Genomic DNA, 288,358 nt, shown 5'->3' with positions numbered 1-288,358 from the left:
CTAATATTTTCTGGAATTTGTAACCAGGATACGTCCCTCCAGGAAGAGAGTGCACAATTCCATTCCAAAGCTATCTCTGGAATTTCCATGTGTAAGTGGGAAGCATGGAATTTTTAGTTTGGATACTCTTAAGCATGGTGATGGGTTTCTGTATGTATCAGACACCTGGCTGACAAAAAAAAATCAGTGGCTGTGACTCTGTCAGTCCCATTAAAGAAACTATTGAATTCAAATTTATCTTCCAATCATTTTTTGGCTTGCTTGGTCCAGTACCTGTCTTCCCTGTTGCTGTTCAGGTTCCAATGACTGCACAGATACAAATTACTCTGTGCCTCATCCAAGTTCCTCCCACTTCATCCAATTAGAAACATGTATTTGTGAGCAAAGTATAAATTTTGATAACAAGATCACAAGGGAGGTTAAGACGAAGAAGGTTCCTTGGTCCATTTGATTTCATCCCACAGCACCAAAACATCTGGGTCTGTTAATACACAGAAAAGTGGGTTCAAGCTATTTTCTTTCCGCAGTCCAGACAAATGAGGCTTCAAGTTCTGAATCTGGATCATGATCTTCCATCTGTGAACTGATTTAAAGTCCAGATTAGTTTTGGACTTCTGAAAAATATATTCTTCTGAGAGTAACTTTCTTGCAACCTATTACATATATTTACCACAAGGTGGCACAACACTAGTAACCTATATTTCTGAATTTAGCCTTAGTGTTTGGCATCGGACATATAGTTCAGTGAGCACAATTACACCACACAATAACTCTTTGGAAAGCACTGTATTTTGTTGATTGTATAGTAAATGAGTTCACACTTTTTCCCTCATTCAAAGAGAATGTGACTGGTACTTATCAAAACTAGACTGGAAAACCTGAAAATTATAGTGTATGATGGAGTGGAAGAGAGGGAAAGGGAAGTACTGACTACTGTTTAATTCCAGATTAAATAGAACTGAGAGTTTTAGTTGTAGGTTAAATTGGACTAAAATACCAGAGGACGTGTAGGACAAAAAAGTCAAATATGGTTTACGTAAGGGATTTAATACCATCAGAGAGTTCACAAGATCACAAAAGAAACCCTGGTGAAGAAAACTCTTCAGCCCATTTGATTTTGTCCTTCCAGAATACCCACCACATTACAGCATCATAATAATAATCCTTGCATTGGATTTTGTGCCTATCATGTCGTCGAGATGTCTCAAAGCACTTTATACTGTAAATAGCAGTGAGTGCGTGTTTTATGGGAAAAATGCGGCAGCTAATTGTGCACAGCAATGCCCACAGACAGTCATGGATTGAGTGACCAAATTCTTTTTTTTTTGAGGGGATTATTACCGCCGGAAAAGCGATCCGCCAATCATGTAACAAAGGGGTTCCAACTTACCGGGAGGTAAACAGAGGAGTGTGTGTGGAGCAAGGAAAGCTGCCCAAGGCCCCCCTCTGTATCGCTTGTGAGGCGAGTGCTCTAACCAATACACTAGAGGAAAAGAGAAGTGTGAAACTCGGTTTTAAAGAGGGCTCAGTGGTTCGGAAATAGTGACAGTTAAAGCACATCAAAAGGAGATCACAGAGAATGTCAGTTGATAAAGTGCATAAAAAATAAGGTTGCAGGTATACACCTGCCAAATGTCATTCATTTGCAGTGATACTCTTTTATCATTTATATTCATTTGAAAATGTAACCAATTCTGATGTACGTCACTCTTAATAAAAGCAAAACTGCATACATTTAGAACGTGTTTACAATATCTGTCACTTGTGCCAATCTTCAATGTCACTGCTAACATTTATCCCATGTTGACAGTTATCCAGGGAACTGTTGGTGGTGGGGGAGGAGAGGAAGAGGATCTGGAAATAAACAGGATGTAGCAATATGATTCCTCTAGAATAATTGTTGATAAGACTAGGAGTTAGGATGACAATCCAGGCACTCTAAAGTGGAATCACTCAGTCTTGAGTACTGGTAGGTCATAAGTAATTGAGACAAGGAAAGAGCAGCAGGAGATATTATGGTTTAGTATAGGTGCAGTAACTTTATTTTAATGCAGACCAATAGCCGTTAAATAATTTGGACATAATTATTTGACTGATATGTGTGGCAAAATAAAATAGAGAAGTTGAAGAAGAAACTTATGAAAGAGTAGGTTAGTTAGGACCATCATTGCTTCAGTATAGTGCATGACACTTCAGCTCCACAACAAAACTCATTTCTAATATGATAACAAGTCATTGGGATTTAGAAGGACAGCAAAACCGAACAAGCAAAGCAAGCAGATTTAACTGTGTGACCTTAAGGAAGATTTTGGATAAAAAAACATTCTGATTCACCTTGGGATGCCCTCCCAACATGAAAGGTGCTTAACAAATGTTTACAAATGTTATTTTGTATTTGTAATAGAGAGTAGAAGTTCATACAGTGCCATGTACTTGCAGACTACTGGAACACACAAATACAGTAGGATAGGATTTTTACTACTGGGAAGTCGGAGTAACATGATAGACAAATTACTCTCAAGGGATAAAAACTGATATGTCTTTAAGTGTGTTAATGGGGAATAAAATGCATATAAGTACCTAATAGGTTGAGATATCTTCAAAAGGGTCTAAGCTTAACTGTCTACAGAGGTAGTAAATCATTGTACTGTTAGTGTTAATCGTCTTGCAATGGTAATGAAATAGAAAGATAAGGTTCCAAAGGGAAGATAGATACTGTAATCTGTTATGACAGTCATAACCTTTGTTACCCTAGCTCAGGTGGTAGCACTCTCGCCTCTGAGTGAGTTCAATTCCCATGTTTGGACTTTGAGCTTATAATCTTGGCCTTCTCTCTGATTTGGTGCTGGGAGTGCATTGCACTGTTGGAGTTAAATCAAGATCTTGTGCATCTGTTGCAATGAATGTTAAAGATCCCGTGACACGATTCCAAAAGAGAAGAGTTAATAATAATAATAATCCTTGCATTTGATATAGCGCTTTTCACGTCGGGAGGATGTCCCAAAGCGCTTCACAGAACACACTGTAAAGTGAATTGACTGTATATTTGTGGGCGAAGGCGGCAGCCAATTGCGCACAGCAATGTCCCACAAACAGTCGTAGATTGAAAATGACCAATTTTTATTATTATTTTTGGTTTTTTGGAGGGATTATCATTAGGCGTGTGGAGTAAGGAAACTTGCCCAAGGTTTCGCCCGGCCTGGAATTGAACTCAGGTCTCTCGCTCGCAAAGCAAGTGCTCTAACCACTGAGCTACAGGACTCCACGTTAGAGTTTCACCCAAGGTCCCAGCCACTAATCCGACAAACTAGATAACACCAAACTGGTATATGTGATAAATAGTAGGAATAGCAGGAAGACATAAACAGACTAGCAAATTGAGTAGACAGATAGCGAATGAGGTTTAACATAGGAAAATGCAAAGTAATTCACTGTGGTAGAAAAAACAAGTCGTCTATAGCCTGTATGTAGAGGATTGGAGTAGAGGAGCAAAGACATCTGGGGATTTTTTACATCGGGAAGGTAGTGCTGTCAGCCGGGTGTCTGACACAATCCAAATCCAACACCATGTTTAAGAGTATCCAAACCAAACTACCTATACATCAAAATTCCAGAGATGTTCATTGGAATGGCATTATTATTATGTCTTGGTGCTCAGATCAGATGATGATGGATTGTAGAAAGGCCAGATTTTCAAAACAATCCCTTTGTCTTTGTGAGACCTTTTCTCCTTGTAATGTGATAATGAGAATGTGTAACAGATAGATGGAGCTACAAGTGCTAAGCATGAAACTAAAAATCAGGAGCATGACAAATAGAATTAATAGTTTGGGACATCACATGTCAAGCTACTGCCAGGATGGTGGAAGGCAAACTAGATGACCTTGGTCTTCTTTTGCCTAGCAAATTCTTGTTTTCTTATATAACAGTAGCCGTGCAGTTTACAATATGACACAGTGGTAAACTTTGTGCTAGTATTTATCAAGATAGGGTTGCTTCTTCTTATTAGGGCTTTGGATCAGAGCATTGAGAGGGCATGTCTGCAACTCCAAGATTCATTGATGAGTCAGATAATAATAATAGTCCTTGCATTTGGTATAGCGCTTTTCACATCTTCTAGACATCTCATAGCACTTCACAGAATATACTATAAAGTTAATTGACTGTATATTTGTGAGCAAAACGCTGCAACCAATTGTGCACAGCAACAGTCATGGATTGAGTAACCAAATTATTATTGCTTTTTTTCTTGAAGGATTATTATCAGGCATGTGGAGCAAGGAAATTTGCCCAAGGTTTCGCCCTGCTGGGAGTTGAACCCAGGTCTGTCACTTGTGAGGTGAGTACTCTAACCACTGAGCTACAGGATGCCAGTAAATGCACTTACTGTACTTTTTGAGGTATGGTTCAGTTACCCAATAAGTTCAACTCAGAAACTCATCTGACTCACTCATGTATAATTCAATTTGCACTCACTGAATGTATAAAAAGCCCTCATAATTCTCTCCCCGACTGCAAGATGTCTCAGATAAACTGTTCAAGCATCAACAATGCCTTCAATTACTTTGGAGCAATCTGGCTTTGCTAGACACATCACCTCAGATTCAGGCACTCAAATATGAGAAAAAATAACATTAAAGGTTTCAGAGAAAGAGTAGGGGAAATAAAAACATTCTACACTAATGTATTTCTCATATTACTCAATCAAATCCTTCACCAAATAGCTTTCTAATTCCCTGTTCAATTTGATGACACATTTTGCTCCCATCATCTCCCTGGGTTGTCCATGTCACATATTTACCTCTCACTGTGACTACGTGAATGCAGTTGGAGCCTGGAAGAATAAAAGGACTCTCCCATGGAAACCAGTCCAGTTCTGACATTCACAGATATAGTGGCAATCAAAAAACATGATGTCAGGATTGTGTGCAACAAGTGTCAACGAGCATACCACTGCTGAGACAAAAACAGTACAGACATTGCTCTTCTGTCAAAGCCAAAAATTTGGTTCTTTGCCTATAAATTCCTCCCAAAGATAAATGCTTATATTCTAAATTCTTCCTATTCTTCTGTTCTCTCGCGCTCTCCCTCTCTGGCTCTGTAAGAATCTCAGTGCTAAAACTAACACTGCACTCTCACGAGGCATTGCTTTAACTCAGCAATGTGACAAACTTAATCAATGTGAGCCAATGGAATTTAAGCCATGTGACACAGTGCATGAGGATCATATTGGGATTTAAAAGAAAAGATTGCATGTGGGCTCCATTTTGTCACATCTGATGCTTAATTGTTGATTTAATTGGTATGTTAGTCATTGTGCAGTTATGCATTATGGTTATCTTTAACTCATTGTGGAATATTGTTTAATTCAATTTCAATTTGCAAATAGGTTTGTTTTAAGAACTGCTGAAAATGGAGCGACTTTAAGACATTTTTACCATCCTGCACAGCCTTAAATTTAAGACAAAGCAGACATACATGCTAGGATTAAGTGGAATTTCAGGGTCAATGTGAAACCTATCCCAAAGTAGCCCTCAGCCCTGGTATCAGGTGCTTGGAACCCAGCAGCAAAGCTGATACTGGGCGTGGGATGGGAAAGACTGACATAGGGAGCAAGAAGTATTACTATTGGAATGTTTTTTAAGGCATAGAAGGAGGCCATTTGATCCATCCTGCCTACTCGTACGACTGAGAGAAAATGGGCTGCACCTGGATATCATCAGTCAGCAGTGCAAAAGTAGAATGTTTCCTGGACCTGAGTAACAGCATAAAGGCACCAGAACTCCGCAACAAACGACAGCCACAAACAACTTTTTGGGGGATTCAGGATTGCTATGGGTTTTATTGAGGGTGGAAAAAGGGAAAACCTGGCCAGCATTAAGTTTACCAACCTTATGATAATTAGCACATCAACTGGTTTGGTGAGTTGGAGAAGCCAGCAACATCCAGCTATGTCTGAGTATCTACATATCCTGTTCAGACTATGGCACTAGCCTGTAGGTTACTAGGATACCTGTTTTATATTAATTTATTTTGCTGAGTTAAGCCAGTATCCCACAAATCAGCAGTCCAATGCTACAATCAGGAAGTCCCAATATACAGCCCACAACCAGCTTCTGGGACTGTGACATTGAAAAGGATTTGATGTGGTGTCTACCTGAGACATCTGAACACCAGTCAATGTAAATTGCTAAATTCACTAATATGTGCTAGTTAGCACATAGGTGTTATCTTGCTGTGCTCAAATTGGTTGTCATGTTTGCTTACAAATACAGAGTCACTATAATTGTCAATACTTTTCTGTGAAATGCTTTGAATTGTTTTGACATTCTAGACAGGGATTGTTAAATTAATATTATATGTGTTGATTAACACAATGCAAAATTTACCCACGTATAAAATGTAATGTTACCATTTCCTGTAGCTACAACAACAACAACAACAACAACAAGATTCCATTTATAAAGCGCCTTTCACGTCAGGAGGACGTCCCAAGGCGCTGCACAGTTGGGTCATGACCCGAGAAGGGGGGAAATGGTCAGGGTGAGGGGAGGGAAGGGAGGGAGCGAGGAGGGGGGAAATGGTCAGGGTGAGGGGAGGGAAGGGAGGGAGCGAGGAGGGGGGAAATGGTCAGGGTGAGGGGAGGGAAGGGAGGGAGCGAGGAGGGGGAAGAGAGTCGAGAGGGGAGCTGAAGGCTCGGTCAAAGAGAAAGCTATTGAGCTTTCGTAAATCAAATAATGTCTCACTGTTCATTTTTATTCATACAGCGACTCTAGAGAGTGCTGGACAAGTGTATGCTATGACAATCCTTGGGACTGTTGGCATTTCCCTTCCTGCAATAGTTGTTTATCATTTCCAGTCATACGTCCACACACTGAGAACGGATGCTGTGTGGGTGTAATGACAGATTAAAATTGTATCCTTATCTCCACCAATGTCTTAGTCAATCTAGCACAGCTGCCAGTATCTAAAGAAACACATCCTTTCATGTGGCCTGCTCTGTGGGAGATTATTAAAAAAAATCTAGACAATGGTAATTGGGACTAAAGGGATTGTGCAATTCTGAAAAATTAATCTTGTTAAATCATGGAAAATTGCTACATTTTCTAGCATGATTACAACATAAAAGGTTGAAAAATAGGTTATAGTTCAAAACAATTTGATACCTCCATGCTTTTTTTTTGCAGAAAAAGCAAACAGGACAGGAACATTTTGTGCAATATTAAATAGGTCAGGTAACTTTATAGTGGTTATCAGCAGTTTCGTCACATAGGGTCAGCTGCCTTCAAAATGTAATCAACTAACACACAATAACTACATTTTATAGAAACACTGTTAAACACTTTGAGACGTTTTCAATGTCAGAGGAGCTAAACTAGTGTTCTGGGAAACTACCCCACATGAGGGATCCTATATAAATATAAGTTGCTGTGGTAATTTGTAATTTTAAATTCATAGTTGTTGTAATTTTTATTATCTTTATTTACTGTTTCATTAAAAGATTCTGAAAAAAGCAACAAAATATTGTACCCATTTATATAGAAATAGACATGCTAAAAGACAGTTACACTACATCTGATCTGTCCCAATGTAAAATAAAACATTTGTTTTCTCCACAATCAATTTTGTTACCAAATAGTTAAAACTGTAATGTTTGTAAATCCAAAACACAGTTTAAATTCACTAGCTCTTTTATTTAAACCTTACATTTCCACAATCTACCCAGTCACGTTCCCAGAATCCTTTTACGCTTGCTTCTCATTGTCACTGTCCAATTGCCAATTAAGTCATTAAAGCAATATGCAACAAAACCCTGGGTCAATGCAGAAGGCTGGAATTTTGATAGAATTCCTTATTTACCAGACATTTGTTTCAACCTTTACACCACTTTTTTGTTCTATTAAATGCTTTCTTGTGCCCCGTCCTACATAGTTTTTCATTAAGTCAATCCCTGTGCTTTACTCCTAGCTGTGCTTTACCTCTCACTTTTTTTATAACTGTCCGACTATGTTACTCCTACCTAAAAATGACCATGAATATCAACAAAATTTAGGTACTACTGTAGAAATTGTACAGGGGAAATATTACACTAAATTAGTTTACACATTTTCTCATTTTTAAATGTTTTTCTCTTGCAATATTGTCGTTCATGTTTGTCTTCTTATGATAGCACAAGCTATACGTCAAGTAAAATCCTAAATGGTGACTTAACAGTGGATTGAGGTCCATTAAAGATGTGTTTGATATTATTATTATTATCCTCACCGGAGTTCTGCATATTCCTCCTATAAGGAAAGATTAAGAGTAACAGCCTGATCATTTGTTTTCCTTCTCGTTAAATCGGGGGTGTTGAGGCAATTGCAATACCTCAGCAACTGTCTCACCAAAGATTAACTGAACAAAAAACAAGAATAAAACGTAGGCTTTTCCTAATCTGTATCAATTCCCCATTATGTGATTCCCACTTGACCATCAGGGGTCTTTCATTTTCAATAATATATTAGCTAATTATTTTTATTATTATATTATTATTAATAGACATTTTAAAATAATCAAATGCTTCCAAGATTTGTTAGTAATATCTCATAATACACATTCACAAGCAATGAAAGCTAATATGTTGGATATTTCTAAATATTGACAAATTTACTGTCTTGTTCAAGGGAGTGCGTCTGCTTGTGACAATAATTAAAAGAAAATCAACATCAATATCTGTATACCTATACATTAAATGTTGTGAAGCGTTTTGACAAATCTCAATGATAAGACATGATACAACATCGCTATATCAAATGCAAGGGTTATTATTACATCATTATTCAAAGGTACTCAATCCTTCTGTGAGGGAACACATCTTCAATCTCAGGCCTTGTAAAAAATATATATTTTTGAACTCATGAAACTGAATAAATACAAATATGTAAGCATGAAAGAAGAAAAAAAACAGTGTACAAAGGTTAAAACCACACAGTTATAAATGTACAATAGAATGTATCTCCCACAAATATACAGTCTGTTCACTTTACAATATATTCTGTGAAGTGCTTTGAAATGTCTGGAAGACATGAAAAGCGCTGTATCAAATGCAAGGATAATTATTATTATTATCAGAAATCATTATGAACTGAACAAAGCACACTATGGGAAACCTGTATGAATGAAGAGGTACATGGGGATTTGGCTAACAAATTAAACATTCGCGCTAAAGGGATTACTGCAATCATCAAATTAACACCTGGAACAAGGTTAATCAGGAGAACTTCAGCAGATATAATCAGTGCAACTATTGCTGAAATCCTGACAAAATATTTGGGTCACAAGAGCACAAAATGAGATTGTTACCACAACTTGCATTTATATAGCACCCTTCACACGGTATCTCAGAACACTTAATTGTCAAAACATATTTTATGAATGACTCTTACGATATAGAGAAAAAACTTTCAGCCCATCGGTGTGAGCTAGATTTGAACCAAGTTTCCAAAGTGAAAAGAGAGTTTTGCCTAGTTGCTTTTTCTTATTTGGGCATATTTTAATGCTGTCTAGTTACTTAATCTGTGTGAATCTGGACTCAGAAGGTTAAAAATCTGACCAATCTCCATTCAGTAGCACTCAGTCCTTTTGAGGGAAGACATATGCTCACTCCAAGGTTTTTTCAAGAAATATATGTTTTGGTTAATGTTTCTACTCATAAAATCGAGTAAACACATCCCTTCCATAGTCCATGAAAACCCACTCAATCAGTGATCCACTCTTGCACCACTCCATGTCCTATCATTGCACAAAATTGCTTGAACCCTAAAATCAATCATGCAATTCTTCCAATATTCATCTATCGCCAAATCCTCATAATCTTTATGACATTGCTTGTTCATTCATCCTTCTCTTCTAGCCGTGGTGTGGTGTGTCAACTTATTCCTGAGATACAGAAATCCCCTAGGATTAATGCATGTGATTTTCTGGAGGAGGTAATTCTTTTCTACTTTGCACACAAGATCACATATAGTATGGTCAGATGCAAACTAAACCTTTCTCTACTCTGCCACAATAACATTCTTAAACTCCATTTTAGAAGAGAACTTGACTGCACTATCATGAATCCTTCCCCTTCCCATACCAGTCTCTTAGAATGAACTAAACTATTTGTCTTGCAAGACTACACAGAACTAAAATGAAGTTGTCCAAATTCTTTTCAAATTGGACCCCAAAAAACAGAGAAAAAGGAAGTTTTATTCTTCCAATTGAGGGCTGAATTTACACTGGGGTCCCACAGGTGAAAGAGCAGCATTTATACCACATGTTTGTGTTATAAATCACAGAGATTGGGGCAGCCAATCACCATCAAATGTAGAGTACAAACAGTGTTGACGACCATATTAGTCATTCAGAGCTGCCAAAATTATTTGTTTTCAGGAGCAATGTAATTTACACCCACACAGAATAAACATGTCAGTGCGAATTACGCATTCGCACTGGTCACTCTAAGTTCCGTTCAAAGCTTTCATCGCTATTTGGCTGGCGATGAGACATCTCTATTTCCAGCAGCACGAGCGTAACTTTACGTAAAGAAATGAAGAGTACAACGCCAACAGCTCGACCACATATTTATGCTTACAGCATTGCTTGTAACTGCCTCCTTGGGATGCATCATTAATGAATCCACAATGTACACATTCAATCACAAAGATAATCAAGAAATTCTCAGGATCAGTTTCTAAAAAGTGAATTTATGGCACAGATGTAACAGTGAAAATAAATATTTAACAAGTGAGGATAACCGGATCACTTCTGCATACCAAAATGTTATAAACCAAGGTGTGTTCATTTCATACCACACTTTTAACCCCTTGAGTGTCATCAATGGAATAATAGGATTCAGGGTCGCTCTGACCCTCACACCAATGACACATTATTCATTAGCAGTTTAGGCTGATTCTGGATTCTGATCCAATTTTAAACTAATGTTTTCCTCCAATTCACCAATGTCAGGAGTAGACAAATTGTAGTTTTTAGTCTATTGATAAGCTTACATTTTGCCTTTGAAGCCAGGTTATGGCGCGTTAAAGATTATTACATGGAAGCGTTCCGGAACGCTATCCTGAGTGAAGGGCGCTATATAAATGCAAGTTGTTGGTGGTGGTGATGGTTAAAATTGAGACTACAAACAGCAGGAAGGCAAAGCAAAATAGGTAAGCAAATTATTTTTAAAATATTAAAACCAGGTAAAAGGCCAAATAAAATTTAAATAATTATACCAAACGATATAGGAAGTAGACTTATGTGGAAGCAGAGGAAGCAGAATTATATTAATGAAAATATATTTCAATAAATAAATCCCAATACGCTTTGAATGTTTTCTCAGTTGCATGAGATTAATATTGCACAAATGCTAAGCCAGATGTCTGATTAGCGTTATTATTCATATTTTCTTCAGCATCTTGGCGAACTTAGAAAATTGACAAACCAGGAAGGGTGGACCCTGAAGATTTGCCCTCGTCTAAGAGTTAAAACGTAAATTGTTTCAAGAACAAGAATGGAAGACCTGAAAGAATACCTTCACAATTGCCTAACACGGCTTGCAGTTATAAAACGAGTGCGTTATAAAATGAGTGTCTCCCTCCAAGAAAATAGAGTTTGGTTTGGTCCTGGATGTTAGAAATTTAAACACGCTCCTACGAAAGGAGATCCAGATGGTCACCATGACAACTGTTCAGGCTGTCCGCCAGGTGACTGGTGAGCAGACCCAGCAGATGCATATTTCCACATACGTCAGCAGTTAGGAAATGTCACAAGATGTTTCTGAAGTTCCGGGTAACACGTTTTTTTTTTTGACCTATTTTAGCTCTGACATTTTTCATTGAAACCGAATAGGAACAAACCTGAAAAAACGTTTGCTTTCGAAGTATTAATAAACTGTAGATTTCTCCTCAGTTTCTGGAAAATGTTATATTTAGATATATATATATATATAGATATATATTCACTACATCACTACAACCTTAAGCTTGAATTATTTTATCTTCGGAACATATGAAAACAGGATTAGGAAAAGGTCATTTAGCCCATCACACCTTTTTAATTGGTTAATAGATCTCATCAGATATTTAATTACCATGCCTCACCCTTTCACCATACTCCTTAATACCGCAACGACTCAACAATTTGTCTATCTCTTCTTTAAACATCCCTATTAATTCCATTTCTACAGCTTTCTAAGCAGAACATTTGATAACTTCACAACACGAAAAGCGCTATATCAAATGCAAGGTTTATTATTATTATTACAACCGTCTGGGTAAAGAAATGCTCCTATCCTCAGTTTGCTCTAAATACAAAGACACTTTACAGTAAAATCCTATGAAACCCTGGAAGATATTTCAATGATGGTATAAGTCACCGAATCAAATGCAAGGATTATTTATTTAGTTCTGTTTTAGTTCTGATTTCAATGCTATGTCGCCTTGTAATGTGGGCATGAGTCGTCTACTATCAATTCCTTTTATTTTAAATGTCTCAATCAAATCACCCCTTAACTGCTGTGTTCTAAGCAATATAACCCTAATCTACCCAACTTCCCACTGCCAATAGCACCATTTAGTAAATGCGAAGAGTCACAACCAATCATAGTCTGGCATGCTGGTCGCCCTCTGACAAATTAGTTAGACTTGAACCACCCAAGGGAGAGAATTTTACGAGGCTGGAACTCATATCTATTGATGGAAGTGAGCAACTTGTTTTTTATTAGAGAATGTGCATGCAGAGTGCCATGCACCTCTCACACTCCTTGGCCATGACTGATCAGGTTGCGTCCTGCCAACAAACTTTTTCCATTGATGTCGATCTCTGCCCAAAAAGGAAAGCTTTAAATAACTTTACAGACAAGGAGATGGGAGTAATTCCAGGCTTTGTTGCATTGATAAGTACATTGTACCACATCCGATTACTGTCTTCAGAAAAAACAGGTAAACTATTATATAAAGACTTATTGCTTGGTCATAAAGCTTCTAAATTTTATTATACAACATATGCAATATAGTTTGTAATATCAATAAACAATTAACATAAAATCACATAGAACTCATAGAAACAAGCCATTCAGCCCAACTGGTCCCTGCCAGTGTTCATACTCCACATGACACTCCACCCCTCCTATTATACAAGAATCCCTCCTATTCCCCTCTATTCCTTTCTAGTTCTTGTATGTATCAAGTTTCCTTTTAAATATGTTGAAGCTTTCTGCTTCCAACAGTGAGTTCTACATTCTCATCCACCTTTGCCTAAAGAATTTCTTCCTAAATTTCCTTTTAGTTCAGCTACTGACTATCTTACATTGATACCCCTTATTTCGGATTCACCAATAAGTGGTAACAGCTTATTAAAGTCCACTTACTGAATTCTTGCACAATTTTAAATACCTCTATCAGGTCTCAATCGTCTCTTTTCCAGAGATAAAAGCTCTAACCTGTCATATCTTTCTTGACAGCTATATCCACCCATTCCGGTAACATCTTTTCTTGTTACTAAATTAAAGATGACACTACATAGTTACACAATAATAAAAGGGACTTTTCACATTCAGGGCAAAAAGCCTTGCTCACATTTCTTTGTCAAGAAAAATTAAGCCAACTTCCGTATTCAAAGACATCATTACATATTAACAATGCTGAAGAAGCGACTTGACAAAAGGACAACATGAGGAAGGAGATTAGCAATTTGTTGATGCAGGGTTTGTGAGACTCGCTGTTAGACAATAAGGTCCACATCTCTCCAGTTCTGGCCAGGCTTCACTGGCTCCCCATCACCGAATGGATCGACTTCAAGATCCTCACACTCATGTTCAAATCCCTTCACTCTCTGGCACCTCCCTACCTCTCCAACCTCCTCACTCTCTAATCCACCACCCGGCATCTCCCCTCAACAACAACAACAACAACAACAAGATTCCATTTATAAAGCGCCTTTCACGTCAGGAGGACGTCCCAAGGCGCTGCACAGTTGGGTCATGACCCGAGCAGGGGGAAATGGTCAGGGTGAGGGGAGGGAGCGAGGAGGGGGAAATGGTCAGGGTGAGGGGAGGGATGGGAGGGAGCGAGGAGGGGGAAGAGAGTCGAGAGGGGAGCTGAAGGCTCGGTCAAAGAGAAAGGTTTTGAGACCGGCCTTGAAGGAGGAAAGGGAGGAAGCGGCGAAGGCACTGGGGGATAGAGTTCCAGAGCCTCGGGGCTGAGAGGCTGAAGGCCCGACCACCGATGGTAGGGCGATTGGGGCGGGGGACGTGGAGCAGACCGGAGCCGGAGGAACGGAGGGTACGGGCAGGTAGGTAGGGGGATAGTAGGTTGGAGAGGTAGGAGGGAGCAAGGCCGTGAATGGCCTTGTAGGTGAGGATGAGGATCTTGAAATCAATCCTCTGGGGGATGGGGAGCCAGTGGAGGCGAGCGAGGGTGGGAGTGATGTGGTCCCGAAGCCTGGTGCGGGACAGTACACGAGCTGCAGAGTTCTGGATGACCTGCAGCTTGTGGAGGGAGGTGCCGGGAAGGCCGGCGAGGAGAGAGTTCCCATAGTCCAGGCGTGAACCAGGGTTTCAGCAGCGTGAGGGGTGAGGTAGTGCCGTAGTCTGGCGATGTTCCGGAGGTGATGGAAGGCGGTGCCAGTTGTGGTGCGGATGTGAGGGAGAAAGGACAGCTCAGGGTCGAACAAAACGCCGAGGTTCCTGACTGGCTTTGAGAGGTGGAGAGTGCAGCCTTGGATGCTGATGGTGTCAGCGCCTGAGGTGCGGAGGCGCTGACGTGAGCCAATCAGGAGGGCCTCGGTTTTTCGCACGTTGAGCTGAAGAAAGTTGTCTCTCGTCCAGGACTCGATGTCGGACAGGCAGCTGTCAGGACATCGGTGGTCGTGGAGTTGAGAGTAGAGGAGGAAAGGTAGAGTTGGGTGTCATCCGCATACATGTGGAAGTTAACTCCATGTCTGCGGATGATGTCACCGAGGGGGAGCATATAGAGGGTGAAGAGGAGGGGACCGAGGACAGAGCCCTGAGGGACTCCACATGAGACAGTACGGGGGGTGGAGGAGAAGCCATTCGTCGAGACAAAGTGAAGACGGTGAGAAAGGTACGACCTAAACCACTCAAGGACAGTGCCTTGAAGGTTGAGGTGGGAGGACAAGCGGTGGAGTAGGATAGCGTGGTCGACCGTATCGAATGCTGCCGATAGGTCGAGGAGGACGAGGAGGCAGAGGGAGCCCTGGTCACAGATGGTCAGGATATCATTGGTGACCTTGACCAGGGCAGTTTCTGTGCTATGGGCAGCACGGAAACCTGACTGAAGGGGTTCGAAAAGAGAATGGGTGGAAAGGAAAGAGCGCAGTTGGGAGGCGACAACTCTTTCCAGGACCTTGGAGAGAAAGGGGAGGTTGGAGATGGGCCGGTAGCTTGATAGCTGCGACGCATCAAGGGAGGGTTTTTTCAGGGTGGGCGTGATGATGGCAGTTTTTAAGGGAATGGGGACAGAGCCAGAGGAGAGGGACAGGTTGATGATGTCGGTGATATACAGCCAACTGGTACCGGCCTCCTGCTCGTGTTTCGCTCCCTCCACCCCACCATCGGAGGTTGCACTTTCAGCCACTATGCCCTGAAACTGTGGAACACTCTCCCTCAATCCCTTCGCCTTGTCCCCGCTCTCTCCTCTTTCAAGTCCCACCTGAAAACTTTTCTCTTGACCGTGCTTTCAGCCACCTCTCCCCTCCCCCCGGCTCGGAGTCAGGCTCCACCACTGTTAAGCGCTCTAAGAATCTACCCTGCGTGGCGGGTGCTATTTAAGTGCAAGTTGTTGTTTTAAGGTGTAGCAATTCTAAAACAATTGTGCACAATACAGTTTATTAAATTCTTGTGTTTGTAAGCAGTTCTTGCAGTAAAAAGCATAGAAAAATCTAAACATTTTTTTAAAATGGATACCTTGGTCCATCTTTTAAGTAACATTACTAGTCAACAATAAAATCTTATTGCATCTGAATAATAATCCAGGATTATTTACCTTTTCTCTTGCAAGCAAGTGTTAAAGTGTTTTACCTAAAGCTTCGAAATGTGACAATGATTTAGAATTCTACTACATGTAGGACAGACATTTCCTATATAGTATTAAGTATGAAGGACAACAGTACGCCCCAAACATTTAACTAAGGTAAATATTGTTATTTAAATATGTCACCATGTTACCAAGAATGAAATAACAGAACCAACATCAATGAAACAAAAGCAGTATTTTCTTTATGAAGCTGACAGATATTTTGAACCCAACTGATATTTTTTTCTCTCAAAGTAACAGCAGAGCACATCAAAGGTGTTGTCAATTTCATCAAGGTATTCATGCGTTATCTCTATGCTTCAGATTAACTATGCTTCAGCATCTTTTCCTGATGAAAGCCCTGTAGAAACTTCAACAGAGGCAACTTTGATTTTTAACATGTTAACATCCTGCTGAATTTTTTTTTAATTTGATATTTTAAGATACCAATACTTGTGAAGTTTAAAATGAATTACAATATTATATTACAAGTTTGTTACCCTATAAAAAGTTTTGTGTATGACTATTTGGAAATATGAAACATTTCAAAGTAAACTTTTCTTAAGTTTACAATTTATGACATATGTTTACCACAAGATGGCACAATACATAGCAATTCAGATTGTTGACAAAGTAAGCAAGTGTGTTTGACAAGAGGTTCATACATCAATGTACGTAACTCAGAAGTACATCAAAATCACAGGAACACAGTTTACTTTTTATAGCATTGTAACATTTGTTGAATATATTAAAGCAAAGATGTATTATTGTTTGGTATTCCTACAAAATCAATTTTGTTCATGGAATCAATACGCATTTTATTTATGTATGAAAATAGTTAGTCTGGCAATAAGTGCAATAATTTTAGTAGATTTTCCTCGTAACTTGATCAACAAAGAAACAGGAAGGTATGACAGGATTTAGTAGAGAAAGCGTGCTGGTCTGGGTGATAGTTGGGATGATCCAATCTTTCTCCTCCTCACAAATGAACTTCAGTGAGAAAAAGCACAGAGAATCTAATTTTTCTCACAAAGGACCTTATGAATTTTACTAAAAGCACTTACAAATCAAACATTTCTGCTTTCTCTAACACTAGAACAACAAAACACTGGTTGGTGCTGCAGTAATTAGAACAGCTGTGCTAGGTGCATTCCTGTGTGTGGAATGTTTGGTCTTGTTGTTATAATTTATCCTATTTTAGAGACTGGTATTCCACACAGGTATTTGGAGTAATGTGGTATTCAGAAATAACTACAAGTTAGTGAAATCAATCAACTGACCACTGGAATTAAGACATTCATTGTTTTTGTGTGCTAAATGCTTCCAAAACCCTAATGCTATGGTGAATAGAGGAATACTGGAGGGTAAGCAGCCTGTGAAACTATACTCACAGAAACACAGACCATGAAATCATACTCCAACAAGAGGAGACCAGATCAGAAGCAGAGAAGCATATGCCAGCGGGAAGAAATTTTTAAAAAAAGTAGACATGGCTTTTTCTTAAATTCAGTACGAAACTCAAAACAGATGCTATGTAATCACACCAAAAGTGGGCACTCATTAAAAGAAAAATACAAAGTACCTAGTCACTACACTTCACAATAAATCCTGTGAAGTGCTTATAGACATCCTTCTAATGCGAAAGGGCTATATCAAATGCAAGAATTATTGTTATTTATTATTGTCTTTAAAAATGAGGAATGATTTGTTGTCTAAATTGAAAATGTTCTTAAATTACTCAATATGAAACACCCAGAGATGCTGGAGGCTGAAGCCCCCCTGCCACAATACCAAGCACATAAAGTCGAGTCGTGCCACTTCACTTCAGGCTTATCATAATGGTTATCGCCTGCTGGGAAACTTTACTCTTTTATTTAGCTCAAATCGCAAATAAATGTTTGAAGTTAATTGGAGATTGGTTCCTTTTCTTTGACAAAGGAGGAAGAACCAGACCCTTGTGCAATGAGGTAAAGTAATGCCAGAGTAAACTATCATCCAGCAGGTGGCAGCACATCCCGCTGGTAAGAGAGTAGCATTTTAACCAATTGAATGGGTTAACTCTCAAGGCTTCTGGGAGGATTGGTAAAAGTTAAACGTTGATGTGGATAATGGGAAGTAAGGTGTGAATTTCCAATTTGGAAATATTTAAAACAATTCAAAGGACAAGGTTCAGAATAAGGCACTGAGAAACTTCAGCTGGGAGTTGTCAGTTTAGAAAAGATTCCATCAAATGAGAGAAGCTCTGTTATCCTACAATAAAAATAGCAGGAGGTTAAATAAATGTTCTTTACTTCTATTATTAATAACCTTGTATAAGCATTGCTGTGTGCAAATTGGTTGCTGTGTTCTTTGATTAAAAAAGTCACTCCATCTTACAGTGTACCCTGTGAAGCACTTTTAACAATCCTCCCGACATGAAAGGTGCAGTAGCAAATGTAAGGATTATTATGTGCACTATCTCATATATTGTGTATCTTATTTTTCTTAAAGGATACATTTTTTGGATTCTCATCCCTCTTTAGGTTCTTTTTTTCTGCTGCATGAGGAAGCTTAGAAAGGAATTCCTTCTAAGGAATGATTCAAACAAAATTTCCTCCATTTCAAAATGGATAACATATTGGCTTGGGTGCAGACAATGTCTCCTCTCCTCCAGCTCTGACCTCCTTAACCTCCCCAGTCTCTCTCAAACTCACTGAACCTAGTGCTGCTGGAAAATTCATTCGTGCCTTTGTTACATCCCGCTTAACCTTTTCCAATGCATTTCTTCCTGGTTTCCCTAGCTCCAACAGTCACAAGCTGCAACTCACCCAAAACTCTGCCGCCTGCATCCTCACCAAACTTCGCTTTCACTAATTTAATTGTTGGTGTGGATATTAGGAAGTGAGATGTGCATTTCCAATTTAGAAAAATTTAAAACGGCCCCAGTCTGTCTCCCAGAGGATCAATTTCAAGCTCCTCATCCTCAAGTACAAATCCATCCACACCTGGCACCTCCTTATCTTTTTGATCCTCTCCTGCCCTGTTCTTCTGTGAATCCCCTCCACCAAGCTAAATGAGACTACTTGTGCATCCTCTACTTTCTCCGTGCCAACGATGGCCTAGACTTCAACTCTTACACCTCTAACCTCTGCAATTCCTTCCCTTTACCCCTCTGTATCACCTCCCTCTTTTTCGTTTTTTAAGTCTTGCCAGAAAATACTACCTCTTTGAATGTGCCTATTGCACTTCCCCTTTCCCTTTAGTATCCAACCCATCCTTGTGAGGTACTCCAAGACATTACTCCATATGATGAGCACTGTATAAATAACAACAGCTTGGATTTATATAGTGCCCTCCACGCCGGGCGGCGTCTCGCAGCGCTTTGCAGTAAAGGATCCCGGGGCCGAGCCAGGAGGAGGGGGAGGAAGGTGACCAAAGGCGCGGTCGAAAAGAAAGGTCTTCAGCCGAGACCTGAAAATGGGAAGGGAGGGAGCGAGGCGATGGGAGCGAGGAAGGTAGTTCCAGAGCCTCGGGGTATAGTGGCTGAAGGCATGGCCACCGAGGGTGGACCGGAGGACTCGGGGGATGAGGAAGAGGCCAGACCAGGAGCAACGAAAGCAACGGGTAGTGTTTTGAGGAGAGAGGAGGTCAGAGAGGTAGGGGGGTGCAGAGGAGTGCAGGGACTTGAATACAAAGGTGAGGATCTTGAAATCGATCCTCTCTGGGATAGGCATCCAGTGCAGTCTGGTAAGGACTGGGGTAATCGGGGAGCGGAGTTTGGTGCGAGTAAGAATGCGGGCAGCAGTTTTGAATGATTTGGATTTTATGGATGGTAGTGGATGTGAGACCGGCGAGGAGGGCGTTAGAGTAGTCCAGCCGAGAGGTGACAAAGGCATGGACCAGGGTTTCAGCGGCTTTTGGGGAGAGGTATTGGCGGAGAAGGGCGATGCATCGGAGGTGGTAGAAGGCGGTGTTGGTGAGGGAGCGGATGTGGGGGAGGAAGGATAATTGGGGTTCGAACCTAATGTCTAGGTTGTGTACGGGTTCGGAGAGCTTTAGGGGGGAGGTCGGGTAGGTGGAGGAGGTGAGAGCCGTGAGATTTTAGACGTTGACGAGAGCTAAAGAGACTTCCGTCTTGTCAACGTTCAACTGAAGGAAGTTTGCGCACACTAAGATCTGACAGGCTGACAGAACATCAGGGGACTGGGGGTCGCAAAGAGAGGTGGAAAGATAGAATTGGGTGTCATCTACATACATGTGGAAATGTACCCCATGTCTGCAGATGACATCCCCAAGTTGTTGTTGAATTGGATTTTTTCAATATTGCTTTTGGATCGTTTTAATAATTTTGATGTATAGCCTCATATATTTTTACGTTTCAACAACAACAAAATTACATTTCAGGATTTGAAGGGGATTTTTTCTGTGAAGCGATTCAAATTTATTTTGCTGCACTTTGAATGTTTAGTGTTTGTTGGTGACACTGTTTCATTTGAAAGGAAAGAAAATTATTTTATTTTATCTTCATTCATATGTATCAAGCTTAGAAATTCATGTACTGAGCAAATAATATTTTATTCAGAACCTGGCACTGTCTTTGACATTGAGTACTATGTACTTTTCATTTCCAACCATTGGGTGAGAAAGGTCATTCATGCTGACTTTTCTGGTAGACGTATATTTTCATATTTGTTTCAATTTTAAATGTAGTTCTTGCTTGCTTTGTATAATGTTACTTGCTCACCTCCTTGTGTTGGCCCTGTGTTGTCAGGGACAGTGTATCTTGTTTAGCTCATTGCATCTTTAACCTTTTGCACTGAGTTCTACAAAAAACACTTGAGAGTTGTCCTGGGGTGTGATGTTGACTTCTTATAGGAGACCCATTTTATTTCTGTTGAATATGAAAAACTATTTAAAGGCTCTATCTTAAAATACACTAAATTGAGATTGGCTACGATTACAGTTGCAACAGTAGATTTAGATTTTTAGATTACCTCAAATACCTACAGAATATGTTGTAGGGATAGATTGGAAATCCATCTTCCATTTCAAACTCTGATTTAGTTATTGGACGATTCTCCAGGAGATTAAGGAACCATGGCAATCCCCCATTTTTTTCATCAGTGTTTGTTCATCCATCTTAATCCCAATTCTCTGTTCTTTCCCTTCAGCCTCCCAATAGCCCCCACCCAAATCCTCCATGTCCGTCCAATTATCTTTCAAACGCCCCCAGTTGATTCTGTTATAATGCCCAAGGAAGGAGAAGTGCTCAATTTATCTCTGAAGCAAAAGTTAATGGGTGATTAAAATTGAAGGCAATAGTCAAGCTAGATATTGGACAACTCTTGGATCCAAAACAAGAGAACATAATTTTAAAATTAGAGCCAAGATGGTTGCAAGTCAGATCAGGAAACATTTCTTCACATAGTGGGTAGTATTAGGATTAGTGGGAGGGGGGAGGTGTAAGTAGGTGAGAGCCCTGATGGCCAATACGCTTTTCTGGGTATTACAGGAGCCCAGGATAATAATGTGAGATATACCCCACCCGAGTATTGGTAGGTAGCAACAAGCACGCTACTTGTTGCTACCTATCTTGAATATTAGGTGGAGCTCCATGCAACATTGCGCAATATCATCTGGTTTTGAGACCTACCCCTTTGACTGTGCTTTCGGGAACATTTCTCCTCCCCATCCCCCTAGGTTCCTACCCCGAGCTCAGAAGCCCAGCAGTACTGATAAGCACCTTGGGACATCCTCCTGATGTGAGAGGGGCTATTTAAATGTAAATTTGTATTATAATATCCTCTGGAGGGAGGGAGGGGGGAGGTACCATGAGCTTTTTGGTGCTGAGCTGACTCCAGTAAATTGCATTATTGGAGGTGTGATCTTTTGGATGAGACGTTAAATCAATGGCATGTCTGCCTGTTCAGTTGGATATGAAAGTTGTGGCGACACTATTTGAAAAGAGAAGGTAGTTTCTCCCACTGTCCTGGCCAGTATTTCCCCAAATAAAATTAGGTCATTCACTTCATAGCCTTTGTGGGATATTACTGTGCAACAAATTACCTGCCACGTTCACCTACAAGATACACAGTCACAACACTTTACAGTAAATCCTTTGAAGCACTCACGTGAAAGGCAATATATGAAAATACAAGGATTATTATTCATTACTAATGTAATATGCTTGGCGATGAAGTGCAATGGAGGGACGCAGTACTCTAAGGCACTTTCAGTGACAGACATGGCTCATTCACATGACTTGGAAGGGTAAACTGATCACTGGGTACAGAGATTCTTCCCACTCAGATCCTGTTAACATTACAAGCTAAGAACATGGACAAGTTTGCCAGACAGTGCTTTCAATGACAAGATATGTGGTTGTTGCTGGTTTGGTCCAACAGTGACCAAACTCACATTCTGGGTCCTTAAACTTTGGTTCTTATGCCTAATATCCTAAGACGGTGCATCCCATTGGGGAGTGCACATCCATTCCAAGCACAGGTAAATTTCCATGTGTATATGGCATAAATATGTGGAAATCTTGCTGCTTTGATATTCTTAAGCATTGTGATGAGTTTTCACGTGTCACTCAACTGACCACAACAAATAATAATAATCCTTGTATTTGATATAGCGCTTTTCACGTCTTCTCGATGTCTCAAAGCGCTTCACAGAATAGACTGTAAAGTGAATTGACTGTATATTTGTGGGCGAAACGTGGCAGCCAATTGCGCACAGCAGTGTCCCACAAACAGTCGTGGATTGAAAATGAACTATTTATTATTCTTTTTGTTTATGGAGGGATTATTATTAGGCGTGTGGAGTAAGGAAACTTGCCCAGTTTCGCCCTGCCTGGAATTGAACCCAAGTGTCTCGCTTGCAAAGCAAGTGCTCTAACCACTGTGCTACAGGACTCCACCCACTGAGCTACAGGACTAGATACGGGCTTCTTTTTAGCAGTGATGGAGGGAAATAGCTGTCATTAATGCTGCAGCAGTCACCAGCTTCTTTCTGTTGTCTGGTTACAGCCGTGTGGCCAACGCAACCAAATCTTGTTCAGGTGTAACTGGAGGAATCCTGCCACTGGATGCTAACAGCAGCCTCTCAGCGCTAAGGTGTAACTTGCTTCATTCATTTTAATTCTTCCTCTTAATTGCAAATTCTTCTGTTTACTGCAGGCACTGTCAAAATCCCACAACCAAGTGTCGTGTTCACATAGCTAAATGTGAAAACAAAATGTGAACATGGAGTCCTGTAGCTCAGTGGTTAGAGCACTCGCCTCACAAGCGAGAGACCTGGGTTCAATTCCTGGCAGGACGAAACCTTGAGCAAGTTTCTTTACTCCACACGCTTGATAATAATCCCTCAAGAAAAAAACATTAATAATTTGGTCACTCAATCCACGACGTCTTTGAGACGTCTAGAAGACATGATAAGGCGCTATATCAAATTCAAGGATTACTATTATTATTGTAACTGGCTTCCTTGAGTTTTATGAGCCAGTGCTCCAAGACTCTACAAGTTGTAGTGCTCAAGAAGGACAGTGTCTTCAAAGTATGGATACATTCATGAAAATATATTCAGCAAATGCTGAATAAGGACACGAGAAAACAACGCTCAATTAAACATCGGCATGATTTTTTTTCCACAGTAGGCCTTTTAAGGTGAATATTGAATGCTGGGCAATACTTGTGATGAACTAGTCTCCCAGAGTGTTAAATCATTCAAAATATGGTCAGCCCCTTTACAATCCAGCAACCCAGAAGTAGAATGAAGAAAGGGTAGGCTTGGTGAATTGGGGGGTGAGAAGGATTTCTGTTTCTTAAGTCAAGGAAATAGAATGTAGCAATAAATACTAGAACATACAGATCTTTTATTTATGTGGGAAATGTAAAATACCTGATACACTGTAACGCATACAAATGGGGATATTTGATCTCTACAGAATTATTCTTAGTTTCTTTACTGCCCAAAATAACAAACAAGCACAATCCTTAGAGGCAGTGTCTTCATAAACTGAGGTTCATCCAAGACTTCCTTGAAAGAGTTTTAAAGTTCAAGAGGTTGTCTTAGAGTTACTGTTTTAAGGAGTTTAAGTTTAAATTTGCTTCTTAGAACACGGTTATAGCATTATAATTTATAGATATTGGGTGAAAATTTCAACTTAACAAGATTAATCTTTACACTGGATGTTGAGCAAAGGAAGTTGCAGCATATCTAGAGGGAAAAAAGGTCTATCTCTCTGACCTTTCTGTTGTCCAGGAAAGTTAATTACTGTACAACTTTTTGTCTGTCTTCTACCTTCAGATAGGTCTTGTTGTCCCTACTCATCTTCTCCAGTCCAGAAAGATTTGTAGGTCTCCCTTCCTGTCTCGGTCTGCAGTGATCAATTGCTCTCTCTCATTTTACTCTGGAAAGGTCTGACTCTTTATAGTAATAATCCTTGCATTTGATACAGTACCTTATCAATTTGGTGAGATGTCTTAAAGCGCTTCATGGAATATACTGTAAAGTGAATTGACTGTATGTTTTGTGGATGAAACATGGCAGCCAATTGCACAGAGCAGTGTGCCACAAATAGTTGTGGATTGAGTGACCAAATTATTTCTTTATTTATTGATTGATTTGATTCTCTGCCTCCACCCTTGATTCCAGGACCACTGCTGTCCTCACAGATTGCCTGTCGAACATCATCTAACTTCCTGCAGTTGAATGTCCAACAAGACCAAGGGCATTGGTGGATGGATGCACACTACATCTCACATAGCCCATATGGAACTTCGGGGTCCTGTTTGACCCTCAAGTGTTCTCCATACCCCACATCCATATCATGACCTGCTCCGCCTTTCCCCACCTCTGCATCACTGTCTCACACCGCAGGCTGCCAAGTCCCTCATACATGCATTCATAACATCCAGGCTTGACCACGCAAACTCACTGCTTGTCGAACTGTCCTACTCCTCCCTCCATAGGCTGCAGACCATCCAGAACTCTGTGCCCGTGTCCTCTCCCTCATCAAGCTCCGTGACCCCATCTCCCCCACTCTCACCCGACTCCAATTGCTCCCTATCTTTCAGAGGATCCAGTTCAAGATCCTGGTCCTCACATACAAACCCCTCCATGGCCTCGCCCCACCCTACCTCTGCGACCTCCTAACCCCCTACCAACCCGCCCGTTCCCTCCGCTCAGCCGGCTCTGACCTGTTCCACATCTCCTGACCCACCCGCCCCACCATTGGCGGGAGAGCCTTCAGCCATTCTGCCCCCAACCTCTAGAATTCCATCCCCAGTCACTCTGCCTCACCCCCTCCTTAGCCTCCTTCAAGTCCCGCCTCAAGACCCTCCTCTTCGACCAGGCCATCGGCCACCCCCCCTCCCCTCCTCTCCCTTCTCCCCCCAGCTCGGGTCTGAAATGCTGCACACTGTCCAGTGCCTTGGGACGTCCTCCCGACATGAAAGCCGCTATACAAATGTAACCTTGTTGTTGTTGCTCTCCCCTACCTCCGCGACATCCTGACCCCCTACCATCCTGCCCGCTCCCTCTGCTCAGCGGGTTCTAGCCTCCTTCATGTGCCCCGCCTCACCCGCCCCTCCATTGGCGGGCAGGCCCTCTGCTACTCTGCCCCCACCCTCTGGAACTCCATCCCACAGTCCCTCCTCCCCGCCCCCCTCTCTTACCTCCTTCAAGACCCGTCTCAAGACCTTCGGTCACCCTCCTTTCCCCACTTGCCCTCACTGGTTGCACACTGATTGTCCAGCCCTTTGGGACGTCCTCTCGACGCGAAAGGCGCTACAAAAATGTCATTGGGTTTGTTTGTTTGTTGTTGTTGTTATTGAAGGGATTATTCCTCTCAGAAAGTGATCCGCCAATCGACTGACACCCGGGGCCTCCTACTCACTGCTTGGTAAACAGAGGTGTGAGGAGTAAGGAAACTCGCCCAAGGTTTGCCCCGCCCGGGAATCGAATCGGGGTCCTGGCGCTTGCGAGACGACGTTTCTACAGTCCAGGAAAGGCAATTACTTCTTGTATTACTTCTGTCTGTCGTGTCCTGGCTTTCCCCTCTTTGTCTTTTCCATTCTCGTCCCACGGAGTCCTGTAGCTCAGTGGTTAGAGCACTCGCTTTGCAAGTGAGAGACCTGAGTTCAATTCCCGGCAGAGGGCGAAACCTTGGGCAAGTTTCCTTACTCCACACAGAGCCTAATAATAATCCCTCCAAAACCAAAACAATAATAAATTGGTCATTTTCAATCTACGACTGTTTGTGGGACATTGCTGTGCGCAATTGGCTGCCGCGTTCGCCCACAAATACACAGTCAATTCACATTACAGTGTGTTCTGTGAAGCGCTTTGGGACGTCCTCCCGACGTGAAAAGCGCGATATCAAACGCAAAGGATTATTATTATTCTGGAGAGTTCCTCAACTGCCCTCCTCGGACTATCTCCGGAAAAGTTTTTTTCTTTCGCTTCTCTGACTCAATCCGCTCAGACCAGACCAGACCGGGCCCCGGGGTTCGCTGCGCGGCGCGGCTCGGCGCGAAGCCAAGCGCATGCGCAGCTGCCCGCAACGGCGCTCCCGCGGCCGTTCGTTCGTCCTGCGCTTGCGCGGCCGCCCGCCCCGCCCCGCCCGCCACCAACTGCCGCGCCACGCGCGCTGCGTGCGAATGGGCGGGAAGCGGGCGCGGGAGGTTCTCGAAGTTTCTGCGGGCCGATGCCAGTCTCCTCACGAGGGGGTGGGGGGGGGAGAAGGGGGTCCTGACAGTCGTGGTGCTTTGCTACCTGCTGGTCCCCTGCGCTTAAGTTTATATTTATGATTGGCTCCTCTCGCCGTCAAATACAATCCGCTCTAATCGCCCCTAAAGTTTCCCGCGCGGATACTGCAGGGCCGAGATCACACCTCCAGCAGTTAGCGCGTGTGGCCGGTCCTCCCTCTGCTCTCCTCCCCTCCCCTTCCCTCCTCCCGCCATCGTCTATTGGCGCTGCTGTTCGCTTTGCTCTCCTCGCTTCTGCGTTGGACGCTTAAATAAACCCGGGGGCCGGTCTGTGCGGGTGGTGGTGGTGGAGTTTTTTTGGGGGGGCGGGGGGGGCGAAAGTAAAAAAAGGGAAAATGTTGGGAGGCAGGGAGGGGGTCACGGAAGGGGAGGGGGTCACGGAAGGGGGTGGGGGCGAAAAAAAACTTTAAGGTCTTATTTAAGAAGACCTGACTTTGCAGCTCGAGGAGGAGAATCGCGTGTCGGCGCTCTCACTCCACTTAAACGGCCAATCCATCAAGAGTTCATTTCCAGCAGCTCCCGAGCCCAGCGGGTAGAGAGGATCGCTCGATGGGGATATTAAAACACCCGCAAGTAAGAATTCAAACATCCAGACAACATGACCCTCATCAAATATTCCTTTTTCCGTGTGAAACGAAGAAAGGTCACGTCCTCCCGGTTCCCGCTGTGCGCTCCGAGAGAGAGGGGTCGCGGGTGTGTGAGGTGGTTTTCCTGCAACGATAGGTTGAAAGAGCGCAATAAAGGGGTCGAGGTCTGTGCCCACCGGGTATCTTGTCTTCGAGACCTTTCAGCAAATCTCAACTAAACTTCTGAATTGCAACTTTTTTTTTCTCTCTCTCTCTCTCTCTCTCAGCAAGCGATCCAATCCTACACAACCGAACACGTCGCCGTGTGTTTCGGACAGCACGCGGCCGTCACACGGCGCGACTGCCGGAAAACCCGCTTCTCTGCCATCCACAGCTACTTTGACTACACGACCATAATCGGCAATTGGCTGACAGGTAAGAAAAAAAATCCACCAAGTTTCTTCCCTTGAGGGAAACTGAGGCGAAAGAGAGAAAGGGGCGATAAAGAAACCTTTTGTGTCAGAGGCGCCGGCGAGTTCGTAACGTGTGCCCACCCCCACCCCCAAAAAAAAACGGCAAAAGTTATCTGTTCTTCCAAACCAAACCAATCAAGACTCCTTTTGCAAGTCAAGAGCTTGATCAGCACATGCAGTGCTTAAAGTGCGTGAAATAACAGCTAGCAAAATAAGTTTTGCTGGAGCTAATCGTGGTTACTTATACCTATCATATTTTTCGGTGGAATAGCACAGGTTGTCCAGTCATCTCGCAAAATGAGAAGTGCGCTTTTTCAAATGACTTTGCAGTTCAATGTAAGAGCCTTGGAAAATTGTATATCTATTGAAGGGCTCCTTTGCAGTTCGGGAAGGGCGTGCTGTGTAAGAGCATTGCAATCCACAATGGCAAACCAAAGTGTTAATGTATAATTCTACCGTACTAAATCTCCTATATTTCTATTGATGTCGTTGCCAAATAACTGTCTAATTCCATCTTGAATTTACTGACACATTCTTAACTCCACCAACTTCAGAGGTAGATAATTCCACATATTCATCTCTATTCTGTGTGTAAAATAATTAAACCAAAACTGTTTATTTACCCTTTTCGGAGCTTGAGTTCCTGTTCTGTTCCTTGTACATGTGCTGGCATAGTTCTGCTGGGCATGCACGTATTGTGTTAAGAACCTTTTTAGCTGTAAGGTTGAGTGGGTGTTCAAAGTAATTTCCCAAATTTCGCAAACTCTGAAATTATGTTAATAGAATAAATCTAGACCCTGATGGAATTTCTACTGATGTGTTAATATACCACCCAGACTTGAAACATACAAATGGATATGAACCCCACCCCCCGATAGGGATGTTCTCCTATGAAGCCCCCATCTCACCAGTTCTGGCTCCCCATCACCGAACGGATCGGTTTCAAGATCCTCGCGTTTGTGTTCAAATCCATTCACTCCCTGGTACCTCCCTACCTCTCTGACCTTCTCACTCCCCAATCCACCACTTGGTGCCTCCATTCGACTGGCACCAGCCTCCTGCTCCTCCCTTGCACCCTCCGCTCCACCATTGGAGGTCGAGCTTTAAGTCACTATGCCCCAAAACTGTGGAACACTCTCCCTCAATCCTGCCGCCTTGCCCCCTCTCTCCCCTTTTTCAAGTCCTCATGAAAACCTTCCTTTTCATCCCCCCCGCCCCACAGCTCGGAGTCAGACTCTGCCACTGTGAAGTGCTTTGAGATGCTACCCTGGGTGGAGGGCGCTATATAAGTCCAAATTGTTGTTGTTGTTGGATATTGTGACTGCCAATCAGATAAATGATGGCCAAGGTTACTGGTTGCATATACTCTTCTGATGATTTTCACTTTCCACAAGTAATTGGCAGACGTCATAAAGGTATCCACCTTAACTGGGTTAAAAATTCAAATGCAAGTTTGAAGAAGACAGCATTGAATGACTTGAAAATAAATTGAGCAAATTGAAATTGAGCTATAAAGTATTCTAGAACCTAGGCATGTAGAAAATATGATTCTATGAAGAAAGTGTGGAATGCTACATTTCTCTCTAGTGGGAGAAAGTGTCAGAAAGAAGGTACACAATTATTTGGAGTGAAATTTAAAGGATGAGCTATAGGTCTTTCTGGAACGGTTAGTGAGATGTATACACCTTGTATGTGTCGGTCTGGTTCAGTTGGTAGCACTCTTGCCTCAGGCTGTGGGTTCAAACCCCACATTGGTACTTTGAATTCACAGACCAGGCTGACAGTCCAATAAAGTGTTGGGCAAGTGCTACATTGTTTGAGGTAGTAATAATTCTTGCATTTAATATAGTGACATAACATCATCAGACCTTTTCACAGCTTTCACAGGATTTACTATAAAGGGTAGTGACTGTGTATATTTATTTGTAAGAGGATGCGGTAGCCAATTTTGGGTTCAGCGCAATGTTCAATGAACAACCATGATATGAATGAGCAATTTTGTCTGCGGGATTGTTTGCCAGGACACAAGGAGAAACTCCTTTCTCTATTCGAGTAGTGCTGTGGGATCCTTCATCCACCTGAATAGGAACGTGGAAATTCGATTTATCAAAAAGATTTCGCCCACAAAGTACACAGTCACTCCACTTTACAGTATATTTTGTGAAGTGCTTTGAGACGTCTGTACAACCTGATAAGGCATTACATCAAATACAAGGATTATTATTATATTATTAACATCTCATTCAAAGCACAGCACCTCCACCAATGCAGCGTTCTCCCAGCAATGCACTGGAGTATCAGCCTAGACTATGAAGTAAAAGTAACTGTTCCTGCAGAGGTTGATAGGGAAAGAAGGCACATGGCCTGCCAATGGCACCGTAATCGGCCACTCGATCCCAACCCAAAAGTCACCTTGAAGAATCCTCAACAGAAGGAGCTTCCAGGAAAATAACAGAGCATACATTGGCTGTGCCTGCCAATGGATTATGCAAGGGAGCTGTCAGACTTCATAGAGCTGGTTTTGATTCAAGTGGAATACAGTGAGGTCACTATGCCTCAAATTAACAATAGCCCACAACTTCTACTCCACAGGTTCCTTCCAAGTCCAGGGGAAACTTGGATGTCTTATAATTATTTCCACTTCTAATTCAGTAATAATCATCTGATGATGCTTCATCCAATTGATTTGGGCCATATATCTTCTTTTTGACATTCTAATTTAATTTGCTTTCTTTCATTCATAAATATGTACATTCTACATCCTCCTTTCATTCTCTAGGTGCCTCATTGTCCCAGTTTAGGTCTTTTATAATTGTTAAATAACTTTGACAGTGTTCTGTTCACTTGAGTTGGAAGGTTTTGGGTTCCAGCACCATGTTGGTCCAAAGTTTACTGGAACACTGGATAGTAATTAGAGGCCATTAATATCTCATGGTCTTAGCCTCATCTTAAAAATATGATTGTTAGAAGATTGGAAAACTTGTAGATTTAAGATTAATTTTGAAGCTCTTTTGAAAAATGAGTTCAAAACTAAGACAATTCTAAGAATTTTCTAAATGTACAATACTAAATTTTAAAATGTTATAATGGTCTTAACTCTAAGTCCATGATGTTGTTTGGCCTCAGGTGTGTGAAATTCTTATTGTCTTTGATACATCAGTCTATGCCTGATGTTTCATGCGTATCCCAGATACAATAAGAACAATTTGATTGCCAATTTGGATGTCCTAGTTGAATTCAGATAACTGAGCTTATTTAGTGAATCAAATCTGGAACCAACTGGGTTTAAATTGCTCAGTAGATAATGCTTTTACCAACTGATCAATCAAAGGAACCATGCACAAGGCAAATATTAGAGGTATCAAAGTCATTGCCTGTGAAACATACATAAAGGATAGTCTACTAATTATTTTCCCTTCTGAAAACTTTACAGACCAAAACATTGGCATTCAATTTATTGCCTGGATTTTGCGAGGAGCTGCTCAGGTGATGTTTGTCAATAATCCGTTAAGTGGAATTATTATTTTTGCTGGGCTGATTTATCAGAATCCATGGTTGGCACTGAATGGCTTGGTGGGGACAGTGACTACAACGTTAACAGCACTTATTCTAAGTCAAAATAGGTAAGTACGCTCCAGTAATCTGCATAGGATGTAGAGTTCTAAGATCTGAGGAAAAGAGTAAACTTGTTCTCATTAGTTTTCATGGTGGAGTCCCGTAGCTTAGTGGTCAGAGCATTCGCCTTTGAGTGGTGAATCAATTATCACTCCTAGAATTCATTCAGCATTCTCCTTGGCAAGTTCTATTCCATCATGGAGTATATGCGTTTCATATTTTTATTTCCTGTATGTAGTTTCTTATAATAATAATAATCCTTGCATTTTATATAGTGCTTTATCATGACATTGAGATGCCATAAACCACTGCCCAGGTGCCCACATCCCAACAACTCTGGATTTAAAAAAAAAAACTCCTACATTCTTCTTTTGCTGTTCTTGTGGCTGTCTTATAACTCTGTCCCCTAGTCACTGACTCCCTATCAATGGAAATAAATTCTCCCTGTTTACCCGTCAAAACCCCTCATAATTTTGTACACCTCTATCAGGTCTTCCCTAAACCTTCTCTACTCCAATGAAAACAGCCTCAGCTTCTCCAATCTCTCGTCATATCTGTAGTCCTTCATCCCAGAATTATTCTCGTACATCTCCTTTGAACCCTTTCCAAGGCCTTAACATCTTTCCTGAAGTGAGATGACCAAAACTGGACGCAGTTGCTAATCACTATACTCTCTAGCTTGGAATCAAATTAGGTTGTAAACTTTGATATTGTACCCCTTAGATCCAAGTCAAGGTCATTGATATATATGGAAAACAGGGAGAGACCCTGCATGTGGCGTGTAGCAGGCTGGATTTAAATAGAGATATTTGGGAGTCATCAAAGACTGTTAATGGAGATTTTTTAATTGGAAGAATAAAAGACATGTAGATTCTTTTAAGATTGTGAATAGAGTGAACTTGATGGAATTAATTATTTTTATTGTTCTATAATTCTTAATGAAGGGTCTGTAGTAGATTTGTGCATCACAAATGTATGCTGCCATAATCAGTAAATTTACCAACCATTTGAGAATGAGATGTCTTTGCATGCTAAAATCAATAAATTTTCTGATCATTGGAAAATCATCCCCACTGTTTTGTACCTGAAAAAACTCTGAAAAAATTTTGTCTCAGCATATTGGGTAATTTTGTGGAAAATTAATTAAAAGTGCAGAATGATCTTATTCAAGACTTCTCCATAACTTTTCAGTACTGCAATTATTAACGGGATTTCTGTGTTTTGAACTGGATTATACTATTTGCAAGGCCAGACTTCCTCTATAACAGCATGTTGAGCTCAAATGTGCTGACCCACTGGGATCACACCAATGTCAGGATGATGCTGTGGAGCATGAAGGGCATGTTTTCACTCTTTCCCTTTCATTCATCCTGTTGTTTTCATTCGATGAAACTACCCACTCCCCACCTGAAAGAAAAAGCAAACACAAAGTATCATTTAAGTGTCTTTGTTAAACATAGATGTCCTTGGTTGGGCTTAATTAGACAAAATCTGTGAATTGAACCCCCACCCAGATCAGGACTTGAGTTCATAGTTTAGGCTGATACTCCAGTGCAATACAAGGATAAGACTGCGTTGTGTGAGGTGCATTCCTTTATTAAATTAGATGTTAAATCAAGATCAAGTGGAGTCCTGTAGCTCAGTGGTTAGAGCACTCGCTTTGCAAGCAAGAGACCTGAGTTCAATTCCAGGCAGAGGGCGAAACGTTGGGCAAGTGTCCTTACTCCACACGCCTAATAATAATCCCTCCAAAAACAAAAAACAATAATAAATTGGTCATTTTCAATCTACGACTGTTTGTGGGACATTGCTGTGCACAATTGGCTGCTGCGTTCGCCCACAAATATACAGTCAATTCACTTTACAGTGTGTTCTGTGAAGCGCTTTGGGACGTCCTCCCGACGTGAAAAGCGCTATATCAAATGCAAGGATTATTATTATTATTATCCCAGTCTGTTTAGGAGGACATTATAATGCCATGATATTACTTCAAAAGAGAAGAGAGCAAATCTTGGTTTCCTGGACTACAATTCTTCAAATTGGTAACCCATCCAGTGAAAATAGCTGTCAAGTTTCCATCTTAAAAAGTCACAACACTTGATTGTGATGACTTGTTCAGCTTTTTGAAACATTTTGGTGTGCTATCATACCATAAACAAGCAATGTTAATAATCTACGCCCTTACTTTCTTTCAGGGCTGCAATTTCAGAAGGGCTCCATGGGTATAATGGCACCCTACTTGGTCTTTTGATTGTCGTGTTTTCTGCTAAAGGAGACTGGTATTGGTGGCTGTTGTTACCTGTGTTTATTGTGTCGATTGCAAGGTATGTTGAGCAAACTGATTTTACAATTTTGTGATTAAGAACCAAAGTAAAGGGCTGGCCCTAGTGCAGAACACACTAACATCAGGAAGAAATATGTTACGTAACACCTATGTTTCAAAATACTCTTCCTAATTATTCTTACATTTGAAGTCAAAAGAAGTTCCAACTTCTAGGACTAGTTGAGCCAAATGGCTTATTTCCATTCTGTAACCACAGTGCTAAGATTAGTACCTGACTTTCTCACCTGCCCAATCCTCTTTGCCTGGAATGTTGAAGTGAGATTACAGACTACATAGATGGATTCTGGAAAATCATAATTTATCATCTAATCTTGTAGCTATAGAACATTTTGAATGATATATTAAATATTTTGGTATGCTGTCCACTGCATATTTTGGGAATACAGTGTTACTATTTGTTTGGATCTTCTAGAAGAATGAGTCTCTTGGCAATGCATTTATTAGGCATGATCTACCTTTCATAATCCAAGTGTTGGCTCGGAAATTGTTTTTACTCTTATTAATTGTGCTTGAACTTAGAATGGAATCCAGTGTTTTTCTTGCTAATAGCATAAAAATAGCTGGTCTATAATTTGCAAGATCATGCAATTAACATTTGGTGGAACAAGATTAGAAAATATTTAATCTTCTGGTGTTGTTCCTTGCGACTTCCCTAATTTTGTATTGTATTGTTCTTGCATTTAATGAGCCACAAAAGATTTCACACAGCTTCCTGATTTCTCTTAACTTCCTTAAAATATTTTTGGATGCATTCCATCGGATCCTGTTGGTTTTCAAATATTGAATTTAAAAAAAAAACGTTTTCCATGACTAACCTTTGTGTTCCATGAATTAAGTTTCCTTACTTCTCAAACTATTGAAAAGAGAAGATCGTATCTTCACTTAATTTGAACCATAGAACCATAGAAATGTACAGTTTAGAAGAAGGATGCTTGACACATTGTGTCAGTGTATTGTCGCGCTGAAGGGATCCCTCTTTGGTTTATAATGACCATGTGCCTATAAGTTTTTCTCAGTTCCTGCAATTTTCCTTTCATTTATTGCTTCATGTCCTGGACTGCCTTGAACTTTTTTTAAAAAACTAATTTTAGCTATTTTCTGATTCTAATTGCCTTCCTTTCCTTAATGCTTTTTCAAAATAGCATTTTAACTATTTAATCTTGCCTTGCCATTTACATTTTAATTCCATGTTGCTTCTCTGGTCCATTGTCATGTAAACAGACTGCCAGCACAAACACTCAATATGTCCAAGCATCAGCACCCAAAGTCTTCATGACCTGCTTGTTGGTAGTAAAAGCTTTTGTTTTACAACCAGTCCTTTCATCTCTGTTGTTACTTAATGATTCCCCCAATCTTTACTAGACATCCTAGAGAACCTGAGATTTCTAACTTTTAAAAACATGTCAATTGAAGCTATCACATGTTTTGGAATTGAGGAATGGTAGGTAAAGGAACTTTGGGAGAACGTTCCAAAGAGCATGAGCATGGTGGTTAAAAATAGTTTTACGGCCAATAGGAGGATGGAGAGGCCTAGGAACATGCATCAATCGAAAATTGAAGAGCAGAGAGGTGGAAGTATGAGAATAGGGCTGGAAGAGATTGCAGAGCTAGGGTGAGCAAGAACCAGACAAATTTGAAGCTGAGGACAAGGATTTTGTAATTGATTTTGCTGGTTAACAGGAGGTCAATGGAACCTGGTGAGGATGTATGTGATGAACCCTGAGAGTCCAGTTTGGAAGAGGATATGGGCTGGTGTTTAGGAAGGTTGGAAGTAGGGAGGCCAGCAAGAAAAGCATTTGAGAAATCTAGTCTCAAAGGACTGAAAGTGTGGATGAGGATTTTGCCTGCACTGGCTCAGTGGCGTTGGAGGACATGTCAAAATGCTTCATTAGATTTACTGCAAAGTGTAGCGACTATGCACTTTGTAGAAAACATGGCAGCCAATTTGCTCACAGTAATGCCCCAGAAACAGCCTTAAAGTGAATGACCATTTTTTTCTGGGGTATGGTTGGCCAGAACACATGGAGAAAATCCCTTCTCTTTTCAAATAACGTCTTAGGATCTTTAACAAACAAGCAGAGCAAGCAGAGGGACATCAGTTTAATGTCTCATCTGAAGGACAGCACCTCCAACAAACATGCTCCCCCAGCAAAGCATTGGAAAATCACCCCAGACTGAACTTAAAGTCTCAACTTGGGGCTTAAAGCTACAACCTTCTGATACAGAGGCAAGAGAGCTACCAATTCAGCTCATGATTTTAAAACAGCTTACATAATGCAAACCTTCTTGCCAGTTTAAATATTGAAAGCCACATACGGAAAGTTTTTTTTTCTATGTTTTGTTGAGAGATTCTGATGCCTAAATTCAGCCTATCACTAGCTTTCAACATGTCTAAAGTGGTTCTCCTCACCAATATTTATTCTTGTGGTAATTTAAATGAATAATGAATAATTTGGATGAATAATGAAAAATACTCAGTTTATCTACGTTACAAGTCTGCTGTAAGTTTGATATTAACTCTGGTTCATTTATAATGAATTCTTCCTTCATTGGCTCTTAAAAGAGCCAGCACAGATGCGATGAGCCAAGTAATAAAGTAATCGAGTAATAAAGCTAAACTTCAGTGAATAAAACACACTGTCTATGAATCAGGCCACAGGGTTTCAGGTTCACATGCCTATGGGTACTAAGTTAGCTGAGGCACCAGTTAGAATGCTACAATCTCAATTTTCCTGAGCTAGGAAAGGGATTCCAGCTGGAAATCACGTGCATGGATGTCAGGTGAGAACTCGAAGAGAATGTGTCCCATTGTCAAGCCAACACTTGCTGTCAAGGGATGCATATTAAGAATGCCCATCAGAGCAAGGTACTTGCACCTGTGGAACACTAAGCCCAAACTATTCCACACCATTAAGAAATGAGGAAGGTAGTAAGATTAACAAAAATCAAAGCGTTCTACTCTGTTAACAGAGAACAAAAGTGATAATTCCATTAAATCCACAATGAAAACAATTTGTTTTACAGTACTATCCTTTCAAGTGCATATGCCTCCATGATGGAAGGAATGGATCTGCCAATTTTCACATTGCCTTTCAATACTCTACTGACTTTGTATCTGGCAGCAACAGGACACTCCAATCCACGTTTTCCTCAGGTTCTCATTCAGCCCTTGACTGTAGCACAAAACATCTCATGGTCAGATCTCAATGTTACACTGGTAAGGAAAATTATATCACACAATTTTTTACGTTGGGCATTCTTTAAGTAGTTTCAAATCAAATACTTAAGATGTTATAGGACCATTGAATCATGATAGTAAAATAAAGTTGTATGTAAATCTAAAATTTGAAATAATTTCACTTTAATTCTGTATTGGTCTTAATTTATTTTTTTCACTCAGTTTTTTCCTCCTTTGCCTCTCCTGAAGATGATAGAGTACAGTTCCATCGAGCCCAGAAGGTCTCAAGTTAGTCACTCAAATGACAAAGTCATGTATAAGCTTAAATAGTGAGCCCTGGCAAACTGTTATATTCTGGAGGGCATCACAATAAAGCCCAATACATTTTGTACTTGTTCCAGGAGTGCTGAGGGATTGAAGAACTGTTGTAAGGCATAACATGATAATGCTCATAATGATTTGCTCATAATGCAGGCGCCTTGTGGTGCCCCTTGTTTGTTTTCAATGAGTTGACCGGCCATTTTCCCATGCACTAAAATAACTGGTCATGTTTTGCTTCATGAGGTCACTGCCAACATTATTTATTGCAAACTATGCACAGGAAGCTTCAACAGCAGGCAGGGAATGACGATTTTGACGTTTTGTAACACAGAAATCTTCATATGCAGTGCAAAAGTAGGAATGTGCAGATTGCAGGAATATTATCTTCCAGCTACATTTCTTCACAAACATGCTTGCATCAATACAAACTTGCATCAGGTTATGCATATGCATCACAGTGAATGACTTTGGAATGTTTTTGTTGAATTGTTGATATAAATCACTGGTGAGACCATACTTAGAGTACAAATATCTCCCACAAATATACAGTCAATTCACTTTACAATCTATTCTGTGAAGTGCTTTTTCACGTCTAGAAGACATGAAAAAGCGCTGTATGAAGAATTATTTTATTATAATAATAATTGCACACAGCAATGTCCCACAAACAGTCGTAGACTGAAAATGATCAATTTATATTGTTTTTGGAGGGGTTATTAGAGTATTATGTACACATCTGGTTGCCACAGTACCAAAAGGATATTGGAGAAATCAAGGAGGGCAACCAAAATGATTGAGGGAATGGAAGGACTGGACTATGAGGAATGACTAAATAAATTGTGCATGTTCACGCTGTGGAGTCCTGCAGCTCAGTGGTTAGAGCACTCGCTTTGCAAGTGAGAGACCTGAGTTCAATTCCAGGCAGAAGGCGAAACCTTGGGCAAGTTTCCTTACTCCACACAGAGCCTAATAATAATCCCTCCAAAACCAAAAACAATAATAAAATTGGTCATCTCCAATCTACGACTGTTTGTGGGACATTGCTGTGCGCAATTGGCTGCCGCGTTCGCCCACTAATATACAGTCAATTCACTTTACAGTGTGTTCTGTGAAGCACTTTGGGACGTCCTCCCGACGTGAAAAGCGCTATATCAAATGCAAGGATTATTATTATAGGTAATTTGGGACATATGCAACCGCCAGGAAGGTGGAAGGCGAACTAGATGGAACTTGGTCTTCTTTCGTCTAGCATTTCTTATGTTCTTATGAATTAATTTTCAAGCAGAGTGTGACTCGAACTTCAGGATGCATGCGCTAAGAACACAACTTACACGTCCAAAACATTCCAAAATGATATCATGCAGGTTGTTGGTGAATACATACAAGAAAAAATTGCATCGAATATAAGTGATTTATCAATCTGTACAGAAAATGAAAAGGAAGCTATCACAACAGTGCTCGTTAGCAGTGAGTGAGGCAAAAAAGATGCTGGGTCGTATTAAAAGGGCATTATTGAGCTGTAATAGTGGGGTAATCCTGCCACTTTATAAATCATTAGTGCGACTGCACTTGGAATTCTGTGTGCAGTTCTGGTCATCACAGTATAAAATAATAATAATAATCCTTGCATTTGATATAGCACTTTTCACATCTTCTAGACGTCTCAAAGCGTTTCACAGAATACACTGCAAAGTGAATCGACTGCGTACCTGTGGGCAAAATGCGGCAGCCAACCGCGCACAGCCGTGTCCCACAAACAGTCACAGACTGAAGTGACCACTTTATCATTGTTTTTTTTCTTGAGGGTTTATTATCAGGCGTATGGAGTAAGGAAACTTGCCCACGGTTTCGCCCTGGCAAAACAGTCTTGTGTTAAAAAATAAACTTCAGCAGTTTGTGCGAATTACTGTAAGTGGAGGTTTCAAATTTAATAAAATAAAAAGGATATTGCAGCAATTGAGAGGATCCAGAGGTGGACAACTAAAAGGATTGAGGGATGGTGGGATTGGACTATGAGGAGTGATTAGTTAAACTCGGCAAACTTTTATTATGGAATTATTGCTGATGACATTATTGACACCTTATTGAATCAATAAATAGTCTCTTTGTATTGGTGATATCTAAGATAGGACAAAGAAGATGTTTTTGCTTTCAGCATTTTAGAGCGCACAAAGGTGGAAACTATCACCAAAGCTGTTCTAGATGTAGAATATTACAGCACAGAAGGAGTCCATTCGGTCCATCGTACCTGTGCCAGGTCTTTGGAAGAGCTACCTAATCAGTCCCACTCCCCCACTCTTTCCCCATATCCTTGCAATTTTTTCCTTTTCAAGTACCTATCCAATTCCCTTTTGAAAGTTGTGATTTAATTTGTTTCCAACACCCTTTCAGGCAGTGCATTCCAGATGGTAACAACTCTGTGTTTAATACAATTTTTTTTAAAAAAATTCTCATCTCCCCTCTGGTTCTTTTCCCAATTATCTTAAATCTATGTCCCATGGTTACCGACCCACCTGCCAATGGAAACAGTTTCTCCCTATCTACTCTATCCAAACACCTCATAATTTTGAACACCTCTATTAAATCTCCCCTTAACTTTCTCTGCTCTTAAGAAGAACAATCCCAGCTTCTCTAGTATCTCCATATAGCTAAAGTCCCCCATCCTTGGTACCTTTCTAGTAATTCTTCTCTACAACTTCCTGAAGTGTGGTGCCCAGAATTAGACACAATCAGTTAAGCTGAGGCTTAACCAGTGACTCATTAACATTTAGCAGGACTTCCTTGCTTTTGTACTCTATGCTTCCATTTATAAAGCCAAGGATCGCATATGCTTTTTTAACAGTTCTATCAATCTATCCTGCCAAAGCTTGTGTACGTGAACCCCCAGGTCTCTGCTCCTGAACCCCGCCCCCCACTCCATCACCCACTGCCTCCACTCAGCTGGCTCCAGCCTCCTATTTATCCCTCTTGTCCTCCGTTCGACAATCAGTGGCTGTGCCCTCAGCCACTATGCCCCCAAACTCTGGAACTCTTTCCTTCAATCCCTCCTCCTTGCTCCCTCCCTCCCCACCTTCAAATCCCGCCTCAACATCTTCCTTTTTGATCATGCTTCAGGTCACTCCCCGCTCCCTCCCGCTGGCTCTTTATCAGACTCCACCACTGTGAAGCGCTCTGAGACGCTACCCTACGTGTAGGGCGCTATATAAATGCAAGTTGTTATATATTGCCTCTCCTCATTCTTCCTCCCAAAATGCATCACTTCACGCTTCTCAGCAATAAACTTTAATGTGGTTAAGAAATCAGGTTCAGATGCAAATAAGATACCGGGCCTGTCATATGACACAATAGCTTCAATGTCCTCAAGCCTAAGTGGGACTTGGCCCCAATGTCATTTATTCCTCTTGCAACTCACACAAGCTCAACCTGGCGATACAGTCTGCATGCAAGGGAGAACACATCCAGCAAGCAATCACTGTCAGAAATCAAGTTATTTTTCAACCATTCACCCAATTGAGAGGTTTTTTCGAGAAAGTCATTGAAAAGCAGTGTTCCAATCAAGGTTCTGATTTAAAAATAACTTAAGTTAATTGATTTTTGTAAATCGAGATTGACAGAAAGGGAAGAATCTTTAACATCCACCTGAACAGGCAGATGGTACCTTGGTTTAATGTCTCATTTGAAGAACTGCACCTCCCACAATGCCACACCCCGCCACGACTACATTAGCGTATCAGCTTAGACAATGTGATTTGAAGTCCCGATGTGGGGCTTGAACCCATAACCTGCTACCACAATAAAAGGCTGACACACAAATCAACCATACTTCAAATCAACAAGCAGACAGCACGGAAGAATACTACAAATGTGCTATTGTAATCCCATTTGTAGATTATGTGCTGCCAGAGCTAAGCATCCAAAGACGAAAGCCTTTCAGCTCATCATATCTGTGCTCGCTCTATTAAAGAACAATCTCTTTTAAAGAGGAGTTACAGTTATGAAGAGAGACCTGAGAAGTTAAGGTTTTTTCTTAGGGTTGAAAGATTAAGTAGTGAGTTGCTAGTGGTCTTCAGGATTATGGTAGAATAAATAGTAAAATAAATAGATTATTGTCACTAGTCGGCATGTCACTAACAAGAGAGTGCAAATTTAAGATAATCACAAAAATAATTAAAGGGCAGTTTAGAAAAAAAATTACAAGATTGACCAGGATGTGTAATTCTCTGTTACAAACTGTTGTTAAAGCAGAGTCCAGTCCGCAAACCTTTTAAAAAGCAATTAGATATATGTTGAAAAAGCAGAATATTAGACGCTATGGGAAGCAGAAAATTGATAATAGATTACGTGGTTCATGTGAAGAAAACATCAGACTGTTGATGGGTAAATAGCCTGTTTCTGTTCTTTAACATCTTGCGATTCTGTGAGGTGGACACCCTGCATCTCACAGGAAGCATTGGCAAATAGTTGCAATCATATCACCTGCAGTCTTCTCAGCCTTAGTCACTGCTTGAGATTGAGAAATGTTGGAGAGGATTTTACACCCTCAAATATTAATGATATTTTAAACAAATTGCTTTGCTTTGTTTTTAAGTAGAGGTTGTAGATATATGTTTTCCATTTATCTTAGATATATAAAAGTAGCAATGTAAGTAAAATCTTCTAATTCATAATTTTGTTGGAAATTTGTACCTTTTTTTTGCATTTCTATTTTTGTGTCATCAAAATTACATTTCAAGAAAAAGTTCAAGAAAGTTGAGAGAGAAACTAAAAAATCAAAAAAGACATTAGAAACTTTTAGTTCTAGCAGTTATGATACTCTGAAGTGCATCTTTAAATCTTATGTTTGTATTACGTGTTTTCAGATTCTTTTTGGTCAACTGGATGTCTAACACATGCAGAAAGACCTTTACACTTTTACATTTCCAAAAATCAAATGATATCTTATTTTTATTCAGCTTCTCAGAGCTATTCCAGTGGGTGTTGGACAGGTGTACGGGTGTGACAATCCCTGGACTGGTGGCATTATAATTTCTGCTTTAGCTATCTCATCTCCATTCCTCTGCCTACACGCTGTAATCGGATCCTGTGTGGGTATACTGGCAGGTAAGATTACAACCTTGCCCACTTTCTTGAAATGTTATTGCAGATATGAAGTACCGTATATGGAAAAGCCTTTATAATGGAGAAGTGTTGATTTATATTTCTGGGAATTGTCTTGGTCAATCTAACACAGCTGTCAATATCCCAATAAATACAATCTTGTACTTGACAGTATCTGCTGAAAGGTTATAATAGAGCTTGGACAGTGTTAGGATGACTATCAGATGACTGACTAATTCTTAAATATAATCCTTACTGTCCAGAGATTTCTAAATTTTTTCTTTGATGGAATTACCACAGGATCATTTTTTTTAAATAGTCAAAGATTCAACAGCAATTTAGATTTGCCCTCGCAGTTACGCCACAGCATCTTAGTGTGAAAAGTCATCTATTTTAAACTATACAAAGTTATAGAGGAATATTGGATTCTGACACTAATTTACGTTGCAGTACATTATCTTTAAGTTTCACATGCCTGATGTAAGAACGCATTATATGCTTAGTGAAGAATATTAATCAATATAATGGTTTGCAGGAAAGGTTTTTTTATAAGTGGACATTTTATTTAACAAGCATTTTTTTGAAATGAAAGAACTTCGGCAGGCAATAGTAGCAAAGTCTCAAACTCTGAACAGTTAGTGGTTCTTAGCATTCTTGCTTTCCTTCCTTTTTCCTAGGTCTCTGAAAGCCCTCTTTCTTTAGGTCTGTGAACAGACAGTTCTGTCGTCAGGGCAATATATCTCTGTCAATTTTAAAACCTACAAATGAAAGGAGCACTGTTTTCACGAAACAACAAATCTTATTTTCATTTGTCTACAAAGACAAAGTTGGGCAGTAAATCACAGGAAAGTGCAACATTCTTGCATGTAATATCAGAGTAACAAAAATGCTAAAAGTTTTTTTTCCCTTCTTAAAACCAATGTATTTGTTTCATGAGATAGTGTCGCTTTTAGATGTTATTTGCCTTTCTTCACTTCTCAATCACAAACTTTTACAGTATTTCCTGCTATTCATTTTTTTCTGTAAAGCAGCAATCTTGAATGGAATAAATTTCCCTAGTCGGTGACTAATTTGTTAATGTTCTGTTTATTTCTGTTCCCAGTGATCCCCCATTCCCTGAACGCTCTTGTTCTTTGTTTTTCACTCTTTTATCTATCAGCCGCTCATTGAATTTCACTTACCCTTTCAAAGCTTCCATTTCCTTTAAATTTTTCTCTATTTCTTCAAATCCTGCAATTAAACCATTGCTCTGGTACTCTTTTCTCTCTGTGTTTCCCATTTTGGATTTCCACAGTTTCTCCAGATTCTATAATCCTCTTATTTATTATATTCACTGTAGCTCTTCAACATATCCTTCTCACAAATGAAAGATCTCCCTTACTTTTATCTTGCCGATTCTATCTGAGTTTTATTTTCCACATTTTATGTCCCAGCTGTCTTCAGTTTCTGGTTGCATAGGCTTCCATTAGATGTTGTACAGTTTCTGTCACTCTGACCCCATCCAACTTTTTAAGGAAATACTGTATGTTAAGTTTCACAGATAGGGTAAGTCATACTTCCTGTAATTCACGTTCATGTCAAAGACTGTCAGTACAACACAACAGCATTTCTGCATTCCTTATTGACTACATTATTAATTCTAAACACACTTCAAATCCAATGCTGCCTTTTTTGTGATTCACCTTCTAAGAACGATTCTTGTGGGATAAAACCAGTTTAATGTGTCCAACAGTCTTTGAGCCAGAAGCAATTTCCTGGTTGTGTCAGTTATCAAATATCATACAGTTAACTGTCAGATTAGCGTTTCCCATTTGGGGACTGTTTTAACCAGTCTGTAGCTGAAATCTTTTTAGATTTGTAATCAAACAAAAGAAAAATTAAGAAGGTCTGGTGGTAGTGACACCAACAATGAAGAGATGTACCCATTTGGACTAATCACATGGCACACTTTACTAAGTGAAACAACAACCAGATTATGCATAATACCATTATACCATTATGTTCATACAAATGAATCCTCTTCATGTGATTCCTTGTTGATATTAAGTATGATTTGTATTATATACAAATCATGAATTTTCTAAGTTGATATTACTGTGACATTTATGAACCCCAAAATTCTAGAGTACCCAATTTTTGATTACCAATTGACTTGGCTCTCAAATACTGATTTTTTCTTACTATGAATGATTTTTCAAGAGAAACAATCAGTATGCTGAAGTTTGAATCATATTTTGAGCAGATGATATTTATGGAAATGTGCACCATAAAACTTGCTGCTCTGATATACTATTACTCCATACATTTACTTATCTACAGTGTCCACTTTTTAGTGCATTATTTTAAACCTTACTGAAGCAATATCATTTTGCAAATGCAATAATTTGTACTTTTCCCAACATTGTGATAAATTTAAGCAGGATTATATTTGACCACACGATCAGAATGCAAAAGGAATTGACATTCCTTTGCTCTGAGTTCCTACTAATTACAGAACCACAAGTTAAGGATAAAGACAAATCATGAATTTTCTAAGTTGACATTGTTGCAACATTTATGAAATTAATTTTTTTCATAAATTTTAATTTAATTGAATAATAAAAAAATAAATAATAAAATATATAATAAATTGAATTGAATATGATGTCTTAGAATTTTTTTAATTGAATGTAATGTCTTAGAAAAAAAAATTGAAAGCAGATTCCACTTTTAACCCAGAATGTTCTGGCAAGCAAGTAACTTTATGATAGTATTTAAAATGGGAGTTTTAGGACATTTTAACTCATTTTTTAAAAGACTAATTTTCAATAACAGCCTAGAAATGACTCTCCTAATTGTGTGCCCAATCTCCTATTTTTGCATATATGTATCAAAATATGTTGACATATTTTAAAGTGTTTCTGTTTCATCCCCGATCTGAATTAGTCTGAATTCTGAATATTTTCACGGTTTACCTCTTCTGGGAAAATTTCGGAACCTGAGTGGTGCAAGATCCCTTTCAGACCCTTACACGCTTCCCTGAATTTAACTAAACTCCTATCTTTTATAAACAAACTGCAAAATACTGCAGATGCTGGAAATCTGCAACAAAAACAGAAGTCGCTGGGAACACTCAGCAAGTCAGGCAGCATCTATGGAGAAGGGAAAGTGTGTCAAGGTTTCGGGTCCACGACCCTTCATCAGAACTGGGGCATGTTGGGAGGGAGAGGCTTTTAAGGACTAACGGAGAGTGGGGAGGCAGGGCAAGGAAGACAGTTTTTTTGTTTCCTATCTTTTATACCCCAATTTAGTCCATGTGACGCTTACAACCAAAAACAGAATTTAAAGGTTGGTTTATCCAATCGTATTCAAAGTTAGATTAGCTAATCATATTCCCAAACTGGTTCATCCGATCATCTTTTAACACACAGGAGACACGCCTAGGTTATCATGTTTTAACCTTAGAAGAATGTGGGAGGTTTTTCGAGGGCCAAGTAACGAGTGTGAAACGTTCAGCTTGACACTTATCTTCTTGACACCTTTTATCTTGTAGAATTATAGATATTGAGACACCAGCCTGTTTCACACCTATTGAACACATTCCCCATTTGCCCAATACTGGTGTATTGATAGCTACAACTACTACAACTTGCATTTTTGTAGAGCCCTCACACAGGGTAGCTTCACAGAGTGCACAACTCCAAGCCAGGGGTAGTGGGAGGTGACCATAGGCACAGTCGAATAGTCTTCAGGCGCAACCTGAAAATGGGGAAGGAAGGGGCAAGGCCCAAGAGTTGAGGATAAGACTCAAGAGTTGATAAAACCCAAAAATAACAAGCTCCAAGAAGAGTATCTATCTCTTAATTGACAGCATTTGAAATCCTTCATTGCGAACCCTGATTCACCTCATGATCAGCAGTGTTTCTTCATTTTAATTCTTCCTTACAGTCTTTAATTTTAATTTAACCTTTTCTTACAAATACCTGTATCAGTCAGAAGTTCCCAACATTCCCAATACTTACCTCTACCCGATATCTCCCTAAGTGCCCCTAACTTCTCTCGTTCTTTATCCTTTATCCCTACTTTTGCTCCCTGGCTAAGCAAATACTACATTAATTCATATTTTATAATACCTCTCCTTTTTCCCCCTTTTTTGCACTATTTCCCATTTTACACTACCTCACAGTTCCCAGTGCCAGTAAGCCGGCGTTTACTGTATTCTAATTTATAAAAAAAATCAAAATTATAGTTGTCCCGGTGCCAACATCTGATGGAAGACCATTAAACAATTTGTTCCCAGATGGAAGCGATTTACTACTACTTGTTTTTTGTGCAAAATAATTATAGTAGTCGCTATTCCAATTTAATTCATTATCCTTTATTTAATGAGCCTAGATCTACTGAATTGCATGGATTAGTATCAAAAGCTTTTCTAAAATCCAGGTATATAAAATTCACCATCTTGCAACTATCCACTTGCAAATGAAACTTGAATTTTATAATGCCAATATTGTCTAAACGTCTCAAAAGTACTTAAATAATTATTTTCACGACTGATGCTATTTTTATAGTGAGAAATTGGCAAAGTGTTGAATTCGGTCTAACTTTAAAGTTGTTTTTCTATAATTCTTTAAAGAAATGGCATAAAAATGGCTTCAAAATTAAGACTGTATAAAAATTTGCCAATTTCTGGATGCTTTGGAATGCTGAGTAAATATAGATCTATGTCGAATTTCCACCCAAGTAGGTGTGCAAGGTCATAGGAACACAGGGACAGGAGTAGGCCTTCAGCCCATCGGGCCTGTTCCGCCATCTAATTAGATCATGGCTGATCTAATACATTTGTAAACATATGTCCTTCTACTTCCAATGGCTGTTTCTAATTAACCGAAATGAAAATAGTTTCATGCAAGACAAACAAAAATTAAGATATTTTATTTTTTACTTGTCTTTCAGGATTATCACTGGCTTCACCATTCAATAACATCTATGATGGATTATGGAGCTATAATGCTGTTCTGGCCTGTAGTGCAATTGGAGGACTGTTTTATGCCCTCACATGGCAGACACATATCCTGGCAATAGTGTGTGGTATGTAGTTATTTTTTAAATTTGTTTTCTTCTTTACCAATATTTCTCCTGCCCAATCTCTAGAACAACAAAATTACATTTGTATAGTGCCTTTCATGTTGGCAGAACATCCCAAGGCGATGGACAATAAGTGTTTCAGACCCAAGCTGGGGGTCGGGATCGGGGATAGTGGAGGGCAGGGGGGGGAAGGAGGATGATCAAAGGCATGGTCAAAGAAGTGGGCCTTGAAGGAGGCAAGGGAGGGAGCAAGGCATTGGGACTGCGGGATGTAGTTCCAGAGGATAGGGGCAGAGTGGCTGAAAGCCCGCCCGCCAATGGTGGAACGGGTGAGGTGGAGGACATGAAACAGGCCGGAGCCTGCTGAGCGCAGGGAGCGGGCAGGTTGGTAGGGGGTTAGGAGGATGCAGAGGTAGGAGGGAGCAAGGCCGTGGAGGGCTTTGAAAGTGAGGACCAGGATCTTGAACTGTATCCTCTATGATGGGAAGCCAGTGGAGTTGGGCGAGGATGGGGGTGATAGTGTCACAAGCCTGATGCAGGAGAGGTCACAGGTTGCAGAGTTCTGGGTGATCTGCAACCTATGGAGGGAGGAGTTGGGGAGGCCGACAAGCAGGGAGTTTGCTTAGTCGAGTCTGGATGTTATGAATGCATGAATGAGGTTCTTGGTGGCCTGCAGTGTGAAACAGTGGTGGAGCCGGTTGATATTGTGGAGGTGGGGGAGGACAGAGTGGGTCATAGCACAAATGTGGGCTAGAAAGGATAGTTGAAGGTCAAACAAGATGCCAAGATTCTGGATTGGCTCAGTGAGGTGGAGTGTGCAACCTTGGATGGTGATGCTGTCAGTGCCTGAGGTGTGGAGGCGCTGGCAGGAGCCAATCAGGAGAGCCTCGGTCTTGTTGACATTCAACTGTAGAAGTTAGCTCTCATCCAGGACTTGATGTCTAACATACATTCTGTCATGACAGCAGTGGTCTTGGAGTCAAGGGTGGAGGCAGAGAGGTGTAGTTGGGTGTCATCCGCATACATGTGGAAGTTAACCCCATGTCTATGGATGATGTCATCAAGAGTGAGTATATAGATATTGAAGAGGAGGGGACCAAGGACAGAGCCCTGAGGAACACCGCACGAGACGGTGCAGGGTCTAGAGGAGAAGCCTTTTGTAGAGATGAAGTGGACAGTGTGAAAGGTAGGATCTGAACCATTCAAGGACAGAATCATGGAGGTTGAGGTGAAAGGAGAGAGTGGTCAATGGTCAATGGTATTGAAGGCAGCAGAAAGGTCAAGGAGGATGAGGAGTCAGAGGGAGCCCTGGTCGCAGATGGACAAAATGTCATTTGTCACTTTGACCAAAGCTGTTTCTGTAGCACGGAAACCCGTTTGGAGGGGTTCATGAAGGGAGTGGCAGGAGAGGAAGGAGCGAAGCTGGGAAGCAACAATTTGTTCCAGGACCTTGAAAAGGAAAGGGAGGTTGGAGATGGGGCGGTAATTTGAGAGCAGGGATGCATCCAGGGTGGGTTTTTTAAAGGATAGGAGTGATGACAGATGTTTTTAAAGGTGTGGGAATGGTGCCAGTAGACAGAGAGAGGTTTATGATGTCTGTGAGTAGAGGGGCAAGGAAATGGAGCTGGGAGGTAAGGAGAAGGGTAGGGATTGGGTCGAGGGAGCAGCTGGTCGGTTTCATGTGAATTATAATGGTGGTGAGAGAAGAGGGGGAGACAGGTTCGAAAGTGTGGAGAGAGGGGTAGACGCCAGTTTGGGAGGGGGTGATGGGGAGGGGGTGGTAGATGGAAGGGCAGAGACAGCTGAGTGGATCCCCTCGACTTTGGTTTCGAGGAAGTCCAGCATCAACTCGCAGTTAGAGGAGAGGATGGATGAGGCATGAGAGTGTGGGCAGATGAATTGGTTGGTGATGGATAAGAGGACTCTGCGATCGTCCTTGGCCTCCAAGATTGTCTTGGAGTAGAAGGATGATTTAGCAGAGGCGAGGGCAGAAGCGGTAAGTTTTGATAAGGTCCAGCCAGATCTGCTGATGGACCGTTAAATTAGATTTGAGTCAGGTGCATTCAGCAGTATACACCTGTGCCTTGAGGGAGCGGAGGTGGCTGGTGTACCAGGGTGACTTCCGTGAGCAGAAGACGGTTTGGGAAGTGAGGGTAGCAAGGGCATGGTGGAGAGGGAGTTGTGGAGGAGAGTGACCGAGGAGAATAAGTCATTGCAGGAGTGGAGGGAGCCTAGAGGGGGAGGAGTTCAGATGACTCCAAGGCAGTAGAGTGGGGGGGGGGGGGGGTTTATTCCAGGTAAGATATTGTATTAAATTTTACAGTTTATTAAAGTGTAATATCATGGGTGATAGTCAGGTCTAGACAAGACAGAAAAATGGTATTATGTGGGGTCCACAGGGAGAGTTTTTGTAGAAATGTTCATAACATGAATGGTCATTTTTGGTGCATTTAAGAAATTAATTCAAGCAACAATTACTATTTTCTCCCTTTTGTTTACTCTCTAAAATAACATGATTCACCATTTATTTGCACAAAATCTCAAATTTTGCCCACTTGGTGCACTGATTCTTCAATTGCAGTTTAATTTTTAAATTGTTCATAATGAAAATTATCCTTCTGACATCAGTCTTATTTTTCCACTTTTCTCCAAATTGCCTTCACATTTCATGTGCTTTCATCCATTTTCAATGGTGGTTTATTTAATTAGTTTTACCCATTTATTTATTATTTACAGAAAAAAATCCATATTTGATTAACCCTTTACCTGAAAAGATTTCTGATACAAAATTGCTGTCTTTCTCTTGCTACAAAAACACAATTTTCACAAAAAATACTTTAATTTCTGAAATTGCAAACTACAGGAGACCCCATTATAATGCAGCTCATCATAACGCTGGTTCGTTTATAATTTATGTGGATTGTAAACCTCAATATTTTCTTAAAATTTCAAAATCCAACATTGCGCCATCCAAATCCATTGTTTTGTTGGTGCAATGTGCGACAATGGTATTTGAAGTACAGTGATGTGTTTTGAAGCGAAACAGTGTGATTTGATACAAGCCAATGAAGTAGTGGGCAACGTGATAGAGCCCAGCTGGCTTCCAACGTACATGCACATTGGTGTGTTACCAATTACATCATCATGCAGTGACGCTGAACAATGCTGGTGGACGGCAGAGTTGATCTCAACTTACCATTGCTGCTGAAGATCAGCTGTATGAAATCTGTTTCCACTCTGCATGATCTGATGCACAAATATTGTACTCCACTTTCCAGGCAGCATTAAATGATAGAAAGTGTGTCAGAGTGTGGAGAGATGCTTATGGAATGTAGTTAGGAAGCATGGACAAGTTTTCTGAGAGAATGTACCATCAGGTGTTATGATTGTATTTTGTATGAAAATTATGTAGCTTAAAGTACCACAAAAAACACAAGCTTAATGATAGCTTTTTCTAGAGAATTATTGACACGGACAAGAGAAAAGTCGCTTTTGTTTTGAATATTATCACATGATCTTAAAAATGCCTTACAAACTTTGGTCTCTTTCACTTCTAATTCTGAGGTCAGATTTCTTGTCTCTCTCTAGCTATATCTGGTGATGCGCATTGTTACCAATTTCACCACTATCACTGCAGAAACATGAACATAAATAGGTAGTTTAACATCATATCCAAAGGAAGTACTTCTGACAACAAAGCATTCTCCAAGCACTACAGTGGAGGATTGGCCTAGACTTTGAGTCTGTGTAAACATCTTTCAACCACAACCTTCTGGTCCCAGAAAGAAGAGTGCTTAGCTCAGTTGGTAACACTCCGTAGCAGAACAAGAACGTGGAAATTTTAATAACAGAGAAACATTTTTATTAATCTGAATATCACATTTCTACTGTAATACTATATCACTCGAGCACTTGTTTCCCAGAAATGTATCTAGTTGTCTCTTACAACCTTTACTCCACTGAGCTATTCTGGGAACTCATTCCATGTGTCTGTATCATTTGTATGAACTAGTTTTGCCTGAATTATCTATTTATTCTCATTCTGTAAATTATGGTTCCTTAACTTTTGATCTAAATTGGATTTATTCAACAAAATAATCAGATTTTAATAAGAATTAATATGTTTACCAAATATGTTATTTGTTTTTCCAATAGCAATCATATCTGCTTACATTGGGAAAGCAATGGTGAACTTGCTGTCTGTGGTAAGTTAATACTGCCAATTGCCAAGATCTAGAATGTATTTGCATTGAAAATGAAAGCAGCAGTGTTCCATATAAAGTAAATCTGAATTTAAGTATCTTTTATTCCATCTTTAATTACAAAAAAGGAATTCAATTTTAAATCAATATAAGTTTATTTTGCGAATATTTTCCATCTCAAAGTTAATCAAATTTTCTGGTGAGTGTCTTAAATGTCTTAAGTTTTTTTTACGAAGCCTCTTATGCAACACCTTCTCTGTTTAACTGTTTCATGAGACCATGTGATTTCCTTTCCAGGCTGGATTACCTGCAGGGACTTGGCCGTTTTGCTTAACCACGTATGCATTTCTGCTGATGAAAACAAACAACAAAGCCATTTATAAAATGCCATTAAGTAAAGTGACATACCCAGAGGCGAACAGAAAAGTGTACAATGAAGCAAAATGAACTATATAAATGAAAAGAACCAATTAAAAATCTTAATGAAAAGTTACTGTTTTAAACTTACACAGAAAGAAATGTGTGTGCAAACATAAATATGGTAATTAGTTAACATGTCAACTACTAGGTATGATGTGCTAACACCATGTTTTAATGCAATATTGTGACACATATAAGGTCTTGTTAATTTACAGTTTAACTTATAGTTTTCTAGATGGTAACAACTTAAACACTACTCTATTCTAATATAATGCTATTGATAAAAATAGAATTAGATCAGTTAATTAATTTTCAGTTATAGGCCATCAGTTGTTCAGATTGAAAACGTGAAAGGCACTATGTATGGTCAATGCAAAGTTGCTCTTATTGTGGTAAAAACAATATTCTGTGCCTTAACTAATTGACTGATGAAAGTGTACCAAAATCTGTTTGATTTCATTGTGTATTTAAAACAATCTTCTGACAACATAGGTATTAATAATGCAGGATGCTATATCTCTTCAGTATTGTTATTCAATATTTTCTCCAAGCACTACAGTGGAGGATTGGCACCACTATCCAATAGCTGGGTTAAAAAAGTTTAATTGAACAATTAATTTAATTCAAAACAGTTAATTTTATTTAATTTAATTAAAAACATTTGTTGTGTCCAGTGAATATAGTATATATAGAGATATTACTCTTAGGCAGATGGGATTCTGGTTTAACGTCTCATCCGAAGGACGGCACCTCCAACATGCAATACACCCCAGCACAACACTGGGGTTTCATCGTAGACTATGCGATTCCAAGTCCCTATGTGGGGCTTGAACCTTTTGCCTCAGAGGCAAGAGTGCTACCATTGAGCCAAGCTGACACACAAAGGAAATTTCCAAGCATAAGTGGCATGCATATGTGTCTGGTTTGGATATTCTTAACCATGATGAAGTGTTATCACATGAGTCATTAAACTCAGTTGTGTCAGGCTGGCTCAGTTGGTAGCACTCTTGCCTCTGAGACAGAAGGTTATGGGTTCAAGCCCCATGTCAAGACTCATTTAGTCTAAACTGACACTCCAATGCAGTGCTGTGGGTGTGCGGCATTGTCATAAATACTATCCATAGGATGAGGCATTACAGCACCACTAGAAAAGAGAACGGAGTTTCTCCTGGTTTCCTGGTCAACAATCCCCTGAATAAACTTGGTCACTCATTTCATGGCTGTTTGTGAGAATATGCTGAGCACAAAATTGGCTGCCACATTCACCTACAGGATATTTACAATACATCCTGTGAAGAGCTTTGTGATGTCCTCCTGATGTGAAATGTTGTGTATTAAATAATAATTATTGTTTATAATGAATCTACAGCCACACAGATCTCACCATCTCAGTATTGGTTCAGGAAATAACGATTTAACTCAGCTTTTATGTACAAGTTGATGTACGTTTTTACATATTCAGTTTAAGATAGATTGATCTTCATCCATACCCACTAATTATTTGATTTTATAATCTGTGGTAGTATTCTAACAATGTCTTTATGCTTTGTATGCATGAATGATTTTGTATTTCTTATTGTTAGGATTATGGTTGATACTCTAACTGAATTAAAGGCTTAACATCTTGTATGACTGTTATAATGCACCTTTAATAATTTTAATCTGAAGTATTGTTATTTTTGTAGCAAAAATATATCTCTCCATTACAAACCGGGATTCTAGAAGTTTTTCAATCATAGGGTTAATTCATCCCACTAATATTTATTTATCCATTGGACACAGTAGTTTAATTGTATTATTAGGGTGATAAATGACGTCAATTGAACAAGGTTAATTTGCCCCCTGTCTAGGAGATCAGATAACATTGTACATTTGACTCATTGTTTCTCACTACAATCCTGGAAACATTCCCAGAATGCGGAGCCTTGACTTTCAGCACTATTCGCAATCTCTCGTTGAGTGAGAGGCTTGTGAGAGCTTTAAAGAAGTTTGAAGTATAGAGTCATTGTGACTCACTCCAGAGAGACAATCTCCATATAATTCCTGAATTTGCAAAGTCAGAGTCCAAATTCCCGAAGAAGCTTTCGAACTAATTGCATAGGATCAATGTAACTTAATGAGGTAGCACTATTTAATGAACTCAATTATATAGATCTGATCAGTATAATATTAAGCTGTAACCATAGTACCTATATCCAATCTGAAAGACATTGCTGAGACTAAAATGACAACTTCCATGTGACTATAATATAATAATAATACTTGCATTTGATATAGCGCTTCTCACGTCTTCTCGACATCTCAAAGCGCTTCACAGAATAGACTGTAAAGTGAATTGACCGTATATTTGTGGGCAAAACGCGGAAGCCAATTGCGCACAGCAGTGTCCCACAAACAGTGGTGGATTGAAAGTGACCAATTTATTATTGTTTTGTTTTGGAGGGATTATTATTAGGCGTGTGGAGTCAGGAAACTTATAATAATTATTATTATTATTAAGGAAACTTGCCCAAGGTTTCGCCCTCTGCCTGGAATTGAACCCAAGTGTCTCGCTTACAAAGCGAGTGCTCTAACCACTGAGCTGCAGGACTATGTTTCTCATCCATTCACAAAAGACATTTGTATCATCACATCCAACATGCAATTGCTACCAAGATATTGCAACAGTCTCAGAACTACACCTGTAGGCTCTGGAATCACATTGTGGGCTTTATTATCACTGCTATACATACAGAACACATTGTAATGATCCACCTCTATAAGATTATAGTCAAACCTGTTTTCAGCAACCGCTCGGGACTGGATCAAAGTGGCCTTTATGGAAGGGTGGCCTCTGAGTAAGGGTTTGTTGGTGCTTTGATTGTATCCAAAACATTTTTTTTTAATTCCGTGGGCCCACGTGTAGATTCCTGCTGGTGAGGTGGGAAGCCGTGGGCATCATATGGACTGCTCAAGGCAGCGTTGGTAATGTGCTACAGGTCTAGCGGGAGTCTACACGTAGCCTGTAGAATTTGATGCTGCATTAGGGTTAAGTACACTTAAATTCACTTAGAACGGGACGCTATAAAGGGTGTCTGTACACCGACAGGGTTAAAACAGGGTGGTCACTGGTTGTGTTGGACAGGTGGTTCCTAAATGGAGGTAATTTATTATGGAAAATCAGTCGGGACTGTTGCGTGGTGGTTGTGGCCAGGATGTGGCTTCTGAAGTGAGACGGTGCTTTAATAAGTTTCACTGTATATTAGTTTTCATTTGTAGAGTGTAAAATGTTGCATTAAAGTCAATAGGTTATGAGTTGGGCCAATAGAAAAGTACAGCCGCAATTTTTCTGCGGAATTCGCTAAAAACACCCTCTCCGCTACACCCCCCCCCACTACACACATATCCCTCCGCCACACACACACCCTCCGCTACACACACCCTCCGCTACATTCCTCCACTACACCCCCTCTCTGCTACACCGCCCCCTCCACTACACATGCGCCCCCTCCACTACACGCGCAACACCCTCCACTGCACTTGTGCCCTCTCTGCTGCGCGCGCCCCACTCTGCTGCGTGCGCGCCCCCCTCCACTGCCCACACACCCTCTGCTACACACACATCTCTGTTACACTCCTCCACTACACGCCCCCTTGGTTACACCGCCCCCTCCGCTACACACACCTCCTCCGCTACACAAACACGCCCTCCGCTACACACACAACCCCACCACTATACACGCACTCCTCCAATACACACGCACCCTCTCTGCTGCACGCATGCTCCTTCCGCTGCGCGAGTGCCCCCATCCTCTGCACGCGCACCCACCCCCTACACTGCGCGCGCTCACTGCCCCTCCAGTGCGCGCGCGCCCACCCTGCACTGCTGTGCATGCCCAGCCCCCTCCACTGCGCATTCCTACAACCCTACGCATCCACCCCCCTCTGCTGCACACTCCCACACTCCTCCATCGTGCGCCCACACCCCCTCTGTTGTGCACTGGTACCCGCCTCTGTTGTGCGTGCACCCACTTCCGCTACACACACATACACCCTCCGCTACACACACACTCCCTCCCCTACACACACACACCCTCTGCTAAACACACACACCCTCCGCTACACACATACCCTCTCCACACACCCTGCACTACACACCCTCCTCTGCACACCCTCCGCTACACACACGCCCTCCCCTATACACACACACCCTCCGCTACACACACGCCCTCCCCTATACACACACGCCCTCCGCTACACACACGCCCTCCCCTATACACACACACCCTCCGCTACACACACGCCCTCCCCTATACACACACACCCTCTGCTACACACACGCCCCCCTGCGCTACACCCCCCCCTCCCCTACACACACCCCCTGCGCTACACCCCCCCCTCCCCTACACACACCCCCTGCCGCTACACACCCCCACTCCCCTACACACCCCCACTCCCCTACACACCCCCCCTCCCCTACACACACCCCCTCCTCTACACACACCCCCAGCGCTGCACACACCTCCTGCGCTACAGACACACACCCTCCCCTACACACAAACCCTCTGCTACTCCCCCCCCCCCCCCCACACCCGTATACACTACGCACATGTACAAACACAGTGAGCTCCGGGTCCGGGGCCCCTCACACTGTTTACTTGATGTCACTGAGTCTGTCTCTGTCTGTCTGTGTGTCTCTGTATGTGTGTGAATGTGTGTCTCTGTCTGTGAGTGTGTGTATCTGTGTGTGTGCGTCTCTCTGTCTGTGAGTGTGTGTCTGTATGTGTGTATGTCTCTGTCTGTCTGTATGTGTGTACGTCTGTCTGTCTGTGAATGTGTGTCTCACTGTGAGTGTGTGTCTCTCTCTCTGTCTGTCTGTGTGTGTGTATCTCTGTCTCTGAGTGTGTGTCTCTTGGTCTGTGAGTATGTGTGTCTCTGTCCGTGAGTGTCTGTCTGTCTGTCTGTCTGTGTCTGTGAGTGTCTCTAAATGAGTGTCTCTCTGTCTGAGTGTGCGTCTCTCTGTGAGTGTGTGTGTCTCTGTCTGTCTCTCTGTGAGTGAGTGTGTCTCTGTCTGTCTGTCTTTCTGTGAGTGTGTGGCTCTAAGGCTGTCAATCACCTCGGAGCCGCCGCTAATTGGTCCCCTTCCTATGCAACGAGAATAATAATAATAATCCTTGCATATAGTGCTTTTCACGTCGGGAGGACGTCCCAAAGCGCTTCACAGAACACACTGTAAAGTGAATTGACTGTATATTTGTGGGCGAACGCAGCAGCCAATTGCGCACAGCAATGTCCCACAAACAGTCGTAGATTGAAAATGTCCAATTTATTATTGTTTTTTTTGGAGGGATTATTATCAGGCTCTGTGTGGAGTAAGGAAACTTGCCCAAGGTTTCGCCCTCTGCCTGGAATTGAACTCAGGTCTCTCATTTGCAAAGCGAGTGCTCTAACGACTGAGCTACAGGACTCCACGAGTGGCAATGGGATGGAGGAAGCCTGCTGTCGCTCCTCTGAAGTAAGAGAACTTTGGCTTGCCTCAGACACCTCTTGAGCTGGACAAAACAGCCATCCTCGCTGTGTCCAGCTTAACCAAATTCCACTGTATCAATAACAGGAACAATTGGCAACATAATAAACCCTTTTTCCCCAGTGAGCAAGACATTTCTGATTCCCACAGTTGTTCAAGAAACTCAAACGTTACAGAAAAATCTTCAAAAGACACATATTTTCCCATTACTTATTACTTATTAACCAAATCAAATGTTTCATACAAGCTACAAAACAATAAATGTTGTTTAAAAGACAGGAAAAATCAACATTCCCACATACATCTTTTAAAAACTAAAATGCGTATTAAGACATGATGATTTATGTTTGCAATTACATGCTGATCTGGATTAGCTGAGTATTGTTGAGGTCTATCTTCAGCGACAGTTAGTTGCATCAGCTTTAAGCAGGCTCTGTTACCCAGCACATGTTTTTCCCAGCAAATCGCTTTGAAATGGATGCAAACTGAGCAACCTCTAAGTGATTCAGTCTAAAGTCCAGCTTGAGAAAACAATCTCAACATTAAATTGATTCCCGCTGCCGCAGTATAAAAGTAAACAATTCGATTTTTTTCTTTTTCTCAGAAAAGATCTTAGGCGCTCCAATAAAAGATTTTGATCCAATAAGTTGATGTGCATGACTGCGACAGTGCATGCGAATGCACAGTATTCACAGTACAAAGTAGGCATTAAATCCAAATACTCAGCATTACCTAAATGATCTGAAGACTAGCACGAGGTAAAATAGCCTCCAGATCTGTCATTGAATAGGCGCAGAGGGCTCGGACACTGTTAATCTTTTGTGGCATTGACGCAGCATACATCTAGCTTTGAAGATGTTCTATCAGCTTGTCTGGCAGACATCAAGGCCTGGATGAGTGTAAACTTCCTGCAGCTGAATATGGACAAGACGGAAGCCATACTCCTCGGCTCCCGTCAACATCTTCACTCCTGCGGATTTAAACTCCTCAACCTCCCTGGGCTCTCCCTCAGACTCACCGAACCAGTGCACAATCTAGGCATCCAGTTCAACCCCCAACTGTCCTTCCACCTCCATATCCAGTCCCTGACCAGGACTGCCTGCTTCCACTTCCACCACATAGCCCACTTCCGACCGTACCTTACCCCAAATGCAGCCAAAACCCTTGTGTATGCATTTGTGACATGGATTAAACCAACGCACTCCTCGCCGGTCTCCCCAGCTCCACCACTCACAAGATTCAGCTCATTCAAAACTCTGCCGCCCGCATACTGATCCGGACCAAACTCCGTACCCACATCTCACCAGTTCTGACCCAGGCTCCACTGGCTCCCCATCACCAAACGATTGACTTCAAAATCTTTATTCTTGTGTTCAAATCCCTTCACTCTCTGGCACCTTCCTACCTCTCCGACCTCCTTACTCCCCAATCCACCACCCAGCGCCTCCGCTTGACTGGCACCGGCCTCCTGCTCGTCCCTCGCACCCTCCGTCTCACCATCAGAGGTTGTGTTTTCAGCCACTACACCCCAAAACTCTGGAACACTCTCCCTCAATCCCTCTGCCTTGCCCTCTCTCTCCCCCTTTTCAAGTCCTGCCTGAAAACTTTCCTCTTCAACTGTGCTTACGGCCACAAGCTCCCTCCCTCCATCTCAGAGTCAGGCTCCACCACTGTTAAGGGCTCTGAGACGCTACCCTGTGTGGAGGGCATAAGTGCAAATTGTTATTGCTGTTGTTTGACCCTATGACTGAGTTGGTTCTTCGGATTCTCACTTCAAGACCTGCTGGAGGATAGTGGACCACAGCTAAACATGAAAGAACTCCAGTTTGTTGTACTAAAACACTTAAATCTTTTTGCCCCACCGAGACATCGCTAGGATGTTGGTCTTGTAGTGGTCTTGTGGCAAATGGTCCCAGTCTAACTAGTAGCTCCACTGCAACAATCACAGTTTAGCATCCAATATGTGTTTTCAATGTTACCACAAGCATAGGAACACGCATCTTAGATATTACTAAGTTGGAGAAGAAACCAAGGTGGATGTGAGAGCAAGAGTAACGTAGGATTGTTTATTTTATTTTGACACTGGCTGGGTAAGTTGCAATACGGTCATGTGCATTCCTATGTTCTTAACAGTGCAATTCTATCCTCTTACACCAGTAGACAATGCAGTTGAGCAAAAGAATCCAAGTAGCATAACAGAATATCGAACACAGTAGCTCTGTGAAACTCAAAGCACACAGTGGGATTATTTTAATTTCATGCCCACTGATTACCGACCAGTGAAAATAATCCATGAAGGAAAAAAATTCTATTTTAATAAAAAGGATGACTGCAATAACAACAACTTGCAATTATCTAGCACCATTCACACAGGGAAGTGTCTCGGAGCATTTAGGATTACCCAGTGTTGTTATCCTAAGATCTCATGACCTAGATAATATTCTCTAACATCATTTGGATGTTTCCCTTTCTTCCCCAAATGACCAAATAGTGTAGTTAAGGATAGCAATTATTGGCTGCACAATATAAATCCTTGCATTTGATATTGTGCCTTATCACATCATCAAGAAACCTCAAAGGGCTTCACAGAATATACTGTAAAATTAATTAACTGTAGATTTTGTGTGTGAAACATACTATTATGCTGCATTTCCTAACTCTAAAGAGCTGCCTCCGATTCCAGCCTGACACAACTTATTATACAGCTCGGTTTTCCCAGTAAAAACATAAAAGCCTGAAAATCTCTGGTGGTTAGTCAACTCAAGGACTGTATATTTCACAATTACTCATTAACCCAATCAAAAGCTTAATATAAACCCCAAAACAAACCATGTAGATAAATATCCCACCATAAAAGCAACAAAGATTAACTTGACGTTTTCACATCCTGAAAACTAACTATCTAGCTCTTCTGTTGATTCTGGCTTCAACATCCTGCCCGGGGCATCGACAATATTGTATAAAAATGTTTGCAGAGCACAGCGAAAGCTCAGAGGCTGGTCTACCTCCTATAGTGAGGGTTAGCTACTCTCATGCTCCCGAAGTCCAACACTAGCGATTCGAATTCCCTCTCGTAACCGGCCACTGAGAGTCTCCGGCCACTGAGACAAGGAGAGCTGACAGGATCTTGTGTGGGAGTGAAGACGTTCTCTCTCACTTCTGTCTATTTATCCATTCAGTATTCAGCAAGCTGCCTCTTCGTGCCCCACCAGCTCCTGCTGATTCATGTAAGTTTCTTGGCTCCACAGGCCTCCGGATCTCCTGATCCAGCGTTGAGTGTCCATCTCACTGAAAGCGCTTCAGTTCCTCCCCCCACCCCCAGAAGGCGGATGACCTCAAATTTGAATATCCCCAAACTAGAGGTCACACTGGCTTAGCTCAGTCTCACACGGCTGAGGGTGGTAGAAGTATGGTCTTGCCTTGATCCTGGGTAGCTCATTCAACCGAACCAGCAATCAGATTAATTTTTTTGTGGTCAGAGGGTTATCTGACATATGGGGAAACCCATCACCATGCTTATCAGTATCTAAACTACACTGAGAGTACCATGCATCCCACCTAAACATGGAAATTCCTGTGTTTGGAATGGGATGCACACTCTTCGGAGGAATTCTGGAGAGCATTAGGCACAGATCGGAAAGAGCCAAGGTTTGGAATTACCGGAATGTGCTTTGGTGTACTGCTAGAGTCTAACCAGCTTTTAAAAAATGCATAGGTTGCTATTGTATTGGCTCCGACACTGTCTCACACCGCAGGCCACCAAAATCCTCATACATGCCTTCATTACATCGAGGCTCAACTATGCAAACTCACTGCTTGTTGACCTCCCCAACTCCTCCCTCCACAGGCTGCGGATCATCCAGAACTCTGCAGCCTGTGTCCTCTCCTGCACCAGGCTCCGTGATCCTATCACCCCCATCCTTTCCCAACTCCACTGGCTTCCCATCACACAGAGCATATAGTTCAAGATCCCGGTCATTACCTTCAAAGCCCTCCATGGTCTTGCTTCCCCCTACCTCGCCAACATCCTAACCCCCTACCATCCTGCTCGCTCCCTCCGCTCAGTGGGTTCCAGCCTGCTTCACGTCCCCCGCCTTGCTCACCCCACTATTAACAGGCAGGCCTTCCGCCACTCTGCACCCACCCTCTGAAATTCCATCCCGCAGTCCCTCCACCTCATCCCCTCCCTCGCTACTTTCAAGATCCACTTCAAGACCCTCCTCTTCCACCGTGCTTTCGATCTCCCTGCTTCCCCCCCGCCCTCCACCCTCCCCCAGCTCAGATCCATAACTCTGTCTGTCCAGTGCCTTGGGATGTCCTCCCGATGTGAAAGGCGCGATACAAATGTCATTTTGTTGTTGTTGTTATGGTTGTTGTTGTTGAAAGCACTGTCTGGCAAGCTTTCCTGCTTGTCCAGCTAGGATTACCCTAGTCATTAGGTTTTTGTCTTGCAGGATTAAAAGGAGCTGAGTGTGAAGAATCCCTGCCCCCAATGACTGGCCTGCTCCTCCAAGTCCTACCAATGAGCCAGACAGACTGGTCTGTATCAGCAGTGCCCTCAAGTACTGCAGATCCACCTGGCTCAGGATTTGACTGCACTAGTTGTTGAATCTCATAATCTGGTGCTATCTTGACACCTTTAACACAGTTCAGCTCCAAGGAGACCCCACTTACCTCCCCCTCCCACCACTAGACTAGTAGGATAGTGACTAGTTGCTCAGATCAGATTGCGTAGAGTGATATGACAAGGAAATGGGCCATTCAGTTCAATGCCAGTGTTTAAACTCCACAAGAGCCCCATTGCCCTTTCCTTTTGTCCGTTATTCCTTTCTCCATTGTGTATGCATCAAATATCCTCTTAAATACTCTGATGCTTTTGGTTTCAACCACAACCTCCAGCAGTGAGTTCCATTTTTTTCACCCTCCTCTATGCGAAGATGTTCCTCCTAAACTCCCTATTAGGTCTACTACTGGTTAGCTTATATTTACGCCTCTTGTTTTGGACTCACCAAGTGGAAACAGCCTATGAACATTCACCCTATCAAATCCTTTCATAATCTTAAACATTGATGGATAACGTCTCCATGCTGGAAATTGGTTAATCACACCATCAGTTGTGCCTTTGCCATTTTGGCACAAAAGAGAAGTTTGGTATCAGAGTAGAGCCTTGAGGCCCTGAGTGACTTATCTCCCAAATATCAAGGTGATAGATATGTTTCTGATATTTAACAGACCGCAAATCAATTTAGCATTCTCTTTTAATCCTGGAACAGGGCCATCGTAACTTTCCATGGAACAAATTATTCAATGAATTTCATAAGTAATTTATTGATCGATAAGAAAGTAAAACATTTTGTCATGTGCACAGAATACCCGAGATGGCTTGATAACATATTCAGAAATGTTAAAACCAGTATTATAGTCTTGATTACGATCTGTTATATAATTTTTCACAGTTCATTAATACTGCATAAAAGCAAAACCATCTTGTAATTCTGACCAGTTTACTTTAACCAAGGAACAAGAAGATCCTAAACTTTTGATTTTAAACTTGACCAGAAATATTTTGCTTTCTGACAAAGTAGCAAAAACAAATCTTTTTGTTCAATTTCAGGGAGGCTTTTTGTAATATGTTAAAAAAAAGTGGCATTAACAATGAACATAAAATGGAATCTATTTTGTTTTCTGACACAAAAAAAAGGCTGAATGCAACTTGATTTGATTTTTTCTAGAAGGGAAGTCTCCAGACATGGAACAACATAAACCAGGAAACAAACAACACAACGGAACCATCAAGCAAGAAGATATCAGGAGAGATCTCTGCATGGGAATTGGCTCAAAGGTAATTAAATACATTGGTCACATATTTGCAGTGAATCATTTCCATAGGGTCAGGTCAAGCAGTTTGAGAATGGGTCTTGGAAAGGTGAAGGTGAAAAAAGGACTAATTTCAAAGCAACTAATAAACCATCTTAACGAAGACAACACTATTTCTGTAGGATATCCCTTTAAAAACTAAAAGGCAATTAAGAAAGAGCCAAAGAGATAAAGACAAGAAGTACAAAAGGACACTGGAACGGGATAAATTGGAAACGTTATAGGGTTGGAGATCCTGTACCTGTTGAGCTAGATGAAAGAGGGCTTGTTTCTTGGGGAAGAAAAGCAGAGGCAGCCACTGCTTTTGAAGGTGTTGCTCTCTTTTTGCCCAATAGGAAGATGATGGGGCTATGGACAGTTTGGCTGAGTTTGAAGAAAATGGAGCAGCTTTGCAAAGGTTTGAGTTTAGCAGGAAAGTTGTTCAGAAGGAACTGAGGTTTCATCCAGAGGAGCTGAACTGTTTGCTTGGGGTACTGAGGACATTTTGATATAAGCTTCAAGAATGCACAGTAAGGTCAAAGTGCTTTGGAAGAGATTTGGTGCAAAGAAGCAGAATAAACCTCTGACTGTACTGTGGAGGTGTTATCAGACTGGGAGGTGAAAGACTGCACAGCCTCACAATGAGGAGTTGAATGAGCATGATACAGAGGTCTTGCTGAAGAGATGTTGTTGGGCGCTAGGACTGGTGATAAAGGTTACTGACCGGGATTCTGTGCGGAATGGGGCAAGAAGGTGGGGGGTTTGTATGTTTCTAGATCTTCAGTTTCTTGAGGTGGTAAAACACTTGCTGAATATGATAACTTTAGGAGTGTTGAGAGGATATATTGTATACCAAGAAATGCCAAGGCTGTGTGGGAGATTAGGGCATTTGGTGGCAGGATGCCCTGAGGTTGAGGTGCAGGAATTATAATAATAATAATCCTTGCATTTGATATAGTGCCTTATCACATCATCTAGCGCCTTGGGACGTCCTCCCGACGTGAAAGGTGCTCTATAAATGGAATCTTGTTGTTGTTGTTGTCTCAACTTGCTCCACAGAATATACTGCAAAGTGAATTGACTGTATATTTTGTGGGTGAAATGTGGCAGCTAATGTTGTACAGCAGTATCCCGCAAACTGTTGTGGATTGAGTGATCACATTTTTTTTAATTTTTAACTATGTCTTTGTTTGTCTGGAAGGAAATAAATATGGGCAGAACAATGAGATAGGTGGGTGCCAGGCACTGAGGAAATGTGATTTGTTTGGTGAGGGAGGACACCTATACGTAGCAAGCAATGTGTGTGGAATTTAAAAGACTGGGAGTGGAAGGGAGGGATAGTGAGTTGTTTGGGGATCAATGCAATACAATACAAGATTACATTTGTATAGTGCCTTTCATGTCAGGAGGGTGTCCCAAGGCGCTGGACAGTCAGGGATTTGAACCCCAGTTTGAAGTCGGGATCGGGAAGGGTGAAGGCCAGGGAGGGTAGGAGGGTGGCCGAAGGCGCGATCAAAGAGGAGAGTTTTGAGACATGTCTTGAAGGATGCAAGGGAGGGAGGAAGGTGAAGGGAATGTGGGATGGAGTTCCAAAGGGTGGGGTAGAAAGGCTGAAGGCCCGACCGCTGATGTTGGGGCGGGCCGGGCCGGGCGGGGGTTGTGGCCATTGGCCACAGCCTGCTGAGCAGAGGGAGTGGACAGGTTGATATGGGCATGATGCATTCAGGCAAGGAACAGAGAGGGAAGAGAGTGTAATGTTCAAGGAAGGTGTATCTGAAAGTGGGGATGGGAAAGATGTGCAGAATGTCTGTCAGAACTGAAGATGCTGGGAATGGTAAGGAGGGAAGCGGAGCAATGGAGGAGATGCCAGAGAAGGCAAATGATGGTGAGGGAACTGAGGAAGAAATTTGGGACGGAGGGGAGAAAGGGGAAGCAGGAGGAAAGAGGATAGTAAGGAAGTGAAAGAGAAGTCAAAAGGCTGCTGGCAATACTAATATTTTCCCAGAAGATGGTTATGGTAGATAAAAGGAAATAAATAACACTGAAGAAGGAATGGAGGAGAGGGGCGTCAGTTTGGTTGGGATCAGATGCTACCTAGCAACTGGGATAGGGTTCTGTTTGGGAATAGGGATGTGGAGGTGAAGGCAGATTAAGTAATCATGCTGGAAAGATTGATGTATGTGGATGTAGGTTTGGCAGTGTCGAGGTTTCTCCTGGACAACAATAGGTATGTGAAAGGTTTAAATTATGAAATAGATTGTGAGAGGCTTTGATGACCAGGGATGTGATTTTTATAATGGTGCAGGAGAGAATGAGACTTGTATAGAAAATGAAAGGTGTACTGGCTACTTTGTTAGGAAGGCAAAAAAATGAAGAGAATTATGGAAGAATTAAGAAGTGGGGGAGATACTTGAATATATAAAATTGCATGAAATGGGGCAAAGGCCTTTAAAGAGGAGTTCTTGGAAAAACTTCTAGGTAAGTTGGAGGTGAGGGTATCTGAGGAGGATGTGAGATACATGGACAGGCAGATTGAGAAGGAAGAAATGGATGAGGCTCTGTGAGGCATGATGAAGGAGAAGGCTCCAGAGGCAGACAGGCTGCCAAATGAGTTGTGACACCTTTTGGAAGGAGTTGAGAGAGGTATATGGAAACGTGCAAAGGGGGAAAATGAGCAGATCCCTGGGAGGAGCAGAGGTGATGTATAAGAACAATGGAGAGAAGAAGATGAAGAACTAGAGACCCATAACATTGTTAAACATAGACTATAAGATTTTAGCAAACATTTTGTGGGTTAGGACAGACTGCTGTGATTTTGAGGGAGGCAATAGATACCTCTCAGATACCCTAGAAGGTTATGCTTGATGGCTCAGTTGAGGAAGGGCAGGAGGAGGCTCATGTGGAGCATAAACACCGGCATAGACCAGTTGGGCCGAATGGCTGTTCCTGTGCTGTATATTCTAATGTGTTCTAATGTATTCCATGACTGTTTGTGGAATACTGCAGTGTGAAGTTGGCTACCGTATTTCGACCACAAAATATACATTCATTCATTTTACAGTATTTAATAACATTAATAATCCTTGCATTTGATATAGTGCCTTATCATGTCTCAAAGCATTTCACAGAATATACTGTAATGTGAAGTGGTTTGAGATGTTCTCAACAATGTGATAAATGCAAGGATTTTACATCAACAAACAAACAAAATTACATTTGTATAGCACCTTCCATGTCGGGAGGACATCCCAAGGAACTGGACAATCAGGATTTCGGACCCGAGCTGCGGGTCGGAATCGGGGAGGGTAAGGCAGGAAGAGGGTGACCAGAGGCACGGTCAAAGAGGAGGGTCTGGAGACAAGTCTTGAAGAAAGCAAGGGAGTCGGCAAGGCAGATAGACTGTGGGATGAAGTTCCAGAGGGTGGGGGCAGAGCAGCAGAAGGGTCATGGAGCCTGGTGTGGGAGAGGACACAGGTTGCAGAGTTCTGGGTGTTCTGCAGCCTGTGGAGGGAGGAGTTGGGAAGGCTGGAGCATATAGATATTGAAGAGGAGGGGACCAAGGACAGAGCCCTGAGGAACTCTGCACGAGACTGTGCGGGAATAGAGGAGAAGCCATTTGTAGAGATGAAGTAGGGATGGTGTGAGAGGTATGATCTGAAACCATTCAAGGACAGAACCATGAAGGTTGAGGTGAGAGGAGAGGCGGTGGAGGAGGATAGAGTGGTCAACGGATCAAAGGCAGCAGAGAGGTCAAGGAGAATGAGGAGACAGAGGGAGCCCTGGTCGCAGATGGACAAAATGTAATTTGTCACTTTATTATTATGCAGAAAGGGAAAATTCAATACATCATATTTATTGGAGGGATCTCACATCCTGCGTTTCAGTATTTAAAATGTCATGGTAGTGATTATAAAATCTGTCACGATATAGAGTTCAATTTCAAACAGACATCAATTAATCATCAAATAATGCCAGATGTCAGATTTCCCATAGAAAATCTAAGGTAAGAGAGCTAACAACTGAGCCAGACTGACACAACTAGAATTGAGGTACAGATCAGCCATGATTTTAATATAATGGTGGAAAAGGCCAAGGGGCTGAATGGCCTACTCCTGTTCCTATGTTCCTATGACACACAGAGCAGAAATATAACCAGAATTAGATAGAAGAGGTATTTAGTGAATATACAATTAGACTTTTTAAAGTAATGAAGGATTTCTAACCATGTCACTGTTTGTTGACAATAGAGTGAGTGCTATGTGAGGCAAGTGGAGCTACTATTTAACTCCCAGATATTTTTGACAAGAATTCAAACTGATAATCAGTAGTAATTGCTTTATTACTCATGATCTTGTCAGTTCTTTTCAGCTCAAGGTGAGAAACTTGGTATCAAGATAATAATTTGAACCCCTTGTGTAGCTTTATCTCCAGATGCTCTGTCACATATTTGGAGTCAGTTTAAAATTCTCTAGTTCATTCCTGAGAGAAGGCCATTGTAGCTTTCCAAGGTCCCAAACTGCTCATTTAAGAAATATCCGAATAAGTAATTTATTAATCGATAAGAAAGTGAAACATTTTGCCATGTGCATAAAACACCCCAGGCAAAGGCAATTACACGCTCATTAAACAAAAATGTTAAAAACAGCATCACAGTTTTGATAACAATCTATTTTAGAATTTAACACATTTTACTTCAACTGCATAAAAGCAAACTCATCAGTTCACTGGCAGCAGTTTAGCAGTTTATGTTAGAGAATGAAGACAAGAAGCCTGAATGGTTGATATTGAACTTGCCCAGGTATGCAGTTTTCCAAAGAAGATACATTTGAGATATATTATATGTTTATATTTAACTGAGTTAAGACAGATACTTTAAAGTGTGGTTTATTGCCATGTTCAGAAGATACTCAATATTTGAAACTAATTTAAGAATATATATTTCATTTCACTTGAGTTATAATAAACTCTTATAGATTTTGAACTCACGAATGGAACTTGATCTTCTATTTTTTCAGGAAATATATCCATTCATGGAGCAACAGAAAGCAGAAATGATTCAAGAGAAGGTAACCCTGAAACACGGCAATCTCCTCAAGAAAACTTTTTTCAGAGGAATTGGCTACATTTCTGGTGACATGAGAGAATTTGGTGACTGGATTAAAGGTAAGAGAATATCTTAAATAATGTGTTGGAATTGCACAAGAGGTTGATTAGCATCAGGAAGAGCAAACTAGGTTTCTGGGTGTTAATCTTCATCAGAAATACAGTATGATCATAATGGAAGTTATTGGAAATATATTTTCAATGAAGTACCTCAAAAGGATTAGATCAAAATGTTGAGAGAGAGATAGTGAAGCAGTATAAAGACTCCTTAAAAGTATAAGCATTACATATATAATCCTTGCATTTGATATAGCACTTTATCACGTCATTGAGATGTCTCAAAGCGCTTCATAGAATATACCACAAAGTGAATTGACTATGCATTTTATGAGCGAAATGCAGCAGTTAATTGCGAACAGCATGGTCCCACAAATAATCATGGATTGAGTGACCATAAAAAAAATCTGCCAATCGTTTAGAAATCAGGTTCCTAATTACTGCTAGGTAAACAGAGGCATGTGGAGTAAGGAAACTTGCCTAAGGTTTGATCCCTCCTGGGAATCAAACCTGGATCCTCTTGCTTTCGAGGCAAGTGCTCTAACCACCATGCCACAGGACTCCACAAGGACTGGTAAACCAACATAATTAATAATAATAATAATAATCCTTGCATTTGATATAGCGCTTTTCACGTCGGGAGGACGTCCCAAAGCGCTTCACAGAACACACTGCAAAGTGAATTGACTGTATATTTGTGGGCGAACGCGGCAGCCAATTGCGCACAGCAATGTCCCACAAACAGTCGTAGATTGAAAATGACCAATTTATTATTATTTTTGGTTTTTGGAGGGATTATTATTAGGCGTGTGGAGTAAGGAAACTTGCCCAAGGTTTCGCCCTGCCTGGAATTGAACTCAGGTCTCTCGCTTGCAAAGCGAGTGCTCTAACCACTGAGCTACAGGACTCCACATAATCCTATGTTAAAGCAGGGTTTGCCTATAAATAGCCAGGCGCTCCATACAACAGTAAAATCCTTTGAAGCGCTTTGAGATTTTTCAATATGATAAGGCGCTATGCAAGGATGATTCTTATATATAATCATTAATATTACTATTGTTATATATGCAATGGATTCAAGATAAGGCGATACTTTGCGGACACGTGAGACAATCTAGGCTAAATTGTTATCAAATTCAAGACTTGACTGAATTCGATATTTTCCTTGTGACAATTCAGAAATCAGATGGATTTAGAGATGCGCTCATCTCTTCAGTATTAATTACCCTGACAACAACAACAACAATAAAATTACATTTATAGTGTGCCTTTCACGTCGGGAGGACGTTGGGAGGTATAGACACAGAAGTATAGACACATCTCACGGTAAACATAGCATATAATATGTTTCATTTCTTTCTGGAAACATTGCAGAGCAAAATTGCATCTTTCAGTTTCTTGACTGGATCTTACGAGGAGCTGCTCAGGTGATGTTTGTCAACAACCCACTGAGTGGACTTGTTATTTTGATCGGGCTGATTGTACAGAATCCATGGTGGGCACTGAACGGCGTTGTGGGAACAGTTTCCTCAACTTTAGCAGCACTTATTCTCAGTCAAAACAGGTACGTACACTATATGGTAATTTCACCATGAATAGACTTGGCTGCAAAAAGTGATAAAAATAAATACTATTTATTGTTTGATTATTTATGGTCAGTTGGGTGTCTGATGGATGCGGAAAGTCACAATCTGACAAAGTGTTTAATAGACCGGGTTGCCATTATCAAGATCTTGATCTTGAGATCTATCATAAATTTACTGTTTACAGTGCAAGTCTGCATAAATCATTAGTTAGGCTGCAGTTGTACTGTGGTTTGAGTACCTCACTAGAGGAAGGATATCAAGACTATAGAGAGGGTGCAGAGGAGATTCAGCAGGATAACAGGGATGGAAGATTTCATTTTTGAGGAAAGACTGAAATAACTATTTTCCCTGGAACAGTGAAACTTGAAAGAAGACCTGATGAAGCTTTGTAAAATTACGTGTGGTTTTAATAACTTAGTTAATGAGTCAATACCTAAAGGGCATAGATTTAAGATAATTACCAAGAGAGAAAGGATGGTTAGGGGAAATGTGTCTACGCTATGGGTGTAATGCCCTTCCTGGAACTATAGTTGAGGCAGAATCCATCTTAACTTTTAAAAAAAAATTAAACATCTTGGAAGGAGAAATATGAAAGAATATGAGGAAAACAACAACAATAAATTATATTTGTATAGCGCATTTCACATCGGGACGACGCCCCAAGGCGCTGGGAGCCTAGAAAAGATGAGGAGACATCTTTTCAATGTTGAAGAGTCCTAATGTATCTCATTCTTCCTCATAGCTCATTTCTCTAAAACTCAGGATCAACCTACAATACAATATAAATTTACATGTATGTAACACTTTTCATGTTGGGAGGGTGTCCCAAAGTGCTAACCAAGTCAAACAGCAATACTTTGTGATTCAATTCACTATGAAACTTGTCTGAAAAATATCTTGGATGTCGGAAAAGGTAAATCTGCTCAGTTGTTAACCATTAGCATTCTGTAACTTTATTCTTCACATCTTATGGTTTTTATTTTTTATATTTTGTGAAGCGCTTTGAGACATCTCGAAGACATGATAATAATCCTTGCATTTGATATAGTTCCTTATCACATCTTCGAGACATCTCAAAGGCTTCACAGGATGTACTGTAAAGTGATTTAACTGTATATTTTGTGGGTGAAATGCGGCAGCCAATTGCGCACAGCAGTGTCCCACAAACAGTCGAGGATTGAGTAACCAAATTATTACTATTATTAATTTTGAAGGGATTTATTTTTGAAGGCCAATTGATTACAACAAGTGGGTTCCTACTTACTGTTAGGTAAACAGAGGCGTGTGTGTGGCGTAAGGAAACTTGCCTAAGGTTTCGCCCTGCCCGGGAATCAAATCCGGGTCCTCTCGCTTGCGAGGCCAGCGCACTAACCGGCACAGAAAGACTATTCAATAATTATTAATTATTATTATTTTCAGGTCTGCTATTGCAGCAGGGCTTTGTGGATACAACGGCATCCTGGTTGGTCTTCTGATGGCTGTATTTTCTAACAAAGGAGACTGGTATTGGTGGCTGATACTGGCTGTGATCATCATGTCGATGGGATGGTATGTTGACTTTTCCATTTGACATGACTTTATTTTCATGAATAGTTACCTCAAACTTAGTTACAATGTAAGCATAGAATGTTCTACGCTGAACTATTTCAATCCAGGAACATTTTGAAAACAAAACGACACAGAGAATAGAACATTAATTTTGAAATCCTTTTTTGGAACTTAATGCATGCTAAGAAAATGGTTATTCTCCAAATTTGATACAATTTAGTAAATGTGGGAATCGTAGGCATCAAATTCATTAATTATGAATTAATTATAATTAACTAATTGTGGAGTCCTGTAGTGTAGTGGTTAGCATGATTGCCTTGCAAGGGCAAGGACCTGAGTTCGAATCCCGGGCGGGACCAAACCTTAGGCAAGTTTCCTTACTCCACACGCTTCTGTTTACCTAGCAGTTCAATTGGCAGATTACTTTTCAGGGGTAATAATCCCTCAAAAAAAAATTGGTCACTCAATCCATGATTGTTTGTGGGACACAACTGTGCCAATCCACTTTACAATATATTCTGTGAAATGCTTTGAGACATGGTAAGGGCTATATCAAATGCAAGGATTATTATTATTACTGATTCTGTTTTGGCGTTTATTAACAAAAAACACATTATTGTTGAAACTGCCATGTGATATTAAACCAATTAAGGCCACCTTGACCTCCCACCTCAACCTTCAAGGTTCTGTCCTTGACTGGTTCAGGTCCTACCTTTCACACCACCTCCACTTCATCACGGCAAACGGTTTCTCCTCCGGCCCCCGCATCGTCTCGTGTGGTGTCCCTCAGGGCTCTGTCCTCGGTCCCCTCCTCTTCACCCTCTATATGCTCCCCCTTGGTGACATCATCCGCAGACATGGGGTAAATTTCCATATGTATGCGGATGACACCCAACTTTACCTCTCTGCCTCCACCCTGAACTCCAGGACAACTGAGGTCCTTCCGACATCAAGTCCTGGATGAGGGCCAACTTTCTCCAACTCAACGTCAGCAAGACCAAGACCCTCCTGATTGGCTCGCACCAGCGCCTCCACACCTCAGGCGCTGGCAGTATCAGCCTCCATGGCTGCACACTCAACCTCACTAAGCCAGTCAGGAACCTGGGTGTCTTATTTTACCCTGAACTATCCTTTCTCCCACCCATTCGCGCCATAACTGGCAGTGCCTACCACCACCTCTGCAACATTGCCAGACTCCGCCACTGCTTCAGGCTGCCGAAACCCTCACCCACGCATTCATCACATCAAGGCTTGATTACGAAAACTCCTTCTTCATCGGCCTTCCCAACTCTTCCCTTCACAAGCTGCAGATCATCCAAAAATCTGCAGCTCATGTACTCTCACGCACCAGGCTCCGCGACCCTATCACTCCCACCCTCGCCCAACTCCACTGTCTCCCCAACCCCCAGAGGATCGAGTTCAAGAAGCTGGTCCTCACCTTTAAGGCCATCCATGGCCTTGCCCCCTCCTACCTCTCTGACCTGATGACTCCCTACCAAAATTGCCCGCTCCCTCCATTCACCAGGCTCCGGCCTACTCCATGACTCCCACCCGAGCCGCCCTACCATCGGTAGCCGGGCTTTCAGCCTCTCTGCCCCCACACTCTGGAACTCCATCCCACGGTCCCTTCGCCTCATTTCCTCCCTCGCATCCTTCAAGGCCGGTCTCAAGACCCTTCTCTTTGACCGTGCCTTTGGTCTCCCTCCCACCTCTCTGCCTTCCCTCACCCCTATACCACCCCTCCTCCATGCTCGGGCCCCGACAGCTGACTGTTCAGCGCTTTGGGACGTCCTGCCGACGTGAAAGGCGCTCTATAAATTTAATTTTGTTGTTATTGACTGTTGGGGCTTTAAGGATATGCCTACACTTGAGAGACCTCTTCCAGTGCTGTAATTTCTAAATGCCATCCCAATGAGCTATTTTTGGACAAAAAACTAATTTTATTAACCTCAAAACGTGAAGGATTGACTGGACAAACCAGTATTTGAAATCAGAGCTTTCTGGTCCCAATTCCAGTTCTCAGTGGACGGAGTTGATTGAATGTTAAAATTATAGTAACTGAGTAAAGTTTGTGGTTAAAATTAAGAAAAGATAGGAACCAGATTTTAGGTATTTTATGATTGAGGCTCCTATTTTATTTTCTGTCCTACAATACATTAATATTTAAGAATAATTTGCAAACTACAAGAGATACACAAACATTGGAGCAACTAATCACAAAAGGGACGAAACCTAGGAAAGCAGGATGTACAGAACTAAAAAGACCAATCCAATCTACATCACTGGGATCAAATTGTTCCACCTCTTAAACCCTTCCTTGCTTCTTTCATCAAAAATCTATTAAGCTCTGGCCTGAACTTATTCATACTTAATGCCTTAACTCTGAAATCAGATCCCCGAAATACTTATGAATGTCGTTGACCGTGAAACAGAGTCAGACCAGCAAACTAGAGTTACATGATGCTATTTATATTTCACGGAAATATAAGTAGAAATAATGCTATTTATATTTCAAGGAATCTCAATAGCTTCATAAGTGTAAACACACACCACACACATACACACACTTTAATATCTGTGCTCTGTGGTTTTCCCTTACATCAGAAATTCAAATAAAGAGTCATTCTTCACCTTCTGTCACAAGATTAACGCAATGTACCATTGGGCAATGGAAATCTGAAACTCACCTGCGTATAATTTCCCCCAAGTATTTCTGTTAAATTTATCCCTTGTCATTGATGTCTTCTACCGCTCTGCTATCTGTGATGGGCACAATAAAAGTGACTACTTAACTGAGAATCTAGTTGAAGGGTCAAAGCTGTGCATGGCTCTATACGTGAAACCCAGAATCCTGTTTGCCCTTTCAACAGCCTTCTCTATTTGCAATCCTACAACAACAACAAGATTTCATTTATAGAGAGCCTTTCACGTCCGGAGGACGTCCTAAGGTGCTGGACAGTTGGGTCAGGACCCGAGCAGGGGGGAAATGGTCAGGGTGAGGGAAGGGAGGGAGCAAGGAGGGGGTAGAGAGTCGAGAGGGGAGCTGAAGGCACGGTCAAAGAGAAAGGTCTTGAGACTGGCCTTGAAGGAGGAAAGGGAGGAGGCGGCGAAGGCACTGGGGGATGGAGTTCCAGAGCCTCCGGGCTGAGAGGCTGAAGTCCCGGCCACCGCTGGTAGGGCGGTTGGGGTGGGGGATGTGGAGCAGACCGGAGCCAGAGGAACAGAGTGTACGGGCAGGTAACTAGGGGATAGTAGGTCAGAGAGGTAGGAGGGAGCGAGGCCGTGAATGGCCTTGTAGGTGAGGATGAGGATCTTGAATTCGATCCTCTGGGGGATGGGGAGCCAGTGGAGGCGAGCGAGGGTGGGAGTGATGTGGTCCCGAAGCCTGGTGCGGGACAGTACACGAGCTGCAGAGTTCTGAATGACCTGCAGCTTGTGGAGGGAGGTGCCGTGAAGGCCGGTGAGGAGAGAGTTCCCATAGTACAGCCCTGAGGTGATAAAGGCGTGGACCAGAGTTTCAGCAGCGTGAGGGGTGAAGTAGTGCCGTAGTCTGGCGATGTTTCGGAGGTGATGGAAGGCGGTGCCAGTTGTGGCGCGGATATGAGGAAGAAAGGACAGCTCAGGATCAAACAGAACCCCAAGGTTCATGACCGGCTTTGAGAGGTGGAGACTGCAGTCTTGGATGCTGATGCTGTCAGCGCCTGAGGTGCGGAGGCGCTGACTCGAGCCAATCAGGAGGGCCTCAGTTTTGCGCACGTTGAGCTGAAGAAAGTTGTCTCTCGTCCAGGACTCAATGTCAGACAGGCAGGCTGTCAGGACATCGGTGGTCGTGGAGTTGAGGGTAGAGGAGGAAAGGTAGAGTTGGGTGTCATCCGCATACATGTGGAAGTTAACCCCATGTCTGCGGATGATGTCACCAAAGGGGAGCATATAGAGGGTGAAGAGGATGGGACCGAGGACAGAGCCCTGAGGAACACCACACAACACAGTGCGGGGCCCGGAGGAAAAGCCATTTGTGGAAACAAAATGAAGACGGTGGGAGAGGTACGACCTAAACCACTGAAGGACAGGGCCTTGAAGGTTGAGGTGGGAGGACAAGCGGTGGAGGAGGATAGCGTGGTCGACCGTATCGAATGCGGCCGATAGGTCGAGGAGGACGAGGAGGCAGAGGGAGCCCTGGTCGCAGATGGTCAAGATGTCATTGGTGACCTTGACCAGGGCGGTTTCCGTGCTACAGGCAGCACGGAAACCCGACTGAAGGGGTTCGAATAATGCATAGGTGGAGAGGAAAGAGCACAGCTGGGAGGCGACAACTCTTTCGAGAACCTTGGACAGGAAAGGGAGGTTGGAGATGGGCCGGTAGCTTGATAGCTGCGACGCATCAAGGGAGGGTTTTTTCAAAGTGGGAGTGATGGTGGCAGTTTTTAGGGGAAAGGGAACAGAGCCAGAGGAGAGGGACAGGTTGATGATGTCTGTGAGAAGTGGGGCAAGGAGGTGGAGCTGGGAGATAAGGAGTGGAGTGGGGATGGGGTCAAGGGAGCAGGTGGTGGGTTTCAGGGACAGGATAAGCTTGGTGACAGAGGGTTCGAAGGTGTGTAGGGGAGGATAGGTAGGAGTCGGAGTGTGGGAGGGAAGGGGTGGGGAGTGGGTGGAAGTTGGAGGGGGAGTAACTGCGGAGCGGATTCCCTTGATTTTGGATTCAAGGAAATCCAGCATCTCCTCGGAGTGAAGGTTGGACCTACCGTTAATGAGCTATGTATTCGTACTCCCAATCTGCAGGTTCCTCCATTTTATTCAGAATTCCACCTGTCAAAACGGAACACTTAACCTTTTTCTATGTACAACCCTTTCTCACAAATTTGCCTATTCCACTTACATGTCTATCTGCCTGTACCTTCCTGCAATCTATAGCTAGGGCTGTTGGGCCAAGAGGGGAGGGGAAAGGTGACTAAAGGTGCAGTGAAAGAGGAAGATTTTGAGGCAATTTTGAAGGAAGCGAGGAAAGATGTGAGTTGTAAGGACTCTGGGATGGAGTTCCAGAGAGTGGGGGCAGATAGCCCGACCATCCATTGTGGGATGCGTAAGGTGGAGGACATGAACCAGTACTGTGCCCACTGAGTGAAGGCAGCAGCTGTGTTGTTAGGGTTTGAGAACATTGCAGAGGTTGGGTGGTGCAAGTTTAGGATGAGGATCTTGACCTCGATCTGCTGGAGAATGTGGAACCAGTGGAGGCGGGCGAGGATGGGGGTGATAGGCTCACAGAGCCTGGTGTGGGAAAGGACACAATCTGCAGAGTTCTTGATAGTCTGCAGCTTGTGAAGGGAAGAATTGTGCAGTCCGGTGAGCAGAACGTTGGTGTGATTTGGCCTGGATATGATGAATGCATGAATTAGGGTCTCAGCAACCTAAGGGAAGAGGTTGTGGTGGAGGTCAGCAATGTTGGGAGGTAGAGGAAAGCTGAGTGGGTAAGAGCGTGGATAAGAACATAAGAATGTAAGAATTAGGAGCAGAAGTAGGCCATTCGGCCCCTCGAGCCTGCTCTGCCATTTGATAAGATCATGGTTGATCTTCAGACCTAACTCTAATTACCTGCCCTATCCCCATATCCCCTAATCCCTCTATTTTTTNAAAAAATCTATCAGTCTCAGCCTTGAAGATGTTCAAGGACTGAGCATCTACAGCCTTCTGGGGTAGTGAATTCCATAAATTCACTACCCTCTGAGTGAAGAAATGTTTCCTCAACTCTGTTCTAAAAGGCTGACCCTTAATTTTAAGACGGTGACCCCTGGTTATAGATTCTCCTCCCAGGGGAAACAGACCCTCAGTGCCCTTTAAGAATCTTATATGTTTCAATAAGATCGTCCCTAATTCTTCTGTATTCTAGAGAATATAGCCCTAGTTTATTCAGCCTATCCTCATAGGATGTGAGGTGTAAGGACAGTTGAGAATCAAACAAGATAGTGAGGTACAACACTGGTTCCACAGGGTGGAGTGTGCATCCACAGAGATTGATGCTGTCAACACCTGAAGTGAGAAGGCGCTGACAGTAGCCAAGCAGAAGACTGTCTTGTCGACATTCAGCTGGAGAAAGTTAGCTCTCATCCAGATCTGACAACCAATTGGTCAGAACAGCTGTGAACCTGGAATCAAGGATTAATATTACTTCCTAATTCCAACAAGCAAAGCATTGGCACTATTGAACCTGCACAAATTAAAGGTGTAGATGAGTGTCTTGGTGGCTGGGGAGAGGTAATTGCATGTAATAATAGATTCCAATATTAGAATATTTGTATAAACTCAAATTTCTGCACAACTGATGAAACTACACATGTGGTCAAACCAACGCTGAACAGCTATTAATCTGGTAATATTTTTGAGAGTCAGTCGAGTAAACACCTGACTCTTTAATAACATTGAAAGATGTATTTAGACTTCTTGAATCTCCAATAGGTCAAGAAAGTATAAATTTTATTTTTCAAATCTGTAAAAGCAGCCGGTCTGTGATGTGGTCTCTGATCTTGGCATTAACTCCATTCCTGAAATGACCTCAGGATACAGTTTCAGAACCAGGCTATGCTCCACATTTTAGCATGAGTTTGGTATTAGTGCTGTAGTAGAAATGGTTTCTGTGTATGCATAAGAAAATTGAAATACTGTGCATATTGTTTTATGTTGTCGTGCCAGGTTCTGCCCACCTGGCACAGATCTGCGTGCCCTTTGTGTATTGGGGTGTATCCGCGGCAATAGTGATAGTGTTACACAGCAATAGAGTCGTTGCATGTTGAACTTTAACACAGTATTCTCAAATGGAAAAAAAAATCTGAGTGTTCAAGAGTGTAATCGTCTCGAATGTAGTTTTGGCTTCTCTCTATTCTGACTTCCCAAATGATAATTAAATCTTGCTTCAAGGGCCAATGAACTACTGTGCCTTTTAAGTGAACTTTCTCTCAGTTACAGCGAGTGGCTACTGTAACTGAGAGAAAAATAAATGAAGACAATTATTTCTCAAGCATTCACTCTATGCTCATTGAGAAGTGAAATTTCTGTATTCAACCGTAAAATATCTACCTTTCTCCCTTTATTACTGTTGGCTGGAGCGGGTGGAGCATAAGAATACAATAGCTTAATGATTCAGGCAGGAATCACAATGATAAGGGCACACACCTCTTATCAAATGGTTCAAAGGAAAAAATAAAATGTTATCAGACGACAAATAAAAAACCAAATAATAAATAAACGTAAATGCTGGTGGCATCATAACTACCTGTAACGTCCATAAAATATACAGTCAATTCACTTTACAATGTATTCTGGGAAGACCTTTGAAACTTCTTGAAGATGTGATAAGGCGCTATATCAAATGCAAGGATTATTAATTAACTATTATAGATGCGTAACAGCCTGAGATTTAGATTGAATTTGAATAAGGACTTTGAAATTATTAGTTTGATCGTAATTAATTTAACAGACACATTATATTCTATATTTATCTTCAATCTTCAATTTATCTATGTGTCTATGAATTATGTCTCGAGTTTACTCTGGGGACCAGATTCATAAAACAGTGATTTGGAGACACTCAAGGAAACGTTAAATCAACAAGAATGGTTTGCATCCTGGGGAATGTTCCATAAACTCAGATCTAAGTAGAAGGGAAATAAAAGGAAAACCACATGATCAGTCAACCTGTGCAAATGGTCTGACCACAAAATTAACTGCAGTTTAAATAACCGCCTGGGGATTGTTGATATCTATATTCTAACTAATGTTTCCTCTTTAGAAAGGATTAATAATAGAGTAACTTTATAGAGATATAAAAGTGTGTTCCTTCTGCAAAGGAATTGTAGAGGAATTGTATGAATGGAAAGTAAGTCTTTATCCTGAGAAAATCATTCTTCTGCTTTACCTTTTACACCAAGAGTATACACGTAAAGAATTAAAAAATAGAAGTAAATGGATTGAAAAGTAAAATAAATTGCAATATTTCTATATGATCTGTTAGAAACAACAACTTGCATATATATAGCAGCCCTCGTGCAAGAGCGCTAGATAATGCAGGAGCACGATGCCGGGGGAGGAGGCTGGTGACTGTAGGCACGGTCAAAGAGGAAGGTCTTCAGGCATGACCTGAAGTTGGGGAAGGAAAGGAAGGGAGGTGTCAGGGCATGAAGGAATTTGAAAAAGAGTGTGAATCAATCCATTCGGTGATGGGGAGCCAGTGGAGTCTGACTAGAAGTGGGTGATGGTGGTACAGGGGTTTAGTGCAGGTGTGTATGCAGATGGCAGAGTTTGGGATTAGTTTGATTTTGTTGATAGTGGAGCTGGTGAGACTGGTGAGGAGGGCATTTGATGTTTAATAGTGCACTGTGTTCTTCAGTACTTTTCTTTCAGTACAGGCACAAACTGTGAATACTAATTGTTCTAAAGAAAGCTGCAAGCTACATAGGCATGCTCCAAAATTAATGAATAGGTTGATTAAACTGGAACAAGAAATCCCTTTTATGCAAAGTCCAAAGGGAAGAAAATAGGGAGAGAATGTTTGTAAGAGAAGAGCAATTTGCTAAACAGGAAATCTTCAAACCATAGAAATTTTGGACACAGAGGAAAGCCATTCAGCCCTAAAAACTATGGGCACCCTAGAGATTAAAAAAAAACTTACATTTGTTATGGGATCTTATCACATCTCAAAGTGCTTTCACATGATTTTTACTGTGCAGTGACTGTACTTTTAGGCGAACCTTGCATCCAATTCACTCACAGCAATATGCCACAAACAGCTATCAATTGAATGAAACAATTTTATCTCTGGGTTGGTTTGCTATATCATGAGAAGAAACTCTCTTCTCTTTTCAAACAGTTTCGTGGGATCTTTAGCATCCACCTGAACAGGCAGACAGGACTGACCCCGGTTTAGATTCTCATCCGAATGACAGTACTCATTACCTCATTGCAGTGTCAGCCTAGATAACTCACAGGAAATGGTTATAAAACACTGCAAGTTCAACCTTTTTATTCTGCAAAGAGCAACCAGTGATTTCAACTCTAACACAAATGAGTCATAAGATTAGAGATGTTCAAGTATTATACTCCAGTAAGTTAATGACAGAAAGACTTCACTGAAACATGTGTAATAATTTAATGATATGATAAAGTTATCCCAGGTTAATTCTTCAAAGTAAGAAAAAATAGATTATCCTCTCCTCCATTTGAAGATGCCTGGCATTGCTCTCAATCAGTAAAATGCTGTACTATTCCTGCTCTCAATGCTTAATTCCTGGTCACAACTACTCACCTTCATTATCTCACTAACTCCAAGTCTAAAGTTAAATGCTCACATTTTCCTGTTCATTTCGTATCCTACATGTTCTAAAATGTAAATGGATGGGAAATTAGTTGGGGATGTGTAAGTGTGTGCGTGGAGGGTGAGATGGGGAGGGATTGTGCGGGAACAAGTGGGCAGTATAATGAGGTATTGCTTGAAAAAAATAGGAATCATTGGATTTGGTATAACACCTTTCATGTTGAGAGGATGTCTCAAAGGGCTTCACAGGATTTACTATGAATTGTGCATTTGTGTGCGAACGCAGCAGACAATTTGGCACAGCAATGACTCACAAACAACCATGAAGTGAATAATGTTTGTTTTTTTATTTGGGAGATTGTTGGCCAGGGCAGCAGGAGAAACTCTCTTCTCTTTTCGAATAGTGGCATGGAATCTTTAGCGTCCACATGAACAGGTAGGCGAGACCTTGATTTAACGTTTCATCTGAAGGACGGCACCTCTAACAATGCAACACATTGGACTGTAAGCTTAGTCTATGTGTGTTCAAGTTCCAACGTGGGGCTTGAACCCACAACCTTCTGACCTAGAGACAAGAGATCTACCACCGAGCCAGTCTGGCTTAATAATAATAATTAGAAAGTGCACAGTAATAAAATACAATGATTAAAGATTGAAAAAGATATAAAAATGATACAATTGCACTTGAGAATACTATGCCGTCATGAAAACAAACACTCTGTCCAACATACAGTTCAATGTCCCCTTTGGACTTGAGGGAAAACAAAATATAACTGCTAAAAAATATGGGCTACTCTTAAATTGAAATATAAAACAAGGCAAATTATGTGCAACTGTTTTTATCTGTGGAAACTTCTCTTTAATGATAATATTTGTGTCACAGACCATTTTCCTTTACAGCCCTATTATTTCAAGTGCCTTGGCCTCCGTGATGGGACGGTGGGATTTGCCTGTTTTCACATTGCCTTTTAATATATCTGTGGGTCTCTACATGGCAGCAACTGGACACTACAATCAGCATTTCCCTCAGGTTCTTATTCAACCCATGACCACAGCCCCAAACATCACCTGGCCAGATCTCAGCATTCTAATGGTAAGGAAAATTAAACAACTATAGCAAATTGCATTTCTATAGCGCTCTTCACATTGGGTAATGTCTAGGAGCACTGTGCAGGGATGGGGTGGGATGCCAAGCAAAGGAAAGGAGGGAGTGGGAGGTAGCCTGCAGACAAGGTTGAAGAGGTAGGATTTGAGGTGGAATTTAAAGATACAAAGAGAGAGGAGTGCAAGAGGGACAGAGTTCCATAGGTTAGGGTGTAGGAACTGAAGGTTCGGCCACTCATAGTGATCTGGAGAGGGTGGGGGAACGAACAGCAAGCCCAAGTTAGCTGAGCCACATTTTGCTATTATTTCTGCTTATCTACGTAATTTCTATTCTGCTCCCTGATTAATGCCTGCAAAGGTTTAGGCTTTACATCAGTTGTGCATTTCACCCACAAAAATATACAGTCAATTTACTTTACATTGATACATTAATAACATTAATTGCTTATTACATATTTGTGAAAGCAACTTTCATATTCTTGAAAATCACATGATGTCCAAACATTTTATATTTATTCAGCTTCTACGAGCTATTCCAGTGGGTGTTGGACAGGTGTACGGCTGTGACAATCCCTGGACTGGTGGCATTTTCCTTGCTGCGTTAGCTATCTCATCTCCGATCATATGTCTACATGCTGCAATCGGATCTTGCGTTGGCATTCTAGCAGGTATAATTAAATACGTATCTTAAACTTACCTCAATAATTGCATTAGCCTGAATGAATCATTATTTTGTAGGGTTGAGCCAGGTGTCTGACGTCTGCAGAAACCAACACTGTGATAAGGAGTATCCAAACCAAATTAAGAGTTCCGTGCATCTCACCAATACCGGGAAGTTCCCAAGATATTTATTGGAATGGAATTATGCACTCTTTCCTGGGTGGGACACATCCTGCTTACCTGATACCAGTTTATTAGGTGCAGATTAGCAAGAGCCAAGGCTTGGGGACTCCAGAGTGTGTGTTGGGGTACTGCTGGTCTAACCAGCTAAAACTGCATAGCAATGTCGCTGCATCCAGATGCTACATTCCTGCTTGCTACAGGCAAGTAGTTGCTGAATCCCAGCAAAGCATCAAAAATCACCATCTCATCTACATAATCCATTCATTGGTACGGTTTGAAAAACTGGTCAACACACCGCAGAGATGAAATCCTCCAGTGATATTGCAAACTCTTATTTTACTGTGGCACCACTGAGTTCATTTTTGCAAAGCAACAAAATTATCTTTTCCGAAGACTCGCCCTCAATCCCTCCGCTTTGCTAATGGTGATGATCTTATACAAAAAAAGACAAAAAATTATTTCTCCATGGACTTGCAAACATTAAATGTACCACCAGTGACACGGTGTGGTACAATCCAGTACAACAGCTGATTTGCCTTTGCTGTTCAATGACAGGTGTCACAAAATAATTTGTCATTTACAGATTAGAATGCAAGCAGAGAACACAAAATAAATCTCTTTTGTTAAAGTGTGCTGTTTAAAAACAAAATAACAAGTTAACTGGTTATTTGCAGTTAATATTCAATAGACGTCAATATGACTTTGGTTTCAACAACAAAACTATATTTGTATAGTGCCTTTCACGTCAGGAAGACGTCGCAAGGCGCTGAACAGTCAGTGTTTCGGACCCGAACTGGGGGTTGGGATTGGGGAGGCTGGAGGTCAGGGGGGAAAGGAGAGTGATCAAAAGCATGTTTGAAAAGGATGGTCTTGAGATGGGTCTTGAAGGAGGCAAGGGAGGGGGCGAGACGGAGGGACTGTGGGCTGGAGTTCCAGAGGGTGGGGGCAGTGTGACAGAAGGCCCACCTGCCAATGGTGGGGCGGGCGAGGCGGGAGATGTGAAGCAGATCAGAGCTCACTGAACAGTATTAAATAAAAACTATCTATAATATCAGTAAGTTTATTTTTTAGTATATTACATAAAGTGTTGTGCCATAATATATAGTTTACCAATATCTAAAAGAATATATACTTTTTATTATATTATGTATTGTACTACAATATATAGAATATAAAATTTTAAAAGATAATTTGGTTAGTACATTAGATTACTAAATAATTACACAACAACTTGATATATATAGCACCTTTCATGTGGGGTAGCATCTCAGATTGCTGAAACATCAGGCACACTCTCATTGAAACAGTACAGAAGTATCTACTTACTTGTAAAGCACTCCGGGACACTACCCTACATGAAGGGCACAGTATAAATGTAAGCTGTTGTTGTAATTGTGTAGAAGCTACATATTTTACTAAATCAATTTACCTTTCAGGATTATCACTGGCTTCACCATTCAAGAAAATTTATGATGGAATATGGAGCTATAATTGCGTTCTGGCTTGCAGTGCTATCGGAGGAGTGTTTTATGCATTGACATGGGAAACCCATATCCTGTCAATAATGTGTGGTATGTTTTAAAATATGGATCATCTGAATCCTGTTATCACGATTGCATTAGAATTCTTGCATGTTATGGAGTACCTTTTTGTGTCATTGAAACATCTCAAAGTGCTTCACAAGATTCACTGTAATGTATAGTGACTATGTGTTTGTAGGCGACTGTAACAGCCAATTTGCGCATAGCAGTGTCCCACAAACTGACGTAAAATAAATGCCCAGTTTACCTGGGCCCTGTTGACCACAACAGTGGGAGATACCCCATTCTCTTTTCAAATAGTGTAATGGAATCTTTAATATTCACCTGAACTGGCAGAGCGGACCTTGGGTTACAGCATCAACAAGAACTCGCATTTATATAGAGCTCTTCACACAGGATAACATCTTGGTTTAATATCTCATCTGATGGATGACATCTCTGATAGTGTAATATGTCCCTAGCACTGCACTGCAGTGACATCTTAGATTATGAGTTAAATGTACCAATGAGGAGCTTCAACCCACAACCTACTGATTCAGAGGTACGTTTGGCACCAACAGAATGCACGCCTATTTAGAAACGGGTAAGAATTGTTTTCAGGCATGGTATTTGCATTATTGACTTTGAAAAGATGAAAGTCTGAATGGACGTACCAAGATTTCAACCTGGAACTGGCTAGTGCCAATTGTGATGTTACAGAGAATACAGTCATTTTCATGATAATTATTTTTCTAAAAACTGCTTCAAGTTTACTAAACACAATGTTTTCCTGTTTCTTTTTCCTCAATAGCAATTTTCTGTGCTTACTTAGGAGAAGCACTGATGAACATGATGTCAGTGGTAAGTTAGTACTGTATTACTAATCATTAAAAGCTTGCTTTAAAAATGTCAGCAGCAATGTTCAATGTAAAATACATTTGTAATCACACTCCCTTTTCCCTTCACATCCATCTAACGTTTGCAGTATCAACCATAAATTTCATGGCTGCTTTAAATAGACATAGGACAAAATCAGGTTTGCCTCTCCATAACTAAATAAACTGAAAGTGTGCAGAACTATTGCAGATTGAATTAAATTCAGGAAAGGTACCTCAGCATACTTTGACTATAATATCGGCAGATTAGGAATACATTATAAATTAGGAAGCTCAAGGAGATGGAGTTAAACAAAATGATTCATAACTAAACCAATGGTCCGGGTCTGTGATCCTTTTCATTGATTATTAATCACTTTTTTTAAAGCACCTGCAATTCCTTCTGCACTCAAGATATATTAAACACAGTTAACACAACCTGCAAGTTAGACCCTGCACATAAATTATGATGGCAATATGCAGTGTTGCCAACAGGTCCAAAGTGAAAGGCTCTCGTCAACATCTAAAATCTCACGGCTCTCACCTTCTCCACCTAAGTGACCTCCCACTAAAACTCTCCGAACCCATACGCAACCTAGGCATCAGGTTCGACCCCCAATTATTCTTCCTCCCCCCATCCAATCCCTCACCAGCACTGCTTTCTTCCACCTCCGACGCATCACCCGTCTCCGCCAATACCTCTCTCCAAAAGCTGCTGAAACCCCGGTCTATGCCTTTGTCACCTCTCGGCTGGACTACTCTAACGCCCTCCTCACCAGTCTCCCATCCACTACCATCCATAAAATCCAAATCATTCAAAACTCTGTCACCTGCATTCTTACCCGCACCAACCTCCACTCCCCGATCACCCCAGTCCTTGCCAGACTGCACTGGCTGTCTATCCCAGAGAGGATCGATTTCAAGATTCTCACCCTTGTATTCAAGTCCCTGCACTCCTCTGCACCCCCCGACCTCTCTGACCTCCTCTCTCCTCAAAACAGTATCCGTTGCCTTCATTCCTCCGGGTCTGACCTCCTCCTCGTCCCCCGAGTCCTCCGCTCCACCCTCGGCGCCGTGCCTTCAGCCACAATGCCCCGAGGCTCTGGAACCCCATTTTCAGGTCTCTGCTGAAGACCTTTCTTTTCGACTGCGCCTTTGGTCACCTTCCTCCCCCTCCCCCTGGCTCGGACCCGGGATCCGTTACTGTGAAGCGCTCTGAGACGCCGTCCGGCGTGGAGGGCGCCATATAAATCCAAGTTGTTGTTAATGAGGTGAACTGGCAAGTTAGCAAAACAAAAAGCATGATTTAAATTCAATTCAGCAGTAAGTGGCAAACACCCATGCACATTATAGGAGTGTCAAGAAAATAAATAGCGTTAAATAATAATTTCTGCTAAGTTTCCTGTACTCCTTACAGTAAATATAATGTATGTGTATATATATATATATATAGACTATACAATTGAATGTCCCAGCTAATCCTGGTGTTTCAATAGCCATGTAACAAAGAAATCATGGAGAAAGAAATGGCATTGACGTTAATTTAAACCTTATATATTAGTTAACTTGGAATGTAAAAGTAAGGCTACTATGCATTTAACCTATTAATTTTTCAGGAGTATACAGTAAATCATTTATCTATTTTAAAAGCGGCAAGCAAAAACCCTGGTATATTAAATAAACCATTGTATCATTAATTCTCAAACAAGATTCTATTTGAACAAATAACTTGCATTTATATAGCGCCTTTCACATCAGCAGGACTTCCTAGATTGAATCAACATTAATGATTCGGATTCGGGAATCAGTAGCACAATTTCAAAATTTGCAGACGACACCAAATTGGAGGGAGTAGTTAATACAGAGGAGGACTGCAACAAATTGCAGCAAGACATTAATACACTTGCTGAATGGGCATTTAAATGGCAAATCCATTTCAATGTAGAGAAGTGTGAGGTGGTACATTTTAGTAGAAGGAATAAGGAAGTCACATACACGCTGGAAAATAAAAACCTAATTGAGGTACAACAACAACAACAACAACAAGATTCCATTTATAGAGCGCCTTTCACGTCAGGAGGACGTCCCAAGGCGCTGCACAGTTGGGTCATGACCCGAGCAGGGGGGAAATGGTCAGGGTGAGGGGAGGGAAGGGAGGGAGAGAGGAGGGGGAAATGGTCAGGGTGAGGGGAGGGAAGGGAGGGAGCGAGGAGGAGGAAGAGAGTCGAGAGGGGAGCTGAAGGCACGGTCAAAGAGAAAGGTTTTGAGACCGGCCTTGAAGGAGGAAAGGGAGGAAGCAAGGCGAAGGCACTGGGGGATGGAGTTCCAGAGCCTCGGGGCTGAGAGGCTGAAGGCCCGACCACCGATAGTAGGGCGGTTGGGGCGGGGGACGTGGAGCAGACCGGAGCCAGAGGAACGGAGGGTACGGGCAGGTAGGTAGGGGGATAGTAGGTTGGAGAGGTAGGAGGGAGCAAGGCCGTGAATGGCCTTGTAGGTGAGGATGAGGATCTTGAAATCAATCCTCTGGGGGATGGGGAGCCAGTGGAGGCGAGCGAGGGTGGGAGTGATGTGGTCCCGAAGCCTGGTGCGGGACAGTACACGAGCTGCAGAGTTCTGAATGACCTGCAGCTTGTGGAGGGAGGTGGCGGGAAGGCCGGCGAGGAGAGAGTTCCCATAGTCCAGCCTTGAGGTGACAAAGGCGTGAACCAGGGTTTCAGCAGCGTGAGGGGTGAGGTAGTGCCGTAATCTGGCGATATTCCGGAGGTGATGGAAGGCGGTGCCAGTTGTGGTGCGGATGTGAGGGAGAAAGGACAGCTCAGGGTCGAACAAAACGCCGAGGTTCCTGACTGGCTTTGAGAGGTGGAGAGTGCAGCCTTGGATGCTGATGGTGTCAGCGCCTGAGGTGCGGAGGCGCTGACGTGAGCCAATCAGGAGGGCCTCGGTTTTTCGCACGTTGAGCTGAAGAAAGTTGTCTCTCGTCCAGGACTCGATGTCGGACAGGCAGGCTGTCAGGACATCGGTGGTCGTGGAGTTGAGAGTAGAGGAGGAAAGGTAGAGTTGGGTGTCATCCGCATACATGTGGAAGTTAACCCCATGTTTGCGGATGATGTCACCGAGGGGGAGCATATAGAGGGTGAAGAGGAGGGGACCGAGGACAGAGCCCTGAGGGACACCACATGAGACAGTACGGGGGGTGGAGGAGAAGCCATTCGTTGAGACGAAGTGAAGACGGTTGGAAAGGTAAGAGCTAAACCATTCAAGGACAGTGCCTTGAAGGTTGAGGTGGGAGGACAAGCGGTGGAGTAGGATAGCGTGGTCGACCGTATCGAATGCTGCCGATAGGTCGAGGAGGACGAGGAGACAGAGGGAGCCCTGGTCACAGATGGTCAGGATATCATTGGTGACCTTGACCAGGGCAGTTTCTGTGCTATGAGCAGCACGGAAACCTGACTGAAGGGGTTCAAAAAGAGAATGGGTGGAGAGGAAAGAGCGCAGTTGGGAGGCGACAACTCTTTCCAAGACCTTGGAGAGAAAGGGGAGGTTGGAGATGGGCCGGTAGCTTGATAGCTGCGACGCATCAAGGGAGGGTTTTTTCAGGGTGGGCGTGATGATGGCAGTTTTTAATGGAATGGGGACAGAGCCAGAGGAGAGGGACAGGTTTATGATGTCAGTGATGTGTGGGGCAAGAAAATGGAGCTGGGAGATAAGGAGTGGAGTGGGGATGGGGTCAAGGGAGCAGGTGGTTGGTTTTAGGGATAGGATGAGTTCAGTGACAGAGGGTGGGGAAACGGGTACGAAGGTGTGTAGGGGAGGATGGGTAGGAGTCGGAGTGTGGGAGGGAAGGGGTGGGTGGTGGGTGGAAGTTGGAGGGGAAGTGACCGCGGAGCGGATTCCCTTGATCTTGGATTCAAGGAAATCCAGCATCTCCTCGCAGTGAAGGTTGGAGGAGATGACCTGCGCGGGGTGGCGGGGGGACGGAGGAGTCGGGATGTGGTGGAAAACAGTAGCCTGGGGTTGTTCTTCGCCTCCAGGATTATCCTGGAGTAGAAGGACGACTTGGCCGAGGCTAGAGTGGAGCGGTAAATTTTGAGGAGGTCCAGCCAGATTTGTCGGTGGACCGTTAAGCCGGATTTGACAAAGGTGCGCTCAGCAGCCCGCACCTGGCATTTCAGTGAGCGGAGGTGGGTGGTGTACCAGGGGGAGGAGCGGGAGTAGGAGACAGTGCGGGAAGTGATGGGGGCAAGAGTATCGAGTGTGGAGGAGAGGATATTGTGGAGGAGGGAGAGAGGAGAAGAGGGGTCGGTGAGGGTTGAAGGCCAGAGGGAGAGGAGTTCAGAGGACTCCAAGGCATCGGTTAGGGATTGTGGGGGTAACTTCTTCCAAGGGCGGTAGAAGATGGTGGTGGGTCTGGTGGAGGTGGGGAGGGGGGTGGAGGTGGTGAAGGAGATGAAGTAGTGGTCGGAGATGGCCTTGTCGGTAATAGTGACATCCGAGACACTGAGGCCCCGGGTGATCACCAAATCGAGTGGGTGGCCGTGACTGTGAGTGGGGGAGTTTATGTGTAGGGAAAGGTTGAGTGAGGAGAGCAGGGAAGAGAAGTCTGTGGAGATGGAGCAGGAGGGGGTGAAGTGTAGGTTAAAGTCGCCCAGGATGATGAGGCGATCAGAGGAGAGGCAAAGAGATGTGAGGAGTGTTGAAATGTCAGAGATGAAGGTGGGAGAGGTTTTAGGGGGCCGGTAGAGGAGGAGGATTTTAAGGGAGAGGAATGAGGGGTGGGAGAGGGTGAGGTGCTCGAAGGAGGGGAAAGAGCCAGAGGAGTAGGGGGATAGGGCAAGTGGTGTCCTTGAGATAAGGGCAACACCACCGCCACGGCGGTTGGGGCGGGGGATGTGGTGGGAGGTGTAGCCGGGTGGCGTGGCCTCCGTGAGGGGGAAGGTGTCGCCTGGGGTGAGCCACGTTTCTGTCAAGGCCATGATATCAACGTTCTCATCAAGGATGAGATCGTTGATGACCAGGGCCTTGTTGCAGAGGGAGCGGACATTTTGCAGTCCGATGTGGAGGGAGCGGTTGACAGAAGGGTGTGTGGGAGGGGAGGGGGGTCCAGGTTGTGAGGCAGGGGTGGGGGAGATGGGGATGAGGGAGGAGAGGTTGACTCCCCGGGTCTGTGTCCGGGGTGGCTGGCGAGAGTGGTGGGGAATGGGGCAGTCGGTGTGGCTGCTGCTGGACAGCCAACGCCGAGTGCCGCGGTGAGCCCGGCGGAGGATTCCCAGACTGGAACAGAGGGAGGTTGTGGGAGGGTCAAGTGGGGATAGAAGACGAGAGGGACGGAGAGAGAGGAGGAGAGAGCGGGAGAGATGGAGAGGGGGGAGGGTTTGGGGGGAGAGAGGAGGGGGAGGGAGGGAGGGGTGAGGGGGCTCGGGTCAAAGCGGCAGCCATAGTGCGCACGCGGGGACCGGGAGCGAGCGGTCAGGTGGATGGCATTATCCCGCAGATTGGGTAGAGGTAGATGAGCAAAGCATTAGATTACTAAATAATTACACAACAACTTGATATATATAGCACCTTTCATGTGGGGTAGCATCTCAGATTGCTGAAACATCAGGCACACTCTCATTGAAACAGTACAGAAGTATCTACTTACTTGTAAAGCACTCCGGGACACTACCTACATGAAGGGCACAGTATAAATGTAAGCTGTTGTTGTAATTGTGTAGAAGCTACATATTTTACTAAATCAATTTACCTTTCAGGATTATCACTGGCTTCACCATTCAAGAAAATTTATGATGGAATATGGAGCTATAATTGCGTTCTGGCTTGCAGTGCTATCGGAGGAGTGTTTTATGCATTGACATGGGAAACCCATATCCTGTCAATAATGTGTGGTATGTTTTAAAATATGGATCATCTGAATCCTGTTATCACGATTGCATTAGAATTCTTGCATGTTATGGAGTACCTTTTTGTGTCATTGAAACATCTCAAAGTGCTTCACAAGATTCACTGTAATGTATAGTGACTATGTGTTTGTAGGCGACTGTAACAGCCAATTTGCGCATAGCAGTGTCCCACAAACTGACGTAAAATAAATGCCCAGTTTACCTGGGCCCTGTTGACCACAACAGTGGGAGATACCCCATTCTCTTTTCAAATAGTGTAATGGAATCTTTAATATTCACCTGAACTGGCAGAGCGGACCTTGGGTTACAGCATCAACAAGAACTCGCATTTATATAGAGCTCTTCACACAGGATAACATCTTGGTTTAATATCTCATCTGATGGATGACATCTCTGATAGTGTAATATGTCCCTAGCACTGCACTGCAGTGACATCTTAGATTATGAGTTAAATGTACCAATGAGGAGCTTCAACCCACAACCTACTGATTCAGAGGTACGTTTGGCACCAACAGAATGCACGCCTATTTAGAAACGGGTAAGAATTGTTTTCAGGCATGGTATTTGCATTATTGACTTTGAAAAGATGAAAGTCTGAATGGACGTACCAAGATTTCAACCTGGAACTGGCTAGTGCCAATTGTGATGTTACAGAGAATACAGTCATTTTCATGATAATTATTTTTCTAAAAACTGCTTCAAGTTTACTAAACACAATGTTTTCCTGTTTCTTTTTCCTCAATAGCAATTTTCTGTGCTTACTTAGGAGAAGCACTGATGAACATGATGTCAGTGGTAAGTTAGTACTGTATTACTAATCATTAAAAGCTTGCTTTAAAAATGTCAGCAGCAATGTTCAATGTAAAATACATTTGTAATCACACTCCCTTTTCCCTTCACATCCATCTAACGTTTGCAGTATCAACCATAAATTTCATGGCTGCTTTAAATAGACATAGGACAAAATCAGGTTTGCCTCTCCATAACTAAATAAACTGAAAGTGTGCAGAACTATTGCAGATTGAATTAAATTCAGGAAAGGTACCTCAGCATACTTTGACTATAATATCGGCAGATTAGGAATACATTATAAATTAGGAAGCTCAAGGAGATGGAGTTAAACAAAATGATTCATAACTAAACCAATGGTCCGGGTCTGTGATCCTTTTCATTGATTATTAATCACTTTTTTAAAGCACCTGCAATTCCTTCTGCACTCAAGATATATTAAACACAGTTAACACAACCTGCAAGTTAGACCCTGCACATAAATTATGATGGCAATATGCAGTGTTGCCAACAGGTCCAAAGTGAAAGGCTCTCGTCAACATCTAAAATCTCACGGCTCTCACCTTCTCCACCTAAGTGACCTCCCACTAAAACTCTCCGAACCCATACGCAACCTAGGCATCAGGTTCGACCCCCAATTATTCTTCCTCCCCCCATCCAATCCCTCACCAGCACTGCTTTCTTCCACCTCCGACGCATCACCCGTCTCCGCCAATACCTCTCTCCAAAAGCTGCTGAAACCCGGTCTATGCCTTTGTCACCTCTCGGCTGGACTACTCTAACGCCCTCCTCACCAGTCTCCCATCCACTACCATCCATAAAATCCAAATCATTCAAAACTCTGTCACCTGCATTCTTACCCGCACCAACCTCCACTCCCCGATCACCCCAGTCCTTGCCAGACTGCACTGGCTGTCTATCCCAGAGAGGATCGATTTCAAGATTCTCACCCTTGTATTCAAGTCCCTGCACTCCTCTGCACCCCCCGACCTCTCTGACCTCCTCTCTCCTCAAAACAGTATCCGTTGCCTTCATTCCTCCGGGTCTGACCTCCTCCTCGTCCCCCGAGTCCTCCGCTCCACCCTCGGCGCCGTGCCTTCAGCCACAATGCCCCGAGGCTCTGGAACCCCATTTTCAGGTCTCTGCTGAAGACCTTTCTTTTCGACTGCGCCTTTGGTCACCTTCCTCCCCCTCCCCCTGGCTCGGACCCGGGATCCGTTACTGTGAAGCGCTCTGAGACGCCGTCCGGCGTGGAGGGCGCCATATAAATCCAAGTTGTTGTTAATGAGGTGAACTGGCAAGTTAGCAAAACAAAAAGCATGATTTAAATTCAATTCAGCAGTAAGTGGCAAACACCCATGCACATTATAGGAGTGTCAAGAAAATAAATAGCGTTAAATAATAATTTCTGCTAAGTTTCCTGTACTCCTTACAGTAAATATAATGTATGTGTATATATATATATATATAGACTATACAATTGAATGTCCCAGCTAATCCTGGTGTTTCAATAGCCATGTAACAAAGAAATCATGGAGAAAGAAATGGCATTGACGTTAATTTAAACCTTATATATTAGTTAACTTGGAATGTAAAAGTAAGGCTACTATGCATTTAACCTATTAATTTTTCAGGAGTATACAGTAAATCATTTATCTATTTTAAAAGCGGCAAGCAAAAACCCTGGTATATTAAATAAACCATTGTATCATTAATTCTCAAACAAGATTCTATTTGAACAAATAACTTGCATTTATATAGCGCCTTTCACATCAGCAGGACTTCCTAGATTGAATCAACATTAATGATTCGGATTCGGGAATCAGTAGCACAATTTCAAAATTTGCAGACGACACCAAATTGGAGGGAGTAGTTAATACAGAGGAGGACTGCAACAAATTGCAGCAAGACATTAATACACTTGCTGAATGGGCATTTAAATGGCAAATCCATTTCAATGTAGAGAAGTGTGAGGTGGTACATTTTAGTAGAAGGAATAAGGAAGTCACATACACGCTGGAAAATAAAAACCTAATTGAGGTACAACAACAACAACACAACAAGATTCCATTTATAGAGCGCCTTTCACGTCAGGAGGACGTCCCAAGGCGCTGCACAGTTGGGTCATGACCCGAGCAGGGGGGAAATGGTCAGGGTGAGGGGAGGGAAGGGGGGGAGAGAGGAGGGGGAAATGGTCAGGGTGAGGGAGGGAAGGGAGGAGGAGCGAGGAGGAGGAAGAGAGTCGAGAGGGGAGCTGAAGGCACGGTCAAAGAGAAAGGTTTTGAGACCGGCCTTGAAGGAGGAAAGGGAGGAAGCAAGGCGAAGGCACTGGGGGATGGAGTTCCAGAGCCTCGGGGCTGAGAGGCTGAAGGCCCGACCACCGATAGTAGGGCGGTTGGGGCGGGGGACGTGGAGCAGACCGGAGCCAGAGGAACGGAGGGTACGGGCAGGTAGGTAGGGGGATAGTAGGTTGGAGAGGTAGGAGGGAGCAAGGCCGTGAATGGCCTTGTAGGTGAGGATGAGGATCTTGAAATCAATCCTCTGGGGGATGGGGAGCCAGTGGAGGCGAGCGAGGGTGGGAGTGATGTGGTCCCGAAGCCTGGTGCGGGACAGTACACGAGCTGCAGAGTTCTGAATGACCTGCAGCTTGTGGAGGGAGGTGGCGGGAAGGCCGGCGAGGAGAGAGTTCCCATAGTCCAGCCTTGAGGTGACAAAGGCGTGAACCAGGGTTTCAGCAGCGTGAGGGGTGAGGTAGTGCCGTAATCTGGCGATATTCCGGAGGTGATGGAAGGCGGTGCCAGTTGTGGTGCGGATGTGAGGGAGAAAGGACAGCTCAGGGTCGAACAAAACGCCGAGGTTCCTGACTGGCTTTGAGAGGTGGAGAGTGCAGCCTTGGATGCTGATGGTGTCAGCGCCTGAGGTGCGGAGGCGCTGACGTGAGCCAATCAGGAGGGCCTCGGTTTTTCGCACGTTGAGCTGAAGAAAGTTGTCTCTCGTCCAGGACTCGATGTCGGACAGGCAGGCTGTCAGGACAGTCACAGACCATTTTCCTTTACAGCCCTATTATTTCAAGTGCCTTGGCCTCCGTGATGGGACGGTGGGATTTGCCTGTTTTCACATTGCCTTTTAATATATCTGTGGGTCTCTACATGGCAGCAACTGGACACTACAATCAGCATTTCCCTCAGGTTCTTATTCAACCCATGACCACAGCCCCAAACATCACCTGGCCAGATCTCAGCATTCTAATGGTAAGGAAAATTAAACAACTATAGCAAGTTGCATTTATATAGCGCTCTTCACATTGGGTAATGTCTAGGAGCACTGTGCAGGGATGGGGTGGGATGCCAAGCAAAGGAAAGGAGGGAGTGGGAGGTAGCCTGCAGACAAGGTTGAAGAGGTAGGATTTGAGGTGGAATTTAAAGATACAAAGAGAGAGGAGTGCAAGAGGGACAGAGTTCCATAGGTTAGGGTGTAGGAACTGAAGGTTCGGCCACTCATAGTGATCTGGAGAGGGTGGGGGAACGAACAGCAAGCCCAAGTTAGCTGAGCCACATTTTGCTATTATTTCTGCTTATCTACGTAATTTCTATTCTGCTCCCTGATTAATGCCTGCAAAGGTTTACACACAACTGATGTAAGGCTTTACATCAGTTGTGCATTTCACCCACAAAAATATACAGTCAATTTACTTTACATTGATACATTAATAACATTAATTGCTTGTTACATATTTGTGAAAGCAACTTTCATATTCTTGAAAATCACATGATGTCCAAACATTTTATATTTATTCAGCTTCTACGAGCTATTCCAGTGGGTGTTGGACAGGTGTACGGCTGTGACAATCCCTGGACTGGTGGCATTTTCCTTGCTGCGTTAGCTATCTCATCTCCGATCATATGTCTACATGCTGCAATCGGATCTTGCGTTGGCATTCTAGCAGGTATAATTAAATACGTATCTTAAACTTACCTCAATAATTGCATTAGCCTGAATGAATCATTATTTTGTAGGGTTGAGCCAGGTGTCTGACGTCTGCAGAAACCAACACTGTGATAAGGAGTATCCAAACCAAATTAAGAGTTCCGTGCATCTCACCAATACCGGGAAGTTCCCAAGATATTTATTGGAATGGAATTATGCACTCTTTCCTGGGTGGGACACATCCTGCTTACCTGATACCAGTTTATTAGGTGCAGATTAGCAAGAGCCAAGGCTTGGGGACTCCAGAGTGTGTGTTGGGGTACTGCTGGTCTAACCAGCTAAAACTGCATAGCAATGTCGCTGCATCCAGATGCTACATTCCTGCTTGCTACAGGCAAGTAGTTGCTGAATCCAGCAAAGCATCAAAAATCACCATCTCATCTACATAATCCATTCATTGGTACGGTTTGAAAAACTGGTCAACACACCGAAGAGATGAAATCCTCCAGTGATATTGCAAACTCTTATTTTACTGTGGCACCACTGAGTTCATTTTTGCAAAGCAACAAAATTATCTTTTCCGAAAGTAGACTTTTGTGCAAAGATGCTGAGAAACCTTACTGTAAATCTTACAGAGCTACCACCCCATTCCCCCCACCCTCCCACCTTTTCTGGTTGCCAACATGTGATTATGGAAACATAAAACGTACTACAATTGTGTCTTAACTTGGCATTTGGCAAAAGCGAAGCCCAGGCAGTGTTTATAGGGAGCACACTACACCCCAAAACTCTGGAAGACTCGCCCCTCAATCCCTCCGCTTTGCTAATGGTGATGATCTTATACAAAAAAAGACAAAAAATTATTTCTCCATGGACTTGCAAACATTAAATGTACCACTAGTGACACGGTGTGGTACAATCCAGTACAACAGCTGATTTGCCTTTGCTGTTCAATGACAGGTGTCACAAAATAATTTGTCATTTACAGATTAGAATGCAAGCAGAGAACACAAAATAAATCTCTTTTGTTAAAGTGTGCTGTTTAAAAACAAAATAACAAGTTAACTGGTTATTTGCAGTTAATATTCAATAGACGTCAATATGACTTTGGTTTCAACAACAAAACTATATTTGTATAGTGCCTTTCACGTCAGGAAGACGTCCAAGGCGCTGAACAGTCAGTGTTTCGGACCCGAACTGGGGGTTGGGATTGGGGAGGCTGGAGGTCAGGGGGGAAAGGAGAGTGATCAAAAGCATGTTTGAAAAGGATGGTCTTGAGATGGGTCTTGAAGGAGGCAAGGGAGGGGGCGAGATGGAGGGACTGTGGGCTGGAGTTCCAGAGGGTGGGGGCAGTGTGACAGAAGGCCCACCTGCCAATGGTGGGGCGGGCGAGGCGGGAGATGTGAAGCAGATCAGAGCTCACTGAACAGTATTAAATAAAAACTATTTATAATATCAGTAAGTTTATTTTTTAGTATATTATATAAAGTGTTGTGCCATAATATATAGTTTACCAATATCTAAAAGAATATATACTTTTTATTATATTATGTATTGTACTACAATATATAGAATATAACATTTTAAAAGATAATTTGGTTAGTACATTAGATTACTAAATAATTACACAACAACTTGATATATATAGCACCCTTCATGTGGGGTAGCATCTCAGATTGCTGAAACATCAGGCACACTCTCATTGAAACAGTACAGAAGTATCTACTTACTTGTAAAGCACTCCGGGACACTACCCTACATGAAGGGCACAGTATAAATGTAAGCTGTTGTTGTAATTGTGTAGAAGCTACATATTTTACTAATCAATTTACCTTTCAGGATTATCACTGGCTTCACCATTCAAGAAAATTTATGATGGAATATGGAGCTATAATTGCGTTCTGGCTTGCAGTGCTATCGGAGGAGTGTTTTATGCATTGACATGGGAAACCCATATCCTGTCAATAATGTGTGGTATGTTTTAAAATATGGATCATCTGAATCCTGTTATCACGATTGCATTAGAATTCTTGCATGTTATGGAGTACCTTTTTGTGTCATTGAAACATCTCAAAGTGCTTCACAAGATTCACTGTAATGTATAGTGACTATGTGTTTGTAGGCGACTGTAACAGCCAATTTGCGCATAGCAGTGTCCCACAAACTGACGTAAAATAAATGCCCAGTTTACCTGGGCCCTGTTGACCACAACAGTGGGAGATACCCCATTCTCTTTTCAAATAGTGTAATGGAATCTTTAATATTCACCTGAACTGGCAGAGCGGACCTTGGGTTACAGCATCAACAAGAACTCGCATTTATATAGAGCTCTTCACACAGGATAACATCTTGGTTTAATATCTCATCTGATGGATGACATCTCTGATAGTGTAATATGTCCCTAGCACTGCACTGCAGTGACATCTTAGATTATGAGTTAAATGTACCAATGAGGAGCTTCAACCCACAACCTACTGATTCAGAGGTACGTTTGGCACCAACAGAATGCACGCCTATTTAGAAACGGGTAAGAATTGTTTTCAGGCATGGTATTTGCATTATTGACTTTGAAAAGATGAAAGTCTGAATGGACGTACCAAGATTTCAACCTGGAACTGGCTAGTGCCAATTGTGATGTTACAGAGAATACAGTCATTTTCATAATTATTTTTCTAAAAACTGCTTCAAGTTTACTAAACACAATGTTTTCCTCTTTCTTTTTCCTCAATAGCAATTTTCTGTGCTTACTTAGGAGAAGCACTGATGAACATGATGTCAGTGGTAAGTTAGTACTGTATTACTAATCATTAAAAGCTTGCTTTAAAAATGTCAGCAGCAATGTTCAATGTAAAATACATTTGTAATCGCACTCCCTTTTCCCTTCACATCCATCTAACGTTTGCAGTATCAACCATAAATTTCATGGCTGCTTTAAATAGACATAGGACAAAATCAGGTTTGCCTCTCATAACTAAATAAACTGAAAGTGTGCAGAACTATTGCAGATTGAATTAAATTCAGGAAAGGTACCTCAGCATACTTTGACTATAATATCGGCAGATTAGGAATACATTATAAATTAGGAAGCTCAAGGAGATGGAGTTAAACAAAATGATTCATAACTAAACCAATGGTCCGGGTCTGTGATCCTTTTCATTGACTATTAATCACTTTTTTTTAAAGCACCTGCAATTCCTTCTGCACTCAAGATATATTAAACACAGTTAACACAACCTGCAAGTTAGACCCTGCACATAAATTATGATGGCAATATGCAGTGTTGCCAACAGGTCCAAAGTGAAAGGCTCTCGTCAACATCTAAAATCTCACGGCTCTCACCTCCTCCACCTACGTGACCTCCCACTAAAACTCTCCAAACCCATACGCAACCTAGGCATCAGGTTCGACCCCCAATTATTCTTCCTCCCCCCATCCAGTCCCTCACCAGCACTGCTTTCTTCCACCTCCGACACATCACCCGTCTCCGCCAATACCTCTCTCCAAAAGCTGCTGAAACCCCGGTCTATGCCTTTGTCACCTCTCGGCTGGACTACTCTAACGCCCTCCTCACCAGTCTCCCATCCACTACCATCCATAAAATCCAAATCATTCAAAACTCTTTCACTTGCATTCTTACCCGCACCAACCTCCACTCCCCGATTACCCCAGTCCTTGCCAGACTGCACTGGCTGTCTATCCCAGAGAGGATCGATTTCAAGATTCTCACCCTTGTATTCAAGTCCCTGCACTCCTCTGCACCCCCCGACCTCTCTGACCTCCTCTCTCCTCAAAACAGTACCCATTGCCTTCGTTCCTCCGGGTCTGACCTCCTCCTCGTCCCCCGAGTCCTCCGCTCCACCCTTGGCGGCCGTGCCTTCAGCCACAATGCCCCGAGGCTTTGGAACTGCCTTCCTCACTCCCTTCGTCTCGCTCCCTCCCTTCCCATTTTCAGGTCTCTGCTGAAGACCTTTCTTTTCGACTGCGCCTTTGGTCACCTTCCTCCCCCTCCCCCTGGCTCAGTCCCGGGATCCATTACTGTGAAGCGCTCTGAGACGCCGTCCGGCGTGGAGGGCGCTATATAAATCCAAGTTGTTGTTAATGAGGTGAACTGGCAAGTTAGCAAAACAAAAAGCATGATTTAAATTCAATTCAGCAGTAAGTGGCAAACACCCATGCACATTATAGGAGTGTCAAGAAAATAAATAGTGTTAAATAATAATTTCTGCTAAGTTTCCTGTACTCCTTACAGTAAATATAATGTATGTGTATATATATATATATAGACTATACAATTGAAAGTCCCAGCTAATCCTGGTGTTTCAATAGCAATGTAACAAAGAAATCATGGAGAAAGAAATGGCATTGACGTTAATTTAAACCTTATATATTAATTAACTTGGAAGGTAAAAGTAAGGCTACTATGCATTTAACCTATAATTTTTCAGGAGTATACAGTAAATCATAATCTATTTTAAAAGCTGCAAGCAAAAACCCTGGTATATTAAATAAACCATTGTATCATTAATTCTCAAACAAGATTCTATTTGAACAAACAAATTGCATTTATATAGCGCCTTTCACATCAGCAGGACTTCCTAAATTGAATCAACATTAATGATTTGGATTCGGGAATCAGTAGCACAATTTCAAAATTTGCAGACGACACCAACTTGGAGGGAGTAGTTAATACAGAGGAGGACTGCAACAAATTACAGCAAGACATTAATACACTTGCTGAATGGACATTTAAATGGCAAATCCATTTCAATGCAGAAAAGTGTGAGGTGGTACATTTTAGTAGAAGGAATAAGGAAGTCACATACACGCTGGAAAATAAAAACCTAATTGGGGTAGATGAGCAAAGGGACCTAGGTGTACACATACACAATTCACTAAAAGTAGCAATGCAGGTTAATAAGGCCATTAAAAAAGCAAACCAGGCATTGGGGTTCATTTCTAGAGGTTTAGAAATGAAAAGCAAGGAAGTTATGGTAAATCTCTATAGAGCCTTGGTTGAAACCCACTCTGAATACTGTGTACGGTTTTGGTCTCCACATTATAGAGGGTATGTAGAGGCACCGGAGAGGGTGCAAAGGAGATTCACAAGGATGATCCCAGAACTGAGAGGTTACACCTATCAGGAAAGGCTGAACATACTTGGACTCTTTTCTCTTGAAAAGAGGAGGGTAAGGGGTGACCTTTAGAAGTCTTTAAAATTATGAAAGGTTTTGATAGGGTAGACATAGAAAAGATGTTTCCACTTGTGGGGGAGACCAAAACCAGGGGCCATCAATATAAAATAGGCACAAATAGATCAAATAGGGAATTTAGAAGAAATGTCTTCACACAGAGAGTAGCGGGAATGTGGAACATGATACCACAAGGAGTTGTTGAGGCAAATATCATAAATGTATTTAAGGGAAAGTTAGATAGGTACATGAGGGAGAAAGGAATAGAAGGTTATGCTTGAAGGCTTAGTTGAGGAAGGGCAGGAAGAGGGTTATGTGGAGTATAAACACCAGCATAGACCAGTTGGGCCGAATGGCCTGTTTCTGTGCTGTATATTCTAACATATTCTAAGAGGCAGAGTCGCATTGATGTATTATTCTTGAAATATTGCTTGATTTATTTCTGCATATATGAAGGAAGATTCATATTGTAGAGTAAGCATGGAATCGGGTGACATACAAACTGGAAACCTTTAAATTCTCAGTCTCAGGTGATGGGTGTGATTTAAGTGAATCATTATTGGGAATTAAGGAGATAGCAAATGAAATGTATTGTGCACCATATGCTAAAAAAAGCAATGAATGAAATCCCATTATAATTTACTGTCCAGTCTAGCAAGTGTGTAGGTTGGACATCATTTTTTTCTGTGCTAACAACAAGAAACAATGAATGAAAACAGTACTAAAGTTCACTTTTTTTTATGGAGTCTGAATTGTACTAAACAAGGACCTGTAAAATAAGTTGATTGCTCTATAATTACAAACAAATGTACTAGTGCTAACTTCACATCTCCAGCATTGTTATGCGATCTTTTTGCTGAGCATTACTGTTTAATATTTCATTTTCTGATGTTTTTTAGGTTGGATTGCCTGCAGGGACCTGGCCTTTCTGTCTTTCCACAACTGTGTTTATGCTGTTAACTACAAACAACAAATCCATCTATAAATTGATATTAAATACAGTGACATACCCAGAGGAGAACAGAAAAAATTACAAGGAAATGAAGAAAAATAAAGAAAATGAATGAAAACAATGCAGAAATGAAAATTACTGACATGCATGTATCTTTATCCTTCCAATCATCCATTCACCCATCCAATGATCCCTATTTTAGCGCATCTGGGTAGTTACATAGCCCACATATCTCAAAACATAACGTTTTTCACAAATACGTTCATATTGAGATCCTATTACCGCATCCTGAACATGCTCTTGACCACTTATTTAGTACTTCAGTGTCTTCACTAGTAATTGGCAAGCCTGGTAACAAAGTAAACTGGATAGTAAACGTTTATGTTGGGATAAATACTGTTAGAGGTCTGTGTGTGTATCTGTAGATCACCCAATCTGACTTTGTTGTGATCAGGGCTATGGTCATCTCTTACGATGAAAATCAGGCTGAGGTGATCAATCAAAGAAAGAAGTTCTTAAGCAGTCCTGAACAAAAAAAACGACAGTTATGAAGGTTATGATGTATTCTATCCAATAATAATAATAATCCTTCCATTTGATATAATGCCTTATTATGAGACGTCTCAAAGCGCTTCTAAGAATATACCATGAAGTGAATTGACTGCATATTTTGTGGGCGAAACGCGGCAGCCAATTGCGCACAGCAGCGTCCCATAAACAGTCATGGATTGAGTGGCCAATTCATTATTATTCATTTTCTGAAGGAATTATTACCCCGGGAAAAGCGATCCGCTAATCCCCCAGCAACCAGGTTCCTACTTAATGCTAGGTAAACAGAGGCATGTGTATGGAGTAAGGAAACTTGCTCAACATTTCATCCTTGAACCCAGGTCTCTCACTTGCAAGTCGAGTGCTCTAATCACTGAGCTACAGGACTCCATGGTAAAAAAGGAGAAGGAAATGAGTGAGAGGAACTAGATGACAGAAGAATTCAGATAGTGAATGTATGAAATAGAACAGCAACAAATTTACATTTTTATAGCACCTTTCACGTCAGGAGGATGTCTCAAGGCGTTGAACAGTCAGGGATCCACACCTGAGCTGGTGGTTGGGATCAGGAGGGGTGGAGGGTGGGGAGCGTTACAAGGGTACGGTCGAAGAGGGGGTCTTGAGACTGGTCTTGAAGGAGGCAAGGGAGAGAACAGAATTGCCCTCGCTGCTTTGCTTAAGGCGATTAATTTTTTTTATTTCCTAACATTTTATATGAATATTAAAAAATAGTGATTTGGAAGAATGAGTTGCAAGGATGACTGAGATAAACAATTTGATTGTTCCCCTTACTATGCCCTCTGCTGAAGAGGGAACAATTACAGCAACAATGTACACTTGATGATTTAGTGATGCTGAAAACCCCACATAATCCCCACAAAGGATCTTTTCTTTCTCTGTGCAATAACCTCAACCCCTACTCCTCCAAAGTTCTTGACCATAACTCGCTAAGGAATTATAGAAATGATACAGTACTTCCCAAATTATAGTATTTTACATACAGCACTGACTGAGCAAATAGTAAAATAATAATATAATAATCCTTGCGTTTGATATAGCGCTTTTCACGTCTTCTTGACGTCACAAAGCACTTCACGGAGTATACTGTAAAGTGAATTCACTGTATATTTGTGGACGAAACGCAGCAGCCAATTGCGCAGAGTCGTGGATTGAAAATGACCAATTTATTGTTTTGTTTTGGAGGGATTGTTATTAGGCGTGTGGAGTAAGGAAACTTGCCCAAGGTTTCGCTCTGCCTGGAATGGAACCCAGGTGTCTTGTTTGCAAGATAAGTGCTCTAACCGCTGAACTGCAGGACTCCACAAAATAGATAGAAGAGGATAACTGTGTGTGCGTAGGCTCTAACCACAAGTACTATCGACAGTATTTGGTTTTAGACAGATCAAAGCAATATTGTTTCTTACAATTTTGTGGCTACTCTAGTAGCCAGTTTACAACAAATTGAAATTTGTTTTGTTCCATAGTTGTCTGGGAATTTCTAGTACAATGAATAGAAAGAGGATTGATTTTGTTGGAGAATTTATTGCCCACAAGATAATAATATCATAGTATATATTCCACAAGCTGTCAGGCAATTCATAGCTTAGTATCAACCCAGGTTGACATAGTCAATAACGTCCGAAAGGGCATGACATCACTATTTCTTGAAGGGGATATTACCACTGATTTTTGTTCCCTTGGTTAGGCTATACTGAATGCAGTTAACTGGAACTCCAGGAGTGTTTGGAGGATTTTGAATGAAGAAGAAACATTATAAGGACACTTAAAACTGTTACAAATTCAACCAAACAGCAAGTTATCTTGTTTTTTATTCCAAACATTCCTTTCAAAATAGCATCAATGTCAAGCGCTTTGAGACATTCTCCCAACATGAAAGGTGCTATATAAATGTAAATTGTATTGCATTATTGTGTCAGTCAGAACAGAATTGCCTTTGAGTGAAATACAAAGCAGGTAACAAACTGCCATAAAAGAACTGATGCATAAATAATAAAAAAAAGCATTTGAATTATCATCTTACCATGTCAAAAGATCTCAAGAACAACAACAACAAATTACATTTGTAGCATCTTTGAACGTCGGGAGGACAGTCTGGGATTTGGACCCAAAGCTGGGGGTTGAGATTGGGAGGGATGGAGGGCAGGAAGCGTAGGCGTAGGCGGGTGGCCAAAGGCACTGTGGAAGAGAAGGGTCTTGAGACATGCTTTGAAGTAGGCAAGGGAGGGAGCAAGGCAAAGGGACTGTGGAATAAAGTTCCAAAGGGTGAGGGCAGAGAGGCTGAAGGCCAGACTTGATGGTGGGGAGGGCCGGGTGGGGGACATGGAGCAGGTCGGAGCCCCCTGAGCAAAGGGAGTGAACAGGTCGACATGGAGTTAGCAGGTCACAGAAGTAGGGAGGAGAAAGACTGTGGAGGGTTTTGAAGGGGAGGACGAGGTTTTTGAACTATATCCTCTGGGGGATGGGGAACCAGTGGAGCCCAGCGATGATGGGGTGATAGGATCACCTCACGCACTTCATACAAAGAGTTACTTTGTTGAATATTATGTAGGCAAACATGGTACCTATCAGCATCGACAACAGCCCATAAACAACAAAGAGGTGGAATAGTCGTGTATTTTGTAGGCGAACGCCTATAACACAACACATCCCCAGAACTGTACTGGAATGTCAGCTTAAATTCTAAGTTTTGACCCAGAACCATTTGTGTTACATGATAACTGAGGCAGATTGATATTGTAACCATAGGAATTCTGAAAACAATTCGCCCTGAAACATCTGTTATTGCAAAGTAAGTCTTTGGAAATCGAGAACTTTTATTTTAAGATCAATCTGCAACTTCTCTCCAGACATGGTCAGAGGCATGCTTACCTAGTGGCTAGGAGCCTGAAAACAATCATTTCTCAGCACAAGATTTGCTTTTTTTAATCAGTTTCATCCGTAAATTGTGATAGCTCTATCTGTATTATATATAACGTAAGCAATAATGATCCAAGGACTAAGGCATTTTGCATTACACTTATCACTTCATGCTAATCAGATCCCTACACAGCTACGCTTTGGTTCTCTGATTCAGACAATTTTCAATCCAATTCAGAAGCTCTCCCTTGTTCCATGAGTTCCAACCACGCAGAACAATCTTCCAGAAAAAGCTTACCTAAAATGTAAATATATCCACTGAATATATAATACATCCTGTCTACCAGGTCAGTTTTTTTTAAAGAACAGATTTTTCATGACTTTCCTCCTATGGATAAGTGCCTTATTTTCCCTATTTCTGTAAGTGTTCAATTTTTCCCTCCTTTCAAGTACCATCTAATGTTTTATTTACAACAGGCTCATTAGTGGGCCGCCAGTTGGACCACAGTATGTGAAGTTTGAAGGCAGGTTTAATTTTGGGGTTATAGAGATTATAGAGTATATTGTAGAGTTTTTGCATCACTGACTTTGGGAGTTTAGGGAGATAGAGTGGATGGGGTGATGAGGTCCATGACAGAGATTGTGTTAGATGAGGGAGCGAGGGGGCCAAATACCTTTTCTCGTTTCTCGTGCTCATGCAATGCTTTCTTATTATGTTTTATATTTCAAATGGTGAAAATTGTGCTGTTTGATGTGAAAATTGTACTTTTGGATGTGAAATTGATCACTGGCAGTAAATGTGCTTCAGCCCAGTGACACCCCATATCCCACCCCAACTAACCCATCCCCTCAGTTGCCAATTAAAGCACAATGGTTGGGCCCAAAGCTGCTGCCCACACTATGGAGTGGAGCATTTGAATGGTGATTCCCAAAATAGTATTTTAACTCAACAAAAAATAATCTTATAAACTGGTAGCCAGGGCACATCAGCATTCAAATGACCCCATGGCCTACAATTCTAATAGCTTCCGACACAACCATCATGCTGAAGTCAGGAGTGGGGGGTGGAGGTAAGTCAAACCTGTAACTGCTATTTTCAGCAATGATAATTAGCACCAGAGTTGGCACTTGCCACTAAATGGCTAAACCTGTCTCTTGTTTGAAGTAGGAAGAATTCTGAGGTTTGTTTTGTACTGACAATGAGTATGAAATTCTCATTACATTTTGTATAAATATTTCACACAGGTTTCTGACTATTTTACATCTTACGATTTGAATTACTTTTTCACCAACAGATGGCAACCAGTGAACCATGAATTATACATTTTTTAAAAAATATATGGTTTTTCGCAATGCATTGTAAAAAGCTTTTGCAAAAAAGTCAGGTGTAAAAAATATCTATTGCCCATGCAATATTTATTAGTATTTACAATATATGAAAACTTGACTATTAAATATACAGGACATTATACAAATTCTATCTCTGGTATTAATTGGTTTCTGTATTTTTTGATAATGTTATTGGCCAAAACATGTAATTTTGAGAACACTTTGTAATGTGGCTTGACGTATAATCTATGTATAATAAATGTATAATAAACATCCATGAAGTGTGTGTAAGTTTTGTAAAGTCTTGTCCACTGTTCAGAGCTTTTGAAAGGTGTTCACAATGCAATATATAGTATAAAGGAGACTTAGCAAATGGTGTGATTTCAGAAGGTAAAAATGCATGCTTAAGACTCTAAATACATACACTTTGTATTTACAGCATGTATTTACTCTCCAAAATATGTATCCAGAAAATGGCTTGGCTTGTGAGAGTCGCAATATAATTTACTTCTCTACAAAATCTTGCAGAAATTCCCTAATTGATGTTGAGTATGAAAAGAACAATTAATTGCATTGTTGGAAATATGAAATAAAACTAGAAACCTAGTCTATCAGCATTAACGACAACAACTTGCATTTATATAGTGCCCTCCACGCCGGGCAGCATCTCAGAGCGCTTAACAATGGCAGAGCCCGAGGCCGAACCAGGGGTGGAGGGAAAGTGACCGTAGGCGTGGTCAAAGAGGAAGGTCTTCAGGTGCAACTTGAAGATGGGGAATGAGGGGCCGAGGCGAAGGGCTTGAGGGAGGGAGTTCCAAAATTTCAGGGATTAGTGGCTGAAGGCATGGCTGCCGATGGTGGAGCAGAGGATACGGGGAATACAGAGGGGGCTGGACCCAGTAGAGCGGAGGCAGAGCGTGCTGCTGTGGGAAGAGAGGAGGTTAGAGCGATAGGGGGGTGCCAAGGAATGGAGGGATTTAACTACTAGAGTGAGCATCTTGAAGTCAATTCGCTGTGTGACAGGGAGCCAGTGGAGTTTGACAAGGACTGGCATAATGGGGTACGAAGTTTGGTGCAGGTGAGAATGTGGGTGGTGGAGTTTTGAATTATCTGAGGGGAGACCGGCAAGGAGGGCATTAGAGTAGTCCAGCCGAGAGGTAACAAAGAATGGATAAGGCTTTCGGCAGCTTTTGGGGTGAGGTATTGTCAGCGATGGGCAATGTGGCGAAGGTGGAAGAAAGCAATGCTGGTCGGGGACCGGATGTGGGGGAGGAAGGATAACTGGGATCGAACCTGACATCTAAGTTGCGCACGGGTTTGGAGAGTTTTAAGGTCAGGTCGGGTAGATTCAGGAGGTCTGCAATTAATCCCGTATCTGCAGATGAATTCACTGAGAGGGAGCAATAGATGAGGAAGAGAAGGGGGCCAAGGATGGATCCATGGGGTACTCCGCAGGTGACCAGGAGGAAGCAAGAAGAAAAGCCATTTGCAGAAATGTAATGCTGGCAGTTTGTAAGGTAGGAATCGAACCAAGCGAGTGCGGTCCCACTGAGGTGGAAGATGGAGGACAGGTGTGATGGCATGATTGACTGTGTCGAACGCAGCAAAAGGTCCAGGAGCCAGCACTACATTTCTTACATTTCTACATGTATGCGGATGACACTCAACTCTACTTTTCCACCTCCAGCTGCGACCCCCAGTTCCTTGATGTTCTGTCAGCTTGTCTGTCAGACATCAAGAGCTGATGAGCGTAAATTTCCTGCAGACTGTGGTACTGGAGGCTTGTAGCACGCAGAGGCTTGGGACGTCCCACCAATGTAAAAGGCGCTATACAAATATAATTTGTTGTTGCTGCATTATTGGAGGTGCAATCCTTTGGATGAGATGTTAAACCAAGGTCTCATCTGTCTGTTCAGATCAACGTTAAAGATCCTAAAGCAATATTCAAGAAGAGAAGGGAGTTTCTCCAAGTGTCCTTGCCAGTGTCCTATTTCTGCGGTCTCCTCCAGTCCCACTCTTCCATCCACTTCCTCTACTATGCAAACTCTGTGGCATGTTTCACACTCCATCATCAGCGGCCAATATTTTAGCCACTATGCTCTGATCTTTGGAATTCTCTCCCCAAATCCCTCTACCTCAGACCCTCCATCACTGCCTTCAAACTCTTCTAAAAACCTACTCCTTCAACCAGACCCTCAATTATCCCTTACCCTCCTTACCACACCATGCTTGTAATTTGCTTTGACACATTTGCTTAGAAGGTTCTGTATAAGTTCAAGCTTTTGTTGTTGTTTTTGTTGTCGTCTCAACGAATGGCTTCTCCTCCACCCCCCGTACTGTCTCATGTGGTGTCCCTCAGGGCTCTGTCCTTGGTCCCCTCCTCTTCACCCTCTATATGCTCCCCCTTGGTGACATCATCCGCAAACATGGGGTTAACTTCCACATGTATGCGGATGACACCCAACTCTACCTTTCCTCCTCTACTCTCAACTCCACGACCACCGATGTCCTGACAGCCTGCCTGTCCGACATCGAGTCCTGGACGAGAGACAACTTTCTTCAGCTCAACGTGCAAAAACCGAGGCCCTCCTGATTGGCTCACGTCAGCGCCTCCGCACCTCAGGCGCTGACACCATCAGCATCCAAGGCTGCACTCTCCACCTCTCAAAGCCAGTCAGGAACCTCGGCGTTTTGTTCGACCCTGAGCTGTCCTTTCTCCCTCACATCCGCACCACAACTGGCACCGCCTTCCATCACCTCCGGAATATCGCCAGATTACGGCACTACCTCACCCCTCACGCTGCTGAAACCCTGGTTCACGCCTTTGTCACCTCAAGGCTGGACTATGGGAACTCTCTCCTCGCCGGCCTTCCCGCCACCTCCCTCCACAAGCTGCAGGTCATTCAGAACTCTGCAGCTCGTGTACTGTCCCGCACCAGGCTTCGCGATCACATCACTCCCACCCTCGCTCGCCTCCACTGGCTCCCCATCCCCCAGAGGATTGATTTCAAGATCCTCATCCTCACCTACAAGGCCATTCACGGCCTTGCTCCCTCCTACCTCTCCAACCTACTATCCCCCTACCTACCTGCCCGTACCCTCCGTTCCTCTGGCTCCGGTCTGCTCCACGTCCCCCGCCCCAACCGCCCTACTATCGGTGGTCGGGCCTTCAGCCTCTCAGCCCCGAGGCTCTGGAACTCCATCCCCCAGTGCCTTCGCCTTGCTTCCTCCCTTTCCTCCTTCAAGGCCGGTCTCAAAACCTTTCTCTTTGACCGTGCCTTCAGCTCCCCTCTCGACTCTCTTCCTCCTCCTCGCTCCCTCCCTTCCCTCCCCTCACCCTGACCATTTCCCCCCTCCTCTCTCCCTCCCTTCCCTCCCCTCACCCTGACCATTTCCCCCTCCTCGCTCCCTCCCTTCCCTCCCCTCACCCTGACCATTTCCCCCCTGCTCGGGTCATGACCCAACTGTGCAGCGCCTTGGGACGTCCTCCTGACGTGAAAGGCGCTCTATAAATGGAATCTTGTTGTTGTTGTTGTTGTTGTTACAGTGTTAATTTACTTCCTTCTGGAAATGTACGTAAAAGAGTTATAATTCAGACCCTCCCCCACCTCAAAAGAGGGCCAATCCACTCAGACAACCAAGACAATTGAGGAAATGATGAAAGAGACTTAATTTTAATAAAAATGACTCCTCTCCTCCCAAAAATCTCAGTAAAACACACAACTGGTTCAATTCCACATTCTGTGTTCTGTGTCCTATATACAGTATCTAAAAATACAAAGGAAGAATCAATTGGTTCCGTGTTCAAATTGTTGATCTGTATTTGTTCAGGATAGTATTCCATCCAAGTGTTAGGAGTTATTTCATAAAACTTTCCCTCGTATTTTAAGTTTGTACCTTATTGTTGTGTTACTTCTGTTTAACCCTTGACAGACGTACCGCAAAATCTATATTTGTATGGTACTATTTATCCTTGAATTCTGTACAGGGCACACACCATCACTTGTCAACCACAACACGAGTGTTTGGTATAGTTTGGGTTCTTATCTTACAGTATACTAAGAAAGCAAAACTACACATGCAAACTAAGTTGCGTGTTAGCATTATGTAAGGACGTAATTTCAATATTTCCAAAAGGATCCATTTGTTCCGTAAGTTTAAATTGATGAAACAATTTCAAATTGATTTGTTTTGAAAATTGATGACAATAATTCTTATTGACGGTGTTTCCTACAACAGGCACCAGAGGGAGCATTTTGTTTTTGTATAACAATGTATAACAATTGTAACCACACCAGTCCAAAGTGAGTAATTAAATTCTGCTTTCCAAAAGTGAAATAAAAGTTTTAAACAAGCCGTGTCCATTACTGTTTCCATTAGTATTTACCAGGGAATAGATGAACTAAACGTCAAATAGCTTTGTTCTGGTACATCTCAAACATGTGGAGTTTTGTAGCTTAGTGGTTAGAGCATTCGCCTCGCAAGCGAGAGGACCGGGGTTCGATTCCCAAGGAGGGCGAAACCTTAGGCAAGTTTTCTTACTCCACACGCCTGTTTACCAAGCAGTAAGTAGGAACCCGGTTGTTAGTCAATTAGTGGATTGCTTTTCCCAAGGGTAATAAAATAATCCCTCCAAAAAAAATGTTTTAAAAATTTGGTCCCTTAATCCACAACTGTTTATGGAGCCCTGCTGTGCACAATTGGCTGCTGTGTTTCACCCACAGATATAAGGTCAATTTACTTTGTGATATATTCTTTGAAGTGCTTTGAAACGTTTCGAAGATGTGATAAGGCGCTATATCAAATGCAAGGATTATTATTATTAACTGTCTTAAAGTGAACGACCAATTTTATCTGGATAATTATTAACGCCCTTATCCTTTTGAATTGTCCATGAAATCTTCATCGTTCACCTGAACAGCTAGATAGTATTTCAGTTTAACTTCTCACCTGAAGGATGGTACATCTGACAATTCATCAACTAGACTACATGCTAAAAGACCACACAGGTTACCAATGAGCTAAGATGCCATCTCTAATGCCTCAGGTTTTATCAATTTATTGAACACTTGCTGATGTGGGGATACCAAGACACCTTCCTCTCTCACTAATACATATTTCTCTATTTACTTTACAACTGTACCTAGTATCTAGTACTGGTATCTATTTACAGCTCCTACTCATCGAAAATACACTACATATATATTAAATATGCTCTAATAAATAACTAAACAAACAATTAAGCAGAAACTAAAATAAAGTTTATCTAGCTCCTTATCACTCCGATCTTCTCCTACCCGCTCCTTTGCTTGCCCCTCTACTCAGCAAACTGTGGCTTGCTGCATGTTTCTCACCCTCTCTTGAGCCTTCGTCGATAACCAAGCCTTCGGAGTCTACTCTTTTAGCCTCTGGAATACCCACCCTCTACCCCTCCATCTCGCCCTGTCTCCACACACCCACAACTTACATGCCACCTCTCTTCAACCACTCATGGCAACATTTGCCTTCTCTCATTTGCACGGCACCTACTGCTCGTCTCCACTGGCTTCCCATCCTCCAGAGGATCGAATTCAAGATCCTCATCCTCACCTACAAGGCCATTCACGGCCTCGCTCCCTCCTACCTCTCCAACCTACTATCCCCCTACTTACCTGCCCGTACCCTCCGTTCCTCTGGTTCCGGTCTGCTCCACATCCCCCGCCCCAACCGCCCTACCATCGGTGTCTGGGCCTTCAGCCTCTCAGCCCTGAGGCTCTGGAACTCTGTCCCCCAGTGCCTTCGCCGCTTCCTCCCTTTCCTCCTTCAAGGTCGGTCTCAAGACCTTTCTCTTTGACGGTGCCTTCAGCTCCCCTCTCGACTCTCTACCCCCTCCTCGCTCCCTCCCTTCCCTCCCCTCACCCTGACCATTTCCCCCCTGCTCGGGTCCTGACCCAACTGTCCAGCGCCTTGGGACGTCCTCCCGACGTGAAAGGCGCTCTATAAATGGAATCTTGTTGTTGTTGCTGTGTTTTGCCTACAAAATATAGTCAATTCACTTTACAGTATGTTCCATGAAGCGCTTTGAGGGGATTCAAAGACGTGATAAGGCGCTATATCAAATGCAAGGATTATTATTATTATTATCCCATCTTTGTACAGTGCTCAAAGCTTTACACTATGTGGAGGATGTGGAGTCCTGTAGCTCAGTGATTAGAGCACTCGCTTTGCAAGTGAGAGACCTGAGTTCAATTCCAGGCAGAGGGCGAAACGTTGGGCAAGTTTCCTTACTCCACACAGAGCCTAATAATAATCCCTCCAAAACAAAAAACAATAATAAATTGGTCATTTTCAATCTACGATTGTTCATGGGACATTGATGTGCACAATTGGCTGCCGCGTTCGCCCACAAATATACAGTCAATTCACTTTACAGTGTGTTCTGTGAAGCGCTTTGGGACGTCCTCCCGACGTGAAAAGCGCTATATTAAATGCAAGGATTATTATTATTATGCTGTATGAATGCAAGTTGTATTGTTAATAGAAAGCCCAGCCACAACCAATTTTAAAATAATTATCAGTCCACCCTTTTGTTTGGTCAGCTAGCAAGAGCCAAGACTTGCAGACCAGTATGCGTTGGGGGTACTGCTGGAGTTTAACGTGTTTTTGAAAAACACGTAGCTTGCCACTGTGAACACCGTTTGGCAAGCTTTCCCGCTGCTTGTCCAGCTCGGACCACCCTAGCCATTAGGGCTTTGGATTGCGGGGTTAACAGGAGCTGAGTGGGAATGAATTCCTTCTCCGCAACTGGTTCTGGCTGATCTGTCACCAGCAGAGTATGGCGGACCCGCGCGGCTCACTGTGCGCTGCCGCCGCTCGATTTAGCTCCGGCCTCTGCACGTCCGTCGTCTCCTCCGTTCCACCGTCGGTGGCCGCGCCTGTCAGCCGGTAAGCCCCGAAACCTTGGAACACTCCTCCTCTATCCTTCCGCCCGACCCCTTCCTTCCCCAACTTCAAGTCGACGCTGAAGGACCTTCCTCTTCGGCCGCGTCCACGGCCACCTCCCCACCCCACCCCACCCCCCACCCCAACCCCACCCCGGCACGGCACGGCACGGCACGGCACGGCACGGCGGCCCCTCCGCCACGCGAGGGAGCGCTGTACACACACAAGTGGTTGTGGAGACCACCGGCAGAGGGTTGGCCGAATCCCGGCAATCTGTGGCCAAGTCCGTCAACCTGAAGCCGGGAGGAGGCAGAGGAGGAGGGACAACCTATTGACTGAATTTTGACCCAATCTGGACACGGGGGGGGGGGTCGGGGTGGGGGGGGGGGGGTGGGAGGGACGACGTCGTGCTCAGTGCGCCTGCGCTGGGCTGGGTCGGGACTGCGCGTGGGTGGGCGGGGAGCTCAGTGCGCCTGCGCTGGGCTGGGTCGGGACTGCGCGTGGGTGGGCGGTGAGCTCAGTGCGCCTGCGCTGGGCTGGGTCGGGACTGCGCGTGGGTGGGCGGGGAGCTCGGTGCGCACGCGCCGGGCTGGCTGGCTCGGAGCCGCGCGAGCGAGCGAGCGAGCGACCGTTACGCCGCACGTGACCCGCCCGCCCCTCGTGACTCGCCCTGCGCGCAGAGGCCGACGATGGCGGAAGTGGTTCGCTCCAAGAAACCTAAGCAGACGAGTAAAGCCCAGGTACAGGCAACGGCCGTGACCGCTCCTCACTCTCCCCCCTCCCGCGGCCCGCACCGGCGGCAGCGACCGCTTTCGCCGGTCTCCCCACCCCCCGACCCCCTGCGGAGACCCGGGCCCGCGGGGGGGGAACCGCTGACGAAGTAAACAAAACAAAACAGTCAGTCAGTGGTTTTGCAGGTGTCAGTCTCCTGTGTGTAATAAAGGTTTAGACTCCATGACAGCCAATAAGTTCAACAAATAGATGAATTCTGACATGATAAGGCGCTATACCAAATCCAAGGATTATTATTCTTATTAATAATATTCTGTTACATTGTTCCCTTTCCAGGTTCACTCCGCCCTCCGGCTTCGGTTTCAGTTTCAGTTGTGTTGTTTTGGCAGCGGTGGCAGCAGCCCTTTCTCTGAGCCTTTCCTAAGTGCCCGGTGTGCGCTCCGTGCCCCTTTGGCTGCACGGAATGAACCAACGGCGTGTTTGTGAAAAATAAAAGCGTGTTCATAAAGTAGGACAATCTGATTTTGGGCGCTGAAGGTTAATCATCATGTAAGCGGTGTGGTGGTCTTGTGCGGTGTATGCTAAAATATTTATTAACGTGAGGGATGTTACCTATACACATCAACCCAATTACAAGCAAAATGTTAATCGAGATCTCTTGGCTCGGACACGACTGACTTGAATCAGAGGGACAAATCACTGACAACTATAACCACTGACAGACTCGATTCTGACATTTCTTTGCCAAGTATGCCACCTTGTAGCCAGTTCAGCTCCGAGGAGACCCCACTTCTTTCAGAGTAGAAGATGATGGCGTAAAAATGGCGTGCGGTGTTGTGTATTGGAAGTTGCAACTTGTAGGAAATTAGACTGAGTTAAAAATGACAAATAAATATTGTTTATAGAGAGAGAAACATTTCGTGAAGATATTTTCTGCCTGTGATCTGTTGGTAACAGCGCACATAAGTAATCGGGCTGACCCATGCATTTCACCTTTTGAGTTAATGGTCAGCAGTATGAATTCATCTAGAACACAAGCATTTCATTCCTGACATTGATCTCAGAATGTGCAACGAGGAACATATTTGTAGAGCTGAAGGAGTATGTGGCAGAGGTGGTCCAGAGGAGATTGTAATAATCTAGCCATAGCAATAGCCTGGTGCAGTGGTAGCACTCTCACATCTGAGTCAGAAAGTTGTGGGTTTAAGATCCACGTCAAGATTTGGAATCACATAGCTTCAACTGACACTCCAATACAGTCCTGAGGGAGTGTTGCATTGTCAGAGGTGCCGTCCTTCAGATGAGACATTAAACTGAGGTACCATCTGCCTGTTCAGGTGGATGTTAAAGATCCTGTAGCACTACAGTTTCAAAAAGAGAAGGGAGTTTCTTCCTCCCTCCAATTCCATACATCCACTTCTGTACTGTACCATCCAAGTACTGTACAGGAGTGGAATCTTATCTAAAATCTCGTTTTAGATTTCATCTAAAATTCTATCTAAGATTTTAGGAATCACATCTAAAATCTCACGGCTCTCACCTCCTCCACCTACCCGACCTCCCCCTAAAACTCTCCGAACCCGAACGCAACCTAGACGTCAGGTTCGACCCCCAATTATCCTTCCTCTCCCATATCCGGTCCCTCACCAGCACCACTTTCTTCCACCTCCGACGGATCGCCCGTCTCCACCAATACCTCTCCCCAAAAGCCGCTGAAACCCTGGTCCATGCCTTTGTTACCTCTCGGCTGGAATACTCTTAACGCCCTCCTCACCAGTCTCCCATCCACCACTATCCATAAAATCCAAATCATTCAAAACTCTGCCGCCCGCATTCTCACCGTACGAAACTCCGCTTCCCGATCACCCCAGTCCTTGCCAGACTGCACTGGCTGCCTATCCCAGAGAGGATCAATTTCAAGATCCTCACCCTTATATTCAAGTCCCTGCACTCCTCTGCAACCCCCTACCTCTCTGACTTCTCTCCTCAAAACAGTACCCGTTGCCTCCGTTCCTCTGGGTCTGGCCTCCTCCGAGTCCTCTGCTCGACCCTCGGCGGCCCGTGCCTTCAGCCACTATGCCCGAGGGCTCTGGAACTGCCTTCCTCACTCACTTTGTCTCGCTCCCTCCCCATTTTCAAGTCTCTGTTGAAGACCTTTCTTTTTGACCGCGCCTTTGGTCACCTTCCTCCCCCTCTCCCTGGCTCAGTCCCAGGATCCGTTACTGTAAAGCGCTCTGAGACGCCGTCTGGCGTGGAGGGCGCTATATAAATCCAAGTTGTTGTTGTGGAATCTATTACACGTGAAACCATGTTAGTAATAAGCTAAACTGTAAATGTGGTTTGTATTTCAGGACAAAAGGAAAAAAGCCACTGCAGAAGCCAATAAACAAGAGCGTTCAAAACTAAAATCAAACCAAGAATCAGTTTCTAGTGTTTCAGAGATATCTGAAGTTTCTTCATCTTTTTTTACTGAAGTTAAAAAGACTCAAAAAGAAATTGTTTCAAAATCTGATGATGAGAGAACAGAGTTGTCTTCAAATCAGCCTGTAACTGATTTGAAAAATATTGTCAGTGAAGAGTCTGAATTGTGTAAAAAATCTGTGTCCTTGACGATTATTGAATCTGAAAGTCCTCATGCAGTTCAGCAAACTGGGTTGAGCCATAACAATGAGATTCAGGCATGTCAGACAAAAATAATTAAGCCAGACCATGACCTTTATTCCTCTGGAGTTACTACAGCCAACCAAGAAATGCCAAAGAGTGTTCATTTTCCAGAAAAAAATGTATTGCCTTGCTCTAGTGACACTAGTAGTGAAACAACAGAACACTTGCAGTCGACTGGTGATTTTAAATCTGCTATTGGTAGTGCTTCATTGGCCAAAGCTGTTTTGGACTACAATAAAACTTCTTCACAACAGACAATTGTTGATTTACCAGACTCAGAGTTGGAGAGCAGGGAAGATTTTAAGAGACCCGCTGTCCTAACACTGGGTGACGGAGAGCAAGATATACTTGATACACAGCTGCATAGCATAATGAAAGATCTTCCTGCACAACTGACCTTTAAAAAGTTGTATCCTGAATTGGTTGTGAAGGTGAAGGAAAACCAAGAGTCTGTACCACAGCTTTCACCCCATTCCAAAATGCTGTATCCAGAGATCCCACTTGAACCAGAAATTATACCATTTTCAAAAGAAGAGTTGAAAATGTTTGCATCAGGCTCATGGTTGGAGAATGTTGATGCGTACACTGAAGATTTTCTTTCTGTGGCCAATCAAGATAAAAATGATCTTTTTGAGCTTCTTATGAACTATTGGAGATGTCGAAAACAGCTGCTCCTGGCTGAAGTGGAATTACAAACAATGATGTCGAATTATAAGAGTATAAAAAAGAGACTATGGACATTTAAGGAAGAGCAATTAATCATACAGGTAAACTTGGTATCCATCATAATAATGTTTAATTGATGTAATAACAAATATGAAAGTTAACACCTGTCTTTTACACGTGGCCGAACAAATGTGTTGTGGACATACAAAGTTGTACCATGGAGTCCTGTAGCTTAGTGGTTAGAGCACTCGCTTTGCAAGTGAGAGACCTGAGTTCAATTCCAGGCAGGGCGAAACCTTGGGCAAGTTTCCTTACTCCACACGCCTAATAATAATCCCTCCAAAAAACCCCAAACAATAATAAATTGGTCATTTTCAATCTACGTCTGTTTGTGGGACATTGCTGTGCGCAATTGGCTGCCGCGTTCGCCCACAAATATACAGTCAATTCACTTCACAGTGTGTTCTGTGAAGCGCTTTGGGACGTCCTCCCGACGTGAAAAGTGCTATATCAAATGCAAGGATTATTATTATTATTATTGTGTGTCTGAACTTCATCATAATATGGTTCTACTTCAGGTCTGAAGGTGGAATGTCACTGAAGCCACAGTTGGTTATGTAGAAAAATACTTAGTTACATGGATCACACTTTTCTTGATGGGTCTTGTCATGCTGTCACTATTTCGGTTTTAACTAGACTCAGTTGGGTAGCACTTTGGATCTGAACGGTGTGGACTCAAGATTCCCCTGCCCACCAATTGGAACTCGAAACGTAATCCAGGCTGATTCTCCCATGCAGTTCTAGGGAGCACTGCATTGTCGGAGGTTGCATCTTTCAAATGAGATGCTTGAAGCACTTTGAATCGTCTCGACAAAGTAATAAGGTGCGATATCGAATGCAAGGATAATTATTTTTATAATTATCCTTGCATTTGATTTAGCACCTTTTACATCGGTAGGTACATAACGTACTTCACAGGATTTACTGTACAGTGGAGTGAGATTTTGTAGGTGAACGCAACAATCAATTTGCGCACAATAACGTCCCACAAACATCCATTAAGTGAATGACCAATTTTATTTCAGGGATTGTTTGTCCCTGAAGAAACTCCCTTCTCTTCGCAAATTGTACTATGAGATATTTAATGTCCACCTAAATCAGGCAGATGGGACCTCAGTTTGACAACTCATACAAAGAATGGCCTCCAGTAATGCAGTACATCCCTGGCACTATATTGGAATGTCAGCCAAGTCTGTGAAGTTAAAGTCCTAATGTGGGGCTAGAACTCACAAACTTTTGACTAGGAAACGAGAGTGCTACTAACAGACAGTATGGATAAATTCAGTCCAGCTGTTAATCGAGTCAACTCAATGTATATGGACATCCTCAATGTTTACAGAGTGAGAGGAAAGGTGAAAGAAGTACCAATTTTAGAGAAATACTGAGATCCAATTATACTCCCAGTTTGTTTCCAGATTTACACTGATACACGCACGAATCCAATGAAGACTGCATAAGTTAGGAAGAGTCAACGATATTCAGCGCCTTGGGACATCCTCCCGACATGAAAGGCTCTATACAAATAGAATTTTGTAATGTATTTAGTTCATTAGAAATGGTATGCTCAGGGCCAATGTACATTTTTCTTGTTCAGTATTTTGTTCTTAAAAGTGTTTAGATGAAAATTAGAAAATGAATTTTACGCTGAATGCTTTATAATCCTATGTTTTGTTTGGAGATGGTGCATATTCTGTTCATCACCAATTTTTAACCATGTTTATCAATTATCCTGTAATTTCTATGCAGGGAGTTTGTGCCGATCAAGCAAAAGTTTCAGGTTACCATCGATTTCAGATTGTGGAGATGAACACATTGGTTCTTGGGGAGCTGAAACGGTTGTTGGACGTCCAAGCTGATCATTTGCATCAAACACTGGCTTTACATGCTTATACGTCAGTACTTTCTCGTCTACAGGTGGAATCTTACATTTATAGGTTGTTGAACAGTTCACCAGCATTTAGAGCAATAGCAATTTTGCAAAAACAAGGTTGGTTTATTATAACTTGATTCAAAATTTACCAAATTCTATTCAAAAACAAAACTGAATGCAAGATTAGGCAATAACTAATTAACAGTTGCATACTTCAAGTTGGGTATTAGTATACTAGAGACATTGACAAAGTGCAGAAATGAGCTCTTTCTGCTAATTAAGTTGTAAGGTATATCAGTTAATATAGCTGCAGAAGCTGTTATAAAACTGTTCTTTTAGTTAGGATTGGGCAAGATTATGACTCTGAATTGTCAAATGTTATTTGGCCATGTAATTGGTCAATACTTCCACATTCTCTGTATATGCACTAGAAAGCCAATCAGCTTCCTGACATTAAAAATTGGAGAATTGGTGATCATCAGGTTGCCACCAATGCCACCTTGTGCACCATTTGTAACGTGCACAAATTGATGTTGGGAGAAACCTGATGATACAAAATCGGACATTTTTTAGTACGTGAGAAGCCGGTTAGCTTTTTGAAGCAAACTGTCCGGCATTCTGCGTACATTTTGGGAAATATCGTGCTTTATGCTACAATTGTGCTATAAGTGAACACGTGTTTATGTTCATCTGTAGCTAGGAGGTTTTGCAGGAGTAAGATCCTGAATTAGAGTGAAATTATCCATATATTTGCATGTTCATTGTTTAAAAAATACTGTTAACTGTCTTAATCTCTTAACTTCAAAGCAGTATTTGGAACAGCAACAGTCAGATTGAGGCTGAGAAAATCTGCTAATTATTCTGAAACACTTTGACCCCTTTACGTTTAAAATTGTTTTATTTTGACAGCTATTCTTGCGCAATCCTAACTAATGATCTGAGTCACAAAGGCATTTGTGTACATCTGCTCAGTATGTTTTCTAAACATTTATGTTAAGAATCTGACTACTTGGGAGGGTGAATAGAATCCGAGAATGCCTTACAGGCTTGTTTGTTCAATAGAACATTAACAGGCATGAAATCTAGAAAAACTTTACAATTTCTACTTGTACCTTTATTACCTAAACCTGGCCAAATTATGTACATGATTTGTCCAGGTTTAGATAATAAAGGTACAAGTTTCTGGCTCTAGCAATTGCAAAAAATACTAAAATGAGAAAAAGCATAAGAAAGAGTTGATTTTAAAATCTTAAAAACAACTATGAAATATCTGCTTCCAAATTATTACTTTTCTAAAATGACACACAATCTTACATTTTAAGTCTGTGTTCCTAAGGCTAATAAGAAGTATAGTTTGAGAACAACAACAACAACAACTAACATTTCTATAGCACCTTTACACAGGGTAGTGTCTTGGAATGCTTAACATTGGCACACCCTTTTGCTAAGCTGGAGGAGGGAGGCGGTGACTGTAGATGCAGTCGAGGAATGTCTTCAGGCATGATTTGAAAATGGGGAAGGAGGACGCAAGGCAGAGGGATTGAGGGAAAGAGTGCCAAAGTTTCAGGTGTAGCGGCTGAAAGCACGGCCGTGATGATGGAATGGAAGGGTCAAGGAACAAGTTTGAGTTCGGAGACAGCCAAGCAGAGGAAATGGGAGTGGGAGTAAGCAGGTCGCAGAGGTACGGAGGTGCCTGGAAGCAATTTGTAGATGAGTGTGAGGATTTTGAAGTCAATATGTTCAGTGGAGCCTGGCAAGGGCTAGGATGGTGACATTTTGGATGTTTCAGATGGTCCTATTTCCCTTCAAAGTGAAACAGTCGCCTCAAAGGCTTTAAAAAAATTGTTCTAACCTGTAATGTTACAATTTGGTGAGACCATTTTCTTCATAGGGTCAAAATCCCCCGTTTTGTATTATAGTTTTACCAATACTTATTTTAATATTAGATCCACAGAATGTAATTTTTTTGTGATATTTAGATAATCAAGAAATTGATTGCAGCCATTCAGATATGCAGTTTCTAAAGGACTGTATCAGTGTACTCTTCAGTTTCACTCGAAGAATAATTGAAGATGGTCAGTTCCAAGGTGACATTCTTCTCTGGCTTCAGAAATTGGTATGAAGTTGTAATATGCACATTATACTTCACATTATTATATTATCTGATCTGAGTGAATGTAAGTCAATTGTGGTTTCATTACAGAGCAAATCAAAGCAAATTCTTTAAAATACCAATATACACTATATATAGTGTATAAAATCTGTTGTTCTATGGCAGTTCCCATAATTTTCCTACAATTTGTAGATTGAGGTTGTGGGAAATTTGAAGTGTGAAACATAAATGGACTTCTTGAGCCTCGTATTATCAATGTTGTTAATCTTTGATTATGGTTTATTTCTTGGTGCCTGGCCAACAATCATCCAAGTTAAATTGATCATTCATAGTAGTTTGTGATGATTACAGGGATCACTGTATGATTATAGAAATGTAATCTGTTGAGCATTGCTGGGGAATAGCATTAAACTAATGTTAGGCTTGGTATAATTTTTAGAAGAGAGATTTGCAGCTTTGTAACTAAGAGGGAACAGGAAACAGACATTTTCATTTTGGTTTGTTTGGTTAAATTTAATAGCTTTTCCAGAGTTCTTAATAAACATTAATAATTTCAGGTTGTTGTATTACATCGACTTGGCTCTACTGGTGACCATCTCTTTCTGCTGAATCACATCCTCAGATGTCCAGCAGGTGTGAGTAAATGGGCAGTTCCATTTGTACAGGTATGTTTATATGAAAATTGTATAATCTTAATACTTTTTAACTTAATGGTCTAAACATTTCACATACAATTATATATTTTTTAATTAATTCTAATCATATTTGTAGTTTAAGCAGTTTTGTAATGAGATGAAATATTTGAGATTAAATAACAATAATGGTATTGTATACATCTCGCAACAGATTTCAGAAGAGGTTTAGATGATGAAGGCCATTTAGCCCATTTGATCTCATCCTTCCAAAATGCCAACCCTAAAATCCTCCCATTGCAGCATCAAGCTATTTCTTAAATGAATCCAGTATTCTGGCTTCAACCATCTTTCCTGGTAATCTGTTCCAGTGGTTAATTACCCCTTTGCAGAAAGAAATATTTCTTGTTATATGTTCTGATATTGCCTTTTGAAATCCTGAATCAGAAATTTACAAGAGCAGGAGGAGTCCCTGTGTTGCCTCCTATATTTACTTCTGAAGCTTCCAATGTGCATTGCCTTCATAGCTGGTGATTTATAGTTTGTAAGTTAGCAATTTTTGAAAGAGGTACTACTGTTTATTCTCAACAATATTGAATTCGTAAACTGCAAATATCTCTACAAAGGCCAAAATACAATTATGGTGGTTCAGAACACTACCCAAAAACGCACTTTGCATTGAATCATGTAAATCAGGAGAGTCACAGGTTTTATGTCTACTGTACTAAGCTTTTTCGTAGATGATACATTGGTATTATCTGGGGTAACTGCTTTTTATTACAGGATTCAGTGCTCCCTCGTGTGTTCACGTGTGTGTGCGTGCGTGCAAACCCATGAAAAACACAGTTGAGATCTGATATGATTTCACTCATAGCCAGTCTAAACTGCATATCCAGGCTCACACTTGAACAGTGATTACATGAACAAGGCATTATTATTTGTGGCTATCAGTGTTACTGAAATTTTATGACAGCAATATTCATCGTCAAGAAAAAGGCAGAGAAACTTGAAAGAGGCTCACAGTTGGATTTAAAAACTGATAATTATGCTGTTTCTGCACATTGTATTTCCTTTCTCTTCAACACCACTCTCACCACCAGTATAACCCTCAGGAAACCGACCACCTACTCCCTCATCCCCATCTCTACCCCTCTCCTTACCTCCCAGCTCCACCTCCTTGCCCCTCTACTCACAGACATCGTAAACCTCTCCCTGTCCACTGGCATCGTTCCCACCCCTTTAGAAACAGCCTTCATCATTCCTATTCTTAAAAAACCCTCCCTGGACCAATCCCTGCTCTCAAACTATCACCCCATCTCCAACCTCCCTTTCCTTTCCAAGGTACTGGAATGAGTCGTTGCTTCCCAGCTTCGCTCCTTCCTCTCCCGCCACTCCCTTCATGAACCGCTCCAATCGGGTTTCCATGCCGCCCACAGCACAGAAACAGCTTTGATCAAAGTGACAAATGACATTTTGTCCATCTGCAATTAGGGCTCTCTCTGCCTCTCCGTCTTCCTTGACCTCTCTGCTGCCTTCGATACCGTTGACCACTCTATCCTCCTCCACCACCTCTCCTCACCTCAACCTTCATGGTTCTGTCTTTGAATGGTTCAGATCCTAGCTCTCACACTGTCTCCACTTCATCTCCATAAACGGTTTCTCCTCTAGCCCCTGCACCATCTCATGCAGCATTCCTCAGGGCTCTGTCCTTGGTCCCCTCCTCTTCAATATCCATATGCTCCTTGGTGACATCATCCGCAGATATGGGGTCAACTTCCACATATATGCAGGTCAACTTCCACGTGCATACAGATGATACCCAACTCTATCTCTCTGCCTCCACCCTCGATTCCAGGACCACTGTTGTCCTTACAGAATGTCCACCAGACATCAAGTCCTGGATGAGAGCTAATTTTCTTCAGTTGAACGTCAACAAGCCCGAGGCCCTCCTGATTAGCTCCCGTCAGCGCCTCCACACCTCACCATCCACGGAATGACACTCCACCTTACTAAGCCAGTCTGGATCCTTGGCATCCTGTTTGACCGTCAACTATCCTTTGTATGCCACATCTGTGCCATGACACTCTTTGCCTTCCCTACCTCCGCAACATCGCCCGGCTCGGCCACTGTCTCACACCACAGGCTGCCGAAACCCTTATACATACATTCATAACATCCAGGCTTGAGACTATGCAATCTCCCTGATTGTCAGGCTCCCCCAACTCCTCCCTCTATAGGTTGCAGATCATCCAGAACTCTGCAGCCCGAATATTCTCTCCTCTGTGACCCTATCAGCCCCATCCTCACGCAACGCCACTGGTTTCTCATCACACAGAGGATACAGCTCAAGATCTTGGTCCTCGCCTTCAAAGCCCTCCATGGCCTTGCTCCCCACTACCACTGCGACCTTCTAACCCCCTACCAACCCTCCACTCAGCAAGCTCTGGCCTGCTTCACACCTTGCTCGCCCCACCATTGACGGGTGGGCCTTCAGCCACTCAGCTCCTACCCTCTGGAACTCCATCCCTCAGTCCCTCCGCCTCGCCCTCTCCCTTGCCTCCTTCGAGACCCATCTCAAGACCCTCCTCTTCGACCGTGCCTTTGATCACCCTCCTTCCCCCCCCTGCCCTCCACCTTCCCCAATCCCGACCCCCAGCTCGGGTCCAAAACACTGGTTGCCTTGGGACGTCCTCCTAATGTGAAAGGCGCTATACAAATGTAATGTTGTTGTTGTAGTTCTATTATACTCATTATGTAATCCATTTAGATAGTTGATCAGAAAACAATGTGAAACTTTCCACAGAACCATTGAATGAATATTTTGTTAATTCAAATACATTAAGTTAATTTAATAAAAACTTTTTTTTATTTCAGATAAAAGTTCTTGGTCATCCTTCAGGTGTATTTCTATTCATGCAAGCTCTAGCCTTACTTATGTCACCAATCAAGTGAGTACTATTCCATTCAAAAAATTTACTAAAATTGTACTCCTATTTTGAAAAAAGGTTTTCTTTCATGTCCAATGTCCCTTTCCCTGGCTGTGTAAGTTACATAAATGCACCCTGAAAGGCCATTTCGAATGAGGTATTGATAGCGACCTGATTTGAGATACGCACACTCTGAAGTCCACAAGACCTGACACTCGTCAACCTGCGTCTCTGAGGTCCACAAGACCTGGCAATCGCCAACCTGCGACTCTGAGGTCCATAAGACCTGACACTCACCAACCTGCGTCTCTGAGGTCCACAAGACCTGGCACTCGCCAACCTGGGTCTCTGAATTTCATAAGACCTGGCACTCGCCAACCTGCATCTAATAGCCTCTGAAAATAAATAGCCAGGATGCTTGTCTCGGGAGAAAGTGCCCGTTTCATTCTAGGCACAGGGAAATGTCCATATGTGGAGTCCTGTAGCTCAGTGGTTAGAGCACTCGTTTTGCAAGCGAGAGACCTGAGTTCAATTCCAGGCAGAGGGCGAAACCTTGGGCAAGTTTCCTTACTCCACACGCCTAATAATAATCCCTCCAAAAAACCCAAAACAATAATAAATTGGTCATTTTCAATCTACGTCTGTTTGTGGGACATTGCTGTGCGCAATTGGCTGCCGCGTTCGCCCACAAATATACAGTCAATTCACTTTACAGTGTGTTCTGTGAAGCGCTTTGGGACGTCCTCCCGACGTGAAAAGTGCTATATCAAATGCAAGGATTATTATTATTATATGTAGGTGGTATACATATGTAGAACTCTGGTTTAGATTCTCTTAAACCTGGTCATGGGTTTCCACTCACACCCCACTAGCCAGAGTAAAACTAATCATGTGAAATATGTCAAATTATTGAAAATTTATGATTTTTGAAAAACAGACATCGAGCTGAATTTTTGCTAAATGTGAAACCCAGTGAAAAAAAGCCATTATCAGCTGCTCTGACAGGAAAAAACTCCCAGAACTGGACCCTGGTAGATGAAGGTGGTGAAGAGGTATTTACAGATTCATTAAAATATTTATATATAGATATATGTATGTATGTATGTATGTTTGGAAAACAAAATCTGTATTGCTTTTCTCACATGATCCAAAAATAGCATGAAAGTTTGCATTACCAGTGGTAAACTGGAAGCTTATAGAACTTTGTAAATTTAGAAGAAAGCCATGTGGCCGACCGTATCTGTCAGCTGTGAGTACTCTCAAAGATATAAGGCGCCAATGATTATTATTATATTCTTTGCCTTTAAACCAAGGATCCCATTAGTTTCTTCAAGGCTTGGTTCATCTATCTTCCCACCTTTCCCCATACACTTGTGGTTTACTCCTTTTTAGATATTTATCTAATTCTTTTTTGAAAGCTATATGGATTCTGCTTCAGCCACCACTCCCAACTCTAACTACTCTGTGCATGAAAAAAAAATCTTCTCATTTGCTCGTTTGCTAACCATCTTAAATTGATACCCTCAGTCACTGACACACTGACCAGGAGAAATAATTTTTTTTCTATTAACTTATCAAAACCCCTTATAATTTTAAAGACCTCTATCAGGTTACCCCTTTTTCCAGCGGAAAAAAATCCAGTTCCTCCAGTCTCTGCTCATAGGCAAAACTTCTCATCCCAGTATCATCCTCGTAAAGCTTCTTTGTAGCCCTTCTGTATTGCCTTGATGTCTCTCAAGTAGTAATAGACTATAAAGTAGTGTGATCAAAACTGACATTGAAAATATAGTAATAAAATAATCAAACATCAAATCAGAAATGGTGGTTGTTGTAATAGTAATCTAGTCCTATTAAAAGAAATACAGCAATTGCCATGAAAATAGAACAACTACCATCAAGAACATCATCCATCCAGAGAACATTGCCCAGTTCTGTACCTACCTCATCCCCCACATAACTGAAAATCTCATCCATGTTTTTTTTCATCTACATTTCTCCAATGCTTTCCTCATTGTCTCTTTAGTGCCGCCCTTTGTAACCTATGAATCATACAAAACTCCACAGTCCATATTTTCTCCCACACCAAGCTCCAAACCCCCATTTCCCTATTCTACCAGAAACTACTTGCTTCACGTTTCTGAACTTTGCGATTTCGAATCCCTTTACAATATTATTACACCCGATCTCTGCATTCTGTTCCTAGAGTTGCTCCTCTGACTCTAGAATGTTGCTCATTTGGCATTCTTCTGCCCCCTCATCTCCAGGCCCACGCTCCAAAAACATTTTGTTTTTTTAATATAATTGAATGCTTAATGCTTGGTTTCTTTTTTTTCTCTTTCTAACTAGGATGAAGATCCTGATACCAGCTGGATACTCATGTCAGAGGATGATCTGGTTTCCCTTTTTTCACAGTTTCCTTTCCATGAACTATTCAAACACTTGCTTGGTATAACTGTCAAAGGTAATGTGATTTTTTCTTTATCATTTATTCTTATCCATTATCCATTTTATATTCACTTATTCCAAAGCATTATCTGTCTTTTCATTTTGATAAAGTGTAAAATTAGCAAAAGACAATAAGAATAAATGATGCAGTCTGAATGCCAGAATTATATTTGTTTATTTTTCTCCAATCCATGTATCATTTTGAATGAAGGAATGTCAATCTACATTCATAATGACAAAACAATTTATTTACATGAATCTTATGGAAGCACCACACAGTTTTATAGTATTGTGATTAAGACTCCAAATGTCTCCATCAGTAAAGGAAAAATTCTAATATTCGTTTAATTTTAAATACCCAGTATTTGGAGATTAGATGATTAAATTATATTACCCAAATTTGTTTAGTGTGGAAGTTGAATTTAGGTCTTTTTTGTTTGGGGGAAAAAAAGCATATCTAGTCATATAATCTGATCTGTTCATTAGGTGTTTACAAGCCAGAAACTAATACCTGTCAGCAGATGATGAAGATCATTGGATTTGCATCCTCCTTGATCGAGATTCTAGCCGTGGGACTGGAAACTTTTAATAGAGCACGATACAGGCAATTAGTAAAAAGGATTGGTCAAATGATCAGGTAAGGTAAATTCAAGCTGGATTTCTAAAGCTGTTGGGCAAAAAAATAATTTGAGTGGTATAAGAGATTTCAAGCTGAGCTGCGTTGCCCGTCAGGGAGTTCCCAGGGTTCCTGGTACTATGATTGTCGGATGTCAAACTAGTGACCAACTAGTGACTATCTTCCTTGGCGGATAGTGGGGGGGGGGTCTAAGAAGGGTCTTGGCGCTCGATTTCTGTGCCTAGACAGTGGTTCTTGCAAGGCTATTGGTTTGTAGAAAAGATTAAAGCTGAGGCTCATCAAATTCACACAGGCTCAGGAATCACCAGGCTACAGTTAGGAGAGGGAATCCTGACTGATAATTTTCCCCCCTCTAATGAGGAGACACTGGTACCCCAGCCAAGATCAGTTAATGTAACAACAACAACAATTAAAGTTGACTTTGACTAGCTGTAATTACTCCATATTCTATATTTTGATCATTTGAGTATCGTGCTAATACAAATTACCACAAAGCAAATTAGTATGACAGTTATCAAGGGAGGTTTGGAAGGACAATGATAGAATCCTTCAAATACGATCAATGGTGTAGTGGACCTAGGTGCCTCTTATTGGCCACAATGGTTCGAATTCTGGTGAATACTGAGTTTGATGGTCTCAACATCTGGAATGCGTTGCCTGGAAGTGTGGTGGAAGCTGATTCAATAACAGCTTTTAAGAGAGAAGTAGGTAATTATTTGGGGAGGACAAGTTTGGAGGGCTATGGGGAGAGAGCGGTGGAGTGGGATTGATTTGGATAGTTCTTTTCAAAGAGCCGGCACAGACGATGGACGAAATGGCCTCCTTCTGTGCTATATAATTCCATGAACTGTTGCCACAAGAGGAGGATAAAGAAGCCCCAATTTTCCCAGGGTTTGGGAAGGGTAAAACTAGCTGGTCTTGATCTCTCTCACCACCCTCTTCTGCTAGTGTGTGTGCACAGCAGCTGGTGACGAGGTAGATTCAACTATGGTCCCCTCTATGGTCCAGAAGCCTGACAATGGACAAAGCCCAGGCTCACAGATGAACAGTGGCCACGTGGCAGAGTACTGGAGGACAACCAGTGCCATGGAACTGCACTCCTGCATCAGGAGGCCAGGAACCAGAAGCATAAGCCAAAAGGGGATAAAATTCAAAAATGTATTTGACCCACTTTTTTAAAAAAGAAAATCGAGAAGAAGATGCTGCTATCTGATGAGGATTAGCAGTTCATTTCTAACTTGATACTGTATACTGTAGTTTTAGAAAACAGCTAATTTGTTTATAACACTTTCAAATTACCAGGAGGACAATTTGTTGCATAAGTGACCACTGGGCTCAATATGTCGCTTCCCACAAGGAGCATGGAATCATATCCTCTCACCAGCCGTACTCCCTTCAGAAGCTCCAAGTTGAGTTTGATGAGCTGTTTCTTAGAGCCGTGCTTCATGTACTGAAAGCCAAAAGGTATGTTGATACCATAACTAGCTGGCAAAATGCAAATAAACATGGGCTCCAAACAGTTGGAGCCCACTTTTCACATTCACTGAAATGGCACAGAAGTGGCGTTGTAAGGTTGAAACATTTATGTATGCATTTATGTTGTGTCAAATATACAATTAAATTAGATTACCATTTGCCAATGTGGAATATACTAATCAAACAGGTTATAGTTACTGAATGAATTAGGGTGTTTAAAAAGGAGACAGATAATAATAATAATAATCCTTGCATTTGATATAGATAGCGCTTTTCACGTCTTCTAGACATTCCAAAGTGCTTCACAGAATATACTGTAAAGTGAATTGACTGTATATTTGTGGGCGAACGCGGCAGCCAATTGCGCACAGCACTGTCCCACAAACAGTCGTAGATTGAAAATGACCAATTTATTATTGTTTTTTTGTTTTGGAGGGATTATTATTAGGCTCTGTGTGGAGTAAGGAAACTTGCCCAAGGTTTCGCCCTGTCTGGAATTGAACTCAGGTCTCTCGCTTGCAAAGCGAGTGCTCTAACCACTGAGCTACAGGACTTCACAGATGGAAGGATAGATGTGGCGAAATGGGATTATATATCAGGCATGATTTATTTAAATGGTGCAACAGGCTTCGTGAGCTGAATATCTTCCTGTTGATATGTTGCTTTTCTAATTAATTATGGAAATGCTGCAATGCAAAAACAAAATCACTTCAAAGACTAAAATTTCAAGCTGAATGGCATTTGGGAAACAAGAAAGAATCCTGGAAGAATATTTTGTTCTGAATTGCCAGTAACTAACATTTGAAAATGATGAGCATTTTGCATGTATGTCACTGAAGACAGCAAACAATTTGCAGAAAATTGTGTATGTTATCCAATACCAGTCATTAAACTAAATGGATTTAATTGCTTGTACAGATTGTGGATGCTTATACCATTTAACAACAACAACAAAAATTACATTTGTAAAGCGCCTTTCACGTTGGGGGGAACGTCCCAAGGCGCTGAGGGAAAAAACAGAACCTTTGAGGTGAAATACAAGTGTTATTGCAGATTAAGATAATTTTGTTATTTTCTCTTCAATTTTCTCCCTTTTTTAAAAAGCAGTGGATGCTAATCGTTCTCCATTACCTCACCCAAGTGCATTCTTAATGTGAGCCTAGATAATGAATATTCGTAAATTTTGACCATGAGTGTCATCATAACTGAGCATATTATTGTCCTAATAAGTAACTCACTTTTACAGCACCTACAATGTCAAATTGTCTCAAAGTGCTCCACAGTAATTTGTAGGTTTTTTGAAGGTCCATCTCAAAATCTTCCCCTTTGATCTCGCCTTTGGTCCTCTTCCTCCACCCCCACCCTCCCCTTGGCCTCCAACCACTTCTAATCCAACCCCCAGCTCGGGTGCAAACCCTTGACTGTCCTGTGCCTTGGGATATCTTACCAACATGAAAGGTGCCATATCAATGCAATGTTTTATTGTTCGAAGGAGGGAAAGCAAAGCTCTTTTGCACACAGATCCACATAGAGGCAAATTAAATGGATAATTAATCTGGAGGATTATTGGTTAGGATACTCCTTCCGCTTTTTAGAACAGAGCATGACATTTAAGCATCCAACAGAAGAATAGGCAGATGGGATCTTGGGTCAATATCAACAGCACCTCTGGCAATGCAATGCTCCCTCAGTATTGCATTGCAGTAACAGCCTTGACAATGAGCTCAAGTCTGTCCTAGCCAGAGGTAGACAACCTAACCAAGCTGATATCCACGTCTTCAACCAACAACCCACATGTGCACCTTATGGTGGGGGGGGTGGGGGGGGTCACTGATTTTTATCTTCTCCACTCCAGAGCCCACAAATATACAGTCATTTCACTTCATAGTAGATTCTGTGAAGCGCTTTGAGACATCTACGTGAAAAGCGCTATAACAAATGCAAGGATTATTATATACAACATCAAAATTACATTTGTGTAGCACCTTTCACTTCGGGGGACAACCCAAGGCGCTGGACAATCAGTGTTTCGGATCTGAGCTGGGGGTCAGGATCAGGGAGGGTGGAGGGCGGGGGGGGAAGGAGGGTGATCAAAGGCATGGTCAAAGAGGAGGGTCTTGAGACGGGTCTTGAAAGAGGCAAGGGAGGAAGCGAGGCGGAGGGACTGCGAGATGGAGTTCCAGAGGGTGGGGGCATAGTAGCAAAAGGCCCGCCCACCCGCCAATGGTGAGGAGGGCGAGGCGGGGGACATGAAGCAGGCTGGAGCCCACTGAGCGGAGGAGCGGTCAGGTTGGTAGGGGTTAGAAGGTCGCAGAGGTATGGGGGAGCAAGACCATGGAGGGCTTTGAAAGTGAGGAACAGGATCTTGAACTGTATCCACTATGTGATATGATATAGTGTACACATAATGCATGTCCTTAATTTTTCTACAGTGTAGTACTGCCATGGTAACATCAATGTGTCTCGATATCTAGACACCTGTAGGTACAATTCTAAATTATGGATACAAAGTCTGTTTCATTCTCAGGTTTAGTGTCCACAATTTTGCACTGGTATATTCTTCATGACTAATTAAGCAATCCGTAGATTTGACTGGAGAAGAAAATAGAAATGTCATGTTGGTACATGTGGGCATTACATCACGTATGTTGAAGAAAGGTGGAAACTTATAACGAATGAAATATTTAATCCTTAAATATCTGATCTGAGAAAACTTGGTGCCGATCCTGAGCATAAAATATGAATAACAAAAGTACTATATTTAAATGCATGTGTTATGCAGTTTGATTTAATATTTTTATAGTGATGGATTAATGTACTTTATTTGAAACAGGTTGGGAATTTGGCTCTTCATGTCTGAAATGCCCTATGGGACCTTGTCAAAAAATATGATATGGAAGCTCTTCTATATTCTTCATTGTGCAGAAAGTGAAAATCGTGAAAGATTGTGTGCTACTGTACAATCTATTGAATGCAAAGACAATCTTAAAGGTACAAGAAATATCCTTTATTCCCCCAGTATTTAAAATATGCACATTTATTTTTGATAGGATTCGGATATTCGCACATTATGAATTAAATGCTTACAATAGATTTGAGTTTCCTTTTATTCTTATTGCTGTTTTCAACTTTAATTGTGCTTGAAGTCTATTCATTCTGATATCCTAATGCACATATCACTAGTTTTTAACACACTCCCCAGAGAGCAGGAAAGGTTCAGATGCCATAAGTACAAGTTACCCATAACAGCCAAAACAATTGTACATGTGCAAACATGCTGCGGGATTGCTTTGGTTGGTGCTGTGGATTCACCCCTTATTCAAGTGACCCCTATTTTTAGACTTCTAATGTAACAGCACTTTTTTTTTGGTAAGATGGCTCCTTTGACACATGTGGAAACCCATCACCATGCTTAAAGAGTATCAAAACCAAACTGAGAGTTGCATGCATCCCAACTATGCATTAAAATTCCAGAGGTAGATTGTTGGAATGGTATGCAAACCCTCTCCCTGGAGGGATGCATCCTACCTAATTCCAGAAAGTATTAGGGGTAGGTTGGCAAGACCCAAGGCTTGGGATCCCAGCGTGTGTGTTGGGATACTGTTGGAGTCTAACCAGCTAAAACCGCTTAGCTTCCCATCGATATCACTGCCTGGCAAGCTTTCCTACTGCTGGTGGGAAGTCCTGGTATGACCACCCTACCAGTTAGGGTTGTGGCTTTCAGGGATAACAAAGTGAGTGGGATATTCCCTTCCCCCATGATTGGTCTGCCCTTAACATAACATAACGTGTAGGAGCAGGAGTAAGCCATTCGGCCCTTCGAGCCTGCCCCGCCATTCAATCATGGCCGATCTTCTAATCTAAATCCAGATTCTAATCTAACTTCTAATCTAACGCCCTTTCAAGTCCTGCCAATGTGCCAGGCTGGCTGTGCTGTTACCAACACAAAGAGAATACAGGCAGGACTCATTTGCACAGTGTGGTCTGGTGTTATGGTTTAAATTTCTTGTCAATATATTTACTAAAAAATAATCTTTATTCAAGACTAATATGGCAGTCAGTTTGCACACAGCAATGTTCCACAAGCAGCCATGGGAAGAATGACCTTTTTTTATTGTGGAACTATTATTTAAACTAAAATAAATTCCCTGCTTATTTCAATAATGCCACGGAACCTCTTAAGTCCACCTCAACAGACACTGGACCTCACTTTAACCCAAAGGATAATACAGTACTCCCCAATACTGCATTGGCTGTCATCCTAAATTATGAGCTCAAGGTCTCACTATGGGATATAAAAATATATTAAGAGAAAAATACTAACTCCCTAATCAATTTGCTTTAAAATCGTTAAACCACAGGCTTTTAAAGAACATGAAATTGCATTAAAGTTCAATTTATATATGTAGCAAAATATTCTAAAATTTAACAAACCTCATACATATTAAATGGTTTTGTCTCTTGTTTATGCAGATGCAGAACATAAACAAAGGTTTGAACAATACCTCTCTGAAATTACCAGTTCTGAAGGAATATGTCTTCTTACCACATTTGCACATATGATCCAACCCAAACATGAAAATGTTGATCTCGAGTTTGTGAAAACAGTTGTTTTGGAAATATATGAGGTATGGACATCATTTAAATTTACAAAGTAATTGAATTTTTTTTAATGAAAAATTGAATGTGATCACTTTTAATAATAATAATAATGTTGCATTTGATATAGCGCTTTTCACATCTTCTCGACGTCTTAAAGAGCTTCACAGAATACACTGTAAAGTGAATTGACCGTATATTTGTGGGCAAATAATGTAATGACAATGAATACAATACAAAGTTACATTTTTATAGTGCCTTTCACATTGGGAGGATGATCCAAGGTAGTATACTGGCTTTTCACCCGAGCTGGAGGGTGTGAGGGCTAAGGTGGAGGAGGGGAAAGATGATACAAAGCGTGGTCAAAGAGATGGATCTTGAGCTTGACCTTGAACAAGGTGAGGGAGAGAGCAAATTGGAGGGACTCCAGGACGAGGGCAGAAAGGCTAGAGGTTTTCTGGAGATTAGGAGAAGTTTGAGACTTGGTGTTATACTGTGATGGTCATAATATCTATCAAAGCTTCAAAAATTTAAATATGGTGTATGTTGGATAATTTTCCGTTTCTACCTTCTTTGTATACTTCTGCAATTGGATGTTAGTTCTTCAAGCAATAAACACAGTCACACAGTTCAATCACTAAGAGTACATTTATTCAACTAAATCAGGACCAGTCAGTTCAGTCTGGTACAGAGTTAGGGTCGTAGCTTCACCAAGCTGACGACCCCGTTGTGGGATTCAACAATGGCATTTATACAAGTATGGGGAGGATCCTTCTCCTCCAATCGTTAGATTTGGTCATAGGTGACAATGTGGTCGAGACATAGGATGTATATTGGGCACTATCCATTGTCTCATACTCAAGCTGCAGTTAGTCTGCGCATAGATCTGTTGATTCGGGCTTATTTCCTTCATGGAACCAGTCTGCGCATAGATCTGTTGATTCGGGCTTATTTCTTTCATGGAACCAGTCTGCGCATACATCTGTTGATTCGGGCTTACTTCCTTCATGGAATCAGTCGTAATTGGTTCCATGCAGTTGAGCTGCACGTTTCTAAGATCAGATAACACAGTCTGCCAAGCTTCTCATTGCAGGGTTTACTAAAGGTTATAATTTGTGCCTTTTTATCCATCAGTGTACATTTTATTTCTTGTGAAAGGCCCATAGTTGCAACTATGGTAACACTGAGTCAGAAGGTTTGGGGTTCAAATCTCACGTCAAGATTTTGAGCTCATAGTCTAGGCTGACACTCAAATGCAGTGCTGGTGGAGGTGTGTTGCTTCAGATGAGATGCTTATTCTGGAAGCTGTCAAAGATCCTATGGCAGTATTTTAAAAAAAGAAAGGGATTTTTCCTGCTGTGCCAACCAATGATTTCCCCAGATAAAATTAGTCATTCAATTCATGGCTGGGACATTCCTGTGCAAAGAATGCCTACAAATACAATCGCGACACTTAACAGTAAAATCCTGTAAAACATTTCAACAAACTGATTAGACATTAACTATATCAAATGCAAGAAACGTTATTCTAAATACTATTTCATGTTAGTGTTTATTTCCATAGGTGGCTTATGTGAGCCTTTGCACCAGAGAAATCTTTTCTAAAGTTGGACGGGAACTTTTAGCCACAATTTCAACTGCCCATCCTCATGTCATCTCTATACTTCTGGATCGTGTCAGAGAAACTATTGAGAAAGTTGGAATGGTATGATCTTGTTTTAATGTTGAACAAATTGCCTTAAGCAAAGTTGATTATTTTGCATTTTTAAAAAAGTTTGTGTACGTTGTATTAATAGTGTGAAATTCTGAATCACCGTAGAACACTACTTGAATAGTTTTATTATGCCTATAAGATGATGCTGAAAAAAAGGTATTGGAATAAGGTGTAGCTTGAGGTTCCCTACTTCAACATACAGCACACTTGAACAAGGGACTGAGTGGTGCAGTATTCTTTTTGGTCTGGTCTCGTATTAGTCAATGCTGAAATGGCAAAAGACTTCTCTTTGCCTCTTAGGGCTTAGCGTTAAGAGTTTCAGAAGTGAATTTCAGAATTGTCCTTTCAATTTCTAGTAGCCATAAAAAATTATCAAGATGAAAGTAAACTAGAAAATCTCATGCAATTTTTATTCTGCATTCAGATTGATACTTCATACTTTATCAAAATGTCTTATTCCTCAGCATTAAGATTCCTGGTCTTGAAGGGCATAAACATTATTTATAAAAAAATAAATTATTTAAAAATACACAGATATTTATGTCTGTATGTATGTATGTGTGTGTGTGTGTGTATATGTGTGTGTGTTTGTATGTATGTATGTTGGATCATCCATGGTTATGTTCGTCATTTTAGTAGTACACTTTTTAAAATCAATACTGTTTCCTAATTGTTTGATTCATGCGCTGATATGTGTGCCTTGCTCTACAGTCAAACCTCACTATAAGGAATCCCCTCGGGACTGGCAGAAAAGATTGTTATGTCGGGGTGTTTACCATAGTAGGATTTGGCTGTCAAATGGATGCAAAAATTAGGTCTTGCCATTGGGATTGTTGAAACCAGGGATTATAAGAAGGGTTTGTTATACTGAAGTTTGACTGTTTTTCCTTTCCTGTGTCCAGCAGTTCTGCAATTTTTTTCTTTGTGGTTAATCCAACACAAATTTGAAGATGATCAACCTGTTAATATTGGTGTGAAATTATTTGACTTTCTGTCAACCCTGATTTAGGTTCCTCAGTACACATTCAACGCACACAATCTGAGAAATCTTCTAAAATAATTGGATGATTGTTCTGCTTCGGAGAATTGTGATTTTAAGTCTCCTTTCTTAGGCAGCAATATAAAGACATAGCCCAGGTGTCAGCCTGGCTCAGTTAGTAGCACTCTTGCCTCTGATCCAGAAAGTTATGATTGTCAGTGCCATGTTGAACTTTGAACTCGTATAATCTAGGCTGAATGGTAATATTTCTGCTAAGAACAGTGTTTTGAAGCCAACGTATCATAATCCATGCACTTGAAACTTCACAAGTGACCTGTGTAAAGAAAATAATTTCTTCCACCCTGATGGTACCTATCCCATTTAATGTAAGAATATAATTTAGGAGCTCATTTGTCATTAACCTAGTTGCCAAATTAGAAATTCAGTGACTCCTGCTGCTACTCCAGTTCAAATTAGTGAACAGAACAGATCAAGGATTTCATAGAATCATAGAATTATACAACTTAGAAGGAGGCCATTCTGCGCATCGTTTCGTGCCGGCTCTTTGAAAGAGCTGTCCAAATTAATCCCATTCTCCCGCGCTCTCCCCATAGCCCTGCAAATTTGTCCTCCCCAAATATCTTTCTAATTCTCTCTTGAAAGTTGTTATTGAATCGGCTTTCACCACCCTTCCAAGCAATGCATTCCAGATCAGAACAACTTGCTGTGTGAAAAAATTTCTCCCCCAACCCCCCACTGTTTTTTTTGGCAACTATTTGAAATCAGTGTCCTCGGGTTACTGACCCACCCGTCAATGGAAACAGTTTCTCTCCGTTCACCATATCGAATCCCCTCTTAATTTTGAAAACTTCAGTGAAGTCTCCTCTTAAACTTCTCTGCTCGAAGAAGAATAATCCCAGCTTGTCCAGCCTCTCCTCATAACTGAAGTCCCTCATTCCTGGTACCATCCTGGTAAATCTCCTTTGCACCCTTTCCAAGGCTTTGACATCCTTCTTCAAGTGTGGTGCCCAGAACGGAACACTGTCTCCAGCTGAGGCCAAACCAGTGTTTTATAAAGGTTCATCATAACCTCCTTTTATATTCTATGTCCCTATTTATAAAGCCTAGTATCCTTTTTTTAACATCTTTATCTACCTATCCTGCCACCTTTAAAGATTTATTTATGTGGACCCCCAGGTCTCTCTGTTCCTGCACCCCCTTTAAGGTTGTACCATCAGATTATATTGCCTCTCCTCATTCTTCCTCCCAAATGCATCACTTTGCACTTCTCTGCATTAAATTTCATCTGCCACGTGTCTGCCCATTTCACCAGTCTAGCTATGTCCTCTTGCAATCTGCCACTATCCTATTCACCATTTATTACTTTTCCTAGCTTTGTATCATCTGCAAACTTGGAAATTGTGCTCCCTATACCCAAGATGATTTATATAGATTATAAAGAGCAGTGGTCCTAATACAGCCCCCTGGGGGACACCACTGCACACTTCCCTCCAGTCAGAGAAACAACCGTTCACCACTACTCTCTGCTTTCTGACTCCCAGCTAGTTTTGTATCCATGCTGTCACTGTCCCTTTAGTGCCATTGGCTTCAATTTTTCTAAAGTTTATTATGTGGCACTTTATCAAAATCCTTTTGAAAATCCACATATACTACATCAACTGGACTTCTTTCATCCACCCTCTCCGTTACTTCATCAAAAAACTATCAGGTTTGTTAGACATGATTTGCCTTTAGCAAATCTGTGTTGGCTGTCCTTTATTAACCTATATTTTGCTAAGTGAAAATTTGTTCTGTGCTGGATTATAGTCTCTAGAAGTTTCCCCACTACTGATGTTAGGTTGATTGTCCTGTAGTTCCCGGGTTTATTCTTCTGCCCCTTTTTGTACAAGGGAGTAACATTTGCAACCCTCCAGTCCTCTGGCACCACTCCAGTATCCAAGACGGATTGAAAGATTGTGGCCAGAGCCTCCACTATTTCCACCCTTATTTCCCTCAGTAACTTAGGATGCACCCCGTCCAGACCGGGTGACTTATCTACCTTGAGTACTGACAACCTTTTTAGTATCTCCTCTCAGTTTAATCTTATCTTATCCAATTCCTCTACCCTCTCCTCCGATATTGTGGCATTGTCTGCATCTTCTTCTTTTGTGAAGACAGATGCAAAGTACTCATTCAGTACGTCAGTCATGACCTCTACCTCCACAAGAAGATTTCCTCTTTGATTCCTAGTTGGACCCGTCCTACCTTTGACTTACCTTTTATTCTTTATATTCTTATAAAATACTTTAGGGTTCCCTTTTATGTTACCGCTAATCTTTTTTCATACAATCTCTTTGCCCTCTTATTTCCTTTTTTAGTTCTCCTCTATACTTTCTATATCCTGTTTGATTATCTTCTGTATTTTGGAACTGGCATTTATCATAAGTCTCCTTTTTCTGTTTTATTTTAATCCCAATTTTCTTATTCATCATTGTACAGGTTTGGATGCCCTACCTTTCTGCTTTGTGGAAATGTATTTGTTCTGTCCCTAAACAATCTCTTCCTTGAAGGCTTCCCATTGCTTGATAGCCGTTTAGCCTATCAATCTTTCTTTCTAGTCTATCTTGGCTAGATCTATTTTCAATTCACTGAAATTAGCCCTTTTCCCATTGAGTATCTTCAGCTTTGATTGTTCTTTTTCCCTTTCCATAAGTACTCTAAACCTAATGATGTTGTGATCACTGTTGTCCATATGCTTTGCCACTCAAACCTGCTCCACTTACCCCATTTAATTTCCCAGAACTACAACAACAACAAGATTCCATTTATAGAGCGCCTTTCACGTCGGGAGGACGTCCCAACTAGATCCAGCACTGCTTCCTTCCTCGTTGGGCTGGAAATATACTGATCAAGAAAGTTTTCCTGCATACAATTCAGGAATCCTTCCCTCTCTGTGCCCTTTACACTGTTATTTTGCCAGTCTATGTTAGGATAATTGAAGTCCCCCATTATCACTATTCTATTGGTTTTATGTCTTTCTGAAATTTGTTTTGCAGATTGGCTCGTCTATCTCCTTCCCACTATGTCAATAACAATAAAAGCAAGAAATTGCATTTATATAGCACTCTTCACACAGGGTAGTGTCTCTGAGCGCTTAACAGTGGTGGAACCTGACGCCAAGGCGGAGGGGACTGTAGGCACGGTCCAAGAGGAAGGTTCTGTTCTATTCACTGATATAAACTGGTGTAGCAGCAGAGTCACTGAATAGGGCAAGGCGAAGGGATTGAGGGAGAGTTCCAAAGTTTCAGGGCGTAGTGGCTGAAAGCACAGCTGCCAATGGTGGAGCAGAGGGGATGAAGGACATGCAAGAGGCCGGAGCCAGCCGAGCGCAGGCAACGGGTGGTGGAGTGGGGAGTAAGCAGGTCGGAGGGGTAAGGAGGTGTCAGGGCATGAAGCAATTTGTAGACGAATGTGAGGATCTTGAAGTTAATCCATTCTGTGAAGTGGAATCTGGCAAGGACTGGTGTGATGGGGGTACGGAGTTTAGTGCGGGTGAGTACACAGGCATAGTTTTGAATTAGTTGGATTTTGTGGATAGTGGCGTTGGGGAGACCATCGAGGAGGGCATTTGAAAAATTAAGACAGGAGGTGATGTAAGATTGGATGCAGGTTTCGGCTGCATTGGGTGTGAGTCTTTGTGAATTATTTTTAGAGTTTTAATATTAGCTCCAAGCTACAAAGCTTTAAATCTGGATAAAAAGTGTGTACATGATCAGATGACATTTATAAAGGGTGCTGATTATCTAACTTCCAAGACATACAGACAGAGAGAGAGATATATACAGACACACACAGGCAGGAAGAAAGAGAGATGGTAATGGTCACACGGCACCACTTTAAGGGTAATCTGCAACCAGAACAATACATTTTCTGTATGTGCCGACATACAAAGGATGGTTTATATTTTTGGCAAATCAATTTTTAGGCATACTGATGCCTGCTAAAAAAAAATTCAATAATTTGTATGGACTCAGTTTCTTTCATTGATATCATATTTAATGAAGCTGGAAAGTTTTCAGGATATAAACCATTTTAGACGCAATTATTTTTGCCTCAAACATGATTGTCAAATGCTAAACCGTTTTTATTTGATGTGCTGTCAAAGAATATATTACAATTGTTTCATAATATAATACAGAGTGTATTCAATTTCCGGTGTAGAAATACAATACCTGCTCTTGTTGCCTGCCAGTCTTTGATTAGTCTATTAAACAGCTTCAGTGACAGCCCATACAGGAGCAATTTTTAATTGTAAAATTGAGATGACATCACGCAATAAGAAACAATGCCAGAAGGTTCTTCGGATTTTTGGCCAATAATACAAACCACCCTTTGTATGTAGACACGTACAGAAAATTTGTTGTGATGGTTGCAGGTCACCCTTAAAATGGTGCCGTGTGCCGTGTTTTTCCGGCCAGGTCAGATCAAGCCTAAACAGAGTGATTGTTTGGAATCCCCTATTTTGATATGTGTGAACCCCTAACGTTTTTATTTATATTCCCTAAATGTCATTACTAATTGTATGCAAATAACCTAGACTGTTTGAAGACAGTTATTAGTCATGACTTTTTCCAATGTTCTCCTCCTCCGCTTCTGCTACAGATTTTTAATCTTGCTATATATTGTTCCACAGATGCTAGAAACCTTGCCTAGATAGTCTTTTTTTGTAATTGACCAACTTCACTCCTTCCTAGTCTCCCAAAAGTGCTTTACTCGTTCGACTGGAATACAACTCCACAAAGCACTGAGCACCAACCATAAATTGCCTTGGCATAATCGGGAAAAGTTTGTTTCAGGGCTGGAGACAGTGTAGGTTTCATACTTCTTCACCATATAATGGCTGTAACTTATTAAAAAAGTTAAAACTCTTCTAGATGCTAAAATTTCAAACTACAATTTTGCTGCATTAAAAAATGAAAGATCGAGAGAAGAAACCGTGCTCTTAAAATCAAATGGGTGTTCTGCCTCAAGTAGTGTTTAGTGTTAAACCCCAAATAATTGCAAATTCTGTCCTTGTGATAATTATTGTTGGTGATAGTACATGGTGATACAGTAATTATCACGTTCTGCAATATCAACCTGTAAATATAACTTCTGTTTATTGTAGGTTTCTCTGTACCTGTTTAAAGAACTTCCTCTGCATATTTGGAGAAGTAACTCAGCTGAAATGGGTGTGATTCGTGAATGGCTTCTGAACTACAATTTATCCACTGTGGAGAACAAACTGGCTTGTATCATACTTGAAGGCTTGAACTGGGGCCTTGATGAGCAGGTGTGTTAGTGGGAAATCTCATGTGGGTAAACATGGGCGATATATCAAAAACTGAGTAGGAAGCCTGAAATGAAAATTAAAAATTTCTGTTTCGCTAAAACTAATACAGTAACATAAATTGTTACATAACAGAGAGAGACACTGTATCTGATAGTGAAAGGGCTTTATTTTAAAAACCCTTGATTAAACTAAAACTAATTTGAATTTACTTGAAAATTAGGAGATAAGCAGAAATTAGTAAAAATTAGGAATTTTGAAAATGAGGAGAGACTGCACAGATGCAATATTATTATAAAGGAAAAATGATGAAATCGTAAAATTAAAATTTATATTTTATATGTCACTTCAAAATGACGAAAATCACATCCCATAATGGATTACTTAGGTATTGAAGTATATTATTTATGCAAACAATGTAACTAACCTGTACCATCTATCTGCCACAAACAACAACATGGGTTTTCTCTTATGTAACATATTTGTTCATTTTTTTTATCTTTTAGCAATCAGCACTTGCCCTCGACCCTGCTCTTCACACTGAAGTAGCGTTGATGGTTCTAGAAGCATATCAAAACTATCTCACTGACAAACCATACAGTGGATTCATCTCGGAAAGCATAAAACAGGTAAAATTGTAACAACCAGGCTGTTGGGTAAATTTCTAGATTCTGATTTTTAGTTTAGTTTAACTATTTAATCTTTCCACCTTTCCCTTTTTACAGGATATTCACCAAACTGCAGTATTCAGACACAAAATACCTCAAATTAGATATTTCTGTAAGAGATAGAATGTCATATCTTCTCATTTAACTATTCTGATTGTCAAAAAGAAGTTAGTGATGTTGAAATCGATTTTTATTTTTCCTGATTTTTTTTTTTTGTATTGTTAAAAAAATTTCGACAATCATTTTTTCATTTGGAAGACACAAAAGAGAGAAAAATTGACAAGTATAATAATCAGCCACAAATCACGTTAACTGTTACCCAGTAAGAGCGTGTGTTTCAGACACAAGTTGGTGACAAGCACATATCGTTAGGTTTCTCATCCACCTTACTCATCTTTAACCCCACTACATGCTATTTCTAAGGCTGTAATCATATTTTAATTTGTTTTTCTTAATTTTACTCTTTCTGACATTCTAAAAAATATGTAATATAATTGTAATATTATGTAATATAATATATTCTCTGAAGTGCTTGTGCAATTGGCTGTCACGTTTCATCCATAAACACAGTCACTACACCTTACAGTGTATCCTGTGAAGCGCTTTGAGACGTCTCGACAACATGACAAGGCGCTATATCAATGCGAGGATTATTAGTATTAACTGCATAAAGTGTTTTAAGATGTCCTCCTGATGTGAAATATATGTAAGGATTATTTTTATTATTTTAAGTTGTTTATTGATTTCTATTGAATCTATCTATTGAATCTAGTAATAAATTGGTCATTTTCAATCTATGACTGTTTGTGGGACATTGCTGTGCGCAATTGGCTGCCGCGTTCGCCCACAAATATATAGTCAATTCACTTTACAGTTTGTTCTGTGAAGCGCTTTGGGACGTCCTCCCGACGTGAAAAGCTATATCAAATGCAAGGATTATTATTATTATTATCCAAGCCTAAGCTTCATAATTTAGCTTCTTGTAGGCAAAAAGTAAGCTAATTTTATAGGACATGTAAAGAGAATGGTACATGTTTAGTACCATAGTTGTCCAGCTAGAATAGAGCTAATTATTAGGGTTTTAGATTACAAACTTGAGGCATGTTTATATCTCCACTGATATCCATTGGAATTCAGACATAGATTCTTCCAATTCTAAGTCCAGTGCTCAACGAACTGAACTACTGCAATGCTATTATGCAAAAGGAAAATGTCCAAAAGATAAAATTAAAACTTGCATTTGATAGTGTTATCACAACAAAATGACTCAAAATATTTCGCACAATGATTCACATTGAAGTTTAGTGACTGTTATGTAGGTCACCATGGCAGTTAATCCACACCAGCGACATTTCATAAGTAGCATTAACATTGGTAGCTTTACATGAATCTGGATGTGGCAAGAATGTTGTCAAGATATCAGAACAATGCCTTTTTTTTCCTTCAAGTTAATGCTATAGCGTCTTTAATATTTACCCTAACACAGAGACGGGTCCTTGGTTTAACATCTCTGCTCAATCATTCTTAGAATGATTACAAAGGTGAACAATGTTCTCATTGCACAAGCTCATTCATGTGAGGAAAATCACCTCCAAGATTAGAAGTGATTTGCTAGCAGGAATTCTGCTAATTATGCCACTTGTGTTAAGTTTGTCGGTTGTTATTGGCAGGCCAATTGAAGGAAGAGAACATCACAGCCAAACCTGATCTTCTCCACCTGGTTACCGAATGTAAGCATCCTGGAAAGGGACCAGGAACCTGGTTATTTTCCCCCTTCCTAACCCTGGGACGATTGGGCCCATTTCAGCTTCCCCGTACAGCCCTGGTTGAGACCAGCAAACCATTGGACCAGTGGGCACCGGGTCTGTAAACTGCAATGTTATCCATTGTACCATTGGGCTGACCTGTGACTATGACCTTACATATATATGTTTTATTTTTATTAATTCAACTATTTTTGCTGAGAGTTTTTGATTGTTTATCTCCTATAGTTACTGGTAAGATCAGACGATATCAACCCGTTTTAATTTTGATGAACTTTAGGTGTCCTACTTGGCCAATGTTGTTCGTCTTGGTCAGACTCCTGAGGCCTCATTTAATCATTGGGCATGGGAACTGGTTGTCAGGTTAAAGCTTCACAAGAATCATTCATACACCCAGGAGGGATGGACACCTATCAACGCCTCTCTGGTTGCACCCGACCTGACTGAATCACCTACCCTTCATCCTCTCTTCAAAGCTGTAAAAGCTGGTATTCCTATTGGTTGTTACCTTGCTCTGTCAATAACATCAATAGGTCACAGGTAAGATAACCCATAGAAGATGTTCATTCGTATTAGTATATTTCAGTATCCTTTCTTAAAAGACAAACCATTGCTTACTTTTAGTTATTGGTTTATCCACCTTGGGCAATCAGACATAGTCCTTTTAAAAAGTTTTAGTGACCTCTCTTCTCTTCCTTCAATTCTTAACTAGGATTTTAGTGAGACGCGATAGCGGGTTTGACTCTTCATGCATACGCCTGGCCAATTCACTTCCTAAGCACCAGCCACTTACTGTGTTAAAGAAAAAATGTTTGACTTCCAGACACTTTATAACAGACTGCACTGTAGTTACTATGTAACAAAGAAAAGTCAACATTTAAAATCAATAACCCAGCTGCTGGCAAGTTGTAAATAAACACTGCTTGTGTTTGATGTAGCTCCTTATATAGAAACATTGCAAAGCAATTCACACAACTAAATGCAGTCATGCTCAGAATCCAACTCCATCTTTGTAAAGCGCTTGTAGCCATCATTAGGTAGTTTGTAGGCAAACACAACATCCATCTACCCCAGCAAAATGCACAAACAGACTTGAATTTTGAAAGAAAAATTGTAAAAGAAATTTTGTAGGACATGGCCATGGAGTGTCTAGAAACCAAAAATAGGAAACTTGTTCTTAACATCACAATTCACAAAATCTCTTTCAGAAGAAGTTACTATAAAGTAAGTGTAATTAGAAACCTGATATCTCACTTTCTTCTGTCTTTTTAGCATTGACAAGTTCTGCTCTGAAGGCATACATCTGCTGGGCATACTGGTACAGTCAAAACATCTTAAAGCAGTGGTTCATGTGCTGGATAAGGTCTTACCACTCTTTTATCCTTGCCAGTATTATCTTCTGAAAAATGAACAGTTAAGTAGAAATTCACTTGCTCAATTTAAAATAAAGTAGCACAAAATAAAAATCGTCCGTGTTTGGAATCTTGACTGCAATGATCTTTCAATCCAAAATTGTTACAGTAGTATATAGAATAGAGTAGAATTCTTATATCCACTCTGGACAAAATAGATGCAGAGGAGAATAGTTTTTCTAGGCCTAAGATAGCTGCTGCTAACTCAGAATCCTCAGAACCATTTGTGCAGAGTTGGATAAATAAGAATTCAGATATGAGCCATGATTTTGAAGGAGTGAGCTAGTTCGGTTGAAGTTGGGGAATTCAAGGCCAAAACAAAGCCCTGAACAAGCCCACTTCACGCGATTTTCACTATGTAGTGTGGTGACTGCGTAGTTGTCGGTAAACATGGTAGCCAATTTGCACTTAGCAATATCCTACAAATAGCCATGAGAAATTGCTTTCAATATATTGCTGCATTGTGCTAAGCAGCCTAGGTTAAATTCATTATAAAATTTACAAAACATTTTTCTTTCTTCCTTACCACTAGATTTTTAGCCTACATGCAGCTTTTTCTTCAGACCGACAGTGGTGTGCCTCAAGGAGTGACACAGCAAGTCACTCAGAAAGTAGCGCAACATTTGATTGGGGTCAGCTATGGAGAAAATGTGAAGTTTTTAAGCAGCATGATCCAGGTATGGAAAAGGAATAGTAGGAGGTAAATTAATGCACAGGAACAGTGTTCTTGAAGAAGATAGTGGCATTAATTCCTGGTTGAAAACCCCACAGGAATAATATAAATATCTATTTGTATCAATTTGGACTTTGTGTTATAGCTGTTGAGAAAAAAGAATGTGTTCCGCATAAAGGAAGAAACCAGAATCTTCATGGCAACATTAATAATGAAGTAGATGTGACAGTTCTTTCTTTCTAGCATAATACCATTATTACATCTATACTCAGTTGCATTTGGATAATTCTCTTTGGCAAGAAGGTGGAATGACAGCTCCTGATTAATGCTAAAATATGACAGAACTGGAAGTCCATTTGGTCATTCATTAAATTTTCTAACTGATAATTTACTAAGTAAAATCTGTTTAAAGAATGTATATATGGTAAATCTCCTCAGAAGGATGATAGAATATAACTTACATGGAGTGACATAAACATTCTAATATTGCTATTGCTTTTTTTTAAAAAAGTTTGATATCCTGAATTAAGTTTCCAAGTAAAGGAGTTTAGTTCATCTTGTATTATTATAACAAACTGAAATTCATATTTTGCAGGTTCATGTATCAGAAAGCAACAAACCTGGTGGAGTGGGAGTAACCGCTGTTCTGGATTTCTGGATTCAGGTTTTGATGAATCAACACTTGTGGCACAGAGACAAAACAGTTCTGTTTCTGTTGGATAATCTGTGTAAAATTGCATTTCTATATCATCAAGAAGACTGTTTGCAAAAGCCTCTTTACCAACAACACAAGGTAATCGTATATAAAATTGGCACCACTCGAAAAGAGAAGGAAGGGTGTTTCTCCCAGTGTTCTAGCCAACAATTCACCAGATACAATGGGCATTCACTTTATGGCTGTTTGTGGGACACTGATGTGCGCAAGTGAATAATAACCCTTGCATGTGATATAGCGTCTTATAATGTTGAGATGTCTCAAACCACTTCACAGAATAAACTCTAAAGTGAATCGACTATATTTTGTAGGCGAAAAGCAGCAGCCAATTGCAGTGTCCCACAAACAGTTGTGGATAGAGTGATCAAATTGTTGTTTTGGAGGGATTATTACTATTACTGTTATTACCTATTGTTAGTTAAACAGCTGCGGAGTAAGGAAACTTTCCTAAGGTTTTTACCTGCCCAGGAATCAAACCCAGGTCCTCTTGGTTGGGAGACGAATATTCTAATCACTATGCTACGGGAAACCAGAAATGAACTGACACATTCACATACAAATACACAGTCACTACACTTCATAATAAATCCTATGAAACACTTTGAACTGTCCTCATGATCTGTGAAAGGTGCAATACCAAGTGCAAGACTTATTATTATAATTTATATTTTCAGGTGCAAACTATGCACGTAAAAATCAAAAGTATGTGTGATTTTATTCAATCAATAAGATTAGCAAAATTATTTAGAAAAGGCCTACTTTGTTGAATATTCAGGATATTTGTCTACATTTATAAAAGGTAATGAAAATATTAGCCATTTCAAAGGTATTTCAACATAGCTCTATGTTAGTTTCTGTTTATATTTTTAAAAAGCTGTATAGGTTTGTTAAAAATAAATGACTGATTTCTGTCAGTTCTAATCAGTCAGTTGGCTTAGCTCCATTGACAGTCTAAAGTCACCTACAAGGCCATTCACGGCCTTGCTCCCTCCTACCTCTCTGACCTACTATCCCCCTACCTACCTGCCCGTACCCTCCGTTCCTCTGGCTCTGGTCTGCTCCACATCCCCCGCCCCAACCGCCCTACCATCGGTGGCCGGGCCTTCAGCCTCTCAGCGCCTAGGCTCTGGAACTCCATCCCCCAGTGCCTTTGCCTTGCCTCCTCCCTTTCCTCCTTCAAGGCCGGTCTCAAGACCTTTCTCTTTGACCGTGCCTTCAGCTCCCCTCTCGACTCTCTACCCCCTCCTCGCTCCCTCCCTTCCCTCCCCCTGACCATTTCCCCCCTGCTCGGGTCCTGACCCAACTGTACAGCGCCTTGGGACGTCCTCCCAACGTGAAAGGCGCTCTATAAATGGAATCTTGTTGTTGAAGTTGTAAAGTTATGAATGAACTTTTGAATTATGAATGATTTTTTTATTGTGTGTATAACATAAAAACATCTCCAAGCACTTCACAGTGATTGCTATCAAATATAAATATAGCCTCGCTCCCTGCCTTCCTATTTTCAGGTCTCTGCTGAAGACCTCTCTTTCCGACCGCGCCTTTGGTCACCTTCCCCCCCCTCCCCCTGGCTCGGTCCCAGGATCCATTACTGTGAAGCGCTCTGAGACACCGTCCGGAGTGGAGGGCGCTATATAAATCCAAGTTGTTGTTGTTGATTTTACAAGCAAATTTTGTATTATATTGAGTTACATTGAACATTATGGCACAGAAACTAGAGTGTCCTGGTAGTTTTACTCCAGTGCTTTCTAAATAATTTTGCTAATCTTAAAGAATAAACCACCCTATCATACCTCTCTATTCCATTCTCCCTCACATGCGTATCAAGTTTCCTTTTAAATAGGTTCAATTTTTCACACAGCAAAATTCCCATAAACAGCCACAAGGTAAATGCCAATTAATCTGAAAGATCATTGACCAGGACACTAGGAGAATCTCCTTTCTTATAGCAATCAGGCTTGAAGCCATAAGGCTCTATAACAGTGTTTTATGTCAAACGTTTATCTTTTTTTATCGCTTGTTTTTAAATAAATATTTGATTTACTTTGCTGATGTTTAGAATGCCCTTGGATACCATGGTGATCGAGGACTTCTGTCTTCACTTGTGAGTTGGATGTTGGCTGGTAACATAACTCCCTCTTTTATTGAAGGCAATGCCACTTCCAATGAGGTAAATCTATGAAAATTGTATGTTTAAGTTAGAATTGTGCAGCATTTGTTTACCATTGACCCTTGTCTAAAACTGATGAGTGAGATAAAAATTTAGTTACTGAGTAAAATCGTAAAATAGAAATTTATAGCACAGGAGTACAGGACCATGTCTCAGACCATGGTTTTTTATATATAATTTTACACTATAAAATACATTACATGTAATTGTAATTGAATAAAAGCATCAAATAGGCCGCCACAGAATGCCAAACAGCAAATAGGCCAATCACAATCAACTTTTCCACTGAAATGTATTTGGTAAAAGGGAGTGACTGATTTGAGGGAGTGAGATTGGTGGGATTGGCATGCATATTGTAAGAGCAGAACCAGGAGAAGAGAGGCACAAGGAAACAAATAAATCAGTTTGTATGGATATATGGAAAGAATGGATGAAATATGCTGCCTGGAACGTTCTCCTCAACTAGAATTATGAGAATGAAAGAAAAAGCAGCCAGTACTCAATTCATCATTCATCATAAGCACTGAACAGCCATTGTGTCAGCAAAACATGTAGCAATTAGCTACAAAGACAGTCTCATGTTTCATTCATTTCATGTTATTTTAATGTCTTCCTTATCCTTAGGTTTTACAACATTAAACAACAACATTGTGTTGACCAATTCAACTATTACTGTTGCACCCCATTGACCACATTTTTACAGCCAGCATGAATGGAATAATGGTTTATATTCAGTGTTTGTGGTTGCCAGTCAGCATTGGTGACATGCATACAATGTTGGACTTCTAATATAAAGACCCTTAAGGGATATTAAGTACTACCTCCTTTCATCCACCTTAACAACGATCCTTTTTATGTCCAAAACCCTACACATCTAGAGCACAATGTTTAGTATAAAATGTAATTGATCTGAATTTTTAAAAAATCTTTATAGGTCTGGTTTTCTTGGATCGTATTCAACATGGAGGCAATCTTTGAAGAGGACTCCCAACTTCGTAGATGTGTGGAACTTGAACTAATTACCAAACCTTCAGTTACTCCTGATCAAGCTCTAAAGGTATTTACAAGATGATCTGGTACAACACACCTTGCTAATTCACAAATCCACGTATAGTCCTATGAATCTGCAATTACCAGAAGTACACTTCCAGATGTTAATGTTCTAAATGCAGACCAGCTTTTACAATTTCTGATAAACTTGAACATTGACTTCAAAGTCACTTTGATTTTTTTCTAAACTTATTTTAAAGAATTTTCCCAAACAATAACAGAATTTTTCAAAACTCAATACAAACTCGCAAAATCTATTGAATAATGGAGTAATAAAATTATCTCAATGAGTCAACTACAGATGCTGAAACTCACTTCACATTGTATTAATATTGGCTCAGTTGATATCATTCACTTCTAAATCAGAAGGTCGTGGGTTCAAGCCCTACTTGAGGACTTTGAATTCTCAACCAAGGATGATGCTTCGCAATACAGTGCTGGGGAAGTGCTGCATTGTTGGAGGTGCTATCCTTCAGATCAGACATTAAACCAGTTATTGTCTGCCTATCCAAGTGGATGTTAAAGATCCCCTGGTACTCTTCAAAAAGAGATTTTTCCTGGTGTCCTGGTTAAGAATCTCTCAAATAAAAATTGGTTACTTCATGGCTTTTTGTAAGATATTTCTGTGTGGAATTTGGCTGCCTAGCTTTGTCTACAAATTATACAATCACTACACTTTACAGTAAAATACTGTGAAGAGCTTTGAGACGTCCTCCCGATGTGAAAGGATTTATGCCACCTACATGTGGTGATGATTATTATTAAATGTGGACAAATGATCATATAGCTTTATAAGTTTTAAATGTGTTATTTTTACAGAAAGCTCAAAGTCGTTTAAAGCTCCCCGTTGTGCCATCGATACAGAGGCTCCTGATCTATCGCTGGGCCCACCAAGCTTTAGTTACTTCTGCAGATCACCCACTTCTGCCACTCATCTGGCAAAAGTTCTTCTTACTGTACCTTCACCGACCTGGACCGGAATTTGGGTAACCTTCAAAGCCTTTTTTTAATTCTCAAGTTTACTGACATTCCTGTTGTGGATTTCTTAAGTAACAATTAACTTGTTAATGCCGATGACTTAGTCTATTCTATGATAACAATAATAATCCTTGCATTTAATATAGTGCCTTTCTCTTCATCAAAATATCTCAAGGATTTACTGTGAAATGTAGTGACTGTATATTTGTAGTCAAAAACAGCAGCCTACAAGGAATAAACTCCCTTTACTGTTTCAAATGCCATGGAATCTTTAGCATCAATCTGAACAATCAAATGAGACTCAATTTATCTGGTCAGGAAGGACGGGCACCTGATGATGCAGCACTTCACCTTGCACTGCACAGGATTGTCAGCCAAGAAGACTATGAGCTCGATGTGGGGCTTGAACCCACAACGTTTGACACAGAGGCAAGCGCTCTGGGATGCTACCCTGTGTGAGGGGTGGTATATAAATGCAAGTTATTGTTAAGTGCTACCAATTAAGCCCAGCTGACACAAGTTTGATTGGTGGTTCATAGTTGGCCTTTTTAAGATCTTTGTTTAAGAAAACAAAACAGAAGTTGCAAAGGAATCTTCTTTTCAAACATGCATATGTAATAAAAATCAAATGATACTCCTACAAAAAAATTGTTTTCATATTAATTGGGGCATCTTTGAGCAGGCAAATTCTATTATGTATATTGGGTTTCACTGTCACTGACCGGGTACTGTTTAAATTGTAATATTTGCTTTTGAAAGAAAATAATGGGTTTCTTCTTCAGCTTACCTGTCAGTAGCTGTATTGGGAGACGTTATTTCCATAACCCTGCACAGTCTAATTTGTTGAAAGAAATGAAGAAACGTCTGGCCGAGGTAGCAGATTTTCATCATGCAGCAAGTAAGGCTGTAAGGAGCTGGAGGAATGAGAGTTGTATTAAAAGTTCTTCAGTAGACAAGAACTTTGGAAGTCCGAAGTTAGAACCCACATCACCAGAACTGCACAAAGAACTGCTCAGGTATAAATTATTTTTATTTCAATCTCTTCCCAATGTTTGCTTCTTTGCGTCCTCACTATCCTCGCGCCAGGCGAGGATATAGGAACAAAACACTGCCATTGCTTCTTATCAACAACTAGAAGGCAACTGTTAATGTACAATTTCAATTTACTTTTTGTAGGCTTTTCCGTGTTTTTGCCTTTTGGCTTGAGGATATGAATCTACAAAAAACTGATCTCTATCTACCTTCTTTGCCTTTACATTATGATACACACAGACTGGCAAAGGTCATGCAGAATCAGCAGGTAAATATTAAAGCTATTATCTGCAAATCCATTCACACACTGGACAGGAATAAAGTCAAGTAATAATACAATAATAATCCTTGCATTTGATGTAGCTCCTTATCACATCTTTTAGAAGTCTCAAAACGCTTCACAGAATATGCTGTAAAGCATATGTATATGCATGTAAACTAACAGTATATTTTGTGGGTGAAACACGGTAGCCAATTGTGCAGAACAGAGTCCACACAGTTGTGGATTGAGTGACCGAATTATTATTTATTTATTTATTTATTTTGAAGGGATTATTACCCCTGGAAAAGCGATCCGCCAATTGACTAACAGCCGGTTTACTGCTAGGTAAACAGAGGCGTGTGGAGTAAGGAAATTTGCCCAGTGTTTCGTCCTGCCTGGGAATTGAACCCGGGTCCTCTCACTTGGCGGCGAGTGCTCTAACCACTGAGCTACAGGACTCCACCTAGTGGAAAAAAATGCCAAGTGTCAAGTATAAACACTGACACTGACTAGTTGGGCCGAATGTATTGAATATAATAATTCCTGATTCAAATTCCGATGTGGAGTTTGAACCCAAAGCCCTCTGACTCAGAGGCTATGAACTGAGCCAGGCTGACACCCAAACGTGATTTGAATAATGATCTTTTTGTTTCACTTAGGATCTGTGGACTGAATACATTGACAATGAACGTATTAAACATGAGGTCTATGAATCCATGAATCTGTGGATCCAGCTTCAGAATGAACCTTCTGTCACTTACAGGACATCTGGCTTTTCAAACTGTTGTGATCCTTTTTCAGGCAAGTGTTACAAATCTGTTACAAAACTTACATGCTCAAATAAATTATTTTGGCAAAGTAGTTATCAAATAAAAAAGAAAATATATTGTACAATTGAAACAGCAAATTATTCTCACCATCAAAATCCATCTTAAAAGAAAAGCCTTTTTTTAAAGAACTATGATTAAAATTTGATTTCCTTAGTTTATACAAACTTATACAGTTTGCCTGCAACTCAAACTTTAAATAAGTCGTATTAAATGTTATGGTCCTCACTGATACAATGTATGAGTTTTACTGTATAATTTTATTGTATTAACCTCACTCACCATGTCAAAACAATGTGAGTTAGTAATAAACAAAACAGCAACAACTTGCACTTATAGAGTGCCGTTCATGCAGGGTAGCGTCTCAGAGCACTTTACAATGGTGGAGTTGGGGGAGAGGTGACCGTAAGCACGGTCGAAAAGGAAGGTTTTCAGGGGATCTTGTAAAAGAGGAGAAAGATGCTAGGTTGTGTTGCCAAATGAAGTGAGTTCAGATCCACAGAAGTGGGCTCTTCAGTATTGCAAAAATATGTCTCAGTGAGGACCTTATAGTGGTATATAAGATTTTAAATGTTACAGTACAGGATTAGGGTTACAAAGGACAATTTCAGGCCAAAAGTCTTTCTTTAGTATTTCATAAGGTAATTAATGATTGGAAAAGGTTACCAAGCAGGGTGGTTGAATTTTGTTCATTCACAGTATTTAGAATATGAAATGCCCTGCCAGGAGCAGTGGTTGAGGTAGAATCCATATTAGTTTTCAAAAGGGAATTAAATAAATAGCTAAAGGTTAGTACTAAATGGGTATGGAAAAGTGCAGGTAAATGTACTGAAAGGATTGCTCTTAAAAGAGCCAGTTCAAGCGAGATGTCCCCCTTCTGTGCTGTAAATTTCTAAACTTCTAAGCCGAGAGCTAGACACATTTTTAAAAAGAGTTTGATGCTGTGATGGGAGCATGGTAGGTGGTTTGCTGGAAAGATGAGATAAAATGGACTGAAGAGAAACTTAACCAAAATAAAGGTGTATAAAGAATGTTGGAATAGCGAGACAAAGTTATCTTTGTTAATGCTTTGTACTTTTAAGTCTTTATACCCTCAAGGTAAGAAATTCGTCCAAATAGTTGGGCCAGCAGAATTTGTTCAGGATTTCTTATGAAGAGCTAGTGGAGCATTTCTCAATAATGAAGATACCTTGAGTATCTATGGAAGTTTGGGGCTAGCATAAGTGACTTACAAATGGAAACAGTTGTGAGGTGCTAAAGAACAGTGAGCACAGTGAATAATGTTGGAGTTTTGTGACCACTGTCGTTTGGTTTATTCACATACAAACTTGTGGAATTCTTGAAATAAAATGACATGATTTTCTAGTCGCATTGGTAATAGTCATGACAATGACTATCAACGTTTATTCAAATACTAGTGGTAATGATTTTTATTTTTTATTTTAGCAAGAGATAGGATCTTTATTAATCTGAAGAACCATGATACTCCTCAGCCTCCTGCTTGTGTACAGAAACTGAAAGCACCTGTTCCAGACATTGCCGCAACCAGTCTATCAGACAAGAAAGAAGCAATGAGACTTATTCAACGAGATTTAAGTTTCTTGCTACAACATGCAAAGTAAGAGTCTAGAAGCTTTAATGTATGTAATAAATAAAAATCCCTAAATTATTTTGAATTGCCTTCAGTGATTTCAAACCCAAATCTTCGATCAATGATGGAACATGGACTAGAAAACAATTTGATTTTTACAACCAGGTGACCAAAACCAATCGCCATGCTTTAAGAGAATATAAACCAGCCAGACAGAGTTCCACATATGCATGCCACATTGTGCATGGAAATGTGCCTTTGCCCTTGGAGAAATGCACTCTGCTTATCTAATTTCAGAAAGTTTTATAAATAATAATCCTTACATTTGATATAGCGCTTTTCATGTCAGGAGACATTTCAAAGCGTGCCACAGGATGCACCCTGACTTAATTCCCATTTACAGGGTAAACAGGAGATGCTATTTCCATGCGTAGGGGAGTTGGTGACCAGACAACATAGTTATGATAGTCACAAGAACATCTTAGAATTTATTTTCACTGAGAGAATTATTGGGATGTGAAATGCCCTGTCAAGCAAGATGGTAAAGGTAAAGTCCATTGTGGATTTCAGGATGAAAATAGATATATGATAGAGGCTTGAAGAAGATTGGATATAGGCAGGGTAGTGGCATTGAATGTGCACCTTGCTCTGAGAGCTGGTTAGACTCAATGGGCCAAATGGCCTCCATCTAGACTGTAATGTCTATGATTCTATGATATACTGAGTGACTGTTTATTTGGGGGGCAAATGTAGGTGTAGGTTGGCAAGGTCCAAAAATTGGGAACCCCAGAGTATGTATCAGGGTAATAATAATAATAATTCTTGTATTTGCATTCAAGATTTTCAAATTTGATGAGGGTACTGCTGAAGTTATAAATATGTAGATTGCCACATAAACACTGTCTGGTAACTTTCCTCTCCCTTCGGGCTCTGAATTAGAACAAAAATCTACTTGTAATTGGCATACTTATTTGTACGCATACGTATTTTATAATCTGTCATCATTTTTTCTGACATTTTCTGACATTTCTTTTCAGAGTGGAATATCTTACATTCTTTGGATTCTCTTAGTTTTTTCTAAATTAATATTCTTTTCACTGGCTTACTCCCCCAACTGTCTTTGCTTAAGGCGGATTCTGTTATTTAAGGAATTTTGGAGTCCTCTCAGGAGTTCTGTCACATGTGAAATAGCTTCAGAACTGTGAGTCAGATACGGAATGCATGTTTGAAACACTGTTTTGATTTATGGAAACTCAAGAAAATTGTGTAATTTACAAGATTGGCACATCCAACCTATTTAGGCAAATTATAAAATGTTGGATTTCTTACACTTAACTTCATTTTTATTCCCGTTGTATTTGACCTTTTGTCATAGTGAATTATGCCTGGAAGACAATATATAATTGAAATGGTTTACAGTTAATTTCATATTTTGTAAAATAATTCAATTAATATGTATAATTTCAAGAAATATCATGAATAAAATGTCATTCTCTTTATTAAGAATGGCAGCTCTACGGGAGTCACAGCAAGTAGCACTAAGCTTGGAGCTGTTGGACGTGATACCTAAACAATACAGCAACCGAGAAGAACAAATCACAATGAAGCTGGAATGCCAAGGCAATGCCTCTTCTAATCACGTGTGCCAAGGCGCAGCAAGAATCCCTGTTAAGGTTAGTGGTTTTCTGCCACTGTACTGCATAACAATAAACCAACCAATAAACCAATCAATGACATTAGACACTGAAGATTGGTACAGAAAAGGTTTTATGAAAGCAAGGGGAAAATTGTTTGTATGCTCTGTAGAACTAGTATTTTAATTCCTTTATGCCAAAATAAAATTTGGGGGGTGAAAGACATGATGTATGATGTAATAAAGATTATGATTACCATCACCCATTTCTGACTTCAGCACAAATGATTGGTATCAAAGCCAGCCCAAGGTAGCATTATTGTTGTCAAAAGTGCATGGCATTTGAGAGCAACTTCATAGCATACCAGCTCAAATTATAGTGGTATTAGTGTCTGATTATTATTATGCATCCTCTTAATAATTATGTCAAGAAAGAATATCAGCTAAAACGTCAGTGGTAAATATCAGGTTAGGCAGTCAACAATTTCAGACAATACGTATTTGCATATATTCTTGAAATAATTGTTTTCTGTCACAATTTTTAGTATGAGGGTGTGTACATGAATGATGCCATCAAACAACAACTTGGTACTTTGCGGAGAGACTTCAAGCAGTTGCAAACTGATGCTGCAAAGCCCCCTCCTCAAAATATTGCTGAAGCAGCGGTACACGTGGAAAATTTTATAACGTAAGTTGATTCTTCAAAAATAAATGGAAGTGTAGATAAGTTTATCTTATGGGAAATGAAATTGTACAACAACAACAACAAGATTCCATTTATAAAGCGCCTTTCACGTCAGGAGGACGTCCCAAGGCGCTGCACAGTTGGGTCATGACCCGAGCAGGGGGGAAATGGTCAGGGTGAGGGGAGGGAAGGGAGGGAGCAAGGAGGGGGGAAATGGTCAGGGTGAGGGGAGGGAAGGGAGGGAGTGAGGAGGGGGAAGAGAGTCGAGAGGGGAGCTGAAGGCTCAAATTGTACTATTAAAGAAACATCAAACATGCATTCATTCAAGATCTCCAAATTTGATGAAATGTGGGAAATATTTCTAAATGTTGTCATTAAGTTTACTATTACAAAATACCCAGTAAATCATTCAAATTACTTTTAACTTCTAATAGAGAGAAGAATATTGTCAGAATTACTAAAATCTTTCTTGAAAGGGGGGAGGGATAGAGAGGCGACATAGCATATTTTGTGCCACTAACCAACCATAGATGACTAGTTGATTTGTACCTCAAGTTCCCCCACACATGAATGAAGATTTTGAAACATATCTTCAATAATTGCAATTAATTTGAAACTGAGTCACAATTTTATTCTTGCTCTGAACTTCCTTTCCAATTTTTTTTATCTCTTTATATTGGTTTGGCTGAAACCAGTTATACTGCAAGTTTGCACATCAATTTGTTTCCAGAGAAGGTCTCAAAATTGAATCAGTACCTGTCATTGAAAACATTATTTGGCACCTATGTAGTGCCTTTCACATACATGATCATCTCCAAAGCACTTTACAAACACAGAGAGGGAGTCTGCGCTGGGAGGGAGATTTCAGGTTACAGAGAAGTCTCTGAATGCACAGTCAAAGAGATTGTTTTAGACAGGTTTTGAAATAACAGAGGGAGGTGGAGGGATTTCAGAAGAAACTTCCAGGGAAGCACAGCTCACCCGCCAAAGGTGGGGCATAGTCGATGGAACAACTAGCAGGCCAAAGTTGGCAGAGCAAAGGGCCTGTGTGGGGAGTAGGACTGCAGGACATTACATAGGTAGGGTGTAGCATGGACATCAAAGCATTTTAAGGTAATCAGGATCATAAACTTAATTATTCTAGATTTTTAGCACTGATTCATCATGGAAAACATATTGAATCATTGCAAACTGAGGAAAATGTAGGGCATTCTTCCTACACTTGTCTTAAAATTATTTAAAGGTAGCCATTTGACCAATAAAAAAAATCACAACTGTTTCTTAAGAATTGAGTAGTATTTTTTAACTCACCCATTTTGTTCATTCCATATATGATACCCGACAGGACTTTGGTGAATGCCTTCAAACTCCAGCAATTGGCAAGTTATCAGCAAGTGGGGATTGCTGTATTTTATGAAATTGTCTCTTTTGTTTGTGATGAAACTCAGCGACATCCACCAACAAGGCAGTTCTTTACATCCTGCATTGAAATCCTTGGACAGGTATGACCATTCTTTAATCAACACATTAAAATGTAATAAATTTGAAGTACAATATAAATTTATGTGAAGTTTGTAATACACGTATTGTGTTTAAAATATTTTTGTTCTTTCCACTTCCATCTTCTCTTTTGCCTGTAGTGGTTATTGTTGATGTGGTATACTTTAGAATTATTCACTGGTGCCAGCAGGTCTCAGAACTTGCGAAAACTTAGACCGTAAGTGTTGGCACATTGTACAAACATTAGGTATTAGGTTGAGAACCCCAACTTGTGTACATATTGTGCTCACGTGACTTCCACACTCAAGCACCTGCCATCTGGCATCATTGAAAAATAATGAAGCCAGAAAAATGTGGTTTTTATATTTTTCTCCATTCCTTAAACCAGGGCATTGAAATTAATTTGGCACTATTAAAGCTCCCCCAAGAGAGATCAACTATGTCAGTATAGAGCATGAAACAAATCTGGGGTGTTCAACAGCTTGTATGGATCAGTACCACACCATGCCATGCATTTACCTATTGGAGTGTTCTAACATATAGGATTTGGGACTGGATGAGATACCACTAAGTTTAATTGGGACTGATGCTTGGAAATAGCCTGCAGACTCCCATTGCGATTTACCACAGGAAAGGTATCAATGTTTAGTGTAATGATTAGAAATATAGACAGCATGTTGAATGTGAGGAAAGTTATCTTCAATACAAGGAAAATGTAATTGTATAACATATTTGTTAGAAAGAATACTTTAAACAGAAAATGCTGAAGCTAATATTTTCTTACTTCTTTAAGTTGATCAATAAATGGATATGTGTGAATTCAAAAAACACAAAAGAATTTTCTAACCTATGCAACTTGATTTTTCTTTGTCTTCAGATTTTTATTAGTAGCTCAAAAACAGAAAGCAAAACTGTATTGAAAACCATTCTTCAAAACCGAAGACTGTGCAACCTTTTGTCACCATACTTCACACCAAATATATCTCCAGATAAATTTGTCAATCTTTATGAAAAAGTAGTCAGCGCCCTCCACACAAACAAGGGCGATGTAATCTTCATGCTATTAACAAAGGTAAGAGACCTTTTTGAGGTACAAGTGCCTGATAATTTTTTGAAGAATGATTTCAAAGAATGAAGAAATCTCACATAAAATGACCAGTTTGTTTAATCAGTGTCCCAAACAACATTACTTTAACGGTTAATATGCATTACCATTTTTAGCAGAAACATATGAACAATTTCTTCAAATTAACAGTTGTATTTTTCGTTTAATTACAGTTTGACCTCGTGCTGTGGTTGAACTCCACCAAGCCAGTTATGTCTGAACGTAATCAGCTATTGGAGTTGATTCATTTAGCCCTCACTTTATGTGGCCTTCAACCAAAAGAAGAAATCCAAATGCCTTTTAACATTTTTTGCAAACATTGGATGTGCATTCTCCGATATCAGTTCCCTGATCACTATAGTGACTTTCTCCGACTCCTATTGCAAAGTAAGTTGATTCACTAATTTACATTAGCATTGGACCTTTTACAATTTTTTACTAATGTATCTGGTAATTTACTGTAATTTATTGATGAAAATTTAGACTTATTTAGTCAGTTTAATTGACAAATCCTGAAATGTACTTTCAAATCTGATTAAAACTTATGGGAAAGCTATATGGTGCCCAGATAGACGAACACAAGCATGGGATGAGTTCCAACACTAACCTAACTAACCATTGTAAACTGGGATTTAATAGTTTGCTAACTTTAGAGAGCAGCACGATTGACACAGGATGTGGTGAGTGTTTTGATTCTGCTTGTTAAACTCTTATTCTTACCAAAAATTACAGTATTCCTTAACTTCACTGGAAATGTAATTAATCCATAGAAACAGCTCACACATAGTTGTTTAGTTACACAGGTTATCCGTTTATATAAATATATCAATGGCCACATATGCAGGAGATTGCAATTAATAGCAGTAATCTAGAATTTAGAAATTTATGATTTAATATTTTGTTGTAATTTTGTCCATAAATCTGTGTCTGTTGTATGCTACTCATGAAATTTAAACTTAAATTTAAATTTAAAATTTAAACTTCTATTCTGACATTAACTTCAAAAGTAAATTTTTGCTGCTTTTTTTTTCAATCCCACTTTGCCCCCAAATATATGGTCCCCATGCTATTCTTTGAAAGAGGTTAAAATAGTCTTGCCTATTGACACCCTTGGTTGTTTTCCAAATAGTATTCTACAATGGCACATAAAAGATTCTTACATTCTCTCTCAATCGTATCAGATTTTCTATCCTTGGTGAATCAGTGTGATGAGATGCAACATTTTTTCTATTGAAGAAACAGAGATACAAATATAAATTAAGACTACAATGTTAATTTTGGTATTTATCTGTGATCTCATCACCCACCCTCACTCGTCTCCACTGGCTCCCCATACCCCAGAGGATACAATACAATACTAGAGTTCATCAGGATAATAAGGATGGAGTTCAAAATCCTCGTCCTCACCTTCAAGGTCCTCCGCAGCCTTGTCCTTCCCTACCTTTGCGACCTGCTGACCCCATATCAAATTGTCCGCTCCCTCCGCTCAGCATGCTCTGGCCTGCTCCACGTCCCCCGCCCGGCCCGCCCCACCATCAGCGGTCGGGCCTTCAGTCTTTCTGCCCCCACCTTATTGATCTCCATCCCTCATTCCCTTTGCCTCACTCCCTTCTTTGCCTCCTTCAAGGCGCATCTCAAAATACTCCTCCTCCACCAAGCTTTCGGCCACCCTACTACTCTCCACCCTCCCTGATTCCGATCCCCAGTTCGGATCCAAATCCTTGGCTGTCCAGCACCTTGGGACGTCCTCCAGACGTAAAAGACGCTATACAAATGTAATTTTGTATTGTATTTAGGAGCTGCTGGATAACTTAATGTCTAATGTGATTCTTTATCAGTGGTTTAATTAACAGATAGGAAATAGCATTTTAGTACCACTAACAGTATTTAACACCTGGAAAATATTTCAAGGAAAATTTCCTTGCACTTAATATTCCCACTTTTTGGCATAAGGTTCTTCAGAACAGATGTTGAGTCCTGACTGCTGGAAGGCTACTCTACAGACCTTAGAATGCACCATCTCAGAAGAAAACACACGTTCCGGAATTACTAGATGTTCAACAGCCCAGCAATCTCAAAACATTAGTCTGTCAGTTAAGCAGGTAATGCAAAATTTTAACTGTTTTCTGAAATGAGGAAAATTAAACTTTCTCAGCCTATTGTGCCTGTTCTGGTACCCTGACAGAGTGATAAAATTATGTCCACACCCCTGCCTTTTCTCTATATCCTTTTATATTTTTTTCAAATAGTTTCTTAAATATTTCAAAAAGCCCGAATGGATTCTACTTCAATTTGTTTTTGGTAGATTCATAAAAAGAACCAGATAAAATGCGCAATTAGCAATGAGATCCTCCTCTTTACTAATATCCCTGTACTTTTTATGAAACTTAAAAGGATTGATTTACTGTGATTAATTGATTTATCAATCAAAGTGAAGATTTTCTATATATTACAAAATATTGGTTACTGAGTCAACCAATTCTCTTAAGCCTGTATAGAAAAACTACTGTGGGTGTGTGTGTGTGAAAAAGAGGGTGTGATATATAAGAAAGTGCTCTCATTTACATATTTGTGATGTTTGCTGTATGATTATGTAAGACATTTTCCTAAGGATTATGTGCATCTATCCTATGAATTGAAGAAAGGACTTTTTTTTACAAATTTCAAATTTATTATTTCAAACCAATACAAAATGCAACCTTCAGTTGATATACTAAATATCAAAATACTAGAGATCAACCCTCATCTCATTTACTGACAAACATTTTTGTTACCAGTCAGGGAAATTGATAATGGTGCATCAAAGGATATTACCACTTTATAACATTGATATGTTTCAAAGTTCCTCACAGGTAATCTCTGTCAATGTCAATTTGTTGATCAATGCGGTAGCACAGTCCCACATCCACAAATGAGATGAATGACCATTTGAACTGGAGGATTGTTGGCCAGGATAGTAGTAGAAGCTCCTTCTCTTTTCAAATAGTGTTCTTGTTTTTTTTTAATATGTTTTCAGTCAAACTAGACCTCACTTTAACATGTCAGCTGAAAGCTGATATTGGAATGGATACTGTGTATCTAAAATCTACTAAGTACCAAAACATAAATGATAAAATAGTTTGATTTTTGTCATTGCCAGATAGAGGAAACCATACAATGGCTTTCTGATTTCTTCTTCAAACTACGCCTTTCAAATTCAGATTTGAAGAGTTTTGGACTGTTTTCTAAATGGACTCCGTACATGGATGAAGTGAAGACATTTTGGATGTTCCTTGCCAAATCTTTTATTGACTCTGAAGTATCCAAACTTGCACAAGAATCTGTGGCCAGCAGTAGAAATGTGACAGGTAATTATACTGTATAAAGAAAATAATACATAGATTGACATTTTAATATGTCATTGCTTAGCAATATAGAACTATATAAGTTTGTAATGAAAATCCATGCATTTGATATAGCATCTTATTATGTTGTTGAAATGTCTTAAGACTTTACAGAATTTTAGTGTAAAGTGCATTGTCTGTGTACTTGAAGACAAACTTGGCTGATAATTTGTACTCAGCAATGTCCCACAAATGGCTATGATGTGAGTGACCTTTTTTTTATCTGGATGATAAAACTGCAGATTAGTACACCAAGAGAACCATCCTTTTGTACTAGTGCCATGGGATCCTAAAAGCCCATTGAATTGGCAGACAGGACCTTGGTTCAATTTATCATCTAAAGGAAAGCACCTTGTGACAATGTTGACTCTCCTTGCATTACATCAAGGTGTCAGCCAAGACTTTGAGCTCAGAGACCATACGTTGGGCGCTGACAGCATCTCCCTCCACGGATGCACTCTACATCTCACAGAACCAATACGGAACTACGGCGTCCTGTTCGACCCTCAACTGTCCTTTCTACCCCACATCCATGCCATGACCCGCTCTACCTTTCCCCACCTCCTCAACGTTGCTCGGCTCTGCCATTGTCTCACATCGCAGGCCCCTGAGACCCTCATACACATATTTATAACATCCAGGCTCAACTACACAAAATTCTTGCTTGTCAGCCTCCCCAACTTCTCCCTCCATAGGCTGAAGATCATCCAGAACTCTGCAGCCCATGTCCTCTCCCGCAACACCGGGCTCCACAAGCCTATCACCCCTATCCTCGCCCGACTCCACTGGCTTCCCATCACACAGAGGATACAGTTCAAGATCCTGGTCCTCACTTTCAAACCCCTCCATGGGCTTGCTCCCCCCTGACTCTGCGACCTCCTAAGCCCCTACCAACCTGCTCGCTCCCTCCACTCAGTGGCCTCCGGCCTGCTTCTCATCCCCCACCTTACCCGCACTACCATTGGGGGGCGGGCCTTCAGCCATTCTACCCCCACCCTCTGGAACTCCATCCTGCAGTTCCTCCGCCTTGTCCCCTCCCTTGCCTCCTTCAGGACCCATCACAAGACCCTCCTCTTCAACCTTCAGTCACCATCTTTCTCCACCCTCCCCGATCCCGACCCCCACCTGAGTCTGAAACACTGCTTGTCCAGCAACTTGGGTAGTCTTCCTGACGTGAAAGGCACTATACAGATTTTTGTTGTTGTTGATGTACAGCTTGAACTCACAACCTTCTGACATAAAGGCTATGTTTAGTTGACCCCTGGCACCCAAGCTGGTCCATAGCTCCCTTTCTCATTCACTCAATAGCTCCGCTCCTGCTCCCTGTAATTTGCATTATCAGAGCAATCTAGTCCAAGAGGAATAAAGTGTAAGGGAATTTTTTTTTAAAAAATCTTTTTCACTCTCTCTACATTTCCTCATGCTGCACACCATCACAACAACTTTCATTTATGTAGCTCCCATCATAAAACATAATCGGGAGCATCTTCACAAGGATGGGATTGGCTGCAGAACAAGGGAAAGGGGGAAAGTGACCATAAGTGTGGTCTAATGTTTTTAAGGCAGATTTTTAGACCGATAGGAGGGGTAGAGGAAGGGAGTTACAGAGGTTCAGGATATAGCAGGGAGTAACCTACACAAATGTCTAATGTATATTCTTGCAGTCATTTGTGCACTAGTGAGCTGTACTACTGGGCATATAATTGCACACAGCATAAAAGTGCTCTGAGATGCCACCCTGTGTGAGCGGTGCTATATAAAATGCAAGTTATTGTCATTGCAAAATAATATTTTTAAATAATTTACAATTCCTGAGTTGTCTGGTTTGGGTACTTGATAACTGAGACTTTCTTCCATCTTTATTATCACAAGTAATCCCACAATAACAACAACAACAAAATTACATTTATGGAGCACCTTTCACATCGGGAGGGTGCCAAAGTGCTGAATTTCCCAAACTGTCTCTTGTTTTTATTGCAGTATTCTTTAATTTGATTTTTTCAACATCATTTAATGATCTCTGCTTTCATTACAGGATTGCAAGTAGCATATGGAAAACTGATGAGACTTTTTAGGCCATGGTTACTGGTACTAAAATTGGAAGAAGCAAGGTAACTTATTTTGGTTTTATATCCACTGCCTGTGGCAAAATATCAAACATAGTTTGATTGGCATATTTGATCATGGATACATTATAGTCAGAAAAAACATCACCTTCATTTCAATGATCCACAATTGCACTTAGCTGCTCACATACACAACCAAAATTGGATCTTTGCTCTTCATAGCCCTAATGAAAAATGGAACAGGTTTTATAAACTGGGTTTCCATTCCATCTGTCTATGCCCTTGAGAGAGAAATTGTTTTGATTCCAGCTACATATAATCACAACATTCTTACCTAATTTTCAGCATTCCTTTTGTTAATCTTATTGTCTAAAGAATAAGTTGTTCCATTCAAGTGCTTTCCCACCAAGGGAATATACAATATGTTTGAGAAACTATCACTTTAACTCTTAAGGTATAGGGAAAGAACAGGACATTGGCAATATAGTATTCTTGGTAGCTCAATTGGAGAACCTAATAACAGCATAGATTAAAAAAACTGAATGGCCTCCTTTTTTTGTGGTTATGATTCTATGATTGTCACTTTGATCTGGGTGGTTGAGACCAGGATGCTAGACCTGCTTAAAAAGCAGCTTGATGCAGTTATGGGGAGAATAGTAGGTTGGGTGTTCTGGAGGGATGAGATTGAATGGACGAAATGGTCGCCTTCACCCAGACTAATCTTGTGATTTTGCTATATTTGTTATATTTGGCCAGGAAGAAACAGCTTAATGCTGTAGTAGGAGGTTGGTAGGCTGGATATTCTAAAAACATGATATAAAATGTGCCAAATGGACTTCTTCATTTGAACCCATAAGACGTAGGAGCAGGAGTAGGCCATTCGGCCCCTCGAGCCTGCCCCGCCATTTAATAAAATCATGGCTGATCTTCTAAGCTAATTCCATTTACCCGCCCTATCCCCATATCCCTTAATCCCTCTATCCTGTAGACATCTATCAACCTCAATCTTGAATATATTCAAGGACTGAGCATCCACAGCCTTCTGGGGTAGAGAATTCCACAAATTCATTACCCTCTGAGTGAAGAAATGTTTCCTCAACTCAGTTTGAAAAGGCTGACCCTTAATCTTGAGACTATGACCCCTAGTTTTAGATTCTCCAACCAGGGGAAACAGTCTCACGGCTTCTACCCTGTCAAGACCGTTAAGAATCTTATAGGTTCTATAAGATCATTTCTAATTCCTTTATATTCTAGAGAATATAGGCCTAGTTTACTCAACCTATCCTCATAGGTCAACCCCAGGATCCAATCTAGTGAATCTACGCTGCACGCCCTCTAAGGCGAGTGTGTCCTTTCTTAAATAAGGAGACCAAAACTGCGCACAGTATTCTAGGTGCGGTCTCACCCAGGCTTTATACAACTTCAGCAAGACTTCCCTACTTTTGTACTCTTAACTCTTTTGCAACGAACACCAACATGGTATTAGCTTTCCTAGTTGTTTGCTGTACCTGCATATTAACTTTTTGTGACTGGTGTACAAGGACACCTAAATCCCTCTAAACACCAACACTACCTTGTCTCTCCCCCTCTAAAAAATGATCCGCTTTTCTATTTTTACTGTTGAGGTGAATAACTTCACACTTCTCCACGTCATACTCCATCTGCCACCTTCTTGCCCACTCACCTAGCCTATCTATTTCCCTTGCCATTCTTTGTGTGTTATCCTCACAGCTTACTCTCCCACCTATCTTTGTATCATCCGCAAATTTAGATATGTTAAGTTCTATTTCTTCATCTAAATCGTTGCTATAGACTGTAAATAATTGAGGCCCAAGCACTGATCCTTGTGGCACTCCACTGTTCACATCCTGCCAATCTGAGAAGGACCCGTTTATCCCCACTCTCTGTTTTCTTCTTGTTAGCCATTCTGCAATCCATGCTTATATATTACCTTTAATTCCATGGGCTCTAATCTTATGCAACAGCCTTTTATGTGGCACCTTGTCAATTCCTTATGGAAATCTAAATATCTAACCTGCGAGTTACATCCTCAAAAAATTCTGTAAGATTTGTTAAACATGATTTCCCTTTCATAAAGCCATGTTGACTCTGCCTAATCATGTTATGATTTTCGACGTACGCCACAACGACGTCCCTAATTAAGGACTATAGAATTTTCTCTACCACCGATGTCAGACTAACTGGTCTACAGTTCCCAATTTTTTGTTGCCCACCTTTCTTAAATATCGGTGTTAGTTTGTGACCTTCCAATCACTGGGAACCATTCCAGAATCCAGGGAATTTTAGAAGATCAAAAACAAAGCATCCACTATCTCTGCAGCCACCTCATCTTCAAGGCTGAGACTGATAGATTTTTAAAAACCAGAGGGATTAGGGGATATGGGGATAGGGCAGGTAATTAGAGTTAGGTCTGAAGATCAGCCATGATCTTATCGAAAGGCAGGACAGGCTCAAGGGGCCGAATGGCCTACTCCTGCTCCTAATTCTTATGTTCTTATATTCCATTTTCTCCCTCTTAATCAGTTTCTTGGTTTTCCTTCTCTGATCTCTAAAGCCCTCCAAAACCTCAGGTTTACTGCTCTTTTGGCAGTATTATAGGCCTCTTTTAATTTTTAACTTTCCCTAGCTTCTATAGTCAGCCAAGGTTGAACCACTTTTCCGATGGTATTTTTATTTTTCAAGTTAATATGTGATCACTGGGAATTATATCTTTAAACGTTTGCCATTGCTGGTCTACCGTCATATTTTTTAATCTAATTTCCCAGTCTATTCTAGCCAAATCTTCTCTCATATCTGCAGAGTTGGTTTTATTTAGATTTAAGACTCTTGCTTTGGATTCAACTATATCACTCTCTAACTTAATGTTAAATTCCATCATGTTATTGTCACTCTGCCCTAGAGGAGCCTTGACTTCCAGATTGCTGATTAGCAACTCTCCCTCCCCCTCACCTTAATAGTTTAAAGCTCTGTCTATCTCCCTATTTAATCGTTTTGCCAGGATATTGGTCCCAGCCCGGTTAAGGTGGAGCCCATCTTGATGGAACAGCTCCCTTTTCCCCCCGATACCAGTGCCATTGACCCATAAAACGAAACCCCTGCCTCCCGCACCACTCTTTCAGTCACGCGTTTAACTCTTTAATTTGTTTATCCCTGTACCAATTTGCGCGTGGCTCAGGTAGTAATCCGGAGATTATCACCTTGGAAGTTCTTCCTTTTAATTTAATTCCTAGTTTATTGAACTCACTCATCAGGTCGTCGCTATTAGTCCTACCTAGATTGTTGGTTCCTATGTGGATCACCACAATTGGATCATCTCCTTCCTGCTTCAAATTCTTCTCCAGCCCTTCGTGACTCCTGATTGTGGCTGCAGAGAAGAGTGTCTCTCCACCCGACTGTCTCGTCCCCTATTACAACCACATTCCGTTTTGCTCTCCCAACTTGTGTGGCCTCCTGTATAGAGGTCCTGGGGTCAGTTTGCCCATTCTCCTCCTTACAGACTTCCTTGTCCACACAGGTTGCAAGTACCTCATACCTGTTAGAAGCCTGAGGCTTCTCCACCACTCTCTCTGGGGTCCCCTTACCTGCCTGACTGTCAAGTCACACTGTCCTGTCCCTGACTAGTAGCAGGATCTACACACTTACTGAGCCTCAGGGGAGTGTTTGTCTCCGGGATGAAACTATCCAGGAAGCTCTCACCTTCTCTAGTGCGCAATGTCTGCACCTCGGATTCCAGCTCAGCTACTCTAAGCTGGAGCTTTCTCAGTTGCAGACATTTGCTGCAGATGTTGTCGCCCGGGCTCAGGCTGCCCTCCATCAACTCCCACATACTGCAGTCATCGCACAACATCTGTCATGCCAATCTCTCCTCTCTCTTTCACTCCGGATTATGATTTTTATTTAGTTTTTTTTCTGGTTCTGTCTTTTGAGTGTGACGTCACGTTGCTGTCACTTGTCGTTTTTCTGCAGATGTTCCACTCCACCCTCCGAATCAGCGACTGCTTATCTCGGCTCGGCTTTATACAGGCCTCGGCTCCTCCCCGCGCTGTCCTGGCTTCGCCCTCCGAATCAACGATAGCAACTGCTTATGAACCCCACATGAACCTGATCACCCGAAAGCCTTTTTTTTAACATATATACCCAACTAACAATGCTATAATGGGGTTGCCCTGTTATTAGGCAAATGTCCTGCTTTCCAATGTCCTTGCTATTCACAATTGAACATTTGCTTTGAAATTTATGATCAGCTTTTTCATGGTGCATTACTGCCCCCTAATGTGCATTTTAAAGTAACTCAGTCAACTCAGTCTTTTGAGTGAAACAATTTTAAAACCTACTTTTCTTCTAAACCATAATTTTCATTTGCCAAGTTTTAATATTTGAATGCATGTCAGTCATGCCATTGCTACTTCACTGGCTATTTTGCCGATTCAACATTTTCACATTTATGAATGATGTCATAACTTTCTGGAACTGTCATCATTTTCTCTCAGTTTTTACCCCTTTCCTTCTCTTGTCTTCTCAAATTGGTTACTTTTTCTGGTTTCAGTTCTACAGTTGGGCATTCTCCATTGTGGGGCAACACACCTTAGCTCAATCCTGTCCTCATCCGCACCTGCACACTTTCCTGTAGTGTTCACGGAACAATAATCGGATGCAGGAAACATGAATGATTTATTTTACCCCTCCCCCCACACACATACATACACACACAAACTCAGGTACACTGAGGCCAACTGCAGGTTGCAGAACTTATATAAAAGCCAAGATGGATTGCTAATAGGTACATATCTTGCTAATAATCCTTGCAGTTGAATAATTCTAATGATACAGTGACTTTCACGTCAGGAGGATATATTTCACTGGATTTACAGTAAAATTTAGTGACCTGAGTATTTTGGAGGCACATGTACGTATTCTATTATTGTATTTTGATCAACAGTACTAATCGTTGCTACCCCTGGCTAGAGATAGACACTCCAACAGCCTCTTGCATGGTGAAGTTATTTTCAGAATGTGTTGATTATCTACATCAAAGTTTTAAAGGTAAGATAGAATTTGATTAGATGCTTTATACATATTGTGTAATGTGATGCTTAAATCTACACTTGGTATTTCATTTAGATTTTATAGAATTTACAAATGTAAATTTGTATTAAATTGTAATTATGGCCTAATGGGTCAGGGACAGTGTTTTTGGTTGTTTTTGCAAGGTTCCTTCCTGACGTGTGACGTTTACTTGCACAATAGTGTAGGCATATTGAAATTGACCTGTTTTCTTAAAATCCTTTCACGTTACCATAGTTTAATTGATTTCCGAGAATCAATGGATAAAACTCAATGAATTTTTACCATGTACATTAGAAACACACAACTATTGTAAATCCCAGGGGCCACGGAAAAAGGATAGTCTCCTTCTTGTTCCAGTACGTTAACACTGATAAATAACAAAAACAAAATGACATTTGTGTAGTGGCCTTCATGTCGGATGGACATCCCAAGGCGCTGGACATTCATTGTTTTGGACCCGAGCTGAGGGTCGAGATCGGGGAGAATGAACGGCAGGGCAGAAGGAGGGTGTCCGAAGGCACAGTCGAAGAGGAGGATCTTGAAAAGGGTCTTGAAGGAGGCAAGAGAGGAGGCGAGGCAGAAGGTTTGCAGGATGAAGTTCCAGAGGGTGGGGCAGAGTGGCGGAAGGCCCGCCCGCCAATGGTAGAGCGGGTGAGGTGGTGGGTCATAAAGCAGGCCGGAGCCCGCTGAGCGGAGAGAGCAGGCAGGTTGGTAGGGGGTTAGGAGGTCACAGAGGTAGAGGGGAGCAAGACCATGTAGGACTTTGAAGATGAGGATCAGGATCTTGAACTGTATCCTCTATGTGATGGGAAGCCAGTGGAGTCGGGTGAGGATGGGGGTGATAGGGTCATGGAGCCCGGTGCGGGAAAGGACGGAGGCTGCAGAGTTCTGGGTGATCTGCAGCCTATGGAGAGAGTAGTTAGGGAGGCCGACAAGCAGTGAGTTTGCGTAGTCAAGCCTGGATGTTATGAATGCATGTATGAGGGACTCGGCAGTCTGTTGTGTGAGAGTGGTGGAGCTGGACAGTGTTGGGGGAAGGCAGTGCAGGTCATGTCATGGATGTGGGGTAGAAAGGATAGTTGAGGGTCAAACAAGACGTCAAGGTGCCAGACTGGGTTAGCAAAGTGGAGTGTGCAACCATGGATGATGATGTTATCAGAGCCTGAGGTGAGGAGGCGCTGACGGGAGCCAATCAGGAGGGCCTTCGTCTTGTTGACATTCAACTGTAGAAAGTTAGCTCTCTTCCAGGACTTGATGTCTGACAGACAGTGATAAAGTATAAGCAAAAGAGATTTACTAAAATAAACATGCTCACACCCAAGAGGAAATTGGGGTAAAATGTATTCTTAATCTCTCTCCCCCCCCACCCCCTCCCCAGCTCATTCACTACTGATCATTAATAACATAGTAGTCCTGACAATCCTTTTCCTTCAATCCAGGGCAGTTGGTTGCATTCTTGTATTTTGTTTTTTAGGTAAACTAATCCCTGGCCAGTGTGGTGCTCTGTGGTTCCATTTGATGCATTACTGTGAAACTTGCACTGCGCCCAAAATGCCAGAGTACATTCTGTATGCCTATCACTCTGAATACTCCAAACTGCCATGGAGAGAGCTACACCCTGATCAAGCCTTAATGGAAGAGTTCTTTAAAGTAAGACACAAAATTATTACAGAATTATTCTTTATGGTATCTTAAGTATTTGAGCAGTTGACTTGACGCAGTTAATATGTTAATAAAACGTTATTTGTATCAGTACGATGTCCCAGATGACCTGCCAAAAATATATACAGTCAATGAGACAATGTTATTTGAACGTGACGTCAAAATAACTGATTCTACACAAGCATAGGATGTAGCTGTGCTCCCGAGAATAACAGTTAATATGTAACGATCGTATCTTTCAGGTGGAGAGAGGAAGCCCAAAGAGTTGTTTCTTATTTCTGGGCACTTTACTTTGTGAAGTGAATTGGGTTAGTGTGCTGTCTGATGCCTGGAATTCACAAGCCCTCTTGAAAACGCAGACAATGGTTGTGTATTTATTGTTCATGATAATTTTCTTGTCGAAAGAGGATGAACTTATCAATAAACCAGTAAGTTTTTGTATGCTATTTTCTTAACCTATTTAAGTGACTTATATGTGCTTTATCACCAGGGCCAGTAGAAAATTGCAGAATTATTTGCCAAAATTTTCGGGGGAATTTGACAAATTCCGCAGAAAATTGTAGGGAGTTGATTTGTGCCGTTGAGAGTAACGTTTTACTGCTAACCTATATTTTCTTCATTTTATTGATAAATACTAAACATGAAGTAATAACACATATTAGAATATTCAAAAAAAATTGTGCTTTCTTTAACAAAAAACGCATGGCCCATTCTGGGGCGCGGGGGAGAGGAACACCAGAGCAACTGTGGGGCTCCAGGAATTCACCACCTCCTACCCCTCGGGGCAGTCACCACACGCACACACATTCACAGACACATGCTCACAGACACACACTCACAGAGAAAGAGACACAGCGAGACACACACAGACACTCACAGACACAGAGAGAGACACACTCGGAGATATTCACAGACACAGAGACACACACTCACAGACACAGAGAGTCACAGACACAGAGAGACACTCATAAACACACAGACCATCTGAACAGTGGATCCTTGGGATGAGCAAAGCCCATTTCCCACTCACAGCGAATCACGCCTGCGTGTCCATAACCGCCCCCCCATAGTATTGCCCTCGAGTAAACTCCTGGCAGCAGCGCACAGAGATCCGGGGCCCTCAGCACACTGTTTTATACAGAATTGTAGCGGAGGACATATTTGTAGCTGGGTGGGTGTAACCTGAGGGGGGGTTTGTAGCGGAGTGGGTGTGTGCGTTAGCAGAGTGGGGTGTTTGTAGAGGAGTGGGTGGGTGTAGCCGAGGGGGGTATTTGTAGTGGAGTGTGTGTGTTGGCAGAGTGGGGTGTTTGTAGAGGAGTGGGTGAGTGTAGCCGAGGGGGATGTTTGTAGTGGAGTGTGGTGTTTGTAGCTGAGGAGGTGTGTGTGTGGAAAAGGGGAGTATTTGTAGCGGATTCTGCGGAAAAATTGCGTCTGCACTTTTCTATTGGCCCAGCTTCTTACTGACTTAACAACATAGACATTTTAGCAGAGAAAACCATTCAGTCCTTCATGCCTGTGCTTATCCACAATTTTGCCCAATAACTCAATGATCACCAATTGTAGTGTTCACAACTGCTTATTGAAATCACTGCAAGGCTATTTTTCAAACCTTAAATGCACATGAAAAAGTCTTTTATATACTAATAAATCCAGAAAATATTTCTTTGAGAACACAGAATTAAAATATGTGACTGATTTTGATCTTTAAGAAATGTTGCATCTTTAAGAATGTGCGCTAAAATATGTAGAAGATATTTCATGTCCAGAATTAAGATATGATAACTATCTCCACAAAAAGACCATTCGAAATTGACATGAACAGCACAGTCATGAATGAATGATGATCAACCTCATAAGCTGCTTTACTGCCGATAGGGAAGAAAAAACTGCAAATCAATTCAGTAAAGATTTAATAATCTGGTTGCATCTCACCCGTACCTCATAGCAGAGGCATTATCAAACTCCTGGAAAAAGCACCTGTCTTTTTAGCTCGGGATCAGTTTATTTTGAGAGACATAAGGAAAGGGTGAGAGATAAAATGCCTTGGGAAGTTCTATGTTCTTTTGTACATTTCTCAAATTGTGTTTTAGTATCAACTTTAGGAATTGAGCGAAAATAAATTAGGTGGATTGTTAGACATGTTTATCTTTTTTAAAGCTGTAGAAGTCATTTATCCTTTAACCTAAACGGATAAAATTAATACAATGTTTTGAATTGCTTTGGCTTTTTTTGGCCCATGTGCAAAAATGAAATAAGTGTAGAAAATGATTTGTGCTTCTGTACTTTTCTTTTAAATATGTCTGTGTTGTAATGCATCAGTTTAGAAAAGTAATGGGAAGTCTTTTTTACAATAGAAAATCTTCAGATGTTTGGGTGTGGTATCACCAGTGGACATTTGATATAGCGCCTTATTATGTTGTTGAAAATGCTTCACAGAATATACTGTAAAATAAATTGATTGTATGTTTTGCGGGCGAAATAGTTTAGAATAATTTACTATTTCAATTTCCAGATTCATTGGAAAAAAATCTAAATAATCATGCTTAATTAATTATAATCATATTAATAAAGAATAGATTTCACTAACAACACTGCAACTGCTCTTCTCTGCAGGAGTCTCCACTACACAACCTTCTTGGACAAGCAAGTTCATTGCCCTGGCATTTTGTGGACATTATATCCTACCAAAATGTCATGAGCTACTTCAGTAGCCACTACTCACCATCTGTTGTTGTAGCAAAAGATCCATCGGCTAAACTAACACTTAAGCTTTTAAAAGTTGTTGCAGGTTTTAATGCTACCTTGGACAGTGTAGCACACAGTGTAAGTAGATAATTGCAAAAAAAAGTAATTGTTGCATGTTATTAGCAGATACATAACTCCAGGATAAGATGTGTATGACATGCTGAAGTTGCTTGATTATTTAACTAAATTATTGTCTTCAAGAGCAAGATACACCACTGCACTCTTCCTTGGAATGTTAACTACAAATTACTTATTCCTGGTTGAATATATCTCCATACTTATATTTCAAATCAATCCAGGAGCAAATTAAGTTAGAAATACTCTTGCTGTCCTTAAACATTGAAACAACTGAAAGTAGACAAATATTTTCTGACATGCAAACTTGACAAACTAAAGAAACCCAGGTTAACTGGTGGTTCCCACTCGCTTTGCTCTGTAATCCACAGTAGTATAGTTGTAGGAAATTTCTGAATCTACATTTGGCAGCATGACATGACCCTAGATTCCAGAACTGAAACTCAATGAAGCTGAGACAGATTAGATCACTTCAGTCACGAGATCACTAGGTTTAGAAAGAATGAAACAGGGGAGAGAAATCCAAACTAATTCAAGTGGGAATGGTAAATAGAAAATGCATGTTCTGACTAGTCTCCCATTTATCTGCTTTCAAAGTTTTTCCATAATTAAAATTGCTCCGTTTACACCCAATACAACAATAACAACTTGCACTTATATAGCGCCCTCCATGTAGGGTAGCGTCTCATGGCGCTTAACAGTGGCAGAGCCTGACTCCGAGCCAGGAGTGGGTGGGATTGGGTGGTGGCTGTAAGCACAGTCGGAGAGGAAGGTTTTCAGGCAAGACTTGAAAAAGGGGAGAGAGGGTGCAAGGTGGAGGGATTGAGGGAGAGTGTTCCAGAGTTTTGGGGTGCAGTGGGTGAGGGACGTGCAGGAGGCCGGTGCCAGTCGAGTGGAGGAGCCAGGTGGTGGATTGGGGAGTGAGGAGGTAGGGAGATGCCAGAGAGTGAAGGATTTGAACACGAGTGTGAGAATCTTGAAGTCAATCCGTTTGTATCACTCAACACATTGAGTAAAGTGATGTTTTATTATTTTAGTTATGTTCTGCAAATGTCATTGCTTTTTGTTAATGTTTAATATGTGGTTACTTTAGGATGCTACACTTAAATGCAGGGCATATATCCACCAAATTGTCCAGTGTCTGATTACCTTGGATCAGAATGCTCAGGTAGTCAATGCTACTCTTGAACAAGAGATGACAAATTTACTGGATGACATTGTGGTATTTAACCCACCAGGTTAGTACAATCTGAAAACTAATACAGGTTTACAATTTTGTTTTCCTAAAATATCAGTTATCTGATAACTAACTTTCAAGACAGTTACTAGGAAGTTTTTCTTTACACAAATGGTAATTAATGACAAACAGGTTGCCAGGGAGGGTGGTTGAGGCCAGGATATGTGACTCATTTCAAAAACAGCTTGATGCTGTTACAGTAGGACAGAAGGTTGGGTATTCTAGAAGAATAAGATCAGTTGAGATCAAACTAATCTTGTGAAATTCCACCTGAAGACCTGTTTCCTTGACTAGGCTTTTGTGATTCTTCATTATCAGTCGTAGCTGTGGGAATAAACCTTTTATATAATGCTCAATATGTCACTATGTAATGCAGTGAATTGTTTTACAATGTATTTGCAAATATTACTCTTAAATAGATTTGAAGGTAATTAATAACTATCCCATTGTATAGTTAGTTAAATCCACTGAAATTTTAAGTTTTTTTTCCATTTCTCTTTCTCAGGTGTGGACTGTCAGATGCATCACATGGCGGTATCCAGTCTTTTTATGGAAGTACTAACAATGCTAAACAACACCAGTGTTACATCAGCAGAATCGCTGCGAATGTCCCTCCGGACTTGGACTGAAACTAGGGCTAAATTTAATTTGGTGCCACCATTGCTAACTGCAACTTGTCAAAGACTTGCATCCGTCAAGCACATGGCAGAGATGACTGAAGCCTGCATCATGGCTTATTTCAAGGATGGTAAGCGATATCTGTATGTTTGAGGAATTATTGTTCTGCATACACTATAACACTATAAACACTTTCTACTTAAGTAGAGGTAAGAGTGTTTTTTTATGTCAGATGTGCAAAACCTTTATATGCAAATTTCAAACTCACAGTATATCAATGCCAGTGACATTCTTCTCATAAGTGAAAGCGCAAAGAGTCAAGAAACATTCTCCAAGAAATTTCTCACAGAACTCATTAAGTGCAATATCCTCACAAATGAACAAATGCTAAGACTGGCCTACCCATTAGCGCTTTAGCTTGCAGGATTAACAGAAGATTCTTTGCACCCAATGACTCTCCCAAGTCCTAACAATGAGCCAAGCTCTAAGTTCTGCGGACCTGCCTGGTTTAGAAACCTGACTATCAAGGATTGACTCGATTCTGACATTTCATTGCCATGAATGGCACCTTGGAGCCAATTCAGTTTACCTCCCAAATAGGAATGTGGGAAGTATGTGATGGAGCATTGCCATCTTCCTTGCCCACAATTCAGACATACATACAGCCTTACCCATTGAACAGTGGTTCCACAAGAGGGAGATGTGGGACTTGAACAGCAGCTGCTTACCTCTCTCATACTAATCAAGGTGGGTTCCGAGCCCTGGATATATGAACATGTAGGGCCGGACAAATTTGCAGGGTTATGGGAAGAGAGCGGGGAGTGGAACTAAATTGGACAGCTCTTTCAAACAGCTGGCACGATGGGCCAAATGGCATCCTTCTGTGCTGTATAATTCTATGGTTCTATGTATATTTGTACAAATGATGATCCGTAACAAACAATTGTTGCTGATTTGTTTGTACTTCATTTATGATGGTTTTAGTAATCCAGTTCTTGTTGTTGTATAGGAGCCTGTCATGATCAATATTTTGGATGGGGACCTATTTTAGTGTCCCTTTTAGTACCCGAACTGACTGCAGAGGAATTTCTGAAAGAGTGCTTGGACCTGGGAAGTTATTTGACCCTCTACGTGTACATCCTTCAACATTTGAATATGGAGCAGACCCTGTCCAATGAAATGAAGATGTTGGTTCTAATTAACAAATGGGTAGAAGAAGTCTTTCCGAGGTAATATAAATTAAGAGGAGCTTGGGAGAATGTTTGCAAATTTTAAGTGTAGATGCTGTTCTCCAAATGTTCCTGTCTCAATCAGTTAATTAAATTCAACAATGCAACACACATTTTAGTGTATAATATCTATTAAAATAATATAAACTTTAAAATAAAATATTTAAAAGCTTCAGCTTTTTTCTTTTCGCTTAACTTATTCTTTGTCGTTTTTATTAACTTTTTTTTCATTTTCTGCCTGTGTACTAAGTAGAAAAGAGTTTCTGACATTCTTAACATAAAAACCTCTCACTTTTGTTTTCTTCTTATTACACACATGGGAATACCATTTTTTTAAAATTCACTTTGAATTAATTGGTTGAAAATACTGCCCTGCTAAGAACCAAAGAAATGCTGAAAAGTTGAAGATTAATTAAACATGATAGCATTCTATGCATTTACAAATAATCCTTGCATTTGATGTAGTGCCTCTCACATCAAGAGGACGTCTCAAAGTAAAATGTAGTTTGGACTGGTCAATCAAGTGCAGTTGAATTGGTCTATCTTTTATAATAATCATAATAATAATAATACTTGCATTTGATATAGTGCTTTTCAAGCCTTCTAGACGACTCAAAGCGTTTCACAAATATGCTGCAAAGTGAATTGACCGTATATTTGTGGGCGAACGCGGCAGCCAATTGCGCACAGCAGTGTCCCACAAACAGTCGTAGATTGAAAATGACCAATTTATTATTGTTTTGTTTTGGAGGGATTATTATTAGGCTCTGTGTGGAGTAAGGAAACTTGCCCAAGGTTTCGCCCTGACTGGAATTGAAAACCCAGGTGTCTCGCTTGCAAGGCAAGTGCTCTAACCCCTGAGCTACAGGACTCCACATTTTTACTTGAATGTCAGAACAATCCACAAGTAAATTTGCCCAAATCCAAAAAGAACATCAGAATTAATAGACTGGTCTTCATCACCTTTAAGGGTTAAATAATTGTATTGTTTTAAAGAAGAGAGCACACTGTCTGTGACAGTCAGGTTTGCTTCAATCTACTGAACTGTCAACTCCAGAGAAACAGATTCCCTTTTTCAAGGGCCAGAAGGGACCCCATTTCTGGGATCTAAAATTATCACATTTTAGGATTAAAACCTATTGCCTTCAAATTGAATATTGTGCAAAAATGTTTTTAAAATAATCTTAAAAATTTTACTTTAGATAAATTTTAGAAAGCCAATTTCTAAATACCCAAAGGAAGTGCAATCAATATGATTCTGAATTAAGATTTAATTCTGTTTCCAAAATTCACATGACCTTTATAATTACAGGTTACCAGCCTGGCTTAGTTGGTAGCATTCTTACCTTTGAGTCAAAAGGTTATGGGTTGAAACCTTGTGTCGAGGTCTTTTGAGTTCAATCTTGGCTGACACTCCAATGCAGCATTTGAGAGCACTGCATTGTTTTAGATGTGCTGCCCTTCAAATGAAAAATTAAGTGTTAAGTCCTGTCAGCCTGTTCAGATGGATGTTAAGGAATTCATAACACTATTTGAAAAAAGAAGGGACTTTCTCCTGGTGTCTGGCCAACAATCTCCCAAAATTGGACATCCATTTCCTGTGGACATTGCTGTTTGCAGATTGGCTGTTGTGTTTACTTAACAAATACACAGTTGCTACACTTAACAGTAATTACTGTGAATCGCTTTGATACGTTTCAGTGTATTTATATTAAATACGAAGATTATTATCATTAATTAACATATGCGTTTTCAAACCAGAATATATTGCTATTAAGCTGGCAAACAAATCACATCTTTTTCATTTCTGCTGAACATTAATGTTGCTTCTAATTTATTTGCAACAGTTGCACAAGCGATGAAGCTAAATTGTTCCTGTGGTGGCACAAAGTACTGCAATTAACATTGACCCAGCTTGAGCAGAGTGATGTCGTGGTATTGGAATTTTTGACGAGCATACTAAATACGCTGCAAATGAGACAAAGCCTCCTGGCCGAGGAAAGGCAGTCTTCTGGAATTCTGGGAGCAATTGGTCTTGGAAAGAAGTCTCCGTTCTCAAATAGGTGGGATATTTTGTCTGAATTCAAGAATAATTGAATGTTTTGCGGTGTGAATTTGATGTCCTTGCATCAGCAACCATTTTATATATTTAAGAAACCTCATCAAACATCTTTGAAATGGAATACACTCCTGCATAGAAGCAGACTTCTTTGTTCATGTCCAAAAAAATTACTATTATACATTTAAAGTATTTAAGTCATGTAGACCAAGAAACATTTCTTGTGATTCCTTAACTTTGTGATAATCAAGATGCAGATAATGCAATGAATTCAGGAACTTTTAAAAAGTATAACTTTCTACTTGTATTTTTATGTTCCTTGGATAAATGCACCACCTTCATTTTAACAAAGTCCTTTAGAAACAGACTTCACCTGAAATGAGTTATAATGAAATGTGCCCTAATTATTGGATGAAATGGCATGTGCAGAAAAGGAAAGTGGAGGATTAATAATCTCAATAGGATTAATGTTTTATCTGTGTCCTAAAACCTGTAACCAATCTAATTAGATCAATCCAATTTAACACAATTATTGCTAAAGTGTGAAATGTTCTCTAACAATCCCATTTCTAATGCTCAGCAAACTGAATAGAGAAAAGCCCCTAACAATATTTCCTCCCCAAATATTGGTATAATTTAGCAACCATTTGCTTCTGTTCTGACGAAGGGTCATGGACCCGAAACGTTGATTCACTTTCCTTTCCCCACAGATGCTGTCTGACCTGCTGAGTGTTCCCAGCGACTTCTGTTTTTGTTTCAGATTTCCATCATTTGCAGTATTTTGCATTTTGTTTTTGCTTATGCATATAATCTGTTTTTGTTGAATGTTTGTATTGGTTTCCTCAGTGAGTGTTTACAATTTGGTTGATTCTTATCCAAACTCATAGAATTGATATTCTATCTATGAAATATTTCAGAAAGTTACTCTTCATTTATCTCTCTTTTTGTCGACCTGGCTTAGTTGGTAGCACTCTCACCATTGAGTGAGAAGGTTATGTGTTCAACAACGACTTGCATTTATATAGTGTTTCTCACACAGAGTAGTGTCTCAGAGTGCTTCACATTAGGACTTTGAACTCTTATTGTAAAATATCCTTTGTATTCAGCCCCTGACTTATTTACAAAGGTTATTGTACAGGTTTCTAATTGCGCTGCATTATGTTCACAGGTTTCGGGTGGTGGCACGGAGCATGTCAGCATTCCTCCTGGTTCAAATTCCTGCAGAGAACTGCGTTCGACTGAAGCCTAGCACAGATTTACAGCCATCTCCCAAAGCACAACAGGTATCACAGAATTGCTCTTGTGTTAATATGAAAACAGACATTTACAATTAGATACTGAGGCATGGATACTTAAGGTTAATCAACCATTTCAGTATCTCAACTCATATAAGAAAATTTCTAGCTGTTCCTTAAGAAGTCAGATCCCCAGGAGAGTTTCTGTTGATCTGCAATTCGTTCTAATATTAGATCATTCATACAATATATAAAACATGCTCTAATATGTCAGTCCCTTCTCTAGCAAAGGTAACTTTTTTTTCCCTCAAAAAGTATCTGTCATAAGATTATAAAATTATTGGTGAATATATTCAAGTGCATGTTCGATGTCTCCATTTGTCTCCAGGGTCCCTTCTTTCAACCCGTTGCTTCCCTCCCACCATCCCACCCCAAAACATAACTTACAAGTGGACACTATATTTCCTGAGTAGTCTATCAGCATCCCCTAAAAATACTACAGCATCGGTATTGTACAATTTGTTACTGTATTGTCAGCCTAGCCTAGTCGGCAGCATTGGTGTCTCCTGGCCAGAAAGTTGCGAGTTCAGCCACACATCAGAACTCACAGTCTATGCTGTCGCTTGAGCGTACTATTGGGGGAGCACTGTATTGTTGGAGAGATGTCATCCCTAGGCTGAGACTTTTAACCAAGGCTTCATTTGTCTGTTCACATGGCTGTTAAAACTTTGAGATGTTTCAGTGTTATACATGCTATAGCAAATGCCACAATGAATATTTTATTTTAACTTCACATTGCTACCAGTAGTGGTAGGAATGATGAGAACTCTCAGAAGTTTTCCAGATTTGTAAGAATCGAGGATTAAATTCCTGCAATAAATAATAATTTGCCCTGTCAGAAAATTTGTTTTAAGCACATATACAAAGGTACAAAACTATATATAATTTATTACTTTCAGTTCTCATCCAAATACATACATTCTGTAAGCACATGCTTTTCTACTGTTCTATGGACAGTTAACTTATTTTATTCTATGATAGGGTGAATTTTCTAGTCTTCTGGAAGAATAATGTAACAACAAGAACTTGCATTTATATAGCGCCCTTCACGCTGGATAGCATCCCTGAGCGCTTGACAGTGGCGAAGTCTGACCCCGAGCCAGGGGGAGGAGGGGGGGAGTGACTGTAAGCACCATCAAAAAGGAAAGTCTTTAGGCAGGATTTGAAAGTGGGGATGGAGGGGGCAAGGCGGAGGGATTGGGGGAGAAAGTTCCAGAGCCTCGGAGTATAGTGACTGAAAGCACGGCCGCTGATGGTGGGGCAAAGGGCAAGGTACAAGCAGGAGGCCGGACCCGGCTGAACGGAAGCAGCAGGTGGTGGAGTGGGGTGTGAGCAAGTCAGAAATGTAAGGAGGTGCAAGGACATGAAGGATTTGAAAACGAGAGAGAGGATCTTGAAGTTGATCCATTCAGAAATTTGCAGCCTGTCAAGGACTGGTGTAATGGGGGTCCAGAGTTTTGTGTACGTTAGTATCTGGGCTGCGGAGTTGTGAATTTAATTATATTTTATGTATGGTGGGACTGGGGGGCTCGGGGAGAGGAGGGCATTTGAAAAGACCAGCCAGGAAGTGACAAATGCGTGAACGAGGGTTTCAGCTGCTGTGGGTGTGAAGTACGGACGATGGCGGGCAATATAAATCTCCAATGACAGCATTCACCACAGACATCCAAATGTTACAAATATGAAACTTACATTTGGATAGCGCTTCACACTCAGGCTAGTGTCCCAGAGTGTGTGACAGTGGTACAGCACGACAACAAACCGGGGGGAGAGGGAGGTGATCGTAGACGTGGTTGAAGAGGAAGGTATTCAAGCACGACCTGAAGGTGGGGAAGGAAAGGGCAAAACAACTGGATTGAGGGAGAGTGAATCCTGAGTCATATGTATAAATTCTATTCCTCTGAGTGGTTTACTAGATTTCAGAGTCAATGATTCTACCATTGAGATCTGTTTTTAGGATTGTATTATACTCTTATGACACTAATTGTTTGTAACTAATGTTAAAGTTATCAATGTCGATATAATTTAACTTTAAAAATATCAACCAAGTATTCAATATAATTTTATAGTATTCTGTGCTTAACAAAATGCAATATGAAGCATCTTCAATATTTTTATTTTATTTTAGGCATTAACATACTTGAATCAATGTCATCAAGCAAACAGTATGCCAGCTATCAAGAAGAGATTTTACAAGCTACAGTTTTCATCAAAGACACAAGCTACTGCCTTTGTGACACCAACAGATTATTAGCTGTTCTTATCAACCGTCTTTACCCTGAGGCACATTATCTAGACATCATCCGATAGAATTTGCTTTGAACAAACATATTTCAATCGAAAAACTATAATATTTTCACTAATACAAGAAGACCTGTTACACATCTCCCAATTAAAGTATTTTAATAGGTTAACATCATTAAAACCTTTGCTAAATGTACCTCTGTACATTTGAACCAGTCATCAGACCATTCAGGAGACCTGTAGCACAGTGGTTAGAGCACTCGCTTTGCAAGCGAGAGACCTGAGTTCAATTCCAGGCAGAGGGCGAAACCTTGGGCAAGTTTCTTTACTCCACACAGAGCCTAATAATAATCCCTCCAAAACCCAAAACAATAATAAATTGGTCATTTTCAATCTACGACTGTTTGTGGGACATTGCTGTGTGCAATTGGCTGCCGTGTTTGCCCATAAATATACAGTCAATTCACATTACAGTGTGTTCTGTGAAGCGCTTTGGGACGTCCTCCCGACGTGAAAAGCGCTATATCAAATGCAAGGATTATTATTATAATTATCCCATTTAGTGCTGGTAGTAGTTTAGTAGTAGAAACCACTGTTTCAGGTTGAAAGCTATTTCTAAACTACTCTAGAAAAAAAGAACTGGTGGAAAAGGTCATTGTTTTTTGACTTAAAAGCTTGCTATTGGCAAACAATTCTGTAATTTTGTACAATAATGTATAACATGTAAATGTCAATATCAGTTCAAAAATGTGTAATAAAATAATTTGTTGATTAAACAGGGCAATCTAATTCATGGGGCTGCATGAAATGTAAGAAAAATCATCAATTACAACCACTATATTCAGTTTATTTGATTTTTCAAATTATTTACCAAGCACGTTTTACAAAACAGCAACGATTATTTTTTAAAAAAACACAGCAATTCAACAAACGAACTGTACAAAAAATATCCTAGCTGTTAGCTCCTATTAATTTTACTTTAGCTTGTGACCTTTTTTCCAGTAGCACCCATTGTTGATTCCTTCTCAAGGGCTTTAGCTCTAACGTTATGAGGCACTCAAGCCATCGCTATACCATTTTTGCCAGGGTACAGGACATAGGAACGGGCACAGGTCATCCTCTACAATTAAGTCTATGACAACTTTTATTTATTTCCATTTCCCTGCCTTTTTCCTGTATTTTATTTTGCAAGTGGGAATGGGTCTAATTGGTAGCTCTTTCAAAGAGCCAACACAGGCACGAAGGGCCGATTGGCCTCCTTCTGTGCTGTATGATTCTATGATATGATTCTATGTTCATTATTTACAAACTGTCCTCATCTTTCTTTTGAAAAGCTCAGTTGATTATGTAACCAAAGGCTTCCTGAGGTAGTCCATTCCACATAGAGATTTTTGTTTCTATTTGCCTTAACTAATTGTATTCGGTGCCCTTACCTCAGTTAAAGTTGAAGAGAATGCCATAGTTAAACTCTTAGTTATTTGTGGATCAGTACTTAATGATAAAAGTTTTTTCATTCCTTAATCTAGGGCTCCATTCCAAGTAGTTGATATGGAGTGGACATAATAGGATGACATCCTTTTCAGCAAACAATGTTGAAGGCCAAAAAAGAACTGTTATAAGTACCATCCCTTTAAATGTACCAACATTTTTAAAAAATGTTTACTAGTATCATATACATTGGAATGTGCATGATAAAATAGACTCAGTCGGTGTTCTACTGAACAAAACAAATGTTGATACCAAACCATAAATAGAAGCATTGTGTTTCAGCATTAAAAGTTCATAGCAGTGGCATCTACAGTTGTACAGTTTTGGTAAATGAGAAACTTGTCATGGTGAATGATGTTTACCAACACGTAAGCAAGACTTCAAAACGCATCCTTTAGGTACTCAACAAGTAAGAAAGTCTGAGCAACTCTTAAGCTCTAATGTTCTTCTTCAGACATCTCAGCGACACTTATTAAAACAGGATTTGGATGTAGTTCCATCCCCAGCTAAGATTGACGTCAAAGTCATAAAACAATAGAAAGTTACAACACAGAAGAAACCCCTTCGGCCCATTGTGCATTTACCAACTCTTTGAAAGAGTAATCTATTCAATCCCATTTACCCCTGCAAATTTCTCTTTTTTAGATATATATCATTCCCTCTTTAAAGTTAATGTGGATTCAGCAATATCAAGAAAATATTTCTGTGGTTTTAAGTCATGACATGTTTTTGAAATGTGTTCGATTTCTAATTGGTGTTAGTTAAATGGTAACGGTATTCCCCATGTATTTATAATCCGAGACACAGAAGAATCTTGGGAGCCACTGATGGTGATGCGCTTTCTGTGTGCTTGATAGCTGCGCACAAAGATGGAAGGGATTCATTAAAATCAGCGGAAAGAATTTTAGACATTTTCCAAATGTGAAGTAAATCTGTTTTTCTTGAAACAACTAACTTCTTTCACACAAAAAATTACAAAACAGGTATTGTGGTGAAATGTTGTTAAGATGGAAGGATTTTACACGATAACTTGTGTAGCTATTTGTAGTCACTTAATATATTTAAGCTTTTTGACAGTGATGAATGTGTACCAGAAAAGTGTATCAAAGGAAATTCTAATAATACTTGAAACGTGCAATATTGTGCATCCAATCTGTGGCTTGTGCTGTAAAATACTGAATTGCATATTTGCTTTTGAAATTGTGATGTGCCATAAGCTCTGTATTGTTCAGATCCAGTTTGTCAAGAACATATGTTTGAGCAATGTTTTCCTCCTAAGAGTTTCATTCTGTAATTGTGGATAAAATGGATTGTTTTTTTCCCCCCTTGTATCCTTAAATCTGAACAATTATTGCTGTTGATTTACAGTAAGAAGACAAATTAAAGTTCTTCCAAATAAAATAGTTTTCTCCTTGATCTGTTAGTGATTCACATTTTACATCTTTGCATAATTAGTTAACATTCAGCCCTGACACCATTCCACTCCTCCTCATCATTGGTGACCAAACGTTTAGCAACTGCCCCCAAATTCCAACACACCCTCCCTCTGGCATTCCATCTAACCCTCTCTATCTGTCTTTAAAAGCCGCCTCTAAACCTACCTTTTTGACCATGCCTGTTCCGTCCTTCTACCTCCCATATCCCTACTTGTTGTCCAGCACCATTTCTGTAGGAACGTAAAAATTGCTGGAAGAAAAAATACCGTGGTCCATCTAGTCTGTCTTGCACCATCCTGACAGTCACATGCTACAGAAATGGAGATGTTGGTAGCAATGAATTCTGTATGGATTAGTCTACCAACACAGTGGAAACCTTTCGAAACCAAAGCCAATTCTGGCCTGTAGTATAAATGTCAGCCTGGCTCAATTGAAAGCACTCTTGCTGCTGAGTCGGAATGTTATGGGTTCAATCCCCACATCAGGAATTTCAATTCAGTCAAGACTGACATTGCAATTCAGTGCTTCACAGGATAGACTGTAAAATGAATTGACTATTTTGTGGGCAAACATGGCAGCCAGTATCTTTAACATCCACCTCAACAAACAGTTGCATGAGAATGTAAAAACATGGAATGAAAAGAGGCCATCAAGTCTGCTCCTTCCATAAACCAAGTACAAATGGGCTCAATTTAATCTCCTAAATGGGAAGCAGCAAAGGCTGAACACATGTAGTGGGAAGGAAGAAATATCAGAGGAAGAGCCATGTGGATCAATCTGATGTCCTGTAATAGTAATAATAATCCTTGCATTTGATATAGCACTTTTCACGTCGGGAGGACGTCCCAAAGCGCTTCACAGAACACACTGTAAAGTGAATTGACTGTATATTTGTGGGCGAACGCGGCAGCCAATTGCACACAGCAATGTCCCACAAACAGTCGTAGATTGAAAATGACCAATTTATTATTGTTTTGTTTTGGAGGGATTATTATTAGGTATGTGGAGTAAGGAAACTTGCCCAAGGTTTCACCCTGCCTGGGATTGAACTCAGGTCACTGAGCTACAGGACTCCACAATTTTTAGGATGGAGCTGAACACGACCAGAAATTGCCCTGAAAACAAAAGAGCCCCAAAATGTACAGCATAGAAAAGGACTGTTCAACCCATCGTGTCTGCGCTATCAACGATCTAGATGAGGACATTGAAGTTAATATATCTGAATTCGCAGATGACACAAAACTAGAAGGAAGTGTCAACACAGAGGACAACATTAAAAAATGCAGCAAGACATAGATAGGTTAGGTGATTGGGCAGGTAGGTGGCAGATGAAGTATAATGTAGGGAAGTGCAAAGTCATCCACCTAGGTAGCAAAAACAGTAGAGGGGTTATTTTTTAGAAGGGGAGAGATTGGAATGTGTTAGTGTCCAGAGGGACTTGGGTGTTCTTGTACACCAATCACAGAAAGTTAGTCTGCAGGTGCAGCAGCAATTAGGAAGGCGAACGGTATGTTAGCATTCATTATGAAAGGATTAGAGTATAAGAGCAACTGCTGCAACTGTATAGGGCCCTGGTGAGACCACACCTGGAATACTGTGTGCAGTTTTGGTCTCCTTATTTAAGGAAGGACGTACTTGCTTCGGAGGGGGTGCAGCGTAGATTTACTAGGTTAGTACCAGGGATGAAGGGGATGAGTTACGAGGATAGGCTGACCAATTTGGGCCTATATTCTCTAGAATATAGAAGAATTGGAGGGGATCTTATAGAAACCTATAAGATCATCAAAGGGCATGATAGAGTAGATAGTGGGAGATTGTTTCCCCTGGTTGGAGAAACTAAAACCAGGGGTCACAACCTTAAAATCAGAGGCCAGCCCTTTCGCACTGAGTTGAGGAAGAACTTCTTCACTCAAAGGGTGGTGAATGTATGGAACTCACTACCCCAAAGGGCTGTTGACGCTCAGTCCTTGAACATATTCAAGACTGAGATAGATAGATTTCTTATTGCAAAAGGGATTAAGGGATATGGGGATAAGGCAGGGTCAGGTTATTAGCTGGAGTTAGATTAGAAGATCAGCCATGATTGAATGGCGGGGCAGGTTCGAAGGGCCGAATGGCCTACTCCTGCTCCTACATGATATGTTATGTTATGATAGAGCCTTTCAATCCCATTTACCCACCTTTTCCCACAAACGCCTGCAAATTATACCTTTTTAGGATATCTACCTAATTACCTCTTGACAACTAATATGATCCTGCCTTGACCACACGTGGCAGGGCTTTGCTCATTCTAACAACTGTCTGTTTAAATAAAAGGTCCTAATCTCCTCCTTTGCTCCTTTGAACTCTTATAGTGTAGGCTGTCACTCCAATGAAGTGCCGGGGATGTCGGGCATTGATGGAAGTACTCTCTTTCGGATGAGACTTTAAACTGAGAAAAAGACCAGAACTCAGCTGCACAGCTGTTCCTGAACCTTCTATTGTAAGTAAACAGCACTGGTATTATTTGTTTCTGGGTGACTTGCTCTACAGGTCAATGGCTCCAGGTATGGAATTAATGTAATCTAAAACTGTGAGCTATTTCATTGGATATCCTTTATTCTCCTCAATTCTCTCACAGATAGATTGGATGCAGTGAAGGCTATGCTTTGGTTACTCTTTGGAAGCAGGGACATGATGGGTTCAAATAGTTGGACGTTTTCTCGTCCCCTCCGCTCCACGACTGGCAGCCGAGCTTTCAGCCACTGTGCCCCGAATCTCTTGAACTATTTGCCTCAATTCCTCTGTCTTACCTTTCTCTGCCTGTCTTCAATTCATACCTTAAGACTTTCTTTTCGACCGTGCATTTGGCCATTTTCCCTCTCTTTCCAGCTCGGCATCAAGCCACATCGCTGTTGAGTGCCACAAGACGCTACCCCCATGTGAAGGGCGCCATATAATGCAAGTTATTGTTGTTCAGAAGAGCAGTCCTTCACCCTGACTGAACAGAACACAGTTCTAAAGCAATCTTTTTCCTGCAGGGCGAGTTAGGTGTTATTGAGTTTGATGATGTAGAAAGCAGCCTTTTTTATGCCAGCGCTTTGTACAAAAAACATTAAAACTGAATCATGTAGAGCTGGAGGTTTTACAACCCATCCGTACAATATTTTAATGAGCCTTGTATACAGTGAAGGTTTGGTGCTATTAAGGTTTAAGGTGACTGACAATAGTAATTTCACGGAATGTTTGTTCTGTCTTTATTTATGAAACATTGTGACTGCTGGAGCATTAACCTATTGAAAATAAAATGAAAGTAGTCTTTTTCAAGTTTTCTCTACGTCTGAATAAACGTGTTTAAATCTGCATAATTTCTAATATTACAATGCTGTGAAATGCCACTAGGTCACGTCAATGTGAGATCAGTGAATCATGCATATTTACATACATATTTTGCAGCTGAATTTCGCAGGGCTAATCTCAGCTGTTAACAAATAATAGCTGCGATACATCCACATGTTTGCACGGATGCTGCAATCCTCTGGTACCTCACTATTATGAATATTCTTCTTCTGTGAGCCTGGATACCAGGAGTCAGTAGGAGCTAAATCACAAGGTCACAAGTTTAATTCAGACAAAGAAGGCCCTTCTGATCTCATCCCTCCAGAATACCCACCTCACTGTCCTCCCATCACAGCATCAAGCTGCTTTGTAGAAGAGACCAGTGCCTCCTGACAACCTGTTTTGTTAATTACCTCATGACCTTGGGTAGAGAGTGAGTCATTGGAACTTTCACCAGCAGAGAAACTATTATTATTATGTGGCCCATGAAGTATTTGTCACCTGCATCTGAAATCTTTCCCATTATCCTCTGATCCTGCTCTTTAGCAGATATTTATCCAATTTGTTTTATATGGAGTTAATTAATGCAGAATCAACTGCTTTTGTAAGAGTCTGTTCCACATATCCATTATTTTAAAGAGGAAAATATCTTTTAATCTCCATCCCTGTAAACTAATGTGCTCTAGTTTTGTACACAATAATTGGTCTATATTGTTGCAATTTGTTATATCACAACCAACTCTAAAACTCCGTACATCAGGAGCTGCTTCCAGAGTGGAGTTTGTGCAGGCCAGGGTCATGTAGCTCTGGTTACTAGAAATAATCCCCATTTATGATTCAATCATTCTTTGGGAATCCCATTCTGAATCGTTCCAATTTAGACCCCATTGTCTAAGTCTGCATTGCGTATCCAGCATCATTACCAATGGAGGCACTGCCTGAAAGGGTGTGGAAGCAGATTCAATAATAATTTTCAAAATGGAATTGTATATTTATTGAAAAGAAAAAATTGCAAGGCAAGGGGGAAAGAGTGGGGCAGTGGGTTTAATTGGGTAGCTCTTTCAAAGAGCTGGCACAGGCATGATGGGCCAAATGGCCTCCTGCTGTGCTGTAGGATTCTATGGTTCTATGACAGCATCATTGCTTCTTAAAATATTAAAAGACCTGAATCATGTGCCCCTTAATCTTTGCTTGCAATAAGAACACATTCAGCTTTGTAATCCTCTCCAAAAACTTTTAGTTTAGGTCAGCCACCGTCTGGCAACACATCAATATCCTGTTCAATGTGGGGAGCTGAGCACTCCGCATATTCTTCTAAATATGGACTCATCTTACAAACCCGAGTCCGTCAAGCTGAATCCACATTTAGAATAATGTGTAACTTTATAAAACTCTAAAACTATTGATTGCTAATATTCCCTGGAATGCCTGTCAGTATGTTAACGTCTGTCCAGTGAATCATGCTTCTGCATGCATTTTCCAGCTGACTTTCTTCAGGGTCAATCGACCATATAAACAACTAGAGTAAGTGTCCTTTTTGCCACCAGGGGGCGGCAACCAGTTATTGCTGTGTTAAAAATGCAGGGCAGTGAATTTCGAAGCTTCCAGACTGTTGTGAGCCAAGGGGTAAATGTTTGCTGCAAAAGAGCAGCTGATTAGGTGACGTTAGTGCAGTCGGTGAAAGGGCAGCAAACTGGACTCAGACATTCTGACAAGAATAAGAACCCTATTGAGGGAGCGTGCTTCAGGCTACACCTCTTATTTGTGTAACATAATAAAATATAACGTAATAAAATTTTACGGTTGCCTTGAACATGAGCCATCTGTTTCCTTGCCAGGTGCTAACAGCCTTATCCCCCTTTCATCCCAGGATTTCTACTTATGGTAATATAAAGAATAAAGTTTTTGAATGTGTTCCAGATTAATAAGCTTTCCGTGCCCTGATATACCATTGCTAGAGCTTCACTCTCACATTTATTATTATCATCTCAACCCCTTGATGTGTTTGCGCTTTGTAAACTGCTCCAGTCTGTCTGCCATCCTAGATAAAGCAGGGCTCCTTACACCCTCAAATATAGGCATCTTCTGAAAGTGTATAAGAATATAAACAAACAGAAGAAGAAAACACATATCATGGAAGTATGCATGATAAATAATAATAATCCTTACATTTGATATAGCACATGGACTAAAGGATATTATAGGGACAGAGAACAAGCTCTATTTTATGCGTCTACATTATCACTGGCCTAGGAATACTTGATCTGCCTGAGATTTGGGCAAACGTGAAAAAATCTTCTCTTCCCAGATCTTGATGAGAATCCATCAATTACCAAAAGGGATGAAAGAAAAAAATCACAGCTTTTTTGAATATTAGTTTGAATTTTTTTTGCTTGCAGACTGGTGCGGATGGCATCGGGGAATGTGCTCCAAATATTTAGCAAACTGGTCAGTGCTGAGGTTGTTTTAGTCATTAATCCAGAGATGCTCTGTCTTGTCGTTTCAATTGTGTTTGTTAATTTAGCACATCTTGCACTTTTGGCATCGGCCCATACTCAGAGTCTGTCCTCAGAATGATGTTGTGACTGAACCAATATATCTGAAAAAATAAAACCTTCATGACTGACAGACTTCTAAAAGAAGTGCTGACTTCACAATAAAAGCACACAATGGTATTTGAATAGAAAGCACTCCCCTTCATTTCACTTTTCCATTGTCCTGAGTGTCAGTATCGAGGTTACTCAACTGTATTTATACTTAATCTTATAAACAATCTCTTTCCTTCAAAACCTGGAAAATAATCTGAGATGTAACCTACGTTGCTTATCTGTGTTTATTCAAAACATATTGGATGAGTGTCACAATCCTTCAAAAGAATCACTCCTGAAACATAATCATGAAATGTTATATTGATGCCAAACTGAGCTCAAAGCAATAATTTGCACAATAACCTTGGATTAGCTCCATTCATTAATCTATATACCTTGGGAGTGTTTCACATTGACACTGGATTCCACTCCTGACTGCTGACATTCTACACTATTGATGAGCAATAAAAATATCTTATAGGATTTTTTAATATGTTTACAACATTTCAATGGAATAATTGTAGATTGCAGTAAAATTTTATTGGGTATCAACAGGTAATAATCCTTGCATGTTCTAACCAACAAGCCCCAAATAAAATTGGTCACTCACTCCATTGCTGATTGTGGGCTTTGCTGTATGCAACTGGCTGGTGCATTTCTCTCACAAAATGCACGGTCAAACCAACTTGCAGTATATTCTGTGAAGCGTTTTGAGACATCTCAATATAAGGCGCTATATCAAATGCAGGGATTATTAATAGTTCTAGTATGTATGTAGTATTGTATGTCAATTTCAAAATCCTACAATAACGTCTTTAATAAGATGTTACATTTTGTAATTTTTATAGAATTTATTATCTTTTTACTGGTGAGGGATGAGAAACAGCTTCCAGTTGAAACTGAGCCAAATGTGAACGACTTAAATTTGCTATCCCCAGTATCAATTCAATCACAAAGTGAAAACTTGGCATATCTCCAAGTTTCCATTTCAGCTTTGGGTGTAATTTTATCTGGCATTAAATCTAACATGGCTGAGCTGAATCAAACTCTCCACATTTGGATTAACCTAGATTTGGGGGTCTGAATGTTCTAATTCCTACTTTAACGGTCTTTAGTAAATGCACCTATGTTCAGATTTCTTATTTAGGACCAATGGCTTTAGATGTAAGAAGTTCAATAACACTTTTACATACATAACAGATCAGTGCAATGTTGCCTTCAAGATAATAACTGGCTGGTCAGGGCCATGGTGCTCCAAGGTAAGGTCTTGCCTGCCTGTTCAGGTGGACATTAAAGGTCCCAGGGCACTATTCGAAAAGAGAAGGGAGTTTCTCACAGTGTTCTATAATAATAATCCTTACATGTTCTGGCCAACAAGCCCCAAATAAAATTGGTCACTCACTCTATTGCTGATTGTGGGACATTGCTGTATGCAACTGGCTGGCGCATTTCTCTCTCAAAATGCACGGTCAAACCAACTTGCAGTATATTCTGTGAAGCGTTTTGAGACATCTCAATATAAGGCGCTATATCAAATGCAGGGATTATTAATAGTTCTAGTAGTATATTACTTCAAATTTTTACAAAAGTTATTCTCATTTTATGTAGACCATTAATGAGCGTTAAGGCTCGTTTGACCATCCCAAGGACATTAGTTATTTGGAGAACATTCAGCAAACAATTATCACCTATTTCTAATTGCTCTCCTCTGAGGCTTTTAACACAATTGATTTATTTCATGTTCTCTGATAGCTTTCTGATAGACTGTCTCTCACGTTTCACAAAACTGGGTTAAATATTTTTTTAGGATTTTGCTGTCAACAAACCAATACTACTGGATAAAAAATACACAACACATTTTAAATGTTTACCTGTTGTTTTTAAGTTGCTGGAAACCAACCAGCACCAAGGAGGAATGGGCATTCTTCTTCATTTGTAATTTATTCTTTCAGACATATCCTTAATCCAGTGATAATGCGGTATTTTTTCAAAAGAAATTTTCCATGGCATGTAACATGAACATTTGTGAAATAAGGAGGTGGCGGGGAGTTTTAATAAAATGTCACTGGTAGAATATGATTTAAGTTGAATTTGATATGCTCTGAATATTACGTTTTATATTTTTTACGACAGGAATGACACTTAATACTCAGAAGGTAGCAATGTACTATTTTCAAGCTGAAGATAGAAGCAAATTACTCACAACTAGTTCTGTGACAGATAAAGGAATTAAATCAAACATCTTATAAAGCTGTATGACTATGTGAGCATTGTCAACAAGATCATTCAGACCAGAGATGAGAGAAAATATTTTTAGAAAATGAATCAATTCAAAAGCCAAGAAGTTCTCTGCAATAATAATTAATGATTGTGAACTATTCAAGGACGTGGAAGGATGCAGAATATCGTGGTCACTATAGTCTGATTTTGTTGAAAAAGAAACGCTGGGTAATTAGCATGAAAATATCACATATGAATTGATTTAGATATTGCACAATATGGATCAGTCTTTGTTTTCATCAAAGGTAATTATTTCACACTCCTTTTTTAAAAAAATCTTTAAAATTATTGGTAAATTTTGTCATTTAATATGGTAATTGTGAAACATGATAAGATGTCATATTTGATTTTATCATCTGCCACAGAGGTACTGTAAGTTGTAAGCAGTTTGCTTCCACCTTCAGCTTTTATGAAAATAGTTAATTGCTATATTTTCAAGTTCTTAAGTTCATTCCTGTTGTAAAAAAAATCAAATATTTATTTCTAATAGTGTAATCTTTAGAGCATCTAAAATTCAACTTGGATCAGATTCCTTTAGTGGTAACTTTTGTACTCATCAAGGCAAAAAAATACAAGTCTTAGAACACTTTCCAAACTGGCCAAACAATGTAAGCATCAAGCAATCCTGGATCCCATAATAGAGCAGCCTGGTACAGACCAAGCTTCCTTCACTCTGCATTCAACTCAAGTCCCTTTTTTTGTTTAAATAAAAAGGTTAATAGTGCATAGAATATTTTCAGTCTTGCCAGAATTCAAATGTTGACAATATTTAGTCATTCAATGTATATCCTAACCTGAGGTATCCAAACCATCCCATCCGTGACTCTTTAATCACATTTTTTTTGTATTATGGACTAATAATCTTTGCTTCTCCTTGATATTTGTTGACTAATTGACGTCCGGTGTGGAGGGCGCTATATAAATCCAAGTTGTTGTTGTATATTTCTTGCTCATTGGGTGGGAATGGGTGTTCACGTGAATTGTCACTGGATTGAATTATATTTAATTGTATTTAATTTAAATGAAATTGTTGACTACAATAGATCAATTATGTATTTTCGGACACTGAGATAATCAAGCTCACAGAGATGTTTCATTTAAGAAACCTTTATATAGCAATGTGTATGATAGAGAAAGGTACAGATATCAATCCCAAGAACAGAAGAAATAATTACAGGAGTTTTTCTTTATTTCTTCTTCTTTCCCAGATCTGTTTTGATTTTAAACTAGTTAGTGCCCAATATTTTTACCCATGTATTAACAGGTTTTGTGACCTTTCCTTGGTTTGGTTATCCCCAGAAAGCCATCTGTGAATTGTTCTAATCATGACCTTCGTCCATCGGGTTAACACACACATGCGTAGCATTTCCTTATCTTCTACATATAAGGAAATGCTACGTATGTTTACACCTTCTGTTTACACATCTTAATTTCACACAGACCATCTACTAAACATTCTCTTTTCACACAATTACAACAGACAACAGTCAAGGCTGTTGAAGTGTTTTACGGGACACATTCACACATTGCTCATGAAGAATGCTGCCCACTTATGTTAACAGGAAAGGTTACACAGGGGTACACAAGTGGTCAGCAATTTTCCATTGTACTGCTTAGCAAAAGTACACCCCCATGATACATTATTCTTATATCAAAAACAACTCACCCTTGATGCTTCAGGGGGAATGTAAGCAGGGTTTCATTGGCACTGAGCTGGCTCCAAGGGGATGTTCTTGACAACAGAATGTCAGAATGTCAACCTTCTGAGGTAGTCTCAGTTGTCCAGGTCCAGAGTTAGGTGAGTGCAAAGGGGTTGGAGTTGAAGACCTGTCAGTGAGTGCAGGGATACTTCTCACTAGTTCCCTGTTAATCTTAAAAGCCAAAGCCCCAACAAGTAGGGAGGGTAGCCCTAGTTGGACAAGCAAGAAAAGTTTGCCAGACTATGCTCTCAATGACAAACTAGGAAATTTTGGCTGGTTAAATTACAGCCAATTTGTTATTCTGTTGTATTGGATTCAGTATAAGTTTAATCTTTAAAAGCTGTTGAATCAATATTAGCAGCAATGTGTTTACAAAATGTATTATTGAGTACGACAAACAATTAGATTGATTCAAATTTAGAGCTTCATGAAGTTCAAATGGTCAAATTCATTTTATTCATTAAAGAAACTGAATAACTTTATGCAAAAGATTAGCAGACAACTTTCCTAGTGATTATCAAATCCCTCCATATTACCAGAAAATGAATTTGCATGGAGAAGCTGAAAACAGGAAAACAGATACCTTGGGTCGGAGATGTATCACTGTACAAGACAAGACCATTTGAACTTGAACTATACAAACCATTCTCATTTGTGTCTGACTGCACTGGCTGCCTGTCCCAGAGAGGGTCGATTTCAAGATCCTCATTCTAGTTTTCAAATCCCTCCACTCCTCTGCACCCCCCCACCTCTCTGACCTCCTCTCTCCTCACAACAGTGCCCATTGCCTTCGCTCCACCGGATCTGGCCTCCTCCTCGTCTCCCGAATCCTCCGATCCACCATCGGCGGCTGTGCCTTCAGCCACTATGCCCCGAGGCTCTGGAACTCCCTTCCTCACTCCCTTCGCCTCGCCCCCTCTCTTCCTACTTTCAGGTCTCGGCTAAAGGCCTTTCTTTTCGACTTCGCCTTTGGTCACTTTCTTCCCCCTCCCCCTGGCTCAGCCCCGGGATCCATTATTGTGAAGCACCAGAGACGTCGTCCCGGCATGGAGGGTGCTATAAAAATCCAAGTTGTTGTTGTTGTTGACTAATTTGGAATAATTGGGATTTATTCACAGTTTATTCATGTTACTGACATCAAAGATTTGTCAAAGTACACACCATTCCATTATCAATTTGGTTTATTTCTAGAATTTCACATTGTTCTCTAAAACATCTTTTGCCACTCTCTTTGATAAGAAACCTGACCCAAAGTTAGAAGTCCATGACAAAGGTGTTCTGTGTGAAATGCAACTATAATTAGGGATTTGGTGTAGGTAGCAAAAACAACTTGGACTTATATAGTGCCACTTATGCTGAGTAGAGCCCCAGTGGCAGAACATGATGCCAAGCTGGGGGGAGGTGACTGTAGGCGCGGTCAAAGAGGAAGGTCTTCAGATGCTGATCTGAAGATGGAAAAGGAGAGGGCAAATTGGAGGGATAGAGGAAGAGTGTTCCAGGGTTTAGTGGTTGAAAGTGTGGCCACCGATAGTGGAATAGAGGGCATGATGGACAAGCAGGAAGCTGGAGCGAGTCAAGTGGAGGCAGGGGCAGTGGGTTGGGGACTAAGTATGTTGGAGAGGTAGTGAGGTGCTATAGCATGAAGGGATTTCAAGATGAGCATGAGGATTTTGAAATCAAGCACAAGCACCAAATGTGAGGAAGGAAGGAGCCTTGAGGATTGAGGGATGAAACCCCATCTGAATTTTGTGTCTGTTGTTAAAATAGTCTTTTAATTTTTGCTAAAATTTAAGTTCAAAGATAGGAAACCCATAACGTCTCATATTAGGCCATTTCAGATGTAGCATCTTTCATGCCAATTTTCCAGCTTTATTTGGCTATATCTATGTAAACAGTTACTTCATTGTTTAAAAATGTCACAGCAACACTAAATATGATTAATCAACTCAATCAAACCAAGATACATCATAAAGCAACATAAGCAGGATTCTGTAGCAACAAAGAGTATATTGGCAACAGTGTATTCTTGATCTTGTCAAAACCTCCTGGTATGGTGAGGTTCATTGAATATTGGGGGAAAAACATATTGGTTATGAGAAACGTTTACTGCTACTTGTCACTGATGACACAATGCCAAAAGTACGAAACAATTACACACCATTTATTTCAGTGAGTAATTAATATCTAGTTATTAAAGGAACATCACCACCTTGGTATAGTTTATCACAGGCACATGTTGCAATGATGTAATGGTTGACACATAAATAACATCATGTTGTCAATTGTCTTTGTTGCGAACATTCACGTATATTTTAGTTTCATTTCCCCAAAAAACAGGAAATGGAAAACGCACATCTCAAAAGACTACAAAAGATCGACCATAAACTATAGCACAAATGTCTCTGCCAACATTCCAGGAAGAGAGATTGCCAGAAAACGCTCCAGTCAGTGACACTGTCCTTTAATCAAGTATGTGTACAATTTCCTTTTAATTGTTCCTTCTCTCTGCCCCCGCCCCCCCCCCCCCCCCCCCCCACCCTGCCACATCTACCATGTTCCCCTTCTCATTCCAGAAATCCTTCTCATCATTAATCCTGGTTACTAACAGCTGTGTTTAAAGGTCAAATGTTTTGATTCACCCAGAGAAGATTGGAAATAAAATAATATATGCTAAAGATACCATTATGTTTTGAGGAAGATAGCAGCACACTGAAGGCACTAGTCATAAATGTCTTTAAAGCTTACCATACTGCAATAATAATAATCCTTGTTTTTGATACAGGCAAGAAGATGTCGCAAAGCACGTTATAAGATTTACAGTACTATAAAATCCAGTGAATGTATTTTGGAGGCAAACAGGCCAGCCAACTTGAACACGCCAATGTCCCACAAGTAGCTAATGTTGAATTTATCTGGGGGATTGTTGGACAAATTCTCTTCTCTTTTCAAATTGTGGCAAACTTCCATCTGAAAAAGCGGACAAGACTTTTATCTCATTTAACATCTCGTATAACATCTCATTCAAAGAACAACTTAGTGCTTTTCTACAAGAACAAGTGTAGCAAGTAATTGTGAAAGTTGAGGAAACTGTCCATTTCCATCTGCAAGCAGCCTATGATACCCTGGTACAGCATTACTCCATTGGTTCCTATAGGTCACCTTGTTTGGCTGAAAGCTCTTGCCTCCATTATGTGATTAACATTTTTTTAGTTATTGGTTTATTATTTAAAAGGAAAACACTTATAAAATCATAGTTGATCGAGTGATTCTAGGCTATAAAAACATTGCCCTCCATCACAAAGACAAGGGTGAACAGCTCTCCAAAACGCAGGAGCTCAATTTGTCTCAAACATTTTAGGAAGGGATGATATCCACATCCTGTTACTTATTTTCTTGGCCAGTCAAGCTTCTTAACATAACATTTTCTCCTCAAGTCAATGTCATGTTGTCAGTTCCTGTCTTCTGATTGTCTCATTGTTTGTAATTCTATTTTAGAACATAATTATGTACATTATAAGAAGTTTGTTTCAAACTGTTTCCAGTTGAACTACTAACTAAAGTATAAAAGCTTCAGTTGACATTTTAGAAGATGTACAGCTCTTGTGAAAGACCACAAGCAAAGTTTGGCAAATCTGCTTTGCCAGAGGTTTGTCAGAAATGGTTTAATTAATAAATGTTTTATTCTTTGCCCAGCTCTTAATTCATTGTTTACAGTTGGTCTGCAGGCATGAGACTTCTTAAAATCTAATATATTTTGAAAGCTAAACAATCAATGATGCCATTTTTACTGCTTTGGTGTGTCGATTTTGTGAAAATTCTTGTTTAAACATTATGCCATTAGGGATGAGCCTGATAATATAAAGGAACTGAAGCAACACAAAGTTGTGAGTCCAGGATGATTTGAGATCAATGTGAATATTAATTCAACTCCCTCATTACTGATCTCTGTAAATGCTCCTAGTTACATTATTTAAACATTTTTAAAAATCAAAATAAAGGAACAGAATATAAAATAATAAGTATATTAATATTTGTAAATTTTAGAATTAAAACATGATGGTGACACTACTTCCTTATATTCAATGGATCCAAAGAAAATTAAAATATATTAAAATATAATTAACAATTAGTATACGTTAATTGCTGATTTATGAATTAGAGAACCTGAAGAATTTTCACCTTATTATCTTAACATTGGTCCTGTTGGGAGGATATCCCAAGATGCTGGTGACACAAATGAAGGAGGCAAAGAGCCCTGGTTACAGATAGAGGGAATGTCATTGGTGACATTCACTGGTAATGACAAGCTGACTTTTTCTCCAGTCACGCGTGTGATATTTAAAAAAAAACACATTCTGTGAAAGTCATTTTGTATCATACTCTAAGCTGACTTGATTGCTAGTACTTTGAGACTGGTCGGATGGACCACAATGGTATTCTCCTGCCCTGTACATTGCTATTACTTTTTTAAACAAACTCTGAAAGACTGACAATTTTATATCAATACAGTATTTCAGAAAGGAAACGTTTCCCAAGGAAGACCTGGGCTTGTTTGAAATAGTGGAAAAATAATATGTAACCTTTTGTTTGCTACACTAATTATTTAAAAAAAACAAGTTCACCAGTCACTACACTACATCCTGTAAGCGATTTGAGAATTCTCCAAAGTGAAAGGTACGACACAACAACAACTGCACTTATATAGCACCCTCCATGCAGGTTAGCTTCTCAGAGCATTTAACAGTGACGGAGCCTGACTTCGAGCCCCGGGGAGGGGAGGGGGGGGGGGGGGGATATACTACATACCAAATGTAAGGGTGTTATTATTCTTAAGACAGTGTTGCACTCCTTTTATTATATAATGACTACGCTAATTGGCGGTGGTAACGTCGTGACCAGGGTACCTGCAAACTCGATTGAATACTCGTTTGAATGGAGACTGAATGTCTGTTCGAATGTTGCCTTCGTGCTTGCATGATATTGTTTCGGTCATTTACACCCCACAAGTAGCAGGAACGCCTCACTAGTTAAAGTATGTTGTTGTTGTGTGAAGGGGGCCTGATTTTAATGAAAACACATCGTCTATAAGAATGTGTATTTGTATTTTGTGAGTGTGAGATTACAAGTGGACAAGGGGATAAAATACCAGGTGTTTGAGCAGGCAGGAGAATTGGACCTTGGAGTGACTTGCAACAAGAAGTGGGTCAGCTCACTCACTCTGCTCAAACCGTAAGTGACAGCATTTTACGTATTATGACTCATTGGGTGTCAATAAAATATATGCTTGTGTCCATTATATATTTTTAATTTATTTTGAGAACTGCGTATTTTAAATTTGTTAATATAAACAGGATACTGTTTTTGTCCTCCTGACTCAAAAGGCCCTGAGTCTAATCACTGAAGCATTGCTTATAAAATACCAAGCTCCATGACACTACCACTAACAATTTGAACCTGTAAAGAGAACTCTCTTCAAATAATCATTTACTGAACAACTGCAATATTAGTAACCACTTTGAAGTTTACAATTGAAGATATTTATTCCAATATCTTTGGAACATATGAACATATTAATATTGGTTCAACATCTCTAAACTAATTGCAAGTGTTTCCAAATAACAATATCTTGCTCCTATTTCTTTTGTAAATTAATTTCATATATAGATGAATAATTTTGAATATCTGCAAATAAACATTAGATATTAAATTACTTTATGTGTACCAGAATGAGTTTTAAAGCTCCCTCCCTGCTAGGTCAGTGCAATTAAATTGTAACTGAAATCATTATCAAGGGTCTTAAATTCATTTTAAAACTTTAAAATTTTGAAGAAGGTAAATTTCATCTCTAATGTATGTGATATTTCAATACACACACAATGTTGCTTAGGCAAATATTGAAACATTTTAGCAATCATACAAAGAGGCACAACACTGATTTGGCAATTAAGTCTCAAAAATACAACTATCATAACATGACAAAATATATGCTGTAAATTTTCTCATGAAATTTTATAAAATGTTGCATTTATTGAAGTTGAAAGTATCTGTAACTTTTTGAGACATCATTGTTTCTCTCTTATCCAGTAATTGTATTTAAAAATGGTAAAAGGAGGTTCTTCACTCAAGCAGGACATTTTAATATATTGTTTGTATGATTACTCCTTTATTGGCATAGCTCCAATTAATAGCTCAATTTGCTCAGATACAAGTCAGAATTACTTTATTTAGATCACCTAATATTGGGCAACAAAAGGAATGTCACTCCTGCTGGAGGTTCTAGTTCTTCATTGATACTACAATGTACTTCTGGGTGGTGTCCAGTAGCTCTGCTTCCCTCTAGCTTCTCCTTCACTTTTGGCATCATCTTCCACTTATTAAGTTATTTGACCTCCAGTTCCATTGCTGCCTATCCAGCTAGGACTACCCTACCATGATTTGCAGAGTTAACATGAGCCAAGTGAGAAGAATCTCCACTCCCAGTGAGAAGTCTACCACTCGAAGTCCTGCCACTGAGCCAGGCAATGCTCACATGTCATCAAGCGTCCACAACCTGACTCCAGAATACTGAGAGCCAATTCGAACATACCAGTGCCAAGCACATCACCTTGAAGCCCAAAGAGCTTACCACCCCACCCCACCCCACCCCAAGGATAGTCATTAGTGACATACCAAGTAATTTGACAAACTTACGATTCAGTGACTCACGTGCACCCTAGACAACCAATGCATTCATTCCCCTGATGACTTTGAAGACTGATCTGAAATCAAGCCCACACTCTCCCCATTGGGACACACCCTGTTTTAACTAATTCCAGAAAGCGTTGTCGCAGATGGTCAAGAGCGAAAGGCTTGGGGTCCCCCAGCGTAAGCTGCTGAAGTTTAACCCGCTAAAGACGGCTTGACCAGTTAGGACCATCCACTGCCCATTCGAACTTCCACTTGCAGGTTCAACGGGAGTCAAATGGGAAGAATCTTTCCCTCGGTGACAGGTTGACTTCCCCAAGTCACACTGAGTTGGCTGAGACCGGAGGATAAATGAGATGATTGTCCCAGGAGAGGGAGAAAAACACTTAGAAGAGAACTAATAATGGTCATAAATAATCCTTGCATTTGATTATAAGCACCTTATCACGCCTTTGAGACGTCTTCACGGGATATACTGTAAAGTGAATTGACGGTATATTTTGTGGGCGATTAGTGGGGGGAGAAAAGCAGATGATTGTCGTGGGATGAGGAGGGGGAGAGAGGGAGGGAGGGAGGAGAGACAGTTATAGGAGGAGAGAGTGACTGTCTGGGATAAAAGATGTTCCTCCATAACCTCACCGTCTGCTATTGTAAAGCGAACAAAATGAGTTGAGCCAAAACATGTCAAAACGTATCCTCGAATGGGACCTGAGCGGCAGCGGTTGGGAACCGGACCGGAAGCGATGGCGATGGCCGCCGACGGAATGTTTCTGGAAGTTTCTGAGCTTCCAATTCCGTCTCATGAGTCACCACTCGCGGCACAACCTAACCTGCTGGGCGGGGGGCGGGTCAGGCTCAAACCGGAGCTGACTGACAGGCCGCGCGGCCAATCGGGTGCGCGAAGAAGCGGGCGGCTCCTCCACGTCACCCGGGCCCCAGCGCGGAGGTGGCGGGGTGACGCGGGCACGCGCCGTCCAATCAGCAGCGCGGGGCGGCGGCGGGAGCCCCTGTCCCCAGCGGGGGCGGGGCTTGCGCAGACGTCAAGTTTGGCGGCGCCGGAGAGCGGAGAGGGTGGGAGAGAGAGAGAGAGAGAGAGGACGGCGGCAGTAGTAGTAGTAGTAGTTGACGTGTTGGTTTTGAGGGGAACTTAAAAAAAAGGGGGAGAGGGGGGAAAAAAAAGGAAAATAATTGAATATTAACAGTAAAAAAAATAAAGGGGGTTTGAGCGGTGGAGATATTGCATTTGATAAGCCTTATTCGCGAGGGAATCAGTGGAGGTGTCCTGTCAATTTGCGGTTGGACTACGTTACAATCTGAAAGGGGGAGGAGGAGGGGGGGAGAGGGGGGTATTTTTTTTTTTGCTCGAGTTGCAACGTATTCTGGAAATCATGGGCAAGAATTATTACAGCACTCTCGGCATCGGCTCCGGGGCCAACGAGGACGAGATTAAGAGAGCCTACAGGAAAATGGCTCTGAAGTTTCACCCGGACAAAAACAAGGAGCCCAACGCCGAGGAGAGATTCAAAGAGGTGGCCGAGGCTTACGAGGTGCTGAGCGACCCCAAGAAGCGATCCATCTACGATCAGTACGGCGAGGAAGGTGAGTGTAACCCGGGGAGGGAGGGAGGGGGGGAGAGAGACTGACTGACTGACTGACTGACTGACTGACCAGGGTGGGCGGTAATTTGCAATACGTTTGTAGCCCAAAAGTCGACCAAAATTGCCAACCCCCCCCCCCCAAAAGTAGCCCAAAATCAACCGAGTTATTTAGCCCCCCCCCCCCAAAAAAAAAAAAAGTAGCCCAAACCACCCGAGTTACTAGCCCAAAAGTAGCCCAAGCACGACGCGTTGCCCTCCCCAGTGGGGATAACAGAGGGACCGATTTGCCTTCGTGCTTTTGAGGCTAAGAAATCGTCTTCAAAGGGGGGGGGGGGGGGGGGGGGAGAGAAACGTCTGGCAAGATATCATTTCTTTTTTTTAAAAAAAACCTGGCGCTCCCCCCCCCCCCCCCCTCCCAAAGTCATTTCGTGCACAGTAACAGAAAACACGCCCAATTGGGCGTGAACCCGCTTAAGCTGGTTACACTGCTGCTGAACTCCCTCCCTCCCTCCCTCCACCCACTTCACCACATCTTATTTCTAGTGAGACATATGTTCTTTTTTTTAAAAAAAAATCGCGATGCATTCAGTGATGATAATCAGTCTGTTCCAGCGCCTGTGCGATTGGAGATTACATTTTCTGAGTTGTAGCATTTTTTGCGATGCGCGTGTGTGTTGATGTGTAATATACTGTGCGCGGACTTACACACAACTAAAATATATATGTATATGTATATGGCAATGAATTGCAAAATGCAGCACCACAGAATGTAAAAGTGAAATAACGGTCTTGTCAGCGGAATGTGCAGAGATTGCGATATAAATGCTTTTTGTTGGCGGTGGCGGTGAAAGCTTTCAGGAATTGCTCATGTCGCGGTGAGCCATTTTTATACATGTATTTGGGTTTTTTTTTTGAAGGGCTGTTGCAAAAACCAACAGTTTCTGAGTGTGATCAATGCGCGTATGTGACCAGCAGTGAGTTGCTGGGCGATCAACTTTGGGAAGACTGCGATTTCTACCGTTTTTAAGAGACTTTCCTTTTATTTCACGCTTAAAAAAAACCCTAAGATAATCAGAAACCCCTGTGTCTGCTTCAGTTAATCAAAATTATACTGTAAACCTCCCAATTAATGTCTCTGCCAAATCAAACTGGCATAGGTGTGAACTACCTTTATATGAGTGAAGTCATTTCAAAAGCAGATTATGCCAGCAAAAATACAGTACCTCTTATTTTACTTTTTCCCATTATTTGCTTACATATTTTGGACTTGCAAGGTGTTTTTAAAAATAAAATCATCCTTTTTGCATATTGTTGTTCGTTTTGTAACTCTTAAAACAAGAGTGAGAAGTATTCCCTCTGATCATTCGATTTTTTGGGGGGGAAAATATATATTTGGTGCAACAGAAATCCAAAACAAACACAACGTACAACATCTTCTGTTACCATTTTTTTCCCCTGTCTCCCAATCCCAAAAACATTCCGTTGTTTACGGTACATTCCTTCACCGCACATAGGTTGTGCACACTTTTTTGGGACGCTCACTTTAAAACATTTGGGAGTCGCCCCTGTGTACACTACACCCAAGTGCGTACCCGCACACGCCCTGGGCGATAAGGCACATTTGACACTTTCGGAAAGCACCCCAATGTGCTCCGTACGCCCGCATGCTCACATAGATAATTTGTGATATTGGTCTTGAGATGCACAACTCTCCCTTATTACTCCAAAGAGCTTCTTGCAGCACTCACATCTTACTAAACTGCTTCAGTTTTTTGGTTGGCCAATAAAGTAATAGAAATAACAAAATAGCAAAGATTTATGCCACGAATCAAGAAATATTCAATCAAGAAACATTTATTTTGTTGCCCAACCAAAGAGGTTAGGACCATCTGGTATCCATTACATACAATGCCTATTTGCATATAATGGACAAGGCACACGCAATTGCTTTCACAGCTTGTGGAATACTTTGTGTGCAGAGAACATGTACAGAGCATTCTCATCGAAGCAGTGCATGGAATGATCACCCACTATAGCTATGATAGCTATGGTGTAGTTCTAATCATCATAGTTCCTCCGTGCTTTTAGAATGTATCACACGAGCCAACTATAGAAAGCTCGTCAAGTCTTCATTATAAATATATTCACACTTAGATATGGGAATTCAAGTCATATTAGAGCACTCAAGTGAGTGTTCATGGTAGCACAAAGGATTTTAGTATAATTTTTGTAATTAACCCTGAATAATACCTTTTTACGTGTTGTATCATCTCACATCGTAAACATAATTGTTGCAGTTAAGCCCATAACATAAGAACCAAAAATATCTAGATGAGTGTAAAACACTGAATAATTTTAGTTAACAATTGTACTTCATGTACTTATGCTATGAACACAGCTGCTTGATTTAAGAGGTCTTAGCTGCCAAAAAAAAATCCTACCTTCTCTGATTTGTAATGATTCACTTTCCATAATGAAGCTGCAGAGCATGTAATTTAGCTATATTATTTGCCAAAAGTAGACTGTACAAATTGTGGCAATTTAAATCTCGCTAGGAAAACTTGTATAGTGTTACATTTGAGTATGTATTTAAAGCTCAATTCTTCTCTCCAAAACAAATCACATTTTGCTCTCACAATTTAATTCAAAACCCTGAGTATATTGAAGTTATGCTGCACATGTTATCTATGTGTGACTGATATAATTGTTCTGCAACTAAGTACAACAGTGTATAATATTTGCAAATGTTAGTACATGGTTAAACATCAGTATTGTTAGGCAGATGGACATGAAAGAAAAAAGCCACACCACAAACCTCATCAAATATATAACTTGATGGAACACAGCAAAATGTAATATAAAGAGGACTCGACCTCGTCATCAGTCTATTATGACCACTGTTTCCAAGAGACTGACATAATAGATAATAATTGATGTTATAATCTATAACATATTCTCTTTATAATGTAGATTCAAGTCCAGAATTACAGCATTATAGTGGGTTATTTGACTATGTCATTAGAATTCTTCTTTATAAATGTGCCCTCATCGTGTACATATTCTGCTTGTATTATGAAAGCCCTTATATGATCCTTATGTTAGTGTTTAATGTTTTGTAATCTAAATTAGTCTAATCTAAGTCATAGAAACAGATACCCTCTCTACAGCTAATGTTTTGGCTTAAACCCTGTGGGAATTGTTCTCACTGAGGCGTCAGTTTGTTAAAGCAGTAGAAATGAAGAATGAAAATTAAGTCTGAAGAATAAAAGATAACAAGAATTAATTACCAGGCAATCTTCTCAGTGAGAGTTATGTGGCTTGACATATATAATTTGAACTTCTAAATGAAATGACTGCCTAGAAATAGCTTTTTTTTTAAAACTTTTTTTTAACATTGGTGGGATTTGTCTGTCCTGGCAGATTTTGACCACGTTGCTTCATTGTACAGAGTTGGTATAATATGCTTGTAAATTGCTCTTGTAAGTTACTCATAATTTGTTGTGTATATTCAGTAAAGTATGTAGAAATTAAGGAGTGTGTTACAGGACTATATTATGTGGATGTCAAATAACTCTCATATATCCTGGTTCATGTCACTCATTATCAAACGAAACATCTGACTTCTGTCTTTTTTTAAGTCAGTTTTCAAAAAAAAATTCAACATAACCAAAGGGATTATTGCATTTGCAGTGCTAATATATATTAGGCTATAAATTTCTGTAACTTTCCACATGTTGCATAAATTTGGTGAGAGCTTTTATTGTTATATTCAAAAACTTAAGGTTGTGTGATTTTTTTCAAATTGTCAATATTCTGTTTTATAGTTTGATATCATGTGAATCAGTAAAGTACATTTTACTTTTTTAAGAATTTTGATCAAGTTCTCCTGTGAATTGAATAACCATATAAGTCTATAGTAATGCCATCATAATAGATTCTTCGTGATAACTTCAGTGAATCAAAATGTTGTAGGTGGATGGGAGTGAATAATGGGAAGTAATTTTAATTTCTGGGTGCAGATAAAAAAAACATGTCACTTGGGCTTTGTTGTTTAGGATTATTAAGTTGTCTGAAGCCATCAAATTTAACTAGGCATACATTTTAAATTAATTTGACAATACACAGGAATTCGTATTGACAATAAAAGGAATTAGACAAATATCTAAAAAAGAAAAAATATAAAATGGTATTGGCAGAGGGGTAAAATAGATAACTCTTTTGATGGAGCCAGCCTCGGGTATGATGGACCTAATAGTCACCTTTTCTGCTGTAAAATTCTACGATTATTCACAACTTCATTGTTAAATAACATACATTCTGTTCCAAAGTGATGATTGTGCATCACAATCCTATAGGATATCAATCGAACAATAGATAATTCACACATAGAAACCGGAGTAGGCTATTCAGCCCCTTGAGCATGTTCTGCAATTCTATAAGATCATGGCTGATCTGTATTTTGACTCCAGTTACCCACTCTTGCCCCATATCCCTTGATACCTTTACCTAACAAAATCCAACCACCTCAGTCTTGAAAATTTGAATGGATCCAGCATACACAGCCTTTTGGGGAAGAGAGTTCCAGATTTCCACTACCCTTTGGGTGAAAACGTGCCTCCTAATTTCACTCCTAAAAGGTCTAGCTCTAATTTTAAGATTATGCCATACCCTTGTTCTGGATTCCTCAACCGGATGAAATAGTTTCTCTATCTACCTTATCAAATCCCTTTTTTATTTTAAACACCTTAATTAGATCACCCTTCAACCTTCTAAACTCAAGGGAATACAGACCAAGTTTATACAACCTGTCCCCATAATTTAATCCTTTAAGCCCTGGTGAATTCTGGTGAATCTGTACTGTATCCCCTGCAGAGCCAACATATGCTTCCCAAAACTAAACACAGTACTCCAGGTGAGGTCTGACCAAAGCTGTATACAGTTGAAGCATCATTTCCTTTCCTTTATATTCCATCCCCCTTGAGATAAAGGCTAACATCCCATTAGTCTTTTGGATCACTTTTTGTACCTGTGAGCTTGTTTTTAGTAATTTGTGTGCGTGGACATCCAAATCCCTTTGGAGAAAAAGAAATGGTAAACTTTCATACAACTTACACATTATATTAAAGTGGTTGTTGCAATGCAGTCCTGTAGCTCAGCAGTTAGAGGACTCGCTTCGCAAGTGAGAGATCTGGGTTCAATTCCCGGCAGGGTGAAATGTTGGGCAAGGTTCCTTACTCCAGATGCCTCTGTTTGCCCAGCAGTAAGTGGGAACCCGGTTGTCAGTTGATTGGCAGATCGTTTTTCTGAGGATAATAATCCCTAAAAAAAANCAATAAGAATTGGTTCACTCAATCCACGACTGTTTGTGGGACACTGCTGTGCGCAATTGGCTGCCTTGTTTTGCCCAAAAGATACAGTCAATTCACTTCACAGTATATTCTGTGAAGCACTTTGAGACATCTAGAAGACGTGAAAAGCGCTATATCGCTGAAAAGCACTCAATGAAACCCACCACCTGCTGCCTCGAACCCCTCCCCACCAACTTGCTGGTCACCTAGCTCCCCCTCTTCTGCCCACTACTGGTGTTAGAAGATGTTATCAACCAGTCCCTCTTCTCTGGATCAGTCCCTGCACCCCTCAAAACTGCTGTCATCACTCCCTCCTCAAAAAAACCTTCCCTAGATCCCTCAAACCAGAGGCACTACCACCCTATTTCAAACCTGCCCTTGCTCGCAAAAGTCCTAGAACGCGTTATTGCAAGTCAATTCCGAGCACACCTCTCCTCCCACTCCCTTTCAAACCACTCCAGTCCAATTTCCGCCCTGCCCACAGTACAGAGACTGCGCTTGTGAAAGTCATAAATGACATCTTCTCTATCTGTGACCAGGGCTCCCTCTCCCTCCTTGTCCTCCTGGACCTCTCCGCCGTGTTCGACACAGTCGATCATGCCATCCTCCTCCACCACCTTTCCTCTGTCATCCACCTCAGTGGGACCGCACTCGCCTGGTTCGAGTCCTACCTCACAAACCGCCAGCAGTACATCTGCACAAACGGCTTCTCCTCCCGCTCTCACCCGGTTACCTGCGGGGTACCCCAAGGTTCCATCCTTGGCCCCCTCCTCTTCCTAATATATATGCTCTCTCTTGGGGATGTCATCCGCAGATATGGGGTACATTTCCACATGTATGTGGACGACACCCAACTCCATTTTTCCACCTCTCTTTCGGACCCCCAGTTCCCTGTTGTTCTGTCAATCTGCCTGTCAGAAGCTGGATGAGCGCAAATTTCAGCTGAACGTTGACAAGATGGAAGTCATACTCTTTGGCTCTCCTCAACGTCTTAAATCACACGGTTCTCACCTCCTCCACCTACCCGACCTCCCCCTAAAACTCTCCAAACCCGTAGGAAACCTAGGCGTCAGATTCGACCCCCAATTATCCTTCCTCCCCCATATCCGGTCCCTCACCAGCACCGCGTTTTTCCACCTCCGACGCATCACCCGTCTCCGCCACTACCTCTCTCCAAAAGCCGCTGAAACCCTAGTCCATGCCTTTGTGACCTCTCGGCTGGACTGTTCAAATGCCCTCCACGCCGGCCTCCCCTCCATGACCATCCATAAAATCCAGGTCATACAAAACTCTGCCGCCCGCATTCTTACCCGCACCAACCTCCACTCCCCGATTACCCCAGTCCTTGCCAGACTGCACTGGCTGCCTGTCCCAGAGAGGATCAACTTTAAGATCCTCACCCTTGTCTTCAAATCCCTCCACTCCTCTGCACCCCCCACCTCTCTGATCTCCTCTCTCCTCATAACAGTGTCCGTTGCCTTCATTCTACCGGTCTGACCTCCTCCTTGTCCGCCGAGTCCTTCGCTCCACCCTCGGCAGCCGTGCCTTCAGCCACTATGCCCCAAGCCTCTGGAATTCTCTTCCTCACTCCCTTCGCTTTGCCCTCTTATTTTCAGATCTCGGCTGAAGACCTTTTCAACCGCACCTTTGGTCACCTTCCTCCCCCTCCCCTGGCTCGGCCCCGGGATCCGTTACTGTGAAGCGCTCTGAGACGCTGTCCGGCGTGAAGGGCGCTATATAAATCCAAGTTGTTGTTGTTATCAAATGCAAGGATTATTATTATTACAGCATAGGGTTGGCACAACAGGTCAGAATTTCATAACTCACTTGAAACCAGATGTTTTCTTTGTAAATTATTTGAGAAATTATGTATGCTAAGAATTCAGTTTGCTTAGTTTTCACTGCATAAATCCATTCAGAAAAATGATGTAGATGCTTGATACCTTACCTTTTATGGACTAGAATGAAAAGTGACTTCAGCCTAGGCCAGGATGATTTATTTGAATCTATCTATGTAATAATCTCCATTAATAATTTTGGTAGAGACCACAGGGATTTCTCTCCCTGTTTGCAAACACCCAACAAAAGAAGGGTCAACACATAAATTATACAACCAGTGCCTATTTTGTAAGGACTAAGACCAACAACTTGCATTTATATAGTGCCATTCACGAGGGATAGTGTCTCGGAATGCTTAACAGTGCAGGAGCCTGACCCAGAGCTGGGGATAGGCAGGAGGTGTCCAAGCATGGTCAAAAAGGGAGGGCTTTAGACGTGATCTAACAAGGGGTAAGGAGGGGGCAAGGAGGAGCGATTGAGGTAGAGAGTTCCAAAGTTTCAGGGTGTCTGAAAGCAGTGGTGGAGGGGATGAAGGATAAGCAGGAGCCTGCCAAGAGGAGCCAGTGAGATATGAAGTGGGGAGTAAGCAGGTCGGAGCTAAGGCATGGCATGAAGGGATTTGTAGATCAGTGTGAGGATCTTGTAGTTGAACAAGTGGAGCCTGGTGAGAACTGGTGTGATGGGGTAAGGAGTTTAGAGCTGGTGAGTATACGGGCAGTGGAATTCTGGATTCATTGGATTTTGTTGATAGTGGAGCTCGGGAGACTGGAGCGGAGGGCGTTGGAACAATGGAAGTGGGAAGTGACAAAGTGTGGACGAAGGTCTCGGTTGCATTGGATGTGATGTGATCCCTTCATCTTGCTCCCTACCTTCCCATTTTCAGGTCTCTGTTGAAGACCTTTCTTTTCGACCGCACCTTCGGTCACCTTCCCCCCCTCCCCCTGGCTCGGACCCGGGATCTGTTACTGTAAAGCGCTCTGAGACGCCGTCCAGCGTGGAGGGCGCTATATAAATCCAAGTTGTTGTTGTTAAAGTCAGGCCCATTAGAAAAGCGTATCCCCAAATTTCTAAGAAAAAAAATAAATACCTTTCGTCAGTCAAAAATGTCAGGTGATGCCATCTATACATTTCCACTGTGACCATTTTTGGAACTCTGAAAGTCATAGAAACACCCACTTCACAAAGACTTGTATTATGACCAACCGCCAGCTTTTAAAATATTCTAATCCTTAAAAAACAATAGTATTGGAGCCAAAACAGAGAGAGAGAGAAGAGAGTCAAGACAACCTTCTAACAAAAATAAATTCTGTCTCCCTCTCCTTTCTCTCCACCCTTGCTCGCCCTGGACCCTTGCTTTAATTATTGTATATCAAATGCAATCATTATTTTGTACATTTTTCAATCAATCATTGTGGGTCACGTTTGTAGAATACAAAGTATTTTGGCAAAAATACTAAAATATAATGTTTAAAAAGAACAAATATTAAGTAAGGAAATTCTGTGCTTTCATTGCAAATTGCTTGAACTTTGTGAGAGAAGGAGAAGGGGGGAAGTGGAAGGAAAAGTTAGAACCATTCAGTACCTAAAACAGCATGAAATTCAATCTTGTTAATTTCAGAGACCTGCTCAGCTGACTCTGAACAAACCTGTTACTGAAAACTGAGTAGGTCTCTGAGTTTATACTTACCCTGAATCATCAGATCTCATCCAGCATTTGGCATTAGTCTAATGAAGAATGTAATTAAGGAATACTGTTCAATAGAAACTGTTTTTAAACTTTTACAATTTGGAGATACAAAAGTAATTTACATTGAAAATGGATGTGGATAAATTTGTCTTTAAAGTGACTGAGCAGCTCAGTACTATATTTGCAGCGCTGGCAGTTTCACTTACAGTTTTAGACTATTAACTGAGACAGAAGTTTGAATCCCAATATTAGACTGTATTGTACACTAAACTATCATCTGTTGGTAGGTTTTGTTCTTAACTAACAAAAGAAAGTTAGCTGAAGAGGACTATCTTTACTACTATTGAAAAGTATAATTGAAAAGTAGCAATAAGGATACCTCGGGAGATTTTCCTCCCTGTGAATTATCAATGTGAAAAATACTTTAGGTTTGGAAACAGTGTTACTATAATTTTGTGAATATAACCCCCACTTTAATTTCCACAGCTCCCTGTGGCTGGAAAAATATTCATAAATGCCATATATTGAGGGTAAAATGAAGAACCATAAGGAATTGTGAGAAATAGGGAAATACAGTACTTTCATATTTGTGACCATAGTGGCTGAAAGAGCATAGTAAATATACAGGTGTTTATTGTTTTACTTTACTACTTAATAATTACAGGTGTCATTATTACAGTTGGTAGCAATCTCGCTTCTGACGCGGAAGATTATAAGTTCAAGCCTCACGTCGGGACTTTGAGCTCATAGTCCAGGCTGATGCTCATTAATGCAGTGCTGGGAGTGCTGCATTGTCATAGGTGCCATCCTTCGAATGAGAGGTTAAACCATGTTCAGTTGAACGTTAAAGATCCCATGCCACTATTCTCTCTAATTTTTGAATAACGCCATTTGATCTTTGCAGCTCATAGCCCATGCCTCTGCCCACCCCTTCACTCACCTAGCATAGACCTACTGTGAATAGTGCCATGGATTCTTTGTTTTAAGACCTACCTTTTCGATACTGTCCATGACTATCTCACCCTTTTCACTCGCTTGGTATCCAGCCTCATCACTGTGCAACGCTCCAAGACACTATCCTGCATGAAGGGTACTTTATAAATGCTAGTTGTTATTGGTGTTGTCCCAGTGTCCTTGCTGATAATCACCCAGATGCGGATCTAACTGTCCTCGCTGGACAAGCAGCAGGAAGCTTGCCAAACTGTGCTCTCCAAGGCAAGCTATGTGGTTAAACTCCAGCAGTACCGCAATACACACTTGAGGTTTCCTCAAGTTTTTGCTCTTTCCAATTTGTAACTAATATTGTAACTCCTCCCCCTCTGGGCTTCCTCATGCAATGACTTATCCTCCTCGGTCACTTTCCTTCTAAACTCCCTCTCCACCACTCTCAATTCCCTTGCTCCCCTCACTTCCCGAACCGTCTCCTACTCACGAAAGTTACCTTGGTACACCAGCCACCTCCGTTCCCTTAAAGCACAGGTGCGTGTTGCTGAATGCACCTGGCTTAAATCAAACTTAACTGTCCATCGGCAGATCTGGCTGGGTCTTATCAAATCTTACCACTCCGCCCTCGCTTCCGCTATATCGTCGTTCTACTCCAAGAAAATCTTGGGAGGCCAAGGACAACCACAAGCTCCTCTTCTCCATCATCTACCAGCTCCTCCACCCACCCTCTCACTCCTCCCCCATCCTCACCTCTATTGCCATCTGCGAGGCGATGCTGGATTTCCTTGAATCCAAAGTCGAGGCAACCCACTCAGCTGCCTCCACCCTTCCGCCTACTACGCCCTCCCCATCTGCCCCTCACATCCCGGCCCCTACCCTCAGCTTTCTACCCCACATCTGTGCCATGATCCTCTCTGCCTTCCCCACCTCCGCAACATTGCCTGGCTCTGCCACTGTCTCACTCCGCAGGCCACTGAAGCCCTCATACATGCATTCATAATATCCAGACTTGAATATCCAAATGCCTTGCTTGTCAGCCTCCCCAGCTCCTCCCTCCATAGGCTGCAGATCATCCAGAACTCTGCAGCACATGTCATCTCCCGCACCAGGCTCTGTGATCCTATCACCCCCATCTTCGCCCGACTCCACTAGCTTCCCATCACACAGGATACAGTTCAAGATCCTGGTCCTCACCTTCAAAGCCCCTCATGGCCTCACTCCCCCCTGCCTCTGCGACCTCCTAGCACCCTACCATCCCTCCGCTCAGGGTGCTCAAAACCTGCTTCATGTACCCCGCCTCGGTCGCCCACAATTGGCGCACAAGCCTTCTGCCGCTCTGCCCCCACTCTCTGGAACTCCATCCCACAGTCCCTCTGCTTTGCCCCCTCCTTTGCCTCCTTCAAGACCCATCTCAAGTCCCTCCACTTCGACTGTGCTTTTGATCTTCCCCCCTCCCCCCTGCCTTCCACCCGCCCCAATCCTGACCCCTAGCTTGGGTCCGAAACACTGACTGTCCAACATATTGGGACGTCCTCCTGACGTGAAAAGCGCTATCCAAATGTAATTTTGTTGTTGTTGCAATATTCCCCAGAATTAGTCAATTATAATTTTAAAGCTGTCTGTGTGTCTTTCTTTCTATCTTTTAAAAAAATTTAGTCAATCAATCCACAACTTTGTGGGTCATTGCTGTGCACAATTAGCTGCCGCGTTTCACCCACAAAGTACACAGTTACCACACTTTACAATATATTCTGTGAAGCCCTTTGAGACATCTCAACGATTATCTAAGGCGCTATATCAAATGTAATAATTATTAGTTAGAATTAGGTAAACAGGAAGTGTCCTTCCAGGACATTGAGAGTGTCCGTTCCATAACAGGAAAATGTCCATATGTAGGTGATATAAATATAACTGTCTGGTTTGGATCCTCTTAACCATGTGTCAGACAGCCAGCTGACCCCAACTAAACTGTGGACATATGTAAATATTTAACTTGTTCTAGAAGTTGCTGAACTTATTTTGTGCACTGACAGTTATTTGTTTAGAGGAATACAATATAAATTGAGTAAATTTCAGGGTTTTTTTGACAAGATGCCCCGAGGCAATAAGATTCTTATTCCAATGATTAGGTATAACAATAAGCTAAACTGGGAGGATTTCTAAACTTGTATCTTATCTACAGTGTTTCCAAAATGGAAGAGCCAATAGCAGTAATGGACTTCAACATGGATTCAGAATAGATAGGCAGATCCATTTACAGAATCAACCTGATAGCCTTAACCTTTAATTGAGCTGCTTATTTCAACAGAAGCATACATGTGCGCATCTGTTATTAGATTTAAGATAACTAGAGAGTGTTTCAACTGTACGTTGCACTTAGACACACATAGAAACTGCCAGCCCTTCTGTTATCCAGCCCAAATGACCATTCGTTATTTGTGTCTGCAGTGTTTTTGCCTGGTGAGAGGGGCAACTTAGCTGAGTTCCATCTTATCCTTATCTGACATCCACATAAGTAGTTTCCAGTGATGGGATGGGAGGGGAGAATTGCTAGTTAGACATTATGAATGGGAACCCAGAGTAATACATCCTCAAGCAGCATTCTATCATTACCTGTTTTGCTCAAGGGTGAACTGCTTCAATATGCACAGTGGCAAATCTGCCACTTCTCTCGGGAACATGAGTTATGTAAGAAACAGTGGATGATCAAAGATGGGCCTGATTGGGAGAAACAATAGTCTGGATTTTTTTGGTGATTTGTATCTAATGTTATCTTTTTCTTGTTGCAGGCTTAAAAGCAGGAGGAACCTCCAGTGGTGGCTCTGGTAACACGTTCCACTACACCTTCCACGGTGACCCACATGCCACCTTTGCTTCTTTCTTTGGTGGCTCCAGTCCTTTTGATATTTTCTTTGGTTCTCAAGGACGCTCTAGAATGGCTAATGGCTTTGGTCATGAAGACATGGATATTGAAGAAGACGATGATGACCATGATCCATTCAGTGCCTTCAACCGTTTTAGTTTCAATGGCATGACTGGAATGAATGGCATGACTGGAATGAATGGTATGACTGGAATGAATGGAATGAATGGCATGAATGGATTTCATCGACGACACCCAGAGTCTCTCCATACCCGTAGAAAGGTGCAGGACCCTCCTGTAATTCATGAACTTAGGGTGTCCCTTGAGGAGATCTATCATGGTTGTACTAAAAGAATGAAGATAACACGTCGAAGGTTAAACCCTGATGGTCGAAACACAAGGACTGAGGATAAGATTCTAAATGTTGTTATTAAAAGAGGTTGGAAAGAGGGTACAAAGATCACTTTCCCCAGGGAAGGTGATGAAACAGCAACTAACATCCCTGCTGATATCGTCTTTATTCTGAAAGACAAGCCTCATCTTCATTTCAAGCGAGATGGATCCAACGTAGTCTACGTAGCTAAGATCACTCTTAGAGAGGTAAGTGTAAACAAAACACCATTATCAAATCTGTTTAGTAATAAACCCAGCAAGCTAAAGCCCTAGCTGGTAGGGTAGTCGCAGCTAGACAAGCAGCAGAAAGCTGAAATGTGCTGTCAATTGCAAGCGGAGATTTTAGATAGCTAAACTTCAGTGGGGTCCTAAATATTGGCTCTTGCCAAACTGCACCAATACTCTCCAGATTAGATAAACAGGATGCATCCCTCCCCGGAGAGATTGTGCATTCCAGTCCAGATCAGAAAAAATACTACTCCCTGGTAATCTGCTCCAGTTGTTAATTGTCCTCAGAGTAAAGAAATACTTCCTGGTGTCTATTCCTAAACATCTACTCATAACCCTAAGGCTGTGCCTGTTTATCCTGTTATCTTGATATATCTGAAAGTACTGTTTGGGTTGATTTTCTTAATCCCATTTAGCATTTTATATACCCCTATAAGGTTTCCTTTGAGATATCACTGTCAAGATTTAAAAAAAAGTAACTTTCTTTAGTCATTCTGTATGGTTCAACATCACCACAATTGGGATACATTTCTTCCTCACTGTCTCCAGTTTGCTCACAAATGACACAGTCACTACAATTTACAGTAAATGCTGTGAAGAGCTTTGAGACCTCCTCCTGATGTGAAAGGCACTATACGAAATGTAAAGATTATGGTCCTTCCTGGACATACTTATATGGAGTAGCTACAGCCTAACCAGAGCATTTTCAAGTTTGAGCATAACTTCTGGAACTCTGAACTCAATTGATTTATCAATAAAGCAATAAGTCTTGCATCATGATTGCTTTGTTTATTGTTGTCTCACACCGTTTCAACATGGTGAGTGATAAGTCAACTGACAGCCCTAGTTTTTTTTTCAACTGTGTCAGCCTGTCTCCCTGTTTTCCCTGGTCAGAAGGTTGTGATTGCACGTCCATAGTCGGGAACTTTGAGTGCAAAGTCCATGCAGTGCATCATTGGCAGAGCACTGCACTATTGGAGTTGCTGCCCATTGGATGAAATTTAACCATTTAATCAACTCTTTATGCTAATTGAAAGAGAAGGGAAATTCTTTAGCTGTCCTGGCCACCAATCCTCTTGGTGAATTGGTCATTCACCGCCTCACTATTTATGGACCACATCTGTGTACACATTCTGTGAACAGTCACTGCACAACAGTAATTGTGAAGTGCTTGAGATGGTTCAGTGTGATGAGGCACTATATCATATGCAAGATTATTATCACTTCTCCCTTGATGATAGTTATCCTGTCGTTGGAATACGTGTGCCTCTCTCTTTTACTTTAATGCAGCACTTTGCGTCTGTCTGTTGAACTTCATATGCCAGTGATTGGCCCATAATTGCACCATGTTGAGCTCAGTTTGTGAATTCTTGGCTGCATCCACTGTTTCCTAATGGTTTCAAATACACATTTAACTGCCTTGCACTCAGTTGCTAATCAAGGCCAATTATGTACACAAGGAACAAGAGGAGTCCTCGCATAGACCCCTCCCACTTCTCCGATGATTCTTGCAAGTGCAAGATATAACATGTGCTTCAAGAATTGAGTACTCTGCTTTTTCTGCATCTTGTTCTATATTTTTTGCCTTATTTTTGGGTAAAGCTGTTCCAATGTTTCTTGTTGTAAACTTACATCATATGACCAATAAACATTACAGGTGGCAATAAATAACAAAGTACAGGTTTCCACTCGTACGTGCTGTCTGGCGGACTCTGAGTTTGTTGGCAATGCTGTAATAATTCATTTATCTATTCAGTTATTTACAGAGTATAGAATCATAGAATTATATAGCACAAAAGGAGACCATTCGGCTGATCGTGTCTGTGCTGGCTCTTTGAAAAGAGCTATCCAAATCAATCCATTTCCCTCGCGCTCTCCTCATAGCCCTGCAAACTTGTCCTCCCCAAATAATTCTACTCTCTTAAAAGTTGTTATCGAATTGTCTTCCACCACCCTTTCACGCAATGCACTCCAGATCCAAACAAATCGCTGTGTGAAAACATTCCTCCTCACCTCCCTTTTTTTTAACAACTATTTCACATTGGTGTCCCTGGGTTACCGACCTACCCACCAGTGCAAATAGTTTCTCCTTGTTCACCCTATCAAATCCCCTCATAATTTTGAAAACTTCTATCAAGTTTTCTCTTAACCTTCTCTGCTCCAAGGAGAATAATCCTAGCTTCTCTAGCCTTTTCTGACAACTGAAGTCCTTCATTCCTGATACCATCCTGCTAAATCTACTTTGCACCCTCTTCAATGCCTTGACATCCTTCCTAAAGTGTGGTGCCCAGAACTGAACTCAGAACTCTCGCTGAGGCCTAACCAGTGTTTTACAAAGGTTCATCATAACTTCCTGACTTTTGTATTCTATGCCCTTATTTAGAAAGCCTAGTATCCCATGTTTTTTATAACAGTTTTATCTACCTGTCATGCCACCTTCAACAACAACAACAACAACAAGATTCCATTTATAAAGCGCCTTTCACGTCAGGAGGACGTCCCAACACGTAGTGTGTTGAAAAATAAAAATAAACTAGAGTGGAGGCTTTTTCTGTCTGAACAGCTGACTGGTACATACATGATTTACTTATATGAACCCCCAGATCTCTCCCTTCCTTCACCGCCTTTAAGATTGTACCATCAGCTTATATTGCCTCTCTTCGTTCTTCCTCCCAAAATTCATCACTTGGCATTTCTCCACATTAAACTTCATCTGCCATGTGTCTGCCCATTTTACCAGTCTGTCTATGTCCTCTTGCAGTCTGCTACTATCCTCCTCACTGTTTATTACTTTTCCTGGCTTAGTATTATCTGAAAACTTGGAAATTGTACTCCTTATACCCAAGTCCAAGTAATTTATAAAGATCAAAAATAGCAGTGGTCCCAATACCGACCCCTGGGGGACACCACTGCACACTTCCCTCCAGTCAGAAAAACAACTGTACATCATCAATAGTACATCAAAAATAAGTAGTTGATTTTTTTCTTTACATATTTTTGAAAAAATACATTCTTCAACGATTTACTAGTAAAGGTTACAAAAAATATTTGTCCTAAATGTAGTGTGTTGAAAAATAAAAATAAACTAGAGTGGAGGCTTTTTCTGTCTGAACAGCTGACTGGTACATACATCTGCTGCAAAAAGCGCAGACTCTTAACTCACTCATGACCTCTGTTTGGACCAGCTATTTTGAAATGCATTATATCTAATTATAGTTTTACTTCGTTGACTAGAAACTAGATACTGTACGTTGATTAACTAAATGAAACTATCTAACTGAAACCTGGGATTTACTGTGAAGCTGTCAATGGGACCTTTTTAAAATTGTCATAATTCTGTATCCTGAGGGTCTTGTTGCCTTCCTGCAAAACACTAATATTTTAGCTCTTGTTTTGTGCTAGCTTCATATTCTTTTCTCACTGGTACCTTGTGATGATTACCTCAGTGACAACCACGTACTTTTCAACTGCCCAAAAATGGTACTGCGCTACTCTCAGGGCATGGTCCTTTAACATGCCTAGCTTATGAGAAGCAAACTGTGTCATGTTTTTGCTGACAGACTGGTTACTACTTGGACAACAAAGTAAAACTTAGTAAGGTCCCCCTCACTGCCAATCTTTGATTTAATTCAAAGCTTTGCAGCAGAATACAGTCTACAGCCTATTTGTCCTAAATGTAGTGTATTGAAACTACAGGAGGATTACCTCCTTACTTCAAAGCTTCCTCCTTTCATAGAATTATACAGCACAGAAGGAGACCATTTGGCCCATCGTGAAAAGAGCAATCCAAATCAATTCCGCTCCCTCTCCCCATAGCCCTGTAACTTGTCCTCCCCAAATAATTATCTAATAATAATCTAATTAATATAATTTCTCTGCCTCAGCTAAACTGCATTTTGAATCCAGTTCAGAATGTTTCTGTCCCCATAGTGCTTGAAAACAGAACACCTATTTATAGCATAGAGCCTCCTAATTCATACCAATAATGTTTCTTTAACACAGCAACCTCCAAAGAGTGTCAGCCTTGCTCAGTTCATAGCACTCTTGCCTCTTAGTCAGAAGATTGTTGGTTTAAGGTGGACCTTCAAGCTCATTGTCCAGGCTGACATTTCAGTGCAATGCGAGAGGAGTGCTGTAATGGCAGAGGTGCTGCCCTATGGATGAGATGTTAAACCAAGGTTATTCTGACTGTTCAGGTGGAGGTTAAAGGTTTCATAGCACTATTTAGGAAGAGGGGAGGGGGTTCTAATGTTTTGTTTAGTCAGCTGTGAGTCTGATTCATTCAGAACCCTTCACCATGCTTAAGAGCATCCAAACCAAACTGTTTCCCATATATTTTCCCTGTATCTGAAATGGATTGTGCAATCTCTCCTTGGAGGGACAGACCCTGTTTTACCCGATTCTGGAAATTATTTTGCACAGGTTAGCAAGAGCCAAGGCTTGGGACCTCAGAGGGTGTGACTGTACTGCTACAGTTTAACTTGCCATTCACAGCACTGTCTAGTAGGCTTCCAGCTTTGTGTACAGCTCCACTTCTCGCCTCTTCCCAAGGAGGATAATCACTAGATGGTCCTCACATCCCAGCCAACAATCCTCCAGATAAAATTAGTCATTCAATTCTAAGCTGTTTGTGGGACATTGCTAAGTGTAAATTGGCGGCCATGTTTGCTATAAGTACAGTCACTACATTTTGCAGTAAATCTTGTGAAGTGTTTTGAGCATTTCAGTGACATGAAAAGGCACCATATTGTAAGATTATTATTATCATTGTGAAGTTTTCTGCTTCTTATGCCAACTATTCTTTTATCCTTTGAATAAGTATGCTCAATCAGTTAGATGCTGTGGCTCCCTATATACTGATTTGAGACGATCAATTTACTTCACATAGAACCCTTACAAGTACCATTTCTGCCTATCGGTCTAAGCTAATCAAATTCCATTACTGGAGCTAAAGGGTGTCAGTATCCCACCACATTTCCTGGCTGAATTCTAATCATCATTTTAAATTAAGTTCAAGGTATTGTTTCCAACATATGAATTTGTGAATATCATTTTTTTTAATCAATTTAAATTGTTAGCACAAACTGATTTTATATTTGAACCTATTTATGGTAATGTTACTGGTCTGCCAATATCAGAATTAATACTGAAACTCACCACTGTATTTTACATCAGTTAAATATTCTTGTAGGATACAACATCTTTACATTCTAGTAAATGACAATTTACTCTATGAATAGTCTTAATCTTTGTACAATCCAAGTCCACTGCATCTTCCCAGTTGTTGGATAAGGATGTGGTATATCTAACTAGGAATTCGTCCATAACTAGATGATACCTAATATAAAGTTAATTTGGTTATAATGGATGCAAACCTGAGTAAAATCACATTTAATGGACAAGGTAGCCTTTTATATTTTCACTCTGGCAATACATTAAACAGAAAAAAATGCAGGTCACTAGAGTCTAAACTTCCCTTCATCCCCTGGTCAAATAGATTTATAGTTTGACTTTTTTATTTTATTATAGGCAGTATAATTATATTGTTAACTAGAAATAACTTTTGTTTTAAGATCCACACTGTGTCCATTGTGTATGTCTCAGGAAATAGATTCTTTGGATTAAATTATCCTTTTCTAATATCACTTTGCTTTTTNCCTAGGCCTTATGTGGGTGTACTGTCAATATTCCTACAATTGATGGCAGAGTGATTCCCCTACCTTGCAATGATATTATCAAGCCCGGAACAGTGAAGCGACTGAGAGGAGAAGGGTTGCCATTTCCTAAGACTCCAACACAACGTGGTGACTATATAGTAGAGTTTCAGATAAAATTTCCTGACAAAATGCCTCCAACAACGAAAGAAATCCTGAAGCAACACCTTCCTATCTCATAGAACCGAAATCCGAGCAATACTTGATACTGTCAGAAGTTTGAGGAACTGAGAAAAGGATCATACATTTTCTAATATAATGTAATATCTCTTAAAGAAATCTATTTTATGTCAAAAATTTAAATCCAATTCTTTTAATATGCTAAACCTTGTAAGCATAATAATGGTAAGTGTGAGAAAGCACTGTGAAACCTATTTGGCAGAGTAAAAATCTTAACGCATTCTGCAATCATTTTGGAACAGTTTTTTTAAAAAAAATCATAAGTGTCTGAACTAAGAATTAAAAAATATATGGTTTAAAGCTATTTCTTTAAAGCTAGGGTTGACCAGTCCAGAGAAAGTTAAATATCTGAATAATCTGAATCAAGAATTGCTGACTTGAAAGTTGAGCTTTTTACAAAACATTACAATCTAAGAAAAATAACTGGATAATTGTAAACTAAAATTAACACAAGTGGGGAGTGAAAGGCATCAGTGCCATAACATGGTAGGGTTTTATCTGGACCACAGAATAACTTGTGCAAGTTTACAAAAATCCATTGCACATAAGAGTTTGAAATTTTGTAAACAAATTATAGTCGAGTCTGCTTAATGTTTACTGTGTCGGACTGGATAACATTATAAAAGTATACATATTATAACAACAGGGAAACTTCCCTTATAAATATTTGTAAAAAAATTATAGACTGTTCTGAAGTATAAGAAAAATCCAATATTTTACTTTAATTTCACAGTAATACATTTTTTTAAGAAAAGTAAATCCGTTATTTTTGATTGTATTATATTTGAAATTGAATCACAAAAATAACTGAGCGCTAAAATACTGCAAAAACAGATTACATTTGTATAGTGTCTTTCATGTTGGGATGATGTCCCAAAGCGCTGGACTGTCAAGGATGTACTGTACTGTACGAGCCTCTACTCAATGGACCATCTGCCTCTCCATCAACCTGCCCTGCGTTCCCATTGGATCATCCACCTGCCTCTTCATTACGGATTTCAGGTGCCGGAGCACCCCCGTACTGCTCCAGCTGTACTAAACCCCTGGGTACAACATTATTCCATCTTTTGTTAATGGCGACCGCAAATTTGCATAATATTAGATGAGTTATAACTGCTCTAACAATACGTGAACTTCAATGTTTACATACCAGCCTCGGCCGGGACCGACAGCCAGTATAACAACAATTTGCATTTATATAGCGCCCCTCACGCAGGATAGCATCCCAAAACGCAGTATAACATTATGTGGATCATATCAATGGGCAACTTAACATTATGCAAACTCGACTGTAATGTAAGTTGATATTGGCTTGTATTTTTTGACATAATTCAGAATGCGAGGGAATTGAATTTGGTTTTTCAATTTTTTATTTGCATTTTATTTGAGTGTCTAATGCAAATAATGGTAGAGGAAACAAACCTTGTATAAAAAAAAGGCCTTGCCATACTTTATGTAAGTAAACACTTTTTTGGGCAAGTTGTAAGAATTTTAAAATATTTCTGGTGAAGGAATTGCAATTAAGAAGTTAAAAGTGAACAGTTCCAAAAAATCTGTAACCATACAAATCTAATTCAGAATTTCAGATGTGTGTCTATGCACCGAGATCATGATACATCCAGCATGTAGCTTTTTTAAAAAAATATATATACTTTACCGATTTACGTTATGAAATTATCAGTGAACTGTGAATGGTAAACCACCGTCTTTGAGAGGTTAAGGTAATAGAGATTAGCTATTCCACAGGTTCTCTTTTTGCTTCCCATGGAACTAGTGCTATTAACATGAGGACAGATTTGAGCTGGAATTTTCAGGAGAACTTCAAAACTCCTTCTCCCACCGCTTACAAACATTTATACTATATGTTGCATATCCCACTTTGTAGCATCTTTTTTATATATGAGTTTGACTTTAAGACATTACCTTTAGCCTCTTGTTGCAGTTTGCATAATTGATAGATATTTTACCAAAAAATATTTTAGGTTTTCCTCATTTTGTGCTCTGTTATAACCAGGTTTTGTTTATAATTCAATCTATTGCTATCATGTTTAGCTTAGGCTTTTTCTGTTTTTAAATTCGATTTTTGATCCTTCCTACTTCTTTTCCTGTCACTTACTTACAGCTCTGAAATCAGATTCCACGCTTTTCATAAAATTTTGTCATTATCAACCATTAATATTTTACCAGCTATTTTGCAGCACAGTTATGGTATTGATCACTTCTGCACACTCCAGCCAAATCACTTTTATTTTTGCTTTCAACCAGGTTCAACACTTGCTATCCATCTAACAGACATGAACTTAAACCAATTTTGCAAATTTATACTCGTGCAATAAACTGAAGTTGGTGATGCATGGCTTTTGATGTCAACTTCAAAATCTGTATTTTGTGGGAAGGGAAGGAAAGGGAGAAACATTTCAGCAGGGAGCCAAGGGATGATTTTGTTTCGATCCCATGAGGTAATCTATATATTAAAAAAAAACCTGTGGAAAAGTAGTTTTTATTTTAATTAGCTGCGCACTGTAACTCAGGGCAGATTGTTTTTGCTATTGAGTATCTGTTGCTGCTTTCTATGCTTGAATGGAGTAAATATCAACCTTTCTAGTGTAGTCTGATAAATTAATCTCTTCACCAAATGCAAACTAAGATTATTTAATTTACACGTCTCTGTGAATCATAGCAAACTGCCAACCTGAAAAGTGCAATACTTGTTCTGATTCAATACAATTTGTTTTTCCTTAACAATTTTGAAACAGTTCTACCTTTTTATGTGTTCATAAGACTATATGAATTTATGAGCAATGGTTAAAAGTTGTAGAATGGTAATGAAAATTTGTGAAATCAGTCATTTTTATTCCTATGAATTATTTAACAGTATTAGTATATCAGCACTGATGGAGCACTTTAAAGTTGCCAGTGCTGGATGCCTTTTTATTTTTAACCTGCTGTTTGCACACACACAATCTTTAATCACATTTGGTGGAATTGACAAAAAGCAAAGTGGCCCCCATACAACGAGTATTTTGACATTGCAAACTTTATGCTGTGCTAATAAGAAAAGAATGAAAAGTAACACAGGTGTTACTTGGAAAGAATGTCGAGTCTTGTTCCTGAATCTTATTTTATTTTTTTATTGATTTGAAGAGACTTTTCAAAAAAGAAAAATCCACACAGGTTCTTTTTCAAACATATAAATGGTTCACTGTTTTAATATCCCCATCTGTATTTTAATTCTACAAAAATAAAGTGCATTTTGAGTGCAGTTTTCCTTTCCTGATTGTTTTGTTGGTATTCTGTTATTTTGCTCTCTCGTATGTTGCACAAGTTAACTGCAAGCCTAATGCAAACCTTTTGTTAATTTTTAAAAATAGATGTAGGCTTTTTGATCTTTTCCCCAAATCTTTTTGCAATGAAAGCAATTTCAGCTTTGTGAGACTCTCATAAGTGAAGCTCTGTGGAAGAAGCATTATTTATCTAAATATGGAAATCTGAATTCAAGAGTGAAGTCCTTTACTGGAGCAGGAGTTTAAACCATTTGATTTATGTGGCAGAAATTCCAGCAAGGAACACATTATTTACCAACAGCCTTCATAACCACCAGGACCACTCATGGGTCCTTTGGAGAATAATACCTACATTTCTTTCAACACTGGTTTCAGAATAATTTACTTTACCAGTGAGGTAGAAATGGAATCGATGGATCTGGGTGCCAACCCCATAGCTTAAAGAATAGTTTTCTACCAATCTGTCTGGCTCCACCTGTTAGTTCACCCCAGAACTACAACACAGAGGAACAGCTGAAGGAATTTGAGCTGCACTCGCAGAGCATCAAACAATTCTATATCTATATCAAAGGTGCTAGGTTTCACCCACAGATTGAAGCAGGGACAAAAGCAGCAAGTTGTTTGTGGGTTTAGCTTGGCATCAAGGTGACTTCCCATCATCGTGGGAAGTGCCCAGCAAACCTTGAGATGCCACCTTATTTCACTCATCACTTTAATTGATGCTGATGTATTAGTCAATTATCCATATAAGAAGCAGGTGGGCTTAGTCCAAGAAGACTGGACAGACCACTTTGTACATCAGTCAACATAAGCGATACAACTGGGCCTGAGACACCTTGAAGATGTAGTACATGACTAGACAGTGTTTCGGACAACAATATGATTGTGTTCTGGTGTGTCATTGTACAAAGGCGGCTATTGAACAAAGTGTCATTGAACAACTCGGTCCCTCTTTCAATGCCTCTTCAATGCATGTACTTTACTCCCTATTCATAATGGAGCAGGAAGAGCTGATTAATTGGTGCTGAAATATTATGGGCATTGTTAGTGGAATCAGTGATGGCAATTTTGTTTACTCAAATGATGAACCAAGCCTGGCTTAACTATGGTGGTATGTGAAGAATGCTTCTTGGAAAAATAAAGTCAGACATTTCTCTCTCTCTACTTCTACCAAAGAGGTTTGCTAATAAACTTAGCAGCTGGTAATCTTTGTCCTTTACAAAATGTCCTACAAATAGCTCAGCTGCACGAACTTACAATCAACCTCTGAACCTTTCAGTCAATAATCTGTCCCCCTTAGTGTTCAACCAATAATTATAGATTAATTGTTTAGAATATTAGAATATGCCGATAATTATTGTAGAGTTGCTGAGCAGGATTAACAATTGCACACAGTACTCTGAATATGATTGTAATATTGAGCATGTGCTTAGAATATTTTGACATGTCAGTATTTCTGATGTCTTTGAGCTCTGATATTTAGCTGAAGATTTGTAATATATTTTTATGAGGAAGGGAAAACTATAAAACTATAAAATATACAGTTAGTTAACTTTAAAATATATTCTGTGAAGTGTATTGAGACGTCTCGGAGACCTATATCAAATGCGAGGATTATTAGTATAACATTATTATTTTCTGATTGATGGGAACATCACAACTACTTGTGATACCAAGTTCCAGTTTTTAATTTGGCTGTATTTTGTAGCCTATTGATTTGTGAAAACTACATATAGTTATGCTGAGTGCTTTGAATTTTCAGCAATTATTAACACAATCATGGAATGTTACACCACAGAAAAAGAAAAGGTCATTCAGCCCATCAAATCTGCTCCAAGTTCAAATTTAGCACTAGTCGTTGCTATAGCAAAGATATTAACTTACTGCTACAAAACAATGGATGATACTGGGCATTGCTCCAGAAATTCTTTGCTGAAGTTTGTTTATTGGTATAGCACTATAATGCTTTATATACATCACGCACGTCACACAAAATTGTTAAGCAATTTATACACTTTTGATTGCTGCCCCTACCCCAGAAGAACAAAAACTTTCAATAATATTTAGGGAACAGTTTGCAAAACAAAGACCTCATGCTTTAATTATTGGGAGTTCTCATAGCTTTACACTTATCAAACAAGTTTGCACGGTTAAATCAGATTCACCAATAAGAGTTAATATGGTTTTAGATGACTTCATCAAATCTGTTTTTCAACTACATTTTTTCCAGCGTTGTAAATGCTACAACTATATGAGTAATACAAACAGTTTTAACCAGATATGGTAGCCTTTCGGCATATCTAATGACCGTGCTTCCCTCATCATAAATGTTTTCCAATTTGCGAGGCCATATGTGGTCATGTTACAACCACCGATTGTTACTGTGTTAGAACTCCTCCTGTGCTGCTAGTCCCAAAACTGCACCAATCAGAAAAACCTCAGACATAATGGTTTGTCACTAACAACAACTTTCAAGCTGTATTTTTATTGTTGACTAAACCAATGAACTTCTTTTGCCAAAATGTAAGAATGTGTTGTAAAACTATTTAGCTTAATATATACTGCATAAAAGTTTATATTGCTTGTTTAGAGACTTCATATTCAATGAATGGTGGAAAATGTAGTTTCCTTTTAGTGTTTTTATTGATAAGAATACTGACAGCTGAATGAAAGTCTCAGGGCTTTCTTCGAAAGCATTTGCTATTTTGTTTGAGCAGCACAGTTTAATAACCACATTAAAATCAGCAGATGGCTTACTGAATGAGGAATTTTTTGAAAATATATTTAAAAAAATAAAATTACCTTTCAATATGCAGAAAACAAGCAAATGTGGTTCCCAGAATCATAAATGCTGACAGTCATTCCTTGCCTAGAAACTATGAACCCATTAGCTTGATCCCAATAACAGGAAAATGAATGTAATTAATAGTCCTGTGAGCTATGCTGCCAAACTCCTTAATATATCCTTTCATTTTTCTCAAGATGTTTCTTGTATGGCACCTTATCAATTGCCTTCTGGGAAACCACGTACAGAATACCAATCTCTTAAATGTAGATTTTTTTTATAACAATGAGCCTTTTTTCATGTGTTTGCTCCTGTTGTTAGAAACTGCCTCTCCATGCGCTCTCCCAACAGAGGGTAGAGAAGTGTTTCTCCCAGTATCCTAGCCAATGCAACAACAATAACAAAAATGACATTTGTAACGCGCCTTCCACATCGGGAGGACATCCCAAGGGTTTGAACAGTCAAGGGTCAGGACCCGAGCGTGGAGGGCAGAAAGGGAAAGAAGGCGGCTGAAGGCGCTGTCAAAAAGGAGGGTCTTGAGTCGTGCCTTGAAGGGAGGTAAGAGGGTGCAAGGTGAAAGGATTGTGGGATGGGGTTCCAAAGAATGGGGGCAGAGAGGCTGAAAGCCCGGTCGCCGATTGTGGGGCGGGTCAGGCGGGAGACCTGGAGCAGGCCAGAGCCTGCGAGTAGAGGGAGCAGACAAGTTGATAGGGGGTCAGCAGGTCAGAGATGTAGGAGGGGGCAATAATTCTCCAGGTAAATTGATCTTTCACCTCACAACAAAATAACAAAAATTACACTTGTAAAGTGCCTTTCACATCGGGAGGACGTCTCAAGGTGGTGAACAGTCAGGGATCAGGACGCGAGCGTGAGGGGCCAGGGTTGGGCTGAGGGAGGGCAGAGGGCTAAGAAGGCGGTTGAAGGTGCAGTCAAAAAGGAGGGTCTTTAGCTTACATCTCTGACCTGTTGACTTAGCGGAACATTCCTATGTGAAAATTGGCTGCCATGTTTGGTTGCAACATGATAACAATCCTTTTGTTTGATGTAATGTTTTATCACATCTTCAATACATCTCAAAGGACGTCACGGGATATACTGTAAAGTGGATTGACTATTCTGTTCTCACTGAAGTGTGGTAAGATGTTTCAACATGATATCGAATGCAAAGATTATTACTACGTCAGATTTGCTCTACTTTGAACTATTCTGCTCTGAACAACAGTGACCTGGGATTACTTTTCATTTTCCCTTGCTTGTGAGGAAGGGCTTTACCTCTACTCTGCACCTCCCTACTGAAGGACAGTTTAAATCAACATGCAGGGATTATCAGTGGTATAATTGCTACCCTACAGCACTGTGCATTTGAGGCTGCAACACACAACGAGAGGTTCATATGAAGAAGGCCCATTTCATCACAACCTTCTAAAATACCGTCCTCCCATTCTGTTCCACAGGTGAATTTGCGTGAATTAATTTCTCCTGCGGGGGTATGGTTGACAAAGGATCCGTTGGGAACAAACTGCTGCAGATTATTTGACTCTCTAGTTTAAACTGTGATCCTTTAACTAATCCTGTTAGATTTTTGGCAACTAACAGATTTTACTGGTTTTCATCAATTATTTACAAAACTAAACTTTTTGAGCAGAAGCAGGTAAAAAAGCACGAGCAGAGAAATTTGTCAGTCTTTGTACCTCAGACAACCTGCTTACCAGTCTCCTGCTTTACTCTCTGCCATAAAATAGTAAGTATTTCTCGCTTATCTTAGTTATCAAAACTTTTCTATGTTTTTTTTTAACCCAGAGCATTCTTTCTTTAACTGATATGGGGCAAGAGCTCTAAAATTATTTACAGTGATATAAGAACAATAAAAATAACATTTACAAGTACAGCTATATTGTTTGAGAAACACTCAATGTTTCTCAAGATCTAAAGATCTACAGAAGGTATCTTGCAATTTGCTCCCTAACCTTGGCCAATGTCACTGTGTCAGCCGCTGTTTTCCTTGCTCCAGGTTATCTGGGGACATTGCTCTCAACATTCTCTCGGCCAGTTTGTGAGAAAAAGTATTTTCTTCGTGAGATTGCAATAAGCAGTTTTGAGACCGTCACAACTGTTAAAACATGTTTTTTAAAAAAACATTAAAAGAAACCATTGTACATTTACCAATTTACTGGATCATGAATTCTATATAATGGGATTTGAATGGGAAGGGATATGGTACAGTATTTGGGTAAGCTCCATGTTTGTACGAGAATTGCAAAGTGGTATAATTTCTTCCTGGGAGCACCAGAATATATCTTCCCAATATTTTTAGCATGGAAACAATTGGAAAACATGGAAACTGCACTTAGATTCAAAATCTGCACAAATAGAGGAAATGCAATGGAAAAGCAAGTGAAACAACAAAGTCAGCAAGGAACCCAAAACATATTGTATGTTAAAAGTAAACTGGTGTAGTTTCCTTTGTTAAAAACCTCCTCTCTTACCACCCTCCCCCCCCAAACCTTCTGCACATTCAGTAGAAATCAGGACTGAACATGACAATTTACACAAGTCAGACAAACTGGGAACAAACCGAATCCCAATATTCACCGATTATTGATGAATAATCAGCAGCCATTTTGCGAGGTTGTGGACTGGCTGACTCAGCAGACATTTTGAAACTCGGACATGGAAAACAACAGCTGAAAGGCCTGTCAGATTGACTGTTATCTATTCATTGTGAACTAATCCTTGTCAAACACAGGATTTTTAAATATTTATGGAAAAACTAGCAAATAACACGTAACTTTTTTTAGTTCATTTACTTTGAATATAAATACAAATTACTGCGAATGAAGATCTGTAACCATTCAGTGGTCAGGAATTCTTTAAGAAATAGATTGTTCTCCATGTATCACATATCCGTTCCAAAGTACAGTTTGAGCTAATCCCTGCAAATCACCATGGAAACCATGCCATCTGCACTGGGACACTGCATTTCAATATTGGGAGCTTAAACTATGTCCAAGCAACCATGAATGACAGACATGTGTGTCTTAATCGGGGGTTTTAGTGCAACAGGGTTGCACTGTATTTTGTGTTTTTACAGACTTGTATATTCTCAATGTTGTATTGACAAAATTACGCACAATTCTAAGCAGGTATTGAAAATGAGTTGTGTCTATGTCACACTGGGAACAGGGCAGAAAATGCCATTGGTTGGTCTAGGAACATGGAAGAGTTCGCCTGGCCAGGTACTACGCTAAAAACTCTGGTATTTGTATGTTAGTCAATCGATATACCTACAGTAAAACTTGCACAAGTCGCTTCCTTATAAATCGTATATAATCACCTAAATTGTACATGACCTGAGTCCCATTCAGTTCTCTACCAAAAAACGCTTAGATTTCTTTGCAGTAGTCATATTTTATAAGTCAGATAAACGGTTAATTCATAACAATTTCATGGTCCCAAATAATCCTAAATCCTGTGCAAATCATCTCCTAACTCATAACACCAATATTGCACTTACTGGTTGCATTGAAGTACACTGACTTGCGGAAATTTCACGTTGGTCTGGATTAATTCTTTATTCTTGGCTTTTCAGAACATTCATAATCTGTCAAATTAGTAAATACTGTCTTCATTTTGAAAGCTTTTTTGTAAATTCTTTTAAGAACTACAGAAACCTTGCTTCAAAGTTAAGGTTCAGTGCAATAATTTGTAATCTAGACCCAGGTGAAATTTCTCCTCAATATTGCCAACCCTCAACCTCAGAAAAACCCTACATCAGTGTAAATTCTTTAATTTCATATGGCCTTTTTAAGTGAGATAGTCAATGTGTGTTTAAGATCTACCTCTTTGACCTCACCTTTTGTCATCTCCCTCTCTCCTTCTCCCTTATTCAACATTGAACCTTGCCACTGTACAGCATTCTGAGATGCTATCCTGCAGGCACGGTGCTATATAAACGCACTTTGTTGTTGTGTATGAGTGGATTTGTTCTATTGATCCACGACCACTGGGAAATGGGTTCACATTTCTCAAACTCCCATCATTTCTAACCCATCCAGTTACCATGTGAGACCAGATTGAATTCCATCAGTCCGGGCTTAATTTCAACCTGAGAATTCCCGAGGTGAAGAGACAATGGAGTTTAAGATGGGTTCCTGAGAAAAACAGTAGCATCACTAGGCCCTTATCACCTTATCACCAGAAAAAGATGTTTTCTCTGTGGAGCTCCTGGGTGGGAGTCTAGGCTTCAGGAGTTGACGTAACATGTAGAAATTCCTACACAAACACAGTTTACATTGCAAGGCCCTTTCTCCATTCCCTCACTTTGTTCAAGGGCGCTCTCAAGACCTACCTCTTTAACCACACTTACAGTTCTCATCTTTCCCCTCCCCACCCCCAGCTTGGGTTCCCAGCCAACAACGTTAAGCGCTTTGGGACATCTTTCCAATTATGCATTATGTTCATTACATTACATCGAGGCTCGACTATGCAAACTCACTTTTTGTCGGGCCCCCCCCAACTCCTCCCTTCACAGGCTGCAGATCATCCAGAACTCTGCAGCCCGTGTCCTCTCCTGCACCAGGCTCCGCCACCCTATCACCCCCATCCTCGCCTGACTCCACTAACTTCCCATCACACAGAGGATACATCCTAGTCATTACCTTCAAGATCCTGGTCATTACCTTCAAAGCCCTCCACGGTCTTGCTCTCCCCTACCTCTCCGACCTCCTAACCCCCTACCATCCTGTTCGCTCCTTCCACTCAGCGGGCTCTGGCCTGCTTCACGGCACCCGTCTTGCTCACCCCACTATTGGCGGGCGGGCCTTCCGCCACTCTGCACCCACCCTCTGGAACTCCATCCCACAGTCACTCCGTCCCACCGCCTCCCTCGCCACCTTCAAGACCCACCTCAAGACCCTCTTCAACTATGCTTTCGACCTCCCTGCTTACCCCCCGCCGGCCTCCACCCTCCCCCACCCCGACCCCCAGCTTGGGTCAGTAACTCTGTCTGTCCAGCACCTTGGGACATCCAACGTGAAAGGCGCTATACAAATGTAATTTTGTTGTTGTTGTATGCAAATGTAAATGTTTATTATATGTATTGGCCATTACTGAGAAGTACCTTTTCAATTCCATTATTATCATCTTTTAATCAAAATATTAGATTACCCAAACATAGAAATATTTCTTATTTGCCTTCATTCAGCTGAAATCAGCAGTCTGGTGTGCCCTTGAAGCTGGCTACCAGCATTTAGACTGTGCTTATGCTTACAGCAATGAGCATGAAGTTGGAGAAGCTTTCCATGAAAAAGTGGGAGCTGATAAGGTAAAGATACCAAAGGAACTCAACTCCCATTGATGAGGTGTTGCTATATCACATGGGCCTTTTCACCAATAAAAATAAAGTGTATTTTATGCCATGAAAAGTAGTCAGAGATCTGTTGAATGCCATGGGTTTCATTCACCTGGCATCTCCAGCTTCTGGATACATTGACCAGGTCACTGGCAGTATTGAAGAGCTAACTGACTCCGGAAAAAGATGTTGCCCATGTTAAAAAAGTGGTCACTTTATAACCTGGGAATACTCATGTTACACTCAACCCATCTGCAACAGAAAATAAAAATTAATTGTAGCAAAAAAACACACTCCTTGTCGGTCTTCCCAACTCGAGTCCTCTCCCGCACCAGGCTCCGTGACCCCATCATCTCTCCCTCGCCCGGCTCCACTGGCTCCCCATCCTTCAGAGGATAGATTTCAAAATCCTCGTCCTTGCCTTCAAGGCCCTCCACGGCCTTGCCCCTTCCTACCTCAGTGACCTGCTAAACCCTTATCAACCTGTCTGCTCTCTCCACTCAGCAGGCTCCAGCCTGCTCCATGTCCCCCACCCGGCACGCCCCACCATCATCAATCGGACCTTCAGTCTCTCTGCCCCCATCCTTTTGAACTACATCCCACATTCCCTTCACCCTCCTCCCCACCTTGCTTCCTTCAAGGCACGTCTCAACACCCTCCTCTTCAGCCACCCACTGGCCTTCCATCCTCCCTTACCCCAATCCCCGTCTCCCCCCACTCGGGTACAAATCCTAGACTGTCCAGCGCCTTGGGACGTCCTCCTGACGTGAAAGGCGCTAGACAAATGTAATTGTTGTATTGTATTTGCCTTGTTCTCTCTTTAGTCCATCAAGCGTGAGGACATTTTTGTAACATCCAAATTGTGGAACACCAAACATCACCCAGAGGACGTGGAGCCAGCGTGCCGTAAAACACTGCAAGATCTACAGCTGGAATACCTGGATCTGTATTTGATTCATTGGCCTATGGCGTTTGAGTAGGTACCAATGCCCTGCTTCAATTTACAATGCACTACATTAGCAAGGATAATTCCAACCACAATGGATTTTCCTATGTGGTGTAACTTTTCCCAGGCTTGCTCAACAATGCAAACTGTAATTGAAAGGCACTATACAAATGTAATCTTGTTATTGTTGTTGTTGTAATCCCACATTTAGGTCGATCACAGACTGAGTTAATAAATGTATTTACAGAGTATGGAATATCAGAACTAGAAAGTTAGAATTGAGGTTAGGAGGCGTTCTTCTTCACGCAGAGATTTGCAATGATGTGGAATGCCCTGATCCAGAAAGGGTGGAATAAGAGAGATAGACAGATGGATAGTAGAGGTATTAAGGGTTATGGCAATAGAGTGTCGCTTTGGGATGAAAAGATCTGCCAAGATCTAATAAACTGGCCTCCTCGTGTACCTGCTTTCCTATCTAATTTATCTAACTTACTTTCAAAAGCAAATTCAATAGATTCCTTTTGGGAAATAAAATATTGTGGGATACAGTTTGACATATGCAAGCGACTGCTAGGATGATGGAAGGCGAATTGGATGGAACTTTGGCTTTTGTCTAGCAAATTCTTATCTTCTTATCTTCCTGACTCTAGCCTCAGTGTCTTTTCTCCAGTGTTACGCGTCATGTACTAAAGGGCGAACTATATACACTTAGATCTTCAACTGATTCTCTGTGAAACAACCAATGAGATAGCAAAGAGTTGGATGTGTCCATCATGGTACAGAAAGGTAGAATATGGCGTATAATTTGTGGTGGTTCTTAACGAGATTCCTCGATAAAAAATTTATGTTGCGTAAATGGGAAACTCCTTCTAGTAACCAGAAATATGTCACACCAACCCACGGGAAATCAATTCTAATACAACCTATTTCTGACACCGAGTTCCATGGATATAAGAAATTTAGAAATACAACAAATTAGCCTTCAGAACAGTGTTTTGAGTTTTGAGACAACCATTATTACCATTATAAACCTCCCAAATCTTAATAATAATAATAATAATCCTTGCATTTGATATAGCGCTTTTCACGTCGGGAGGACGTCCCAAAGCGCTTCACAGAACACACTGTAAAGTGAATTGACTGTATATTTGTGGGCGAACGCGGTAGCCAATTGCGCACAGCAATGTCCCACAAACAGTCGTAGATTGAAAATGACCAATTTATTATTGTTTTTGGTTTTGGAGGGATTATTATTAGGCTCTGTGTGGAGTAAGGAAACTTGCCCAAGGTTTCGCCCTCTGCCTGGAATTGAACTCAGGTCTCTCACTTGCAAATTGAGTGCTCTAACCACTGAGCTACAGGACTCCACATAATGGGATGGAGTGAAGAGTTGCAGTCTTGACCTTATTTGTTTGGACAGCCAGGGTTCCCTATTGTATCTTTGTGACACTCTGAGCCACTACCCTGCATGGAGGGCACTATATAAGTGCAAGTTGTTGTTGTCAATCTGACACCAAGGATTGCACAGAATCACATATATTGTATAGCACAGTAACAGGCTATTCAGCCCAACTCTTCTAAGCTGCTGCTTTTACTCCAAATGAGCCTCATCCCTTCTAATCCCCTCTCCCATACCCTCTAACTATATCTACAGGATCTGTATGTTACTCATTTAAAAACAGTGCTGCTGCATGCAAGCCCTATTCAGTTTGCTAATAGTGGACAAATCATCCTCAACAGTTGCTCTAGGACGGTACCATGCGTGAAGGGCGTGCTATAAGCTGTTGTTATCACCAGGCAAATCAAATGCCAACAAGAGAGCAAACAGCCTCCTACCCATCCATTTAACTGTTTCTGTCCTTTTAGACGGGGTGATAATCTAGTTCCAAAGAATGAAGATGGAACAATGCGTTACTCTGATACTGATTACAAGGACACTTGGAAAGCCATGGAAAAACTAGTGGAAAAGGGTTTGACCAAAGCAATCGGTCTATCCAACTTCAATGCAAACCAAATAGATGATCTGCTTTCTATTGCAACATACAAACCAGTTGTTAATCAGGTTCGTATCAGCAATATCTGTAAAATGGCTGTAATAACAACAACAACTTGGATTTATGTAGCGCCTTCCACGCCGGATGGCGTCTCAGAGCGCTTCACAATAAAGGATCCCGGGGCCGAGCCAGGAGGAGGGGGAGGAAGGTGACCAAAGGCACGGTCATAAAGAAAGGTCTTCAGCAGAGACCTGAAAATAGGAAAAGAGGAGGAGGCCAGACCCGGAGGAACGAAGACAACGGGCGCTGTTTTGAGGAGAGAGGAGGTCAGAGAGGTAGGGTGGTTCAGAGGAGTGGAGGAATTTGAAGACAAGGGTGAGGATATTGAAGTCGATCCTCTCTGGGACAAGTAAAAGTAAAAGTATCTCTAAAAGTATTCCGGTCTATACTAGGTTTTGTGAGTACTGATGGTTAGCATCTTATTGCTTTTAAAAAGTATTTTAACCCCTCCTCCATTGTGGCTTGATAAAATTGGAACTCTGCCTTGTGATTGGAGAGTCATATAATAATAATAATAATCCTTGAATTTGATATAGCACTTTTCACGACTTCTGAATGACTCAAAGTGCTTCACAGAATATACTGTAAAGTGAATTGACTGTATTTTTGTGGGCGAATCACAGCAACCAATTGCACACAGTAGTGTCCCACAATCAGTTGTGGATTGAGTGATCGAATTATAATTTTTTTTTTCTTGAGGGATTATTATCAGGCGTGTGGAGTAAGGAAGCTTGCCCAAGGTTTCACCCTGCCGGGAATCGAACCCAGGTCTCTCGCTTGTGAGGCAAGTGCTCCAACTACTGAGCTACAGGACTCCATTATCCTTCAATTCCACTGCATACAACTAGTATGTTGGACCTCCACTATCCTACACCACCCTGTAATCCACAGAGACAACTATCTAGTTTGTTTATATAAATCAGTGTCCCAGCAGGGCGAAATGTTAGGCAAGTTTCCTTACTCCACACGCCTCTACTTACTTAGCAGTAAGTAGGAACCCGGTTGTTAGTTGATTGGCGGATCGCTTTTCCGGGAGTAATAATTCCTTCAAAAAAAATAATAATAATATGGTGTTTCAATCCACGACTGTGTGGAACACTGCTGTGTGCAATTGGCTGCTCCGTTTCGCCCACAAAATGTACAGTAATTTCACTTTACAGTATATTTTGTGAAGCACTTTGAGGTGTCTCAAAGACATGATAAGGCGCTATATCAAATGCAAGGATTATTACCACATCTGCACCTGAAAAAAAAGGGAGATTATCCTCCAGATAATATTGATCATTCACTTCATGGCTGTTTATGGGAAATCTGCTGTGTGAAAAGAGGCCAGCACATTTGCCTATAAATATACAGTCAGTTCAATTCACAGTAGAATCCTGTGAAGCACTTTGATATGTCTCGATGACATGATAATGCACGGTATCAAATGCAAGGATTATAAACAGTTTATTGCTTTGTGCTGCAGGTTGAATGTCATCCATACCTAATCCAAAAGCAGCTTGTGGAGCACTGCACTAAGCGAGGGCTAGCTGTTATTGCCTACAGTCCTCTTGGATCTCCTGATCGTCCCTGGGTCACGCCAGACGAACCAAAGCTACTGGAAGACCCAAGAATTCTGATGATTGCGAAGAAATATGGAAAATCTCCAGCTCAAATCATTATACGGTTAAGTATTACAATATGGTTAAGACACTACTCTGAGTGAAGGGCGCTATATAAATGCAAGTTTCTATTGTTTCAATGTAGTACATGAAAGATGCATTGAAGAATATAAATTAATTATATGAATTTATATGAATTTATATGGAGTCCTGTAGCTCAGTGGTTAAAGCACTTGCCTCACAAGCAAGAGACCCGGGTTGGATTCCCGGCAGGACGAAACGTTGGGCAAGTTTCCTTACTCCACACACCTGATAATAATCCCTCAAGAAAAAAAACAATAATAATTTGGCCACTTCAATCCACAACTGTTTGTGGGACGCTGCTGTGCGCAATTGGCTGCTGCGTTTCACCCACAAAATATACAGTCAATTCACATTACGGTATATTCTGTGAAGCGCTTTGAGACGTCTAGAAGACATGAAAAGCACTATATCAAATTCAAGGATTATTATTATTAGTAATAGGGGCATAGCAAAGATCTTAGGCTGAAAAGGGATGAACTATGAAAAAAGATTGAACTAGCCTGAAAGATCTCATCAAAGTATGTAAAATTGTAAAGATGGCAGATAAGATTAATCTAGAATTTTCTAGAAATCAGAACGTAGAAACTATGACTGTAGTGATAATGAAAATAAATCCAAAGTTTGGAACATACATCTGAAAAAAATGTGTTTACTCAAGGAATGTTAATTGTTTGGAATAATCTACCAAACAAGTTAATAAGGGTAAAAAAAAACATATAATTGGAATTGTTCACATGACAATTAGAAGCCAAGTTCTAGTCTACATTTTTTATTATGTGCCTAAGATTTAATTTTAATTATGCTTTACAAACTGAAAATATACATTTGATATATAGAGCAGGTCTTTCTCATCTCATTCCTCTCTATCGTAGTTACAGGAATATCCTATCACTCGCTGAACCAAACAATCTCTAGACCATGGAGACTGAGAAAATGAGTTAGATACACATATTAATAATTTAGCATTTCCACCAAAAACACTCATATTGAAAACTTTCAACTTGTTCTGCCCCAGATGGCAGGTGCAGAGAGGAGTAGCATGCATACCAAAGAGCACTAATGCCTCCAGGATATATGAAAATATTAAGGTAACACTTTTAGCTTTTCAGTGATGTATTAACATCTTACAAAGGTATAATTTCTTTTCAGGTCTTTTTAAACACGTCAGCAATCAATAATACCGGATATTTAAGAATTGCAGAAAACGCTTCCACATTTAAGAATTTTCTGAACTTCCACACAATCTTAAATTTTAAGACAGTGGTCTTAAGGGTAAAAAATATGGCAAAGTTTGGCTTCTGGATTGAGTTGAGAATAATTCCTGGGTTGCACTGTTAACTAATCTAACTGACGTCAGCTAATCTTAGCCAATGCAGTGGTAAGTGGACTCTGCATTCCCTCAGCTACATGTGCTATTTAGTTAAGCGCTCCGGGACGCTACCCTGCGTGAAGGCACTATATAAATGCAAGTTGTTCTTATAACAGCAACATTAAAACGAAAAAATGCTCCAGACTGAAATAGAACTATGCATTGCTAATCTTAAGAATGTATTGGTGCTCTGCTAATGGCCTTTGATAAAGGCCCTACCCAATGCACAACTATCCCATATAGACCAGATAATCACAGGCTTATAAATTTCAGTACGGCTGGACAGAGATCAGGACAAAAGCCCTTGTCTGTTGGGTTTTTCCTCACCCTCTTTTACCCAGGTTTTCTCAGTTCAGTTATAATTCTGCAACTACTGCCCTAATTGATATTAGTAAACTAACTGCATGTCTTGTTATGTCTATTCACTTTGATAATGAAACTCTTTCCATTTAAAGATGTCAGCATGAAAATAATTACCATTCAGCTCAAATGATTTATGTGACTAAAACACATGGAAATCTCTCTTTCTCTTTGTCAAATAAACAGGTATTTGATTTCACGTTGTCTCAGGAGGATATGAAACAAATCGAGTCATTTGACTGCAATGGAAGATTGATTGTCCCAACAGTCGAAGTAAGTTTTAGAAAAAAAAGTTGGAATATCTCTTGTAAATAGAATCAGTAAATAAAAGTGATACACTAGAAACATTATGTAACCTGTTTGATCTTTCCTCACTTTTGCAGAAAGATGGGATAAAAGTGTGGAGAGATGCAAGTCACCCGTACTTCCCTTTCAATGATCCCTATTGATGATAAATTAACAAATCCCAGCACATTTCTTGAAACATTTTTCTGGCAATTCCCGTTCTATTTCTATTCAAAATCTCCTAAACTGATATAATAGTAATAAAATATTTTAATCTAAAACATGTTGATTGTTTTTCAAGCTGTTGATGAACAGTCAGAGATGCATCTATACTGTTACACAAGTAAAGTGAACTGGTAAACATTTTATGTTTAAAAATAACACACTGATGAAAAAGTACTTATTGATGAACAATTTAATGAATAGGTTTCAGGGAATAAGTATAAAGTGTCAATCAGCAACTGCTATCTAAATGAAGCAGGGGATTTTAAGAGTATCTTATGCAGTTTGTTACTGCTGCTTTGTAGGAAATGTGAATCTGTGTATGTTAATGGCATTTATTACTGACTTATAAATCTCAAAAATGAAATAAATTGTTTAAAATACAGACACTAAAGTGGTTAATTTTTTCAATGATCTACTGCTCATTACACATTCATAATCCACACCAAACTCTGCACACCCATCACCCCAGTGCTCATTAGGCTCCACTGGCTCCCTGTCTTCTGGCTGATCTATTTCAAGATCAGCTTCACCTACATATCTGTCCATACCTTTGCGCCTCCTACTCTCTCCAAGCTTTTATCCTACTCCTTCACTCGCTCAGCTAACTGGCTGAGTGTCCTTGCCCTCTCCACATCACAATCAGTGGCCAAGTCTTCAGTTTCTAAGCTCCTAATCTCAGGAACTTCCTCCCTCTACCATTCCATCTCACCCCCTCTCTGTCTGCCTCGAAACCTACCTCTTCCAACTGGCGTATGGCCAGCTCCCCTATACTCCCTCTCCTTTGCTCAGCATCTGACCCCATCCTTGCAAAGTGCTCTGAGATGTTGTCCTACATTAAAGACGCTATATAAATGCAAGTTTATGTTTAATTTATGTGTTAATTAACAATAATCGCAGGATGACATGAACCTAAAACCCATGTTGTAAATCTGTATTAAAGCATTAAAATCAAAGTACCGATATTTGGACTATGTTTTATTTTGGGGAATTAGCAAGTACCCAAAGGAGACTAAAATAAACTGAACAGCCTGTAATTAAATCATCAATGTACTGCTGCCACACCTCAATCTGGCTGTACTGTTTTTCATGGAACCTATTAATTGTTGACCTTGGTGGATGTGTTGATGGTTTATGGTGTTGTGTCATATTAATTATTTTAGCCCTCTGACTGCATGCTGTTACTCTGTGGGCTGCAGTAAATCCTCAATCTGCCAAAGCCTCTAATCTTATTAATATGATAAAATATACAGTTCACAAGCCCAAGAGTTCATGTTACCCTGCTACATGCAGGGAAAGTACTGAGCTGCTCAATTCCTGGATATTATTTTGCCTATTCCAAATTTACATCTATTTTTAGGACATTGATGAGAGAAATCATTAAACAAAGACTAACATCAGCTTGGCTCAATAACACCAGCTGAATAATGCCATGGGATCTTTAACGTCCACCTTGAACAGGAAGCCAGGACTTTGGTTTAACGTCGCATCCGAAGGACCAGACAGAACCTATTGGCTCTACAATCCATCTGGATCTCTCAACATTCAATTACCCTTCAAATAATAATAATAATATTCCTTGCATTTGATATAGCGCTTGATCACATATTTGAGACGTCTCAAAGCACTTCACAGGATATACTGTAAAGTGAATTGACTGTATATTTTGTGGACGAAACGCGGTAGTCAATTGCGCACAGCAGTGTCCCACAAACAGTCCGTGGACTGAACAACAACAACAAATTACATTTGTATAGTGCCTTTCATGTCAGGAGGATGTCCCAAGGCACTGGACCATGAGGGTTTTGCACCCAAGCTGTGGATTGGGATCAGGAAGGATGGAGTATGCGTATATGGAGTATGGAGCCTGTCTGTTGAAGTAGATTGCCACGCCAAACAAAGAGGCCTGAATATCCATATAGGTGTTGTAAGAAGCAAACAGCAACAGAGAGACAGGCAATCATGAGGCGATCAGAAGGAAACCTGGATTTAAGACAGAATATAATTAAACAAATGCATAAATAATTACTAATGAATGTAGACATTTTACACTGTTTTCTGTTAGGCTAGAAATCCATCAGCCACTGTATACTGTAATGTGAAATGAATTATTGAACAGAGTGGAGAATTCCATGACTAATTGAGCTATACATTAGGGTACAACTACAGGCAAATACTGTAATAGCTGTTTGCAAAGCATAATGTGATGTTGTGTCCACTTATATGATGCCTGCATGCAGTTGATGCTCATTAGTAATGTTACAGGGCAATTCAAGACAACAGAAGAAATTCAAGAGGACATTTGTGAAGCAAAAGTGGAATACCAGCATTAAAGACAGGTGAACTTATACCTTAAATCCATCTAACACATACATTTAATGTGCAATGATATTTCAAGCCCCTAGTTCCAGAGTAGAATAAATAGTGACAAAGGCCGTGCACCAACACAGTTCCCTTCAATCACGTTTATTTAAATAATAATAATCCCTGCCTTTGATATAGCACCTTATCGCTTCGTTGAGACATCTCAATGCATTTCACAGAATATATTATAAAGTAGATTGACTGTATTTTGTGGGTGAAATGCAGCAGCCAATTGTGCATTGCAGGGTCCCTCAAATAGTTGTCGATTGAGTGACCAAATTATTTATTTCTTTGGAGGAAAGCGATCCCCCAATTGACTGACAATCAGGTTCCTACTTACTGACAGGTAAACAGAGGCATCTAGAGTAAGGAAATTTGCCTAAGGTTTTGACCCGCCTGGAAATTGAACCTAGGTCCTCTTGCTTACGAAGAGAGCATGCTAATCGCAATGCTATGGGACTCCTTGTTCATGAATGGTACAAATCAGCAAGTTCACCCAACATAGCCTCTCAGATCGTACTTCGATCAGGGCTGGAGTCTGAGCTTCCACTTTCTGGTCACCAATTTTCTAATAATTAATTTGAGCTTTCGATGGAAAACTCATTCTTACCAGGTGAACAATGTGTGAACATGGCAGAACACTGCAGTGTCCTATGGGCATCCCTAAGGTACTTGCTGTTTGTGAAATTCAGCGAACCAAAAACTGTGGATCCGCAATTAGGATAGTTTAACACCTAAACAGGCTGTTAATCACTCTCTTGGTCCCTTTAGGAACAGAGCTATTTGCCAATGCAGATGTGCACATCAAACATTCAGGTGTCTCACAGTGTCTAACACTCCACAAAAGAGCACATTGCCAACATGATCAATGCCATATACTGAACCACACATATCAGAAAATCTTTGCATGATGTGACAAACAACAAATTAAGTCCTAGTCTTCAACTGGCAGGCAGCGGGCCATCTGAACTATAAAATCCTGACAGCAATAGAAGGCACTTGATTGGGATTGCTAAATATGGAGCATGTGACTCAGACTAATATAAACACATTGGTCAGTGAATCAGTTAAGAAGCTTCTCTGTGAGGTGTAAAAGCACTCCGGGACGCTAGCACAGGTGAAAATGCTATATAAATGCAAGTTGTTGTTGAAAAATCACCGATAAACTGCAAAAGAACCTAACTAGCCTCGATGGAGGCCAAGCAGATAAACGTGTTCTGTCACCTGTGTCTCCTGTTCTGACACTAGCACTGGTGGCTGCGATGCATAGTAACATTGTAATTAAGTTATATGAGTGTTCACTTTACATCAATGATTACAACTCTCATAGCTATCATTGGCACAGCTCACACACGTGCATGGAAACTTGATGAGTATCTGGTAACCTTACTCTTGGCTTTCCCTTCCCCTGGTTCTGCTTATATTATTTATTTAGAGGAATACTCTTAGTTAAAGACTTCATTCTTCATTCATTCTTCATGAGTATAAATGAAATTCAAGTGAAACAAACATCTCTTTTGAGCAATTGGGTAGACAACATCCTACTTATCTCCATGGCTAAGCTGCTGCCAAGAATTTGTGGATTTTTCCAGCCACAAGCTAATTGAGAAAAATAGTTATAGCATTCAGCTCATTTTCACATGACTATTTCGATGACTTGTGTAGGTGTAGCAAACTATACTGAACTTCAAACTACAATAGTTATTTTCGTTTCAACTGTGTGCTACAGAAAGTCCCATGGTACATTTCCCTGGCAATAATGTTGAGGAGACTAAAATAACAGCCAATTATTTTTCAATTCACCTCAAGTAAAATCAGTCAAGTCAATCAGCATCAGGGGAGTTACATTTGTGCTTGAATAGGGTTCAAAAGCAAATTTTCTTCCTTTTTACTACATACCGACAACTTATTTGTATTTACGTCTGGTGACGTGTAAACATCTTTGGATATGGTGTTTTAACATGCTTCACTTGTGTAGTATTTATACATTTATTGCGACCTTAAAAGCACACATTTTCACAAGTTGCAATAGCTTTGCAGTAGCTTTAACCTGTTTGGCAGGCTCCAAAATTGACTTGCCAAGCAGCAGCAGGACTGGATATAATACCACACCGCTGCCAGGAATGTCTAGATTTTTCCAGCCACAAGCCAAAGATTTATACAATCAGCTACACTGTTCAGCATTGGTTGCTTTTCACTGCGTGGCTTAGTAAGGCATGTGCAGGTCACCTGAGGTCACAATGCCCAGAAGGTGCAGTCTGACCTGAGCCCTGCACAGCTTCCAATGGGGATTTTTCCCAAACCAGTTTCCTCTCTAGAAGCACAACAGTTGCTCTCGTGTTTGGTTCCACTGGACCGAGCTCTCCAGTGTCTCTCATGTGACAGGGCGCAAAATGCAGCAGAGTTTATTTTTGTACTGCACTAGGATTGGTGGTTGAACAAGAAATCAGCCCTGACAACTGAAATGATTCAGAATTTGAGATGGATGAATCAAAGGAATTTTATGGGACGTTGCACGGGTAAGGTAAGGACAGGACATCCACCTGACGTGAAAGGCACTATATAAATGCAATTTGTTTTTTGTTGTACTACCTGAAGTTGCTAGGAGTTTGATCAGTGTCAGTTTGTCTCAAGTGTTAGCACTTTAATCTTCTAGGTCAAAAGGTTGTGGATTCAAACCTATAAAGGGTTTGACTGAATGGGAAGAATCCTTGCCACCAGTGACCGGACTAATTCTAGAGAGTAGGTTCGTAAGACCCAAGGGTTGGGATCCCAAAAAGTGTGATGAGAGTCTGTTGGATCTTAACCAGCTAAAGTTGCATAACTGATCAATGTAGAAAACTATCACCATGCTTAAGAGCCTTGGAGTACTGCTGACCCACTTAGCTCAGTGGCCAGACTACCAAAACTGTTACAGAGGGTTGACTCAACATTACCTTGGAGCCAGCTCAGCCTCAAGGAAATCTTGGTTACTTCTCCACCAAGGACAAACTAACTAAGGATTTCCTAATTGTATAGTTTGTATGTAAGCAAATCTATTTTAATGCAGCTGGAAACATTGTGCTTAAATTAAAACTGGAAGCAAAAATCTTGGTAAATTGTTACCATTATTAAGTATTTGCTCTCATAATCTCCAGGATTGTTTTCTAAAAAAATGAGTTACGCAGAGATCAGTACAATACATACCAACTCTGGAACCTCCTAGAACGGATACATCTCTCTTGTTTGGTTACAAAAATCATGTGTGAGATGGATATTGAAAATCTCAACTCAGATCCAAGTGGTTTCAGCACAAAAACGTTAGCATTCAATTAGCAATCTTGCTCAGAGAAGGCAAGTGTCGTATGTGAGAAATTTCACATCGATGCTCTTGTGAAGGTGGAGTTAAAATAAATGCTTAGCAGTTTTACTCTGCCTTTGACCTGGTTATTCAGTATCTAATCTCAATGTTGTTCTCAATCCTGACACCTGGTGACTAGTGGAAGTAGTGTCTCCCTTGCACCAAAATCTTGCTTTCTGTAAAAATTCAGAGCAATACAAATGTTTCCATTAATCAGAAAAAGTACTTCAATGCTTCCTTCGGTTTTTAGTTGAGTCGTGAATGTATTCCATATACTTTAAGATCTCATTAACATAAGCCTCATGTTATGTAGACAGCAAAGTGAATATTACTGAGTTTTCTAAGGTGGAATTCAAAGAGAGAATTCCCTAATGTGACTCACAGGAGGATCAAAGGGCAGGTCACTGCTCAGGCTTGAGAGCCCATGTGGCTTGCTGATGGTGCTTCTTTGGCATATTGTGATGCAGTGTCTATCCCTTTCATCCCATATATCTCTTGAGTCAAGTTCCTGTGTCAAGCATCACTGATGTATACATCCATGGCATTTAATACCCTTGTGTTTTATTGTCTTATTGGGGAGAGGAAGAAGCTTAGGTGCATTGGTTGGAATGTGGTGCCACGTTAAAGCAGTATCTTCACCTTTAAATCTCTTCATGGTCTCACCGCACCCTACCTTTTCGACTTTACTTTCAACCTACCGAAACAACCTACTTATTTCACGTCCTCCACTCTATCTACTGGCAGGCTTTCAGCTATTCTGCCCTCACTCTCTGTTTTCTCTAGCCCAGAGTCCCTCTGACTCGCTCCCTCCCTCCCCTCTTTCAAGGCATGTCTTAAAACATACATCCCTAAACGCATTTGTAATCATCTTTCCCCTGCCCTCCACCACCTTCTCAGATCCCAACCCTAGCTTGGTTGCCCATCAGCACTATGAATGCACTTTGGAATGTCCTCACAACACAAATGGCACTACATTAATGTATATTGCACTATTTCTTGAATCCTTTCACAATCCCTTTGCCTTGCTCCCTCCCTTGCCCCCTTCAAGGCATGACTGAAAACCCTCCTTTTCAACTGTGCCTTCAGCCGTCCTCCTACCTCGTTGCATACCCTCATCCCAACCCTGCCCCCCACGTTTGGGTCTTGATCCCCAACTTTTCAGCACCTTGGGACGTTCTCGCAACGTGAAAGGCGCTTTACAAATGTGATTTTGTTGCTGTTTCTCCTGCACCGTCTCTTGTCCAGTTTAAGAATTTGCATGCCTAGAATTCTCTAAATCTAGAGCAGCAGCTTAAATAGAAGAGTGAAGTTTTCCTGACTCCTCTCCACTAAACATCAAAGAAAAGCTGATATCAGGATTAAGTCAGCAGAATCTCCTTTAATTTGTCCCGATGATATTTCAATCCCCCTGTGTGGGGAGTTGCAGATTATTTGCAACAACTCACTCATCTGCAGAAGGAAGACTCCCAATTTGACAAGTTTCAGTGGCTGAATTCTGAAGGCCCAGTCCTGTCCACTGCTTTTCCGGGCCTTTTCAGATGTTCATCCCATGTTCGAGCACATTCAAGTATAGGGAATAAGATCTGCTTGGTGTGAGAGGGAGGGGTGAAGAATAGAAAGGTATGTGATCTTTCCAAGTTTGTATTGCATCTTGTTGATAATAATAATCCTTGCATTTGATATAGCACCTTATCACGTCTTTGCGATGTCTCAAAGCGCTTCACAGAATATACTGTAAAGTGAGTTGACTGTATATTTTTCCAGCATGTTTTAATTTGAGCTCTAGGTGTCTGTGGACATTTTGAAAAACATTTTCTCTTTTTTAAATGACATATTACTTCAGATCGTCCTCTAGGACACTGGGTTCAGGGTGCTTCCTCCGCTGACATGCTTCACCTTGCTTCGTATTGCACTTTTGAGACATTCGCCCGATGGTAAAGGTGAATAAATATAAAACATATTGTGTCATCAATCAAGGGCAATTTAGAACTTCCTCCTCATAATTGCTCATTTATAGTCTTAACACTAATTACACCAAGCTCTGCCAACTATCTTAGGATCCTTTGGCAATGAATTCATCATCATTATTGATCTAATTTTCTCTTCGAGCAAAAAACCTCCTAATACACACACCATTTCCTCTCAGAGGATGAGAATCAGGTTCACTCATGACAGCTGCAATGATCAAATGCAAATAGGTTGACATATGAAGTACCAAAGCCAATGCAACCTTACTATAGCATCAATGCTGCAATCAACAAGTACTTGCACTTCATTAGCCTTTCACATAGAAAAAGCCTTAAATACATTTCAACAACAAAATTATATTTGTATAGTGCCTTTCAAGTCAGGAGAATGTCCCAAGGCGCTGGACAATTAGTGTTTCGGACCCGAGCTGGGGGTCAGGATTGGGGAAGATGACCGAAGACACGATCAAAGGAGGGTTTTAAAAACACAAGAAACACTAGACCAAAAAGGTCCAAGATCCACCTAGTTCGCCTTCCACCTTCCTGGCGGTCGCATGCACATATGTCCCAAACTACTCCAGGCTTGACTACTAGACAAGTCTTGAAGGAGGCAAGAGAGGGGAGGCAGAGTGGCAGAAGACCTGCCTGCCAATGAGGCGGAGGACTTGAAGCAGGCTGGAGCCCACTGAGTGGAGGGAATGGGCAGGATGGTAGTGGGGTTAGAAGGTTGCAGAGGAAGGGGGGAGCAAGGCCATGGAGAGCTTTGAAGGTGAGGACCAGGATCTTGAATTGTATCCTCTGTGTGATGGGAAGCCAGTGGAGTCGGGAGAGGATGGGGGTCGCAGAGCCTAGTGCGGAAGATGACGCGGGCTGCAGAACTCTGGATGATCTGCAGCCTATGGAGGGAGGAGTTGGGGAGGCCAACAAGCAGGGAGTTTGCGTAGTCGAGCCTGGATGTGATGAATGCATGTATGAGGGTCTTGGCAGCCTGTAGAGATGAAGACAGGGAACACTTAAGACATCTCTACAATATTTTGGGGGAAAAAAGATAAATTTCACACCATTCGTGACATTGCTCCATACAGATTGGCAGAAAAGGTCTTCGAGAATGTGTCTGCAGTCTAGTGAAATTCAATTAATTGAATATCAGATAATTGAATAGTTCAGAGTATATAGTATTGTACATACAAATAATTGAGGTTATTGAATAATTTTCTGTGACCATTCATATAAAACCAATTAATCAGCGTCTGGAAAGACCAGAGTCCTAAATCATTACCTTCTACAGTACAAACATTGGATTCCTTCTCCCCCTCCCCAGAGATTGCTGCCAATCGATTGTCAATTGACATGTGAGTCAAGACACATCTGCTTGGTGGAAGAGTGTATCCTGTTTGGTTAAGGTTGGATGCCACGTCACTCAAGCTCGAGTCTCCTCTTATGTTTAGTCCGGTTATATAAAGAGGCATTTGAATTAAGAATTTCACTATACTACCATTTGACCTGCAGCTCATGTGTGGAGGATGTGAGCAAGAATGCAATTCTCAAACCATTGACGCAATGTTTCACTTCATTCATGGCCTTCGGCAGACTTGCTGCTCCACACCTTTGCTGTTCATCAACAGCCTGCTCAGTTATGGGAGTTTGAATTAGCTGAAATTCAGCAACTTATGTTAAGGCTATTCCAGTTATCATAAATCAAATAAAAAGACATCAAAATACTGTAGAATGCTTTGCTCTCTTCCCTCCCTATACATGTAGTTAGATGTTTGCAGTCCATTTGACAAAATGTATACCAGTTATTGTATAGATGCGAATCTCATCAATCTACAACAGCTTCGTGACAGTATTTGTGAAAGTCACCCTTTGACTTTCGAGTCATGATTGTTGAGAATGTGCACTAATGGAATACACAGCACACATTTGCTCACTGTGCTTGCAAATGGAAATCAGGATATGAAGGATCATCTGCATCCACAACACATCTAATGAGCTTGAATCAGAACTCAGAAAAGGACAATAGGTTATTTATCCAGTTAATTTATCTAAAAATAAAAAAGGGTTGTAATGAGGACTCTATCCAACAAACATTTGCTTAGTAGTCATTCCCTTTTCCAAGGGAAACCAAGCACAACTTTAAGTTATAATTACCTACATAATCTTCTAATTATATTTTCTCAACCAGTAATTTTTGTTCATGAAATTGTCAGTTGCAAGAGCTCAATATCAGTCCTTGCAATATTTACATACACTGTACAGAACGGAAACCAGTCTTGTGCCAGTGTTCATACGCTCGTCTCCATCCTCCAAAGAAAATCTTTCTTTTAGAGGTCAATGGTTAAAAAGGCATTAAAACTGTAATAATCTGATACTTATCCAACAGCTCTGCATTCAGATCTTACATCAGCTTAATTCCTCATACTGGCCCAAACTAGTAGGGCTAAATGGCCTCAATTCTGTGCTGCTTCATTCTATGTAATACAACCTTTAATAAAATGCTCTTTGGAAAGTTCAGTATTCCAAAGTCTTGTTCTTCCTGAGTTATCACTAAGGAAGTTGTCCTGACCAACAATCCCCAGCTGAAATTGATCATTTATTCCATGGCTGTGTGTAAAACATTACTGTGGGCAAATTGGCTGCTGTGTTAACCTATAAAATGGATGCGTTTTACAGTAAATTCTTTTTAAGTACTTTGAGATGTCTGAAGATGAAAGGTGCTACATAAAAAGAAAAACTTTTTTATTGTATCATCCCAGTTGCTCTTCAATCCAAGTCCATTTGAAGATTGTGTTCAAAACCAAATACTGTATATTATTCTGAACACCACCTCACCAGTTGATTAATACATTGTTAGAAAAAGTGTATTCCAACTTTATTTTAAATTGGATGTCAAGATATTGTACAAGTGTCATGACATTATCCTATGTGAAATGAGCTATACAAGTGCAAGCGTTGAATGCCTTACATATTCAATTAACCCGATTACATTTCAAGCCAATTAAGATACTTTGTGACTGGTTAATATTGTCTAATTTTTGCAATGAGATTTTTTCACAAGTACACATTTAATGCTACAATGTGCATCAACTTGAATGGTATGTACAATACATTAAATCATTGCATTTCCATCTACCATTATGTAGCCTGGAGAAAATAAACTCACACAAGTCTCCCCAGAATAAAAATATTCTAAATTCACAGCCATCTAGTCAGGAACCATTGCCAAGTTGGGCCCAGGTAACGAGTCCAAACATTAAAGGCATTTGAAAGGAAAGTGGGAATAAAATGAATTACAAATTGCACTAGTTGACCCAACAGAGCAGAAAGCAATACTACAGAAAGTACATTTAGGTACTTTACAAATAGAATGACATTTAAAATAAATTTTAATGTTCGGTAAGAGGCCTTGTCTTATTCCAGACTAAGGAAGAAACTGATTATTTTTCAGTTAATGGTGGCTGCCATTTAAAATAGCAAATTTAAAGTACTCAATGGAGTAAATAAACCTATATACCTTACATGCGTATAAACATTCATTAAAATTTCACCCCAATTATTTTCCTACTAAAAAAATCTGAGAGGCATATGGATGCTTTACCGAAATCAAGAAATAATTGCAGAAAAAAAGTTTTATCCACAATGAGTAAACAGAAGCTCAAGTACCCAGTAAGTTACTTTCAACAAACAGCAGAACCTGAAAATGCAATTTAAAATTCAGGCAACACACATTTAATTTTGGAGGTGCAACAATTCAGTATTTATTATATCAGTTCATATTAAGATTCTTAACATTTCAAGTCTTATTCAAACGTGTACATTTATCATATGTCACCTACTGAAATAAAAAAAATGAAGTTCCATAAGCATTTTGTATTTTTTCAGGCTACAGTTATATCCACTGCAAAAGCTGCTGAATCTGCCTCATCAATTAGAACAGAAGTTTCCCAGAAGGTAGTCATGGACTACTTTGCAGTGATTTAACAGTTAACTTCACATCCAACATCAAGAATAGGTTCATTAGAAGAAACCCCTGTACCAGAGTACTGACAAGCTGCACACCCTTCTCTGACTAGACTGAGGGGAAAGAAAGAGAGAGAAGCAACAGTCCAAGAAATGGAAATTGTACAACTTGGCCTGGTCAGATTTGGTCCACTATGCAGGTTAACCATATAGATCATCATCATTGTCTTCACTGAACATGGTTCCACCAGTTCCACTCCCAGTACCCTGGCTTGGCCCTGCTCCAGTTTGGCCAGTAGATGGGAATCTGAAAGAGGCAATATTTATCTCAATTTAGGCAATATTAATCTCAAATTTGTTTCACAATATGAAATTGTGCAATGCTCAGTTTACCTTGAAGTGTATTTTTAAAAGTTAAAATCTTAAAACAGATAAAATATGCTTTCCAAAGTTTAGTATATACTGGAACAGAAAGTGTTTACAGCCCAAGCAGGTATTTGTTGATTGGCTGGAGAACTTCTCTTTTCCAGTTTTCTGTCCTCAAAGTAGCAATTCATGCAGCAAAAAGAATCAATGACAGTTTTTGAAAGTCTTCAATGCTAAATGCCTATTTTCCCAGTATTAACAAGGACAGCAAGTATTGGCAAATTAATTAGACGTGGAGCCAATCATAAGGGAGCAAAATCTTGTCAAGTGCACGTCAATCGGGTTACTATTAAAATTAAAAGTTAGAATCCTGTTTGTCCATTTCATATATCTGGGGAATTTAAAGCAAATTTCAGTTGTGGGAACATGAAATTCACTGAATTCCATTGATCCTCTGTATTCATTAGCCCAGTTAATTTTGAACGTTCCTGGTTTACATAGCTTAACATGCACTGACCAAAATAATGGTCAATTATTACAGAATTATAGCTGTGAACAAATAGGGTTGATGGCAAAATGAAACAAAAGCAAATGTATTTGAATTATGGTATATGATCCCCAATGGCTCAGATAGTTTATTAAATGAGCAGCTGAACTAAACAAACATACAGGAGTTTTATCTCAAACAGGTAAGTTATGCCCAATAATACATAACTACTTTGCTCTGGGAATTAAGAACAGCAAAAAAGTTATACAATACAAATGTACATTTATATAGGTCCTTTCACATGGGGAATAGAATCAAAGATACAAAAAAAAAAGTACTTGCCTGAAGCTGCCGAATCCACGACTCTGCTGGAGTGTTTGTGCAAACATTTCATACTTCCTGATATCATTGTCACTGACAGACCGGCGTGCATAGCGCATAGCTTCCTCAAAGTGATCTTTGCGAATTTCAGGAACTGGATCATCTTCCTCAACCTCCTGAATTGAAAGCAATTTGCTATGACAGGGCCTCGTTTAAAACACAACATAAATAAGATTTTTAATGTTTGGAGAACATAAAAATGGCTGCCAAATACGTACTCACCATAGCTGCAGGATTGCCCTGCCTCTCCCGTTCTCGTCTTATCTCACTTTCAATAGATTCTCTGATGGCAAGCTTGCAAGCTCGCTGACAGATCTCTGTCAAATCAGCTCCAGAAAACCCATTGGTGGTCTTAGCCAGATATTCCTTATCAACTTCCTGTAGGGAAGTCAAGTTTAAGAGATATTACAAATAAAATTACTATGTATAAGGTCGTGTAAAATGCTTGGTAACTAAATATGAAAACAATAAATCAAACATGAGCAAAAGGAGAATTTTTCCCCCAGAGTTGTTGGATATGGAATGCCCTGCCAAGAAAGGTAGTAGATGCAAAGTCTACTGCAGGTTTCAAGAACATACAGGAATATGAAAGTTAGATGCTTGAAGGTATATGGGGATAGAGCAGGACAACCTAGCTTGCTCTGAGAGCCACTGCAGACTCGATAGGCCAAATGGAATCCTTCTGCGTTGTTAGTTTCTATGTTCCTATAGCCCTTATAAGTTTTAAAAGATAACTAATCAGACTTGCCTTAGCAATTGGAGACTTCCTCAAGTTGGCTTTCAGAATAGCCCCACGAGATTTTTCATCAGGCAGTGGTATGTAAATCAGTTGGTCCAGTCGTCCAGGACGCAAAATTGCAGGGTCAATAATATCTGGACGGTTGGTAGCACCAATGATAAAAACATTCTTTTTGGTAGACATGCCATCCATTTCAGTCAGGATCTGGTTGATCACCCTGTCAGCAGCTCCACCACCATCACCAATGTTTCCACCTCGAGCCTTTGCAATGGAATCAAGCTCGTCAAAGAAGAGCACGCAAGGTGCAGCTTGGCGGGCCTAAAAGAAAAGGGTTCCATCTTGTGTTATTGTAAATATTCAGAAAATCAGGCATTAACTAGTGATCTACAAAATGCAGAGAAAAAGAGCAAAAAGTTCAAGAGTATAAAAACTGGGGCATACCAGTGAAAACAACAGATCAGATGAAATTCTTTATTAATGTTATAGTAATAAAACTACTGCGATTTAGGAGATTAGGTATTTTTCACCATCAGTGTGCAGCTCAAATCTGACGGCTAATCTTAAGATTGCAGAATTCCCTGATAAAGGTATGATGCATTCCAATTTTTCTGGGCAGATACATCAATGAATGCATTTGAAAATGTGCTCTATCAAAATGTTCTATTTTTATAATGTTCCTCTACGACCCCCCCCCCCACCACACACCACCAAATAATTGGGTTTCAATTACTTTTGCCACACACCTTGTCAAAGATCTCTCGGACATTTGCCTCAGATTCTCCAAACCACATGGTAAGCAGCTCAGGTCCTTTGATTGAGATGAAGTTGGCCTGGCATTCGTTTGCAATGGCTTTTGCCAGCAATGTTTTACCACAACCAGGTGGTCCGTAGAACAGAACCCCTTTCGAAGGAGTCATGCCAAATTTAAGGAATTTATCTGGATGTTCCACAGGATACTGTTGAAAGAAAACAATAACTTTTCAAATCAGCTTCTCTATATCAGACTCATCCCCAGCAACCAGTAGAAACAATCATAACAGGGCTGGAATTACATCTGAAATTCTGTTAATTAAATACTGAATTTAACAGCAAAAATTACTCAGTAAACCAAACTATTCATATAACTGGACTAAACATAAGAGGAGACTCATTTCCCAGAGCTCAAGCCTTGTGGTTTCCAACCTCACTGGAAGTGGAAAACATCCTCACTCACACGGCCAACTGACCAATCTCCAGCACCCCTCTATAGTGAATGAGAAGGAGAGGACAACATTCACACTGTCCTGTAGAAGGTAATGATTTAGGACTATGTATTTAACCAGAATCAGATATTTTTTTAATACAGTCATAGGGAAAATTATTCAATAGACTTGAATTATTTGTAAAACTGGTATTCAATTAACAGATATTGTTAGATTAGGAGTGCAAATAGTTTGGGATTTCTAAATTTTATTCAAATAAATCAAACTATTCGATATTCAATTACCCAAATTTGACTGTGCTGCCATGCAAGATAGAATATTAATATAACTCTGCCCGTGATCAAACTCTCATAACTAAAGTTGCAAAAGAATCATTATTTAAAAATTGAACGTAACATACTTGGACAAGCTCCTGAAGTTCCCTTTTCACATCCTCTAATCCACCAATGTCTTCCCACGTCACCTGAGGCACCTCAACAACAGTCTCACGCAAGGCTGAAGGATTGCTCTGGCTCAATGCCCACTGCAAGCAAACAATGCATCAACTTTTACCACAAATTTGTTAAGTGCAAGACAAAAGGTCACTATGCAATTAACATGGGATATCATAATTATGATAATTTTAAAATAATAATAAAATAATAACTGGGAATCTAAGAACTTTGAAAAAAAGTTTAAATCCTATAAAGGCAAGCTAAAATATTTTACATGCATCTTTATAAAAATAATCAAAGAATAAAATCCAAATAGTTATACCCTGAAGTCATCCATAGTAACTGCAAGTGAGTTCATAACTTCAGCATCAATGGTTTCATCTTCAAGGTCAATAACATCCATCTTTTTCCTGATGGCCTGAAGAGCAGCTTCAGAGCAAAGGGCAGCCAAATCAGCACCCACATGCCCATGAGTTTCATTAGCAACCTAAAACAAGGAAAGTGATTCATTAGTCAAAAACCTTCACTCCAGCAGTACAATTTGGGTAATTCAACCACACCACACGCATATTTATATGCAAAAATAGCAGGTAATCCCAAATCAAGAAGTTTAATATAACCATATTACACACACATTAGGACAGATACCCCAAAAATATTTATTTTATGCAGAGGGTGGTTAAAGCCAGGATACCAGACTGAAGAAATGCTCATTGCTAATAGCTGGGCGGGAGGTTAACATACTGATGAGTGTTCATCTGAATCACTCTTACAATATATTATAATCCTGCCATTGTACTGATGTACCGGTTGTCTCCCAAAGTACTGCATCTAAAGTCAGTTATGCTAGTCCTGCTTTCAATTTAAAATTCTGGAATGTTATCCAAAGTCAGGCTGTTGATTTTGTGAACAGTAAAGGTTTTTTCCTAAACTAGATTCCAAACTAAAAATGTATTTACAAACCTGCTCAAGGTCCACATCATCTGCCAACTTCATGTTCTTTGTGTGAATCTGTAGGATTTCCAATCTACCAGTGGCATCAGGGATCCCAATATCCACCTCTCTATCAAACCGACCTGAAAACAGAAGATTAAACCAAGGGGTTTACTAGTAAATACATAAACATTATCACACACTGAAATTTAAACAGAAATATCAACCTACCAAATCGTCGAAGAGCTGGGTCAATACTATTTGGCCGGTTTGTAGCTGCCATAACAATCACGTGAGCTCGCTGCTTCAAACCATCCATCAGAGTCAGCAATTGTGACACAATACGACGTTCCACTTCACCATGAGTCTACAATTGGAAAACAGAATAATTAGCTGATCCGATCAGTAGCAACTTACACACAATGCACTTTCTGGAACAAATAGCTGATTAGAATTTGATTGCATATAGCAAACCATACATCAGACTGGAATGATTTGTCTTCAATTATTTTCTGACTAGCTTGTTAATCTTTGAAGATAACCCTCTTAAAATACTGTTTAAGGTCTCAACTGACAATGCAGCACCCCTTCCCCGTACAATGCTGGCACAGACGAGAGCAACAAGACTGGACCATAATGAAAAGTAAACTACAAGGAACACAGTTAGTTTTTTCAGCCTTGAACAGACACAGAGGGGACTAGATAAAAAATAACACTGTACAAGAAATTATTTTTAATCCAATTTAGCTACTACTAGTGTATCGTACTCATTTACCAGCAGATACCCAAATAGAATTTCAGTAAGCTTTCCAAAAACAAATTTGATTGCTGAGGTGCTTACTTTCCCACCTATTTTTTTTTGGTAATTAAGTTTAAAAAGCAGTTAATAATAATAATAATCCTTGCATTTGATAAAGCGCTTTTAACGCCGGGAGGACGTCCCAAAGCGCTTCACAGAATACACTGTAAAGTGAATTGACAGTATATTTGTGGGCGAACGCGGCAGCCAATTGCGCACAGCAGTGTCCCACAAACAGTCGTAGATTGAAAATGACCAATTTATTATTGTTTTTGGAGGGATTATTATTATTAGGCTCTGTGTGGAGTAAGGAAACTTGCCCAAGGTTTCACCCTCTGCCTGGAATTGAACTCAGGTCTCTCGCTTGCAAAGCGAGTGCTCTAACCACTGAGCTACAGGACTAAATTAGGTCAGCAAGAGGTACATTTTTGTACACAGAGGTTTTTTTGTTTGAGGTGCAAGCGTCTTCCTCCTCCTGCCCACCTCCCCCTGGCCACGAAGCTGCTATAGTCGAGCATAGGCATGTTACCCGCAACAGTGTCATCATGCTTCAATGCCATAAAGGCTCATTCTAAAAGCTTCTGGTCTCTACTCAATGGATAACTCAATATAAAGATAATATACTATTTATTCAGCATTCAATGTTGCTTCGAAGTACTTTTGTTCAGTAGAAAGATTCACCCCTCCCAAAGTTTGCTGGAAACACTTATTTCATTCTACTCCAGTTAATTATAGGCTACTTAGACTTTAGTTTCAATGCAGCTGCTAGATTAAATAGCTCATACACAGAAAGTCAAGAGTATTTTGAGTAAAACTCGCATTAATCTTATCTTTATAAAACATATAATTGCCTAAATTGTACATGCACTCAAATCTCATTCAGTTTCCTATCAAAACCACTTGGATTTCTTTGCATGAGTCACATTTGATAGGCTGCATTTGTCGCTGCATTGAATTGTGGGAAAAGTAGTCTTGATCTATCGTAGTCTTGGAAGTTCCTCTGCACGTGCCGCGATGCCAAGGCTCATACGGCAACGAGTCAAGACACATTGAATTGTGGGAAACATAGTCTTGACCCTTTGCACACTCACCAGCTGCAGTGACGAAGTGTCGCTCATGCACTTACTGGTTCCACTGAATTATGCATGCGCAACATAGATTCATTAAATTGGATGTTAAGTGCTTAAATAAGTTTGCTTAAAAGTCAGACTTCACGCAAGTCATACTAAATGTTATAGTCCTGACTGATATGATGGGAGTCTTACTGTTATTTCTGTGACAAATAAAGTCATCAATATGGTAATTCAGGGATTGGCCATCAGAAGTACATTTGAAACAATAGTATAAGTTAACTTTGCATCACAATTAGAACCAACCTTCTCCCTCTTTGGAGCAATGGCATCCAGTTCATCAATAAAAATGATAGCTGGAGCATTTTTCTCAGCTTCTTCGAATGCCTTTCTCAGATTGCTCTCAGATTCTCCTGCAAGTTTGCTCATAATCTCGGGTCCTGTAAAGAAGCAAATTAGTATCTTGTCAACCTTATGCAGTTGTTCACCTCAATCCTTGTTTTTCTCCACATATAAAGGGTGTCAAATCCTGAACCACAAAATGTAGTTTCTAAATTCTCCTATTCACCTTGTGCCACAAACTGTAGTTGACTATTGCTGTGCCACTACCCTCTATTTCTACTCTGAAGGAGAAACACAAATCTGCCAGGAAACACTTGACCTCTGTTCTAAGATTACCATATATTCCGTAAAATTTTAAAAATAATGGACTTCATACCTCATCTGAAGCAATTGTCTCACGTGAGTTCCAGATCTTGACAGGCTATTTCATTTATAATGTATAAACCTGGGCAGTATCAGCAGGGACAGTCAAGTCCAATCATTATACAGTTTCTAGCAGATCACTAGAGTAGTCAAAAGCAGAAGTCTTAGAGCATGTTGCCTTGTTGAAGATGGGAACAGTGGGGCAAACTATTGTTGATTTTGATTTTCACCCAAGTGAAAAACAAAACCAACCTAATCAGGAAAAAAAATTAAAGTTATAACCTTTCCAACTTGTTTAATTCAGTGGGTCATTGCAGGGAGCAGATCTTAACTCAGTTTAGCATTGTGCTCACCATCAACACTTCAATAAGTAAGCACCAGAACACAATCTTTAGAGGCTATCAGCATCTTAGTCTGTTTTTGAAAACATAACTTACAAATGGTGAACTTGATTAGAACCGGTTTCAAAGGAGAAATTAACTGAAGTCCCAGTTTAATGGGAAACATGTCTTTACAAACTGCATATGAACTGAAGACCACAGGGATATCTTAACTAATCTCACAAAGTAAACAAGATCCCCTGCAGCAACCATGGTTGCAACACAATGACAGTTGCTCACAATTATGCAGGATCCAACTCAGCCATTATATTGCCAAATTAGGTTTTAAAAATATGAATTTATAGCCACTGAAACTGAGCAATTAGAACAATTCTAGATTATCCAATCCTAAACTCAATGTAACCAGAATTTATGTATACCCATAATCTATGCATCCAACATTATGAAATCAAGAACCATTTGATTCCTCGACTGCAGTCGAAAGAAAACCATTTTACACACACAAAACGGTAAAATATACAAAAAAAGTTTGAAAATAAAAACAAATGCCTACCATTTATAAGGAAGAAAAATGCACCAGTTTCATTTGCAACAGCTCGAGCAATCAGGGTCTTTCCAGTACCAGGGGGGCCATACAGCAGAATGCCACGTGGAGGCTAAACATAAAAGAAGAATGGTCTCATCAAACAAAGTTAAAGATTAAAGCATTAAATAATCACTAAGATTAGGGCTTGGTTATTGTAGACACAGTTCTTTTACCTCTGTGGATGCGGAACTGTAACCCTAATGGCAATCTCGTTCAGGGTTTACTCGAATAATATTCATATTTATTCTCGGATGTTGGGCTATACTATATTTAGGCCTGAGCAATCAGAAAGTGGGCAAAATGGAATATAGACTTTATATTCCTATGCAATGTTCTAAACAGCCAATGACCAATTTAACAAGACAATCATTACCCAAGACACCAGGAGAAACTCCTTTCAATAGCATCATGGATTTTTTAATGCTCACTTATTACCTCAGTATAATGTCCCAGCTAAAGAATAGCACCTCCTGGAATGTAGCACGCCACCAACACTGTCCTACAGTGTTAGCTCAGACCAGGAGCTCCTAGTCCTCAACACATGCCTTGAACCCACAACCTTTTGACCCACTTGGCAGGAGTGCTACTGAGACAGGCCGACTCCCTAAATCTAGTGAAAAATATCACACAGTTCAAGATTGCAAATGTTGTTTGATCCCTGCTGCTTTTTCAGCCAGAACCATCCCATCCCTTAGGACTTGGGATGCAAGAATCCCAGCTCCCATCCACTGGTCTGCTCCACCAAGTCACTCTAAATAGCCAGGTTAGTTGGGCAATCATCAACAGTGCGTCAGAGTTCTGTAGACCTGGCTAAAATGCTGAACTACCAAAACCACTGTGGAGAATTGATAAGAATCTGATTTTCCATTGCCAAGCAATCACCTCTCCCCCCCAAACCCACCACCAAGGACGGTCAATAGCCCTTGATGATATTTGCCGGTCAAAGTATTCCTTAATTATCTACTATGATAATCAAGGAATTAAATAAAAGTAAAATACTGCAATTTTAAAGATTCAAATAGGTAGAACATAAATGAGGAAAAATATATGGGCTCTTACCTTGACACCAATAGCCTTGAAAAGTGCAGGATGACGAAGAGGGAGCTCCACCATTTCTTTGATCTGAGCCAGTTGCTTTCTGCAACCACCAATATCATCATACCCAACTTCATTCAACGATTCTTCCTCATCCTTAAAATTAAACAATTACTTTAAACCGAGGGCTTCAAGTTGTTAAAATCCAAACAATCTATTTGGTCTGGAGTCATAAAGGCACCGAACAAGATAGCAGATGCCAAATGAAGTAAAAAAGAATGAAGATTCAACAAACCGCTCTTTTCCAGACAAACAACTCAGCAACAAAAAAACAATTCCTAATCTTGAAAAAGTGCACTGAATGATATAATATGGGGATAATTATAAGATGACGTATTTGTTTTTCTCTATTGGTTCTCTGGCTGTAGTATTCTTGGGATGCTGTAATTGATTCAGTAACTGCAGTTCTATGTTTGTGAAATCATGTTCTTTGTCAAGAATTCTCCCTTGAGGAGTAGCTTATCTCCACAGCATTGTTCATGATAGTAGTTGTCCTCCCACAGTGCTGGTTTTACAATGGTCATACACTGTTGAACTTTTTTTTAAAACTTAAAACATTTCCACAGAAATGTAATACTTACATATGACTAGATACTTTGCTCTCTTGTACCAGTTGAAGATTGTATGGGTGTAAAACCATACGAACTTAAAATGTTACCTCTCGTTTGATGGGTTCACCCTCACAATGAATGACAGTATCAGGGGCAACAATGCAGTATGGGCTTGGATCAGTTTCCACCACTTTGAATTCCACAGCACGCATTCCACCACGAACCAAGAAAATATCACCTTTAAAAAATAAGATCAGCTCGTTCACAATTCTGCAAATCTTTCTAAAATCCAGATGAGATCCAAATATATTTCTGGTTTCTTTGTCCGAAATTCCATCAAACTAAGTGGAACTTGAAAAGGGCTGCTGTGGGGACTTGTTTTGAAATTTTTTTTCCCACCCTCCCCAAAAAAGTGTCGAGTTTTAAATATTGAAAGCCTGCATTATGAAAATGTTTAATTCTATACCTTACCTTTCCTAATTGGTCTATAAGCTTCCAGGAAATATGGTTTGAGATAGACTTCAAACAGGTTTCCAGTAATGCCTTCCACTGTATCATCAAGAGGAAGCACATGGATTCTTTTTCCATACTTTACATCTGGGCATGGCTGAATGCTAAGAACAAAACAATACACTGAATTACTCTTGCTTCCTAAAGACATCTCACATGAAAAAATGTGAAGGACTTCACTCGGAATTTGAAAGCAGAAGATTACTTACCTGACAACATCACCCAATCTGACTCTCAAGTTGTTACGCACAACTCTATTCATGCGAACCTTCTCATCAGAACATGTATCATCTGACAGAACAATGCAAACAGTTTCTCGCCTCTTTTTTCCTTTCAGCAACACGGTGTCCCCTCTGAAAAGCTGAAGTTCATCCATCTTCGCCTGTTAAAATTAAAATAACTTCAAACAAACTTTACAGCACTGTGGAAAGTTATTTGTGTTACTATTGGCAGTTCTGATATATATATTTTATATATGTGCAATTATTTGGTTCATAGGTTCAGTTCACAAAGCAAATCTGGAAAAGATATTCTCTGGTAGAAGCCTTTTGATTGAAATTTTGTGGAAAAGGGCAGAGGATTTTCTTGGCCATTTGGGAAAGTAATTTTCTTGCTTCCAATACTTTTCTGGAGAGATGAAACACTGGCAGTTGATCACATTAATCCTAAAATGGTGCCCCCGAATGAAAGCTTTGAGCTCATTTCAGCTTGATGGAATGCATTATTTTGCACGTTTGAGCAAAACTTTAGACATTGGAGAAAAAAACATAAGGGTGATGTTCAATATGTACCATAATTTGCATACCTGAGACAGTGAGACCACACTGTTGTCTTCATTGATTGCTTCATCAACAACTAATCGATTAGGCCTATGCTTCTGCTTCAGAATTGCAGTTGATAAGTCATCAGCTTTGCTTCTATAAAACAATAACGTATTATTTACAGTAACCAATTGCGTAATTTATATCCAACTGAATTAATTTGGTAGAGCACCCAATTTCACTCAAAGACCACCATGATTAAGAGGTTAATATGTATTGGTTGGATAAAATTTTCCAAGTGTTAATTTGCAGGAATTAATTACAATTTATAAATGTCTTCATTCATCTTATAAAACTTTGGAACATTAGATAGTCCATTAATCACGTAGAAAAAACAATTCCTTGAAATATGCAGTCTACTTTCTGCACTCTGTCAAAATATTATTTTGGGAAATAACTCATCTTCATAACCCTGAAGCTCAGAATCTTTGAAATAGTAAATATATAAACTAGTTGTCCACTTCTACCCTCTCACCCAAAAATTGCATCATATAACTTGCACCTGGAAATTTGTTTCCTCTAATAGAGAGCGCAAGCCAACCACATACAAGAGCAATGCAGGTTAATACCCAATAAACAAAATGCCAATGAACACCTGGACCTCACAAGCTTTTACTTTTTACATTGCATGAAGATTTATAAATGTCTGTACTTGCATTTGGTCATGTTCTAAATCACGCAAAAAGGCTGAATAGTACCAATCAACAAGAACTTTTATATAGCGTCCTTCATGTAGGATAACATCTCGAGAGAGTTGTAATCAAATCATGATCAACTTCTATATCCAGTCTTAAACCTTGGTATTGTAGAACAAAGCTGGAGCAAGAACAATGGAAAGCTATAACATTGCTCTTATGTTTGAAACAGTATATTCTCCTTCCAGGTAGCTGAGTAGCTACTTCAAGAGATTTGTGGATGGAGAGAGTTCCAGAGAGTGGGGGCAAAGTGACTGAATGTTTGCCTTTCAATGGTAGGGATATGCAGCAATCTCACCCAATCTCTTATTCATGCAATTGGATTGCATGTCTTAATTTTAGCAAATATTTAAATGGAATCTTACATAATGCCTCCCAAAAATCAATGTATTTGAAATTTATAGGAATCATTTATAGAAGGTTGTTGGTTCCCATGTCGAAACATGTCTAAGCTGATACTCCTTTGCAGTGCTGGGGGGGTGTTACATTTTGGAGATGCCATCTTTTGGTCCAGTCTGCCTGTTCAGGTGCACATTAAAGATTCCACGATACTAGTTGAAAAGTGAAGGGAGTTTCCTTTGGTGTCCAAGCCAACCTCCCAAAATAAAAATTGGTCAATTGTTTCATGCTGGTTTGTGAGACATTGCTGTGTGCAATTGGGCTGCTGCGTTTAGCTACCAATAATAATAATGCTTGCATTTGATTTAGCGCTTTTCACATCGGGAGGATGTCCCAAAGCGCTTCACAGAACACACTGTAAAGTGAATTGACTGTATATTTATGGGCGAACGTGGCAGCCAATTGCGCACAGCAATGTCCCACAAACAGTCGTAGATTAAAAATGACCAATTTATTATTGTTTTTGGAGGGATTATTATTAGGCTCTGTGTGGAGTTAGGAAACTTGCCCAAGGTTTCACCCTGCCTGGAATTGAACTCAGGTCACTCGCTTGCAAAGCGAGTGCTCTAACCACTGAGCTACAGGACTCCACAGTCACTCCACTTCACAGTAAATCCTGTGAAGTGCTTTGGCATGTTTACATGACGTGATCATAACTAACCAAAAGCGGCAAAGTAGAAAACATATAATTCTAATTGTGGCATTGAATAACTAGTCCTGGAGACTTGCCATATTTTCTGAAAAATTACAACTGAAACTGCTGGGCTTTCCCAGTGATTCAATGAGTTTGTTAAGTAGTTGTGCCAAACAAACCAGGACAGTCTCACCTGATCTGAATAACATGGTCTACAAGATGTGCTAACATTGCCTTGCAAACAGATTAGGAAAGAACAGGAGAGAACAAATAGAGTTCTATTTCTGCTGGAATGTGCACGTGGTCTCAAGCGAGGCAAGGATGGATCTGGCTTGGCTAGAATGTTCTAACAGGCTAAATTCAAAATACTCGGCTGTAAATAATCAGGATCACGTAATAATGAATACATGGAACCCCAGGAACACATAATACGCAAGGAATCCCAGCAACATGTATATGTGAAATCATGCCAGAGATAAACCTACAGAATATCAGCAAAGAAAAATCCTGAAAACAATATATTTGGCAGACCAGCAGAGCCCATGCATTAAAAAAGGAGGGCAGGGATGAGGAGGAAAGGAAGTGAAAGTACCTTCAGCAGATTGCGCTTTGGATGAGAACAGCCTTTCACACTATAGTAGTTGCTTAAAAGCGTCCAATGCCCGAGCTCAGTGACCTGATGATCCAATTTCAGCTATTGATTACTCTCCATACAAGGAAATATTATCAAGGCTACCCTTTCAATGGCCCTGCCTCTGGGACCTCCTGCAATCCTATTCCTCCAGCTAGTCCCTCCGGTCAGTGAACACCAACAGGCTTCACATCTAGGCATTTCAGATAGACTTGGCAATTGATTTGGCAAATTCATAGAGTGCATGTGCCTGCTTTATTTACTGCCAATGCTTGCACTTGATCATACAAACTTCACCTACCTATAGAATATCAGCAAAGAAAAATCCTGAAAACAACTAATTTGATAAACCAACAAGCTTTACCATTCAGGTCTTGATCCTTTAGCTTTTTTAAAAATTAAATTCTCCTTTCCATAAAATTTACATTTATATAGCATCTCTGACAGGAAGACGTCTCAAAGGCTTCACAATGTACCCAAGAGGGGGTGGAAACCAGGGGGAGTGGGGAGGGGAAAGATGAAAGAGCAGTCAAAGGCGTTTTGAGACATGCCGTTCAGCGTGATATTTGTTCAAGAATCTCATTAAAAAAGTGCAAAATTATCAGCAATATTTGTAATTACCCTCACTTCCAAATTATCTCAAAATAAAGGGAGGATGCTGTTAACTAATTCCACAGTCAATCAACCATTCATTCTTTATGCACAAGCATCAACAATGGAGAGCATGCCAGCGTCACGTCCTCATTCAAGGTCCATGTGCGATTGTACTTGTTCCAATGGGGATTACTGGGCATCAAACAGAAGCAGAATCATTCAATGTTTCCCCCTCCCTTGCCAGCTGAAATCAACTAACTCAGCACAGATCATGGATTGAACAAAGATTCTAAAGCACACAGATGACCACACACACTTACACACAACAGTTATCATAGAATCATAGAATATAACAGCACAGGCCATGTTATGTGCCAGCTTTTCGGAAGAGCTACTGGATCAGTCACACTCCCCTGCTCTTTTCCCATAGCCTTGCAAATTTTTCTTTTTCAATTATATTCAATTATTTCAATTAATTCCCTTTTAAAAGTTGTAATTGAATCTGTTTTACCACCCTTTCAGGCAGTGCATTTCAGACCGTAACAACTCTGTAAAAAAAATTCTCCTCACGTCCCCTCCGTTTTTTTTTGCTAATTATCATAAATCTAAGTGCCCTGGTTACTGGCCCATTGGCCAGTGGAAACAGTTTCTGACTATCTACTCTATCAAAACCCTTCATAATTTTGAACACCACTATTAAATCTCCCCTTAATCTTCACTGCTCCAATCAAAGCTTCCCTAGTCTCTCCACAAAGCTGAAGTCTCTCATCCCTGGTACCACTCTGGTAAATTCCCTCTGCACCCTCTCCAAGGCCTTGATATCCTTCCTAAAGTGTGGGGTCCAGAATTGAACACAATACTCCAGCTGAAGCCTAACCAATGATGTATAAAGATATAGCAAACTTCCTCGCTTTTCTACTCTATGCCTCTATATATAAAGCCAAGGATCTAATATGCTTTTGTTTTTACAAACAGCTATATCAACCTGTCCTATCACCTTCAAAGACCTGTGTATGTGAAACCCCAGGTCTCCCTGCTCCTGTACTCCCTTTACACCTGTACCATTTATTGTATATTGCCTCTCCTCATTCTTCCTATCAAAATGCATCACCTCACACTTCTCTGCATTAAACCTCATCTGCCATGTGTCTATTCATTTTACCAGTTATGCCTTTGAAAAGTTATTTTAGTTCCTTTTTCGTGGGTCTGGTAAAAACAAAGATAAAATGGACAAATAAGATTTGGAAAATTTACAAGGTTAGGCATTTTTTGCCCATAATTATGAGTGTTACAAGTATTTCTCTCAACCTCCTGAATTGCTCTCGACCCTCCCGATTCACCTCATATATCAATATTCAACCTTTCAAAGATCCATGACTTTTAAAACATAACTTCACAGGTGCTATTCCCTAAGAAAAGGGCATGTGCAAATGAATATGAGTAAAGTGGTCTTCATGGGTATGTGAAAAAGCATTGGTGGGACCATGATTTTGCAATCTACCCTTTGCACCCTTGAGTAAAACTGTTTGTTACCATTTGTCATACAGCTGGATTGTTAGGCATTGTTTTTTTTTAAAAAAAAACTAACTGAGGGATGCTTCAATGGACACTCACATGACATAATTAAAGGCGGTGTTACAGCAAACTTTCATCTCACAATGATAAGCAAAAAAAAATAAACCTCTGGAGCAGAACTAAATCTACTTGGTGTAAGAAAAAAAGTTCATTCTTACTGCTGTCTTCAGTCGAATGGGTAAGCCATCATCAGTTCAATCTACATAGAACTTCTTCAATGACATTTTCCTTTCCATTACGCACTATTCATACCATTATAAGTTTCAAAATAGAATTAGAAAGACTATGTGCATTAGAATGACAGACTGGCTGATTTGTAACTCATTCTTCAATCAGTCAGTAAAAATAAATATCACAATTGCAATCTAATCTGTATAAAGAAATGTTAATGTTCACAGTAACCTTTTCAAATTGTTGACTAGTACTTTATGAGGACTCTGTTGACAGTAAAGGCTGTAGTGCATGAATTTTGTGGCAGCAATAGGCTGAGCTCCAGCATGGTACCTCTATACATGCAATTCTAAAGGACCTGCTTTTCCAAATGCCCAAATTAGCAGTGGGTCTTTAATGTCCTGCAAAATCAGTGTGTATAAGTTACCGATAATATCACAGCAAATTTACTCAAATATGTTAGGTAGAAATTTTGGTGAATTCAATGATGAACTATATTTTGGAAGCATGAAACTTGATTCAATTTCAGGCAAGATGGTAGTCAGCTCAATAAGCAGAAAAGAAAACACTGAAGTGACCACCATAATTCAAAGTAGAAAAGCTAGCGATATGTCTCACCCAATCCCAGTTTGGATGGAGGTCATACTGCCAAAACATTTAACCTTTTCATATTATCTGAAGTAGAAATAGCTATTATCTGAAGTAAACATCTCTATACAGGTATAGAACTGTTTTTACTTCAGGTAATAAACAACTTTGTCTTACTAGGTGCAGCTACATCCACCATTAGAAGACCATTGTTAGGCTCGTCTGTCACTGTGCCCATTTGGTTCATCTTTACTTTTCACAATTTTCCAGCAGCCTCAGTATATTAAAATAGTCTTCAGTTTCCTTGTTTTATATATTGATCACGTAATAATTTACGTGCCTAAGAGAAATCTTGGCATTTAATTCACAAGCGTGAAAAACCCGAAATCTTTCCTTGCCTCTCCCAGATGATGTAACCAAAATGCCTAGAATCCCATTGGATCTGGTTAGGTCACTGACCGTTTCACGTACATGGTTATTTCTATCATATTGCATATTTTACACTCATGGCGTGATGCTCCAATGCAGACCAAAACTCTACACACATTTTTTTTCTGGGCAATGGTTTAAGATCATCATCAATATCAACCTAAAAAAGTCAAAGCAAGATGGTCAAATATAAAATATCGCTAATTCAGGGCTGCAACGGAAACCTCTTAACGTGGCAATGTATTTTGTTTCGTTTTGTCTTCATTCTACCACCCGCCCCCACACACACAAAAAATCAGGCTACACATCGAGATCGAGTCCTAAAATGCACCCTTTCAAGCAACGTCAGCATATAGAGGTGCACCATGTGACCGGTGGGAAGATTTTAAACCATTAATAATCAATCAAAAAACATCAATAAAATAAAACGCAAAGTGTCACTCCGGGCGGTGAAGTGCATTCAGACTGACGGGCGAGTCGGTCTTTATAAGATCCATTAAAAAAAAAATTTTGAAAAAAAAACCCCCAATAACATCGCACGAGACAAAATGCGGCTAAAACGTGAGGCGTCGGTGAAGTTTCTCCCGATCGGTTACAAGACGTCAAGAGAGAGGGAGAGGGGGCGATGCCCCACACACCGCGGCCACACACACTAGGCCCGAAAAAAAATTGCTCCTCGTCATCCTCGTCACTTGGCGAAGAAACATCACCGGGAACCATTACAAAGCGTTTCGCTCGCTGCCTTTCGGCGGCGACAGCGAGAGCGATCCTGAGGGCTGGAGAGCCGGACACCATCTTTGTTATTAAATAAAATATATTTTTTTAAAAAATCTCATAAATATAGATACACACACACACATATATATATATTATATATAAAATGTATGGACTCCTCTTCGCTGCAGGCAATGCCTTTGACTGAAAGGACGAGGCACGAACTGAACTAGGCCCCAATGACACAGGAAAATTTGGGACGAGAAAACAAACCACCCCCTTCTTCCCCTCCCTCCCTCCCTCCCTCCGTTGCAGTGTCAGCGGGAAAGCCTGAGGCCTACCGGCCTTCAACAGCGGGGTATCGGAGGGGGATTATCGGGACAGGTAGTCGGGTAACAGCAAACAGAACGCCATTTCCTTCCCGTCGCCGAGCGAGTGAGGAAAACGCTTACTCTCCGCCCGAAGCCATTGTTGGTGAGTGAGTCTGCGCGCTTTGTTTCTCCTCCTTCGCTCTTCAAACGAGACGACCGTCTCCGCTGCTCGTCCAGTCACTCCGTCGCTCGGTGTGTAATGTCTGCCGCTCCCTCTCTGCCGCCGCTCGCTGACTGGCTGCCACCCTCGAGCTCCGACACCGGTAGTAAAAACCTCCTCCTCCTGCGGATCCCGTCTCACAGCGCGAGGCCGACGTCACTCGAGGCTCACAACGAGGCTGCCCAATCCAGAACCTTCTCCAGCAACAGCCGCGTCACCGGCCAAGCCCCGCCCCACAGCAGCATTGGAGGCGGAGCTACTCCTTCACCTCCCTCTCTCCTCCCCCTCTCCTTCACCTCCTCTCCTCCCCTCCCCCTCTCCCCTCTCCTCCCCTCCCCCCATCTCTCTCCCTCCCCCTCTCCTTCTCCCCCCTCCCCTCTTTCCTTTCCCCCCTCTCTCCCTTCCCCTTCCCCCCCTCTCTCCCCACCTCCCCTTTTCCCCTCTTCTCCTTTCCTCCCCTCTCCTTTCCCCCTCCCCCCTTCTCCTTTTCCCCCCCTCTCCCCTCTCCTCCCCCGCCTCTTCTCCTTTTCCCCTCCTCTCCCCCCCCCCCCCTCCCCTGCCCTCTTCTCCGTGGATCAAATTTGGTAATCGGTAATTCGTAATGATCCTCCCATTTGATTCAGCGCCTTATCACGTCGTTGAGACGTCTCAAAGCTCTTCGCAGAATGTACTGTAAAGTGACTATTATTTTATGGCAAAATAGATTACCAGAAACTCTAAAAAGCAAATGGACCAGCTCCCTCATGTTGGTATCCCGGGTTTTCTCTTTGACCGAGCCTTCAGCTCCCCTCTCAACTCTCTACCCCCTCCTCTCTCCCTCCCTTCCCTCCCCCTGACCATTTCCCCCCCTGCTCGGGTCCCGACCCAACTGTCCAGCGCCTTGGGACGTCCTCCCGACGTGAAAAGCACTCTATAAATGAAATCTTGTTGTTGTTGTTGTGGTGAACACCAACTTTTACTTGGACACTGCCCTTTAGGATCATACTGCGAAAGGGCACATTGCATTCTGGTCGTTCTCATCCCTTCAACGATCGTAAAGTCTCAATGCAGATTAGGCTTCTTGTGTATAAGACACGTGTGTCCAAAAAAGTTCATTCATTCTTCTGTGCTAACTTCAGTGACATTACAGTTTATGCTAGTTAAATTCCACAGTACTCCCATCACACACTGAGGTCCTCACGTCCTGGCGTTTGGCAATTTGCATATAATACTTTCTAGAATTAGATAAACAGGGTGAGTCAATCCAGGAAGAAAGTGTACATTCCATTCCAGACACAATCAAATTTACATGTTGGTATGCATTTGTAGTCTGGTTTATATATCCTTTAGCAGATTTCTAACTGACCAAAAATCTATTTACATAGAATGATACAGCATGGAAACAGGCCATTTGGCCCACTCGTACGTGATATACCACACAAGCTTCACCCTTCCTGTTCCTCTCATCAGTACCCTTCTTCGTCATGTATGCATAAAGTTTACTTGAACATACATTGATGTTTTAATACATCCTGAGATTTGCAGGTTCTTCCATCAATGAGAGAAATTCCACTATAAAAGGTTAAACTGTTTTGTATTTAGTTGGTACAGGAACATATATGAAGGTTAACTTCATTAAGGAAATTTTAGCAATGCAGTTTCAGGTGAGTTTCACATGACATTGTGGTCATTGATTATAATACATCATGCAAATTATGGAGAGATAAATATACTACTGCACTGGGAGATGGGGAACAGAACAAATATTTTGACAAGTGAACTGGCGTAACTCACATGTGGTTTCAATGAAGTCAGGGATCCAAAATAGCAGATGTCACTATTAATCCTTAATGCTTACAGCACATAGAGTGCTTTCTCAACATTACCAGAAACCCTGGAGCATATTGGTTAGAGCACTCGACTCACAAACGAGAGGAGCTGGGTTCCATTTCCAGGCAGGGCGAAACCTTAGGCACGTTTCCTTACTCCACACATCTCTGTTTACCTAACAGTAAGTAGAAACCCAGTTGGGAGTCGATTGGTGGATCACTTTTCCAGGGGTAATAATTCCTTCAAAAATTTTAAAAATAATTTGGCCACTTAATCCACATAAACTGTCTATTGATCAAATGTTGCCAACTTGTTCTGTGGTCCAGTAAAATATGGCCACCAAGGTTGGAATTTGATAACCATAACCACTAGAAAAAAGTCAGATTTGAACCCAGGACTAAGGCACATATGTCCAGATGGAGCGACAGTAAACTCCTGATAACTTTGTCACTTGGTTAATAATTTTGACCATTAAGTTAAGCTTTGTACAACTTATGGATAATGTCAAGTTGACAATTCTTGTCCTCACCTTTAAAGCTTATCCTCCACGGTCTTGATTCGTCCTACACTTCTGTGACCTCCTAAAACCCTACCAACCTGTCCGTTCCCTCTGCTCAGGGTTTACTGGCCTGCTCCATACGCTCCCATCTGCCTGCACAACCATCAGAGGTCAGTCTTTAGCCTTTCTGCACCTACTCTCTTGAACTCCATCCCGAGTACCTCCACCTTGCCTCTTTCAAGTCCTGACTCAAGACCTTCCTCTTCAACTGTGACTTTGGTCATCTTTCCAACACTATCCTCTTGTCCTCCACCCCTCTTGATTCCAGTCAATAGCTCGGTTGCAAACCTTTGACTGTCCAGCGTCTTGGGATGTCCTCCCGACCTGAAAAGCACTATATAAATGCAATTTGTTGAAAACACACCAAGCAATTGTTGCACGTAGATGTTGCATGTGAAGCTGTGGCAAGTAAAAATATTACCATAGAACTTTTGAGTTCCCAATGAGACAACAATCATTTGCTTAAACAATCATTAACAAAGTATGCTAAATAATTTCCCTCAGTGTTCCAAACTTCATAAGAAGCTAAGTGTTGTTTTATAACTTCAAAAGGTTACATAGGATAGTGTAAACATTACCAATACATAATATTTGACAGCTATAAATACAGTTGGAGAAATATATACTTAGTAGATGTCAGCTTGTTTCAGTTAGTACGACTCTTGCCTCTGAGTTAGAGAGTTGGGCTTCAATCCACACGTCAAGACATTGAAGTCACATAGTCTAGATTGACAAAATTGTCCAATGCAGTGCTGAGGTTGCTGCATTGTTGGAGGTGTCGTCTTTCGGGTGAGACATTAAAGTGATAGAAATGTAGAGTTTGTTTGCCTGTTCAGGTGGATGTTAATGATTCCACGATACTGTACAATTCAAAAAAGGGAGTGTCCCTGTTAGCAATCCTCCAAATAAAATTGGTGTTTCACTTCATAACTGTTTGTGAGACACTGCTGTGCGCAAATGGCTACGACTTTCGCCTACAGTCAGTACATTTTACAGTAAATCCTGTGAAGCTCTTTGAGATGTCCTCTGACATGAAAAGTGCTATATCAAATGCAAGGATTATTTTATTATAAATAGCTGTTATTATAATTCTAGCTATTATAGCCTAAAGTCTTGTGCGTACAGAACACTTGATATAACTCACTGTTTTATCATGGCATTGGATCTTCACTCTACATTTCTATTATGTAAAAGCATTCATCCATTTACATGTGCAAGCATAGTGTCTTCAGGATATGTGGCTGACACCCAATGCAAACAGCTGGTACACAATCATTATTTCTACACCTTGAAAACAGATTAGATTCTGAATTTTTATGTCAGCATATTCCCAAAATGTTGAATATCTGATCAATTTTAACTATTGTAGTGGTGAAATACTATCTTATCAGGATCACTGAAAGTTATACAACATTCAGAGTTCAGGCACCAGGAGATAACTGAGATATTTCAATGGATGAATTACTAAAATTGAACAAAAAAAATTATATGAATATAAATAATCCTAAATAATAATAATCTTTGCATTTGATGCATTGCATGTCTTCTAGACGTCTCAAAGCGCTTCACAGAATATAATGTAAAGTGCATTGACTGTATATTTGTGGGCGAAACGTGGCAGCCATTTGCGCACAGCAGTGTCCCACAAACAGTCGTGGATTGAAATGACCAAATTATTATTTTTTTTCTTGAGGCATTATTAGGTGTGTGGAGTAAGGAAACTTGCCCAAGGTTTCGCCCTGCAGGGAATCGAACCCAGGTCTCTCGCTTGCGAGGCGAGTTTTCTAACCACTGAACTACAGGACTCCATGACCAAAAACAACAAGCACTTATACAACACCCTCCACGCTGGGTAGGGTCCCAGAGCACTTTACTGACCACTGAACTACAGAACTCCATAGTTGCCAAAAAAAACTTTTTAAAACATTTCATAAGAGTTAAATGAACTGGAAAATAAATAAGAAATAAAGAGGTCCCCAGTGGGAAAGGGCAGAATGCAATTTACTCTGCTGACCAAGGAATAATCTAAAATGTTTTTGTTTTCTGCAATGATCCAGTCTACTTTACAGAGAGTGATGAATAATGTAGAATGTCTATGTTCAATTTCAAAATCTCCATGAGCATTTAATCATAAGGTGATTTTGTAATTTAGATCTGATGTAGTTGACAGAAATGAGTCACAACACAAATTTAAATTGTCAGAACTCTCTAAGACACTAAAATGTCATTAATAAATTGTGGTGAAATCTATTCTCATCATTGCTGTGCGCAAATCAGCTGCTTCAGTCTCTTATAAATAGTCACTACACTTTACAGTAAAATCATACGGAAGGGGTTCGAGATGTTTTGGTAACATGCTAAGGCACTAATATCATATTGATATAGCGCCCTATCACGTCTTTTTAAGACGTCTCAAAGCGCTTTACAGAATATACTGTAAAGTGAATTGAATTTATATTTTGTGGGTGAAACGTGGCAGCCCATTGCACACAGCAGTGTCCCACAAACAGTCGTTTGTCACTTCTTATTAGTAAACCTTGAGCAGTGACACCTATTTTTATACAGAGATGTCATTTCTTAATACATATACAGTACATGTATTATATATACACATATATATATACACAAGAGAGTCAGAGACAGAGAGATAGTTCTCTTTGAAACTTAGGATAATCTGCATGTTTCAGACAGTGTAATTTGGGATTTAATAAACAAACATAAATTTATAAAAATGCTTATAACAATTTCAAACTGGCTCATTCAACTTAATAAGTAGGTTTAAAAAGTTGCTTCAAAGCAACAAAATGTACTTGTATCTGGTGCAGCTATTGTAGTTACTTCAAGACTGTTTATTTTTCAGCTCTGCTGCATAAAGTATAATGATAATAATCCTTCTTCACAAAAAGATCAGGTCCTGGGTAAGTTATGGAAACACTTATCTGTTGGATGTCATTCAATTACACATTCAAGTCTTCTTTCTGGTTATGTAACTGTTCCTTCACTACATTGTCCACAGTTTTTCTTGAAAGAGTTCTGGACAGTTCACAAAGTTTCCAAAGAGGAAGGTATGGGTCTTAGAAATTGTATAGTTTGTTGATCTTCAGTCCAGTGGCTGTTGTACATCTGTATCTTTTTAGTAAAGTCATCCTCCTCTGAACTGGTTACTTCTTTCAAGTGAGAAATGAGAAATAAAGGAAGTTTTCTGGAAAAAAATAAGATTTGGGTGATTTGCGGTGGATTTGGTGATTTTAAGTGGATGTGTGATAAATGGCTTCTGAGGGGGACAGAACTGATCCATCACTCACCATCACCCTACAGGGCAAATTGGCTTCATGGCAGGTGTGAATCTTCACTAAGCCATTTGTATGAGAACCTGGATTCAGCAGTTGCACATGAGTAAGCCTTGTAAATGACATTTAAATTGGCCCTCTAGAACATCAAGGTGGCTGGCATGTCATAAGCTGTCCTATAGGTGATTTTCACCACATCAAAGGCAGATGTTCATTTAACAGCTTATGAGGAAACAGGTTTGGGAGGTAATTGCTGGAAGGAATTTTAAAGAGGAAGATGAACCTTGAAGGAGGCAAGGGAAGGGAGCCAAAGTGACTCTGAGTTTGAGTTCCAGAAGGTAGGGGCACTGAGCCTGAAGGCCTGACCGCTGATGGTGGGGCAGGCCAGTGCCTGCCGAGCAATGGTTTGGTTGGTAACGTTTTAGCCATGGTCCTGCTTGTCAGTACCTCTGCAGGTTGCAGAGGTAGGGAGGAGCAAGACCATGGAGAGCTTTAAAAGTGAGGACGAGGATCTTCAACTTGATCCTCTGGGGACTGGAGATCCAGTGGTCGGGCGAGGGTGGGGTAATAGATTCACGGAGCCTGGAGTAGGAGAGGACACAAGCTGCAAAGTTCTGAATTATCTGTAGCTTGTGGAGGGCGAGTTGGGAAGTCTGGCAAGCAGGAAGTTAGCATAGTCAAGGGTGGATGTGATTGAAAGCTTGGATAAGGGTTTTAATAATAATAATAATAATCCTTGCATTTGATATAGCGCTTTTCACGTCAGGAGGACGTCCCAAAGCACTTCACAGAACACACTGTAAAGTGAATTGACTGTATATTTGTGGGCGAACGCGGCAGCCAATTGCGCACAGCAATGTCCCACAAACAGTCGTAGATTGAAAATGACCAATTTATTATTGTTTTGGGTTTTTGGAGGGATTATTATTAGGCGTGTGGAGTAAGGAAACTTGCCCAAGGTTTCACCCTGCCTGGAATTGAACTCAGGTCTCTCGCTTGCAAAGCGAGTGCTCTAACCACTGAGCTACAGGACTCCACAGCGGCCTGAGGGGAGAGGTAGTGGCAGAGGTGAACAATCTTCCATAGGTGAGGGAAGGCAGAATGGGTCAAAGGTACGATGTTTCTAAATTTAAAGAAAAAAAAACTTTGGGGTTGGGGTTGTGCTTGGTTCAAATAGAATCTCAGTTGGACCTAAAAATGTTGTAGTTATCTTTACTTACGTTAAAGGATCACAATATCCCTTTTTTCCTGAGTCTGATGCTCTTGTGGCAGAACTGTGGAATTTTAGCCAACAAGAGGCAGCTTCCTGCTTCCTTTCAAGTTTCCACAGGAGCTGTACCAGATGATATACAGATTCGAGATTATCTAAAGAAAAGGAGGTTAAAAAATAATAAATTGGTCACTTAAACCACTAGTTTGTGGGATGCTGCTGTGCGCAATTGGCTGCCGTGTTCAAAATATTGTAAGTTCACTTTACTGTATCTTCTGTGAAGCGCTTTGAGATGTCCCGAAGACGTGATAAGGCGCTGTATCAAATGCAAGGATTATTAAAGCAGAAATATTTTAGTGCACTCGAGTAAACAGACAAAAAGTGTAGGTAAACATTAGTTAAAATGAGACACAATAATAATAATCCTTGCATTTGATATAGCATTTTATCATGCCTTCAAGACGTCTCATAGCCCTTTACAGAATATAAGTGCATTGACTGTATATCTTGACGGCGAAAACATGCAATTAACCAACAAGTAAAGTATAAAAGCAGTGGGGATCATTGTGTTGGAATGTGGTATGTTTGTCTTAAGAACTGGGGTGATATTGTTTGAAGGGCATCAATATATCAACAGCTAACTCTGCACACAGCCTCTACTGTATAGAAAGCTTCCAGTTTACGAATGGTCAATCAAACCCTCCCAGGGACTCCACAAGTGCAACACACAACATTGCTTTCTCTACGCCGTTTAAACCATTCCCTGGCCAGAGGATTACAGCAAGCTTCTGTCTTGCCTAATATTTTAATCTCTGGTACAATTGCTGCCGTTGCTTTTTTTTCCCTGCAACCCACCCCCTCTCTTACATTCCCTTTATCTGATCTGCATATTCATTTGAATGAATGAGGTTCCTCTAGCCCTTTTCCATCAATTCAACTGCATTATCAGACGTCAAGATGTCATCAAGCGCAGCAATAAAACTTTCCATACTTTAAACTTTAAAAACAAAAAAAATCCCTTGGATTTACTTAAATTATACTAGGGATAAATGGTTTGGTTTCTGAGCAGAGACTGGAGGAACTGGGGCTTTTTCCTACCGGAACAAAGAAGGTTGAGGGGTGACCTGATAGATGTATTTAAAATTATGAGGATTTTGATTGAGTCAGTAGGGAGAAATTACTTCTACTGGTTGGTTAGTCAGTAATGAGAGGGCATTGGTTTAAGATAGTTAGTAGATGAGCAAATGGGGAGTTTAGGAGAAAATGTTTCATGCCCAGAGTAATTAGGACATGGAATGCCCTGCCAGGAGCAGAGGTTGAGGCAACAACAACAAATTACATTTGCATAGTGCCTTTCACGTCAGGAGGACGTCCCAAGTCGCTGACAGAATCCATACTAGCCTTTAAGAGGGAACTAGACAATACCTTAAAAAGAGTCAGCTATAGGAGTATGGGGAAGAGGCAGGTAAATTACACTAAAAGGATTGCTCTTGAGGAAGCTGGCACAGCCACAATGAGCCAAATGGCCTTCTTCTGTGCAATAAATGTCTATGGTACTATGGATGATGCAAAGCTCTCTTTGAATATTTGAATAGAGCTCTCTTTGAATCCAAAAAAATCTAAAAATATGCATTACTGCCCACTTGTTATTGAAAAAAATGTGCTTAAAAATAGTTAACAATGAGCCTGGACAAACAAAACATTCATGAACACTTAGAAATAAATGCTGCAGTGAGCTGGAACGACAAAACAAAGATGCTTTCAATGGTAAAACAAAAAAGCTGGACAAGGTTGACAACTTTGATCCAAGACTGTTACCTACCAGGGGAGGCTTGTAGACTCAGCTGGAAATGTTGCAGTGCCTCCCGGTCCTGATCTCTTTCAGTCAACTGCAGACCTTTTCCAATAAAAGCCAAAGCTTTCAGCTTCTGTAAGGTGTTGAGTTCTGTCATGATCTCTTTCAACGATTCACACTGTTCACCAGGGTCTCCTGTAAAAAAAAAAGACCTTTTTTTNATGTCTGTTTATTTTATTTGCGGGATTATTTTGTTGATGTGCAAATGGGCATCTTGTGCAGTTTTCTCCTCTCAGTTTGCCCAAGCACATTGGCAGCACTCACTGTGTAGACAGAAAACGTAGTCACATTTCAACAGGTTTGCTAATATAGTGGTCGCAGCAATTTCTTTTGTGTAGATGCACATTTGTTCACTACCACAAGAGACGGAGGATGAATGATGGATGAAAGAAGTCAGAACTGTGAAGCAGATGGTTAAAGTTTTTTTTGAACAGAAGATAGGTGTGGTGAAGCTGGTGTGAATAATCCCCGATTCAATGAATCTGATTATTGTAATCAGAGGGCAGTTATCATAACCAAATGCTAATGTGCGGGTAGGTTTAGGCTAAGCTGATTGATAAGTATGACCAAACGTCCAGTATAAGTAGACTTTGTGATAACTAAACTCCACTGTAAATATAATGGTGTTAAACAGATTGACCCATTTGTCTCCAGCATATTTTGCCATTTATTTGAGACGTCTCGAAGACATGATAAGGTGCTATATCAAATGCAAGTATTATTATTATTGTTAATAAACTTTTTTTTCAGTATTTTTGGGGTCTATGGAGTGTCTTTCTTTGTTCAAAGAATATGCATTTACATATATACCAATCACTTTCTCCTTTTAGACTGAAAAACATAAATTGACAAAAAAAGTGTGAAGGAGCTACATGGGATGAATAGATAGACCTGTTTAGACCTGTTTAGAATTTCAGCACTTGGGTAACCCCACCCTCTTGTATTCGTCACACAGGAATAGGGTTTGCAGAATGAGACAATACAGGGAAGCCCTCTTATAATGTGGTGTTTGATGTCTATAAAATACCAGCACAACAACAAAATTACATTTGTATAGCGCCTTTCACGTCGGGAGGACGTCCCAAGGCGCTGGACACGGACCCGAGCTGGTGGCTGGGGTGGGGGAGGGTGGAGGGCAGGGGGGGGAAGCAGGGAGATCGAAAGCACGGTCGAAGAGGAGTACATGCTTTAATGAGGCCGTGATAGCTGGATTCACTGCACATGAGTATACAGCGCTGGCCAGTTCCCGCATTGAACAAAAACTTTTGAGTCAAGTTGCTGCCAACGCCACTTCCCGTGAGCTGCACATGCACAAAGCAAGAAGTCATGTCAGTGACAATCTTATGACCTGGATGTCAGCCATTTTTAGCATGCGGGAAGCTAACTTGGCTTGACGGACTTGTCTGCTGGCCAGCAATCTGGCTGTGCACACTTTGAACACGTCCCCCTGACACAAAAGGCATTATAGCAAATGTAAATATTATTATTATTTTTAGGCCATTTACACAACTCCTGTTAATTTAGCAGTCACTCAGAAGAAACACCCACAATTTTGAGTTAGTTCTGTTCTTCTACTGTTAATTAAGACCATCTACACGTATAGGTTTACACTCCACAGTATATCTTGCAAAGTGCTTTGGGACCGATATGAAAGGTATTATACTAATTAGGTAAGCAGGATGCATCCCTCCAGGGAGAGAGTGCGCAGTTCATTCCAAAAATCGATCTCTGGTATTTCCTTGTGTTGGTGGGAGGCGTGGAATTCTCAGTTTGGTTTGGATACTCGAAAAAATGGTGATGGGATTCCGCATTGTCAGACACCCAACTGAGCAAATCAAAACCAATATATTTGAATACAGGAAAAAAAGGATTAAGAAAATAAATGAACAAAGCCCATTGCCTAACTATAAACAATGAACATAACTCACCTGAATGAGGCAAATTCACAATTTGAACTTTAAGGAGCAAATTTAGGCATCTACGGACAAAGAGGGAGGCGAAAAAAAATCACATTTCAATACTGTGTGTAACCCAGTTATAATATTTACCAAAACGCAACATATATTATCATTACCTATTGTATCTGTTCGCTCTCATATGATCTCATTGTGACAATTAATATATCACAAACTGCACAAAAAAATTGCTTGTTGTAATGAAACAAGACCTCCTGCTGTTGTAACGTAAAAATAATTCTCAATTCTTAAGACATTAATTATTTCAGAAGCTGTCTTTTAACAATGTTGCCCTATATATGATTTGGGGTTAGCTGAACTGTAAGGGAGTCATCAAGATGCTCTCACTCAAAGTGAGAGACATCTTCAAAGTGAGACACACCTTCAAAATGATTGGGCTCTAGGTAAGGACAAATGGCTAGGAATTTCAAGTGTAAAGACAAAACTTTGTGTAAAAAACAATTAATAATCGTTACATTTTATATAGCGCCTTATCACGTCATTGAGACATCTCAAAGTGCTTCACAGAATATATTGTGAAGTAGATTGACTGTGTATTTTGTGGGCGAAACGTAACAGCAAATTGCACACAGCAGTGTCCCGCAAACAGTCGTGGATTGAGTGACACAATTTTTGTTTTTTTGAGGGATTATTACTCTCGGAAAGCAATCCACCAATCAACGAACAACCGAGTTCCTACTTCCTGCTCAATAAACAGACATATGGAGTAAGGAAACCTGCCTAAGGTTTCGCCCACCCAGGAATTGTACCCAGGTCTTAACACTTGTGAGGCAAATGCTCTAACCACAACTAAACCCACAGCATTGCACTATGAAGCAGCAGCATAACTCTATTTATAGCATATGGGTTTAACCTCACAGGAGCTTAAGACAGAGTTAAAAACAGTTCATGAAATAAGTTGCTCTTGTAGTGTTAGTTACTGAAAATTACTGCTATTATTAAGGATCTAAACACCAAGTGAGGAGAAGTAGTCAGGCAGCAATAGGTGGTGTGTGTGAAAGGCCTTCATCCTTTCTGCCCCCACCCTCTGGAACTCCATTCCTTTGCCTCACCATTCACTTGGCTCCTTCAAGGTCCAGCTCAAGACCTTCTTCTTTCACCATGCATTCCCACGGCTGTAAGCACGGTCGAAGAGGAAGGTTTTCAGGTGGGACTTGAAAAAGGGGAGAGAGGGGGCAAGGCAGAGGGATTGAGGGAGTGTTCCAAAGTTTCAGGGCCTGAAAGCAGGACTTCCGATGGTGGGGTGGAAGGTGCGAGGGACGAGCAGGAGACCGGTGCCAATCAAGCGGAGGTGAGGGGTGGTGGATTGGGGAGTGAGGTTAGAGAGGTAGGGAGGTGCCAGAGAGTGAAGGGATTTGAACATGAGTGTGAGGATCTTGAAGTCGATTCGTTCGGTGATGGGGAGCCAGTGAAGCCTGACTCGAACTGGTGAGATGTGGGTACGGAGTTTGGTCCAGGTCAGTATGCAGGCGGCAGAGTTCTGAATGAGCTGGATCTTTTGAATAGTGGAGCTGAGGAGACCGGCGAGGAGTGCGTTGGAATAATCCACGTGGGAGGTGACAAGCACATGCATGAGGGTTTTGGCTGCATTTGTGGTAAGCTACAGACAGAAGGAGGGACAGGTATGACCGAAGTTGACCTGGAACAATGCGTTCCAGAACTTTGGCAAGGAAAGGCAGAGTTGAAAGAATGTGATCCTGGTCAGGGACCAGATGTGGGGAAGGAAGGACAGCTGGGGGTCGAGCCGGATGCCTAGATTGTGCACTGGTTTAGTGAGTCTGAGGAGAGCCCAGGGAGGTTGAGGAGTTTAGATCCGCAGTTGTCGTCCACATTCAGCTGCAGGAAGTTTGCACTCAAGCTGATAGAACATCGGTGAAACTGGAGTTGGTACTGGAGGAGGCAAGTAGATTTGTGTGTCATCCACATACATGTGGAAGTTTACCCCATGTCTGCGGATGACATCGCCCAGAGGGAGCATATAGATAAGGAAAAGAAGAGGGCCAAGGATGGAGCCCTGGGGTACCCCGCAGGTGACGGGTGGGGGCGGGTGGAGAAACCGTTTGCTGAGATGCAATGGAAGCGATTAGTTAAGTATTAAGTACGACTTGAACCATGTGAGTCCGGTCCCACTAAGGTGGATGAGGGAGGAGAGACGGTGAAGGAGGTCTACTGTGTTGAATACAACAGAGAGGTCCAGGAGGACAAGGAGGCAGAGGGAGCCCTGGTCACAGAAAGAGAGGACGTCGTTTGCGACTTTGACAAGCGCTGTCTCTGTGCTGTGGGCAGAGCGAAAACCAGACTGCAGGGGCTCGAGGTGAGAGTGAAGGGAGAGGTGTAACCGAAGTTGACCTGGAACAATGTGTTCCAGGACTTTGGCAAGGAAGGGGAGGTTGGAGATGGGACGGTAGTGCAAGAAGTTGGAGGGATCAAGGGTGGTTCTTTTGAGGAGGGGTGTGATGACAGCGGTTTTCATGGTGAGTGGAACAGAGCCTGAGGGCAAACTAGCGAAGAATATAAAGACAGACTGCAAGAGTTTTTATAAATATATAAAGAGGAAGAGGCTGTCAAAGGTAAATGTGGGTCCGCTACAGGCAGAGACGGGGGGAATTATAGTAGGAGACAAAGACATGGCAGAGTCATTAAACAAGTACTTTGCTACTGTCTTCACCTTAGAAGACACTGAAAACCTACCAAGAATAGAGGGGAACCAAGAAGAAAATGTTAGCGAGCAACTTGGGGAATTAATATTAGTAAAGAAATGGTTTTAGGTAAATTGTCAGGTCTTAAAACTGATAAATCTCCTGGACCTGATGGCCTACATCCTAGGGTTTTAAAAGAGGTGGCTACTGAGATAGTGGATGGCTTGTCTTTGATCTTCCAAAATTCTCTGGATTCTGGAACGGTTCCCATTGATTGGAAGATTGCAAACGTAACACCACTATTTAAGAAGGGTGGGAGAGAAAAGATGGGGAACTATAGACCAGTTAGTCTGACATCAGTGGTAGGGAAAATTCTTGAGTCCTTAATTAAAGATGTCGTTATGGGATTCCTGGAAGACCATAACAAGATTAGGCAGAGTCAACATGGCTTTACAAAAGGGAAGTCATGCTTAACTAATCTTTTAGAGTTTTTTGAAGATGTATCTAGCAGGTTAGATAGGGGGAAACCAATAGATGTAGTTTATTTAGATTTTAAAAAGGCATTTGACAAAGTGCCACACAAAAGGCTATTGCACAAGGTTAAGGCCCACGGATTAATGGGAACATATTAGCATGGATTGAAGAGTGGCAAACGGGTAGAAAACAGAGAGTAGGGATAAACGGGTCATTCTCGAATTGGCAGGATGTGACTAGTGGAGTGCCACAAGGATCAGTGCTTGGGCCTCAGCTATTTACAATTTACATCAATGATCTAGACGAGGACATTGAATGTAACGTATCTAAATTTGCGGATGACACTAAACTAGGTGCGAGAGTAAGCTCTGAGGATGATGCAAAAAGATTGCAACGGGATATAGATAGGCTCGGGGAGTGGGCGAGTAGGGGGCAGATGGAATTTAATGTGGGGAAGTGTGAAGTTATTCACCTAGGTAGAAAAAATAGAAAAACAGATTATTTTCTAGAGGGGGAGAAATTAGATAGTGTTAGTGTTCAGAGGGATTTGGGTGTCCTTGTACACCAGTCTCAAAAAGTTAGTTGCAGGTGAAGCAATCAAGTAAGAAGGTGAGCGGCATGTTAGAGTTCATTGCAAAAGGTTTAGAGTACAAGAGAAGGGAAGTCTTGCTGCAACTGTATAGGGCCTTGGTGAGACCGCACCTAGAGTATTGTGTGCAGTTTTGGTCTCCTTATTTAAAAAAGGACATATTTGCCCTAGAGGGGGTACAGCGTAGATTCATTCGGTTAGTTCCTGGGATGAGGGGACTGACCTATGAGGATAGGCTGAATAAACTAGGGCTATATTCTCTAGAGTACAGAAGAACGAGGGGAGATCTTATTGAAACATATAAAATTCTTAAAGGGCTGGATAAAGTAGACACTGAGGGTCTGTTTCCCCTGGTAGGAGAATCTATAACCAGGGGTCACATTCTTAAAATTAAGGGTCAGCCTTTTAAAACAGAGTTGAGGAAACATTTCTTCACTCAGAGGGTAGTGAATTTATGGAATTCACTACCCCAGAAGGCTGTAGACGCTCAGTCCTTGAACATCTTCAAGGCTGAGACTGATAGATTTTTAAAAAAATAGAGGGATTAGGGGATATGGGGATAGGGCAGGTAATTAGAGTTAGGTCTGAAGATCAGCCATGATCTTATCGAATGGCGGGGAAGGCTCGAGGGGCCGAATGGCCTACTTCTGCTCCTAATTCTTATGTTCTTAGAGCCTGAGGAGAGAGACTGGTTGATCTTGTCGGCCAGGGCTGCGGAGAGAAGGGAGAGTTGAGTGACCAGCAACTGGGGGAGGATCGAGGCAGCACCCTCTGGACAATACAGGGAGCAGGAGGCATATTAGTGGGATGAAATGAAGCATTGTAAAAAGCAGTCCCTTTACAATGTATTTACAGATTTATGCTGCACTGGTTTGGAATATGGGCACTTGCCTCTTGGCCAGTGAAAAACTCCCCACATATTGCCATCTTTTCAACCATTTGCAAAACATTACTCGAATCTAATTGACTGTAAGCAGGGGCCACTGTCTGAGTAAGCACTTCCCACCCAGCTTTCTGTTTATCTAAGCGCTCTGGGACGCTATCCTGCGTGAAGGGCGCTATATAAATGCGGTTGTAATTTTATAGGGGCCAATCAGATCCCGAATACAGCCCAAAAAGAGCTTGCATTCCTGGAATGGTTTTGTGTTATACGCAACCTAGTACGCAATCTAGGCGTCAGGTTCTACCCCCAATTATCTTTCCTCCCCCACATCCGGTCCCTCACCAGCACCGTCTCCTTCTACCTCTGACGCATCACCCGCCTCCGCCAATACCTCTCTCTGA

General features: G+C 40.8%; 7 protein-coding genes and 1 non-coding gene across 11 annotated transcripts in view; 6 read left to right on the top strand and 2 right to left on the bottom strand.

Moving 5' to 3' along the window:
• Nucleotides 1-23,285: 23,285 nt before the first annotated feature.
• On the top strand, nt 23,286-23,357 carry trnav-cac. Its single transcript has one exon. It is a non-coding gene; the product is annotated as a tRNA-Val (tRNA).
• A 3,905-nt stretch (nt 23,358-27,262) lies between these two features.
• Nucleotides 27,263-52,601, top strand: LOC103176869 (urea transporter 2-like). Its single transcript, NM_001292695.1, is given in 9 exon segments — nt 27,263-27,379; nt 27,660-27,807; nt 31,279-31,468; nt 33,656-33,784; nt 36,829-37,021; nt 42,256-42,403; nt 47,336-47,470; nt 51,623-51,672; nt 51,967-52,601. Coding segments are annotated over 9 exon segments (1,167 nt in total). The 5' UTR covers nt 27,263-27,355; the 3' UTR covers nt 52,117-52,601.
• A 15,579-nt stretch (nt 52,602-68,180) lies between these two features.
• Nucleotides 68,181-102,744, top strand: LOC103176868 (urea transporter 2-like). The gene is given in 9 exon segments (NM_001292693.1): nt 68,181-68,249; nt 68,467-68,614; nt 69,986-70,175; nt 71,617-71,745; nt 81,947-82,139; nt 82,671-82,818; nt 84,430-84,564; nt 85,325-85,374; nt 102,093-102,744. Coding segments are annotated over 9 exon segments (1,185 nt in total). The 5' UTR covers nt 68,181-68,225; the 3' UTR covers nt 102,261-102,744.
• An 11,762-nt stretch (nt 102,745-114,506) lies between these two features.
• epg5 (ectopic P-granules autophagy protein 5 homolog (C. elegans)) lies at nt 114,507-184,704 on the top strand. The gene is made up of 44 exons (XM_042331897.1): nt 114,507-114,561; nt 116,905-117,984; nt 119,690-119,930; nt 121,793-121,929; nt 122,484-122,591; nt 125,433-125,506; nt 126,423-126,537; nt 127,832-127,946; nt 128,417-128,567; nt 129,870-130,031; nt 132,877-133,034; nt 134,517-134,671; nt 136,207-136,347; nt 142,503-142,667; nt 143,171-143,293; nt 145,376-145,635; nt 146,368-146,508; nt 147,040-147,184; nt 147,776-147,973; nt 149,955-150,065; nt 151,000-151,122; nt 151,935-152,101; nt 152,876-153,109; nt 153,270-153,393; nt 154,047-154,188; nt 155,661-155,832; nt 157,310-157,478; nt 157,984-158,126; nt 159,469-159,625; nt 160,501-160,695; nt 160,902-161,115; nt 162,682-162,830; nt 163,868-164,075; nt 166,147-166,222; nt 171,138-171,241; nt 172,740-172,915; nt 173,170-173,355; nt 175,541-175,750; nt 176,841-176,985; nt 177,490-177,732; nt 178,612-178,831; nt 180,679-180,894; nt 182,059-182,208; nt 184,255-184,704. The coding sequence occupies exons 1-44, from the start codon at nt 114,511-114,513 to the stop codon at nt 184,493-184,495; spliced, it is 7,995 nt and encodes a 2,664-aa protein (XP_042187831.1). The 5' UTR covers nt 114,507-114,510; the 3' UTR covers nt 184,496-184,704.
• A 20,480-nt stretch (nt 184,705-205,184) lies between these two features.
• dnajb5 (DnaJ heat shock protein family (Hsp40) member B5) lies at nt 205,185-227,995 on the top strand. Its single transcript, XM_007890703.2, has 3 exons — nt 205,185-205,522; nt 218,130-218,803; nt 224,487-227,995. The coding sequence occupies exons 1-3, from the start codon at nt 205,312-205,314 to the stop codon at nt 224,718-224,720; spliced, it is 1,119 nt and encodes a 372-aa protein (XP_007888894.1). The 5' UTR covers nt 205,185-205,311; the 3' UTR covers nt 224,721-227,995.
• A 4,459-nt stretch (nt 227,996-232,454) lies between these two features.
• On the top strand, nt 232,455-243,446 carry akr1a1a (aldo-keto reductase family 1, member A1a (aldehyde reductase)). Of its 2 annotated transcripts, none has more exons than XM_007890704.2 (9): nt 232,455-232,528; nt 233,931-234,023; nt 235,991-236,110; nt 236,962-237,113; nt 238,950-239,145; nt 240,606-240,805; nt 241,841-241,913; nt 242,741-242,827; nt 242,938-243,446. In XM_007890704.2, the coding sequence occupies exons 2-9, from the start codon at nt 233,940-233,942 to the stop codon at nt 243,001-243,003; spliced, it is 978 nt and encodes a 325-aa protein (XP_007888895.1). In that variant the 5' UTR covers nt 232,455-232,528; nt 233,931-233,939; the 3' UTR covers nt 243,004-243,446. The 2 variants fall into 2 exon arrangements, with proteins under 2 accessions (XP_007888895.1, XP_007888897.1); XM_007890706.2 differs by having other exon boundaries at nt 232,458-232,528; nt 233,928-234,023.
• Nucleotides 243,447-254,465: 11,019 nt separating this feature from the next.
• Nucleotides 254,466-272,899, bottom strand: LOC103176873 (valosin containing protein). The gene is made up of 17 exons (XM_007890707.2): nt 272,595-272,899; nt 265,697-265,808; nt 265,101-265,273; nt 264,853-264,995; nt 264,489-264,619; nt 263,795-263,926; nt 262,703-262,805; nt 261,410-261,543; nt 259,466-259,601; nt 259,265-259,377; nt 258,624-258,788; nt 258,268-258,390; nt 257,409-257,621; nt 256,675-256,983; nt 256,149-256,304; nt 255,888-256,042; nt 254,466-254,999 (listed from the first exon to the last, which is right to left on the bottom strand). The coding sequence occupies exons 1-17, from the start codon at nt 272,609-272,611 to the stop codon at nt 254,894-254,896; spliced, it is 2,421 nt and encodes an 806-aa protein (XP_007888898.1). The 5' UTR covers nt 272,612-272,899; the 3' UTR covers nt 254,466-254,893.
• A 4,795-nt stretch (nt 272,900-277,694) lies between these two features.
• fancg (FA complementation group G) overlaps nt 277,695-288,358 on the bottom strand; it is a 29,666-nt gene continuing 19,002 nt past the window's right edge. Inside the window, exons 11-14 of one of the 3 annotated variants that reach the window (XM_007890708.2) lie at nt 283,325-283,374; nt 281,364-281,531; nt 279,552-279,696; nt 277,695-278,243 (exon numbers count right to left, since the gene is read on the bottom strand). In XM_007890708.2, coding sequence (XP_007888899.2) covers nt 278,084-278,243; nt 279,552-279,696; nt 281,364-281,531; nt 283,325-283,374 — 523 coding nt within the window. In that variant the 3' untranslated portion in view covers nt 277,695-278,083. The remainder of the gene's footprint in view (nt 278,244-279,551; nt 279,697-281,363; nt 281,532-283,324; nt 283,375-288,358) is intronic. The other 2 variants (XM_007890710.2, XM_007890709.2) reach the window with 2 other exon arrangements.

The sequence above is a fragment of the Callorhinchus milii genome, unplaced genomic scaffold (assembly GCF_018977255.1).
Source record: "Callorhinchus milii isolate IMCB2004 unplaced genomic scaffold, IMCB_Cmil_1.0 Scaffold1, whole genome shotgun sequence".
Taxonomy (NCBI): domain Eukaryota; kingdom Metazoa; phylum Chordata; class Chondrichthyes; order Chimaeriformes; family Callorhinchidae; genus Callorhinchus; species Callorhinchus milii.
This window is presented reverse-complemented; position numbering and strand designations above follow the sequence as displayed.

What these genes read in the sequence shown, in the direction of transcription:
- LOC103176873 (XM_007890707.2), bottom strand. An exon ending in TTATAGACCAATTAGGAAAG is followed by an intron (nt 264,620 to 264,852) that starts GTAAGGTATAGA and finishes TATTTTTTAAAG; the next exon opens with GTGATATTTTCTTGGTTCGT. An exon ending in AACTTCAGGAGCTTGTCCAA is followed by an intron (nt 257,622 to 258,267) that starts GTATGTTACGTT and finishes TTCTTTCAACAG; the next exon opens with TATCCTGTGGAACATCCAGA.
- akr1a1a (XM_007890704.2), top strand. Translation starts at nt 233,940, where the DNA reads ATGAGTTGTGTCTATGTCACACTGGGAACAGGGCAGAAAATGCCATTG. An exon ending in GGAAGAGTTCGCCTGGCCAG is followed by an intron (nt 234,024 to 235,990) that starts GTACTACGCTAA and finishes GCCTTCATTCAG; the next exon opens with CTGAAATCAGCAGTCTGGTG. An exon ending in ACAAACCAGTTGTTAATCAG is followed by an intron (nt 239,146 to 240,605) that starts GTTCGTATCAGC and finishes TTTGTGCTGCAG; the next exon opens with GTTGAATGTCATCCATACCT.
- dnajb5 (XM_007890703.2), top strand. Translation starts at nt 205,312, where the DNA reads ATGGGCAAGAATTATTACAGCACTCTCGGCATCGGCTCCGGGGCCAAC. An exon ending in CGATCAGTACGGCGAGGAAG is followed by an intron (nt 205,523 to 218,129) that starts GTGAGTGTAACC and finishes TTCTTGTTGCAG; the next exon opens with GCTTAAAAGCAGGAGGAACC.
- epg5 (XM_042331897.1), top strand. Translation starts at nt 114,511, where the DNA reads ATGGCGGAAGTGGTTCGCTCCAAGAAACCTAAGCAGACGAGTAAAGCC. An exon ending in AAGTCTCCGTTCTCAAATAG is followed by an intron (nt 180,895 to 182,058) that starts GTGGGATATTTT and finishes TTATGTTCACAG; the next exon opens with GTTTCGGGTGGTGGCACGGA. An exon ending in TCTTGTGTTAATATGAAAAC is followed by an intron (nt 182,209 to 184,254) that starts AGACATTTACAA and finishes ATAATTTTATAG; the next exon opens with TATTCTGTGCTTAACAAAAT.